This window comes from Syzygium oleosum, unplaced genomic scaffold, assembly GCF_021117445.2.
Source record: "Syzygium oleosum isolate NSW1041296 unplaced genomic scaffold, Sole_v2.1 Sole_v2.01, whole genome shotgun sequence".
Lineage (NCBI taxonomy): Eukaryota > Viridiplantae > Streptophyta > Magnoliopsida > Myrtales > Myrtaceae > Syzygium > Syzygium oleosum.
In genome coordinates, this window is record NW_026607485.1 from 17,945,075 (window position 1) to 18,227,522 (window position 282,448).

At 40.6% G+C, this 282,448-nt stretch overlaps 22 protein-coding genes, 1 long non-coding RNA gene and 5 pseudogenes across 36 annotated transcripts in view; 21 read left to right on the forward strand and 7 right to left on the reverse strand.

The window, feature by feature from the left end:
* Positions 1–4,245: 4,245 nt before the first annotated feature.
* LOC115681104 (chitinase-like protein 1) lies at positions 4,246–7,481 on the forward strand. The gene is made up of 4 exons (XM_030604946.2): positions 4,246–4,404; positions 4,669–5,067; positions 6,146–6,305; positions 6,852–7,481. Exons 2-4 carry the CDS (start codon positions 4,677–4,679, stop codon positions 7,267–7,269), a joined length of 969 nt encoding a protein of 322 aa, XP_030460806.1. The 5' UTR covers positions 4,246–4,404; positions 4,669–4,676; the 3' UTR covers positions 7,270–7,481.
* A 5,456-nt stretch (positions 7,482–12,937) lies between these two features.
* LOC115681133 (uncharacterized) lies at positions 12,938–21,634 on the forward strand. Of its 4 annotated transcripts, XM_056310155.1 has the most exons (14): positions 12,938–13,278; positions 13,774–13,827; positions 13,929–14,574; positions 14,660–14,844; positions 15,223–15,303; positions 15,383–15,424; positions 15,524–15,568; positions 16,864–16,950; positions 17,362–17,488; positions 17,577–17,657; positions 18,184–18,309; positions 19,067–19,131; positions 20,443–20,548; positions 21,142–21,634. In XM_056310155.1, the coding sequence occupies exons 1-14, from the start codon at positions 13,243–13,245 to the stop codon at positions 21,240–21,242; spliced, it is 1,782 nt and encodes a 593-aa protein (XP_056166130.1). In that variant the 5' UTR covers positions 12,938–13,242; the 3' UTR covers positions 21,243–21,634. The 4 variants fall into 4 exon arrangements, with proteins under 4 accessions (XP_056166130.1, XP_056166136.1, XP_030460832.2 ...); XM_056310161.1 differs by lacking the exon at positions 13,774–13,827; XM_030604972.2 differs by lacking the exon at positions 13,774–13,827 and having other exon boundaries at positions 13,932–14,574.
* A 3,211-nt stretch (positions 21,635–24,845) lies between these two features.
* On the forward strand, positions 24,846–27,854 carry LOC115681090 (amino acid transporter AVT1H). Its single transcript, XM_030604934.2, has 3 exons — positions 24,846–25,358; positions 25,983–26,590; positions 27,206–27,854. The coding sequence occupies exons 1-3, from the start codon at positions 25,067–25,069 to the stop codon at positions 27,743–27,745; spliced, it is 1,440 nt and encodes a 479-aa protein (XP_030460794.1). The 5' UTR covers positions 24,846–25,066; the 3' UTR covers positions 27,746–27,854.
* Positions 27,855–39,610: 11,756 nt separating this feature from the next.
* LOC115681134 (uncharacterized WD repeat-containing protein C2A9.03-like) lies at positions 39,611–43,460 on the forward strand. 2 transcript variants are annotated; one of them, XM_030604975.2, is made up of 9 exons: positions 39,611–39,746; positions 39,849–40,016; positions 40,124–40,210; positions 40,890–41,024; positions 41,201–41,311; positions 42,017–42,108; positions 42,188–42,296; positions 42,698–42,784; positions 42,877–43,460. In XM_030604975.2, exons 1-9 carry the CDS (start codon positions 39,621–39,623, stop codon positions 43,288–43,290), a joined length of 1,329 nt encoding a protein of 442 aa, XP_030460835.1. In that variant the 5' UTR covers positions 39,611–39,620; the 3' UTR covers positions 43,291–43,460. The 2 variants fall into 2 exon arrangements, with proteins under 2 accessions (XP_030460835.1, XP_030460839.1); XM_030604979.2 differs by having other exon boundaries at positions 42,191–42,296.
* Positions 43,461–45,768: 2,308 nt separating this feature from the next.
* LOC115681115 (eukaryotic translation initiation factor 3 subunit H) lies at positions 45,769–50,516 on the reverse strand. Its single transcript, XM_030604956.2, has 12 exons — positions 50,364–50,516; positions 50,185–50,264; positions 49,829–49,945; positions 49,630–49,733; positions 49,346–49,412; positions 48,459–48,592; positions 48,318–48,366; positions 47,529–47,600; positions 47,338–47,439; positions 47,185–47,252; positions 46,338–46,490; positions 45,769–46,127 (listed from the first exon to the last, which is right to left on the reverse strand). The coding sequence occupies exons 1-12, from the start codon at positions 50,371–50,373 to the stop codon at positions 46,070–46,072; spliced, it is 1,014 nt and encodes a 337-aa protein (XP_030460816.1). The 5' UTR covers positions 50,374–50,516; the 3' UTR covers positions 45,769–46,069.
* Positions 50,517–51,454: 938 nt separating this feature from the next.
* LOC115681116 (CRIB domain-containing protein RIC4-like) lies at positions 51,455–53,663 on the reverse strand. Of its 2 annotated transcripts, none has more exons than XM_030604958.2 (3): positions 53,217–53,663; positions 52,249–52,389; positions 51,455–51,934 (listed from the first exon to the last, which is right to left on the reverse strand). In XM_030604958.2, exons 1-3 carry the CDS (start codon positions 53,350–53,352, stop codon positions 51,690–51,692), a joined length of 522 nt encoding a protein of 173 aa, XP_030460818.1. In that variant the 5' UTR covers positions 53,353–53,663; the 3' UTR covers positions 51,455–51,689. The 2 variants fall into 2 exon arrangements, with proteins under 2 accessions (XP_030460818.1, XP_030460817.1); XM_030604957.2 differs by having other exon boundaries at positions 52,249–52,392; positions 53,217–53,658.
* A 552-nt stretch (positions 53,664–54,215) lies between these two features.
* On the reverse strand, positions 54,216–63,102 carry LOC115665115 (fanconi-associated nuclease 1 homolog). 3 transcript variants are annotated; one of them, XM_056317834.1, is made up of 15 exons: positions 62,656–63,102; positions 62,303–62,492; positions 61,530–61,987; positions 61,345–61,443; positions 60,056–60,269; positions 59,909–59,971; positions 59,303–59,377; positions 59,102–59,220; positions 56,895–56,965; positions 56,714–56,801; positions 56,491–56,631; positions 56,188–56,414; positions 55,514–55,787; positions 55,160–55,393; positions 54,216–54,946 (listed from the first exon to the last, which is right to left on the reverse strand). In XM_056317834.1, exons 1-15 carry the CDS (start codon positions 62,776–62,778, stop codon positions 54,479–54,481), a joined length of 2,844 nt encoding a protein of 947 aa, XP_056173809.1. In that variant the 5' UTR covers positions 62,779–63,102; the 3' UTR covers positions 54,216–54,478. The 3 variants fall into 3 exon arrangements, with proteins under 3 accessions (XP_056173809.1, XP_056173803.1, XP_056173814.1); XM_056317828.1 differs by having other exon boundaries at positions 60,056–60,320; positions 62,656–63,101; XM_056317839.1 differs by lacking the exon at positions 62,656–63,102 and having other exon boundaries at positions 60,056–60,320; positions 61,530–61,611; positions 61,698–61,931; positions 62,303–62,437.
* Positions 63,103–68,838: 5,736 nt separating this feature from the next.
* Positions 68,839–69,889, reverse strand: LOC130139893 (uncharacterized). The gene has a single exon (XM_056317846.1). It carries the CDS (start codon positions 69,744–69,746, stop codon positions 69,000–69,002), a length of 747 nt encoding a protein of 248 aa, XP_056173821.1. The 5' UTR covers positions 69,747–69,889; the 3' UTR covers positions 68,839–68,999.
* A 13,169-nt stretch (positions 69,890–83,058) lies between these two features.
* Positions 83,059–84,223, forward strand: LOC115663482 (L10-interacting MYB domain-containing protein-like). Its single transcript, XM_030585480.2, has 2 exons — positions 83,059–83,503; positions 83,602–84,223. Exons 1-2 carry the CDS (start codon positions 83,180–83,182, stop codon positions 84,190–84,192), a joined length of 915 nt encoding a protein of 304 aa, XP_030441340.1. The 5' UTR covers positions 83,059–83,179; the 3' UTR covers positions 84,193–84,223.
* Positions 84,224–84,373: 150 nt separating this feature from the next.
* Positions 84,374–85,993, forward strand: LOC130140251 (uncharacterized). Of its 2 annotated transcripts, XR_008818289.1 has the most exons (4): positions 84,391–84,518; positions 84,829–84,994; positions 85,079–85,151; positions 85,398–85,993. XR_008818289.1 is itself a non-coding variant. In XM_056319201.1 (3 exons), exons 1-3 carry the CDS (start codon positions 84,455–84,457, stop codon positions 85,856–85,858), a joined length of 1,074 nt encoding a protein of 357 aa, XP_056175176.1. In that variant the 5' UTR covers positions 84,374–84,454; the 3' UTR covers positions 85,859–85,993. The 2 variants fall into 2 exon arrangements, 1 of the variants encoding a protein (XP_056175176.1); XM_056319201.1 differs by having other exon boundaries at positions 84,374–84,994.
* A 5,596-nt stretch (positions 85,994–91,589) lies between these two features.
* LOC115665409 (probable aldo-keto reductase 2) lies at positions 91,590–103,050 on the forward strand. 2 transcript variants are annotated; one of them, XM_056311066.1, is made up of 8 exons: positions 91,590–91,959; positions 92,131–92,331; positions 94,442–94,614; positions 94,696–94,798; positions 95,847–96,179; positions 101,154–101,296; positions 101,378–101,480; positions 102,549–103,050. In XM_056311066.1, exons 1-8 carry the CDS (start codon positions 91,741–91,743, stop codon positions 102,885–102,887), a joined length of 1,614 nt encoding a protein of 537 aa, XP_056167041.1. In that variant the 5' UTR covers positions 91,590–91,740; the 3' UTR covers positions 102,888–103,050. The 2 variants fall into 2 exon arrangements, with proteins under 2 accessions (XP_056167041.1, XP_056167033.1); XM_056311058.1 differs by lacking the exons at positions 95,847–96,179; positions 101,154–101,296; positions 101,378–101,480 and having other exon boundaries at positions 91,598–91,959.
* A 709-nt stretch (positions 103,051–103,759) lies between these two features.
* Positions 103,760–109,237, reverse strand: LOC115662359 (fanconi-associated nuclease 1 homolog; annotated as a pseudogene).
* Positions 109,238–120,545: 11,308 nt separating this feature from the next.
* On the forward strand, positions 120,546–128,208 carry LOC115662354 (probable aldo-keto reductase 2; annotated as a pseudogene).
* On the forward strand, positions 125,146–176,676 carry LOC130134533 (probable aldo-keto reductase 2). 3 transcript variants are annotated; one of them, XM_056311029.1, is made up of 5 exons: positions 125,146–125,394; positions 159,696–159,899; positions 160,230–160,402; positions 160,485–160,587; positions 161,596–162,151. In XM_056311029.1, exons 1-5 carry the CDS (start codon positions 125,167–125,169, stop codon positions 161,932–161,934), a joined length of 1,047 nt encoding a protein of 348 aa, XP_056167004.1. In that variant the 5' UTR covers positions 125,146–125,166; the 3' UTR covers positions 161,935–162,151. The 3 variants fall into 3 exon arrangements, with proteins under 3 accessions (XP_056167004.1, XP_056167010.1, XP_056167013.1); XM_056311035.1 differs by lacking the exon at positions 125,146–125,394 and adding an exon at positions 159,300–159,612; XM_056311038.1 differs by lacking the exons at positions 125,146–125,394; positions 159,696–159,899; positions 160,230–160,402; positions 160,485–160,587; positions 161,596–162,151 and adding exons at positions 159,301–159,612; positions 165,531–165,731; positions 166,311–166,483; positions 166,565–166,667; positions 176,189–176,676.
* On the forward strand, positions 132,809–136,173 carry LOC115666640 (probable aldo-keto reductase 2; annotated as a pseudogene).
* Positions 139,521–142,846, forward strand: LOC130138076 (probable aldo-keto reductase 2). The gene is made up of 5 exons (XM_056311045.1): positions 139,521–139,896; positions 140,174–140,374; positions 140,945–141,117; positions 141,199–141,301; positions 142,355–142,846. The coding sequence occupies exons 1-5, from the start codon at positions 139,675–139,677 to the stop codon at positions 142,691–142,693; spliced, it is 1,038 nt and encodes a 345-aa protein (XP_056167020.1). The 5' UTR covers positions 139,521–139,674; the 3' UTR covers positions 142,694–142,846.
* On the forward strand, positions 146,560–149,730 carry LOC130138082 (probable aldo-keto reductase 2). Its single transcript, XM_056311076.1, has 5 exons — positions 146,560–146,868; positions 147,080–147,280; positions 147,858–148,030; positions 148,110–148,212; positions 149,239–149,730. Exons 1-5 carry the CDS (start codon positions 146,653–146,655, stop codon positions 149,575–149,577), a joined length of 1,032 nt encoding a protein of 343 aa, XP_056167051.1. The 5' UTR covers positions 146,560–146,652; the 3' UTR covers positions 149,578–149,730.
* LOC130138084 (probable aldo-keto reductase 2) lies at positions 152,009–155,113 on the forward strand (annotated as a pseudogene).
* On the forward strand, positions 167,025–168,781 carry LOC130138097 (uncharacterized). Of its 2 annotated transcripts, none has more exons than XR_008816500.1 (4): positions 167,025–167,144; positions 167,702–167,755; positions 168,520–168,593; positions 168,708–168,781. It is a non-coding gene; the product is annotated as an uncharacterized LOC130138097 (long non-coding RNA). The 2 variants fall into 2 exon arrangements; XR_008816499.1 differs by having other exon boundaries at positions 168,672–168,775.
* A 10,590-nt stretch (positions 176,677–187,266) lies between the features above and the next one.
* On the forward strand, positions 187,267–189,637 carry LOC115683460 (probable aldo-keto reductase 2; annotated as a pseudogene).
* Positions 189,638–192,485: 2,848 nt separating this feature from the next.
* LOC115683479 (probable aldo-keto reductase 2) lies at positions 192,486–195,350 on the forward strand. Its single transcript, XM_030608009.2, has 5 exons — positions 192,486–192,824; positions 192,908–193,111; positions 193,438–193,610; positions 193,692–193,794; positions 194,853–195,350. The coding sequence occupies exons 1-5, from the start codon at positions 192,606–192,608 to the stop codon at positions 195,189–195,191; spliced, it is 1,038 nt and encodes a 345-aa protein (XP_030463869.1). The 5' UTR covers positions 192,486–192,605; the 3' UTR covers positions 195,192–195,350.
* Positions 195,351–205,426: 10,076 nt separating this feature from the next.
* On the forward strand, positions 205,427–213,550 carry LOC130138087 (probable aldo-keto reductase 2). Its single transcript, XM_056311088.1, has 5 exons — positions 205,427–205,848; positions 206,032–206,229; positions 206,867–207,039; positions 207,122–207,224; positions 213,064–213,550. Exons 1-5 carry the CDS (start codon positions 205,630–205,632, stop codon positions 213,424–213,426), a joined length of 1,056 nt encoding a protein of 351 aa, XP_056167063.1. The 5' UTR covers positions 205,427–205,629; the 3' UTR covers positions 213,427–213,550.
* Positions 213,551–215,017: 1,467 nt separating this feature from the next.
* On the forward strand, positions 215,018–217,499 carry LOC115683478 (probable aldo-keto reductase 2). Its single transcript, XM_030608008.2, has 5 exons — positions 215,018–215,318; positions 215,727–215,933; positions 216,374–216,546; positions 216,637–216,739; positions 216,943–217,499. The coding sequence occupies exons 1-5, from the start codon at positions 215,100–215,102 to the stop codon at positions 217,279–217,281; spliced, it is 1,041 nt and encodes a 346-aa protein (XP_030463868.2). The 5' UTR covers positions 215,018–215,099; the 3' UTR covers positions 217,282–217,499.
* LOC115683477 (probable xyloglucan galactosyltransferase GT12) lies at positions 217,490–219,777 on the reverse strand. Its single transcript, XM_030608007.2, has one exon. It carries the CDS (start codon positions 219,587–219,589, stop codon positions 217,892–217,894), a length of 1,698 nt encoding a protein of 565 aa, XP_030463867.1. The 5' UTR covers positions 219,590–219,777; the 3' UTR covers positions 217,490–217,891.
* Positions 219,778–224,821: 5,044 nt separating this feature from the next.
* LOC115683476 (phosphoglucan, water dikinase, chloroplastic) lies at positions 224,822–235,844 on the forward strand. Of its 2 annotated transcripts, none has more exons than XM_056312845.1 (19): positions 224,822–225,472; positions 225,887–226,505; positions 226,898–226,984; positions 227,064–227,195; positions 228,063–228,188; positions 228,295–228,473; positions 228,808–228,892; positions 229,766–229,909; positions 230,016–230,068; positions 231,826–232,031; positions 232,123–232,241; positions 232,398–232,468; positions 232,629–232,746; positions 232,826–232,912; positions 233,007–233,093; positions 233,177–233,253; positions 233,394–233,535; positions 233,804–233,912; positions 234,586–235,844. In XM_056312845.1, exons 1-19 carry the CDS (start codon positions 225,246–225,248, stop codon positions 235,488–235,490), a joined length of 3,573 nt encoding a protein of 1,190 aa, XP_056168820.1. In that variant the 5' UTR covers positions 224,822–225,245; the 3' UTR covers positions 235,491–235,844. The 2 variants fall into 2 exon arrangements, with proteins under 2 accessions (XP_056168820.1, XP_030463865.1); XM_030608005.2 differs by having other exon boundaries at positions 225,890–226,505.
* A 17,353-nt stretch (positions 235,845–253,197) lies between these two features.
* On the forward strand, positions 253,198–255,046 carry LOC115683514 (rho GDP-dissociation inhibitor 1-like). The gene is made up of 5 exons (XM_030608046.2): positions 253,198–253,692; positions 253,784–253,856; positions 254,219–254,446; positions 254,537–254,661; positions 254,813–255,046. Exons 1-5 carry the CDS (start codon positions 253,477–253,479, stop codon positions 254,882–254,884), a joined length of 714 nt encoding a protein of 237 aa, XP_030463906.1. The 5' UTR covers positions 253,198–253,476; the 3' UTR covers positions 254,885–255,046.
* A 1,534-nt stretch (positions 255,047–256,580) lies between these two features.
* LOC115683470 (MACPF domain-containing protein At1g14780-like) lies at positions 256,581–262,642 on the reverse strand. Its single transcript, XM_030607996.2, has 7 exons — positions 262,005–262,642; positions 259,295–259,533; positions 258,959–259,160; positions 258,804–258,881; positions 258,529–258,712; positions 257,936–258,102; positions 256,581–257,410 (listed from the first exon to the last, which is right to left on the reverse strand). Exons 1-7 carry the CDS (start codon positions 262,272–262,274, stop codon positions 256,703–256,705), a joined length of 1,848 nt encoding a protein of 615 aa, XP_030463856.1. The 5' UTR covers positions 262,275–262,642; the 3' UTR covers positions 256,581–256,702.
* Positions 262,643–281,181: 18,539 nt separating this feature from the next.
* The window catches only part of LOC115683426 (uncharacterized), a 2,041-nt gene continuing 774 nt past the window's right edge, over positions 281,182–282,448 (forward strand). The window contains exon 1 of the mRNA XM_030607966.2: positions 281,182–281,424. Coding sequence (XP_030463826.1) covers positions 281,314–281,424 — 111 coding nt within the window. The 5' untranslated portion in view covers positions 281,182–281,313. The remainder of the gene's footprint in view (positions 281,425–282,448) is intronic.

Sequence of the window (282,448 nt, forward strand, 5' to 3'; positions counted from 1 at the left end):
AAGCTCGAGCTTCGCCGGCCTCGGGTGAGGCTCCACCTTGCCAGATCCGGCGAGGTTGAGCTCGCCTGAGGCCGGCGAGCTCGTGTCTCGCCAGATCGGCGAGGCTGGAGCCTCGCCGGGATCGGGCGAGCCTCGAGGTCGCCGGAATCGGGCGAGCTCGAGGCTCGCCAGATCGGCGAGGCTCGCCAGATCGGCGAGGCTCGAGCCCAAGGCCGACGAGCTCGAGCTTCGCCGGCCTCCGACAAGGTCGTCCCGCCCCGGTGGCCGGTCGCCGTGGTGCACCACCGGTCGGAATAAAAAAAAAAGAAAAAGAAAAAAGAGAAAAGAAAAAAGAAAAGAAAAAGAGAAAAAATAAAAATAATTAAATTTCGATTTTTTTTAAACATTTTTGTAAAGAGGGAGAGAGTATGTGGATGGGTCTAGTAGGTGGGTTGGACATGGGTTCCAAACTCAACCCATTTAGACCCATTTATCTTTAAACTTTAAAATTTAAAACCCATTTAAGGTTGGCTCTTTAAAATTAAAGTGACCCATATATGACCCATTTATTTTTAAATGGGTCATATATGGGTTTAAGACCCATTTTGACACCTCTACTCTCGCGCTCTTAGCTCTCATGCCTTGCTCTTTCCCTCTCGCTCGAGCTTGACACCTCCCTCTCGCTTTGAAGGTGTTTACGTAGCCTTGGTTAATTGGTTTTTTTATGTTTACCCCGAGCTTGAATGTTCGACTTGCATTCATTTATCACCATTTTTCGTTTGCTTGATTCATGTCAGTCCTCTTGAAAACCCTGGTCAGAGAGTTGCTCCCGTGCTCGACAGCTGGGTCGGGAAAAGTGTCAAAAAAGTCTTAAACCTATTGCATTGATGCTAATTTAGTCCTAAACCTTTTTTTGGTGCCAATTTAGTCATAAACTTTTTGTCTTTGTGCCAATTCAGTCATTTCTACTGATTTTGACCGGATGTTGCTGACGTGGACACCGGCCGGCCTACGTGACACCGGCCGGCCTACGTCGCACCGCCGGCGATGATGTGGATAACTTTTAATAATATTTTAATATTTTTCGAATTTTTTTTATTTTTTTTTTAAATTTTAAATTTTATTTTTTGCTTTTCCTTTCTTTTTCCTCCGGCTAGTCGCAGGCCTCTGGTGAGCCCCGCCGGCCACTGGCAAGGCTTGCCTCGCCCTTGCTAGTGGCATCGACCTCACGGCCTCTGGCGAGGGCTCGAGGCCTTGCCCAGCTGCTGGCGGGGCTTGCTAGAGGCCAGCGAGGAACCTCGCCGGCCTTAGCCTTCAACCAGTCGTCGGACTGGCAATCGGCTAGAGGAAGAAGAAAGGAAAAGCAAAGAACAAAAGAAGAGAATTTTTTTAAAAAAAATAAATAAAAACTTTGAAAAATATTAAAATATTATTAAAATTTGTCCACGTCGTCGCCGGCGGTGCCACGTAGGCCGGCCGGTGTCCACGTCAGCAACATCAGGCCAAAATTAGTCGGAAGGACTGAATTGGCATAAAAACAAAATGTTAAGAACTAAATTGACACCAATGTAATAGGTTTATCACTTTTCTAATACTTTTCGCCAGCTAGGTCCAAAGGGGCAACGAGGTCCGATTCGCGGAGCTCCAGTGCATGATCGGAGACTTTCGCTACTGCAAAAGATTCTCTCATGCGCTCGTGGTTCGTCGTTCTCTGTTCTGTTTTTTTCCCTTCAGCCAAGCTGTTGATTTCGGTTGTTGGCGTACTGATCAAATGGGGTTGAGACTTGAGTCGTGCGTGATTCGGTGATGTTTCTAATAGCGTGATCCTGGGGTGCTGTTTTGGTCTATGATATAGAAATTGGTTTGTGATGTAGAAATTGTGTGTTGATATGGATAGGTTATTTGATATGTAGAAATTGGTTTGGGATCAAAGACGCATATTCCGGAAATTGATTCCTGCGGGGGGGTCGGCGATGAGTTCGCCGCCGTCCAAAACACTCGAACATTTCAAGGGACTATAACTTACGCGTGCAAATTTCGTGATTTTTTATATATAATTTATTTTTTAGAATTTGTATAATTATGTGTTTTCTTGTTGTTGAGATGAAATTAGGAAAAATAACGTAAAAGGTCAAAATCTCTAAGGGTGGGCAGGAACTCCACAGCAATTAAAAATATAGTGCGAGTAATATTCTTAAGTTCACGTGCTTAAAAATATAAAATATATCTATCAAGGTGGTATCTCAATATAATGATTCCCCCATTTTCTTCATAATATTATAATAGACAATTACTAGACATTAAAAAAAATGTAATGTAATGTAAAGTTTAGACGGAAAATAAAAATTCAAAACAAGGTGAGCAGAACCTTTCAAGATGGGAATGCTATTTGCATTATTAAAACGTGCAACGACATAATTGAGAAACACTCGACACAAAAATAGGACAAGTGATGGTGCAATGGTGACTTTCAATTAGAGTTGTTTATTTCCACGTTGCACGAATGGCTGTCAATGTTTGACATCCAACGATGACCGGGAGGGGCCAAAGCGCTTATTATAACTCTCCTCATTTTTATAAATGAAAATTGGCTCCTTCGATCACGTCCACAAGACTTATTAAATAGGATATAGCGTTCTCTCGTAAGAATAAGTTAAGGGTTCGCGATTTGACGTTTCGATCTAGACCTAATCATACACCTGACAGCTCATCTGCTTGCCCCAAGCCAGAAAGGCCCGAAGGGCACTTTCGGGGCGGGCTCTGGCGAAGCCATTTGGTTATAAAGCTCGGGCCAGCTCAACGATTTTGTACATGAATTTTTTGTTAGGGGTAGGTCTCGACAATGAATCGGGTCCGGCCAACCCATTGTTCACCTCTGCTTTGAATCAAGACCATATAAATCCTCCTTGAATACATTCTCGTTACTCTAATAAGCCCGACTCTCTTGATCAAGATTGATCGACCACGACTCATCGGCTCTCTACGACCGGATTCTTGTTACGCGGGTCCAATTGCTTGTACCGCTCGGCGTTCGGCCCATTCTCAACCTTCCCTTAGATCCTAAACTATATTCTATGCATTGCTCTGTGTCCTTGCATATAGAAAACGGGAGCTATAAGAAATGTCCACTTCTTTGCTCGTCACGCGGTACTTAACTTTGCTTCTTCTTATTGCCTTGCGGCAAGCTACACTGTATAATTATGGCACATTGCGGCTCACACTCGACCAAATAGCTATAGTCTAGTCACGGGGGTATTGGAGGCAATGATCTCTCGACGCATTCTGTGCGTTCGAGAGGGCTTTCACAATAAATCCATTTATACTTTTGTCACCTCTCGTCTTCACTACACTTGTAGAAAGTCATCAGTTTGGTGATTTGTTAAGTCTCAAACATCTATCACTTATCAAATCTAACATAAGTATGTTTGCACGAACTCGACCAACGAAATAGATTAAACATGTTGGGTTTTTTCCCCCAAAATTCACTTAATTAAAACTATGTTGACTTGGGTAAGTGTCAATTTTACCTTACATTGAATAATTGTTGAATAAGAATCTCATAAACCGGAAATCATGAAATTATCACATATCTGATTTTTTTTTTAACTATGGATGGAAAATCTTGAATCAAACAAGTTCAAAAATCCCCAAACTTGCACCTATGTGACACATTTACCCTCCGTCAAAGTTCCGTTAGATGATTTTCCAATCAAAATAACGTCGTTTTTATTTCACTTAAATACCATTTGCTTTCTGGCTTCGCATATGCAGATTTTCAACGGTTCATTGACATAACTTTCACGGAAGGTAAGTGTGTCATACGTGCAAAAGTTTGGGATCTTCGATGTCACAGATCAAAGCTTAAGGTAAACGTGTCACGGTAAGCATTAATTTAGAGTTTGTCGTGGCTTTTGCCCTTACAAAAAATAAAAGGAATCCACTCAGCTTACGTTACACAAATCAAAATAAGGACAATAATGTCTTTTGCTTGCAAGGCAACAAAGTGAAGCCAAGGAGGCTGTCGGTGGAGGAATTTTGTCGGTTCAGCTCCATCAGAATTTCCTCTTCCTTGCGGCCCCAAAAACAAACGAAAAAGAAACTCCTTTGCCACCACGTACAGCCTGTCCTCCCCTAAACCTCGAATATCTCTTCTCCTCACAGCTCATCGCAGCCGTCGATCCCTCCCCACAACTGTTCGACGCTTAACGACACATGCCCACGCCATCTGGTTCGCAGCATCCGACGGTGACCTGCGATCTAACTCCCCCCCCGGTCTCCTTCTCTCTCTGCTGGGTCACCTCCGTTTCTTTCTTTCTTATTTGTCTAGATACTCGCACATCAGCACCACTCACCGACGACCCAGAATCAAGAAATCAGCGCACACCCACCTCCTCATTCCGTCTCTCCGATCTGAGGATAATCCAGGTAAGTCCCAGCTCTCTCCAAGAATCGGTATTTGCTCTTGTTCTTTCAGCTTTCTTGAACTGTCTCGGCTCATTGAGTTGCTCAGGGTGTCGTTAGATTTGGTCTGGTTTGTGGGTTTAGCAGCATGTGTCCGCATCATTTGTAAAGTTTCGTGCTTTTGACTTGATGTCATGCTGTTCATCGATGTTGATGATATTGATGTGATGCTAGAATTTGAGGGAATGGCTCTTGTGGATTGTCCCTGCTAAAAAATTGTTTGTCCAGTTCTCAAGATGGAGGAGATGAGGAAAGCGATTTGGGTGATTCTGGCAATGGCGGTGTTTGCGAGCAGTGCGATGGTGGGTGTTCGTGGGGATGATACCAAGATTTTGGTGAAGAAGGTGAAGGGGGAGAAGGTGTGTATGCAGGGATGGGAGTGTAACACTTGGTCGAAGTACTGCTGTAACCAGACGATCACCAACTTCTTCCAGACTTACCAGTTCGAGAACCTCTTCTCGAAGCGGAATTCGCCGGTGGCCCATGCCATCGGCTTCTGGGACTTCCAGTCCTTCATCACCGCTGCCGCCCTCTATGAACCCCTTGGCTTTGGTACCACTGGTGGCCATTTAATGCAGATGAAGGAGATCGCTGCCTTCCTCGGCCACGTTGGAGCTGCGACTTCTTGTATGGATCTTGCCTCATAAGTGAATTGTGATTTTTCTAAGTTTGTAGCTGCACTAATTGTTGTTGAGCCTTAGGAAGGTCATGTGTGCACATATGTTTATATTGTGGTCTTGATCTTGCATCATGTAGTCATCTGGATGAGTTTGAAGCTTAATTTGCGATAATTATTGCACAAGGGAATTAAATCACTGACCTATTTCGTTTGTCGGTGATACCTTATTTTTGTTGTACGGCGGGGTCCCTTGTTATGAAAATGTGTGCTGAGGTCCATCTGTGAGATTTGAGTTCATGTGGGCTGCTTTTGTAGCAATTTGGAAGCAGTTTTCAGTTGTTTTGTGATCTTGTGTTTGGTATTCTCTTCTGGTTTCACTGGGAGGTTGACTGTCCGAAGTTTGTGGGCTTGACTTTGCTTGTGAGTGAAATTGATTTTGGCGGTAGTCCTTTGAAGGTTGTTCTGTTTCTTGGTATACTCTTAGTGAAGCACACTGCTTATGTAGAGAAGTTAGTGGGAATGTTCATTGTTTTTTCCTCAATTTTGTTTTTAGTAAAGTACGAGATGAAAGTACTGGAGTGACATGTATTATTGGTACGATCTTTTTGGTTTGTTATCGTTTTTTCTTCGTTGAAGCTATCAGTGTCTGTTGTGCTGGCATCAGGTTTCCTTGTTTCTCTTAACTTTTCCTACATAAATAGAATATGTCGTTTGTAGTAAACTGATCTCGGATATTGCTGTTGAGAAATCTGATCTGTGAGTGTGACCCATTAAGCATTTACTAGTGATTGGTTGATGGACGAGCCTTGAAAGAATTTGCTTAGCCTCGTTGGGACTGGACGGCCTCAAGTTGCATGAAATAAATTTAGTTTAACCTTGTGGTTGAATGTATGTTGTTTCAAATGAATGGTAGACCTGCTTCGGACAAGTTTGATCCAAGTTAAACCGGTACTGGCTGTCAGTTGACAAGCTAAAATTTCACTGCCACCCACAATGCAATTGACTGCACATTCCGGCTCTCTTATACATAAAAAATTTGATTAATAATATTTCTCACTTGATTATGATCTCTGATGATGACTTCAGGTGGCTATGGAGTATCAACTGGAGGACCTCTAGCATGGGGTCTTTGCTTCAACAGAGAAATGAGCCCTAGCCAGTCATACTGTAATGACTACTACAAACTCACCTATCCTTGTAGTCCTGGAGCTGAATACTATGGCCGTGGTGCCCTGCCCATCTATTGGTATGTATATGTAGCTTCAATCTCAAGGACTTCCGAGAAGAGTCTCTGTTTCTATGATGAGTCATAATCTCTGTCAACAATTGCATAAAATGGAAACTCGTGTAGTTGTATGAATAGGCTCGGACAATGGGGACTTGAGCGTGCTGCCGCACTTTACCAGAAACTCAGTCTTTGATATGTAGCATGAGCAATTCACATGTCGGTGTCATCACAGAAGTTTCATCAAATGGCGCAGCAACACGTGGGAATCTATGATTTGAAACCTTTTCTTTTGAAAGGTGTACATTTTGAAACTTCTACATGGAATCTGCAACAAAATGCAGTTATGTCTCAGTGACAAGTGAGAATTAGCATCACTTCGGAAATAACTTTAGATGAATATTTTTCGACATTTAGGACAGGATTGCTCTTTGGTAAAAGGCAAGGCACTACCCAATTTATGAATGACCAGGGAAAATCTCTTACATTCAAGTATATAATTACAGGGCTTTCATTTCATTGGTAAACAAATTCTGACTCTTCTTTTTGTCCGTGATCTGAATTTAGGAACTTCAATTATGGTTACATTGGCGACTTTTTGAAGGTGGACCTGCTGAACCATCCAGAATACATTGAGCAGAACGCAACCCTCGCCTTCCAAACTGCTATTTTTAAGTGGATGACTCCGATCAAGAAATCACAGCCTTCGGCTCACGACATCTTCGTCGGTAACTGGAAGCCCACCAAGAACGACACTTTGGCCAAGCGTATCCCGGGCTTCGGCGCCACAATGAACATCCTTTATGCAGATCAAGTGTGTGGACAGGGCGATATTGACAGCATGAACGTCATCGTCTCCCACTATCTGTATTACCTCGACCTGATGGGTGTTGGCCGAGAGGAGGCTGGACCCCACGACTACCTCACTTGCGCGGAGCAGGTCGCATTCAACCCTACTTCTTCCTCCTCCTCTTCCACTTCTTGAGCCTCTGAGTATCTCGCCCAGATGTTCAACCGGTCTCCGGTGAAGTCAAGCGTCGAAAGAAATTGTGCATGTGTTTTGCATCCAGTGAATATCACTAAGTAAACCCTGTGAATCGGCCCACTGCCATTATTTGTTCTTTCTATTTATGTCCAGGTTCGGTTTGTTTGTGGAATATACATAATGTGTTGCAGTATAATTTGTAATTTTTGTCATCTGTTTGGTCTGTTGTACCGGCAAACGTGCTGTAGTACCATAAGGCATAAGGGGGCATCTCCATCTGTGCTTTACACCGTTTATTCTTCTTACATGAGAACTGAGAGGTGCATCTTGCTTTTGCTTATGGACGAAGCAGAGAATCAGGAGCATCTGTCTCCTCTTTCTTGTTGCTGAGCGAAAATATCGAGACGTGTAAGTTCTCGACTATCTATGACACGGTGGTGACAATCGGTAGACATGCGGACCTGAGTCCAAGATAAACCTCTCAGACCTCCCACCTTTCTTATTTACATAATGTATGTATTTGAGGTCCATGAGTCCGTGTTTTGTCTCACCAAAACTCTTCCCTCTTGTTTTTCTGGGTTCAATTCTGTTCAAAATCTCATGATTGAAGGAGGTGGATGTTGAAGAGCGAGGTGGTGTGTTATGAGGTAGGAGATACTTGACTCAAGATTCCGAAACTATTCGGCTTAGGAAAAAAAGCTACCGAAAATTTCAAATTATGTCCGCTATGGCACATTTATGCTAAACTTATTTTCGTGACATCAAAATCCAGAATTTGTACTTGTATAATACATTTACCTTCCGTCAAGATTTCGTTAATAATCATCATTCAAAATTTGCTTACATGGACACCGGAAGGCAAACGGTATTGATAAGGTACCCACATGATTTAAATGAAATAAAAACGACATTTTGGTTGAAAAATCATGTGACAAAAAATAAATGTGTTGTAGAAATATAAGTTTGGGGTTTTTTTTTTATGTTATAAGAGAAAATTTATAATAAATGTGTCACAGTTGGCATAGTTTGAGTTTTTTTTATGTCACAATGAAAAGTTCAAGATAAATGTGTCATAGTGGGCATAGTTTAGGGTAATCTATGACTTTTTCCCTAAGGGTTAAGATCGATCGATTGAGTCCAATTCGAGAAACTGACTAGCGTCGCCTGAGTTTAGAATGTCTCATCATATTAGGGAAAATTGTTTAAAAAGTCATTAACTTATTTCACTTTTACCAATTTAATCATAAACCTTATTGAGTCTTAAACCTTTTCACTTCCCGTCAATTGAGTCTACCTGGCCAATTTTAGCTGGAAATCGCTAACATAGACGCCGGCAGGCTACATGGCGTTGATGTGGACATTTTTAAATAATATTTTAGTACTTTTCTGAATTTTTATGATTTTTTTCTTGTTTTTCCTTTTCTTTGTTTTTTTTTTTTTGAGTTTTGGAGCTAGGGTCGGTGAGGGTGGCCAACCGACCCTTGCCAACTCTGTGTGAGGGCATGGGGCCAGCGAGGGCCACCAATCCCTCACCTAGCCAGCTCTAGGTGAGGGCCACGACACCCTCACTTAGAGTCGGCAAGGAAGGGTCGCTGGCCCTAACTCCAAAAAAAAAATAGAGAAAAGGAAAAAAAGAAGAAAAAGCCATAAAAAATTTCAAAAAATTATTAAAATATTATTTAAAAATGTCCATGTCAACACCGTGTGGCCGATTAGCGTCCATGTCGGCGATTTTCGGCCAAAATTGGTCGAATGGATTCAATTGACTAAAATTAAAAAGGTTTATGACTCAATTGGCAAACTTGAAATGTTTATGACTGAATTGGCAAAAGTGTAATAAGTTTAAAACTTTTTAGACAATTTTCCCCATCACATTGATATAGAGATGAGAAGAAGTTGTGCTACTTTCTTCTTCTTCCTTAAGTTCATAGTGGAAGGGCATTCACAAGTGTTAAAAATCCATTTTTTTCCCTTGAGGTTTGAGTTTGAAATGTTGTATGATGGACTTTCAATTTGGCAGATGGGATGGCCAATTATAGTCTCCATTCGTTCCGTGGAAAACGAATGATTTGAAAAGCATTTTCTTAAAATTACATCGCTTGTATCATTTACAAAAATGAATAAACAAAAAATATTTTTATCGTCCACGAAAATATTTAGACAAAAATTGACGGGAATATTTTTCATTGACTAATTATTTCAAGCGATATAAGAGATTATTTTTTGAAAAATATTTTCGAAACCATTCACTCTATGAAATAAATGGAGCCTTAGTTCAGTGTAGCTCGATTCGACGATCCGAAGTTCACATATGGAGGATGATTCTTAATACACATCCTTCCTACAAGCACCCACCAAAGTCGCATATAACATGGGTGTTTTTGATTTGGAAGGATAAATTTACTGTGGAACGGTAAGAGATCGGTCTATTATATATAATTGAATCCGGAGTTAAGAGAAGATTAGTTTTTGTACTCGTCACGGGCACTTAATTTACAAATAGGAGGCTCCTCCATTTATTTCGACACCCATGACATACGAAGTGGGGGCGATCGGTTCCAGAGTCAGTAGGGTCTAGATCTAGAACCTGGAACTTACCCTATTATAACCGGTTCCTAATTTTTAGAACCTAGAATCTATCTTGATTTTCCTAGACCCTGTTTTGGAATCCACCCTGTTTTTCTGATTCGGTTCTAGGGTCCACCCGATAACCTTTTTTTTTTGTTTCTTTTGATGTTTCATTTTTTCACACAGCATCTACGTTCAAGAACGCCACCACCTATGACCATCTATGCACACAACACGGAATAGGCAGAGACGAGATAAAACGAGAACACGAGCGACGACATAATTCATCAAAGGAACAAAACAACACACGGGCACTCAGATTTGGCCAAAAATGAAGAACACGAGGACAAAACTAGTTTTGGCATTTTGACGAACAGATGGGGTGCACCGGCTAAGAGAGAAAAACTGAGCCGATTGAGGCTTTGACTTATGCTAGGACTCATGACAATCAATGAACAATAATCCAAAACACCACAACACAAACGAAGGGGCTGGGACTCGCACGAACCGAACGACGACAAAGTCTGGTCCAGCGAGCTCGAAACAGGGCACAAAAAGGGGTTGGCTGCAGGTCCCTACCTAGATTTGGCCAAAAAGGCGCCGGCGACGAGAGGCGACGAGCTGGGTTGTGTTCCTGCGGCAATGCAACTATTGAGAAGGCGATTGAGAAGGCAACTCGCAAAGAGAGACTGAGAGAGACAGAGGAGGCGCTCGCGACTTTAGTCTAAAGTGATGTTTTTTTTTACATTAACTTAAAACCGATTCTAAAACCAGTCCATATTCAGAGTGGATTTTTACTTGGAATCGGGAACCAGATCAGATCCAACCAGTTCCCAAAAAATGGAACCGGTTCTCGGACCGGTTCAAACAAGAACCGGCTCTCGTACCTGTTTTTAGGGTGGGCCAGTCTAGTTCCGAGTAAACTCAGTCCGGTTGTACACCCTTAATACGAAGACATACGGAGTTTACAGAATTTCTCTCTCTCTCTCTCTCTCTCTCTTTATATGAACTTCTTTTTTCAAGAATGCGAAACTCTACCGGATTCGGGTCTTCAGTTGCGGTTCGTGAAGAGGAACTGAAACTCGAATGTTGGATTTGAGATCAAGCTATCAAGGCCCTCGATTTGAAATTCGTGAATAACGTCTAGTAGCGGCAATATTACACTGGGATGTTAATCAAGGGAACGTACATCGGGTTTGGCTTATTCGATTATCAGTTCGAAATTCGTCATATCCATCTCCATATCCATATCCATATTTTTCAGGGAAAAAGGTTATATTTATCTCATTTCCCGAATATTCCAATATTACTAATGCTACTCAATAAGCTCATGTCATTAAGCCAAATTCTTGACTATTATCTAGAATAGATAATTCGATTTAATTTACACGATTAATATTCAATTATTTTTTTCGAAATTACGACGTGCTTGAACTAAACTCGAGATCACATATTTTATTTTCCTAAGTTTTTTTGGGTCGAATTAGGAAAAATGACACAAACAATCCCTGAACTTTGGTCCAATGCGCAATGTAGTCTCTGAACTTTTAATTTACTCAATATCATCCCTGAACTTTTTGTACTTGTTCAATTTAGTCCCTGAGCTATATGAAAATGTTCAATGCAGTCCTTCAATTAACTCAAATTCAGGAACTACATTGAACATATTCATATGGTTCAAATATTACATTGAACATGTACCAAAGGTTTAGGGACTGCATTGAACAAATTAAAAGTTTAGGAACCACATTAAACATTAGGCTAAAGTTCATGAGCTACATTAAACAAATTAAAAGTCTCGAGATCAAATTGTATATTGAGCCAAAGTTTGAGGACTGTTTGTATCATTATCCTGTCGAATTATTTTCCTAAGTTGAATATGGAATTATCTGTGAAATATTTGAATTACTATGTAATATTTCTATCTAGCTCGAAACAATAAAGGTGTGAATGGTAATCATTCTGCTCCAGAAATCAAATTCTTGCCAGAAATTGATTTATGGAATTCTTGCCAGAAATTGATTTCTGGAGGAGAAATCTGTTTGGTAAAACATGACTAATTCTGCTCCAAAAATTGATTTCTGGAACAGAAATCTGTTTTGATTTGTTGATTTTTTTTTCACCTAAAAAAGTTTAAATTTTACTCAAAGTGGGTGGCCACATGTATTATAAGCCATTCTGTAAAGTTTTGAAATTTTTGATTTTTTTTAATTTATTTTGGGCACCTAAAAAAATTTAAATTTCACTCAAAGTGGGTGGCCACAGATATTTTAAGCCATTTTGTGAAGCTTTGAATTTATTTTATTTTTTTGAGCACCTAAAAAAATTTAAATTTTATTCAAAGTGGGTGGCTACAGATATTCTAAGCCATTTTGTGAAGTTTTGAAATTTTTTATTTTTTTTTTATTTTTTTGGGCACCTCAAAAAATTTAAATTTCACTTCAAAGTGGGTGGCCACAGGTATTTTAAGCCATTTTGTGAAGTTTTGAAAATTTTTATTTTTTTATTATTTTTATTTTTTTTGGCACCTCAAAAAATTTAAATTTCACTCAAAGTAGGTGGCCACAGATATTTTAAGCCATTTTGTGAAGTTTTGAAAATTTTGATTTTTTTTTGGCACCTCAAAAAATTTAAATTTCACTCAAAGTGGGTGGCCACATGTGTTTTAAGCTATTCTGTAAAATTTTGAAATTTTTGATTTTTTTTATTTTTTTAAAAAAAATTCCCCAAATTTCATATTTTCCCGAAATCCGACTTTTTTTTTATTTTCTAGAAATTTTTATGAATTTTTCTAGAATTTTTCAATTTTTATGCAGTTTCTGAAAAAAAAATTATAAAAAAATAGGGAGAATGTATTCCGGAATCAAGAAGCTACAAAAAGTAGCTTCTCTTTTTCTTGCCAAAAATTCATTCCGAAATCAAAAATGCATTCTGGAATCAAGAATGCATTCTGAAATCAAATATTTTTAACAAACGCATTTTTATTTCAGAATGTAAAAATCGTTCAAGAATGCATTCCGGAAATTTTTTAACAAACGCCGTTCCGGAATGCGGGAACAGAATTTTTATTACGGAATGCATTCCATGCGCACCCTAAGGTGCAGTTCGTCTTCTTCTTGCTCGCGACACGAACAGAGGAACAGAGAGAGGGAGAGAGAGGGAGAGCGACAGAGGGAGTGCTGTCAATGGCGGACTTCACGAAGACGACCCTTGTTCTCCCACAATGCCACCACCTTGCATCCTCGTTTTGTTCGCAGAACCCTTCCTCCGAACCCCATCAGTTCATAGTTATACCTCGGGCTCGCCACCATCCATCAGTCCTTCCTTCCGCAGCCTCAGAAGGATCACCCGCTTCCCTCCTCCTCGGCGTCGTCATCGTCGTCATCAACGCGACAAAAAGAGGTCATGGGGTCTCCGGGCGATGTTCTGCGACCTCTAGGGGTACGATATTATGCTCGTGCTTTTTGAATTGTCGATGAGACATCTCGGTGGGTTATAGCTTTCGTTGTGGGAAGATGATGGTTCATCATCAGAATTTAGCCTTTTAGCCGCTTAAAGAATGCCTCGTTTGGTTTACCTTGGAGTTGGCTCATTGTGCTCAGGGGAGCACCTCAAAGTTTCTCGTGTTATGTGTAATGTGTTGAAGAAAGCTGAAGATTCATGTGTTATTTGATGAACTTGTGCTCTTTGAGAGTGTGGGGAATTTGTGGTATGTCTTCATCTGATGTCAATTTTTACAGTGAATTAAAACATTTCCATGGGAGCATTCTTATAAGAATCTTGATATGTCTTTGAGGCACTGATGCCTGTAAATCTCTAAAAGATGTATTCTTGCTGTTTGGAACAGCTCTCTTGGATGCTTAATGAATCCTGATGTTCTGGTTGTTTACTTTTAATTTCATAATAAATGTAGCGGTCTGTCTTTGTTATGACTAGATTGGCTGTTCATCCTCATGGGGGTCAAGAAACAGCCTTTGTTATTTTGATGCGGTAGTAAGCAGCACTTCATTAGTTTGTAGTTCATCATGAAATTCTTCTTGCGAGTCTTAAGTTCTAACCTGGTACGAAATCTTGTATCTCTTTATTTTTAGGAGCCATATGTTCGTTCTCGAGAGAATCCATTCTTCAATGGTCTGTTGAGAGGTGATACAAAATCCATTGGCATGGATTCTGCATTTGATTTTCCAGTAAATGGTAGCGGTCGAGGCATTTCTCGATCAGCATCTGATATTGGGGATATAAGAGGCAGAAACTTTGTACTGGATGCATCTAAACATGTCACAGATTTTCCAGCAGAGGATTCATTTTCTGATGTTCTTGAACCCTTTGCATTGCCTTCATCTGGATTAAAGTCAAAAGCTGGCAGATCAACATCATTTTCTTTCCAAAGTGTTCAGTCAGAGTCGAGCGTCGGCTTGGACGATCAAAACAGTTCACCAGATTCAAATTTTTCATCAAATGAAGAAAGGGAAAGTTTTCATGTATTGGATTTTTCACAGAGATCCTTTGCTGAAAGAAAATCATATACAGTGAACACAGGAAAATCCTCCCTGTTGAGGATTCCACTTCCCCAGTCAGCAGCTTCATTTTATAATGGTGTTTCCCCGCTGATGGAAATTGTGGAATCCTGTCAAGGAATTAAGAGGCTGAATCTGTATCTTAAAGAGAGAAGGGATGATGTCAGCGCTGGTGTTCCAGGAAGGTTCTTACATGTTGTGATAGGGCAAGATGGCTCTGGTGAGCAGTAGCTGCGCTAGTCAATGCTAATTCTTCTTTCGGTTATTGCATAATACACTTGTGAATCATATTTTACTTTATGCAGATGTTGGGTCGTTGGCTGCTGCTATTATGTATGCTTTCTACTTGAACGAAACACTTGGTGATGACCAAATTTGCACAGTGCCTGTTATCAACATGAGGAGAGCAGACTTTGGTTCGCATGTTGATCTCAAATGGTTGCTTAATTCATGTCAAATTGATGAGGCATCTTTGGTCTTTATTGATGAGGTATTTTTCAGATCCTGTTTGTCTAATAAGTATATTCTGTTGATTAACATCGAAATTAATGCTGCGTCAACGAAATACAAGAGGCAAAACCTTCATATTTCTAACTTGCTGATCTTGGTGTACATGCTTTGCGGATTCCCGAATGTCTTGTTGTTCAAGAGAGAAAAAAAGCGAGGCAATAAATACTTAAATTGTTCGTTCTTACGTTCAAAGTAAGAAATACATAGCTTTACACATAGGAAGTACTTATTTCAACCCCTAATGACCTTCCCCATTTCTCCTCTCTCTAATCTGGTATATCAGAGAATGCAGTTGCATTTGCATACTTACCCCGTGTAAATTAACCAACATTCTCTGCTGTGTTGGACCATCAAGCAGATTGACTTGTCCTACTATGACCTGTTTGGTAGTCTGAGGCTTGTTCTGGTCAATGGCCACAAGATACCTCCCAAACAAGAGGTAACATTTAATACCATTCTGTAGCTTTTCACTTCATTGCTTAAAAATGATGGATTATTCATTGTCATCCTGGATTTAGGCCTTAAAGGAGGCTGTCGTTGAAATCTTCAGTTGCAGAAAGGTGATAATCTTTGCTTACTCCGACTCTACTTGAGCAAGTGTAGCTAGTTACTCCGTTAATATTTTTGTCTCAATATTGCTCTTATATGATTCTCTCCAGGGTGAATCCGTGTATCCTTGGGTGAGGAATGTGACTTTTGCACAGGTAATATACTGCCCATTAACATTGCACAACTTTACATCATAAGTTGCTATCTTGTCCCTATTAGTATCATTGTTCATTACAGGTCTACAAAGGTTTACAGGACCATGTGTTTCTGGTCACTGTCTTTTTTTGAGTGCAGCTTTAACTTTTGAGGCTTTGACTTGGCTGTAACTCTTGGCATCTTAGATTTAGTTTTTCTTTCTAATGGATTATGGCTCATTATATATAATGTAAACAATGAATGCCTCGAATTTGAAGTCACTTCATGCATTAGTACAATTATCTCAACAATGACATTTTTTTGAACCAAAAGCTACGAACCCGTGAGGATAGACTATTGGAGGCATTTGACAGAAATAATGGCAAGTCTTATCTTCTTTTGCTGTGGTAGGCAATCGAATGCTGGCAAACTAGCTAGCTCCTGCCCAATACTTTAGTTCCATATCCTGAACAAGTACTTAGGGAGAAGTCCTAAAACTTGATCAAAGATCTAAGTCCTAAAACTTGTTCAAAGATCTAAGTCCTAAAACTTTTTAGAGTGGTTCTGTCCATTTGTGATATTCTGTGGAGCAAAATGGCGGGAAATACTTGATTAAAATGTTGTAAAAAATGACCAACCAAAATGTTTTAGAACTTATTTTTACTTAAAGTAATAGTTCTCGGACTTCTTGTCCAGGACAGTATAACAACTTTAGCATATTGATGGATAGACTATCCCCTTCAAAGAGCTAAATCTATGTGCTGTGATGTCCATGAATGCCAAAGAAAATAGACTATTCATTCACTCCGCCAAAAAAATAGTTGAATTCAGTTGTCCACTTTGGCGAAGTCGTAAATATCTTTGCATTTCCTTTTTTTTCCAACCAAATACGAAGTGTAAGAATTGGAAAGAATCGTCTTTGTTTATTGTATCTGTTTAAGATATTGACGAAGGGAGAGGTTTGCATATAAATTGCTAGGATTGAATTAGTGACGAGGAGTACGTGGATAGGTGATTGTGTCTTGCTTGAGTACTGCTTTAGATTGTGAAAGGGCAATTATGTGACGATTTTTCATGAAAGTTTCTTTTTCAAAGGATTTCTCTCCATATAGAACATTTAGACGCTTACCACCACATAGGCTTACGTGTTTGCCGAAATACTTTTACTTGTGTGTGCTTACAGAATAGTGGTATTGATTAGCATCTTCTATCTCCATAAACTCAGGCATACCTAAGCCCATAAATTTATTTGTATGACCCTAGTGTGCGAGTTTGCCTAAATATACAAAATTATCTCGTCGTTATTTTCTCGCAGGACTGCTCCACCTGCACTCTTCTTGTGGAGAAGTTTGCACTGACCTTCCCTCAGATTTTGGCTGGGCAAGGAGTCAGTAGACTTTTGGTATGTCATGTTGGTGAACTATGAAGTGCTCATGATTCATGATTTCTTTCCTGTCAGTGCTTTCATGTGATTCCATCTTTTACAATCTGAAACATATATTAAAACATTGAGATGCAATAATGTCTGCTCAAAACATTTTCACTGATTGGTTGGCCATTGAGTTGACTAACATTCCACCTCCTCGAAGTGTATCTCTTATCTGATCATACAAAAACCCACTTAGTCCTCTGGTTAGCACCACCGCCATGGAAAATATTTCTCACATATGGTGATACCGATTCCTAATAATAAATTGTTCTGTATACCTGGAAAGAACAGGAAGGGTTGCTGACTCTGAAGCTCACATTCTCTAGCTGTCACTTGAGTTAATTTTTTAGTCTGTTAAATTTCCAAAGTACTTCTGGATGCAAGCTATCAGGAATTCTCTTGGATACTGCAAACCTGTCTCTCCCTCATTGCACCTCCAAAGACAAGTACATGGCCACATTGTTAATATATGGCGCGGGTCGCTTTGGGTGTGATGGTCTTTATCAGATATGTAAGTTCAAATTCCTTTGCAATGCTTCTTGGTAGTAAAGCCTTGTCTTCGCGGGTTTATATGCGGAACTGAAATGCAATGTCTGCAGTGCGGTACAAGATGTACGACGTATCAGATCTTAAAGTAACAGAAATCTTACGCAAGGACTTCAAGAAGTGGACTAGAATAGGTCAGGACTTTCTACCGTTTTTATAATTCCTTGACTTGTATATGTATTACCAATATGTAGAATTTACATACGTGAGGTTGAATCATTCTTGAACTAATGCAAGGTGAGTTTTGCTGTCATGTAGAGATTAATTCTCTGAATGCTGCCATATCTGCAACTGATTATTGAGCTCTATCGTCTCCTCAAATCATTTATCTAGATTGGGTGCATGAATAGATTCATCTCACTATGGCTAATCAGAGAGCTGTCAGCAGAAATGAGTTTCTAGGAAGAAGTCTTTTGAAACTAATTGTAAGATTATCAGAGTGCTTCCTCACATGGACTTAATGATGCAGCAGCTCAGACAACAGAGACAGCGTAGTCTATATTTGATTTCAAATGTGAAATAAATTGGTTGATGCAATATTCATAAATCATATAGTTCTTGTTTTTTTCAAGTTCCCCATCAGACTGCCTTGAAATTTATGCTAGTGAGTTGTTTATTTAAGGCCTTGATGATTGCATTCTTGTTTAACTGTTTAACCAGGCAATCCAGATACTGCTGGTTTACGATTTTCGGTGTCGCATGTTGGGATGAGTTCCATTGGTATGCCAGTTGGCCAACTTCTTGATCATGAGGATTCTTCAACCCAAGAAATTAAACTCTTCCAACGTAAGAGATGAAATCATGTTCATAGTCATATATCTCTCTCAAATGATATGGATTTTCACTGCATTGAGATCTGTTCACCTTGCCATAATGAGATTTAATCCCGTTTTTCCAAGTAGTTTAAGTTTTTCTCGAAGATGCCTTATAAAAAAGAAAAAGAGCATCCCACCTCTCAAATGAAAGTTGAGATGGTATTTGTGATTTCTAGTTAGAATTGCTTGTAAAGTAGAGATTCAATTATCATAAATCTAAACTCTGAAAAGAGAAAGCTTATCAAATTGTCTGTTTTTTGTTGCAACATGTTAACGATTGCAGTCATATTCTGTTATTTGGTTGCAAACATTATTGAATTCCCACCCTCCTCTAGATTCCAGAAATAAAGTAATCTATGAGGCCAGTACTGACATTGTTGTACTCTTAACCATTTACTGGTAATTATTTATCAGTACTGGCCTCATAGATTTTTTTTTTTGGTCGGTGTCATTGTTGTACTCTTAACCATTCACAAACTTTTCCTTGTCACATATCTGGACCTAATTATTGCTAATTTCATGCAGCGACAGGGATCATTTGATTTTTTTTGCCTTGCTTGAACATTGAATCAGGTGTAATATTCATGGATACTAAAAGTCTAAAATGTCATGGACATTTCACCAAAGTGGACATTTATCTACAGTTTGTTTCAAATGAGTGTACATTGTTAGTTTTTGTTGTTGGATTTGGCAGTCTTACAGTTTGTTCTCTTTTGTGAAACTTACAGAACTGGAGAAACTGCGGGTACTCACGATTGTTTCAGGGTATTACGATGTAGACAAGAACTTCAAGGTTTGTTGCTGTTGTTCGGTTGCATACGGTGTGCAAGTGTTAGTTGTCATAATAGGTTATACGAAAGATAATTGGAGTGACAATGAGGTAGGATGGCGAGTCCTGCAAGAAAGAATGAATCATTAGACTTCACTGCGAAAGATTCCTAAACATCATATCTAGGGTTTCTTAATCATCCCACCTACGAGAAGAATCGCATCATGCAATCACAAAGCAAGTACTTGCAAAAATCAATAATTCATCAATTATATTGAAAAAAAGGTTTACAAGGATATTTATACTATCTAATCCCGGTTGGACTAGGAAACCTCGAAACAAGAAATATAACAGAAGTAGGAAACCACTACAAAAGGAAATACAGCATCCTTCTTAGAATAGCAAAGGGAAACTATATGGAATTCTAATAGTATTCGAGTCCTGGTGGATGAAATTACTAATTAAACTTGAAGAAGAATCTAGGTCCTTTTAGCACTCTTGTTTGAGGTGCAAAGTCTAGCTTCCCCACAACCATGTAGAAACATCCATATTTGGACAAATATCATCTTTCATGGATTCATCGGCTCCATTAACCAATTTAATAACATTTTTTAGTCAATTTTGTGCTCCGGAGCTTTCTCTACAATCAGTCAATAGGAGTTAATTGAAAGTTAAATCGTACAGTGGAAGAATGCCATCGCTGACTTTATAATTACACTTGTATGTGTTAGAAATATAAATGTGAGCTACTTGAATGGATGTAGAAACAGTGAGTTATTAGAACTGTCATTATGATCCTTGATATTGAGGAAACCATCAACACTTTTCTCTGTAGACAATACACTGTTTCCTTTAGTGAACAATTTCCTTCCAGATGTTATTATGCTTCTGTTAGATCATTCTATATAGCTAGTCTACACAGTCTCTCTGGGCCTTACATACGTTTGGTCTGATTGGACCCAATAGATTAAGTTTTCAGGTCGGGCTATTTAACATGGTATAAGAGTCGGGTCTCAGTTCTTCATGCCTCATTTTATTTTTAATCCGCTTGTGTTTCTTGTTTGTCTTATTCCACATTTGTTGTCTTATTCTCCCATAAGGAGAGGTTTTCCTTATAATGAGAGAACATGTCTTACTTTTCAATCTTCATCTTCCTATGTAGAAGATATAGCCAAGACCATCATTTTAACTTACTTTTAGGTGAATCAAGTTGTCTATATGATAAATATTACACTTGGTTGAGAAGAATATACACATTTGAGAAATTCTTCTTGATATCCTGATGCATATCTCCATTATTGTTAATTTTGCTAAAATACTTTTTGTGCTCTTTAGAGGGAAATCCTTGTCTCCGCTGAATCTGTTGAACTAAAGAAGAATATTCTGCATTTTTTCAATTCAAACGCCTCCCAGCTGCCACTGAAAGTTCTGCCACTACCAGGTCAGTTAGTATATATCTATTATTGTCTTGTTTAGGATCTTGAGATAAGCACAGGGATTTCAATATCAATTTTTGGTGCCAAGAAGAGACTTTGAAAATTTGACAATGCCAAAATTTAATATGTTAATGTAGGACGTATGAAATTGAGACATTTATATATAAGGTCAAAGATTATATGAATCTCAGTGTATCTGTTCAAAACTTGATCTGGAGTGATCCCTTTAGAGAGACTTGACTGATCTAGTTAAGTTCAAATAGGTTCATCTTCTTTGAAGTGCTAACGAAACTTCTGCTTGACTATGCTTTGGCCCGGAACTCATTTTTTTTTGTTTTGTTCTTTAGCGAAAAAATGTTATAAGCCTGTGCGAATCTATTTAAATGCGGTTGATTTCATCTGATGCTTCTTGGTTCAGAAAATCAACTTGTTTCGCAAACATCTCCAATGAAACACTTCACTGATCTTGACAGATCGAGTCTGAATTGATTTGCTTCAACTTTATATACATATACCGCCATCATATCAGTTACTGTCAAAAAGTCCCCATTTTCCACGTAATAAAGCTTATTGATTGACTGAAAAGTTTGCGATGCAGGTCTAAGAAATGAGATGAGTGCTTTTGAGATCGATAAGTTCACATCAAGGAAAAATGTTGAGCGGCTGCTGGAAGAATTCGGCAACACATTAAAAGGCTAATATGGCTGTACGGATGAACATTTTGTCATACCGGGAATGCATTTTCTCAGGAGCTTTGCGAAGACTGAACTCAGTCAGAAAATCTGCACAAGAATGAAAGGGAAAAGGAAAAACACAGAATAATAGAACATGGACAAGTAAACAGCATCTATAAAGCAGGTTTTACATCTGCTCATCTGTTGGTGTTTCAGCCATGACAGTTTCCTATGGTCCTTTTCTTTATAATTTTTGTAAGAGTTGTTCTTGAGAGAGATGTTTTGCATGTCATTATTTGGTCATGCATGAAGAATTTAGCATAGCACTTACCATGCGTTATAATCACACGAATCTGTCAGAAACTGTGGATGAGAAATTCAATGATTAATCAAGTTTCAGGCATATTCATAGGTCTACATTCTGATTTGAAATTCCTGTTTTGCTGCAAACATCGGTTAGCAAGGAAAGTGAGTTTTCTCCTATGATTTACTAATAATATTCACGTTTGTAGTAAGTCTCCAATTTTACAGGTAATGTTGAAATTATCAGAATTAGTTGGTAATTTTCAGAGGTACTTAATAACATATCAGATAGGAAAATTAGGTTCAATATGGATTTTCCATTTGATTGGAAGTTTCTAAAGTACAGAAGTGATTTTTTTCCTCGGTAGAATATTTTTGCCTTTTGACCACTTTGTTCAGGTTTAAAATAATTTAGTAACTATGTAGAGTGTTTATTGAAAATTAAAATGGTCACTAATTTAGCATTTTAAAAAGTAAATTTTCTTATATTAAAATGATCAATTTTACAGGTAATGTTGAAATTATCAGAATTAGTTGGTAATCTTCTGACGTACTTAATAACATATCAGATAGGAAAATAAGGTTCAATATGTATTTTCCATTTGTTTGGAATTTTCTAAAGTACAGAAGTGAGTTTTTTCCTCGGTAGAATATTTTCGCCTTTTTACTACTTTGTTCAGGTTAAAAATAATTTAGTAACTATGGTGAGTGTTTATTAAAATTTAAAATGGTCACTAATTTAGGATTTTATAAAGTAATTTTTCTTATATTAGAGGCGAAATTTTTTTCGCATCTATATTGATAGGAACATTAGTCCCAACCCTTTGTTATGTTTCATTTTGTAAATTGAGGGGGACAATTATCAAAAAAATTCTAAACCTATTGTATTTATGCTAACTCAATCGTAAAACTTTTAATTGTACTAATTTAGTCCTAAATTCATGTTTTGTCAATTGAGTGTATTCAGTCAATTTTGGTCGGGAATTGCTGACGTGAACACTGGCCGTCCTATGTGATGTGATCAGTGCTGACGGGACATTTTAAATAACTTTTTAATAAATTTTTTGATTTTTTTTTCTTTTCTTCTCTTTATTATTTTTTTTTGTGCTAAGGGTTGGCACGGATTGTCGGCCGACCCTCGCTAGCCAAAGCGAGGGGGCGCGGCACCTCGTCCAATGCCGGTGAAGGTCCCGGGGCCTTGCCTATGGTTGGTGAGGATCAGGCCAACGACCCTTGCCGGCCCTTAGCCCCAAAAGAAAAGGGATAGAGAAGAAAAGAAAAAAAAATTATTAAAAATTCTAAAATTTATTAAAATATTATTTAAAAATGTCAACGTCAGCGCCACGTAGGATGGTTGGTATCCACATCAACGATTTCCGGCCACAATTGGACAAATGAACTCACTTGGCAAAACATAAAAATATTTAGGCTGACACAATTAAAAGGTTTATGACGGAATTGATATAAGTATAATAGATTTAGGATTTTTTTGATAATTTTCGCAAATTGAGGTTGGGATACTTGAGTTATGTTGAGTTGTGCACTTAATAAGGGGGGTTAGGAGAGGGAATTGATATGGCATGGAACAGTATTTGGATAAGTTAAAAGGTCGGGGAGAGACAATCGACACTACTATCCTCCTCTAGATATTATTTTAGGGTTTTTTACCCGCTCCCAATTGTTCGCTCCAAATCATAACTATTCGGTAAGTCAGTCAGTGTACGAGCTTGTCATATTCTAGGAAGCACATTAAAGAGAGATAGCAAATGCGGGATAACTATCAAAAAAGTCATAAATCTATTGTACGAATGTCAATTTAGTACTAAACTTTATGAGGATTTGCCAATGTAGTCCCTCTAGCCAATTTTGATTGGAAATCGCTAATGTGGATGCCGATTAGTCCTGACGTGGATGATTTTTGCATTAAAATTTTTATTTTTTCCTTTTCTTTTCTTTCTTTTTCTTTTTTTCTTCTTTCTCTGTCGATGCTCGGGCCTCTGGCAAGGTTGATCCTTGTAGGCTATCACTGAGGCCGCACGACCGGCGAAAGAAGAAGGAAAAAAAAAAGAAAAAAAGAAAGAAAAGAAAAAGGAAAGGAAAAAAGGAAAAAAATTATAAAAAAAATGCAAAGGAATTTTCACATCAGCGCCGGCAGTGCGACGTAGGACGGCCAGTGACCATGGCAATTACCGACTAAAATTGGCAAATTGCAAAAGGTTTTAAGATTGAATTAGCCAAATTAACAAGTTTAGAACTAAATTGGCATTCGTACAATAACTTTAACACTTTTTTGGTAATTTTCTCTAGCAAATGTCTAAGGGACAGATTGATTGGAGGTTCATGGATGACATGGCTTGAGCTCGTGATGTTATGAAAGACAACATTATCCCTTAATTGTTGCCATGCCCGGTGCTATTTGGAGCTATTAGTATAATCATAACTAGCCTATAGTTGATTGGTATAAGCTTTTCAGTGAAAGTTGATCCAATTATATATGGATGACTATTGGCGGACTTAACACGTTAGACTCTGAGATTTGCTTTGATATCCCTTGTATTTATTGGTTATTTGTCAATAAAAGAACCATTTAGCAGATCGGACAACTTTACTAGAGGTGGAAAAAGCATCTCGAGAAGCAAAATTCCTAAAACGTCAGTACACGTTCGAGAAAAAGTGTAAAAGCTTTTGGTCCAAACGACAATTAAATTCTAAATGATTAAAAAAGTATAATCAAGTCACAAAAAATTGGAATCTTGTACAATCAAATTGTTTTGAGCATCGCTCACCTAAATTGGCTGACTTGCGCCGAAAAACCAACATGGCATTTTTTAAAATATTTTTTACCTATGTGGCACCACATAACATATTTTAAAAAACTAAAAACAAAAAAAACATAGAAAATGAAAAAACAAGAACAAAAGTGCCACCTTGTTATGCTGTTTTCCTTTTCTTTATTTTTTTGGCTTTATATTTTACTTATTATTATTTTATGGTAACATGATGCCACGTCAGCGTCGCATATCCTCATAATAAGTATTAAAGGAGAGCCACGTGGGATTTTCGGTGTCCCGTGTCAGCAAAATCGAGTAATCGGTCGCGAGAATGACCTGATTGCGTCACATTCCGAACGCTTACGATTTGAATGCATTATTTTCAAAGATTTAGGAGATGATTGCAGCTTTCGGGGAACGTTCAGTGTCTTTCGGTGAAAAAAACTTCCCGGAAATTCCCATCCAAGTTTGGCGGAAAAGAAGAAAAGAAGGAAAAATTCCGATCCTGGCTGCTCTTGGCGGATCTTCATTTCAGAATATAAGCATCTGGTTCATGTTGGCAACTTCTCTTTGTATCAGAATCTCTCTTTCTCTCTCTTACACAGCTTGATTCTTAGCACAAATGGCACTTAACTCTACCATATGTATGCTCCCTCCTCTTATAAATACACCAAACCCTTTCACGTACTATCATCAGCGAGGCCAAAAATAGAAACTTTGCATACCCTGAGATCTCTTGTTTGGTGGCTGTAAATTCTCTAGGCTTTTGATTCGAATGTCTAAGTCGATGAGGACCGTGCGAGCGACGTACGCGAAACTATGGACATCCATCAAGAGCTGCCTACCGCGCAAGAGCCAAATCGCCAGCGAGTCCGTGCAGGGCGCGAAGCTAGCTGCTCCTCCGTGGACTGGCTGCGAGTCGTGCGTGGAGGAGGAGAATAAAGTTTGCCGGTGTGAGTGCGACTCGGGCACGGCGGAGCCGAAGCTGAAGGCGGAGGAGGAGAAGCATGCAGGGGCCAACAGCTCTTTTGCTCATGCTGTCATCAACATGGTTGGCATGCTCGTAGGTGAGAGCCGAGAGTTTCCTCCATCACTTCATTCACTATAGCTTGAACTTTCAAAATATAATAATCTCGCTGTTCACATAATTTTGCCCTAAGATATAGACCATGTCTCCTAAACCATTTCACTAGATTTTATTAGAAGTATTGGCGATGGAAAAAAGGGAAAGTATATTACAAAAGCAGTGTGTAAAGTCGTCATCATCCATGTCAATTCTATTTTCTATTTCAATAATTACGAAAATACACACGTGACGCTAACCGAACACTACTTTGTAGATGCTTTGTTCTCCACAGTTGTCAACTTGTTTAATAAGTACCGTTTGTGGTCCAAACCCGCTTTCGTAATATCTACCTGTTTGCACGATGTTAAGATTTAAACATGGGTGTTTAGTTGAAATCTATTTATGAAATGAATAACTTCGGTTGCCCTTATACATTCTTCATTTTTTCGTCGCGAGCTAGAAGAAAAATCGGACATACTCGTTCTGTAAATGATACGATGGGCAGAGCTAATCGCAGTCCAGAAACTTTGTTTAAACTTGCACTTTCGAGCGGGCATAGTCCTGTCGCTTTTTTGAAAGCTACACACTCATGTTCTCACAAACAAAAAGTTGACAAACTTGGCAGGGCTGGGACAGCTATCAACACCATATGCCTTGGAGAATGGAGGGTGGTCCTCTGCATTCCTGCTCGTAGGGCTTGGCATAGTATGTGCCTACACCTCCCACTTGCTTGGGAAATGCCTTGACAGGAGCCCCAAGTCAAGAAGCTACACAGACATTGGTCAGCAAGCCTATGGATCCAAAGGCAGGGTCATAGCAGCAACCTTCGTCTACTTGGAGATCTTCATGGCCCTCGTCTCCTACACCATCTCGCTCCATGACAACCTCAGCATCGTCTTCTCAGGGACTCAGATCAGTGCCCGGTGGGCGCACATGTCCAGCTCTCAGCTCTTGACCGTGATTGCTGTGCTTATTGCCCTCCCAAGCCTCTGGCTCAGGAACCTGTCCTCCATCTCTTTCCTCTCTTCCGGGGGCATCCTCATGTCGATCATCATCTTCGCCTCAGTGGCTCTGACCGCCATTTTCGGCGGGGTCAGGTCGGATCATGAGATTCCGGCGCTCCAGATCCTTAACATCCCCGGGATTTCAGGGCTCTATGTGTTCGGTTATGCTGGGCATATCGTCTTCCCTGACTTGTATAAGTCCATGAAGGACCCTTCCATGTTCACCAAGGTATGCTCTCTTGCTTATAAGGAATAAGTACAACTAGCAAACGTGTCAAGGTTTGACTACATTTTTTTAAACTTTTAAAACTCCATTGATCAAATTAAACTTTAAGGACTCAATTAACCCATAGGTGAAGCGTTTAAGACTTGCACCGAACTTACAGCTTGTTGAGATAATTGTCAAAAACGTCCTAAATCTACTCTACGATGGCCAATTCAATCCTAAACTTTTTAATTGTACAATATTTTTTGTCGGACAATTGTGCCAATTTTATCCTAAACCTTTTGATGATTTGTCAATTTAGTTCTAACCCTTTCAATTGTGACAATTTAGTTCTAAACCTATTATTTAGATATTTGGCTAGAATGACTAAATTGACAAATTGTAAAAAGATTTAGGATTAAATTGGCACAATTGAAAGGTTTAAAACTAAATTGGCAAATCGTCCAAGATTTAGAACTAAGTTGGCACAATTAAAAAGTTTAGGACTTAATTGGTATCCGTACAATAGAATTATGACTTTTTGGATAATTTTCCAATTTCTTGCTGGTAATTTATGATGACACATCACTTTCTTTTGTTACAAGCTACTAATAAGTTTCGAAATTTGTTAATTTGTAGGTATCGATTGTGAGCTTCACCCTAGTCACGGCCCTGTACACTGCCCTCGCCTTCATGGGCGCAAAGATGTTCGGCCCCGGCGTCAGCTCGCAGATCACCCTCAGCTTGCCGCGCGGCCTTGTGATGACCAAGGTCGCCTTGTGGGCCACGGTCCTGACACCGATGACCAAGTACGCTCTCGAGTTCGCTCCCTTCGCCATCCAGCTAGACCGCGGCCTCCCCGGGTCGATGGGCTCAATTGCGCGGATGGCCGTGCGGGGCACGGTGGGCTCCGTGCTGCTGCTGGTGATCCTGTCACTCGCGCTCTCCGTCCCGTACTTCCAGTACGTGCTCGGCCTCACCGGCTCGCTGGTCAGCATCTGCATTTGCGTGATCTTGCCCTGCGGTTTCTACACCAAGATATGCTGGCCGAGCCTGTCGAAGCCGCTCCTTGTTCTGAACTTGATGCTCATTGGATTCGGCTGCGTCCTCGGGGTGTTTGGGACAATATCATCGTCCAAGTCCCTCATCAAAAGCCTGCAGGGACACCACTCAGCCTAAACGAAACAATCCTAGCGACAAAAGAAGATAACATCCTCGTTTACTTTGGGATTTGGTCACTTTCTTGTAAGATATGGGCAGTTTTATTAATGGCTAAAACCTGTTTCAACTTTGGTTTTGCCAATTTGCGAAAAGTATATATAAACAAAGTTGCTCTTGTATTTTGAGCCGTAAGGTTTATTGTTCGATCCTCCAAATTGGCCCAACGAAGAGCTAATATGAGAAAATTCTTAGAATTGGTATATCTAGCTATAGAAATGCCCTAATGCTAGAGACACTATGAGGAACTCCACTAACGGTTGTGTGTAGATTTTCAAAGATTTTCAAAAAATTTTAACCCTATCCTAGGCTGCACCAAACATATGATGGGATTATCTATAATCCGAAGGATGTTCGGAGGATTTCTAATTCCGCCTTATTTTATCATATCCCAATCCAAATCCGGACGACCGAACGCAACCCAAATATCCCGGCTATGTTTCCCACTATCCCTTCTTCCAACTAGACCTCTCTCGTTAGTGGGATACATATATGCGTACTGCCTACAAATAAACAGTAAATCGCAGACGAAATCACCGTGCCGACGTGGTGCCTTTGGTCACCACCACCCGCTACGAAAATGCTCTTTTTAACTCCGATATAGCCACTTCTGACCAAAAAAAAGTCTGATATAGCCCATATTCTATCTATACATGCGATCTAAACACTCATCCATTCGCTCACACAAGATCGAAGTTGTGATCACCTACCTCCGCGTCAAAGACAATGGACCTCACTACGAAGGCAACCGTTACCGTCCATCTATCTTTGGTGGAGATCGAGAGAGAGAGAGAGTTTTAATATCATCTTGTCCGTGAGTGTAGCAGTTATCCAAGTGTAACAATTATGAAAAGCCCTAGCAATGAGAGTTCTCCTCCCATCAGAAATGCAGAAAAGCACAGTTTATCGTTCACTCACATCTCTTCCTTTCTGTTCACAGTGCCAATCACCACCCTAGAGCAGCTGCCCGCCTCGTTGGAGTGGCCACCCACCTCCGTCCACCACACCATCCCGAAATTGCCATTGTACCTCGAGCCGCCATCACTAGTTTCCATAATGCTCTTTAGCTTTAATACTTTCTATTCCCCCTATCTCTCTAATATAAACGCTCTGTGATTCGATGGCGCAACATCAAATTCAAGGTCGTCAACCTCCACCTCAATGCCGATGGAGGTCCACAACCTCGGTTTGAGACATTATCGGTCAACCATTAATGGAGGCCACGATCACCGACCTCAGATCCAAGGTAAGCGATGGTCAATAATGGTGAAAGAATTGAAGTCCGGAACCTCAAGAAGGATCTTTAGCTTTTCTAGCTAGACTTGTAGCTGAAATTTCCCTTTGCCTTCGGATGTAGCATTAGGTGTCTAATTCACGCCGACCACACAATTGCTCGCAATGTCGCCATAAGCGATCCATCGAGAAGTTTAGGTAGGTGCAGCTCATTCACATATTAAATAAAGAATTCATGGTTGGATCCCCCACCATTTCTGCTTCCACACACACATTCTTGGACAAGTTTCTTCCTACGTCAGCTCGGAATTGATCCAAAGGGTGTCGCTATGTGTGTTAGGAACAAGATTCTATTGATATTCAGCAGAGGAAATTGATGTGCGCAACTAGAAATGTGCGAAGACACTGTTGCATGAGTGGCTGAAAAGGGAAAACGACCTTACGGTTTGCGTTCACTATTTTTGAAATCTTTCATCTGAACAAAGTACCGTTGAGTTCATGATCAATGTTCATGATAGGATCTAATGTGATCTTTGACGTCTTCCATATCAAGTTATTGATCACAAAAAGAGTTTGGCCAACATGTTTTCCACGATATCAGCATAGATACCACACCAGCCGACAAAGTAGGCGCACTTCATATTCCCATCCAACAATGATGATCCTAAAGCCCTAAAACGAATCTCTCTCTCTCTCTCTCTCTCTCTCTCTCTCATCTCCATTAGGCACACTCTCACATGGAATTTCACCTGCCCAAGTGGTTATCCACTTTCCCTCCTGTACAGAGAGCCTGGGTGATACGATGGTGATGGAGCAAATCTTTTTGGCCTCGCAAAGTAGGGATGAGCATGGTCTGGCATGCCCCACTACCCTGCCCCTCTCCTACCTGCAATCTTTTCCTGTTGATGATTGCTGTAGTCGTGTGTGGAGAGTGTCAGCACCATCATCTTTGTTCACAGCTGGTCGACGCTCGCCTAAGATGACACTATTGTCAGAATGCCGTCGTTGTGCTTAATGACCACTTGACATCCGTATCAGCACTTTTGCCGAGCCATCTAATAAAAAAAGTTAAAAGATCATATTAAACATTTGACAAAAGTTTTAAGGGCCCACGATGCCCTCATCCCTTATTGATCATAAGATGGTTGATGTCACACCGCATATCGGATGCGTGTATTATCCATAGTAGATGACATAATCAATCCTTATAAAAAAAGCTTGGATGGAATCGAGAATGAATTTGGCAGATCGATTTGTTTCCAATTGGCAATCCTTTTGTCCCCATCACAACTTGGTGGTAGGGAGAGGTCAAATCCGAGTGGACCTCCAAGAGAATTTTGGCAAACTGGTGTTTAGGGAATATTTTTCTACCCCCACCAAACCAGCAAGATTGATTTGAACCGAAATCTTGGGGAATTTCAGTGCACCTAGACAAGGCCCTTCCTTGGTTTCACTCCGTTTCAGAATATCTATTCAACCGTGGAAACGATGGAACACCGAATCGAATTCGCGAAACACACGGAAGGCGCGAGAGTTCCTTGAGTTCGTTTCTCAAATCTTGATTAGCTTACTTCCGCTAAGTGTCCAACTAAACAAAATGAGCTCGAAACTTTGTGAAAATTAGGCAAGGAAAAGAAGTGATTATTGAATATGCAAAAAAAATTAATTGTTGATATGAAAAGGAATAATGGTTGATTATGAAAAGCGGCGATGGTTCCGATGAAGTTCCTATTCCCAAGAAGTGTATTGTTTGGTTGTCTATAAAAAGGACAAAATCACACATTGTTCTTAACAACTTTCTCTCCTTCATAATTGTATCTTTTTCTCCTTTTTCACACAAATTTGACAACGAATTTATGGTGAAATTCCATGAGGGAAATTGAGTAATTGCAGAATTTGTTTCTCTATGGATTTGGCGTGTATCTCGGAAGTATATTTGCTTCAAACCAGGCAATAACAATAGTGGGGGCAAGTAATACCTTAAGGACAACGATTATCATCACACATCAAAACATTAAAGAACTATAAACTATTGCTCGTGTCTTCATCAGCAATCAAATTTTCTCAACAATCTCGAAGTAGTATAACATGAAGATGGAGACATTGGCTGCATCAAGTGCTCACAATTGACAGATTGCGAATTGATCCTTATGATTGAAGTAATATCTCATGACTAGATAAGGTCGGATATAAAAAAAAATATATCATGGATAAAAATATCTCATGGAGGAACTAGGATAAGATGGATAGGATTTCTTATATTTCTTATATAACAAATTTCTTAAATTAATAAAATTAAAATATTATTAAATATAAATAATATTTGTATTCTTATATACAAAAGAAAATTCAAAATAACAAAAAAGTAACAATTTCGTTTTATTTATTCATTTTTTTGTATATTTGAATTTTTTAATTCTATAATGTAACTTATATATAGTTAGTATTTATATTAATTACATATTTTAGGTATATTAGTATAATTCATTTTTTATTTTATTAAGGAATGATTGAAGGGAATAAAAAATAAAACAATAAAAAAGAGGTAAAAATAATTGAAAAAAAGTATATACAAATGAAGTAGAAGAAATCATATTTTAAATTAAAAAATTCAAACTTGAAAAGGATGATTCTAATTCCCAAAGAATGAGGGGTAACGAAATTTCTTAAAAAAACCATATCTTCTCCCCTAAATCTCTTATTCATGTTGAAGCTTCACCAACTCCTTAGTTCTTTAACTATTGAGGTTTGTCACAGTGGCCACCCTTCCTACTTGGGAAGGGGGAGGTGGGGAGTTCGAATCCCCACCTTCTTAGGAGGGGCTAAGGGTGGGGACGTGTAGTTTCAGATGTGGGTTTCGACTCCCACGCCTTGTAAGAGGCAGGACAAAAGTCTAAGAGTGAATTGAGAGTTAGAGTAGGACAGACCAAAAAAAAAAAACTCCTTAGTTCTTTGGTTCGCGTCAAAGCTCTACAATAACGGCGAGAGTGTCAAAGCTTCTTTTCTTCTATGGCTCTCTTGTTCATATTAAAGGTTCACAAAAGCAGCAAGAGAGTTGAAAATTCTCTTCCTTTATATCTTTGTGGTTCATGTCAAACCTATAACTCTAAAATGCTGCAATAAGTTCTTTTGCTACTTCAGTTTAGATTGTATAATAATCATGAATTGATTTATGAAGGTTATCTTCGTTTCTGCATTTATGGTTTCTTTAGGAGTAAATCGTGAAAGATTTTTACCATCACCGTTTGTACATTTTCAGGTTTATTTACACTAATATCAAACAATGGATATGATCGGATATAAAAGTACTTGGCTTTATTGATGTGACTCGCCAAACAGTGGATATGATATTGCAACACCCCTGGATTTCATATCCAATCCTATCTAGTCATATCTTAGCTCGAAATCCAGATAACCAAACGCAACCTAAAGGTACGTTGCTAACCTTTAAAGCAAGGTTAGTGGCAAAGGGTTTTATGCAGAAAAAAGGAATTGATTATTTTGATACTTATGCACAAGTTGCTTGAATAATATTAATTTGAGTTCTATTAGTTTTGGCATCAATATATAAATTGCATGTGTATTAAATGGATGTTAAAACAACTTTTTTAAATGGCAAATTAAAATTGACCCAAAAAAATAGAAAATTAGAAGATGAGGTGTATATGGAACAGCCTGAAGGTTTTATTTTACCTAGAAATGAGGGGAAAAGTGTTAAAAAAGTCATAAACCTTTGGTATTGATGCCAATTTAGTCATAACCTTTTTTTGGTGCCAATTGAGTCCTAAACCTTTTGTCTTTATGTCAATTTAGTCATTCTGGCCAATTTTGACTGGATTTTGCTGGCATGGACACCGGCCGGCCGGCGGCTAGTCACCGGTGCTGATGTGGACAAATTTTAATAATATTTTTAATATTTTTTTGAATATTTATTTATTTTTTTCTTTTATTTTTTATCCCTCCCCTCTCTCCTTCCTCCAGCCGGTCGCCGGACTGACGATCGGCTAGAGACCAGTGAGATCGACCTCGTCGGAAACTAGCAAGCCACACCGGCCACTGGCGAGGCTCGCTCTCGCCAGCGACGGCGAAGGCAAGCCTCGCCAGATTCGACGAGGTCAGGCCACGTTTAGCCGCTGTTGCGGCCTCCGGCGAGGGCTCGAGCCTCGCTTGCGGCTGGGCGAGGCTCGACCTCGCCGAAGGCCTCTAGCAAGGGCTCGAGCCTCACCAAATCCAGCGAGGCTCGAGCCTCGCCCACCCAGCGCAAGGCCGCCCTCGCGGCCATTCGGTAAGGGCGAGCCTCACCGGCCTTTAGCCTCTGGCTGGTCTGGCGACCGGCTAGAGGAAGGAGGTAAGGGATGAAAAAAAAAAAGAAAAAGAAAAGAATAAAAGTAATAAATAAAAATTCACGCTAGTGGCCGGCTGGCGTCCACATCAGCAAAATCTAGCCAAAATTAGCCGGAAGGACTGAATTGGCACAAAGATAAAAGTTTTAAGACTTAATTAGCACTGAAAAAAGGTTTATGATTAAATTGGCACAAATGCCAAAATTTTAAGACTTTTTTGACACTTTTCCCTAGAAATGAGAATAATGTTAACAAATTAAACAAATCATCATATAATTTTGAAATAAGCACCGAAACAATGGTACGAAAAATTTGATTATGTGGTATTATCATATGGATTTAAGCATAACAATGCCGATAAGTGCATTGGTTCAAAGTTTACTAAAATTGGACTTATAACCTGCTTGTATGTAGATCATATGCAAATTATCGGTAATAAATATCTATGGCATAAATGAAACTAAAAAGTAACTATCTTGTCAGTTTAAAATGAAAAATTTGGGAGAAGTGGATACAATTTTAGGTATTAAAGTGATCAAATATAGTAAGGATTATACTTTAAGTCAGGGTCATTATGTGAAGAAAATTATTGAAAGATATCAGCATGAAAATAGTCTTATTGTTCATACTCGGATAAGAGTCAAATAGTTCTTGTCAGAACGAGATTAGTCCTATTGTCCATGCTTTTTTTTTTTCGTCTTTTGAAAATTGTTCAAACATTTGTATGATTTGGGGAAATTCCTTTCGCACTCTTGCTTACTCGATTTATGCACAAACATAGTTAGTAATTTTCCTCGGCCTTAGACTTTGCTATGATCCATTGGGAGGACATATAAACTTCTCTATCTTCACATACCAGAGAGTTCTCTGTTTTTTTTTTTTAATTTACTATTTGCCACAATTTGATTTGTTAATTCGACACAAATAAATTCCAAAAGTAACGGCATAATCTTATACATAACTTACGAGATCGATGATATAAATGATGTACATACTCTTTTCGGATGTCATACACGTCACATTATTCAAGTGCTCACTTTTAATCTATAACATCATTTAGTATATTAAACTTATATATATAAGGATATATCCACTAGAAGTCCTAAAACTTATTACGAAAATGCAATAGAATCCCTAAAACTTTCAAAAAATGCAATCAAGTATCAAAACTTGTTAAAAAAGTGTAATCAATTCATAAAATTTTCAAAAAGTGCAATCACTAGAGAGAATTGATTGGACCAATTTAACAAGTTTTATGACTCGATTGCACTTTTTGAAAGTTTTAGTATTCAATTGCACTTTCATGATAAGTTTTATAATTCAATTACACTTTCACGATAACTTTTAGGACTTTTGATGCACTTATATATATATGTAATTTTTGTATATCTAACATTACTCAATTCCAAGTTCTCCTTTGAACGAGTGTAATTACTAAAACCAGCGCGAATTTTTGCTGTCATTTTCCTCGAGGAGAGAACTCATGTGCTATCTTTAAGAAACTTTCCATGGCGTGGCACGCTCAAACGCCATCAATCATATCACCAACTTCCAAAGCACTTGATGGGCTGGGCTACAATCACAGCCCTACGCCATTGACCAAAAAGCTCATGAGAAACAATGATGATGGTCATCTCCTTTTCAAAGAACTAAAATTTCAGCAAATGCAATAAAGAAAAACAGCACATTTCGTCGTCCAAATTAGGAAAAATACCAGCATATGATAAGTCGCAAGGAAAAAAATAAAATAAAGTTTAGACATAATCATAAGCTCCAATTGGTGATTATGGACCTGATTATGGATGGTTTGAATTGGCGATGGTTATTCAACACAATTGAACAAAAGTAAGCCATGGGAGTTTAGTTTGGAAACTTTTGACTGGCTATTAGAGCTTTGAATAATTTGAAACCCTATTGACATTTTGTTTTTAAACTTTGCTTCTTGACCAATTTGAGCTTATGGATTAATTCAGCAAGCTTGATTCTATTAGTGTTACACTGGAAAATTTTAATTATGTTAATAGAAAGGAATATTCATTCAACAGAAACACATTAAATCCATTTTAAATGTAAGGAGACAATGACAACTAAAATTATTTACTTAAGACTTGATTTCTAAATGAATGGGTAAATGCTAATTAAGATCATTTACTTAACACTCAATTTTTTTTTCTCAATTTCTTATAACACTTGAATCTTATTTTTTAAAATGATCCCCAAAATTAAGGCATACGGTGAGTGGGCAATTAAGTTCCTATTTTCCAATAGATAATGTCGAAATCATGCAAAATTGGGTGAGATGTACAACTTCTGGGCACTAGATGTCATCGGTTGTGACTTTAGGATTTGATAACATCAAATCGCATTAAATTGTAGTTGGTGACACGTAGAAAATATCATTTTTCTTAACATTAACTTATTCCTCTACAAATTCCAACGAACAATAAAATAGAATCCATAATATCGACATGAATTTGCGGGGTCCAAATAAACATCAAATAGAAAAAAAAATTCAGATCAGATCTTGGCATTTAGTCTCTGTCGTGAAATGGCAGTTGGATGGTTGAATGATTTGATTCTTACAAACTGGTTGAAGCTTCCCCTTTCTTACAGGACATCAAATAGATGGGACAACATATAATTAGATGAAAATTATTTTTAAAAAATGAATAAAAAGATGCTGCAACCACAGCTTCTCAGCCAATGAAAATATAGAGCACGAAAACGACCGGTGAGTCGAAGAATCGAAGTTAGTTGCCTCTCAATTATTTTAGTGAGCACGAGAAAATCCGAAATAAATACTTCAATGAAAGTCAAATGCCACACTTCCATTTATTTAATTGCTCTTTTTATACCATTTGTAGGAATCAAGTCAATGTTTTTATGTTAGGATTGTGCAATTTCTTTAAATTCTTCTAGAGTGAAAGTAAGCTTCTTCGAGCAAAATGTTCTATCGAACAGGCTATACAAAGTAGATCCGGCGATGGGACCAGTTTAGTTGCATTCGGGTTGGTTGAGTTAATACGAGTTCGAGTCATGGATGAGATTTGATCAATCTAGACCCAACTCTATTCAAGACGGATTAACCCTTTTTCGATCATCTTTTTCTCTTCAGAAAGCGAGTTCTAGTTTTAATGTACAAATATTCCATAAAAAAATGTATTCAACATATGAATAAATAGAAAAATATCTACCTTTGTGTTTATTTCCCTCTCGTTCTCTCTCTTCTCTAAGTCCTAACCTTTTAAATGACTCACAGGTCCATGGATAGGCGCTCCCTCCTTAGAAATTAAGGATGCGCACGGTAACATTTTTGTTCCCGAGAATAATTTATGTTCGGAAATAGTTTTTTCTATTTCTATATCCTGTATGAGTTTTCGAGTTGAAAAATACGTTTGGTAACTGCACAAATTTCTATCCTCAAAATAGAAAAAGAACATAAAAACATTTGATATGATCTTAAAATTTTTTGTGATGTGGAATTTTATTCAGTTTTTAAATAATTTTTTGAGATTTTTCTAATTTTTTTTATCTTTTCTTTTCTTTTTTTCTCCCTCTTCTTCCTCCTCTAGTCAGTTGTCAGGCCTGAGCGATAGCCAACGACCGACTAGAGACAAGGGCTGTCGACCTCGCCCATCTGCGGCAAGGCTCGACCTCGCCCATCTGCGGTGAGGTTAACTTCACCCGGCCATGGCGAGGCTCGCCAAAGGCCAGCGAGGTCGCAAGCTAGAGGAGGAAGAAGAAGGAAGAACAAAAAAGAAATGACCTTGTATCAGAAATTGTGATCAGGAACAAGAAAGTGGATTTTTTTTTTTTACTTTTTGTTTCTATTCCAAAATTATTCTCTGGCCACATTTCTATTTCGAAGAATAAAAAAATTAATTGACATACACAAACGGATTTTTGTTCTTTTTCTGCTCTGAGAAATAAAAGAAACAGAAGAAATAGAAACGTTATCAAACGCACCCTAAGAATCCCTAATTTATATCTTTATTTTGATTCAACTCTTTAGGACCACCCTTAAAGTCATAGGCCTCTATAACTTTGTAATTACCGTAAAATGATCAGAAATAGAGACTGGTCGGCTACTAGTAACATCGATCGCTCGCGGCAACATATCAAGAAAAGAGAAATAAAAGCGCGGCCTTCGAAAAGGGGGCAGGCAGCTCCACTTTTATCATCGGCTGAGGGTCAGATCATTGGATCGTAAGGGCGTCATAACGCCTTGCATATTGCCACGACTGCAGAAGGAAATGGCGAAAAAATGCGCGCACTTTTCGTTTATCCAATAGTATACTTATATGAGACAATACTAAAAATGTGAAGGAAAATAAAAAAGAGAAATAAAGCATAAACATGGTACAAATAGATTAGCCTAATCATTATGGAAACAAATAATCTAAGCATATTACATAAGGACCCAGAGATACTCACAAATACAGAAATGATCACAGAATATTTAATCACGATTACGGAATATATTTTCATTATATATCGTCCGTCATTCTTATTCAAAATGTCGGAGCACAAAAATTTAACAAACTACGCTTTATACGGACGAGATTCATTGTATTTTTAATCCGATGGTTTTCAAAGCTCCTACAAGGGCCTCCATGGCTTGTTACTATCCTGTCGGGCGGTCTACATGGAAGCTTTCCTTATCTTACATCCTCAATTCTCACAATATCTTTTTTTTCCTTAAAGAAAGGGAATACCTTTGAAAAGATTTACAACCCCGAATATCCCGAGGGTTGCTTAGACATCAAGAAATATATTTCATTACACATCGTTGGCCGTCGGAGCACAAGAATTGAAGGACTACAAAATTTCACGGATGAGATTTAACTGTATATTTTTGATCCGACGGTTTCCGAGGGCTGGAGATACGTCTCGAGAAAAGATATGTAAGAATCGCGGTTTCCAAAGGTCGTCCGGCGGGCCCAACTGGGGGAATGATTCGTGACGAGACCGTTCATCGCGCAAAACAGAGAGGTCAAAAATCGCGTCTTTGTCTCCTGCTGTCGAACTCCTCTCCCTCCCTCCCTCCCTCCCTCCCTCTTCCTTCAGGTGCGTCTCGATCTCCTCCCGACCCTTCTTCGTCTTTCTCGCAGTAGTTTAATAGGCGAAAGGGGGTCGCCCCCCCGCACGCAACATTCTCTCTCTCATGCGCGCGCGCGCACGTAAACACGAACCCAGATGCACGCACGCACGCACGCACCCAGAGACACGCAGTGGGAGAGAGAGAGAGAGAGAGAGAGGGAGGGAGGGAGGGTGGTCATCGAGTGTTAAAGCTTGCGCTTTGCGTGAGCGTACCCCCGCATCGAGGTTCTTGAGCGAGGCCCATCTTTGGCCGACCCCGTAACATCATCAGCACCACCGCCATCGCCACGTTCGCTGCGCCAAGTGCGTCTTCTCGTGCGCTCTCTCTCTCTGTTACCGCTTTTTTGGGTGGGGCGGCGGCCTCTTTTCTCTGTTCTCTGGAGCTATTTCCTTCCCTACTCGTGGAAAGTTCCGTCGTTCTTTTGTGCGGTGCCCTTTTGCGTCCTGGGTCTGAACGGAACTCATTGTTTTTGTTTTTCACGTCTTCTTCGTGATTTTTGGTTTGGTGGGTTGCATCGCTTTCTGGAGCTTTTCCTGTTCTTGCTTGTTAAATTTTCGTCGTCGGCTTTAGTGATGCGCGTCTCGCCACGCAGTTCCTCCTCCGTTTCGGTAATGGCTGTTTGACTTCCTTGCTGATGAAACGTCCGGCTGCTAAGTAGACACGTAAGTGCGTTTGCGTTGTCCGGCTAGACGTGGAGATATTCCTTTCTTTCCTTTTGGCTTTCAAATTGGGGGGTTTCGGTTTCTACATATTGCCATGATTTCGTAGTCTCTGCCCTTTCGTTCCGCGTGCGTGGTGATTGAGTTACTTGGATCTCCTTTTGGGTTCTTGTTTTTTCTTTCTCTGAAGCTTTTGTTTTGAAGAATGCAGTAGGGTGCGGTCTCTTCAATCTCGATAGCTGCTGCAAATGCGTAACAGTTGCTAATATATGTTTTCTTGATATGTGTTCATATGTTTGCGGTGAATAGGAGTTGGGTTGTTTTCATTTGCGGAATTGGTGCCTTTTTGCCCTTTTCCTTTTCTTCCTCTTTGTATGTTTACTCTGCTTGAGTTATATCTTCGGGAGCACGGTTGTCGTTCATGCAATTAGCTGTTAATCCTAGTTTTGAGGTAGTGGTACTGTTGTCTACACAGTTCATTGAACTACGACGGACCGAGCATGTCCAATCAAGTGGACGAAGTAGATTACATGGCGGAGGAGAGAGAGGCCGATGACTTTATCGATGAAATGGATGAAGAAAACAATGGTGGAGCTGGTGGCAACATTCCTGATGCATATGACATGGTTTGATCTCTGTTACTTTTACTCATCGCCTCATGTTTCCCCGTCTCTCATGCTCTATCATTTATCATTTGAATACTTGTTCCTTGGATTCATTTTGAGCAGCTCACTAAGATCACGGATACATCTGCCGTGCAAGCAAGAAACGGGAAAGACATCCAGGGTATTCCGTGGGAGAGACTGAACATAACCAGAGACAAGTACAGGTTAACAAGGATTCAACAGTACAAAAATTACGTGAATGTACCGGAACCTGCAATTATTGCAGATAAGGTTCACTTCTTTTCCTAAATTTGATCTCGTTTTTTTACGTACTCTTAGTTCTGAATCCTGAATTAAAAAAAAAACATATATTAAATAGTTTTGCTGTGACAATCCAGGAGTACAAACAAGTGGAGAAGGGCGCCAATTACTATGATTTCTTTTACAACACGAGAGTAGTTAAGCCTACAATACTTCATTTTCAGGTGAATAGTCTTTGATGCGTGGATATGATTGCAAGGCTGTTTCTTCCCTTCTCTTTGTAATTCTAGACAGAATCTGCTGCCGTTTAAGTTATCCCTATTTCTGGGCATCAAGAGGGGGCGGGGGTGACGTACATTTGCAATTTGTTTTGTCATGTTGATCAAAGTGGGATATAGAAGGTGCAATCGGTAGAAAGCTTGACTACGAGATCTTCCCTTTTGCAGCTACAATTTTTCCTGCGAGCTGCAAAACTCCAGGAAATTACATAAGTAACAGAGAGAAGAAAAAGCTGGCAAATCAGTTCTCTTCTGAACTGGTTCAGTATTGCTCATTGGTCTGGAAAAGGTCTTTCTAACATAATATTTTGGAGTTTGCTGAACTTTTTGTTGCTTGCCATATTCAGCGAATAGTTGAGCTTGCATTAACTCATTAGAGGGGGAAAACGTCATAATTTTAAAAATTCATTACTCCTTCTTGCATGTTATGTTGGATAAATTCACAAAAGAGAAAGGATATTCAAGTGGTAGAAATTTTGGTGGTCTGAAGTGTCCATTGGTCTAACAGAATGTGTGTCTGGGGCAATCTGAAATTTCACGTTGTTGACCTGCATATACATACACCTACGTACATACATGGTTTTCCTACTTGATTTGATACCTAACTTATTTTAGTAACCTGCAGCTCAGAAACTTAGTGTGGGCTACTTCGAAACATGATGTTTATCTGATGTCGAACTACTCGGTCATGCATTGGTCTTCATTGACTCTCAATTTGAAGGAGATTCTCAATTTCGCTGGACATGTACAACCTACCGAGGTACGAAATTGATATCGCCAGCTTCATGTCTGCCTACCTTGTTATCAGGTTGGAGAAGGCACATGCATGATTCCTTTTCCTTTATGTTAATTTGTGATCACTTTATTGTTTTCTCATTCTTCAAATCAGAGGCTTGTCTTTGATGACATCTAACAGTTTTAGTTACTTTTCTGCAGAAACATGCAGGAACTCTGCTGGAAGGCTTTACGCAGACACAGATCAGTACTTTGGTAGTCAAGGATAATTTCCTTGTAGCAGGTGGCTTCCAGGGAGAGATTTTCTGTAAGGTAACCTTTTTTTCATTTCGTGTCTCATATTCTTTTCACTTTTCTTATGATGATATCCTGTAAATTTCCACCGATAAATTTTTTTCTGAAATTGCATCTTTTATAAGGTGATCCTGCAAATTCAATACTGAACTAATTTGCCTTTTGTCCATTGTATGGTCTGTCTTGCTCGTAATTAGGCAATTGGAGTCATTTTTCTGTCTTGATTATCATAAATTTGTAGCATCAGCTCCTTTTATAATTTTATGTTGAGAAAATTGCACGGCATTACTCTGCACTGAAACACTACACGTGAAGATTGTCAGATATTTGGTGATCTAGAGGTGATGGAAATCGTCTTCCCCCCCCCACAAAAATAAAAATAAAATAAAATAAAGAGGTGATGGAAATATTGGAAAAATGAATTTAAGACAAATAATTCTGTACTTTACGAGATTCACATATTGTTATGAGGCAGCTTCTGAGGTGACTGGTGAATTTCAAAGTAATGCCAGCTGAATTTCCTCGTGTTTAAAGTTGGCTAAATCACCCTTTCTGTCTCTTTATCTACCGGCTGAAGAAAAGTCCTCTTTTGAGATATTATTCTGTATTGGCCTCTTTTAATTATCTTTTGGACCAATATATCATATTTTGGTGGGTCATTTTGTGATAAATTACAGGGCAAACAATTTGCTATTACTCTTAATGACAAATTTTTGCTTGCAGAGCTTGGACAGAAAAGGAGTGAGCTTCTGTGCAAGGACCACAGATGATGATAATGCAATAACAAACGCCATTGAAATTTATGACAGCCTGAGGTATCAAAGTGCTCGAACATTGTCGCGATTCTTACTTGTTTAACATTGAGAAAAAGCTTGAGCGTTTTGTCTTGCTCAGCAGGGGTGGGATGCATTTTATGGCAGCCAATAATGACTGTAGCATAAGAGAATATGATATGGAGAGATTTCAAGTTGTCAATCACTTGTGGTATCCATGGCCCGTAAATGTAAGCTTCCCAAAGCAAGTTTAGATGCATGGATATGACCCTTTTCATATGAAGCAATTTTTCTTCATCACTTTCTTATCTTCATAATTGTTCCTCTGCTTATGCATCAATTGGCAAATTTGTATGTAATTTTTTCTCTGAAAGAGATTGGTAGCGATTTAAGTAAATGGCTATTATGGATAGCGATCACGAATATCTGTTGTATTTTGCTGCTCGTGATCTCCGTCCAAAGTTCTATATAATCTGTACTCTGTTCTTGTTTTGGATACAATTTGATTTCTTGCTGAGAAAGAAAAAATTCTAATCCTCGATATTGATTTGTTTGTGTGACCTAAGTTAACAAATTCAACAGTACATGAGGCATGTCCTGATTTATTTAGTACATATAACTTTTGATGCAGCATACATCAATCAGCCCGGACCGTAGATTGACTGTGGTTGTCGGCGATCATGTAGATGGGTTGCTGGTGGACGCACAAAATGGAAAGGTAAAGCATTTCTGATTTGTGACAAATATGTGATTACGATATGGCATTGAACATTTCATTGACAATGTTATTCGCCGCTTTATAATCTCCAGAGCATCGCTAAATTAACTGGCCATCAAGATTACTCCTTCACTTCAGCATGGCACCCGGACGGACGGGTTTTCGCCACGGGGAATCAGGACAAGACTTGCCGAGTATGGGACATAAGAAACCTGAAATCACCGATCGCCAGTCTCAAGGGTAACCTCGGAGCCATCCGATCGATCAAATTCTCATCTGACGGTCAATTCATGGTGATGGCTGAGCCAGCGGACTTTGTGCACGTGTACAGTACAAAAGCAGACTACAACAAGAGACAAGAGATCGACTTTTTCGGGGAGATCTCGGGCGTTTCCTTGAGCCCAGATGATGAGTCGCTGTACATCGGTATCTGGGATCGGACTTATGCGAGCCTGCTTCAGTATAATAGACGGCACACCTACAGATACCTCGACTGCTTTCGATAACTTGCATGTTAATTCGGACTGACTGGATTTACACCCATGCATTTTTCTTTTTGGTTGAGCTCTAGTTCCTAACGATCCGATACGGTAGGATGAGTAATTTCAAAGCGCGAATGCGGAAAAATGTAAATGAATGTTAATGATTGCTTGAGAGTAATCTTTTCCATGGTGAATCACTGTGCGCATATCTGGCTATATGAGCATTTGGCTTTTCTGTTCTTGTGGAGTCCATATTATTATCACACGTTGGTTGCAAGGTCTCTTGATGTCTTTATAATGTTACATGGAGTCGTGCTGGAGGATTTTGGATAATTGAGCCAAGGAGTCACTTATCAAATCATTTTCCTCGTTCGTACATCGAAACCAGTTACCGAGAAATACTTTTTGATTGCTGCGTAAGTCATCTCAAACTCGCATCAACATCAAACGTCGAATGACTGTCGCGACCCGACATAGTTTGTCCACAGATTCTTTCACGACTCGGATGAATGGCAGACTTTTTGACATGGAATCATCGAATAAGTGTCTTTGGAGGGAACGAAATGGTTAGAAATAAAACAGCTGCTAACATAGCAAGGATTCTTGAACTCTACTCTTCATAACTTTTGGACCCAGATTCGGCTTTTGTTTGGCTTCAATGAAGGTATGCTTCCCTTTAGATACCTCGGTGTACCTATCATTGCGTCCAAATTGAGTAAGACAGATTGCATTTCCCTTGTCAACTCCATTACTGCTCGTACTCGCTCATGGTCGCATCGTTTCCTCTCATTTGCGGGTCGGCTCCAGCTTATTAAATCAGTTCTCCATGTTACCCATGTCTATTGGGCCTCTGTTTTCCCACTGTCTCGATCTGTTCTATCCAGAATTGAATTGATTCTTAGGCAATTTTTATGGAAAGGCCCGGATCTGGGGCCAGGGGGCGCGAAAGTGTCCTGGAATGTAGTTTGCCTTCCTAAGGATGAGGGAGGACTGGGAATTCGTAGACTCCTTGAATGCAATCGGGTAACCCTACTCAAGCACATATGGATTCTCTTCACTGATAAAGAATCTCTGTGGTGTAAATGGATTCACTCCAATTTCTTGAAGAACAAGAATTTCTGGATTGCACCCAAACCAACGGTATGTTCTTGGGCTTGGAAAAAAATTTTAGACCTCCGTCATGAATTCCAACTTCATTTCTGCTGGCACATTGGTAACGGAGTTATCACCTCCTTTTGGTTTGATAATTGGCACCCTAGGGGTCCTCTTTACAAATTATTCACGGACAGGGATATTTACAACTCCGGGATTCCGCGAAGCTCTACGGTTAGTGATTTTTTCTCATCCAATTGGCCCCAGTCTTTGGTCCTAGACACACTTCGCTCCTGGCTGCCTACTGGTTCTCTTCAACCGGGAGTTAGCGATAGTATCTCTTGGCAGGGACATCCCTTCGGCGACTTTTCTTCTGCCAAGGCGTGGGAACCCATAACGATCAAGGGCCAGAAAGTTAAATGGAGTTCATTCATCTGGGATCCTGCCATCGCCCCCAGATACGGGTTTCTGTTATGGATCACTACTCTGAATAGGCTTCCTACGCAGGAATATTTATTGAGGCACCATAGGATCGACGAAGGGTCCTGTGCTTTTTGCCGCTACAGACCGGATTCCACCGATCACCTCTTTTTCGGCTGTAATATCACGGGCTCCCTTGCTAGCTTTTAGGCTTCCAAATGCAATCTTTCCTGGCGCAATAAACCGTGGCTTAACAACCTCCGATGGGCTATACGGGTCATTGGTGGCCATAGCTTCCATCAACGCATTGCTCGCTTCTCCCTAAGCGCCTTATGCCACATTATTTGGACGGTAAGAAATGATATCTTTTTTAGGAGCAAACCACTTTTTATACCGGCCATCCGCAACCATCGTATTAAGGTGACGAGAGATAGAGGTTTATCCTTTAAACCCGTCAAAGATAATCCCCGCAACCGGAGAGTTCAAGCAAACTGGGGCATCTCTGCCTCTATTTTTGATTCATAGTATTTGCTTAGCAGTTGTATAGCTGGCTTTCGCCGAAGTGTTCGGCCTCCTTGTTCCGCCCTCGCGGCTTTCTTCTTTTCTCAATCGTACACCTTGTACCCGTGAGAACACCATCCTTGTTCCCTAGGATACGAGGTTTTTGAGTACGACGTCCTTTCTTTGTACTTGGTGCGTTAAAAGTATAAATACATCTTTTAACCAAAAAAAAAGTATAAATACATCTTACTTTACCAAAAAAAAAAACTTTTGGGTGGAATAACAACTAGTGAATGAATCCTGGAAAAAGAGAGTTCATTAGAGCCATCCATGGTCTTGAACACATTTTCAACTTCATAAACCATTCAATGTTTGTTTCTTTAAAGGCTCTATTCAAGTAATTGAAGATTGCAGCTGATTTGAGGCGGACCAACTACTACTGTCGAAGCTTTACAAAAAGAAAGCAATTCTTTTGTACAAGAGTAAAGATTTGAGGATAAAATAAAGACTCGAGGCATCCTTTGAGATGATAATTTGATGTCTTTCCTACATCATGTGCACAGAAGAAAATCCTATTTCCACCGAGTTGCAGCATACAATCGTATTCGACTTTACTCCAAGTAATTCGGATAATTAATGCTCAAAATTTAGATTCCACTAATTTAATACAACACGGACTGAGTGAATCCTCTAAAAAAGAAACATGCAACTGATTTCCTCTCCCTCCTGTCTTACAAAATATCTGAGACATTCTCATCTGGTTATATCAAAGGCATCTTCTAATCTTTCGTTAATTCTCCTGCAATGCCTTCATCAAGTACAATTTGCTGAAGCTCTGTCCAGCAACCCTGTTGCATTTCCAGGGTCGACAAATCGAAGTTAGAGAAGCCCAAAGACACTGTCCATGCGAGAGAGAAGGAACGCAAATGCGGATAAATGTGCATTTAACTAGCCAAAAATAATAATGAGAGTAACATGGACACCACTGAAGAAACAGTTAGTCTGCCTCACTAATTTCCACATTCAAACACGAGCCCTACTTGATTATAGTGACATACCCGTTAATCTGGTTGCAGTAGTTGGAAATTTGATTTGTTATAAGAAAGCTGTCCAAGCGTGATGGCTCAGGGAGAGGCTTAAATACGGGGTTTGATGGATCCTCTTCAGGCAAGGGCTCTTCTCCTGCAGCTTTTCGTGTCATGTTTTCAGCCCTGTATAGAACATGGTGCAATTATCAATACTTATAAAATGTAAGTGACCAGTAAAAATAATGAAGCACGGAAAATATGCAAAATATGCAGCTTTATTCAAGCTTCTTCTGATGATCAAATGTATTGAGGAATTACGACAATATCCACCTCTAATGCTCAGGTATCAAATCTACAGATACTCCGATAGATTTTGTATTTTCCATTGAAAGTGGACAATACCAAAATCTTCAAGTGGCCAACTCTATTACTTAAAGAAAAAGAGAGAAGAAAAGGAAAATCAAACTCTCACATTGACTTCATTGCACCGATCATGCGACAACTTCACTAACAGTTTTGCAATCCTTTATGAAGTTACCACATTCTTGCAATTCGATTATGTGTATCATTAATATTAATTTGCATATTCCATCCTAAAAAATTATAAACCTCCAGGAAATTAACCATGGAACTTCTTCATTTGCCCATTCAAAGTTTCAAACACCAGTTGCTCTGACAGGCAGACACCAAGATAATCACATCAAAAGAGACCCCGGACCTGATACTCACGGATTTAAATGAAATTCTCATCTTGTACAATTAGCAATCATAGCAAAACTAAAATTTCATCCTTTTATGATATCGAAGCATATCACATAATAAATACTGGTTTTGGAAGATTGCTGAGAAAGACAAAGAAACTTCTGCCAATGATTACCTTCTTTTTTGAAGCCATGCTTGCTGCTGCGCTTGCTGTCGTGACAAATTCCGATAATAATATTGGAACTGCAAAAGAAACACTCAAGTTATATTATCAAAGTCTAAATCACAGAGATGCAACAACAAAGGTAAAAAATCAAAGGCACCCCACCTTCTGCTGCTCCACTGACAGATCATCCATGCATTCAATCAAAAATTCCATATTCCTCTCCACAAATGGACTGCTTGACAACTTCAGCCGGTCATAATCACTCTACAAAAGAACCAAAAACCAAAGATAGTTCAATGGAATATCACACATGCAGCCTTAGATAACAGCCAGATGAATAGTAGTAGTACTACCTGAGTGACAGGTGAGTCAGCTTCAAGCTCTGTCATAAAAGCACTAATGAGAGTGGAATTTGAAACTTTGATCTGCCAAACAAAAGCAGCACATTGAAGGAAACAGCGACAAGAATGAGAGGTGTTGACCATCATCCTAGAATTGAGCATTCATGCCAACATCTATTATATAAACAATCTAATATTTAAAATGCCAAGTTGGAACGTTAAGCATGGAAAATCATGTTGAGTTATACAAGCAAATGATTGTGTTATTGCTCCAATATCAGACGTTAAACTAGATGATATTTTAGAATTCACAGGTGGACTTGGGTTTTGAAGTGTCCAGACCATCATAAGTAAAATTTGGGACTCCTTGGGCAGTGAAACGAAGGACCAACAGTCTCAGTGAAAGTCCATCACTAAAAGGGGAAAAAATATCCTAAGGCCCTAATGTACATCTTGTAACCGCCAACAAGATGACTATTATATATGAGCTGCCTTATTATAATTGGCTGACACTCCACATTCTCTAAATTCATTTTGACTGCCTCACTCAGCTGGTTGCTTTCAAAAGTCCATCACAAGTAATCAAGCAGCAAAAAATAGGCTGCGTTGCTGTCTTTGAGAATCATTCCATCACAACCGCTCTTAGTATTAGAAGTCGAAAATAAAATGTTGATCGCAGATACAAAGAATGACATACATTTTGTCATAGAGAGGATACAAAAGAGCAACACAATGGAAGATACCATAAAGCTAAGATGCACTGCTATTTTCCAAAACATAAGCATCAGGAGAGAATCTTACCGGTATCTCCTCAAATATATCCACCCATGACAAATTCTTCTCTCTCAACCTACGCAAAAAATTAGAAAATCATGTCACTTCAACAATTTTTACGCTTTTTTATGTAATAATTGCTAATTAATACAGGAAAGAATGTCATACTTCTCTCCAGTGAAGTTATTGTTACGATAAAGTTCCATAAACGAATCAGAGAGCTTCAGGGCCTTGAGGGCTAAGACACCTTGATTAGATCTTGAAGGATCATATATTATGCAAACACACCTCCTTATGTTCTCCTGCCAGTGAAACAATTTATTAACTGCTGAAACCAAGTAAAAGAACAAAACCCATAGGTGATATTGGCCGTTAAAAGACATAGTCCAACTGATCTACTATAAGAAAAGTAATTAAGATATCAAAGCAAGATACATACACCATGCATATGGACAGATTTACAAATAAAGATGACTTCTGTATGTTTAACTAAAACGAGGTCTGACCAAAAAAAAATAACTAAAACGAGGACATCCTAAACAAGCATCCTATCAAGATTAGGTCAACTCACATGAATGTGATAATTGAAGCCTTCCTATAGCATATTACAACACCATATATCCTAAAAGATTTTTTTTCAACTTACTGGGTAACATGTGCACGAAATAAGTCGTAAGAGCTAAAAATGTCTTCCAGGTCTGCTGCTGCAACAACAAGTTCTTCAATCATCTCAAATTAAGTGATCTCTAGAAGCTCATTTTCACCACACTGCCATACTATCAATATTTTCTGGTCTGATTTGCAAAGACATCGTTCCATAGAGCTACAAGCTGTACTTGGATTTGTCCCATTTCAAAATCTACAGCCAATGTCCCCGCTTTTCAGTTATTCTTCTTAATTTTAAGCTTCATTTGCATCTCACATAATTTTTATTAAAAGCCTACTAATGCAAATCTCTCAGTTAAAAAAAAATCGCAATTCACAAATCTGAAAAATGTGACTTGCGGCATGATATGAAATTTCAAATACAAGTCCAATAACTAATAATACAATACCTGATAATTCATGAAGGTCTCAATCAACTCCACCGTTTGATAAGAACCAAACAATGTTGATTGGTACCTATAAAACAATAGAGATAACAATGTAAAACACACTGCACATAATAGTAGGCACTTGGGGGCGAGGAAATCTATGTTAAGCAAATAACGACCCTAGAAATTTTCTTAACAGCCTACCAAAACAAGCGACAGCACGGATTACCCTCACAACACATTTATGCATTCACAGCAGTCGATTAACAGACAACACTCTGTACATGTGAAGACTATGAACTCACCATCCGACAGTGTTGTTGTCAACATTGACCTCCCGAAGACACCTCATCATTTCAAGCTGGTAATTGGCACCCTCCGCTTCAATCTCCTCGTCTTCTTCGCGTATCTGACAGGATTTAACAAAACATTAAATAATATATATGAAAAGACGACCCTTTATTCGACAAGGGCGCACAATTTCCACGAGAAGCAGAATCTAACCGGGAAAGGGAAGCAATTGGTGACTTCAAGGACGCTGCCGACATCCAAACCAAGCAGCTGCCCCGTGACGAGGGCCGGCGAGAACTCCTTGCAATGCTTGATAATCTTCAAAATAACCTGCCCCGACACACAGTCACCCTACATCTGAGACAAACCGGGAAGCACACCGAACGAGAAACACGAACAAATTGCACGAAAAGCATCCGGGCATCCATGATTATCGTACATAATGCCCCCATCACTACAAACAATTGCTTTCTAGCGGCCTATTAGCAGAGCCCATACGCAATTTCAAGGTTTCATGGAAAAAAAAAGGAGTCTTGAGAGAGAGAGAGAGAGAGAGAGGGAGGACATACCAGACCCTCAATCTGGACGACTCTGAGAGGCGGGGCGACCTCCTCGGTCGACGCCACCTGAAGGAAGGATCTCGCCGCCGCTGCCGCACCGATGAACGCACGGAAAAAACGCGCACGCAAAAGTCAGAGAGAGAGAGACAGAGGGAGAGGGAGAGAGAGATGAGCGTGCCTATACTTACGATTCGCCATGATCGAGAAGAGCAGAGAGAGGCCCCTGATCGGAGAATCTTCCGGCGAGATGGGGGAGGCGGAGGACGGCGGCGAGCGGCGGCGCTGTTCGGGTCGCGGCTGGAGAGAGGAAGTGCACGAAAGAGAGAGAGACCCAGAAACCCTAATTTAGGACTGAGCAGTGTTAGAGAACCCCTCTCTCTCTCTCTCTCTCTCTCTCTCTCTCTCTCTCTCTCTTTCTTTTTCTTCCTTTTTCAATTTTTGGTTTCTGATTTCGAAAATTTTTATCCGAATAATTATTATTCTAATTCTCATTAACTGTGATTTTTCATATACGTATTCATAATTACTTATGGGTGTGGTTTCTCTTTTAAAAAATAGACAAATTCGAATTATGAATTATTATTGAATTTGCCTTGTTAGCGACTATGGTTATGTTACAAATTTAAAGTATATATCCGCCTAAAAATAGAGATTAAAGACGGAATGAGAAAGTTTTTATCCGCGCTTGCCTCGCGGCTCATTAAAATATTATTCTAAATCGAGTATTGCTTTTACATAATATAATACTTATTTCTCTTTCGCTACGATAGAGGTAAAAATCTTTCGAGCTGATATTTGAATTTTACTAATTTACATTCATTTAAGAAAAGGCACATCGGTTATAAATATGAAAAAGTGGTCTCTCCATCACCAACGGTAGAAATAAAATCTTCCAAGAGTTGGTATGTGAACAGTAGACATATTTTAACATTATTCATAAAATATATGGATTACTCTGATAAAAAATTGTACATGAATTTTAATATAAGACAGCCAAAATTCTAGTTGATTTTGTATAAATGTTCAGGCAACTTCAGCATAAATCAAAAATCAAAGTTAATTGATTTTAACTAAAGCACCATAATTAATTTCACTATGAATTCATAGACTTACTAAAGTGGGTTTTGTCTCTATACAATCAATTTAATGCAAAGATTATTATTTTTTTCTTCCTATAAATTTTTTAATTAAATATACAATTAATCCTCTTTTAATAAGTTCTTTATGGGAGGGTTCTTTGACATAATAGAAAAAACTTAACTTCAAATCAACAGTCCAATTTGAAAGATGAAGAATATCCCACGATTTCATAAAACAGAAGGGGGTGGAAACAGTGGTCATAACTTGCTACCTTAAAAGAAAACACTTGGAATAGAGCTGAACACAAGTAGTATTCTTGCAAACATGAATGTTTTCCACCTAGACCTTACATACAAACCACATCTGATCAAGAACATCAATCGCGTGGGAATCGCATGCCCGGAACTCGAAACTTTCCAGCAACATCGTATCGATCAGAACTTGGCGGGATCGACACTAAGGTGACGGTTTGTTTGTGCGGTCATGGCGAATTCAAATTGCCTCAGAGAAAGCGAAGGGAAGGCGAGGATCTCCGGTGTGTTGAGGTTCTGCCACTCTTTGACCGGGTCGGTGTGCGTGGATCCGTCCAGCCCGATGTGGGTCACATGCTTCACGTCGGTCGGGTACCCGATCTCCAGCTCCTTTTCTATTTCCTCCATCTCATCATCTTCTCTGTATACTGAGAGCAAGAGAAGGTATGAGCTCATGAATAACATGAATCTAACAAATTACTCGAAAACTTCGCGAGAGGCCAAAGTGACGAACATAATTAATCAGCGATTTCTTACGATGGTGCCACATTAACCTCCAAAAATTACGTGACAGGTTCTAATTGAGCAACCATTAGTCTTGAGTAAACTTGCAAAAGACAGTCAACATTGATCTTTATCCCTTTTTCAAGATTTCACATCGCAAAAGCAAGTCAAACACTAGCAAGACATGGGGCAACTAATTAGGTACAATGCTACATCCCAAGCATGTGTATGTACTTACCAAATAATTGAGTGAAACTCTTGATGCTCCTCCTCAGCTTGTGCCAAAATCCAAAGTTGGCGTTAGGTTTTGACAAAGTGGGGTAGCCACGGGTGCCCTTGGCTCTCTCCTTGGAGGGTCCAGCCTCTCCATTTTGTCTTCCTTCTATACAAAACAGCAAGAACAAAGACAAGAGGACAGAGACAGAGCGTCCTATTAAAATATTAATCACGACCGCCCCGTGATGCAACACGACAGTTGCTCATCACAGGATTTGATCACTTAATTAAAAAGATAATTTGCATTTTGTAAACAAAGCATGCCCATATGTTTGTTTTGTTCTATATTTTTTGTCTATGGGGTTGTTATCTAGTTAATATCTTGAATCGGCTTTCAAGACTAGATCAATACCTCCACAATTTGATCAAAGCAAGTCGGGCTAGATTATCGTCACTGAGATCAGTAATCTTTTCCCTATTCTTATCCCGATTCCCAGTGCAGTATACACGGTATGAAAGGATTTAACCCGAAAATCTTACTTTTTTCGACACTGAATTCTTTTTCTGTATAGCGCGAGATGTCCTAACCTCTGACTCGGCTAATCTTCAGAAGGCATTGAAATCGCTCCACTCACGTGGATTGAAATGAGTCTCCGCCAAAGTTAAATCTAACAGGGAAAGGCTAAAACAAGGAAAACAGGGAAGATGTATATGCTTGAAAGATTGATTGATAACCCACCACAAAGAATGATGACCAAGAAAATGCACGACCCGTGAGAAAGCAAATCCCGAGAACCATTCTTCATTCATATTTCATGGCAGACTTATCAATACATAACCAAGTCAGTCAACCAACCATCCAAAAAGCTCAAATTTTTATATGACGACAGCCCATTTGAAGCAAACAAAGTGGCACAGTTGTGACAGAGAGAGAGAGAGAGAGAGAGAGAGAGAGAGAGAGAGAGAGAGAGAGAGAGAGAGGGGTCTTACTTGCTACGGCGGCGACGTCGAGTGATTCCGGCCTCTGCTTCTCTGACTGACATGCTGTGCTCACGGCGACGCTGGAGAGAGAAGCGCACCTGATGTGGAAGGGAAGGACCATGAATCGTTCCGTGCGATCTTTCATCGCTCCGACGCACTAGGCAACCAAGCGGGAGAGAGAGAAAGAGGGAGAGAGGGAGAGGGGACCAGGGACGAACCAAGCGCAAACAAACACACCCTTCTTGTCTTGGAATGGCTTCAATGAAGAACTAACATGTATGATGCAATGCAAGTGTGTGTGAATATCTGTTATAACATGACCCTTTTTGGCTTTAAGAGCAAGCTAGAATGATCTACGTGCAGAATTTGCAAAAGAACCCACCAAACGACTTTGGATTGAGAGAGAGAGAGAGAGAGAGAGAGGCAATTATTATGGAGTGGGTTGGAAATAGTGGTTAAGCTGCATCAACTTCACAGCACCCCCCCTCCTCTTATGTAATTTGCTAACATTGGTGAGACCAATCATGTGTCGGATCAGAGTTCAGACCTACTCTTATTATTACATAATTATTAAACTTGTCATTATTCCCTCCATGCAATATCTTTAGCTCTCTTCCGTGGGTTTTTCCTTTGGTGGGCTCCTTTGTCTTCACTTGCCTCTTTTGTGGATTAAGCAACCGTTTTGTAGGAATATTATTATTCCTCTCTCTCTCCCCCTCTTCCCCCCCGCCCCCCCCCCATCAATTTTCCCTTTTTGTTTATCTTAGGATTAACTCCTCCCATTGAGAAAAAGGCTGGGTTGACGTTGAGAGAGAGACAGAGAGAGAGCGAGAGAGCCAGGGCTAGAGTGGAAGAGAAGAAATTCCTTCAAAGACGCTAATTCAAAGCATTAGCAGAGTTTTTCTTGCTTTTCAAGATTCAATGACGATGAACTCCTAGTCATGGGGGGGAGAAGCAGCAAAAACTTTTAAAATTGACGAATGCTAATAATGAAAGGAAAGCAGTATAGGAATAGGAATTACAAATTTTGACGAAGACTTCCATTTTAGATAATATCGGATAGAAATCGGCTTTGAGAATCGGTGTTAGTGATTAAACCTCTAAGAAACAAGCTGCCCCACGATACATCTTACAACTCTGAGATTATGTAGCAAACAGCTTTCCAAGAGATCTGGAATGTGCTTGCCTTCATGAAGCTATGGAAATCGAACCTATGTATCGAAAAATACATGAATGATGAACTCTCCATCCCAATTCCTGTCTTTGGGCTTTCAGCAGATATTTCGAGTATTTGGCTCCGACGGCGGTGGAGGCGTTACTTTACATACCTCGGCATTGAACCCACATTCCATCAGAACGAATAGCCACGCTCGCTGCTGTTCGGAGAGCCTGTCATTTGGGCCTTTTACTTCGACAAGCTTCGCTTCGCCTCGGTATTCTCCGTGGAAGCGCCATAATAACAAATCTGGCATCCCACTAGACCAGCTACGGTAATCCTGCGAGAGAAGCCGGCAAAGCGAGGCCAGACAAGGTCCACCAACGCAAGTAACAGCTGCACGCAGTTCTGAGAGTGAATGCCGATCCCAGTTGACTCCGCGGCAAGCAGTTCCTATGTGCGACTCCCATGACGTAATAAGAATCTCTTCAGCCATGCCATTGTGAATATTTTGCAGATGGGTCTCTATAAGGCCCTTCCTGGCTAGATAAAAGCTATCTGTCTCCAAATCCAAAGGAGCCGTCTAGAGAAGAGGATTATCCAATCGTCAAATGGACTAATATGAAAAAAAAAAAAAAACTTATCATTTAGAATCATTCCCGATACGTTTGTACAAAGTATATTTTCTGAACCCATGCAATGATATTCTAGTGGTTGTAGGTTAGGGTAGCACACATAATTCATATATAAATGAACTGTCCAACGTTGGTTGAATAAACTTGTAATTTCAACATACCTGAAATTTGGTGCGGAAGACATTTGGTACGTCAGAAAAAATAGCATCCCACATAAGAAGCCCAAAAATGGTCAACCAAATGCCACTCTCCGTATGAACTCCACTCCAGCAACCTCCTTCATTGGCATAATACTGTAGAGCAAGCTGCTCGACTCCGCATTGCTCTCCATCTTCTCCATAGAACCTGCTCTTTTTCCCCATTTCACAGTTCAAAGGTCTCCCTTGTACATGAACCTAATCAATGACCAAATGAAATGATATCAATGCCTACAAGATCAAGTTCTGTGAACGAACATAGTTCAGTTATTAATGATCCAAAGTTTTGATTCTTTAAGAAAAGTATAGTCACATTACTTCCTTAATTTTCCATTTTGTGATCTCAAAAGAACGGGGAATTTTCCAGCGCCTCGGTGGTTTTCCTAAACGAAGAACCCGCTTTTGCATTGCCATTCTTGAACCAGCACGCACCCATGGATCCAAGAGACCATCCTCTGCAACTGAAAGGCTCTCGTCTAGGAATCCCAGATGCTCCAAGTTGATTGACAGCCTTACAGTCCAGTATCCTCTCCTTCCATCAGATATAAAACAGTCTAAAAGCCGCTTCAGTAGATTTATTGCATCTTGGTACCTAAGCATGAAAATAGTCTCCTTAAGATGTTTAATATAAAGCATCCAGCTTGTCTCCAGAAGAAGGGGGGCCAAGTGGAATTGAGGGCATTCAGCCAAAACCAAGTCTAAAGTGAATTAACAGTAGGACTAGGAGCATATTAATGTGTGGCAAAACATGCAACTGTCAACTATACTAATACTAGCCTCCTCGTTTCTCACCACCAATGCTTCAAGTAGTTACGATTGAACTTGCTAGAACATTAGTAATGACGATTATTGACTTCACAAATTAATAACTAAGGTCCATACTGATGGAAGTAACTTAACAAAACCACAGTAATTACATGCCTTAATTTCACTACTGGAGTGGCACATTCAAAAGGAAGCAACAAGTATCAACTTCATTGTCCAATCCATACCTACGTTCACGTTCAAGATACGAGATTCCTAACAAAATGACCTTGGAGTAGACCCAAGAAGCTGTAAAGCATGAAATAAATGCAGCTTCCGAACCCGAAATGGATGATCTAGATACATTTTCGGAAGGAAGATCCACACGAGAGTCTGCGATCTTTAAACATCTCAACACTTGGTTTGCATCATTCTCATCAAGTGACTCATCCATCAACTGTGCCACTTCAATGGCCTGCACATGTACAGATCCCATGTAATGAACAGAATCAAAGTCCACATATCATAGTGGCACCAAAAGAAATAAATACCTCTTCGTAATCTAGGAGGTGACTTCGAGAAGAGAAAATTTGTTCTGAAATTGTGTAGTTGTAAGTTGGATATTTGACTGCTCCCAGATCAACTAGAAGAAATGTAGACAGATCCTGTTCTCCATTTAGGAAAAAAATTCTCTGCAGATAGAGACTTAGGTCAGATGCCAACTACAACGATAATTAGGGTCACCAAATCTGTCAAAAGATGGCATGGCAGTACCTCGGCACGCCAGAAGACAGTTTCAGCTCTCGAGGATATTTTTACACACGCACCAGCTTTATCCAGAAGCATACATGGAAGAACTGGGCTAGATATGGAAGGCCAGAAATAAAGAACATAGTTAATACTCATATACTCAGCTAACAAGCCAGTAAATACTATCACATGAAAGTAGCCATACCATAATCCATCTCTATACAAATATAGAGCAGATGCAATAAGATCCTTCTTTCTTGAATTCTGGCTGCCTTTCTGAAACCTCCTCCATCAAATCCAAAAGGCATATGGCAGACTCCATCAGATAAAGAAGAAACAACATGCCAAACTAATACAGAATTTAACTTACAGCTGAAAATTTCATTTCTAAAAGGCTTTGCTATGCAAGTACAAACATCAATTTGCTCATGATATAAGTTCAAATCAGGTTGCAATTCTATCCTCCTTTTCACTTAAAAAAATTCCTGACTACCAATAAAGCATTACCTAATCGCTTTTATTGAAAAATCTGACAAGCACCACAACTAAAACCTTATCTCTGCAATCTAAGCCCATATCCACAGAATGTAACGACAGTGAGCATCCACTGCTCGACATAATCCCTAGATACTATACGCACCCATTTCTGTGAACTGGAAATGATGACAAAGCTCATACAGAATATAGATGAAATTTTACATGAGGACAGAAATAAAGCATCGGGTTGAACTCTTCTTTGATGTCATATAGAAGGTAGTTGAATTTCATTAAGTTCCTCCAGATTCTTCCTCTAATTAATTCTCTGACAAAAAGTTGCATCCTTGTCAGTTGCTAACAAACAATTGGTTCCCCATAAGACTAAGGGGATGCCCTCACACCACTATTACTTGGAGGAAGAATAGCAGGATAGAGATGTACAACTCTTTAAAGATCCTAAAGCTTTATCCTTTTTTTTTACTTTATGTATATATTTGAGATTTTTATGGCTTAGCTGGCAAGAGATATTAGGAAACCTAACAAGCACATTCTGTGGGAATGTGGGGGCTCTAGAGTTCGCCATCCTCTGCTCGACTCCTTTCTGTGTAGGGAAAGGTAGAGAACTTATGGTTCATGCTGGAATGTGCTGCAAAAGCATAACTATTCCTGCATAACAAGCAAAGTTAAGTTGTTGGATCCTAATCTCTTGGATGCACGTCAAGGAGCCAGACGTTGGACTACCAAAAAGTCTGAAAGGATCACACTTGGGCATGTTTGTTAACCAATATCAGCTAATAAGCTCACTGTGCATTTTTATAGCCGTACCTGATTGTCTGATGCACAAGAAGCATACGCAGTCCACAAAATGAATACTCAGAATCCAACAAATTGAGGAAAACAGTTATATATGGATCTTTATGGTCAATATTGTCCCAATTGAAAAATGCCACCGACACGCTACATCACATAAAAAAGACTTTGTGCTGGCCAAGCAGTCATCAATCAGTTAGCTTATCGTGCACATTCATGTCCTGATATGTATAAACAGAATTCATACTAATATCTTAAACAATGGATAAAATATTTGGCCCGTATCTGTCCACATAGTTGATTTTGACTGTGTGGTCATCGAAAGCCAACTAGCTCTTGGAGCATAAACTGTAGGCGCAGCCAATTTTAGAAAGACCCATCCGTAATGCTCCATTTTAGATGAAAAACCTGTCTAGCATATAAGGATATGACAATTCAGCCAGACCAGACCTATGTGAAAGGGGTTCTTGCTGAAGCGGCTTAATTAGATAATTAGCACGCTAGAACTTAACTGAAGCTGCGCGTCACCAAATGGAAGAAACTACTAAATGGCCTAACAAGAGCCATCTGAAATGCAAAGAAAGAGCATACAAAGTAGGATTAAAACCAGGTTAAGTTGAGTTTTAATTCCAAGGAACAAATCTATGCGTTGGTCGAGGTGAAACTAATGTACCAACACCACTTACAACTCTAAGTGTTTTCATCCAAAACCAATAGTTCGGATTGCCTCTTGAAGCATGTGTGCATTTACATAATTTCCCTAGAAAAATGTAGAAAGGGAAGAAAAACAACTAATTAGATCTTTTTCAACATATTAATTATTTTATCATCAAGAAATCCCTGCTTTCTTCATCTGAATTATGCCTCTCTTGGACTCAACAGATGGATGTCACAAATTTATAATTTGAAGTAATCAAATTCAGCTCTTTTGACATGTGACTCGAAAGGCAAAAAAAATCAGTGCGAAGAGATTTATTTAGGGTATCTGTTTTCCCATGTTTGATTCATGGAGGATGTCACATAAGCTCTCACATTTTCTTCTTGCACCAAAAAGTGGCACTATACAATCATATGCATACTTAGAACATCAAGACTGTATATACTGGACAAACAACAGGAGCAGACCTTCTTCGGTATACAGGAGATCTCACGAAGTTCAGAAACAGTAAGCACTCTTAAGATACCCATCATTTCATCCGTTTGTAGGCCCTCTGCACATTCAAATGGAATCACATATCCTTTCCCTGCATTTGTAAAGACAGAATTTAATCAGAAACTGTTATATAGAAGTCTGCATGTATTAAACAAATTAACATTCCAAATAACCAGAGAGCTCATTGACAGCTTGCAGAGCATCAGAGATCTCCGGATAGGAAATGTTGGACAACCGGAACCACGGCCCTGCAGTAAGACAGTTGTGCAGAATGAGTTCCAAAAGGTCCAGAAATTAGAGATCCAATGTGCCAATGGATATGGTAGCACATAATCAAGCACCGCAATGTCAGCAACACTCGGCTTACTCTCCAACAAACAATCAAGCATTGATTGGAGATCATTTAGAAAGACAATCATAGAAGAGAAACATGAAATGCCATCATTAAGTTTTCTGGATCCGAGCTTTGATATGTCATATTGCTTTAATAACAGTTCATAGACAATGAACACTAACTAGTTTTAATCATTCAACGCATTGAACAAGCATATGACAAAAATGGCCATAAAACGAGCAGTGAATAGCAAGATGGATTACATGACCAATTTTTTATGTTGGAGTTCTTCCAGATGGAAGGAAAAGCAAAAGGGATCGACATAATGATCATGACTCTCATAATCTTATTGCTGGTTGACATACGTGTGGAGCCAATTCATACTAGATTGCCCAATGAATTTGTTAAATTAAATATTAACATCTATTAATAAAGGGGGAACAACCTTTCCGTGAATAAAGCCGGACAAAAAGCCTCTGACTATCATCCAAGAGTGAAGTAAATGATTCTGCAAAAACAGATATGAGATTATAACCTTTGTAAAAGATTGTAGCAGACAGATGCTGATGACATGAAGTACTGAAATCCATACCCATGAACAGTTTCTCGTCATCTGTAAAAAGATTGGAACTTCTGATTAAGACCTCGTGTAGTAGTAGACTAAAATTCTGTTGATATTTTGTCATACTGGGTGGATTCTTCCTTGCTGCTTCAGCTTCTTGCAAAATACTTGTCCACAAACATTTGATACCGTCAACATCATCATGCTTCCCCTCACCACGTGGTATCGCCCCATGACAACTTATCTGTATGGGAACGATGTCATGATTATGGTTTGGAAGAGAAGTCACACTTCCCTGCATAAAAACACGTGGTGAATTGAGCTAACCATTTAGAAAGCAATGCATCAAGGTCTAGAGTCCTCTTATGATTGCCTCTTTCCCCCTTTCTACCAGAAGGTAAAAGGTACCAGAGAGCATAGCTTACATAAAGAGAGCATTTCTAAAGGAGCAGCATGCCACACACAGAAAGATGGCAACAGACTAAAGAAACTTTTTACCTATTCTCTCAATCCTTTTCATGAAGTATGTAATTAAACCAAGAAGAAAACTCATAAAGCATCACCAAATATGCCTAAACAATAATACTTGGTTTGATATCGTGAAGGCCCTAGATTCTTTGTCTGAGCTCAATCGAAGATATGTAATGGATGATAACAGAAGCAGTTTTCTCTTTTCCTTAATGGCAGATATGCCACTCCAAGCCCAAATTCTGTCGCCTACTAATTCTGTCTCTTTTTTAATACATATTCGACATTGCCAAAGCAAGACAGTTATCTCAAACACAAACGTGGAGAAAATTACTGACTGTTAAAGCGTAGCGCACAACTACCGTCCGTTTCGCATGCTCTAAATCCTAGTTTGAAGGTTAGGAATGGTAAGAATTAAATCTCCAGTACAAGGTAGGGAGTCAGGTTTCCAAAAGATTTCTGGGGACTGAAACCATTTCCAGGGAGATAGGTCCACTAGATGGAATCCATGCCTCAGCAAGAAAAAGGACTTGACAGAAATTACTGTACCTTGTAAGCTTCCACCATGCACCAACCTCCTTTTCAAGGTTCGATTTCACAGATAACAAACTCTATGACATGCAACTCCAGCAACCACCAAGATCCACATTCTCCATCCACCAAGCTACCCATCAACATTTAAATCACCCCGATGAATTCGTCTTCAACCGTTATCAATAAATTCCCACAAAAAAATAAATCAAAATAGCCCATGCAATTTAATTTCAGTAGAAAACCGTACAAGAAAATGCAAGAAGATTGTACAGAGAGATTGAGTCAAAATATTCCTGTGTAGCTAAGAAATAACCTACCTCAAAACTCAAGCAATGCTTCTCTACAAGAGGGGATATATATTGAGCCAAGGAACGGGGAAGATAACCAAGGCAGCATCCAGAGTCAGCAGATAGAACCTGATTAAAGAAAACCAAGCAGTGTATCATTAGCAGAAAGACAAAGCAAGTGAAATCACACTAAATGCATCCACAGTCATAGGGACCTTGATTGCGCTTGGATCCTTGACATTTTCCGGTTCTCTCAAAAGGGAGATTGCCATCCCAAGTTTTAACTCCTTTTCATCACTGAACTTGCGGCCAACAATAAATGTATCAACAATTGTCCCAAAGATATCCTCGTTATCGACACCAACATCACAGTGAGGAGCCACCTTCTTGGGAGACAGCGAGGCCGAGTCGACCTTCCTAGCAATTTGGCATTCACTGCCAAAACTTCTAGCACGACCATTTAGAAGCAAACCATCCTCATTTTCAACCCTGTCAACCTCATGCCCTCCATTAGCTGCATCTTCATGAGGATTATTGCGAACTACATAAACAGTCGATTGTTCCAAGTCTAACTCAACAGGGCAAACCTGAACTTTCGACTGTGGAGAAAAATTTAACTGCAAAAGTGTGCGCTGGGTCAATTTCCTTTTGGTTCCTCTGGTCAAGCACGTATCTGGAGGTAATGAATCAAAAGCTAAATAAACAAAGAAAGACAATGGAAAAGCTAAGAGCGCTATGAATAGAGTTTTGGACTACGCCGACACGAAACCACACGATAAGAAATGTAAGAAACTCAACATTCAGCACATGGAAATCTAGTATGGTAGTCTTGTGCCGTGTTCGAGTCAAGTCTACGCACTCAAAAGTGAAGAAATATAAGCGACCGACTCACAGAAAGCGAAGAATGCCACCTAACTCCTATTCTTAAATTATGGTTGGCAAATCAAGCAATATGGGTTGATGGATGAAGCGAAGAAAATATGCCTACCCAAATGCAGATTGATGCTGCAATCTCCACTGCGGACTTTCTTCCCACAAACTGGGCAAGTCACCCAATCGGAATCCGGCATCTTCGACACGCACTCTCCATCTCCAACGCCGTCTCCCGAACGCAATCCCCCTCGATCCTCCAAAGGCACAACCTTTCCACTCTCGTCAGTACCCAGATTCAGACAGCTCTGCCAAAAACACGGGCCGAGCAACGAATTTCATCAGCTCATCTCCGAGCGCCCAATCGAATCCGGAGAAATCGTCAGGAAAAAAAAAAAAAGAGGAAAAAAACACGAAACGAAACGCAATAGAAGCGGGAATGCGTGAATCCATCGCGGGTACTGCTTCTACCTGGACAGTAGAGGCGGAGGAGAGAAGGGAGCGGCGATTGGGGAGGAACCGCCGGCGCTTCCCGATCAGGCGGACCAGGCTTTCTCTGCCCGTCAGCATCGAAGAGCTGGGCGGTTTCGTCATCTCCCGGCGGCTCCTCGATGGGAAAAAGCTCAAGCCCCGAATGACAGCTTCCCCGCCGCCGTCATCCTCGTCTCGCTGCCGCCGTCGCTGCTCGCTTCCAGATCTTCGGAGCAGCTGCAGAGGATGGGATGGCGACCCTAGCTCACTCTCCCTCGTGCATTGCGCGGTTCAACGAAATGGGAATTTATATAGGCTGGACGGGGAATGATCCCGCCATTTTGACAATTTATACCGGCAGCGCTTCGAGGATTCTCTAACACGTCTTTCGGGCTGTGCTTTCGAACTTTTGGCTTGTCTCGTACGACAGACGATCGAAAGTGAACCATCTCGTGTTGGATACGACGGATCATCGGACACGAGCAACATTAAGATGAATTAAAAAGTGTCACTTCATCCTATTTGGTTCTTTTTTTTTAAAAAAAAAATATCTATATTGAAAGTCGTAAAACTTAAAGCAAATTGAAATTGAATTCTAAGACTTATAAAAAATATTAAATACAATTAAATATTGGCGTTTAGATCGTAAATTCTGCATTTCCAAAACGCTTGTTTCCGAGTCCTTGGCAATGGACCTGGGTCTAAAGGCAGGGGCTGGGTCCACCGGTGTCCATTGAGGCCAAGCCCATGTCTAAAAAGGCCGGGCTTGGAAACCCGATGCCCGAGCCCAGGTCCATAGAGGTTGGGCTTGAGACACCAACAACTAAGGCCGGGTCTAAGACTCCGATGTTGTTGCCTTGATCCTCGGCGACTCAACCCGTGCCCACAAGGGATGGGCCCGAGACCCCAGTGCTTATGCTGAGGTCCTTAGTGATCGGTCATGAGTCCATTAAGGCCGAGTGTTGTGGGCATGTGTCCATTGAGGACGAGCATCGGTCCACAGCACTCAGACCCGAGACCCACGCCCAAGACCAAGTCCATCAAGGTCAGGCCTATGACCTAGGTGCTAGTAAGCAAGCCCATGTTTATAGAGGCTAGGCCCAGGACCTCACCGCTTGTTCCCGAGTCCTCGGTGCTTGGGCTCAGGTCCATTGAGGCTGGATTCGGGACCCCGGCGCCCACACCCGTGTTGATCGAGGCTTGAGACCTTGGCGCCCGCACCTTGTCCATTAAGGTCGGCGCCGAGTCCATCAATGTTGGGCCCGAGACTTCGGTGCCCATGCCCAAGCCCCAGACACTTGCATTCGCGTCCATCGAGGCTAGGCCGGAAACCCAGGAGCCCATGCCATGATCCTCATCATCTAGGTCCATCCATACTAGACTTGGGATTGATGCATGAGCTCGTGCCTGGGACCCAGGTACCCATGCCCAAGTCAGGGTCCATCAAGGCCGAACTCGGGACCTTGTTGCCCGTACTTGATTTTTCAATTGCCCATGCGCAAGTCATTAGCACCAAAATAAGGTATGTCTATTTAATATTTTCCTAACCAAACGCTGAAAAATATTTTCCAGTTCATTTTCGGGTTTCGGCCAAACACCGAAAAATATTATCATTATCTTGGAAAATAACTTCCTAAAAAATATTTCCAGAAAAAAAATGTTACATTTTAAAGGAAAAACGGAGCCTGAATCTCAATAGAGTTAATTATCAACATTTATTTGATTTTTCTTAAGTACCAACTTCTCTTATCTCTGACCAATTTTTTTAATATTTTATCCACTTTTATTTACATTTACCAGCACGTTATGTTTGCTAACTATTATATGAAGTTACTCATTTTTATTTGAATGACTTACCAAATTTATTCAAGTTTTATACCCTCATAAAAAGTTGGTAAATTTAGAAAAACAAATACCATTGATAACTAACTCAAAATGAAAGTTGGTAATTCGAAAAGTGCTTAAATCAATCGGAAAAATATTTGATAGACTACTTAAATTAAAATTAGTAGCATGATAAAAGAGGTAGGTAAATTGAAGACGTTGTCTAAAAAAAGATAAATAAAAATTGGTAAAAAATAAGAAAAATTAGTCATTAAAGTAACTATAAACTTGGCAAGTAAGTCAGAGTTGGTAAACAAAACTAGTACGTAATCTAGTTGGAGTAAAGTTGGTGAATCACTCTAATTAAGGTTGGTAAATTTAAAGCGTTGTTAAGTTGCAAATAAAAGTTTGTAAATGACAAGAAGACCTCGCTTGTTTTTTTGAAAGGAAAAACCCACACAGACGTGGATTAGTAATTAAAATAAGAGTTAGCAACCCGATGTGAAAGCAAGGGATTGCTAACCTAAAGATATAACTCAATAGTAAATTTGATAAATTAAAAATATATATTTGAAAGTTGGTACATAACTTAAGGGATATGTGCACCAGAAGTCCTAAAACTTATCACAAAAGTGCAATTGAGTCCTAAAATTTGTAAAATGTACAATCGAGTCCTAAAACTTGTCAAATTAAGGGTTAATACCACGAAAAACCCTAAACTGGTACACTTGTGACACATTTACCCTAAACTATTTTTTTGACCATAAAAAACCCCAAACTGGTATACATGTGACAATTTTACCCCAACTAATTTTTAATATTATTTTTTTGAATTTTTTCTTTTTTCTTTTCTTTTTTTTTTCTTCACTTCAACCTCTGGCCGGTCGCCGGTCCGGCGACGGGCCAGAGGCGGAAGCCGGGGAGGGTCGCCATCGGCAGCCGCTGGCGAGGGCCGCCCTCGCTCGACTCGGCAAGGGCGACCCTCGCCGGATCTAGCGACGGCGGCCTCGCCGGATCTAGCGAGGGCGGCCCTCGCCGGCGCCGAGCGAGGGCCGTCCTCGCCCGACTCAGCGAGGCCGCCTCGCCCGCCCAGCGAGGGCCGTCCTCGCCCGGGCCGGCGAGGCTGCCTCGCCCGACGCAGCGAGGGTCGCCTCGCCCAACGCAGCGAGGGTCGCCTTTGCCGGATCCGGCGAGGGTAGCCTCGCCCGAGTCGGCCGAGGATCGCCCTTGCCCCGGGCGAGCGAGGGCGGCCTCGCCCGACGCCGGCGAGGGCGGCCCTAGCCCGACGCCGGCGAGGGCGGCCTCGCCCGACGCCGGCGAGGGCGGCCCTCGCCCGACGCCGGCGAGGGCGGCCCTCGCCGGCTTCCGCCTCTGGCCGGTCGCCGGACCGGCGACCGGCCAGAAGTTGAAGATAAAGAAAAAAAAATAAAAGGAAATAAATAAATAAATAAATAAAAATTCGAAAAAAATAAAAAATAATATTAAAAATTTAATTCAGGGTAAAATTGTCACATATGTACCAGTTTGGGGTTTTTTGTGGTAAGTTCAGGGTAAAATTGTCACAGATGTACCAGTTTGGAGTTTTTGATGATCAAAAAAATAGTTCGGGGTAAAATTGTCACAGGTGTACCAGTTTGGGGTTTTTTATGGTCAAAAAAATAGTTTGGGGTAAATGTATCACAAGTGTACCAATTTAGGGTTTTTCGTGGTATTAACCCTAAAATAAATGATGCACAAATATTTTCTCGTTGTGCTTTGTGTAATCATTTTAAAATTGTAACGGTTGTTAACATTCTATGTTGCGTTTCAAACAAAAGTATCTCTTTAAGGCATGATTAATAAGAGTTTTTGCGCTATCCTTTGTTATGTCATATTCACTTGTATATAAAGCAGAATCTATTGTTCCATGACAAAAACTACGGATTTGTTTCCAGGTCATGTCGGTAAGTGTGAAAAAATCGTCGGCAAATAAAATCACCGTTGAATTTTTTTTCAAGTAACTTATTGGTAACTTATCTTTACTTAGATGAAATTACCAATATTCTCTGAGAGTTTGCAAATTATAAATGTTTTGATTGAATTACTAACTTTTATTATTGTATAACTTATTATGCTTTGAATTTGCTAATCTTATATAAGATTGTCATAGAGTAGAATGATTTACCAACTTCTATCATATTAACTTATTAACTTTTTTTGGTTATCAACTTTTTAATTGAGTTATGGGATATGCGCACTAGAAATCTTAAAACTTGTCACAAAAGTGCAATTGAGTCCTAAAACTTGCAAAAAGTACAATGGAGTTCTAAAACTTGTTAAATTGGTTCAATCGAGTCCTAAAGTTAACACCGTCTAATTTACTAATGGAATATGCTGACGTGGTGCTAACATGTTTTATTTTATTACTTTTCTTAAGACACGTGACGATGACGTGGCGTCCAACAAGCGTCGCGTCAAAAAAAAATTTAAAAATATAAATTAAATTAGAAAAAAGCTACAAAAATTTAAAATTTAAAAAGAAGAAGAAGAAGAAGAAGACCGCAACCAGCGATTGTGGCGGTGGCCAAGCCCTCGCTGGTGGCCGCCGCCACAGCTGCCGAGAAGGGCGGCCACCGGGAAGGGCCAGCGGAGGTTGCCTGGGCCTTCCCAAAACCCGGCGACCCTCGCTTACCCCGAGCGAGCCCCCTGTGAGGGCCTACAGCCCTGATCTGGGGGAGGGCACGACCCTCGCCCTAGATCTGAGCGAGGGTTGCCAGCCGTGGTCACCGGCGAGGGCGAGGCCACCGCCACATTTTCTAGTTGGGTCTTCTTCTTCTTCTTCTTTTTCTTCTTCTTTTTTAATTTTTAATTTTTATAGCTTTTTCTAATTTAATTTATATTTTTTTTCTGACGTGGCGCTTGTTGGACACCACATCATCGCCACGTGTCTCAAGAAAAGTAATAAAATAAGACACGTCAGTGCCACGTTACCATTTTCCGTTAGAAAATTAGACGGTGTTAACTTTAGGACTCGATCGAATTAATTTGAGGGTTAATACCACGAAAAACCCTAAACTGGTACACTTGTGACACATTTACCCCAAACTATTTTTTTGACCATAAAAAACCCCAAACTGGTACACCTGTGACAATTTTACCCCGAACTATTTTTTTGACCATCAAAAACCCCAAACTGGTACATCTGTGACAATTTTACCCTGAACTTACCACAAAAAACCCCAAACTGGTACATATGTGACAATTTTACCCTGAATTAAATTTTTAATATTATTTTTTATTTTTTTCGAATTTTTATTTATTTTTTTTATTTTTTCCTTTTATTTATTTTTTCTTTATCTTCAACTTCTGGCCGGTCGTTGGTCCGGCGACCGGCCAGAGGCGGAAGCCGGCGAGGGCCGCCCTCGCCCGCCCAGGGCAAGGGCGATCCTCGGCCGACTCAGGCGAGGCTGCCCTCGCCGGATCTGGCAAGGGTGACCCTCGCTGCGTTGGGCGAGGCGGCCCTCGCTGCGCCGAGCGAGGGCGGCCCTCGCGGCTTCGAGCGAGGACGGCCCTCGCCCGGGCGGGCGAGGACGGCCCTCGCCCGAGTCGGGTGAGGGCGGCCCTCGCCGGGTCGGGCGAGGACGGCCCTCGCTCGACGCCGGCGAGGGCCGCCCTCGCTAGATCCGGCGAGGGTCGCCCTTGCCGAGTCGAGCGAGGGCGGGCCCTGCCGAGGGCGGCCCTCGCCGGCTTCCGCCTCTGGCCCGTCGCCGGACCGGCGACCGGCCAGAGGTTGAAGTGAAGAAAAAAAAAAAGAAAAGAAAGAAAAAGAAAAAAGAAAAAATTCAAAAAAATTCAAAAAAATAATATTAAAAATTAGTTGGGGTAAAATTGTCACATGTGTACCAGTTTAGGATTTTTTGTGGTATGTTTGGGGTAAAATTGTCACAGGTGTACCAGTTTGGGGTTTTTTATGGTCAAAAAAATAGTTTGGGGTAAATGTGTCACAAGTGTACCAGTTTAGGGTTTTTCGTGGTATTAACCCTTTATTTTAACCTTTTCAATATCATGACAAAAATTTCTTTAATCATGCAATGCCTTCCTTGGTTCCTCGGTGTTCAGTTAAGAGTTAATCTCATAAAAAAAAAGGAGCTTTCACTCTCGCAAGAACCTCCGTAACCTATCTCAATCTTGTGGCATGGGCTCAACGGATGTATTTTTTATTTTAACGTGTTAGTGTCCGCACGCCTTGCATTCTCAATTTTCCCTGGTAAGAGGGAATATTCTTGAGGAGTTTTACATCTCGGTGATTCCGAGGTCCGAATAAGGACTAAAATTGAACCTTTCAAAAACTTGCTTAGGTCCAAGAGATAAAACAAAGTGTGCGACAATTCTAAGTTGTGTTATTTTATTGAATTAACCAAGTTGCTCGCATTCAGCATGACTTTACAACAGCACTCTACAAACAAGTTTTGTAATAAAGCATTCTTGTCATTATTCCTAAAATTTCCATTTCCATTTCATTCGTTATTTCTCACTTTGCCCTAGTTACATGCACGCACGCATTGCGCCAAATCGTCTTCTAGCTGCTCTATCCTCTCGTTCATCTGATCCACCACCTCTCGCAGCCTCTGATTCTCTAGGCGGAGGGACTTGAACTCGTTCAAGATGCTCTCGACCTGCGCCTCAATGGCGTCGTCGCTCAGCTCGAACGCGCCCTCAACAACCCGCAAGATCCGCCACAGGCTCACCACCACGATCAGCCCGCCACCCTTCTTCTCCAAGAGCGCTTCCAAGAACAAGGCCCCGACGGCCACCAGCCCGTCGATGACGTAGCCCGGCCGCCGAAAGAATGAGCCCCCCAATGCGACGGCAAGAGCCAATGTCTTGGCAGAGAGGAGGGCCAAGATTGCAATGCCCACCCAGTGGTACCAAGGCTCCCGAGCCTTGGTCTGGGTTTTCGGGCACGCTTTGTTTAAAGAAGAAGAGAGTTCAAAGGAGGTGATGATCGTGTCCACAAGGAGCAAGAACATGGAAACGATGTGGGCTGAGTTGTAGTCTAGGAATTTCGCTATGCGGGTCCGCCATGTCGCGATGTTTGCGTTCGTGGTGTTCGTGTCTGTGCTCAAGTTGTGCGATCCTCTAGGGCCGAAGAAGAGCTGCCACTTCCGCCTCCGGTTCCAGCTTCTGACAAGGCCTCCTATCGACGATTCGACTGTTCCAAAGGCTGGGGAAGCGCTCGATTGCGGTTGAACTATTTGAGAGGATCCGGCAATGCTATTCGGGTTCATATTGCTCCTTGCGCAAATGTGTAGAGACACTGTTAAGGACAACCGGGGTCGACATGAAAGGCGAATGCCATGGCCTGTTAAAGAACGGAGGTGGAGTGAATGCAGAAAGGAAGGAACCTGAAGTTGCAGCAAGGACGAGGTTGGCATGGCTTGTCGTCCCCCTTTGGAGGATGCGTCAAGATTGGAGATTGTGCTTTGAGGTCAACGCATGCGGTAGCTTCGAATTCCATGCACTCCAACCCCATGGATTGGCCTAACTTCATATGCCAAATATGTGCATAACCATAAGAAAATACGTAAATGGAGGATATATTTGAAATTTCGAAATATTAAAGAAACAAAGGATCCGTCGCGCAAGAGCATGATGAGCATGATCTTAAACACATCTTTAACTTACAAGCAATTTATTTCTCTACTTCCCTTGTTTTTTATCATCAAGAATTAGAGTGTCGATGATAATTTATCAAAACATGTCGAGGATCGATTGGATATTCATTCTCCAGAAATACATTACGTTGTGTCAAAAGGTGCGACAACAATAGATATACTAATTCCTAGTATAGTCCAACTTTGTAATGAGATGATCCTTGAAAATACTTTGATCACTTAATCTTTGGATTTGATAATGGTCCACGTTAATTAGGGACATTTTATCTAACTCTTTGTTTCATGGTTGAACTGATGCTAGTCTCTAGAAGAGAAAGTATCCAGAGGTTTTGATATCACCACGTCAGCATCTCATGAGGCGTGCATTTTTTACTCATGTCCAATAACTTATTGGCATGTGGCTGCTGACGCGGAAAAAGAAAATATGATTTTTCTCTTCTTCTTCCTCCATCACAGAACACCACCTTGTCTAGTTGGCATCGCTTGCAGTCGGCCCTAGCTACACCTCCGGCCACCATCTCCACCCCTTCCGGCGTTGCTCGCAATTGGCCCAAGCTACATCTTTGTCATCACTCGCAGTCGGCTCGTCTAGATCTAGCCTTGCCCATGGCCGCAAGCTTTGTTCATCCATCTCGATTTGGACTGGAGTTGTGCTTCCAGATCTGATCTTGTCCATGGCTGCAAGCCTACCTCGTCTATGGCTCACGAAGCAGCTCGTCCACAGATTTGGCAACCACAACTTGTCCATGCCATGAGCCTTGATGGCGAGGTCGAAATCTTGACGGCCATGGACTGCGAGCTCAATTAGCAAAAGAAAAATAGAGGAATAGTTGTTAGGGAAGACAGTTGGAGCTTGAACGCGGCCATGGACGAGTGACGAGCCACAATGACGATTTCGGCCATGGATGGCCCGATTTTGAGATCTAGAGAATGACAAGACGAAGAAAACAAAGGAAGCCGACCATGCTCAGATTGGACGCAGCGGTGGTCGGACTAATCACGGTGCCGGCGACTCCACCGGCGGGACGACAAAGGAGGAGCGTGTTGGAGGTTATGGGTTTGAGAGAGTAGAAAATGTTTTGCTTGAAGTATTACACCAAGAGACGTCAAGTTTGGAACGCTCAACAGTGTTACCTCCAGCGTAGGAAAACCCTAGAGTTTATATGTAAGCTATTGAGCTCCAGCCCATATGGGCCCAAAATAACCATACTTTAAACCTATTGGGCTTGTATGTGAACATATTATTTGGACTATATTAATAATATATCCAACAATCTCCTCCTATGTTCATCATACAGCACAATCCAATACGGTGATCAGTGTAATGTTCAAACAAATATGAATCATCCATATTCAGTCCAAGACAATCAACTTGGATCGGTCAAAGAGTTTTAGCACTAAATATTAAACTCAATCATAATTTGCAATCTAAATAAGTGAATCATCCTTATCATGAATCTGTTCTGAGATCAGTACATAAAATTAAATATGAAGAGTTTCAGATTCAGTTTAAACTCATCCAAATCCCAATATCCAAAATAAATCTCAGAATCAGTTCACAACCAAACACAATAATGTTCACAAAATAGAGATAGCAAAATGGAAGTCTCAAGTAAATGGACTCCATCAAAATGGGCAATAGCAGGTGACTTGTCAAGTCCCTACATACTCTAAATGATATATTCATTCATCTAGTATATCATCTTGGTCAGGATCCCACCCAGTAAGCTCTTCTCCATCTCTGCCATCCCCTGTAGAATGTCAAATATGAATTTCATATTATTATGAATTCAATCAGGCAGAGAAGAACATATATTAATGTCATAAAGCATCATAATATCATGTTCATAAGCATCAAGCCAGTTTCATAAATTATGAACAAGGCCTAAACAGTTTGAATTACAAAGAGCTATCAAGTTCGGTTTATTTATAAGAGAATAACCATTGTCTAGTTTCAAAGAACAGGACCAATAGTCATGTCACTTACAATAACCAACAGACTTCTTATGCAAACAACTATTTCTATATTTCAATTTGGAATGTCACAATTACTAATTCCTTAAAGTCATAATCTAGCATCAAGTTTGGAATGAGATTATTTAACCAAAAGGATAGTCCAATCTAGGTGGATTGTATCATCAAGTTTGGAATGACACAAGCTCCCCAGATAGAACCTTTGAATTGGGTTAACGTCATCTTCATCAAGTTTGGAATGAGACAACTCATCCTTTTCAAATTAATCAGCAACCATGAACATCGATGAAACACATAAACTGTGCTTATCATTGTGGCCAACAAAGGAAGATTCGATAATGCAAAACATACAATTAGAAGGTAAGTAAATGGTAATTAAGACATATCTACATAGTCTTTAACCCCATTTCCCCCACTGTTTCGAATAATCGATCTGTAGGCATACCCTTTGTGAGAGCATCGGCCATGTTATCCGTCGATCGCACATCGATCAAGGTGATAATTCCTTGTTCGCGCAGATAATTCAACAACGCATGTCTCAGTCTCACATGCCTTCTCTTGGAATTAAAGAGAGCATTCTTGACGACTTGGACAGCGGCTTGATTATCACAAAACAAGTTTAAAGAATTAATCTTTAGTTGAGTCAAAGGAATATCCATAATCAGATTCTTTATCCACTCTGCCTCTTCGCCGGCTGAGGCTAAAGAAAAAAGTTCTGATTCCATAGACGACAATGCAATACAAGTTTGTCTTTTGGATTTCCAAGTAATAGCAGCTCCACCCAAAGTAAATACATATCAACTAGTGGACTTACTATTTCCAATTTCTGAGCACCATGAGGCATCAGAATATCCATCTACAGTTGGAGGATAACCAGAATAACATAGAGCATAATCTTTAGTACCTTTAAGGTATCTCATCAGCCTACTGAGGGCTTCCCAATGGTCTTTACTAGGATTACTAGTGAAACGACTCAGCATGCCAACTGTAAAGGCTATGTCAGGTCTAGTGCAACTCATAGCATACATGAGACTACCAATCAGTTTCGAGTACTTTAACTGATCAACACTGGTCCCTTCATTAGGACTCAGTCTTTTATTGTAATCACATGGTGTCGCACTCGGTTTACACTCGCTTTATCCCCAGGTAGAAAGTAGTTGCTCCATATAATGAGTCTGGCTAAGGGAGATGACTTGCCTTTCAAAGCTTACTTTCATACCAAGAATGGTATTAGCAATACCAAGATCTTTCATGTTAAATTCTTTAGCTAAAGTAGCTTTCACGTCACTCACTACAGAATGATCGGAACCAAGAATTAACATGTCATCAACATACACGCAAATGATGACTATCTTATTTGACATAGAACGATGGTAAAGGCATTTATCTGAATAACTAGACTGAAAGCCATAACTCTTTACCACTTTGTCAAATTTAAGATGCCACATCTTAGGTGCTTGTTTAAGACCATACAAAGATTTGTTCAATTTACAAACTTTGTCCTCAAGACCTTTCATGACATACCATTCCGGTTGTTCCATGTAGATTTCCTCATTTAACTCTCCATTTAGGAAAGCTGTCTTTACATCCATTTGATGCACTACAAAGTGTTCAATAGATGCCAAAGCAAGAAGAATTCTTATAGTTGATAGATGACACACAGGTGAATAGACATCAAAATAGTCTATTTCACTCAGTTGTTTATAGCCTTTAGCTACTAAACGTGCTTTGTATCTGGCTATTGATCCATCACTATTCAGTTTCTTCTTCAATACCCACTTACAGCCTATAACCTTAGCCCCTTTTGGCAAATGGACTAGCTGCCAAGTGTGGTTCTGCAGCAGAGAGCTCATTTCATCATCTATGGCTTCTGCCCACAGTAGAGATTCCCTAGATCTCATTGCTTCCTGATAGGAGAATGGATCATCCTCTAAATGGTAAGTAACAAAGTCCTCACTAAAACTTTTGGGAACTCTATCTCTTGTAGATACTCTAACTGGAGCTTGTTCAACAGTCAGCTGTGGGGAAATAGTGTCAGAAGAGCTTGCTTCAAATTCTACAGGAGACTCTGAAATCATATCTGTAGATCCAGAAACATTCAAGCCATGATCTCTGTGAAACTTGTTCTCGAAAAATTCTGCATCTCTAGATTCTATCACTGTATTAGTAGATAGATCTAAAAATCTATTTGCAGCACTATCTTCCGCACAACCTAGATATACACAAGTAATGGTTCTAGGTCCCACTTTAGGTTTTTTAGGATCTTGTATTCTTACATAAGCAACACAGCACCAAGTCTTAAGAGTATCATAGCTACAAAGACACTTATGCCATATCTCATAAGGTGTCATAGACAACTTAGAGTGCCACAACCTGTTTAGGATGTGATGAGCAGTTAGAACTGCTTCTCCCCATTAGGAGGAAGGCATGCCAGCTATAAGTAACATGTAATTTAACATTTCAGTTAACGTTCTATTCTTACGCTCGGCAACACCATTTGATTGGGGTGGGTAAGGAGCAGTGGTTTTAGTATTATACCCTCTGAAGCACAAAAGTCTTTGAACCCTGTCGTTGTATATTCTCCTCCTCTATCACTTCTAAACCTCTTAATTTTCAAGTTGAGTTGATTTTCTACTCTAGACTTGAAAATCTTAAACTTTTCAAAAACCTCATCTTTCGATTTCAACAAATAAACATGACAATATCGAGAAAAATCGTCTATGAATGTTAGTAGATACTTCCGACCACCTCTAGTAACGTAATTTTTGAAGTCACAAAGGTCAGAATGTATTAGCTCAAGAAGTTGTATGCTTTTAGAAACCGACTTAAAAGGTTTTCTAGTGATTTTAGCCTGTGCACACACTTCACATTTGTCAAATCGAATAGAAGTATCCAATGGAATGTTGTGAGTTTTAGCTAGATGTTGCATTTTCCTGTAATTCACATGTCCAAGTCTATTGTGTAACAACTTTGGATCAATCAAAGTAGAATTCATATGGTTGATGCTATCAGTATCTAAACTCAACCTATACATACCATTAACCATGAATGCACAACCGAAATAACATGAGTTAACATATAAGTTACTCTACCATTCATAGTTGAAAAGGACATACCAGCTTTATCAAGTAAACTTATAGATATCAAATTCTTTTTAAGTAAAGGTACTACTCTAACATGTTTCAGAGTTAGTAATTTACCTGAAGAAAGCACCAAATTTGCAGTTCCAGCATGAGTCACCTCTGCCTCACCACCATTACAATTTTCTACGGTGTCTTTCACTTCTATGACCTCAGTGAGTGAGTTCTTGTCATTTGTAGCATGACAAGTAGCGCCACTATCTAACCACCACTCAAAGGAGACTCTGGCCTTTCCATTCTTCATCATTCCAATGAAGGCTTGAGGCTCAGATTTACTAATTAACATATTAGTCGCAGTTTGTGGTGTGTCATTCTTTGGCTTCTTTTGTAGCTTACACTCTGCTGCCCAGTGACCTCACTTTCCACAGTTATGGCACTTGCCCTTCTTCTTTCTTTTGAAGATAGTCTTTTTGGCCTCTAACTGTGAAGAGGATTCACCTTTTGATGACTTGAACCTTTTCTGAGGTTTATTGGAATGTGAAACTAAGTTGGCAACTGACTTTTGTTGTCCTTCCTGTTCCAAACTCTTCCTAGATATGTTTTGATCTTCAATGTGAATATACCTCTTTAATTCATCCAGTCTCATCTGTTCTTTCTGTTTGTGCATTTCAGTCTTGAAAGAACTCCATTCAGCAGGTAGCTTACTCAACACAAGACCAACAAAAAGATTATCGGATATATCAGAGTTATCCTCTTTCAACCTGTTCCTCATGTTCTCAAGTTCAATTAATTGAGAGGTGATATTCGAATTCATATTGAATTTAAAGTCAAAGAACTTCTCCGCTAGAAGAGTTTTAGAGAGCCCCTCTTGTTTTTGGAACTGAGCGTTCAAGTGATCTCATATCTCTTTCCCTGTCTTAAACTCACTATAAGTCATAGCTAGACAAGGATTTAAAGAGGTCAACAAGTAATCTCTACAAAAATCTTCATCTTTGTTCCATTGATATTCATCAACATTTTCAGCGGTAGATGCAAAATCACTCAGTACTGTGTAGAATATTTCACGTTCTTTCATGCCAAATTGAACATGCAATTTCCAGCCATGAAATTCAGTGACATCAAATGATTGCAGCTTGATAATATCATAGGAACTATGTTTTGCCATTTTAATCAGAGCAAAGACGTAGAAAGAGTGCACCTTGAAGTCCGCGAAGCGCACAAAGTCGAATAAAGCCCCTAACCTTGGTCAAAACTGCTCTGTAGAGGTGGAGTTTGCCAAAACAGACCCCAAAAACAAATCCGGAGTGACCAAAAACCTTAATATGGACTGCACTTCTTGCTAGAAGCCGAGAAGTCGCAAAATTCGCAGGAAGCCAAAAAATTGCCGAACTTCCGGTTGTCGTATCTTAGCCGTCCGACCTCCGTTTAATGCGAGTGACCACTCAAAACGCTCATATCGACGAGTAGAACAAGACCCAAGTGGTTTCACCCTCTGAAATTGGCTATAATTCCTGAGTTCTTGAATTAAAGATTTCGGCTTCCAAATCTTCAAACTGAGATCCCGGCCAATCCCACTGTCGAAATCGAAAATAAATAATACATGCGAGTTCGTCTCGACGAGATCTTCAAGTAGACACCTTTCTTGCTCAAATCCAACACACGAATCTAATACTTCAAGATTGTTGGAGGTTATGGGTTTGAGAGAGTAGAAAGTGTTTTGCTTGAAGTATTACACCAAGAGACGTCAAGTTTGGAACGCTCAACAGTGTTACCTCCAGCGTAGGAAAACCCTAGAGTTTATATGTAAGCTATTGGGCTCCAGCCCATATGGGCCCAAAATAACCATACTTTAAACCTATTGGGCTTGTATGTGAACATATTATTTGGACTATATTAATAATATATCCAACAGAGCGGAGGTCCGGTGGCTGTGGATGGAGGAGTAAGAGAGAGCGCTTAAAGGTGAAGAGAGAAGATTTTTTTTATTTTTTTATTAAATTCTACCTCAACTGTTGATATGATACGTAGACACGTGTCAATATATTAGTGGATATAAGTGAAATAATATACGCCACGTGGGATGCTGACGTGGTGATATCAAATTACTGAATATTATCTTATGAGGAGGCTTTTTTGTTGTTTAACATAGGATTTGTCGTACGAGAGCATGAGCATGATCTTAAACACATCTCAACTTACAAGCAATTTATTTTTCTACTTGCCTTGTTTTTTATCATCAGGAATTACAGTGAGTCGATGATAACCTATCAAAGCATGTTGAAGATCGATCGGATATTCATTCTCTAAAAATACATCACATTGTGTCGATATACATCACATTGTGTCGAAAGGCGCAATAAAAATAGATATACCAATTCCTAGTATATTCCATCTTTGTCATGAGATGATCCTTGAAAATACTTTGATAAGATAATCATTGGATATGATAATGGTCCATGTTACTTAGGGACAAGAAAAATTGTGCAAAAAGTCATAAACCTATTATACGGCGGCCAATTCAGTTCTAAACCTTTCAATTTTGCTAATTTAGTCCTAAACCTTTTTAAAAGTTGCCAATTCAGTCATAAACCATTCAACTGTGCCAATTTAGTCCTAAATTTGCCAATTCAGTCCTAAATATTTTAACGAATTGTCAATTTAGTCCTTCTGACTAATTTTGGCCGAAAATCGCTGACGTGGCGGTCCAGTCGACGTCGACCGTCCTACGTTACGCTGGCGTGGGTAATTTTCTATTTTAAAAAAATAATTTCGAATTTTTATATTGATTTTTATTGATTATTTTATTTTTATTATTTTCTTTTCTTTTCTTTTTTTCCTTTCTTCTTCATTGAGCCGGCGAGTCGCCAGCCACTGGGCAAGGGTTAGTGACCCCCGCTGGCCCCTGGGTGAGGGCGTCGTGGTCCTCACCCGCCCTCGGTGTGGCTGGCAATGGCCAGCCATCGCCTCGCCAGATCTAGCGAAGGCGTTGCAACCCTCGCCAGATTTGGCGAGGGCTTGTGAGTCCTCATTGCGGTCGGCGAGGGTGTCGCGAGCCGTCGCCTGCCCTCGCTGTGGCCAGCGACGGTCGCGACGCCCTCACCTCGCTAGATCTGGCGAAGGTGACGAGGGCATTGTGGCCCTCGCCGGATTTCGTGAGGCCTCGCAAGCCCTCGCTGCGGCCGGCGAGGGCATTGCATGTAGCATCCCAGCACGCCCCTTCCTATGAGTCACTCTAACCATACGAGTACATAAGAGTTTGCATGCGAAAGACGCTTCTCCTTAAGGACAACATTTACAACATGAATTATAAATAAGGAAAGTCTACTACTATAATTGACTACATAGAAATTAAATTTCAAGTTTCTTCTTATTTGTAAACACAGGGTGATACAACGGTGAGTTTACATTCGGGGAGATTATATACAGGGACTGCTCCAACCCGAACTATTCACATCTACTCACCTGCCACAACAAGTTTCAAAATTTTGTCACCGGAGCACACGACTCTATCTCAAAAAGTGTCAGTCATGTCTTCCAAAAAATGGTCCATCCCCCAACTCCTCATCACTAGCCTCACTTGATCCCGCTACTAGCATCGTCATCTGCCTCATCATCCGCCAGGTGTGGAAGAGGTCCTACTAGCCGCCCTCTAGTATGAACATATACGGCTATGAACCCCAACAGTATGGGTCCCACTAGGGACCCAATGTTCACAGTTAGAATGAAAATACATCTAACAAAACTATCCCCGGAAGGTTAGGGTCCACAAACTCAGACATATGACTCTCGAAATCAAAAGGTGCTCCATAACTAATGGAGATCGATGGGGGAAGTATCGACATGGCTACAGATCTGTAAAAGTTTGTCATACCAATAGTGAGCTAGGCTCAACAAATAAAATGTCTTTCAACCTATACCAAACAAGAATATAATGCATATCAATAGGCATAGGTATAACAGTCTTCTAGCTAGACTTGCCAATCACCAGAATCATATTTTGTTGTGCCCATGCTAGTAATCTATCTCGAGTGTGATACTTTAACTCAGCAATCACAATCAACAGCACGATTCAAACATGCGCACACAACTTCACTCTTGCTTGGGTATCATTATCTCACTTCAAGTCACATGCCCGGTGCGCTCGTCGGACACGCAAGGAAGAAAACTCCCGTCTGACGGGGTTTGGTGTGCACTCCGATCCGCCGCGGTGTACGCTGGAATTCTCAATGGCCCACGCCGGCTTCGTGATCCACTAACCACGGCATCCCGATCAAACTCTCGAGACATCTAGGGCATTCTCATCCTAGGCATCGTAATCCACTGACCACGGCATCCCGCATTCCCTACAGCTCCTCGGGGCATTGTCGATTCACTGGCCGATGGCATTCAACAACCCAGCGAGCCCACACGCATAATCAACTCATATAGTGCACAGATCACCAACAATTATCTATCTTTTTCAATGTCACACAGACAACAACACAACAATCGAATCTTTCTAGCAATGCTTGCCAATTCCAAGCTTGTTTATGAACTTGGTCTCGCTTGCCCCATCATTTGACATCCAATCAAGGTCTATCATAACTTATTTGAAAGTTCAAAATGTTTAGATTCTAACTCCAGAAGATACCAACTCGAGATTCCCACGTTTTCACTTAGAAAATAGTGAATCTTCGAAAAAAGGTAAAACTGGCAGTTTCGCGCCGGTTTTGAAATCAGCTTAAAATAATTAGTGAATGAACTCCAAAAATTCTGGAATTTAAATATGTCACAGAGAACACCTTGATAAAAAATTTTCATGCAGGATTAAAAGTCTAATTATTTCTATAAATACCTCATTCGGGAGCTTAAAATCAGACTAAAAACTGTTTATTGGAACAGAATTCTTGCTTCTCAACATGAGCTCATTTAAGTAACCAAATCATCTCCAAAAATTATAAAATTTAAATATGTTGTAGAGAAATAAGTCCTCAAGAACTTTTATGAAGGAAGTTTGTTCATAATAATTCTATAAAATTTTATAAAAAATCAAGAACGTGGAAAGGTCACTGAAACAGAGCACCCAGGCAGTCTAGCACGGGTTGGAGATTTGGCGTTCGTGCTACCAAAAGGAACTCCAAAAATTATGAAATTAAAATATGTTATACTCTCAGATGTTTTGAACAACTTTCATGAAGAAAGTATTTCAATATTCAAACCACAGAAATCTCTACAAAATTGGGAAGCAGTAAAGGTCCAGTAGAAACCGTATCTAGAAACCGTATCTACAAAATATGTGGCGTGGTTCGGAAAGGGAAAAAGAACCACAGCAAATCCTCCTCAAGCCTTCCGTCGCACCTCAAGCCCGCGGTGAGAAGGAAGTTGGCGGCGTAAAGGTCTGGAAACGGCTTGTGAGGACGGACAGCAAGCTTGTGGTGTCGGGCAATGAAATTGATTCAGAATAGAAGAGAAACAACGGAGGAGGAGGTTCTGTTTTGGGCGGTACAAAATGAGAAGGGAAGAAGAAGAATAATAATAATAAGTCGGCGAGAGGGAAGGAAAAATCAGAGACTTGGGGTGCGCATGGAATCCATTCCGGAGCAAAATTTCTGCTCCGGAATGCATTCCGGAACAGAATGATGTTTGTTAAAAAATTTCCGGAATGCATTCTGGAATAATTTTTGCATTCTGGACAAAAAATTCGTTTGGTAAAAACACATTCTTTTTTTAGTTCCGGAATGCATTTTCGCATTCGGAATGCGTTTTTCACCGAAAAAAAGAAGCTACAAAAAGTAGCTTCTCTGCTTCCGGGATGTATTCTGTCTTCTCCTTCAACTCTTCAGAAATCGTTCCACTCTTCATGCCCTCCTTCCCTCCTTGCGAGCGCACCGGAGCCATCGTCGCATCCTTTCCCGAAACCGCCGCTGCGTCTTTCTCTCCTTGCGACTGCACCGGAACCGCCGCCGCGCCCTTCCCTCCTCGCGACAGCACCGAAATCGCCACCACAAGGGGAGGCGATCGATTTGGCCCTCCATCTCTGCCATCTCCGTTTTTTCAAAGGGGCTCGTGAGTCTTCGATTCCTTCTCTCGTTAGCTTTTTCCTTCGGTGCAATCGGCGGTGCGCAACGCGGCTGTCCGTTTAGGGCACGCAGCCCACGCGGATCTCGCTCGATCGAGTCGGAATCGATTCTTTCCTCCACTGCCTTCCTCCCCCTCGCGCGACCCTTATCCAGGTGCGATCCTTTCCTTCTCTCTCGCGCTCCCTCGCCTCCCTCCAGAGGCTTCTTGAAATTTGGGGTGTTGATCGTGCGATTGTTTCTGTGGGGTGGGGTGGGGTGGGGTGGAGTGGTTCGGTGGCTCGTGTTTGCGCTCGCGCTTCTTGGGTCGAGGTGGGTGTCTTGTGGGTCGAGGTTCTTTGCTAGGTTTCTAGGGTTCTTGGGGATTTCTGGGATAGGGGGGCGATGATTGTGAGGTTCTGGGGTAGGGGGAGGGGGGGGGGGGGGGGGGGGGGGGGGGGGGGGGGCTGATCGAGCGATTCGAAGAGATGCAGATCCTATGTTAAATTCTTCCCTTCTATATCTTTACATGAGCATCAGCTATTCATATGTTAAATTCTTTGAATTTACATGATATTATTCCATGTCCTATGTTACAACAGATCTTAACAAGTGTCTTTCGTGGTATTCTACTTTTCCCTAGTCTATATCTGAGCCACACTTGTTCCAAGCAGAATTTGAATTTGAAAGTCCAAGTGCCTCGCCGCTCCATGCATTGCCTTTTGGATTTAATACATTGGAATTCTGATCTCTTTGCTGCACTGAGAATAGTTAAAATAGCTATCACACCACAAGAAGATTTTGGTTCTTATCACAGTTTAACTGCTCCATTCATTCAGTCATTGCTTATTTATGGTTTTGTAGAGTCAAAAATTGTTCCTTGAGGCACTTTCTTCTCTTTGCTTATAATATGTTTCTGACATTCTTATGCACACGAGCTTAGATACTAGAGTGGAACGATGTATTCTGTCTTCTCCTTGCCTGCTTCCGGGATGTATTCTGACATTCTTATAATAAGACAGAAGATGTATTCTGTCTTCTCCTTGTTTAGTTAGTTCGAGTATGTTAGCTCCTATGATTTATGATGATTGGATTTTGACTTGCTTATGGACCAAGGATGAGTTTGTACCAACGTATCTAAACAGTTATCCTTACTTATGAAATACTGGATGAAGTAGATGAGAAGGACATGGAGTTTTTGTCGCAATTTAATTTTCTTGAGTAAGGACATGCATGTGATGAGGTCTAATAGGGTCAAGATGCAAACCCCAGATTTTCTTCTTTGGCGGAAAGATTTTGGCTTCTAGTGTTCACAAGTGGCACAAAATTACTCGGTCTCAATTGGATCACCAGTCTTCTTACTTCGAACTATTAGATTTGTTGTGGTTGTCTTTAAACTGTCTCAATTTCTTTGTCCTTGTAGAACCTCATAATAAAAGAAAGCTATGTACATCTTCTTATTATATACACTCTGTTCCTCTTCTCCCTGTCTCTGACATTTTTCATTCCACTGGTGATTAGGGTTTTGTAAATTTGTACTATAGCGACTTTGCTAATGCACATCTTTACGGCAGCTCATAATAGGCTGTTTAAGTATCAAGTTTCTTCTCCTGTTAGCCCTCAAGATTTGTTGTGCTCTTGCTTTGATATGTGCCTTAGTTCATCTATACTGACTATTCCCGCATCTCTCAAGGTAATGACTATTTCTGGAGCTCTGGACCATTTGCAATAGCAGTTTTACTTACATTCACATACTAAGTCCCATCAACGCAATTGAGGAAGAACCCGTGGATTAAGACTCTTCCTGCTCTAACAAGGCTACTCTAGGGTGTGAAATTCTTTGCTCAGGTACAATTTATGTTGTCTTTTGTAGATGTGCTCCTCTGTTTAATTATTGTTTGTTTGTTGAATCGCCATTACCAGCATTTGCCCCTGAAATTTCATCGATTTTACATAAATGGAATCCTCCAAAGACATGTACATGGCAAAGTGGACTGAGTCGTTGACCGAATTGTTTGTACGTCTGATGGTGAATGAGGTAAAAAAGGGAAATCGCACATCATGTACCTACAACAGAGTAGGGTGGATTAACATTGAGGGAGAATTTAATAAACAAACAGGACTTCGCTTTAGTCTACCACAGTTCAAGAATAAGGCACAGAAACTAAAGAGACAATATGGTAGTTTCAAGAAGCTGCTTTCAACAACGGGATTTGGATGGGACGATGAGAGCAAGAGGGTTGTCGTGGACGATGAAACTGTCTGGGCAAATCACATCAAGGTGATATTACTTACTTAGGTCCTCTTATTGCTGAAACCTCAAATGTAAGATTTATAAAAGGTTGAGTATTGCCTGATATTATTTTGAAAATGGCGCAGGCTAATACTGAATGGGCCAAGTTCAGGAAGGACGGATTTCCTTTGTATTCACAGCTTTGTCTTGTGTTTGGGGATACATACGCTACTGGGGAGTTTGCAATAGGAAATGCGCAAAGCGTGGCGCCGTCGGAGGGTACAGGTGATAGTGGTGGTGGTGGTGGTGACAATGATGTTCATGTCGACCTAAGCGAATCAGAACAGTTTTTCGAAACTCAAGCTAATGTGGAACAATTTAACGTGCCGGCGAGCCCACCTCCAAAAATTCACAAGTTGGATAGGACTCCAAATGCCAAGAGAAGGAGAAAGAGCAGTTCACATTCATTTGACGCGACCTGCAAAGCCATTCAAGAGATGATCAAAGCTAAGACGGTTCAAACATCAAGTGCCTCCGTTACCTCACAGTCCTCAACTCCTGTGGACCCTTACTCTGTAGCAGCTGTGGCTGCCGTCCTAAATGCCATACATGACTTGGACAAGGTTCTTTACATCAAAGCTATGAATCGTGCTGTCAGTAATGCCTCTTGGAGAGAGGGCTTCCTGACATGTCTTCCCGAAATGAGAGTTGCCTTTATTGAGTCTATGGATGAGTAGTTGGGCGATTGAGTAGTTGTTGGGTTATAGTATGCCGTTTTATGTTTGAGTTCATTTCGGCCTTTCACTTATGTATTTCAGACATTGACTTGTCTTTATTCCTATGCACTTGTGATGATGTTGAGACTTTGCTTTAATGTGATTGAATTCCATAATTATCTGTCCAGTGGTATTAAATTCCCCACATATCAGTTCAAATGTATTGGCTTCCCAACTGACATGTTGAGTTTGTCTTCTTCTTTCGCATGACGGCCTAGGTAATATGGAAGGGGATCAAAGTAGCTGGTCTAATGATCAAGTAGCATCAAGTGAAACAATTCTATCAGGTGAACAAGACTTTGATGAGGATAAGTTGAATATATTGTTGGTATGGTTGTCTACTGCTTGGTTGCATAGATCCATGCACAGGACAGAACTTATTAGGGATAGCGTATTGACAGGACCCGAATGGGTTAGCGAGCTTCTTCATGGACATTCGGATAGAGTATACGAAGCATTTAGAATGGAGAGACATGTTTTTCTTAACCTTTGTGGTTTGCTCAAGTCAAGAGGTTGGTTGGCAGACAGTCGATATGTTAGGGTAGATGAACAGGTTGCCATTTTTTTATTAATGATTTGTCACAAGAACTCCAACAGAGCTATATGTGAGAGATTCCAACGTTCAGGAGAGACTGTCAGCAAGTACTTTGGTGCGGTGTTGAAAGCTGTTTTGGAATTGGCGAAGGAGATTATCGTACCTCCTTCATTTGATGTTGTCCCAGAAGAAATTCGGATTGAGCCAAAGTTTAATCGTTACTTCAATGTACGTTTTTTGTACATTTCCTTGCACCATTTGGTTAGTTTTGGTCATAAGGTTGTCTAATGTATGTATTTAATTAAATGACAGGGGTGCATAGGCGCTATGGATGGCACCCATATTCATGCTACCGTACCTGAATGTATGCAAACACGATTTAGAGGTAGAAAAGGCACAACTACTCAGAACGTGCTGTGTGTGTGTTCCTTTGATATGCGATTTACTTTTGTATATGCTGGTTGGGAAGGATCAGCGAACGATTGCCGAGTGTTATCGGCTGCACTTGACACACATCACCTACAGTTTCCTCGACCACCCGCAGGTTCTACTTTGATATATAACGAGTATTTGTGTTTATGAGTTTGCTAGGATTGCATGTCATGATCAATCCATGAATACTTTGTTGCAGGCAAATACTACGCCGTCGATTCTGGTTATGCTTCAAGTCCAGGATTTTTAACACCATTTAAAGGCGAACGGTATCATATACCAGAATTTCGACGAAGTGGGGGACCAACAACAGCAAAGGAATTGTTCAACCACAGGCATTCGTCATTAAGGAATATCATTGAGAGATCCTTTGCGGCTTTGAAGAATCGTTTTTTTGTTTTGAGACATATGCCTCCATTTAAATTTGAAAAACAAACACAGATTGTAATTGCATGCTGTGCGATTCATAACTACATCATTGAGCAAGACAGGATGGATAAGCATTTGTCCATGTATGGAGATCCAGATTATGTGTGTGAAGCTATTGAACAGGGTACAGATGATATAGTGACGACCGAAGAGGGAAACGAGATGAACATTATCAGGAAACGTATTGCCAATAAAATGGCTAGGGATAATCATATGCCGGAGATTCCATGAAATTCGGTTTTCCACTATTGTATTGTACTTCCATTATTATTATTCGAGGATTATTTGCTTTTTTTGCCTTTTGTAATATAATGTTGTATTGTAGGATTCGTATTATGTGTAATTGAGGATTTGGAACCAGGTATTCTTGTAATGACATGTTATTTTGGAATTTCTGTTCTTTCTATTTGAGGATTTAAAAAAATGCACTATATTTTGTCTCGAATATCATGCATTGTAGGTTAAGATAAATAACATTTTGCAATTGAGCTCGGACTATCTTTGTTGCAGAAATAGAATTGGCGCGTTGTTATCGAATGCATTTTTGGCTTAGAATACCTGTGGCCACCCAATTTGAGTGAAATTTCAATTTTTTTAAGTGTCAAAAAAAAATTCAAAAAATCAAAAAAATAAAAAATTTCAAAACTTCACAGAATAGCTTAGAATACATGTGGCCACCCAGTTTGAGTGAAATTTAAATTTTTTTAGGTGCCTACAAAAAATCAAAAATTTCAAAATTTCACAGAATGGCTTAGAATACCTGTGGGCACCTTAAAAAATTTAAATTTTTACTCAAAGTTGGTGGCCATAGGTATTCTAAGCCATTTTTGTGAAGTTTGAAATTTTTTAAATTTTTAATTTTTTGGGCGCCTAAAAAATTAAATTTCACTCAAAGTGGGCGACCACAGGTATTTTAAGCCATTTTGTGAAGTTTTGAAATTTTTGATTTTATGATTTTTTTGGGCACCTATTACAAATTAAATTTCACTCAAATTGGGTGGCCACAGGTATTCTAAGTCAGTTTATGAAGTTTTGAAAATTTTCAAATTTTTATATTTTTGGGCACCCAAAAAAATTTAAATTTCACTCAAAGTGGGTGGCCACAGCTATTCTAAGCCATTATGATCAGTTTTGAAATTTTTGATTTTTTTAATTTTTTTTGGGCATCTAAAAATATTTAAATTTCACTCAAAGTGTGTGGCCACAGGTATTCTAGCCATCCTGATAAGTTTTGAAATTTTTTATTTTTTTATTTTTTTTGGGTAAATAAAAAAATTAAAATTTCACTCAAAGTGTATGGCCACAAGTATTCTAGCCATTCTGTGAAGTTTTGAAATTTTTTATTTTTTGATTTTTTGAATTTTTTTTTACACCTATTGAGTTCGGACTATCTTTGTTACGGAAATAGAATGGACACGCCGTTATCAAATGTATTTCTCATCCATAAGCAAAAATTTCCTTATGTTTTACCAAACAGATTTCTCTTTCAGAAATCAATTTCTGGAGCAGAATTAGTCATGTTTTACCAAACAGATTTCTCCTCCAGAAATCAATTTCTGGCAAGAATTCCAGAAATCAATTTCTGGCAAGAATTTGATTTCTGGAGCAGAATGGTTACCATTCGCACCCTTGGTGGCTTAGCTGGATTGATCTCCTTCGCCGATTGACTGAACAAGAGCAGAAGTTCTTGACCGGAGAAAAGAAATGGACAGATGGCTGTGCTGATGCAAGGGAAAGAGTAGCTGGCGGTGGTGGTGATGCTGCTGTTAGTGAGAGGAAGCAAATGGCGTGGGGACTTAGAATAGCAGAATAATGTGTTGACCGAATAATTGAAAGTGGATGAAGTGTTGGTGATGGCATGGAAGATGGAAAAGTAGAAGAATGGGTTGACCATGTAAATTTGTTGCATGAAGTTAGTGGAAAAAGAAATGGCGTGCAAGAATTCAACTTGAGTGGATAACGTGACTAAAGTTCATAGTGTAAACGAAGGACATGATAAGGTTAGGACAGTTAATTCGTAATACAACGTTAATGAATGAAATGATAGATAATTGTAGGATGGTCTTGCGGTAGTTGACAAGGTGATGGTACGGTGATTTCGTAATAATATCTGAGTCTTCCGAAGTTGACGCTTCCATAGCTCGTTGATGGTTATTTAAATTCTCACGTAACGTTCCGTTATGTACGCTCGTTAAACTAACGGATGAAATTTTTGGGATGTCACATTGCGGCCATCGACCCAGGCCCTCGCCGGCCACAGCGAGGGCGGGCAAGGGCCGCGACGCCCTCGCCGACGAACGGCAAGGGCTTTGCGGCCCTCCCCCTTGGGTCTGCAGGGGTCGCCGGCCCTTGCCTAGTGGCTCGCCACCTTCGCCGGTGACTTGCTGGCTCAACGAAGAAGAAGAAGAAAGGAAAAAAAGAAAGAAACGAAAGAAAAGAATAAAAATAAAATAATCAATAAAAAAATTCGATTTTTTTTTAAAAAAATAAAAATTTATCTACGTCAGCGCCACGTATGACAACCGGTGCTAACGTCAGCGATTTCCGGCCAAAATAAGCCAGAAAGACTAAATTGGCAAATAATCAATAGGTTGAGGACAAAATTTGCACAATTGAAAGGTTTATGACTGAATTGGCGACTTTTTAAAAGGTTTAGGACTGAATTGACAAAATTGAAAGATTTAGGATTACATTGGTCGCCGTACAAAAGGTTTAGGACTTTTTGGACAATTTTCCCGACATTTTATCCAACTCTTTGTTTCATGGCTGAACTGATGCTAGTCTCTAGATAAGGCTTTGATTAGTCCCACACTTTCTACTGTTCAGAGAAGCCAAGGGCTTGTTTGGTAATCGGCCAAATAGTGTTTGATTTTATTATTTTGTTCTCGGGAACAAAAAAGAACAGAAATCCGTTTGGCAAATTTTTTGTTCCTAGAAATAGTTTTGGAACAGAATCAAGAATAAAAAACGGAAAAGAAATTTTTTTCTTCTTCTTCTTCTTTCCTAGCCTGTGGCTGGTGGCTGGCGAGGGCGAGGGTCGCCCTCGCCGGACCCTCGCCATATCCGACTAGGGCGACTTTTGGTTTGTGCGCGGGTCCGCTCGGCGAGGGCAGCCCTCGCCCGAGCCGCAACGCCCTCGCAGGCCTTGGCCTGTGGCCTGTCGTTGGCCGTGCCGGCGATCTGGCCATGGGCCAAGGAAGGAGAAGAAGAAAAAAAGAAAAGAAAAAAAAAGGAAAAAAAGAGAAAGAAATATTAAAAAAATTTAAAATATTATTAATAAAAAGAAATTTTGTGCAGTTACCAAACGTATTTTTGTTCTTTTTCTATTCCAGGAATAAAAATTTTAGGCAGTTACCAAACGCTTTCAAATGCTCGGAAATTGTTTCCGGGAATGGAATAAAAAAATCATTTATGAGCAGAAATTATTTTCGGAAATAGAATGGTTACCAAACGTACCCTAAGTTAGTTAGCAGAATGGGATTAGTCCCTACTCCGGACGCACTTTTGACTTTTGCTTTTTTGTTGTTTAACTCGAAGCTTTCACGATATACGCATTTCGACATATATATAATGTGTTTGAATTTTGTATAATGTGTTGAATTTTGCCGGGGAAAGCAAAAGTGAAAAAAATGTTTGAAAAAAAACAGGGCCATTCGAGCATGATGAGGGTAATATATATCCCTTGAAATTAGGAAAAATTATCCAAAAAGTCTTAAATTACTGAACTTTTACCAATTCAGTATTAAACCTTTTAATTGTGATAATTGAGTTTTAAACATTTTCATGTTTTTGCAAATTAAGTTTATTTGGTCAATTTTGGTCAGAAAATCACTGACATGGATACCGGTCATCCTACGTGGCACGGCCGCATTGCATGGACAATTTTAATAATATTTGAATATTTTTCGAATATATATTATTAATTTTTATTTTCTTTTTCCTTTTTTCTTTGCATTTACAACTTTGGCCAATGAGGCTCGTCGGGCCCTTGCCAGCCACTAGCAAAGCTGGGCGAGGGTCACCAGGCCCTAGGCGGCGACAATAAAAAAAAAGAAGGAAAAGAAAGAAAAATAATAAAATAATAAAAAGTTTGAAAATTTATTTAAAAATTTGTCTACATTTGCGCTATCCGTTTCACGTAGAATGGCCAGCGTCTATGCCAGCGATTTCCAGCCAAAATTAGCAGGATTGACTTAATTTGCAAAAATAAGAACTCAGTTGGTAAAATTGCAATAGATTTTTAGATTTTTTTTGGATACTTCTCCCCCTCGGCAGTGTTATGACCTTGAACTTTTGACTTTCGTGGATTGAAATGAATTTTGTCAAGAGTTTGTCGATTCCTATTGCCCTTATGCAATAATTCAACCCACTTTGCTATCATGGGTTTCTCTAAGATAATGCGTGGATATAATCAACTTGGACTTTCTTCGTCGGTCCATAATAAAATGGACAAATTCCGTCTGTCATTATGGAATTCCACCCACATTTCTAGTAAATTTCAAACATTAGTTCTAGATCCTACATTCCAATTGAGCCTTGTCTATACAAAGATCAAAAGACATTAGAGAAAATGGGTTTTGCGATGGATCGTGAAAATAAAAAAGTTGTAAAAAAGCAAAAAAAAAAGGAAAATGATATGGCCAGATAGTAATATTGTATAATAACCTTAGTAAAGCCTAGATAGTTAATTAGAGCTCCAACTTAAAAACCGGAGGCCGCTTGTTCGGTTCTCGCAACTTTACATGTGAAATTGCTCTAGCCGGAGAGTGTGAACTTTATTGGTTTACGAGCTTGCACGGTGTTTCATGAGCATTTGAATAGATCAAGTGTTTCTAGATTATAATAAAATAATCCAACGTGGTGGGCAATTGAGAATGACACATTTTTTTGGTTTTTTTTTTTATGTGGATTGTCGTTCTGCTTTTGTTTTGTCACCCGCCAAGTTATGCCATATTGTTAGGTCTTTCCCGGGCCTTATTTTCTAAAAGATCCAAGTTTTAAGTCTAGACCCCGAACTTTTTTTTGTCTAAGAAAAAACTCAAAACTTTAGGTCCATTTCTAAATTTGTCCCGAAATTTTTTTGTCTCAGAAAATAACCCCAAACTTTAGGCCATTCTCAAATTTGCCTCGAATTTGTTATGTCTAAATAAAATCACAAACTTTCATTCCATTATCAAATCTATCTCGTGGTTTAGTCCCAACTTAATGTGGCATTCCCACGTCAATAACGAATCCACATTAGCAAGGTGACATGAAAAATTATCACCAAAATGAGACTGTTCGAGGATATGAAAATTAGGGACGACTAATGACAATTTTTGTATAAAGACCTAATGAGGCAGATTTTGGATTAGAGTAATTGGTGATTTTTCTGGCATAGATTTAGGCCTGGACCTAAAGTTGAGGGATTTTTTTTTTGACAAAAAAAAGTTCGGGTAGATTTGGACGGTACCTAAATTTTGGATTTTTTTTCTAGATAAAAGAAAAGTTCGAGACAACATTGGGATTAGAGCTGAAGTCGGCAGTTTTTTAAGGGAAGTAGGTTGGTCCTTTCGCCAAGAGTTGTCATTTTTTTATGTTCTTGACCTCTTATATAATGGGAAAAATGACACAAGCAGTACCTGAATTATTGGCTTAATGTGCAATGTGATCCCTAAGCTTTTAATTTGTTTAATGTCATCTCTAAACTTTTGCTATATGTTCAATTTAGTTCCTAAGCTAAATAAAAATATTCAATATATTCTTTCTATTAATTCAAGTTTTGAGATTATATTGAATATTTATTAAAAATTTAAGGATCGTATTGAACAAATTAAAAGTTCAGAGGCTGTATTAAATATATCAAAAATTTATGAATGAATTTGGGAACCGTTTCCGTCGTTATCTAACAAAGTTGTCGATTCGACCATTTTTGTCAACCCTACGAGGTCAGCAGTTTTCACAATTGGCGTTTGGAGAAGTAGGTGAGGAGACACTAACGTCAGCACGTGCGTCTTCGGTAGTCTCTTTCCACCTACTGTTCCCTCCTTAAAATGCTCCGCTCATCCGACAGTTCCGTCATCGTCTCGGTGCAGTGAGCGAGATCGAGCTCGAGCTAGACGACGGCGGCGGCAATGGCGACGACGACGGTGAGGAGGATCAAGCTGGGGTCACAGGGCCTGGAGGTCTCCGCGCAGGGGCTGGGCTGCATGGGCATGTCCTCCTTCTACGGGCCCCCCAAGCCCGACCCCGACATGATCGCCCTCATCCACCACGCCGTCGGCTCCGGCGTCACCTTCCTCGACACCTCCGACATCTACGGCCCCCACACCAACGAAGTCCTCCTCGGAAAGGTCAGATCTTTTTCGGGTTAAGGTCTCGGCTTCCGCATGGTGTTGTAGTATTAGCATGATCGTGCCGAATTCTATGATCCCGCGTCTTGGTTTTCTGTTTTTGGGTGCAATGTTTGGGGTTTTCTTGTGTTGATTTGGTGTTATGTTGATTTGGGTGTTGAGCTTGAGCAGGCGCTGAAGGGAGGGGTGAGACAGAAGGTGGAGTTAGCGACCAAGTATGGGATCAGCTTCGCGGACGGGAAGAGGGAGGTCCGGGGCGATCCGGCGTACGTGAGGGCGGCTTGCGAGGCTAGCTTGAAGCGGCTCGATGTCGATTGCATCGACCTATACTACCAACACCGTATCGATACCCGCATCCCCATCGAAGTCACTGTATGGATCCTCGTTAAACCTTTACCTCTCTTAAGACTTTCTCTGAGCCAGATGATCGGTAGCTAACTAGATTGGTGTTGATGATGCATCGACATGGTTGTTAAGACTTTGTAGTCTTTAGTGGCAGAAATGAACTATTTCCTTGCCTTTTGAATTAGGGAAAAAACCACCAAAAACCCCAAACTTTGCCATCTGTGACACATTTACCCCGAACTTTTTTTTGTGACACTAAAAACCCCGAACTTTGCTTTTTGTGACACATTTACCCCAATGTATTTAGTCCATGGGCATTTTCGTCTTTTCTGCTTTTTCATTTTTTTTTCTTTTTTTTTCCCTTTCCGGCGTGGGGGGCCTCGCCGGATCCGGCGAGGGGGGCCCTCGCCGGCGTCGAGCGAGGGCGGCCCTCGCCAGATCCGGCGAGGGCGGCCCTCGCCCGACTCGGCGAGGTCGACCCTCGCCCGACGCCGGCGAGGGTCGACCTCGCCGAGCCGGCGAGGGCGGCCCTCGCTCGCCCGGCGAGGGCGACCCTCGCCGGCGTCGGCGAGGTTCGCCCTCGCCCGGGCGAGCGAGGGCCGCCCTCGCCCGACTCAGCGAGGTCGACCCTCGCCGGCGTCGGCGAGGGTCGACCTCGCCCGAGCCTCGGCGAGGGCCTCCGCGCCGGATCCGGCGAGGGCCGCCTCGCTCGACGCCGGCGAGGGTCGACCTCGCCAGATCGGGCGAGGGCCGCCCTCGCTCGCCCAGCGAGGGCGGACCTCGCCCGACGCCGGCGAGGGTCGCCCTCGCCCGGGCGAGCGAGGGCGGCCTCGCCCACTCGAGCGAGGTCGACCCTCGCCCGACGCCGGCGAGGGTCGACCTCGCCGAGATCGGGCGAGGCGGCCCTCGCTCGCCTAGGCGAGGGCGGCCTCGCCGGCGTCGGGCGAGGTTCGCCCTCGCACGGGCGAGCGAGGGCGTCCCTCGCCGACTCAGCGAGGTCGACCCTCGCCCGACGCCGGCGAGGTCGACCTCGCCCGAGCCGGGCGAGGGACGCCTCGCTCGCCCGGCGAGGGCGACCCTCGCCGGCGTCGGCGAGGTCCGCCTCGCCCGGGCGAGCGAGGGCCGCCCTCGCCCGACTCAGCGAGGTCGACCTCGCCCGACGCCGGCGAGGGTCGACCTCGCCCGAGTCGGGCGAGGGCCGCCCCGCTCGCCCAGGAGCGGCGAACCTCGCCCGACGCCGGCGAGGGCCGCCTCGCCGGATCTGGCGAGGGCCGCCCTCGCTCGACGCCGGCGAGGGCCCCCTCGCCGGATCCGGCGAGAGCCGACGCCGGCGAGGCCCCCTCGCCGGAAAGGAAAAAAAAAAAAAAAAAAAAGAAAAAGCAGAAAAGACGAAAATGCCCATGGACTAAATACATTGGGGTAAATGTGTCACAAAAAGCAAAGTTCGGGATTTTTGGTGTCACAAAAAAAAGTTCGGGGTAAATGTGTCACAGATGGCAAAGTTTGGGGTTTTTGGTGGTTTTTTCCCTTTGAATTATAAGATACAGTTAAATGAGACTTAAGTTCAGTTACTATCAGAGTTCAAGATGCGGCACGGTCTTGTTAAAGAGGTTGCGGAATTAAGTATTTTAGTGGCTGAGTTTTTTGTTTTATGGGCATCTTTTACAAGTTAAGGGTCAACAAGCATGAAAATTATTCGAAATCTTCCTTTGAGATGAAAGTGCTACGGGGTTCATCCTGATTTATATATACTTTCTGTGGAGACATTTGATTGTTGACGTATCATTGTGAAATATGACAAGCAATTGGAATACTTCTTTTATTTGCCCTCTTCAGTGGTACATTAGATCTAACTAGTTAACTTAATACCTCTGTTATTTGCCCTCTTCTATGATAGATTAGAGAAATCTACCTCTGTTGACTTTAATACCTTGTGACTTTTTTGTTGCATTGAGATGCAGAAAGATTGACTAATCTTTGCTGAGAACTAACTAGTCAAAATGCAATGTTTGAAAAGTCAGGGAACCCAAACTATTTAGGGATCAGGACACAATATAAGCTAATGATGTGCACAATTTTCTGGATCTTAACATGTAAGATCTTGACTGCTGCTGTTTTGTCATGTGAATATTCACAGATTGGAGAGCTAAAGAAGCTCGTTGAAGAGGGTAAAATCAAGTACATCGGTTTATCCGAGGCCTCTGCGCCAACAATCAGAAGAGCACATGCTGTTCATCCCATCACAGCGGTGCAATTGGAGTGGTCGCTGTGGTCGAGAGATGTGGAGGCAGAGATCGTTCCCACATGCAGGTAAGAAATCACTCCATTAAATTGTTTATGCAGTAACAACAGCCTTCTTCTGACTCTGCTCTTCCTTAAAATGTTTGATAGGGAGCTTGGCATTGGAATTGTTGCGTACAGTCCTCTAGGACGGGGATTCTTTTCTGTTGGCTCCAAGCTGTTGGAGAATCTCTCCAAAAATGACATAAGACAGGTCTGTTTCTTTTGGTCAACATAATTAGATGCTCGCAGTGACTGTCATTCTCATTGAAGTGCTGGAAAGCTGTTCTTGTGGTATAAAGAAAAAGTATCTGGATGGGATGAATAACATTTGGTAACACAAATGCTTCATATTCTTATGTCTTCAATCCAGCACACGCCAGACATCCCACCTTTCGTGATTCTAGATTATTGCAAAATCATGACTAGTGGCTTAATGAGCCTGAAAGAGGCAGTGTCCCAGATTCTCACGCTTTTGGGAATGAATAAATATAGGTTTATTTGTAAGTTCCTCTGTTTCCCAGCCTTCCCGCCATTTGCTAATCACTATCCTTTCCCCACTTTCCACCCACCCTTTTTCTCTCATCTTTCTTCACAAGATTAGCGATATCTGCTCAAAATAACCGACACCAGTATCCGGCCTTGGCCCTCCGTCCTTTTCTATTCTCATCTTTCTTCACAAGATAAATTATATCTTGACTCAACCAGTTCTTGAGTGAGGACTTTGTAACACCCTTCTTATGGAAGTTTTGGGATCAAAAGTTTCTATCTGACATAAAGCCAATTGTGTATTACTTCCCGCCATTAGTGTTTGACTAGCGATTGTGCTGGGCAAGTGAAGTAGCTATATTTTTTAGCTAAAAGAGCTTTACGTCTGATAACATTCTTCTACACATCATCTACATGGACAAATGGTACCATCACACGTACAAAACTTAGATTGTCGATTTTGTTTCTGTTGTCACATCTTACATCAAAACCATCAGCCTTGCGGTAGTTGCTAGATCACTTCGTTCCACATTTCTAATGTTTACAATTTGGGACAAGATATATTAATCATTTCAAGATAATCTCTAACTAATCATGCTTTCCAGATACACAGTGGTCGTGCACTTCCAAATGCTTATCATGTCAAGTAATAAGACAATCTGATGGCATGCAATGCAACTACTTTGGCACTTGTTGCCGTAGAATTTGGTGCTAAAAGGAAAATGATAGTTGCTCATATGTTCTTTGCTGAGACAGTGCTCTATGTTATGCAGTCCATACCAAGGTTCCAGCCAGAGAACTTCGCTCACAATGCGAAGCTATTCGACCAAGTGAATGAAATTGCGCAAAGAAAGAGATGCACCCCGTCGCAGTTAGCCATCGCCTGGGTACACCACCAGGGTGACGACGTCTGCCCGATTCCCGGCACGACCAAGATTGAGAATTTCAACCAGAACATTGGAGCTCTGTCCGTAAAGCTTACACCTGAAGAAATGGCCGAGCTGGAATTGATTGCTTCTGCGGACAATGTCAAGGGTGGCAGGTACCCAAGCAGCGTGCCTACGTGGGAAAACTCTGATACTCCACCCCTTTCTTCATGGAAAGCTGCTTAGGAAACATGTCTGCTTATGTTGCCGCATCTTTTATATACAGAGTTTGAGCATTTGCTGCTAAAGTATTTTGAGGCTTGTGTTGTGTCTGTTGTAAGTACGTGTATGAAGAGAGTGCTTATTATCCTGTAATAAAATCTGGACTTCAGAGAGTAACTGTTATCATTTTGTAAAAATGACATTCACTATGAGAAGATTAAAGATGTGTAGGAAGCTTATCGGGGGAAGATGACTCAAGAAACACAGAGCAAGTTGAATACCAACCGAGCCCGCAATGCCAGTTCATCAGGGTGACTTTTAGAATCACGAAACCGGGATTTCGAGGAATTCAACTCCTCCATACATACTAGACTGACACTTTGTTCACCTCAACCATGAGTTCAATACTTAGACCGTGTACAATGTTCTTTCAGGATTGGATACTAGACAAAGAAGCAATGCTAAGAGGAACTTTTTCTAAAACAGCACCATTGCTTCTCTTAAAAGACCGTCGAGGCCTCCCAGGGCACTGTTGGGAGAGCCCGGATAGATCATCATACTTATCAAGAAGGTGCCCATGTGTGGACTTTCTTGCTAGTTGCTATGCATATGGAGTTTCGACTCCCTTTTGTCAAATTTTCTTTCAGAAAAAGAAGAGCCATAGGAGATTTTGAGTTTCACACTTAAAAAAAAAGGGCATTTCCTGGCAAAAAGCGTGGATATTGTGAACTTGGGCTTTTTTTGTCTGTCCATAGTAAATAGACAAAATTCCGTTGAACAAGTACCAAAAAAGCTTGTCGGACATATTATTGTACTATGTTTTATAATAAGAATCTTACTTTTGGCCAAAATCCTTTTAGTATTGTCCTTCCGTCTGAAAAAGCATATTACAAGATGCATGTGTGTTTCTTTGTATCTAGTGTCTATCTATTAGTGTATGATCAAGAAGGTGCCCATGTGTGGACTTTCTTGCTACTTGCTATACATATGGAGTTTCAACTCCTTTTGTCAATTTTTCTTTTTGCTTTTTGTATAATAGAAAAAGAAGAGCGGTAGGAGATTATGAGCTTCACAAAAAAAATAAAAAATGAATTACCTATCGTGAGTTATCCACAAAAAGTGTGGATAGTGTGAACTTGAACTTTTCTTATCTGTCCATATTTAAAGGACAAATTTCGCTGGATAAGTACAAAAGAAGCCTATAAGTTGTAATACCGTACCGTGTCTAATAAAAGCCATTACTTTTGTTCAAATTAGTCTTATCCTTCCTTTTGAGAAAGCATGTTGCCGTGCGCATGTGTGGTCCTTTACTCCTTTGTGTCTGATGGTTCTACCTACTGTTTGTATCATTTTCCTAAAAATGTGTGCTTGTATTATTACTGTATTACCCTTGGCTCTGCCTATAAAAGGTAACTTCTTGACGAGGTTGAAGAAGATTAGAGTTCGAAAAAATCGCGAGTTCATATACACACTATGATTTTCTAAACACTTTATTTTTTTCCTCATGGACGTTTCTTGAGCTTTTTAGTAAAGATTAATACCACAAAAAATTTTAAACTGTTATATCCATGATAAATTTATCCTGAATTAATTTTTTGATCATAAAACATCAAAACTGATACATTTGTAATAAATTTAGCCAGAACTAATTTTTTGACTACAAAAAACCCCAAATTAATACACCTGTGACAAATTTATCCTACGTTAAATTGGATTAATACTACGAAAAAATCACAAATTGATAAACCTGTGAATAACGGATGGGTAAAACCCAAAATTGGTACATCCGTCAACTACCAAGTGTCATCCGACTAAGCAATTTGATGGTAAAATTAACAGAAGCTAACGAAAGGTAAATTTGTCACTGGATTAGGTAAATTTACTACTCAATTTAGGGTTTTTTTTTATATTAACCCTTTAAATAATTTACTTTTACGTCCATGCCTTTAGATTATAATAAAATAGTTAGGAATAAGATTGTGAAATGACCCTTTTTCAGTTTAATTTGGAGGTTAGAGTTGTGCAATGTTGTTCTGTTCATGTTTTTGTCTCCCCTTTAAGCTGTGCCATACCGTTGGAGGTCTTTTTGCCAAAAGTTGTGTCATGTTATGTTCTTGACCTCTAAATTAAGGAATCGGCTGCTCCACTGATCTTGTGTGTGTGTGTGTGTTTTTTAAATAATCCACTAACGTTGTGTTTGTAGACAAGACGGCATGGAATTATTTGCCAACCTTCACATTGTACACCCACACATCAATGGATATTCCTCTAGAAAGTACAAAACACACACGGCAGAGGTAGAACATCTATCAAGATTAAAAGAAATCCTTTAGGTGGATAACTGAAAAACAATTTAAGGGAAAAAGTCATAAAAAATCTCAAACTATATTCACTATGACGCATTGACCCTGAATATTTTTTTTTTGCGACATCTAAAACCCCAAACTATGCCAATAGTGACAAATTTACTCTAAACCTTTTTATTGTGAAATCAAAATTCTCAAATTTATGCTTGTGTGACACATTTACCATCCGTTAACTAAAACTTAAGTTCAGTTGATTGTCGAGGTCCAGATGCGGCACGATGTTGTTAAAGAGGTCGTGGAATTTAGTAATTTTAGTGGCTGAGTTTGTCTTATGGGCATCTCTTGCAAGTTAAGGGTCAACGAGCATGAAAATTATTTGAAATGTTCCTTTGAGATGAAAGTGCTATGAGGTCATCCTAATTTATATACGAGAATCACATTGAAAGTTGTTCCTCGACTTTCTACGGAGACATTTGATTCTTGACATATCATTGCGAATTATGAAAATTACTTGGAATACTTCTTTTATCTGCCCTCTTCAGCGATAGATTAGAGAAATCTACCTCCGTTAACTTAATGCCTGGCAACTTTTTGGTTGCTTTGAGATGCATAAAGATTGATTAATCTTTGTTGTGTTGTCATGTGTGTAAAATATGGGTTTTAAACGTCAAAAAGTCAAAGGGAAAAGGAAAAGAAAAGAGAAAAGAAAAAGTTTGAAAAGTCAAAAAGAATAAAAAGAAGTATTATAAAAGGGGAAAAATGAGACCATCGGCTGAGAGAAGCAAGAGCTCATCGAGAAGAAGAAAGAGAGGAAAGAAAGAAGAAAGAAGGGAGAAAGAAAGGGTTTTTGCACGTGCTCGCCACAGTAGTCTCGCCAAGCCGGAGTTCCTTCGTATCGCCATGCTCGGTAAGTATTCACGCCCCTTGTTCGTTCAATCAGAATATTTTTCCGGGTTAGGGCTTATATTTTGGAGTTATGAATTATTCGAGCGTCGAAATCCGATTTTTGAGTCGTTGAGCTGTGAATATATATAGAATTGGTAGTTTAGGGTGCTGCAAGGCCGTGAGATTTTACGGAACTCGATTTGGACTTTCGGTTTGCCGGATATGAATTTTCGAAGTTGGCCGCACAAGGTGAACAGTGCGCGACCAGTGGCTTTTAGGCTGATTTTCGTCAGTTTTTGGCTCGATTTTGGGACGACCAAGTTGGAGCTTTTGTAATACTCTGAACGGGCTTTCTTTTGACTATAAGTTTGCTAAGATCGGAATTCGATGAAGAAAGTTATGGCGCAATCAAGTTTCGCGTTCAAGTTTCGCATTGCGGACGAGTTGGATAATCGCTTTGGAGGAGCGATTTGTGAGCGCGTTTGAGTCATTTTGGTTAGCGTCTAAGCTTGGTTTAGTCGAGTCGTTAGTGAAAATGGTGTTTTACTTGGTGTTGACGTCGATTCTCGTTTAATTGATAGGATTACGAGATCGTCGGTTCGAGTGAGCGTCGTTGTATGATTTTTGGGGGTTCCAGGTGAGTGGTGCTATCTCTTCTACGAATTTATAAACTCATGTCTTGGAAGTGACAAAGATTTGAGTATTGTATGAGTTAATAAGCATGTTTTGTGCATAAAGATCAAGATCGAGCAATTACTACCATTTTGCATTTGAGAATGATTTGAGAAATGAATTATGAAAGGTGTTGAGAAAGTTATTTATATGAACTGTTTTACGAACTGATTTATGAAGGGTTCTGAAAGAGCTTGAGAAATGCCATGTGAAATGTATTGTGAAGATTAAATGCTGTGGTTTGTAAAACCAAAATGTGATATTTATTCTGGATTGGCTTTGTGAATTGTGAAGAGTATTGTTATGAGTTTGCGTTGGTGCTCAATATCACTGTGAGCCTAATGTGGGGCTTGTGGGTATGCGCATACTAGTCTAGGATATCCTTGTGGGCCGAGCCACCGGCTTATAGTAGGTGGAGACCTTGCCAATGGGGAATCTTGGTTGCCTTATCACGGGGCGAGATGCGTGATCATGGTTTGATATTGAGCAATAGATTGGTCGATGGATAGACCATCGATGTGTTTTCTGCTGTGCCAGAGCAAATCCTTGAGAGCGATGGCAGTGCGGCTGTGGCTCAAAAAGGATAATATCAGGTCGGGTTGAGGGATGGCAGTGCGGCTGCGCCTCTACCCCGAACGAGGCCTTCTAGGATGAGATTAGTCAATGGAATAGACCATTGACGTGTGATTTGACGAGATTAATCAATGGACTTGACCATTAATGATTGAATTGTGATGGTGTATTAAATGAGTATTTTCTGGTTTGTAATCAAGTTTTGTGAAAAGAAAATAACTCATATTTGATATGATATGTATATGATATTGTGGGTTTAAATTATGAGTTTTCGATATTTTTATATATGTATAGTGGTTGCTCGATCTGCTTAGAAGAGATACGCACTACTTACTGAGCTGTCGTTGCTCACCCTCCTCTTTTCCCAATCTTTCAGGTTCTTTATTTAGCAGCCAATAGAGCGAGAGGAAGAGCGATGTCATGGGGACTTTTGGGTGATTTGAGGCTGCGTCCTTCAGGTGGAAGGACGGCCGTGTCATCCCCCATCCTGGTAGATTTCGGGGTGTGACAATATGAATATTCAAAAATTGGAGAGCTAAAGAAACTCGTTGAAGAGGGTAAAATCAAATACATCGGTTTATCCGAGGCCTCAGCGTCAACAATCAGGAGAGCACATGCTGTTCGTCCCATCACGGCAGCGCAATTGGAGTGGTCGCTGTGGACCAGAGATGTGGAGGCAGAGATCGTTCCCACATGCAGGCAGAAAATCACTCCGTCAATTTGTTGATGCAGTAACAATAGCTTTCTTCTGACTCTGCTTTTCCTTAAAATGGCGACCAGGGAGCCTGGCATTGGAATTGTTGCGTACAGTCCTTTAGGTCGAGGATTCTTTTCCGTTGGTTCCAAGATTTTGGAGAATTTCGCTGGGGATGACTTTAGAGGGGTTTGTTTCTGCTGATCAACATAATATGATCACAATGACTGTCATTCTTATCGATGCGCTCGAAACTATGAGTTCTTCTGGTATACAGAAGAACTAGGCCCTCACCCACCGTTCTACATTAGCGTAAAAACATACTTAATGGCTTAATGAGCCTGAAAGATGCAGTTTCCCGAATCTCATGCTTTCGGGAATATACAGCTATAGACTTACTTGAAAGTTCCTGTATCCCAGCCTTCCCGCCATTTGCTATTCACTATCCTTTCCTCCGTTTCCACCCATCCTTTTCTCTTATCTTTCTTCATAAGATAAGCGATATTTCCTCAATATAAGCAACACCCGTATCCCGCCACAGCCTTCCGTCCTTTTTTATTCTCATCTATCTCGTCTTTCTTCGCGAGATATCTCCACAGAACCAGTTCTTGACTGAGGACTCGCTAACACCCTTTTTAGGAAGTTTTGGGATCAAGTTCCTATCTGACATAAAGCCAATCGTGGATTACTTCCCGCGATTGGTGTTTGACTAGTGATTGTCCCTTTTAAGTGAAGTATCTATCGTCGTTTTAGCTAAAAAGAGCTTTACTTCCGATAATATTCTTCTGCGCATAATGTAGATTTGTGATTTCTTTGTTTTGAGTGTTATAAATGGATTCCACCGCATGTAGATAGATTTGTTAGAATAATTAACTATAAATCACGTCTTCATCTAACAGTTTAAGCTTTTAGAACAGTTGATAGTGGTTTATCAAAATCTCACAAGATTGTCGCTTTTGTTTATGTTGTCACCTCTTACATCAAAACCATCAGCCTTGCGTGGATATTGCTAGAGCACTTCTCTCCACATTTCGAATGCTTACAATTTTTAACAAGATGATTTAATCCTTTCAATCATTCCTTCCAGATACACAGTGATTGTGAACTTCCAAATGCTTATCATATCAAGTAACAAGACAATCTGATGGCATGCAATGCGACCACTTCTAGTATTGTTTACACTTGTTGCCGGGTGCTAATAAGAAAATGATAATTGCTCATACGCTCTCCACTGAGACAGTGCTCTATGTTATGCAGTCCATACCAAGGTTCCAGCCAGAGAACTTGGCTCACAATGCGAAGCTATTCGACCGAGTGAATGAAATTGCGCAAAGAAAGGGATGCACCCCGTCGCAGTTAGCCCTTGCCTGGGTACACCTGCAGGGGGACAACGTCTGTCCGATTCCCGGCATGACCAAGATCGAGAATTTCAACGGGAACATTGGAGCTCTGTCCAAGAAGCTTACACCAGAAGAAATGGCCGAGCTGGAATCGATTGCTTCTGCAGACAATGTCAAGGGTGGCAAGTACATAAGCAGCTTGCCGACGTGGGAAAACTCCGATATTCCACCCCTTTCTTCATGGAAAGCTGCTTAGAAACATGTTTGCTTCTGTAGCCGCATCTTTCGTATACAGTGAGCATTTGCTGGTTGCTGTTATAGTGTCTTGAGGCTGTGTTGTGCGTCTGTTATAAGTACGTACTTGTCATCCTATAATAAAATGTGGACTTTAGAGAGTAACTGTTATCATTTTGTATAAATGACATTCACCATGAGAAGATTATACACGAAAAACCCCAAACTGGTACATCTATGACAAATTTACCCCAAAATTAATTTTTTTGATTATCCAAAACCTCTAATTGGTACACTCATGACAGATTTACCTTAAACTGATTTTTTAACCACAAAAAACCCACAACCGGTGCGTTTGTGACAAATTTATCATCCGTTAAATTGGATTAATATCACGAAAAATCACAAAATGGTACACTTATGACAGACAAAGGATAAAACCCCAAACTTGTATACCCGTCAACTGTCACGTGTAATCCAACTCAGAAATTTAACGGTAAAATTTAACAGAAACTAATAGAGGGTAAAATTATTACAGGTGTACTAGTTTGGGATTTTTCGTGGTCAAAAAATTAGTTTGGAGTAAATTTGTCACAAATGTACCAGTTTGGGATTTTTTGTGGTATAAACGCAAGATTATAAATGTGTAGAGAGCTTATCAGGGGAAGATCACTTAAAAAAATGCAGAGCGAGTTGAATATTGTTTTAATGATAATTACGTATAGAAGAGAGATAAAAGAAGAGAAAAGGGACACTCAATCGTTAACGTGGTTTAGACGACCAAGAGTATAATCCCTTGGAAGCTTACATCCACGGTGGTAAATCCCCAATTCATCTTATTTTCTTTAGGAGGATTCATTATCCTTTACTAGAGAGCAATACAATGGGTTACAATCATAATTTGGTAACTACAACTATCGCATAACCAGTATGATCTCCTACTATATTGGGATTATGATGATTTGGCATCCTTATTGGTCGAACACTTCCCCTCCAAGCTGGAGCAAAGATGTCCTCAGAGAGAAGCCGGCAAAGCGAGGCCAGACAAGGTCCACCAACGCAAGTAACAGCTGCACGCAGTTCTGAGAGTGAATGCCGATCCCAGTTGACTCCACGGCAAGCAGTTCCTATGTGCGACTCCCATGACGTAATAAGAATCTCCTCAGCCATGCCATTGTGAATATTTTGCAGATGGGTCTCTATAAGGCCCTTCCTGTGCTAGATAAAAGCTATCTGTCTCCAAATCCAAAGGAGCCGTCTAGAGAAAAGGATATCCAATCGTCAAATGTACCAATATGAAAAAAAAAAAAAAACTTCTCATTTAGAATCATTCCCGATACGTTTGTACAAAGAATATTTTCTGAACCCATGCAATGGTATTCTAGTGGTTGTAGGTTAGGGTAGCACACATGATTCATATATAAATGAACTGTCCAACGTTGGTTGAATAAACTTGTAATTTCAACATACCTGAAATTTGGTGCGGAAGACATTTGGTACGTCAGAAAAAATAACATCCCACATAAGAAGCCCAAAAATTGTCAACCAAATGCCACTCTCCGTATGAACTCCACTCCAGCAACCTCCTTCATTGGCATAATACTGTAGAGCAAGCTGCTCGACTCCGCATTGCTCTCCATCTTCTCCATAGAACCTGCTCTTTTTCCCCATTTCACAGTTCAAAGGTCTCCCTTGTACATGAACCTAATCAATGACCAAATGAAATGATATCAATGCCTACAAGATTAAGTTCTGTGAACCAACATAGTTCAGGTATTAATGATCCAAAGTTTTGATTCTTTAAGAAAAGTATAGTCACATTACTTCCTTAATTTTCCATTTTGTGATCTCAAAAGAACGGGGAATTTTCCAGCGCCTCGGTGGTTTTCCTAAATCAAGAACCCGCTTTTGCAGTGCCATTCTTGAACCAGCACGCGCCCATGGATCCAAGAGACCATCCTCTGCAACTGAAAGGTTCTCGTCTAGGAATCCCAGATGCTCCAAGTTGATTGACAGCCTTACAGTCCAGTATCCTCTCCTTCCATCAGATATAAAACAGTCTAAAGGCCGCTTCAGTAGATTTATTGCATCTTGGTACCTAAGCACGAAAATAGTCTCCTTAAGATATTTAATATAAAGCATCCAGCTTATCTCCAGAAGAAGGGGGCCAAATGGAATTGAGAGCATTCAGCCAAAACCAAGTCCAAAGTGAATTAACAGTAGGACTAGGAGCATATTAATGTGTGGCAAAACACGCAACTGTCAACTATACTAATACTAGCCTCCTCGTTTCTCACCACCAATGCTTCAAGTAGTTATGATTGAACTTGCTAGAACATTAGTAATGACGATTATTGACTTCACAAATTAATAACTAAGGTTCATACTGATGGAAGTAACTTAACAAAACCACAGTAATTACATGCCTTAATTTCACTACTGGAGTGGCACATTCAAAAGGAAGCAACAAGTATCAACTTCATTGTCCAATCCATACCTACACTCACGTTCAAGATAGGAGATGCCTAACAAAATGACCTTGGAGTAGACCCAAGAAGCTGTAAAGCATGAAATAAATGCAGCTTCCGAACCCGAAGTGGATGATCTAGATACATTTTCGGAAGGAAGATCCACACGAGAGTCTGCGATCTTTAAACATCTCAACACTTGGTTTGCATCATTCTCATCAAGTGACTCATCGATCAACTGTGCCACTTCAATGGCCTGCACATGTACAGATCCCATGTAATGAACAGAATCAAAGTCCACATATCATAGTGGCACCAAAAGAAATAAATACCTCTTCATAATCTAGGAGGTGACTTCGAGAAGAGAAAATTTGTTCTGAAATTGTGCAGTTGTAAGTTGGGTATGTGACTGCTCCCAGATCAACTAGAAGAAATGTAGACACATCCTGTTCTCCATTTAGGAAAAAAATTCTCTGCAGATAGAGAGGCTTAGGTTAGATGCCAACTACAACGATAATTAGGGTCACCAAATCTGTCAAAAGATGGCATGCCATTACCTCGGCACGCCAGAAGACAGTTTCAGCTCTCGAGGATATTTTTACACACGCACCAGCTTTATCCAGAAGCATACATGGAAGAACTGGGCTGGACATGGAAGGCCAGAAATAAAGAACATAGTTAATACTCATATACTCAGCTAACAAGCCAGTAAATACTATCACATGAAAGTAGCCATACCATAATCCATCTCTATACAAATATAGAGCAGATGCAATAAGATCCTTCTTTCTTGAATTCTGGCTGCCTTTCTGAAACCTCCTCCATCAAATCCAAATGGCATATGGCAGATTCCATCAGATAAAGAAGAAAGAACATGCCAAACTAATACAGAATTTAACTTACAGCTGAAAATTTCATTTCTAAAAGGTTTTGCTATGCAAGTACAAACATCAACTTGCTCATGATATAAGTTCAAATCAGGTTGCAATTCTATCCTCCTTTTCACTTAAAAAAATTCCTGACTACCAATAAAGCATTACCTAAACGCTTTTATTGAAAAATCTGATAAGCACCACAACTAAAACCTTATCTCTGCAATCTAAGCCCATATCCACAGAATGTAACGACAGTGAGCATCCACTGCTCGACATAATCCCTAGATACTATACGCACCCATTTCTGTGAACTGGAAATGATGACAAAGCTCATACAGAATATAGATTAAATTTTACATGAGGACAGAAATAAAGCATCGGGTTGAACTCTTCTTTGATGTCATATAGAAGGTAGTTGAAATTTCATTAAGTTTCTCCAGATTCTTCCTCTAATTAATTCTCTGACAAAAAGTTGCATCCTTGTCAGTTGCTAACAAACAATTGGTTCCCCATAAGACTAAGGGGATGCCCTCACACCACTATTACTTGAAGGAAGAATAGCAGGATAGAGATGTACAACTCTTTAAAGATCCTAAAGCTTTATCCTTTTTTTTTTACTTTATGTATATATTTGAGATTTTTATGGCTTAGCTGGCAAGAGATATTAGGAAACCTAACAAGCACATTCTGTGGGAATGTGGGGGCTCTAGAGTTCGCCATCCTCTGCTCGACTCCTTTCTGTGTAGGGAAAGGTAGAGAACTTATAGTTCATGCTGGAATGTGCTGCAAAAGCATAACTATTCCTGCATAACAAGCAAAGTTAAGTTGTTGGATCCTAATGTCTTGGATGCACGTCAAGGAGCCAGACGTTGGACTACCAAAAAGTCGGAAAGGTTCACACTTGGGCATGTTTGTTAACCAATATCAGCTAATAAGTTCACTCTGCATTTTTATAGCCGTACCTGATTGTCTGATGCACAAGAAGCATACGCAGTCCACAAAATGAATATTCAGAATCCAACAAATTGAGGAAAACAGTTATATATGGATCTTTATGGTCAATATTGTCCCAATTGAAAAATGCCACGGACACGCTACATCACATAAAAAAAACTTTGTGCTGGCCAAGCAGTCATCAATCAGTTAGCTTATCGTGCACATACATGTCCTGATATGTATAAACAGAATTCATACTAATATCCTAAACAATGGATAAAATATTTGGCCCGTATCTGTCCACATAGTTGATTTTGACTCTGTGGTCATCGAAAGCCAACTAGCTCTTGGAGCATAAACTGTAGGCGCAGCCAATTTTAGAAAGACCCATCCGTAATGCTCCATTTTAGATGAAAAACCTGTCTAGCATATAAGGATATGACAATTCAGCCAGACCAGACCTATGTGAAAGGGGTTCTTGCTGAAGCGGCTTAATTAGATAATTAGCACACTAGAACTTAACTGAAGCTGCGCGTCGCCAAATGGAAGAAACTACTAAATGGAATAACAAGAGCCATCTGAAATGCAAAGAAAGAGCATACAAAGTAGGATTAAAACCAAGTTAAGTTGAGTTTTAATTCCAAGGAACAAATCTATGCGTTGGTCGAGGTGAAACTAATGTACCAACACCACTTACAAGTTTTCATCCAAAACCAATAGTTCGGATTGCCTCTTGAAGCCTGTGTGCATTTACATAATTTCCCTAGAAAAATGTAGAAAGGGAAGAAAAACAACTAATTAGATCTTTTTCAACATATTAATTATTTTATCATCAAGAAATCCCTGCTTTCTTCATCTGAATTATGCCTCTCTTGGACTCAACAGATGGATGTCACAAATTTATAATTTGAAGTAATCAAATTCAGCTCTTTTGACATATGACTCGAAGGGCAAAAAAATCAGTGCGAAGAGATTTATTTAGGGTATCTGTTCTCCCATGTTTGATTCATGGAGGATGTCACATAAGCTCTCACATTTTCTTCTTGCCCCAAAAAGTGGCATTATACAATCATATGCCTACTTAGAACATTAAGACTGTATATACAGGACAAACAACAGGAGCAGACCTTCTTCGGTATACAGGAGATCTCACTAAGTTCAGAAACAGTAAGCACTCTTAAGATACCCATCATTTCATCCGTTTGTAGGCCCTCTGCACATTCAAATGGAATCACATATCCTTTCCCTACATTTGTAAAGACAGAATTTAATCAGAAACTGTTATATAGAAGTCTGCATGTACTAAACAAATTAACATTCCAAAAAACCAGAGAGCTCATTGACAGCTTGCAGAGCATCAGAGATCTCGCATAGGAAATGTTGGACAACCGGAACCATGGCCCTGCAGTAAGACAGTTGTGCAGAATGAGTTCCAAAAGGTCCAGAAATTAGAGATCCAATGTGCCAATGGATATGGTAGCACATAATCAAGCACTGCAATGTCAACAACACTCGGCCTACTCTCCAACAAACAATCAAGCATTGATTGGAGATCATTTAGAAAGACAATCGTAGAAGAGAAACATGAAATGCCGCCATTAAGTTTTCTGGATCCGAGCTTTGATATGTCATATTGCTTTAATACCAGTTCATAGACAATGAACACTAACTAGTTTTAATCATTCAATGCATTGAACAAGCATATGACAAAAATGGCCATAAAACGAGCAGTGAATAGCAAGATGGATTACATGACCAACTTTTTATGTTGGAGTTCTTCCAGATGGAAGGAAAAGCAAAAGGGATCGACATAATGATCATGACTCTCATAATCTTATTGCTGGTTGACATACGTGTGGAGCCAATTCATACTAGATTGCCCAATGAATTTGTTAAATTAAACATAAACATCTATTAATAAAGGGGGAACAACCTTTCCGTGAATAAAGCCGGACAAAAAGCCTCTGACTATCATCCGAGAGTGAAGTAAATGATTCTGCAAAAACAGATATTAGATTATAACCTTTGTAAAAGATTGTAGCAGACAGATGCTGATGACATGAAGTACTGAAATCCATACCCATGAAATCCATAACCTTTGTAAAAGATTGTCGCGCGAGAGCATGATGAGCATGATCTTAAACACATCTTTAACTTACAAGCAATTTATTTCTCTACTTCCCTTGTTTTTTATCATCAAGAATTAGAGTGTCGATGATAATCTATCAAAACATGTCGATTATCGATCAGATATTCATTCTCCAGAAATACATTACGTCGTGTCAAAAGGCGCGACAACAATAGATATACCAATGATACTTGAAAATACTTTGATCACTTAATCTTTGGATTTGATAGTGGTCCACGTTAATTAGGGACATTTTATCTAACTCTTTGTTTCATGGTTGAACTGATGCTAGTCTCTAGAAGAGAAAGTATTCAGTGGCTTTGATATCACCACGTCAGCATCTCATGAGGCGTGCATTTTTTACTCATGTCCAATAACTTATTGGCATGTGGCTGCTGACGCGGAAAAAGAAAATATGATTTTTCTCTTCTTCTTCCTCCATCACAGAACACCACCTTGTCTAGTTGGCATCGCTTGCAGTCGGCCCTAGCTACACCTCCGGCCACCATCTCCACCCCTTCCGGCGTTGCTCGCGATTGGCCCAAGCTACATCTTTGTCATCACTCGCAGTCGGCTCGTCTAGATCTAGCCTTGCCCATGGCCGCAAGCTTTGTTCATCCATCTAGATTTGGACTGGAGTTGTGCTTCCAGATCTGGTCTTGTCCATGGCTGCAAGCCTACATCGTCTATGGCTCACGAAGCAGCTTGTCCACAGATCTGGCAACCACAACTTGTCCATGCCATGAGCCTTGATGGCGAGGTCAAAATCTCGATGGCCATGGACTGCGAGCTCAATTAGCAAAAGAAAAACGGAGGAATAGTTGTCAGGGAAGACGGTTGGAGCTTGAACGTGGCCATGGACGAGCGACGAGCGGCATTGACGATTTCGGCCATGGATGGCCCGATTTCGAGATCTAAAGAACGACGAGACGAAGAAAACAAAGGAAGCCGGCCATGCTTGGCTTGGACGCAGAGGTGGTTGGACCAATCACGGTGCCGGCGACTCCACCGGCAGGACGGCAAAGGAGGAGCGGAGGTCCGGTGGCTGTGGATGGAGGAGGAAGAGAGAGCGCTTAAAGGTGAAGAGAGAAGATTTTTTTATTTTTTTATTAAATTCTACCTCAACTGTTGATATGAAACGTAGACACGTGTCAATATATTAGTGGATATAAGTGAAATAATATACGCCACGTGGGATGCTGACGTGGTGATATCAAATTACTGAATATTATCTTATGAGGAGGCTTTTTTGTTGTTTAACATAGGATTTGTCGTACGAGAGCATGAGCATGATCTTAAACACATCTCAACTTACAAGCAATTTATTTTTATACTTGCCTTGTTTTTTATCATCAGAAATTACAGTGAGTCGATGATAACCTATCAAAGCATGTTGAAGATCGATCGGATATTCATCCTCTAAAAATACATCACATTGTGTCGAAAGGCGCAATAAGAATAGATATGCCAATTCTTAGTATATTCCATCTTTGTCATGAGATGATCCTTGAAAATACTTTGATAAGATAATCATTGGATTTGATAATGATCCATGTTACTTAGGGACAAGAAAAATTATCTAAAAAGTCCTAAATCTAATATACGGCGGCCAATTCAATTCTAAACCTTTCAATTTTGCCAATTCAATCCTAAACCTTTTTAAAAGTTGCCAATTCAGTCATAAACCATTCAACTGTGCCAATTTAGTCCTAAATATATTGACTATTTGCCAATTCAGTCCTAAATATTTTAACGAATTGTTAATTTAGTCCTTCTGATTAATTTTGGCCTGAAATCGCTGACATGGCGGTCCAGTCGGCATCGACTATCCTACGTGGCGCTGGCATGGGTAATTTTCTATTTAAAAAAAACAATATCGAATTTTTATATTGATTTATATTGATTATTTTATTTTTATTATTTTCTTTTCTTTTCTTTTTTTCCTTTCTTCTTCATTGAGCCGGCGAGTCGCCAGCCACAGGGCAAGGGTCAGTGACCCCCGCTGGCCCCTAGGCGAGGGCGTCACGGCCCTCGCCCGCCCTCGGTGTGCCTGGCAATGGCCAGCCATCACCTCGCCAGATCTGGCGAACGTGTTGCGGCCCTCGCCAGATTTGGCGAGGGCTCGTGAGTCCTCATTGCGGTCGGCGAGGGTGTTGCGAGCCGTCGCCTACCCTCGCTGTGGCCAGCGACGGTTGCGACGACCTCACCTTGCCAGATCTGGCGAAGGTGACGAGGGCATCGCGGCCCTCGCTGGATTTGGCGAGGCCTCGCAAGCCCTCGCTGCAGCCGGCGAGGGCGTTACATGTAGCATCCCAGGCACACCCCTTCCTATGAGTCACTGTAACCATACGAGCACATAAGAGTTCGCACGCGAAAGATGCTTCTCCTTAAGGACAACATTTACAACATCAATTATAAATAAGGAAAGTCTACTACTATAATTGACTGCACAGAAATTAAACTTCAAGTTTCTTCTTATTTATAAACACAGGATGATATAACGGTGAGTTTACATTCGGGGAGATTATATACAGGGACTGCTTCAACCCGAACTATCCACATCTACTCACCTACCACAACAAGTTTCAAAATTTTATCACTCGAGCACACGACTCTATCTCAAAAAGTGTCAGTCGTGTCTTCCCAAAAATGGTCGATCCCGCAACTCCTCATCACTAACCTCACTTGATCCCGCTACTGGCATCGTCATCTGCCCAATCCTCTGCCGGGTGTGGAAGAGGTCCTACTAGCCGCCCTCCAGTATGAACATATACGGCTATGAACCCCAATAGTATGGGTCCCGCTGGGGACCCAATGTCCACAGTCAGAATGAAAATAAATCTAACAAAAACCATCCCTGGAAGGTTAGGTAGCGAATAATAACCATTCTGTTTCAGAGTGAGTTCCTGAAATAGAAATAGATTTTTCTATTTCTGGTTCCATGATAAGTTTCTGAGAAAAGAAACTCGTTTAATAACGACAAAAAATTTCTATTTCTGGAATATAAACCCGTTTGATAACACCACAAAATTTATATTTCCTGAAACAAAAACCCGTTTGATAAACAACACAAAATTCTATTTCCAGGAACAAAAATCCATTTTTTTAGAAATGGAATAAAAATAATTAGAAAATCCAAAAAATTCCTAAAAATCTCAACAAAATTCAAAAAATCCAAAAAAAATTGAAAAATTCTAGAAAAATTTAAAATACATGTGGCCACCCACTTTTAGTGAAATTTAAAATTTTTTAGGTGCCCAAAAAAAATCAAAAAATAAAAAAGTTTCAAAACTTCACAGAATAGTTTAGAATACATGTGACCACCAACTTTGAGTGAAATTTAAATTTTTTAAGGTGCCCAAAAAAATTCAAAAACTCAAAAATTTCAAAACTTCACAGAATAGCTTAGAATACCTGTGGCCACCCACTTTGAGTGAAATTTTAATTTTTTGAGGTGAAAAAAAAATAAAAAAATAAAAAATTTCAAAACTTCATAGAATGACTTAGAATATCTGTGGCCACGCACTTTGAGTGAAATTTAAATTTTTTTAGGCGCCGAAAAAAAAATAAAAACATAAAAAAATCAAAATTTTTAAAACTTCACAGAATGACTTAGAATGCCTCTAGCGACCCACTTTGAGTGAAATTTAATTTTTTTAGGTGCCCAAATGGTATTTTTAATTTTTATTGATTTTTTAATTTTTTTCGGCACCTAAAGAAAATTAAATTTCACTCAAAGTGGATGATCACATGTATTCTAAGCCATTCTGTGAAGTTTTGAAATTTTTTCGTTTTTGCTTTTTTTTCTTATTTTCGGCACCTAAAAAAATAAAATTTCATTCAAAGTTGGTGGCCACAGGTATTTTAAGCCATTCTGTGAAGTTTTGAAAATTTTACTTTTTTGCTTATTTTTATTTTTTTCGGCAACTAAAAAAGTTAAATTTCGCTCAAAGTGGGTGGCCACAGGTATTCTAAGCAATTCTGTGAAGTTTTGAAATTTTTTATTTTTTTCGGCACCTAAAAAAATTTAAGTTTCTCTCAAAGTGGATGGCCACAGGTATTCTAAGCCATTCTGTAAAGTTTTAAAATTTTTGATTTTTTGCTTTTTTTAATTTTTTTCGGCACCTAAAAAAAATAAAATTTCGCTCAAAGTGGGTGGCCACAGGTATTCTAAGCCATTCTGTGAAGTTTTAAAATTTTTTATTTTTTTTTATTTTTTTCGGCACCTAAAAAAATTTTAATTTTGCTCAAAGTGGATGGCCACTGGTATTCTAAGCCATTCTGTGAAGTTTTAAAATTTTTTATTTTTTGCTTTTTTTAATTTTTTTCGGCACCTAAAAAAAATTAAATTTCGCTCAAATTAGGTGGCCACATGTATTCTAAGATATTCTGTGAAGTTTTTAAATTTTAGATTTTTTGATTATTTTTTATTTTTTTTGGCATCTAAAAAAATTAAATTTCGCTCAAAGTGGGTGGCCATAGGTATTCTAAGCCATTTTGTGAAATTTTGAAAATTTTGATTTTTTGATTTTGATTTTTTTCGATTCCTAAAAAAATTTAAATTTCGCTCAAAGTGGGTAACCACAAATTTTAAACCATTCTGTGAAGTTTTGAAATTTTTGATTTTTGATTTTTTTTTTCCAATCTCAAAGATCGTGACTTCTAGATGAACATTTATTTTGAAGAAAGAGTTCTCTCAGAAATGATTCTCATTTTTGGTCTAGAAATAGAAAACTTACTTTTTTTTTGTTCTGATTTCTGGTTCAGAATCGGTTCTGGAACAAAAAGTTATTCCAGAAATAGAAAAATGGAATTGCGTTACCAAACGGGTTTCTGGTCCAAAGCTATTTTTGGGAACAGAAAACCAGTTCTGGACAGAACCAGAATGGTTATCATGCGCTACCTTAAGGTCCACAAACTCAGACAGATGACTCTCGAAATTAACAGGTGCTCCATAACTAATGGAGGTCGATGGGGGAAGTATCGGCATGGCTACAGATCTGTAAAAGTTTGTCATAACAATAGTGAGCTAGGCTCAACAAATAAAATGTCTTTCGACCTATACCAAACAAGAATATAATGCATATCAATAGGCATAGGTACAACAGTCTTCTAGCTAGACTTACTAATCACAAGAATCATATTTTGTTGTGCCCATGCTAGTAATCATCTCGAGTGTGATACTTTAACTCAGCAATCATAATCAACAGCGCGATTCAAACATGCGCACACAACTTCACTCTCGCTTGGGTATCATTATCTCACTCCAAATCACATGCTCGGTGCGCTCAACGGACACGCAAGGAGGAAAACTCCCGTCTGGCGGGGTTCGATGCACACTTCGATCTGCCGCGGTGTATGCCGAAATTCTCAACGGCCCGTGCCGGCTTCATGATCCACTGACCACGACATCCCGATCAAACTCTCGAGACATCTAGGGCATTCTCATCCTAGGCATCGTAGTCCACTGACCACGGCATTCCGCATTCTCTACAGCTCCTCGGGGCATTGTCGGTTCCCTGACCGATGGCATTCAACAACCCAAGCGAGCCCACACGCATAATCAACTCATATAGTGCACAGATCACCAACAATTATCTATCTTTTTCAATGTCACACAAACAACAACACAACAATCGAATCTTTCTAGCAATGCTTGCCAATTCCAAGCTTGTTTATGAACTTGGCCTCGCTTGCCCCATCATTTGACATCCAATCAAGGTCTATCATAACTTATTTGAAAGTTCAAAATTTTTAGATTCTATCTCCAGAAGAAACCAACTCGAGATTCCCACGTTTTCACTTAGAAAATAGTGAATCTTTGAAAAAAGGTAAAACCGGCAGTTTCACGCCGGTTTTGAAATCGGCTTAAAATAATTAGCGAATGAACTCCAAAAATTCTGGAATTTAAATATGTCACAGAGAACACCTTGATAAACAATTTTCATGTGGGATTAAAAGTACAATTATTTCTGTAAATATCTCGTTCGGGAGCTTAAAGTCAGACTAAAAACTGTTTATTGGAACAAAATTCTTGCTTCTCAACATGAGCTCATTTCAGTAACCAAATCATCTCAAAAAATTCTCAAATTTAAATATGTTGTATATAAATAAGTCCTCAAGAACTTTTATGAAGGAAGTTTGTTCAGAATAATTCTATAAATTTTATAAAAAATCAAGAACGTGGAAAGGTCACTGAAACAGAGCACCCGGGCAGTCTAGCATGGGTTGGAGATTTGGCGTTCGTGCTACCAAAAATAACTCCAAAAATTATGAAATTAAAATATGTTATACTCCCAGATGTTTTGAACAACTTTCATGAAGAAAGTATTTCAATATTCAAACCACAGAAATCTCTACAAAATTGGGAAGCTGTAAAGGTCCAGCAGAAACCGTATCTGGAAATCACAACTCAAGTTCAAGAACAACTCAAAACTTAATCTACACAAATTTGGTGTTCAAAAACACCCACAACTAGAAGCTAATTTGCATCACCACCATCCATTTCCATCAATGTCCTACACCTACAACCAATTCAACATGCAAACCACTCCGATCTGATATAGGGAGGCAGAATTTCACTTGCATTGACGGCTGAATACGGCGTGGCCTGGTTCGGAAAGGGAAAGAGAACCATAGCAAATTCTCCTCAAGCCTTTCGTCGCACTTCAAGCCCGCGGTGAGAAGGAAGTTGGCGGCATAAAGGTCTGGAAATGGCTCGTGAGGACGGACAGCAAGCTGGTGGTGTCGGGCAATGAAATTGATTCAGAATAGAACAGAAACAACGGAGGAGGAGGTTCTGTTTTGGGCAGTACAAAATGAGAAGGGAAGAAGAAGAAGAATAATAATAAGTTGGCGAGAGGGAAGGAAAAATCAGAGACTTGGTGGCTTAGCTGGATTGATCTCCTTCGCCGGTTGACTGAACAAGAGCAGAAATTGTTGATTGGAGAAAAGAAATGGACAGGTGGCTGTGGCGATGCAAGGGAAAGAGTAGCTGGCGGTGGTGGTAATGCTGCTGTTAGTGAGAGGAAGCAAATGGCGTGGGGACTTAGCATAGCAGAATAATGTGTTGACCGAATAATTGAAAGTGGATGAAGTGTTAGTGATGGCGTGGAAGATGGAAAAGTAGAAGAATGGGTTGACCACGTAAATTTGTTGCATGAAGTCGGTGGAAAAAGAAATGGCGTGCAAGAATTCAACTTGGGTGGATAACGTGACTAAAGTTCATAGTGTAAACGAAGGACATGATAAGGTCAAGACGGTTAATTCGTAATACAACGTTAACAAATGAAATGATAGATAATTGTAGGATGGTCTTGCGGTAGTTGACAAGGTGATGGTACGGTGGTTTCGTAATAATATCCGAGTCTTCCGAAGTTGACGCTTCCGTAGCTCGTCGATGGTTATTTAAATTCTCACGTAACGTTCCGTTACGTACGCTCGTTAAACTAACGGATGAAATTTTTGGGATGTCACATTGCGGCCATCGACCCAGGCTCTCGGCGGCCACAGCGAGGGCGGGCGAGGGCCGCGACGCCCTCGCCGACGAACGGCAAGGGCTTTGCGGCCCTCCCCCTTGGGCCGGCAGGGGTCGCCGGCCCTTGCCCAGTGGCTCGCCACCTTCACCGGTGATTTGCTGGCTCAACGAAGAAGAAGAAGAAAGGAAAAAAAGAAAGAAACGAAAGAAAAGAAAAGAAAAGAATAAAAATAAAATAATCAATAAAAAAATTCAATTTTTTTTAAAAAAATTGAAAAATTATCTACCTTAGCGCCACGTATGACAGCCGGTGCTAACATCAACGATTTCCGGCCAAAATAAGCCAGAAAGACTAAATTGGCAAATAATCAATAGGTTAAGGACTAAATTTGCACAATTGAAAGGTTTATGACTGAATTGGCAACTTTTTTAAAGGTTTAGGACTGAATTGACAAAATTGAAAGATTTAGGACTACATTGGTCGCCGTACAAAAGGTTTAGGACTTTTTGGACAATTTTCCCAACATTTTATCCAACTCTTTGTTTCATGGCTGAACTGATGCTAGTCTCTAGATAAGGCTTTGATTAGTCCCACACTTTCTACTGTTCAGAGAAGCCAAGGGCTTGTTTGGTAACCGGCCAAATAGTGTTTGATTTTATTATTTTGTTCTCGGGAACAAAAAAGAACAGAAATCCGTTTGGCAAATTTTTTGTTCCTAGAAATAGTTTTGGAACAGAATCAAGAATAAAAAACGGAAAAGAAATTTTTTTTTTCTTCTTCTTCTTTCTTAGCCTGTGGCTGGTGGCTGGCGAGGGCGAGGGTCGCCCTCGCCGGACCCTCGCCATATCCGACTAGGGCGACTTGCAGCTTGTGCGCGGGTCCGATCGATGAGGGCAGCCCTCGCCCGAGTCGCAACGCCCTCGCAGGCCTTGGCCTGTGGCCCGTCGCTGGCCCTGCCGGCGATCTGGCCATGGGCCAAGGAAGGAGAAGAAGAAAAAAAGAAAAGAAAAAAAAGGAAAAAAAGAGAAAGAAATATTAAAAAATTCAAAATATTATTAATAAAAAGAAATTTTGTGCAGCTACCAAGCGTATTTTTGTTCTTTTTCTATTCCAGGAATAAAAATTTTAGGCAGTTACCAAACGCTTTCAAATACTCGGAAATTGTTTCCGGGAATGGAATAAAAAAAAAATCATTTATGAGCAGAAATTATTTTCGGAAATATAATGGTTACCAAACGTACCCTAAATTAGTTAGCAGAACGGGATTAGTCCCTACTCCGGACGCACTTTTGACTTTTGCTTTTTTGTTGTTTAACTCGAAGCTTTCACGATATACGCATTTCGACATATATATAATGTGTTTGAATTTTGTATAATGTGTTGAATTTTGCCGGGGAAAGCAAAAGTGAAAAAAATGTTTGAAAAAAAGCAGGGCCATTCGAGCATGACGAGGGTAATATATATCCCTTGAAATTAGGGAAAATTATCCAAAAAGTCTTAAATTACTGAACTTTTACCAATTCAGTATTAAATCTTTTAATTGTGATAATTGAGTTTTAAACATTTTTATATTTTTGCAAATTAAGTTTATTTGGTCAATTTTGGTCAGAAAATCGCTGACATGGATACCGGTCGTCCTACGTGGCACGGCCGCATTGCATGGACAATTTTAATAATATTTGAATATTTTTCGAATATATATTATTAATTTTTATTTTATTTTTCCTTTTTTCTTTGCATTTACAACTTTGGCCAGTGAGGCTTGTCGAGCCCTTGCCAGCCACGAGCAAAGCTGGGCGAGGGTCACCAGGCCCTAGGCGGCGACAATAAAAAAAAAAGAAGGAAAAGAAAGAAAAATAATAAAATAATAAAAAGTTTGAAAATTTATTTAAAAATTTGTCTACATTTGCGCTATCCGTTTCACGTAGAATGACCAGCGTCTATGCCAGCGATTTCCAGCCAAAATTAGCAGGATTGACTTAATTTGCAAAAATAAGAACTCAGTTGGTAAAAATTGCAATAGATTTTTAGATTTTTTTTGGATACTTCTCCCCCTCGGCAGTGTTATGACCTTGAACTTTTGACTTTCGTGGATTGAAATGAATTTTGTCAAGAGTTTGTCTATTCCTATTGCCCTTATGCAATAATTCAACCCACTTTGCTATCATGGGTTCCTCTAAGATAATGCGTGGATATAATCAACTTGGACTTTCTTCGTCGGTCCATAATAAAATGGACAAATTCCGTCTCTCTGTCATTATGGAATTCCACCCACATTTCTAGTAAATTTCAAACATTAGTTCTAGATCCTACATTCCAATTGAGCCTTGTCTATACAAAGATCAAAAGACATTAGAGAAAATGGGTTTTGCGATGGATCGTGAAAAATAAAAAAGTTGTAAAAAAGCAAAAAAAAAAGGAAAATGATATGGCCAGATAGTAATATTGTATAATAACCTTAGTAAAGCCTACATAGTTAATTAGAGCTCCAACTTAAAAACCGGAGGCCGCTTGTTCGGTTCTCGCAACTTTACATGTGAAATTGCTCTAGCCGGAGAGTGTGAACTTTATTGGTTTACGAGCTTGCACGGTGTTTCATGAGCATTTGAATAGATCAAGTGTTTCTAGATTATAATAAAATAATCCAACGTGGTGGGCAATTGAGAATGACACATTTTTTTGGTTTTTTTTTTTATGTGGATTGTCGTTCTGCTTTTGTTTTGTCACCCGCCAAGTTATGCCATATTGTTAGGTCTTTCCCGGGCCTTATTTTCTAAAAGATCCAAGTTTTAAGTCTAGACCCCGAACTTTTTTTTGTCTAAGAAAAAACTCAAAACTTTAGGTCCATTTTCAAATTTGTCCCGAATTTTTTTTGTCTCAGAAAATAACCCCAAACTTTAGGCCATTCTCAAATTTGCCTCGAATTTGTTATGTCTAAAAAAAATCACAAACTTTCATTCCATTATCAAATCTATCTCATGGTTTAGTCCCAACTTGACGTGGCATTCCCACATCAATAACGAATCCACATTAGCAAGGTGACATGAAAAATTATCACCAAAATGAGACTGTTCGAGGATATGAAAATTAGGGACGACTAATGACGATTTTTGTATAAAGAGCTAATGAGGCAGATTTTGGATTAGAGTAATTGGTGATTTTTCTGGAATAGATTTAGGCCTGGACCTAAAGTTGAGGGATTTTTTTTTAGACAAAAAAAAGTTTGGGTAGATTTGGACGGTACCTAAATTTTGGATTTTTTTTCTAGATAAAAGAAAAGTTCGGGACAACATTGGGATTAGAGCTGAAGTCGGCAGTTTTTTAAGGGAAGTAGGTTGGTCCTTTCGCCAAGAGTTGTCATTTTTTTATGTTCTTGACCTCTTATATAATGGGAAAAATGACACAAGCAGTATCTGAATTATTGGCTTAATGTGCAATGTGATCCCTAAGCTTTTAATTTGTTTAATGTCATCTCTAAACTTTTGCTATATGTTCAATTTAGTTCCTAAGCTAAATAAAAATATTCAATATATTCTTTCTATTAATTCAAGTTTTGAGATTATATTGAATATTTATTAAAAATTTAAGGATCGTATTGAACAAATTAAAAGTTCAGAGGCTGTATTAAATATATCAAAAATTTATGAATGAATTTGGGAACCGTTTCCGTCGTTATCTAACAAAGTTGTCGATTCGACCATTTTGTCAACCCTACGAGGTCAGCAGTTTTCACAATTGGCGTTTGGAGAAGTAGGTGAGGAGACACTAACGTCAGCACGTGCGTCTTCGGTAGTCTCTTTCCACCTACTGTTCCCTCCTTAAAATGCTCCGCTCATCCGACAGTTCCGTCATCGTCTCGGTGCAGTGAGCGAGATCGAGCTCGAGCTAGACGACGGCGGCGGCAATGGCGACGACGACGGTGAGGAGGATCAAGCTGGGGTCACAGGGCCTGGAGGTCTCCGCGCAGGGGCTGGGCTGCATGGGCATGTCCTCCTTCTACGGCCCCCCCAAGCCCGACTCCGACATGATCGCCCTCATCCACCACGCCGTCGGCTCCGGCGTCACCTTCCTCGACACCTCCGACATCTACGGCCCCCACACCAACGAAGTCCTCCTCGGAAAGGTCAGATCTTTTTCGGGTTAAGGTCTCGGCTTCCGCATGGTGTTGTAGTATTAGCATGATCGTGCCGAATTCTATGATCCCGCGTCTTGGTTTTCTGTTTTTGGGTGCAATGTTTGGGGTTTTCTTGTGTTGATTTGGTGTTGTGTTGATTTGGGTGTTGAGCTTGAGCAGGCGCTGAAGGGAGGGGTGAGACAGAAGGTGGAGTTAGCGACCAAGTATGGGATCAGCTTCGCGGACGGGAAGAGGGAGGTCCGGGGCGATCCGGCGTACGTGAGGGCGGCTTGCGAGGCCAGCTTGAAGCGGCTCGATGTCGATTGCATCGACCTATACTACCAACACCGTATCGATACCCGCATCCCCATCGAAGTCACTGTATGGATCCTCGTTAAACCTTTACCTCTCTTAAGACTTTCTCTGAGCCAGATGATCGGTTGCTAACTAGATTGGTGTTGATGATGCATCGACATGGTTGTTAAGACTTTGTAGTCTTTTGTGGCAGAAATGAACTATTTCCTTGCCTTTTGAATTATAAGATACTGTTAAATGAGACTTAAGTTCAGTTAGTATCAGAGTTCAAGATGCGGCACGGTGTTGTTAAAGAGGTTGTGGAATTTAGTATTTTAGTGGCTGAGTTTTTTGTTTTATGGGCATCTTTGACAAGTTAAGGGTCAACAAGTATGAAAATTATTTGAAATCTTCCTTTGAGATGAAAGTGCTACGGGGTTCATCCTGATTTATATATACTTTCTGTGGAGAAATTTGATTGTTGACATATCATTGTGAAATATGACAAGTAATTGGAATACTTCTTTTATTTGCCCTCTTCAGTGGTACATTAGATCTAACTAGTTAACTTAATACCTCTGTTATTTGCCCTCTTCTATGATAGATTAGAGAAATCTACCTCTGTTGACTTTAATACCTTGCGGCTTTTTTGTTGCATTGAGATGCATAAAGATTGACTAATCTTTGCTGAGAACTAACTAGTCAAAATGCAATGTTTGGAAAGTCAGGGAACCCAAACTATTTAGGGATCAGGACACAATATAAGCTAATGATGTGCACAATTTTCTGGATCTTAACACGTAAGATCTTGACTGCTGCTGTTTTGTCATGTGAATATTCACAGATTGGAGAGCTAAAGAAGCTCGTTGAAGAGGGTAAAATCAAGTACATCGGTTTATCCGAGGCCTCTGCGCCAACAATCAGAAGAGCACATGCTGTTCATCCCATCACAGCGGTGCAATTGGAGTGGTCGCTGTGGTCGAGAGATGTGGAGGCAGAGATCGTTCCCACATGCAGGTAAGAAATCACTCTGTTAAATTGTTTATGCAGTAACAACAGCTTTCATCTGACTCTGCTCTTCCTTAAAATGGTGACTAGGGAGCTTGGCATTGGAATTGTTGCGTACAGTCCTCTAGGACGAGGATTCTTTTCTGCTGGCTCCAAGTTGTTGGAGAATCTCTCCAAAAATGACTTCAGACAGGTCTGTTTCTTCTGGTCAACATAATTAGATGCTCGCAGTGACTGTCATTCTCATTGAAGTGCTGGAAAGCTGTTCTTGTGGTATAAAGAAAAAGTATCTGGATGGGATGAATAACATTTGGTAACACAAATGCTTCATATTCTTATGTCTTCAATCCAGCACACGCCAGACATCCCACCTTTCGTGATTCTAGATTAATGCAAAATCATGACTAGTGGCTTAATGAGCCTGAAAGAGGCAGTGTCCCAGATTCTCACGCTTTTGGGAATGAATAAATATAGGTTTATTTGTAAGTTCCTCTGTTTCCCAGCCTTCCCGCCATTTGCTAATCACTATCCTTTCCCCACTTTCCACCCACCCTTTTTCTCTCATCTTTCTTCACAAGATTAGCGATATCTGCTCAAAATAACCGACACCAGTATCCGGCCCTGGCCCTCCGTCCTTTTCTATTCTCATCTTTCTTCACAAGATAAATGATATCTTGACTCAACCAGTTCTTGAGTGAGGACTTCGTAACACCCTTCTTATGGAAGTTTTGGGATCAAAAGTTTCTATCTGACATAAAGCCAATTGTGTATTACTTCCCGCCATTAGTGTTTGACTAGCGATTGTGCTGGGCAAGTGAAGTAGCTGTATTTTTTAGCTAAAAGAGCTTTACGTCCGATAACATTCTTCTACACATCATCTAAATGGACAAATGGTACCATCACACGTACAAAATTTAGATTGTCGATTTTGTTTCTGTTGTCACATCTTACATCAAAACCATCAGCCTTGCGGTAGTTGCTAGATCACTTCGTTCCACATTTCTAATGTTTACAATTTGGGACAAGATATATTAATCATTTCAAGATAATCTCTAAATAATCATGCTTTCCAGATACACAGTGGTCGTGCACTTCCAAATGCTTATCATGTCAAGTAATAAGACAATCTGATGGCATGCAATGCAACTACTTTGGCACTTGTTGCCGTAGAATTTGGCGTTAAAAGGAAAATGATAGTTGCTCATATGCTCTCTGCTGAGACAGTGCTCTATGTTATGCAGTCCCTACCAAGGTTCCAGCCAGAGAACTTGGCTCACAACACGAAGGTATTTGACCGAGTGAATGAAATTGCGCAAAGAAAGGGATGCACCCCGTCGCAGTTAGCCCTCGCCTGGGTACACCATCAGGGCAACGACGTCTGCCCGATTCCCGGCACGACCAAGATCGAGAATTTCAACCAGAACATTGGAGCTCTGTCAGTGAAACTTACACCGGAAGAGATGGCCGAGCTCGAATCAATTGCTTCTGCGGACAATGTCAAGGGTGGCAGGTACGATGGCAGCAGCCCTTCATGGGAAAACTCCGACACTCCACCCCTTTCTTCATGGAAACCCACTTAGAAACATGTCTGCTTCTGTCGCTGCATCCTTGATATGCATAGTTTGAGCATTTGCTGCTGAAGTATTTTGAGGCTAATGTTGTGTGGCTGTTATAAGCATGTGTAAGAAGAGAGTACTTCTTATCCTGTAATAAAATATGAACTGCAGGGTGTAACTGTTGTCGTTCTGTATAAGCGACATTCACCTTGAGAAGATTATAGATGTGTAATAATAAGCTTACTGGGAGAGATCACTTGCGAAACACAGAGTGAGTTGAATACTAACCGAGCCTGGCGTGCCGATTATATCGGGGTGACTTTTAGAATCAAGAAATTGGGATTTTGAGCCATTCGAACTGATCCGTACATACTAGAGCGACTCTTTATTCACTTCAAACATGAGTTCAACACTTACACCGAGTGCAACATTCTCTGAGGATTGGTTACTATTCATAGAAGCAAATGCTAAGAGGCACGTTTTCTATAACAGCACGATCCCTGAACCGATGGCTCTCCGGAATGCTTTGCTTTGTGTTTAATTTTCACCATCCAAAGTCCATGAACCTTTAAGTACTGGTTTGTCTAAGTGGTCACCCTTCCTAATCGGGAAGGGGGAGGTGGAGAGTTCGATTCCTCAACTTTTCATGGGGGATTAGGAGAGAGGACGTTTAGTTTTAGATGTGGGTTTCAACTCCCACGCTCTGCAAAGAAGCAAGGCAAAATTTTGGTAGTGAGTTGAGAGTTATTGTAGAATAGATAAAAAAAGAAGTTCACGAGCCTTTAGGTAGACAGATTTTTGGCTCGTGCCTTTGCATTATATTAAAATGGTCGGATATAATGAGCAAGTTTCCTAAAATTAAAAGCGACACTCCTATTGTTTTTTTTTTTTTGGGGGGGGGGGGTTAGAGTGGAGCGATGTTGTTCTGTTTTGCTTTGGGAAAAATTACACCAATAGTTTTTCTAATCTAGCCCAATGTGTAATCTCGTCGTTAAACTTTTAATTTATTCAATATGACCGTCGAACTTTTGGTACGTGTTCGATTTAATATCCAGACTAGAAAATCCAATGAATAGATAGAGTGCAAGGATATATAATTTAGAAACTAGATCAAATATTTATTAAAATTTCGGGATTACATTGAACATGTTAAAAATTAAAAATTAAGAGGGAATATTGCACGGTAGACAGATGGCGTAGCTTCGCATCGTACGACCATACATTAATTGACTTTCCTCTCTTGGAAGCATTTGGACACGTGGCGGATGCAGAGCATTTTACCAGATTTGGGAAAAAAAAAGAAAATCCATTTTTTAAAATTTATACCGTTGACTTCAAAACGCGCCAACCGAACGCCTGCCACTCGCGCCCATAAGAGCTCGGCTCAATCCAACAGCTTCGGTGTCGTCTCGGTGCAGGGAGGGAGCGAGCGAGCTCGAGCGAGATGACGGCAACGGCGGCGTCGACGGTGAGGAGGATCAAGCTGCGGTCGCAGGGTCTCGAGGTCTCGGCGCAGGGGCTGGGCTGCATGGGCATGTCCCCCTTCTCCGGCCCTCCCAAGTCCGACCCCGACATGATCGCGCTCATCCGCCACGCCGTCGGCTCCGGCGTCACCTTCCTCGACACCTCCAACATCTACGGCTTTAACGCCGATGAAATCCTCCTCGGAAAGGTCCGTTTTTTAAGATATTGAGCCGCGACTCCATTTTAAAGGTTTTGGCTTTTTAGATCTATTAGTTGACAGTCCTCGCACAAAAATCTGCATGTTAATCAGTCTTCTTTTTTTCTACGATCCTGCATATTGGTTTTCTGTTTTTGGGTGCAATGTTTGGGGTTCTCTTGTGTTGATTTGGTGTTGAGTTTGATCAGGCACTGAAGGGAGGGGCGAGACAGAAGGCGGAATTGGCGACCAAGTTTGGATTCAGCTTCGCGGACGGGAAGGTGGTGGTCCAGGGCGATCCCAAGTACGTGAGGGCGGCTTGCGAGGCCAGCTTGAAGCGGCTCGACGTCGATTGCATCGACCTCTACTACCAACACCGTATCGACACTCGGGTCCCCATCGAAGTCACTGTATGGATCCTCATCGAACCTTTCCCTCTCTTAAGACTATCTCTGAGCCACATCATCATGTTGCTAAACTAGACTTATACATCGTGTAAGACATTGTTAAAGGAGACTTAAGCTCAGTTGTAGTCGAGGTCGAGATAAATGAGCATGAAAATTATTCGATATCTTCCTTTAAGATGAAAGTTCTACGGGGTTCATCCTGATTTATAAACGAGAATCACATTGAAAGTTGTTCCTTGACTTGCTGCGGAGACATTTGATTCTTGACATATCATTGCGAATTATAAAAAATACTTGGAATACTTCTTTTATCTGCCCTCTTCAGTGATAGATTAAAGAAATCTACCTCCGTTGACTTGATGCCTGGCAACTTTTTTGTTGCTTTGAGATGCATAAAGATTGACTAATCTTTGTTGTGTTGTCATGTGAATATTCAAAAATTGGAGAGCTAAAGAAACTCGTTGAAGAGGGTAAAATCAAGTACATCGGTTTATCTGAGGCCTCTGCATCAACAATCAGGAGAGCACATGCTGTTCATCCCATCACGGCAGTGCAATTGAAGTGGTCGCTGTGGACAAGAGATGTGGAGGCAGAGATCGTTCCCTCATGCAGGTAGAAAATCACTCCGTCAATTTGTTTATGCAGTAACAACAGCTTTCTTCTGACTCTGCTCCTCCTTTAAATTGCTACTAGGGAGCTTGGCATTGAAATTGTTGCGTACAATCCTCTAGGACGAGGATTCTTTTCTGTTGGTTCCAAGTTATTGGAGAATTTCGCTGAGGATGACTTTAGACGGGTTTGTTTCTGCTGATCAACATAACTAGATGATCACAATGACTGTCACTCTTATCAATGTGCTCAAAACTATGATTTCTTCTGGTATACAGAAGAACTAGCCCCACACCCACCGTTCTACATTAGTGTAAAATCATACTAAATGGCTTAATGAGCCTGAAAGATGCAGTTTCCCGAATCTCATGCTTTAGGGAACATACAGATATAGACTGACTTGTAAGTTCCTGCTTCCCAGCCTTGCCACCATCTGCTATTCACTATCCTTTCCTCCTTTCCTCCCATCCTTTTTCTCTCATCTTTCTTCATACGATTAGCGATATTTCCTCAATATAAGCAACACCGGTATCCGGCCTCAGCCTTCCGTCCTTTTTTATTCTCATCTTTTGTCACAAGATATCTTGACAGAACCAGTTCTTGACTGAGGACTCGCTAACACCCTTTTTTGGAAGTTTTGGGATCAAGATCCTATCTGACATAAAGCCAATCGCGGATTACTTCCCGCGATTGGTGTTTGACTAGTGATTGTGCCTTTCAAGTGAAGTATCTATTGTTGTTTTAGTTAAAAAGAGCTTTACTTGCGATAATATTCTTCTACACTACATGTAGATTTGGGAATTAATGAAAGTTGATTATTTTTTATGAGACAAAAAAAAGTTTGGGCCAGAATTGTCACACGACCTAAAGTTGGTGTTTTTTTACGAGATAAAAAAAAGTTCGGGTCAGAATTGTCACTTAATCTAAAGTTTGTTTTTTTTTTAATTAACTCTGTAGATTTGTGATTTCTTTCTTTTGAGTGCGATCAATGTATTCCATCACTTGAAGGTAGATTGTTGCTTTTGTTTCTGTTGACACATCTTACATCAAAACCATCAGCCTTGCATGGTAGTTGCAAAAGCTATTCTCTCCACATTTCGAATGTTTATGATTTTGAACAAGATAATCTAATCCTTTCAGTCATGCTTTCCAGAAACACTGTGATTGCCAACTTCCCAATGCTTATCATGTCAAGTAACAAGACAATCTGATGGCATGCAATGCAACCACTTCTAGTATTTTTTGCACTTGTTGCCTTCGAATTTAGTGCTAATAAGAAAATGATAATTGCTCATATGCTCTCCACTAAGACAGTGCTCTATGTCATGCAGTCCATACCAAGGTTCCAGCCAGAGAACTTGGCTCACAATGCGAAGGTATTCGACCGAGTGAATGAAATTGCGCACAGAAAGGGATGCACCCTGTCGCAATTAGCCCTCGCCTGGGTACACCAGCAGGGGGACGACGCCTGTCCGATTCCTGGCACGACCAAGATCGAGAATTTCTACGGGAACATTGGAGCTCTGTCCATGAAGCTTACACCAGAAGAAATGGCTGAGCTGGAATCGATTGCTTCTGCAGACAATGTCAAAGGGTGGCAGGTACATAAGCAGCTTGCCTACGTGGGAAAACTCCGATACTCCACCCCTTTCTTCATGGAAAGCTGCTTAGAAACATGTCTGCTTCTGTTGCTGCATCTTTCGTATACAGTAAGCATTTGCTGGTTGCTGCTAAAGTGTCTTGAGGCTATGTTGTGTGTCTGTTATAAGTACGTACTTAACATCCTGTAATAAAATGCGGACTTCAGAGAGTAACTGTTATCATTTTGTATAAATGACATTCACCATGAGAAGATTATAGGATTAATAACACGAAAAACCTCAAACTGGTACATCTGTGATAAATTTATCTCAAACTAATTTTTTGACTATAAAAAAATCCCAAACTGGTGCACCTGTGATAAATTTACCCTAAATTGATTTTTTTTAACCACCAAAAACCCTAAACCAGTACAATTGTGACAAATTTACCATATGTTAAATTTAACGGAAACTAACAGAGGGTAAAATTGTTACAGATGTACCGGTTTGGGGTTTTTAGTGGTATTAACCCAAGATTATAAATGTGTAGAGAGCTTATCAGAGGAAAGATCACTCAAGAAATGCATAGCGAGTTGAATATTGTTTTAATGACAATCATGTATAGAAAAGAGAGAAAAGAAAAGAAAAGGGACACTCAATCGTTAACATGGTTCAGACGACCAAGAGTATAATCCCTTGGAAGCTTACATCCACGGTGGTAAATCCCCAATTCATCTTATTTTCTTTGGGAGGATTCATTATCTTTTAATAGAGAGCAATACAATGGGTTACAGTCATTAATTTGGTAACTATAGCTATCGAACAATATAGCATGATCTCCTATTATATTGGGATTATAATGATTTGGCATCCTTATCGTTCCATCCAACTATTGGGTAATGGGGTGACATTGTCCACAAACTTGGTGTTATACTCCATGGGAGACTCTGCAGGAGCAGCTCCAAGTTTTCCAGTCTCTTTTAACAAGTCAAGAGTATATTTCCTTTGAGAGATGAATAGTCTTTTACTAGAATAAGCCACCTCTATACCAAGAAAATAACGCAAGTGTCCCAAATCCTTGATGTCAAGCTTCACATTCAAGGTGTCGCTTGAGAGCCTCGATTTCATGAAGATTATCACCGGTAATAACTATATCAGCCACATAGACAAGGATAGCCGCCGTTCCTTTGGCACTTCGCTTCACAAACAAGGAGGAATCCGAATCACCCTTTTTGAAACTCACACTTTCAAGAGTGGAACTTAATTTTCCATACCAAGCACGTGGCAATTGTTTGAGGGCGTAGATGGCTTTATTAAGCTTGCAAACTGCATTTGGTTGATTTTCTAAAGGTTGTCTAGGAGGAATGTTCATATAAACTTCTTCTTCGAATTCACCTTATAAAAATGCGTTTTTACTGTCCATTTGAAAGAGTGGCCAATCACAATTTACTACTATAGACATCAATACTCTCACGATGTTTATTTTTGCTACGGGAGCAAATGGTTCTTTGTAGTCTTCACCATATGTTTGAGTGTAGCCCTTAGCAACAAGTCTTACCTTGTGATGCTCAATGGAACCATCACTCTTGTATTTAATTTTATTCATCCATCTACGGCCAATGGAACTCTTTCCTTCGATTAAGGTAACGATATCCCAACTGTGATTTTTATCGAGTGCTTCTAGCTCTTCTTTCATAGCATCTCACCACACTTGAGAACTTCTAGGTTCGAGAAAGGTAGCAGGTTCTTTTTGAACATTAACAGCTAATTAAAAAAACATGGAAGGCAGGCGAAACTTTATCATAGCAAATATAATCCTATATAGGAAATCGTGTAGAATGATAAGTGGTGAAGTCACGAAATCTAGTACATGGTTGTGAAATCCGAGTGGTCCTTCGAATTGGAGTGGGAGTGGCAAAAGCAGGTGTATGCTCTTCCATATCAACAATTTCATCCACTTACTCTGGAGCAAGAGCAGGATCATTGTTATCACTGATACGATCAGTTACAATCAGCAAGGGAGCAACTTCAACATCAAACCCACTATAGTCTAAGTCAGTATCACTATTCTCCCCCTGAAGATGAACCCTATTAGAAAAAAAAACATATGAGTCTCATCGAAGACAACATCACAAGAGATAAATACCTTCTTAGTGGATGGATCGAAACATTTATACCCCTTCTTGATAGAGGAGTAACCAATAAAAACACACTTGCGAGCACAAGGATCAAGTTTTCCCTCGGGAGAAGAACAAAACAAACACTTCCAATTATTCGAAGATGTGTAATATTCACAAGTCACCCAATAAGGACCTCCAGTGGAGACTTGTAGTGAAAGATCTTACTGGGGAGACGATTAATCAAGTAACAACTAGTGAGCACCGCATTTAACCAATATGTGAGTTACCATGAAATGACAAAGCTCTTGTCACTTCAAGTAAGTGATGATTTTTCCGTTTGGCTACCCCATTTTGTTGGGGGGTGCCAACACAATAGGTTTGATAAACATTTCCCAAAGACTTAAGAAACGACTTAAAATGATGATTTATATATTCCATCACATTACCGGTTTGGAGAATTTTGATATGCCGACCATATTGAGTGTAAACCATATTACAAAATTCTTGAAACACTTTCAACACTTCACTCTTAGAGGTCAATAAATAAATCCAAGTGGTGTGGGACTTATCATCACTAAAAGTAACATAATATTTAAAACCATCACGAGAGACCACATAAGCATTACCTCAAACATCAGAGTGTATTAATTCAAAGAGTTCTTGTGAAACATGTGTGCTAGAGATAAAAGGCAGTTGTGCTATATTTACTAGAAGTCCTAAAACTTGTCACCAAAGTGCAATTGAATCCTAAAACTTGTTAAATTGGTTCAATCGAGTCCTAAAGTTAACACCGTCCAATTTAACTAACGGAAAATGCTGACATGGCTTTTATTATTATTTTTTATATCCTACGTAGCAATGACGTGCCTTTTTTCATTATTTTAATATTAATTTTATTTAAAATAAATTTAAAAATAAGCTAAAATTAAAAAAAATAAAAATAAAAAAGGGTGAAGGACGACAGTCGGGGAGGGAGGGCTTGCCCTCCTCGCCCCTGCCATCCCACCATCACCGGGAGGGGCCGGCGAGGGTGGGGGGACGACAGGCGGGGGTCGCCAGGCCCCGGCCAAGGGCCGGCGACCCTTGTCGACGGTGGGTGAGGGCCTACGGGCCTCCCCCAGATCAGGCATGGGTCGCCGGCCCTCGCCCATACCTGGACGAGGGTCGCCAGTGGCGGCCGACCCCCGCCAGATCTGGGGGAGGGCCACCACTGGCGGGGGTCGGCCGCCACTGGCGACCCTCGCCGAATCTGGGGGAGGGTCGGCGACCCTCGCCCGATCTGGGGGAGGGCCGTGACCCCTTGCCCAGATCTGGGCGAGGGCCCGCAGGCCCTCGCCTGCAGTTGGCGAGGGTCGCTGGCCGGGGCTTGGCGACCCCCGCTTGCCATCTCCCCCATCCTCGCCGGCCCCTCCCGGCGATGGTGGGGCGGCGGTGATGGCGGGAGGGCAAGCCCTCCCTCCCCGCTTGTCCCCTTCCTTTGTTTTTTTTAGTCTTTTTTAAAAATTTAATTTAAATAAAAATAGTATTTAAAATCAAATTTTTGCCAAAATGACGTCGTTTTAACCACGTTACCGCTACGTGGGAGAGAGAAAATATTAAAATAAGCCACGTCAGCATTTTTCATTAGTAAGCTTGACGGTGTTAAATTTAGGACTCATTTGAATCAATTTGACAAGTTTTAAAACTTGATTGCACTTTTTGCAAGTTTTAGGATTTCTAGTGAACATATCCCACGGCAATTTATGCTATTTCGAATAATGACAAGTTTCATAATGACTCGAATTAAGATAAAAATTGGCATTCAAATTATGCAACACATTATCTGAGGGGGTATCCCATGCATAAATGCTTGGTTGAAACGTTAAGGGTTAATACCACGAAAAACTCCAAACTGGTACACTTATGATAAATTTATCCCAAACTATTTTTTTGACCACAAAAAACTCCAAACTGGTACACATGTGATAATTTTATTTCGAACTATTTTTTTGATCACTAAAAATCTCATATTGGTACACCTGTGACAATTTTACTACCGAACTAATTTTTGACAACAAAAAATCCCAAACTGGTACACTTGTAATAAATTTACCCTCCGTTAGTTTCTGTTAAAAATTATGTCAAATTGCTAATTTTAACGACACGTGGTAGTTGAAAAGTATACCGGTTTTGGGTTTTACTTCTCTGTTTGTCACAAGTTTACCAATTTGTGATTTTTCGTAATATTAATCCAATTTAACGGACACTAACGGAGGGTAAATTTGTCACAAATGTATTAGTTTGGGGTTTTTAGTGGTCAAAAAATTAGTTCGGGGGTAAAATTGTCACATGTGTACCGGTGTTAGGTTTTTGGTAGTAAAAAAAATAGTTCGGGGTAAAATTGTCACAAGTGTATAAGTTTAGGGTTTTTTATGGTTAAAAAAATAATTCGGGGTAAATTTGTTATAGATGTACCAGTTTGAGATTTTTTGTGATAAAAAAAATAGTTCGGGGTAAAATTATCATAAATGTATTAATTTGTGGTTTATTGTGGTATTAATCCAAACGTTAATTTAGTTTAGAAAAATACGGACATAACCTGTTCATGTTTATAATTGGGGTTAGAGTTGGTGCAATGTTGTCCTGTTTGTTTTGTTTCTTTTGTTTTTGTCACTTTCTAAGTCGTGGCGTATTCCGGACCAAAATGATTTTGAGGAATCGGCAGCATCTCCACCAAGGTTGGTGTCTTATCCACGGTGTTTGCGGACAAGACGGCGTGGAATCAACTCTCCTATAGTAAGCTAAGCTCGGCTCCACCCATCATCTTCGTCATCGTCTCAGTGCTGCAGGAAGCCATCAGAGCTTCCTTCTCCGTTCTCTTCTTTGCATCCACCTCGAGGTAGACGACGGCAGCGGCGGCGGCGATGGCTGCGTCGACGACGGTGAGGAGGATCAAGCTGGGGTCGCAGGGCCTCGAGGTCTCCGCGCAGGGGCTGGGCTGCATGGGCATGTCCGCCCACTTCGGCCCTCCCAAGTCCGACCCCGACATGATCGCCCTCATCCACCACGCCGTCGGCTCCGGCGTCTACCTTCCTCGACACTTCCGACATCTACGGACCCCACACCAACGAGATCCTCCTCGGAAAGGTCTGCTTTTTAGATAACCCATTTCGAAAGTTCGCGGCTTTTTGGATCAACTAGCTGATATGTTAGTCGGGCCGTCTTTGTTTGCCTTCCTAATCTGATCTGTTTTCACGCTTGGGTGCGTTAAGCTTAGCCTCAGCTTCCGCTTGAAGTGGGTATGCTTATGGTGTTGTAATATTAGCTTGGTCGTGCGGAATTCTACGATCCCGCGTCTTGGCTGTCTTTGTTTCGGGGAAATTTTTGGTTTTTCTTGTGTTGATTTGGTGTGGATTTTGAGCAGGCGCTGAAGGGAGGGGTGAGACAGAAGGTGGAATTGGCGACCAAGTTTGGAATCAGCTTCGCGGATGGGAAGTCGGAGGTCCAGGGCGATCCGGCGTACGTGAGGGCGGCTTGTGAGGGCGGCTTGATGTCGATTGCATCGACGTCTACTACCAACACCGTATCGATACTCGTGTCCCCATCGAAGTCTATGGATCCTCTCATGGAAACCGTTCCCTCTCTTAAGACTTTCTCCGAGCCGTATGATCAGTTGCTAAACTAGATTAGCGGTGATGATGCATCCTCATGGTGTTAGAAGTTTGTTCGATTTTGTGGAAGAGATTAACTACTTGTAAGATAGTGTTAACTGAGACTTAAGTTCAGTTGATTGTCGAGGTCCAGATGCGGCACAATGTTGTTAAAGAGGTCGTGGAATTTAGTAATTTTAGTGGCTGAGTTTGTCTTTTGGGCATCTCTTGCAAGTTAAGAGTCAACGAGCATGAAAATTATTTGAAATGTTCCTTTGAGATGAAAGTGCTATGAGGTCATCCTAATTTAGATACGAGGATCACATTGAAAGTTGTTCCTGGACTTTCCGTGGAGACATTTGATTCTTGACATGTCATTGTGAAATATGAAAAATACTTGGAATACTTCTTTTATTTGCCCTCTTCAGTGATAAATTAGAGAAATCTATCCCCGTTAACTTAATGCCTAGCAACTTTTTTGTTGTTTTTAGATGCATAAAGATTGACTAATCTTTGTTGTGTTGTCAGGTGAATATTCAAAGATTGGAGAGCTAAAGAAACTCGTTGAAGAGGGTAAAATCAAGTACATCGGTTTATCCGAGGCCTCTGCGTCAACAATCAGGAGAGCGCATGCTGTTCATCCCATCACAGCTGTGCAATTGGAGTGGTCGCTGTGGACAAGAGATGTGGAAGCAGAGATCGTTCCCACATGCAGGTAGATAATCACTCTGTTAATTTGTTGATGCAGTAACAGCAGCTTTCTTCTGACTCTGCTCTTCCTTTAAATTGTTACTAGGGAGCTTGGCATTGGAATCGTTGCATACAGTCCTTTAGGACGTGGATTCTTTTCTGTTGGCTCTAAGTTATTGTAGAATTTCACTGAGAATGACTATAGACGGGTTTGTTTCTGCTGATCAGCATAACTAGATGCTCACAGTAACTGTCATTCTTGTTGAAGTGTGCAGGGAACTACGAGTTCTTGTGGTATTCAAAAAAAGTACCTGGAGGGGATGGATAACAATTGGTGACACAAATGCTTTATATTCTTATGTGTCCTCTCCAGCACTAGCCCTACACCCACATCTCTGATTCTTAATTAGTGTAAAATCATAATTAATGGCTTAATGAGCCTGAAAGATGCAGTTTCCCGATTCTCATGCTTTTGGGAATATACAGATATAGACTTACTTGTAAGTTCTTGTTTCCCAGCCTTCCCACCATTTGCTATTCACTATCCTTTCCTCCGTTTCCGCCCATCCTTTTTTCTTTCATCTTTCTTCATAAGATGAGGCATATTTCCTCAGCATAAGCGACACCGGTATCCAGCCTTAGCTTCTGTCCTTTTTTATTCTCATCTTTCTTCACAGGATAAATTATATCTTGACAAAACCAGTTCTTGACTGAGGACTCCCTAACACCCTTTTTTGGAAGTTTTGGGATCAAGTTCCTATCTGACATAAAGCCAATTGTGGATTACTTCCCGCGATTAGTGTTTGACTTGTGCCCGGCAAGTGAAGTAGCTACTGTTTTTAAGCTAATCGAGCTTTACTTCCGATAATATTCTTCTACAATTCATGTAGATTTGTGATTTCTTTCTTTTGAGTGTTATGAATAAATTCCATCACATGTAGGTAGATTGTCGCTTTTGTTTCTGTTGTCACATCTTACATCAAAACCATCAGCCTTGCGTGGTAGTTGCTGAAGCACTTCTCTCCACATTTTGAATGCTTAAAATTTTGAACAAGATAATCTAATTCTTTCAATCATTCTTTCCAGATACACAGTGATTGCAAACTTCCAAATGCTTATCGTATCAAGTAACAAGACAATTTGATTGCATGCGATGCAACCACTTCTAGTATTGGTTGCACTTGTTGCTGTAGAATTTGGTGCTAAAAGGAAAATGACAGTTGCTCATATGTTCTCCACTGAGACAGTGCTCTATGTTATGCAGTCCATACCAAGGTTCCAGCCAGAGAACTTCGCTCACAATGCGAAGCTATTCGACCAAGTGAATGAAATTGCGCAAAGAAAGGGATGCACCCCGTCGCAGTTAGCCCTCGCCTGGGTACACCACCAGGGTGACGACGTCTGCCCGATTCCCGGCACGACCAAGATTGAGAATTTCAACCAGAACATTGGAGCTCTGTCCGTGAAGCTTACACCTGAAGAAATGGCTGAGCTGGAATTGATTGCTTCTGCGGACAATGTCAAGGGTGGCAGGTACCCAAGCAGCGTGCCTACGTGGGAAAAATCTGATACTCCACCCCTGTCTTCATGGAAAGCTGCTTAGGAAACATGTCTGCTTATGTTGCCGCATCTTTTATATACAGAGTTTGAGCATTTGCTGCTAAAGTATTTTGAGGCTTGTGTTGTGTCTGTTATAAGTACGTGTATGAAGAGAGTGCTTATTATCCTGTAATAAAATCTGGACTTGAGAGAGTAACTGTTATCATTTTGTAAAAATGACATTCACTATGAGAAGATTAAAGATGTGTAGGAAGCTTATCGGGGGAAGATGACTCAAATTATAAATGTGTAGAGAGCTTATCAGGGAAAGATCACTCAAAAAAATGCAGAGCGAGTTGAATATTGTTTTAATGATAATTACGTATAGAAGAGAGATAAAAGAAGAGAAAAGGGACACTCAATCGTTAACTTGGTTTAGACGACCAAGAGTATAATCCCTTGGAAGCTTACATCCACGGTGGTAAATCCCCAATTCATCTTATTTTCTTTAGGATGATTCATTATCCTTTAATAGAAAGCAATACAATGGGTTTCAATCATAATTTGGTAACTACATCTATCGCATAACCAGTATGATCTCCTACTATATTGGGATTATGATGATTTGGCATCCTTATTGTTCCAACACTTCCCCGCCAAGCTGGAGCGAAGACATCCTCAGAGTTCAGCTTGGATATCATATTCTGGAAAACACTTTTAGAGAGAGCCTTGGTGAATACATCTTCAAGTTATTCATCACTACGGACATAGGGAGTTTCAATTGTCTAGTCTTGAACCTTTTCACGAACAAAGTAACAATGGACTTCTATATGTTTTGTCCGTTTACGGAAAACTGGATTTGAAGCAATATGGATTGCGGCTTGATCATCACAAAATAACTTAATAAGAGACATAGGGGTTCCAAACCCCAATTCTTGCGCAAGCAATCGAAACCAAACCATTTCACTTGTAGTTGACGCCATGGCTCTATATTCGGCCTCTGTACTGGATCTTGCCACAATAGTCTGTTTTTTACTTTTCCAAGTTACTAAGTTGCTGCCTACAAAGGTGCAAAAACATGTAGTTGATTTTCTGTCCGTAGGACTCCCAGCCCAATCTGCATCAGTGTACCTTACAATACCAGTATGACCATGTTTCTTCATCAAAATACCTTGACCTGGACTGGACTTTAGGTGCCGAAGTATGCGATCCACAAGCACCATATGTTCTTCAGTAGGAGCATGCATGACTTGGCTTACATAGCTGATAGTAGAAGCAATATCTGGATGAGTAATGGTTAAGTAAATTAGCCGTCCAACCAAACTTTGAAACTGACTACTATTGGGTAAGGGGGTGACGTTGTCCACAAACTTAGTGTTATACTCCATGGGAGACGCTACAGGAGCAGGTCTAATTTTCCCAATCTCTTTTAACAAGTAAAGAGTATATTTCCTTTGAGAGATGAATAATCATTTACTAGAATAAGCCACCTCTATACCAAGAAAATAGTGCAGGCGTCCCAAATCCTTGATGTCAAGCTTCAACTTCAAGTGCCGCTTGAGAGCCTCGATTTCATGAAGATTATCACTGGTAATAACTATATCATCCACGTAGACAAGGATAGCCACCGTTCCTTTGGCACTTCGCTTCACAAACAAGGAGGAATCCGAATCACACTTTTTGAAACCCACACTTTCAAGAGCGGAACTTAATTTTTATACCAAGCACATGGCAACTATTTGAAGCCGTACAGGGCTTTATTAAGCTTGCAAACTGCATTTGGTTGATTTTCTAAAGGATGTCCAGGAGGAATGTTCATATAAACTTCTTCTTCCAGTTCACCTTGTAAAAACACATTTTTAATGTCAATTTTAAAGAGTGGTTACTGCTATAGACATCAATACTCTCATTGTGTTCAATTTTGATATGAGAACAAATGTTTCTTTATAGTCTTCACCATATGTTTGAGTGTAGCCGTTACCAACAGGTCTTGCCTTGCGACGCTCAATGGAACCATCACTCTCGTATTTAATTTTATACACCCATAACGGAACTCTTTCCTTCAGGTAAGGTAACGATATCCCAACTGCAATTTTTATCGAGTGCTTTCAGCTCTTCTTTCATAGTATCTCGCCACACTTGAGAACTTCTAGGTTCAAGAAAAGTAGCAAGTTCTTTCTAAGCATCAACAGCTGATAAAAAACATGGAAGGCAGGCGAAACTTTATCATAGCAAATATAATCATATACAGGAAATCGAGCATAATGATAAGTGGTGAAGTCACGAAGTTTGGTATATGGCTGTGAAATCCAAGTGGTCCTCTGAATAGGAGCAGGAGTGGCAGAAGCAAGTGTAGGCTCTTCTATATCAACAATTTCATCCACTTGCTCTGGAGCAATAGCAAGATCACTGTTAGCACTGATGCGATCAGTTACAATCGACAAGGGAGCAACTTCAACATCGAACCCACTATAGTCTAAGTCAGTGTCACTATTCTCTCCCTGAAGGTGATCCCTATTAGAAAAAAACAAATGATTCTCATCGAAGACAACATCACGAGAGATAAATACCTTCTTAGTACATGGATTGAAACATTTATACCCCTTCTTGACAGAAGAGTAACCAATAAAAACACACTTGCGAGCACGAGGATCAAGTTATCCCCCGGGAGAGTGAACAAAACAAACACTTCCAAATATTCGAAGATGTGAAATATTCACAGGTCGCCCAATAAGCACCTCCATTGGAGACTTGTAGTGTAAGATCTTACCGGGGAGACAATTAATCAAATAACAACTAGTGAGCATCGCATCTGACCAACATGTCTCAGAAAAGTTATCATGAAATAACAGAGCTCTTGTCACTTCAAGTAGGTGACTATTTTTCCGTTTGGCTACTCCATTTTGGTGAGGGGTGCCAACACGGGAGGTTTGATGAACAATTCCCAAAGACTTAAGAAACGACTCAAAATGATGGTTTGTATATTTAGTCCCATTACCAGTTTGGAGAATCTTGATATGCTGATCATATTGAATGTGAACCATATTACAAAATTCTTGAAACACTTTTAACACTTCACTCTTAGAGGTCAATAAATAAATCCAAGTGATGCGGGACTTATCATCAATAAAAGTAACATAATATTTAAAATCATTACGAGAGATCACAGGAACATTACCCCAAACATCAAAGTGTATTAATTCAAAGAGTTCTTGTGAAACATGTGTGCTAGAGGTAAAAAGCAGTTTATACTTCTTCGAATAATGACAAGTTTCACAATGACTTGAATCAAGATAAAAATCGGCATTCAAATTATGCAGCACATTATCTGAGGGGGTGTCCCACGCATAAATGCTTGGTTGAAACTTTAATTTAGTTTAGAAAAATAGGGACATAACCTGTTCATGTTTATAATTGGGGTTAGAGTTGGTGCAATGTTGTCCCGTTTGTTTTGTTTCTTTTGTCTTTGTCACTTTCTAAGCCGTATTCCGGACCAAAATGATTTTGAGGAATCGGCAGCATCTCCACCAAGGTTGGTGTCTTATCCACGGTGTTTGCGGACAAGACGGCGTGGAATCAACTCTCCTATAGTAAGCTAAGCTCGGCTCCACCCATCATCTCCGTCATCGTCTCAGTGCTGCAGGAAGCCATCAGAGCTTCCTTCTCCGTTCTCTTCTTTGCATCCACCTCGAGGTAGACGACGGCAGCGGCGGCGGCGATGGCTGCGTCGACGACGGTGAGGAGGATCAAGCTGGGGTCGCAGGGCCTCGAGGTCTCCGCGCAGGGGCTGGGCTGCATGGGCATGTCCGCCCACTTCGGCCCTCCCAAGTCCGACCCCGACATGATCGCCCTCATCCACCACGCCGTCGGCTCCGGCGTCACCTTCCTCGACACTTCCGACATCTACGGCCCCCACACCAACGAGATCCTCCTCGGAAAGGTCTGCTTTTTAGATAACCCATTTCGAAAGTTCGCGGCTTTTTGGATCAACTAGCTGATATGTTAGTCGGGCCGTCTTTGTTTGCCTTCCTAATCTGATCTGTTTTCACGCTTGGGTGCGTTAAGCTTAGCCTCAGCTTCCGCTTGAAGTGGGTATGCTTATGGTGTTGTAATATTAGCTTGGTCGTGCGGAATTCTACGATCCCGCGTCTTGGCTGTCTTTTTTTCGGGAAAATTTTGGGTTTTTCTTGTGTTGATTTGGTGTGGATTTTGAGCAGGCGCTGAAGGGAGGGGTGAGACAGACGGTGGAATTGGCGACCAAGTTTGGAGTCAGCTTCGCAGACGGGAAGGCGGAGATCCGGGGCGATCCGGCGTATGTGAGGGAAGCTTGCGAGGCCAGCTTGAAGCGGCTCGACGCCGATTGCATCGACCTCTACTACCAACACCGTATCGACACTCGTGTCCCCATCGAAGTCTCTGTATGGATCCTCTCATGGAAACCGTTCCCTCTCTTAAGACTTTCTCCGAGCCGTATGATCAGTTGCTAAACTAGATTAGTGGTGATGAAGCATCCTCATGGTGTTCAAAGTTTGTTCGATTTTGTGGAAGAGATTAACTACTTGTAAGATACTGTTAAGTTCAATCGATTGTCGAGGTCCAGATGCGGCACGATGTTGTTAAAGAGGTCGTGGAATTTAGTAATGTTAGTGGCTGAGTTTGTCTTATGGGCATCTCTTGCAAGTTAAGGGTCAACGAGCATGAAAATTATTTGAAATGTTCCTTTGAGATGAAAGTGCTATGAGGTCATCCTAATTTAGATACGAGGATCACATTGAAAGTTGTTCCTGGACTTTCCGTGGAGACATTTGATTCTTGACATGTCATTGTGAAATATGAAAAATACTGGGAATACTTCTTTTATTTGCCCTCTTCAGTGATAAATTAGAGAAATCTATCCCCGTTAACTTAATGCCTAGCAACTTTTTTGTTGTTTTTAGATGCATAAAGATTGGCTAATCTTTGTTGTGTTGTCATGTGAATATTCAAAGATTGGAGAGCTAAAGAAACTCGTTGAAGAGGGTAAAATCAAGTACATTGGTTTATCTGAGGCCTCTGCGTCAACAATCAGGAGAGCACATGCTGTTCATCCCATCACAGCTGTGCAATTGGAGTGGTCGCTGTGGACAAGAGATGTGGAAGCAGAGATCGTTCCCACATGCAGGTAGATAATCACTCTGTTAGTTTGTTGATGCAGTAACAGCAGCTTTCTTCTGACTCTGCTCTTCCTTTAAATTGTTACTAGGGAGCTTGGCATTGGAATCGTTGCATACAGTCCTTTAGGACGTGGCTTCTTTTCTGTTGGCTCCAAGTTATTGGAGAATTTCACTGAGAACGACTTTAGACGGGTTTGTTTCTGCTGATCAGCATAACTAGATGCTCACAGTAACTGTCATTCTTGTTGAAGTGCAGGGAACTACAAGTTCTTGTGGTATTCTGAAAAAGTACCTGGATGGGATGGATGAAAATTGGTGACACAAATGCTTTATATTCTTATGTGTCCTCTCCAGCACTAGCCCTACACCCACCTCTCTGATTCTTAATTAGCGTAAAATCATAATTAATGGCTTAATGAGCCTGACAGATGTAGTTTCCCGATTCTCATGCTTTTGGGAATATACAGATATAGACTTACTTGTAAGATCTTGTTTCCCAGCCTTCCCACCATTTGCTATTTACTATCCTTTCCTCCGTTTCCACCCATCCTTTTCCTTTCATGTTTCTTCATAAGATGAGGCATATTTCCTCAGTATAAGCGACACCGGTATCCAGCCTTAGCTTCTGTCCTTTTTTATTCTCATCTTTCTTCACGGGATAAATTATATCTTGACAAAACCAGTTCTTGACTGAGGACTCCCTAACACCCTTTTTTGGAAGTTTTGGGATCAAGTTCCTATCTGACATAAAGCCAATTGTGGATTACTTCCCGCGATTAGTGTTTGACTTGTGCCTGGCAAGTGAAGTAGCTACTGTTTTTAAGCTAATAGAGCTTTACTTCCAATAATATTCTTCTACACTTCATGTAGATTTGTGATTTCTTTCTTTTGAGTGTTATGAATAAATTCCATCACATGTAGGTAGATTGTCGCTTTTGTTTCTGATGTCACATCTTACATCAAAACCATCAGCCTTGCGTGGTAGTTGCTGAAGCACTTCTCTCCACATTTTGAATGCTTAAAATTTTGAACAAGATAATCTAATTTTTTCAATCATTCTTTCCAGATACACAGTGTTTGCAAACTTCCAAAATGCTTATCGTATCAACTAACAAGACAATTTGATTGCATGCGATGCAACCACTTCTAGTATTGGTTGCACTTGTTGCTGTAGAATTTGGTGCTAAAAGGAAAATGATAGTTGCTCATATGTTCTCCATTGAGACAGTGCTCTATGTTATGCAGTCCATACCAAGGTTCCAGCCAGAGAACTTCGCTCACAATGCGAAGCTATTCGACCAAGTGAATGAAATTGCGCAAAGAAAGAGATGCACCCCGTCGCAGTTAGCCCTCGCCTGGGTACACCAACAGGGTGACGACGTCTGCCCGATTCCTGGCACGACCAAGATTGAGAATTTCAACCAGAACATTGGAGCTCTGTCCGTGAAGCTTACACCTGAAGAAATGGCCGAGCTGGAATTGATTGCTTCTGCGGACAATGTCAAGGGTGGCAGGTACCCAAGCAGCGTGCCTACATGGGAAAACTCTGATACTCCACCCCTTTCTTCATGGAAAGCTGCTTAGGAAACATGTCTGCTTGTGTTGCCGCATCTTTTATATACAGAGTTTGAGCATTTGCTGCTAAAGTATTTTGAGGCTTGTGTTGTGTCTGTTATAAGTACGTGTATGAAGAGAGTGCTTATTATCCTGTAATAAAATCTGGACTTCAGAGAATAACTGTTATCATTTTGTTAAAATGACGTTCACTATGAGAAGATTAAAGATGTGTAGGAAGCTTATCGGGGGAAGATGACTCAAGAAACACAGAGCAAGTTGAATACCAACCGAGCCCGCAATGCCAGTTCATCAGGGTGACTTTTAGAATCACGAAACCGGGATTTCGAGGAATTCAACTCCTCCATACATACTAGACCGACACTTTGTTCACCTCAATCATGAGTTCAATACTCAGACAGTGTGCAATGTTCTTTCGGGATTGGATGCTAGACAAAGAAGCAATTGCTAAGAGGAACTTTTTCTAAAACAGCACCATTGCTTCTCTTAAAAGACCGTCGAGGTTTCCCATGGGACTGTTGGGAGAGGCTCGATCGATCATCATACTTATCAAGAAGGTACCCATGTGTGGACTTTCTTGCTAGTTGCTATACATGTGGAGTTTCGACTCCTTTTTGTCAATTTTTCTTTCAGAAAAAAAAAGAGCAATAGGAGATTTCGAGCTTCACACTTGAAAAAAGGGCATTCTCTCGCAGAACGTGTGGATATTGTGAACTTGGGACTTTTTTTACCTGTCAATAGTAAATGGACAAAATTCCGTTGAACAAGTATCAAAAAACCTTGTCGGTCATATTATTGTACTATGTTTTATAATAAGAATCTTACTTTTGGCCAAAATCTTTTTAGTATTGTCCTTCCGTCTGAAAAAGCATATTACAAGATGCATGTGTGTTTCTTTGTATCTAGTGTCTATCTATTAGTGTATGATCAAGAAGGTGCCCATGTGTGGACTTTCTTGCTACTTGCTATACATATGGAGTTTCAACTCCTTTTGTCAATTTTTCTTTTGGCCTTTTGTATTATAGGAAAAGAAGAGCGGTAGGAGATTATGAGCTTCACAAAAAAAATAAAAATGAATTAGCTATCGTGAGTTCTCCACAAAAAGTGTGGATATTGTGAACTTGAACTTTTCTTATCTGTCAATATCTAAAGGACAAATTTCGCTGGACAAGTACCAAAGGAGCCTATAAGTTGTAATACTGTACCGTGTCTAATAAAAGCCATTACTTTTGGTCAAATTAGTCTTTGGGGGCGTTTGACAACTTGCCAAATAATGATAATTTCTGTTTTTTTGTTCCCAAAATTAGTTTGGGAATAGAAATCCGTTTGTTAAAATTTTTGTGTCGGGGCACAAATTTGCAAAAAATTATTCCCAGAATCAGTTTTGGAACAGAATCAATAAGCACAAAAAAGTAACTTCTTGATTCTGGAACAATTATTCTATTTCTAATTCTTTTTGGTTTTCTTCTTTCTTTTTTATTTGTTCTTCATCTTCTTCCCGGTCTGCCACCGGCCTGTCGTGGGCTAGCGCTGGCGAGGACGGCCCTCGCCGCCCCAGGCGACGGCGAGGTCGGCCCTCGCCGCCCCAGGCGACGACGAGGTCGGCCTCGCCTTGGCCGGGCGAGACTCGACCTTGCCATCATCTGGCGAGGCCGACCTCGTCGTCGCCACCCCCAGCGACGATGAGGTCAGCCTCGCTAGATCTGGGTGAGGTCAAGCCTCACCCAGCCAAGGCGAAGCCGACCTCCCCATCGCGATCGGCGAGGGCAGTGGCAAGGGCTGCTACGCCCTCGCTGGCCTTGGCTTGTGGCCGGTTGCCGGCGCCGGTGACCGGCCACGGCCAAGGAAAGGAACGAAAAGAAAGAAAAAAAGAAGAAGAAATAAATATTAAAAAATTCAAAATATTATTAAAAAATTATAAATAAAATGAAATTTTGTGTAGTTACCAAACACATTTTTGTTCTTTTTTTATTTTAAGAATAGAAATTTTGGGTAGTTACCAAATGCATTCAAATGCTTATAAATTGTTCCCTGGTACGGAATAAAAAAGAATCATTTCTGAACAGAATCGGTTCTCGGGTATAGAATCGTTACTATGCGCACTGTTATCCTTCCTTTTGAGAAAGCATGTTGCAGTGCGCATGTGTGGTCCTTTGTGTATGATGGTTCTACCTACTGTTTGTAGTATTGTCCTAAAAATGTGTGCTTATACTATTACTGTATTACCTTGGCTCTGCCTATGAAAGGTAACTTCTTGACGAGCTTGAAGAAGATTAGAGTTCGAAAAAATCGCGTGTTCATATACACACTGGATTTCTAAACACTTTATTTTCTTTCTCATGGACGTTTCATGAGCTTTTCAAGTAAGGGTTAATATCACGAAAAACTCCAAATTATTATATCTGTGATAGATTTACCCCGAATTAATTTTTTGATCACAAAACATCCAAACTGATACACTTGTGACAAATTTAGTCCGAACTAATTTTTTGACCACAAAAAACCCCAAATTAATACACCTGTGACAAATTTACTCAGCGTTAAATTGTATTAATACTACGAAAAATCACAAATTGATAAATCTGTGAATAACGGAGGGATAAAATCCAAAATTGATATACTTGTCAATTACCAAGTGTCATCTGACTAAGCAATTTAATGGTAAAATTAACGGAAGGTAAATTTGTCATAAATATATCAGTTTGATGTTATTGGGTAAATTTACTAATGGTGTAGCAGTTTGACGTTTTTTGTGATATTAACCTTCTAAGTAATTTACTTTTACGGCCATGCCTTTAGATTATAATAAAATAGTTAGGGTTAAGATTGTGAAATGACCCCTTTTTCAGTTTAATTTGGAGGTTAGAGTTGTGCAATGCTGTTCTGTTCATCTTTTTGTCACCCCTTTAAGCTGTGCCATATTGTTAGAGGTCTTTTTGCCAAAAGTTGTGTCATGCTATGTTCTTGACCTCTAAATTAAGGAATCGGCTGCTCCACTGATCATGTGTGTGTGTGTGTTTTTAAATAATCCACTAACGTTGTGTTTATAGACAAGACGGCATGGAATTATTTGCCAGCCTTCACACTGTACACCCACACATCAATGGACTATTCCTCTAGAAAGTACAAAACACACACGGCAGAGGTAGAACATCTATCAAAATTAAAAGAAATCCTTTAAGTGGATAACTGAAAAAGAATTTAAGGAAAAAAGTCATAAAAAAATCTCAAATTATATTCACTGTGATACATTTATCTTGAATATTTTTTTTTTGCGACATCTAAAACCCCAAACTATATCCATAGTGACAAATTTACTCTAAACCTTTTTCTTGTGATATCAAAAACCTCAAATTTATGCTTGTGTGACACATTCATCATCCGTTAAGGTTCCGTTTGATATTTTTTTAGCCGAAATGACGTCGTTTTCATTTCACTAAAGTGGTTGAGCGCCATGTTATCACCGTTTTTTTTCCGTCATCATCGTAGATTTTTAACGGTGCTTGTTGACGGAACCTAAATGGAGGGTGAATGTGTCACACATGTAAAAGTTTGAGATTTCTATTATCATAAAAAAATTTATAATAAATGTGTCACAATGATATAATTTGGGACTTTTGGTGGCTTTTTTCAATTTTTAATATAAAGCCATCAATTCTCGAAAGTTTGAAATTTTGGACCTTAAAAAGCAATATGATGTAGTAAACCTTTATTCTTGTCAATCATTTTTCTCTATCATATATGAGGGAGGTCAGCATTTTAAGGTGGGCCGTTGGCCGTTGAAGAAGTACGTGACGACTGACGAGAGAGTAACGTCAGCGCGTGCGTCTTTTGTAGCCTGTTTGAATCTTTTGACTCTCCTATAAAGCTCGTCGTCTCGGTGCAGGGAGTGATCGAGCGAGCGAGCTCTCGAATTGTGTCTTCTCCATACTGTTCTTGCATCGACCTCGAGCGAGACGACGGCGGCGATGGCGTCGACGGTGAGGAGGATCAAGCTGGGGTCGCAGGGTCTCGAGGTCTCGGCGCAGGGGCTGGGCTGCATGGGCATGTCCGCCTACTACGGCCCTCCCAAGTCCGACCCAGACATGATCGCACTCCTCCACCACGCCGTCGGCTCCGGTGTCACCTTGCTCGACACCTCCGACAACTACGGCCCTCACACCAACGAAATCCTCCTCGGGAAGGTCGGTCTGCTTTTTGGACATTCCATTTTAAAATTTGGCGGCTTTTTAGATGAACTAGCTGGCAGTCCTCGCGCATGTATGCGTACGTTAATCAGTCTTTGTTAGCCTCCCTAATCTGATCCATTTTCTAAGATATCCTGCATCTTGGTTTTCTAATTTTGTGGGCGATTTTGGGTTTTCTTGATGGTGATTTGGTGTGGATCTTGAGCAGGCACTGAAGGGAGGGGTGAGACAGAAGGTGGAATTGGCGACCAAGTTTGGAGGCAGCTTCGTGGACGGGAAGGCGGAGGTCCGGGGCGATCCGGCGTATGTGAGGGCAGCTTGCGAGGCCAGCTTGAAGTGGCTCGACGTCGATTGCATCGACCTCTACTACCAAATCCGTATCGACACTCGCGTCCCCATCGAAGTCACTGTATGGATCCTCTCATGGAAACCGTTCCCTCTCTTAAGATTTTCTCCGAGCCGTATGATCAGTTGCTAAACTCAATTAGTGGTGATGATGCATCCTCATGGTGTTAAAAGTTTGTTCGATTTTGTGGAAGAGATTAACTACTTGTAAGATACTGTTAACTAAGACTTAAGTTCAATTGATTGTCGAGGTCCAGATGCGGCACGATGTTGTTAAAGAGGTCGTGGAATTTAGTAATTTTAGTGGCTGAGTTTGTCTTATGGGCATCTCTTGCAAGTTAAGGGTCAACGAGCATGAAAATTATTTGAAATGTTCCTTTGAGGTGAAAGTGCTATGAGGTCATCCTAATTTAGATACGAGGATCACATTGAAAGTTGTTCCTGGACTTTCCGTGGAGACATTTGATTCTTGACATGTCATTGTGAAATATGAAAAATACTTGGAATACTTCTTTTATTTGCCCTCTTCAGTGATAAATTAGAGAAATCTATCCCCGTTAACTTAATGCGTAGCAACTTTTTTGTTGTTTTTAGATGCATAAAGATTGATCTTTGTTGTGTTGTCATGTGAATATTCAAAGATTGGAGAGCTAAAGAAACTCGTTGAAGAGGGTAAAATCAAGTACATCGGCTTATCCGAGGTCTCTGCGTCAACAATCAGGAGAGCGCATGCTGTTCATCCTGTCACAGCGGTGCAATTGGAGTGGTCGCTGTGGACAAGAGATGTGGAAGCAGAGATCGTTCCCACATGCAGGTAGATAATCACTGTTAATTTGTTGATGCAGTAACAGCAGCTTTCTTCTGACTCTGCTCTTCCTTTAAATTGTTACTAGGGAGCTTGGCATTGGAATCGTTGCATACAGTCCTTTAGGACGTGGATTCTTTTCTGTTGGCTCCAAGTTATTGGAGAATTTCACTGAGAACGACTTTAGACGGGTTTGTTTCTGCTGATCAGCATATTGTTGAAGTGCAGGGAACTACGAGTTCTTGTGGTATTCAGAAAAAGTACCTGGATGGGATGGATAACAATTGGTGACACAAATGCTTTATATTCTTATGTGTCCTCTCCAGCACTAGCCCTACACCCACCTCTCTGATTCTTAATTAGTGTAAAATCATAATTAATGGCTTAATGAGCCTGAAAGATGCAGTTTCCCGATTCTCATGCTTTTGAGAATATACAGATATAGACTTACTTGTAAGTTCTTGTTTCCCAGCCTTCCCACCATTTGCTATTCACTATCCTTTCCTCCGTTTCCACCCATCCTTTTTTCTTTCATCTTTCTTCATAAGATGAGGCATATTTCCTCAGCATAAGCGACACCGGTATCCAGCCTTAGCTTCTGTCCTTTTTTATTCTCATCTTTCTTCACGGGATAAATTATATCTTGACAAAACAAGTTCTTGACTGAGGACTCCCTAACACCCTTCTTTGGAAGTTTTGGGATCAAGTTCCTATCTGACATAAAGCCAATTGTGGATTACTTCCCGCGATTAGTGTTTGACTTGTGCCTGGCAAGTGAAGTAGCTACTGTTTTTAAGCTAATAGAGCTTCACTTCCGATAATATTCTTCTACACTTCATGTAGATTTGTGATTTCTTTCTTTTGAGTGTCATGAATAAATTCCATCACATGTAGGTAGATTGTCGCTTTTGTTTCTGTTGTCACATCTTACATCAAAACCATCAGTCTTGCGTGGTAGTTGCTGAAGCACTTCTCTCCACATTTTGAATGCTTAAAATTTTGAACAAGATAATCTAATTCTTTCAATCATTCTTTCCAGATAAACAGTGATTGCAAACTTCCAAATGCTTATCGTATCAAGTAACAAGACAATTTGATTGCATGCGATGCAACCACTTCTAGTATTGGTTGCACTTGTTGCTGTAGAATTTGGTGCTAAAAGGAAAATGATAGTTGCTCATATGTTCTCCACTGAGACAGTGCTCTATGTTATGCAGTCCATACCAAGGTTCCAGCCAGAGAACTTCGCTCACAATGCGAAGCTATTCGACCGAGTGAATGAAATTGCGCAAAGAAAGGGATGCACCCCGTCGCAGTTAGCCCTCGCCTGGGTACACCACCAGGGTGATGACGTCTGCCCGATTCCCGGCACGACCAAGATTGAGAATTTCGACCAGAACATTGGAGCTCTGTCCGTGAAGCTTACACCTGAAGAAATGGCCGAGCTGGAATTGAATGCTTCTGCGGACAATGTCAAGGGTGGCAGGTACCCAAGCAGCGTGCCTACGTGGGAAAACTCCGATACTCCACCCCTTTCTTCATGGAAAGCTGCTTAGGAAACATGTCTGCTTATGTTGCCGCATCTTTTATATACAGAGTTTCAGCATTTGCTGCTAAAGTATTTTGAGGCTTGTGTTGTGTCTGTTATAAGTACGTGTATGAAGAGAGTGCTTATTATCCTGTAATAAAATCTGGACTTCAGAGAGTAACTGTTATCATTTTGTAAGAATGACATTCACTATGAGAAGATTAAAGATGTGTAGGAAGCTTATCGGGGGAAGATGACTCAAGAAACACACAGCAAGTTGAATAACAACTGAGCCCGTCATGCCAGTTCATCAGGGTGACTTTTAGAATCACGAAACTGGGATTTCGAGGAATTCAACTCCATACATACTAGACTGACACTTTGTTCACCTCAATCATGAGTTCAATACTTAGACCGTGTACAATGTTCTTTCAGGATTGGATACTAGACAAAGAAGCAATGCTAAGAGGAACTTTTTCTAAAACAGCACCATTGCTTCTCTTAAAAGACCGTCGAGGCTTCCCATGGCACTGTTGGGAGAGCCTCGATCGATCATCATACGTATCAAGAAGGTGCCCATGTGTGGACTTTCTTGCTAGTTGCTATACACATGGAGTTTGGACTCCTTTTGTCAATTTTTCTTTTTTCTTTTTGTATAATAGAAAAAGAAGAGCGGTAGGAGATTATGAGCTTCACAAAAAAAAAAATGAATTAGCTATCGTGAGTTATCCACAAAAAAGTGTGGATAGTGTGAACTTGAACTTTTCTTATCTGTCTATATTTTTAAGGACAAATTTCGCTGGACAAGTACCAAAGAAGCATATAAGTTGTAATACTGTACCGTGTCTAATAAAAGCCATTACTTTTGGTCAAATTAGTCTTATCCTTCCTTTTGAGAAAGCATGTTGCAATGCGCATGTGTGGTCCTTTGTGTCCGATGGTTCTACCTACAGTTTGTATTATTGTCCTAAAAACGTGTGCTTGTACCATTACTGTATTACCCTTGGCTCTGCCTATATAAGGTAACTTCTCAATGAAGTTGAAGAAGATCAGAGTTTGAAAAATCCCGAGTTCATATACACACTATGCGTTTCTAAACACTTTATTCTCTTCCTCATGGACATTCCATGAGCTTTTTAAGTAAGGTTTAATATCATGAAAAATCCCAAATTGTCACACGTGTGACAAATTTACTCCGAACTAATTTTTTGAATACAAAAAATTCAAAATTGATATACCTGTGACAAATTTAGCAATAACTAATTTTTTGACCACAAAAACCCCAAATTGATGCACTTGTGTCAAATTAACCTTCCACTAAATTGGATTAATACCACGAAAAATCACAAATTAATAAACATGTGACAGACAGAGGGGTAAAACCCCAAACTAGTACACCCGTTAACTTCCACATGTCATCAAACTTAGCAATTTGGATGTAAAATTTAACGGAAACTAACGAAGGGTAAATTTATCACAGGTGTTCCAGTTTGGGGTTTTTGGTGGTCAAAAAATTAGTTTTTGATAAATTTGTCACAAGTATACCAGTTTAGGATTTTTTGTGATATTAACCCTTTTTTTAAAATTAATCCACTAATGTTGTGTTTGTAGACAATATATCATGGAATTATTTGCCAATCTTCACATTGTACACCCATACATCATTGGACTATTCCTTTAGAGTGTACAAAACACACATGGCAGAGGTAGAACATCTAACTAGATTAAAAGAAATCCTATAAGTGAATAATAGAAAAAAAATTAAGGAAAAAAGCCACGAAAAATCTCAAACTATGTTTATTGTGACACATTTACCCAAATTTTTATGCTTTCAGTGACACATTTACCCCAAATTTTTTTCTTGTGACATCAAAAACCCCAAACTTATGCCCATGTGACATATTTACCCTCCGTTAAGATTCCGTTGGATGATTTTTTTAGCCAAAATGACGTCGTTTTTATTCACTTAAGTGACGTGAGCACCATATCAACACCGTTTTCCTTCCGTCGTCATCATAGATTTTTAACGATGCTCGTTGATAGAACCTAAAAGGAAGGTAAATATGTCACATAAATAAAAGTTTGAGATTTTTACTGTCATAAAAAAGTTTTATAATAAATGTGTCACAATGGTATAATTTGGGACTTTTGGTGGCTTTTCTCGATTTTTAATATAATGCCATCAATTATCGAAAGTTTGAAATTTTGGACCTTGAAAAGCAATATGATGTAGTAAACCTTTATTCTTGAATAAAGTTCAAATTATCATTTTTGTCAATCATACATGAGGGAGGTCAGCATTTTACTGTGGGCCGTTGGCCGTTGGCCGTTGGAGAAGTAGGTGACGAGAGACTAACGTCAGCGCGTGCGTCTTTTGTAGCCTGTTTGAATCTTTTGACTCTCCTATAAAGCTCGTCGTCTCGGCGCGGGGAGTGATCGAGCGAGCGAGCGAGCGAGCGAATTGTGTCTTCTCCATTCTCTTCTCGCATCGACCTCGAGCGAGACGACGGTGGCAATGGCGTCGGCGGTGAGGAGGATCAAGCTGGGGTCGCAGGGTCTCGAGGTCTCGGCGCTGGGGCTGGGCTGCATGGGCATGTCCGCCTACTACGGTGCTCCCAAGTCCGACCCTGACACGATCGCGCTCCTCCACCACGCTGTCGGCTCCGGCGTCACCTTCCTCGACACCTCCGACTTCTACGGCTTTCACACCAACGAAATCCTCCTCGGGAAGGTCGGTCTGCTTTTTAGACATTCCATTTTAAAGTTTGGCGGCTTTTTAGATGAACTAGCTGACAGTCCTCGCGCATATATCTGTATGTTAATCAGTCTTTGTTAATCTGATCCATTTTCACGCTTAGAGTGTGTTAAAGCTTAGTCTCAGCTTCCGCTTGAAGTAGTAGATATGGCTATATAGTCATGCCTAATTCTAAGATATCCTGCATCTTGGTTTTCTGATGTTGGGGGCAATTTGGGGGGGCTGTTTTCTTAATGGTGATTTGGTGTGGATTTTGAGCAGGCACTGAAGGGAGGGGTGAGACAGAAGGTGGAATTGGCGACCAAGTTTGGAGCCAGCTTTGTGGATGGGAAGGCAGAGATCCGGGGTGATCCGGCGTACGTGAGGGCCGCTTGCGAGGCCAGCTTGAAGCGGCTAGACGTCGATTGCATCGACCTCTACTACCAACACCGTATCGACACTCGTGTCCCCATCGAAATCACTGTATGGATCCTCATTAGACCTTTCTTTTCTCTTAAGCTTTCTCTGAGTCATATTATCAGTTGCTAAAACTAGATTTGTGTTGACCCATCGTCATGTTTTCATAGCTTGTTGGATGTTGTGGCAGAAATTGATTGTTGCCTTTCCTTTTGACTCGTAAGATATTGTTAAACGAGGCTTAAGTTCAGTTGATAGTTGAGGTCGAGATGCGGCGCAACCTTGTTAAAGAGGTCCCGGAATTTAGTCTTTTAAGCGGATTGAGTTTTGTGTTTTTGGGGCATCTTTTACTAGTTAAGGGTCAACAAGCATGAGAATTATTCGAAATCTTCCTTTGAGATAAGGGGCTATCGGATCTTTAAATGTAAGGTCTTGACTGTTGTTATGTCATGTGAATATTCAAAGATTGGAGAGCTAAAGAAACTCGTTGGAGAGGGTAAAATCAAGTACATCGGTTTATCTGAGGCCTCTGCGTCAACAATCAGAAGAGCACATGCTGTTCATCCCATCACAGCGGTGCAATTGGAGTGGTCGCTGTGGTCAAGAGATGTGGAGGCAGAGATCATTCCCACATGCAGGTAAGAAATCACTCCGTTGAAATTGTTTATGCAGTAACAACAGCTTTCTTCTGACTCTGCTCTTCCTTAAAGTGGTTGATAGGGAGCTTGGCATTGGAATTGTTGCGTACAGTCCTCTAGGACGAGGATTCTTTTCTGTTGGTTCCAAGTTGTTGGAGAATCTCTCCAAGGATGACTTCAGACAGGTCTGTTTCTGCTAAACAACATAATTAGATGCTCACAGTGACTGTCATCATTCTTATTGAAGTGCTGGATAATACTTGTTCTTGTGGTATACAGCAAGTATCTGGATGGTATGAATAACAATTGGTGACACAAATGCTTCATATTGTCGCATGTCTTCAATCCAGCACTCACCATACGTCCCACCTCTCGTGATTATAGATTAGTGTAAAATCATAATCAATATTTTAATGAGCCTGAAAGAGGCAATTTCCCGGATTCTCATGCTTTTGGACTGAACTAATATAGATTTATTTGTAAGTTCCTCTGTTTCCCAGCCTTCCCACCATTTGCTATTCACTATCCTTTCCCCACTTTCTACCCATCCGTTTTCTCTCATCTTTCTTCACAAGATCATGATATCTCTTCCAAATAACCGTCACCGGTATCTAGCCTTGGGCCTCCGTCCTTTTTCATACTCATCTTTCTTCAAAAAACAAATTATATCTCGACACACCCCTTCTTGAGTGAGGACTCCCTAACACCCTTCTTATGGAAGTGGTGGGATCAAGTTCGGATCTGATATGAAGTAAATTGTGGGTTACTGCCTGCAATTAGTGTTTGACTAGTGATTGCGCTGGGTGTAGTAGCTATGGTTTTTTTAGCTAAAAAGAGCTTAACTTCCAATAATATTCTTCTACAAATCGTCTAGATTTTTTGTTTCTTTCTTTTAAGCGTGATAAATGGATACATCACATGTAAATAGATTGTCGCTTTTGTTTCTGTTGTCACATCTTACATAAAAACCATCAGCCTTGCATGGTAGTTGCTAGAGCACTTCTCTCCACATTTCGAATGCTTATGATTTTGAACAAGATATTTTAATCTTTTCAATCATGCTTTCCAGATACACAGTAATTGCGAACTTTCAAATGCTTATCATATCAAGTAACAAGACAATCTGATGGCATGCAATGCAACCGCTTCTAGTATTGTTTGCACTTGTTGCCGTAGAATTTGGTGCTAAAAAGAAAATGATAGTTTCGTATGCTCTCCACTGAGACAGTGCTCTGTGTTGTGCAGTCCATGCCAAGGTTCCAGCCAGAGAACTTGGGCTCACAATGCAAAGTTGTTTGACCGAGTGAATGAAATTGCGCAAAGAAAGGGATGCACCCCGTCGCAGTTAGCCCTCACCTGGGTACACCACCAGGGCGACGACGTCTGCCCAATTCCTGGCACAACCAAGATCGAGAATTTCAACCAGAACATTGGAGCTCTGTCGGTGAAGCTTACACCAAAAGAAATGGCCGAGCTGGAATCGATTGCTTCTGCGGACAATGTCAAGGGTGGCAGGTACGCAAGCAGCATACCTACATGGGAAAACTCCGATACTCCACCCCTTTCTTCATGGAAAGCTGCTTAGAAACATGTCTGCTTCTGTTGCCGTATCTTTTATATGCAAAAGTTTGAGCATTTGCTGCTAAAGTATTTTAAGGCAATGTTATGTCTGTTGTAAGTACGTGTACGAAGAGAGTACTTGTTATCCTGTAATAAAATCTGAACTTCATGGAGTAACTGTTATCATTTTGTAAAAATGACATTCACTATGAGAAGATTATTGATGTGTAGTAAGCTTATCGGGGGAAGATCACTCAAGAAACACAGAGCGAGTTGAATACTAACCGAGCCCGCCATGCCAATTCATCAGGGTGACTGAGAATCATGAAACTGGGATTTCGAGGATTTCAACTCCTCCATACATACTAGAGTGACACTTTGTTCACCTCAACCACGAATTCAATACTTAGACCGTGTACAACGTTTTCTCGGGATTGGATACTAGACAAAGAAGCAATGCTAAGAGGCACGTTTTCTAGAACAGCACCATTGCTTCTCTCGAAAGACCGTCGAGGTCTCCTATGGCACTGTCGGGAGAGCCTCGATCGATCATCATACTTATCAAGAAGGTGCCCATGTGTGGAGTTTCTTGCTAGTTGCTATACATATGGAGTTTCGACTCTTTTCTGACAAATTTTCTTACAGAAAAAGAACCATAAGAGATTTTGAGCTTCACACTTGTAAAAAGGGCATTTCCTCACGGGAAGTGTGGATACTGTGAACTTGAACTTTTTTTTTATCTGTCAATATTAAATGGACAAATTCCGTTGGACAAGTACCAAAGAAGCTTGTCGGTCATATTATCATACTGTGTGTAATAAGAGTCTTACTCTTTGTCAAAATCTTTTTAGTATTGTCATTTCGTCTAAAAAAGCATCTTACAAGATGCATGTGTCACGGGCCGGCAGTTCCTTGACCGTGAAATAGTTCAAGGGAATTACGGTCCGTGATACATGTGTGTTCTTTTGCATCTAGTGTCTATCTACAGTTTGTAATATCGTTCTAAATCATGTACTTGCACTACTAGTGTATTTCCCGACGAAGTTGAAGAAGATCAGAGTTTGAAAAATTCCATTTATATACCCTTTGCCTTTCTAAACACTTTTCTTCTCTTCCTCAAAGTCCAATGTCATTAAAAGCTTAGGCTACGCTTGATAGTCGGGATAAAATTCATCGGGATAAAATTCAAGATATGATATCTTTTATCTAATCCCGTGTTTGGTGCTTGTCCAAGACATGATAAAGTCGAATATATGAGAGATATGGCCCGGATAAAATTATCCCATTGGGGAGGTGGGATAAGGGTGGATAGGATTTCTAATATCCATAATATAAAAGTTATTTTTCTTGAATAACAAACTTATTAAATTAATGATATTTAAATAATATTTAAATTTTAATATAAAAAATTCAAAATAACAAAAAACATAAAAACAATTTCGTTTTTATTTATTCTCTATTTTTATTTATATATTCAAATTTCTTCCTATCTTATGATATAAATTTCATATACATTAATAAATGCATTTATTATTTATATTTATTAAATATTTTAGGTATATTAGTATAGTTTACTAATTAATAAAATTTTGGGTTAATACCACGAAAAACCTTGAACTGGTACACTTGTGACAGATTTACCCCAAACTATTTTTTTGACCATAAAAAACCCCAAACTGGTACATCTGTGACAATTTTACCCCAAACTATTTTTTTGACCGCTAAAAACCCCAAACCGGTACAACTTTTGTGATAATTTTACCCGAACTATTTTTTGACCACTAAAAACCCCAACTGGTACACACTGTGACAATTTTACCCGAACTATTTTTGACCATCAAAAACCCCAATCTGTACACTGTGACAATTTTACCCCGAACTAATTTTTTAATATTTTTTTTTTATTTTTCGAATTTTTTTAGTTTTTCTTTTCTTTTCTTTTTCCTTTCCTTTTCTTTTTTTCTTTCCTTCATCTTCATTGGACCAACAATGGATTGTTATATTGTAATTGATACCACAATAACGTGACACGTAACATAAATGCTACATTTTGACCCAAAAAAAAAAAACATAAACGCTAAATGAAAGACTTTCTTTTATATGCATGAATTTTCATGCCAACCACTTTTTTCTACATTTAAATGTCTCGCGAAAAAGGCATTATATTGTTGTCGTGTCTTTCTTATTTTTGGGTGCAAGTGGATAGGCAAACTGGTGGGGTCCAACGTAGGCTTGTTACCTAAGCTTGGAGTACAGCTAATCAACAATTTCTATACGTCTTGCTTGCCAATTTAATTTAACAGATTAATTTACAAAATTAGTATATTTTATATATAAGATGAGAGATATTATATGTGCATGGCGATTCATAAATCAATATGATCACTTGAAATATATAATAAATAAAACGTGAGACATTTAAATGTAGAAAAAAGTGGTTGTCATGAAAATTCATGCATATAAAAGAAAGTCTTTTATTTAGCGTTTATGTTTTTTTTTGGGTCAAAATGTAGCATTTATGTTACGTGTCACGTTATTGTGGTATCAATTACAATATAACAATCCATTGTTGGTCCAATGAAGATGAAGGAAAAAAAAAAGAAAAGGAAAGGAAAAAGAAAAGAAAAGAAAAACTAAAAAAATTCGAAAAATAAAAAAAATAATATTAAAAAATTAGTTCGGGGTAAAATTGTCACAAATGTACCAGTTTGGGATTTTTGGTGGTCAAAAAAATAGTTCGGGGTAAAATTGTCACAGGTGTACCAGTTTGGGGTTTTTGGTGGTCAAAAAAATAGTTCGGGGTAAAATTGTCATAGATGTACCAGTTTGGGGTTTTTTATGGTAAAAAAAATAGTTTGGGGTAAATCTGTCACAAGTGTACCAGTTTAGGGTTTTTCATGGTATTAACCCTAAAATTTTATTAGAGAATGATGGAAGGGGAAAAAGAAATAAAAAATAATTAATTGAAAAAGAGATGGAAAATTTATAAAAAAAATAAGCAAATAAAAATGAAGTAGGTAAGAGTGTCGTGAGAGATATTTATCATCTCCGTTTGTGCAATTTTTAGGTTCATTTACACTAATATGATGTTCATAACAAATAATGGATATGATAAGATGTGAAAATTCCGATTTTAATACTACAATTCACCAAACAATAGATAGAATATAGCAAATCCCTTAGATTTCATATTCTATCATATCTAGTCCTATCCTGGTTAAAAATCTAAGCGACCAAACGCAGTCTTAGAGTTACACTATTAATCCAACACAAAGAGTTGTTTCCGCAAATATGCTCTTCACTACCACTCTGTAGATCTTGTAAACAAAAAAGCCCAAGAGCCTTATAGTATAGATCAATTATTTCTAGAGACTAAAATGCAATCCCTTTTGAAAGTCAAAGAAGGACCGTGTGGTGTGGGATGACATAATTGTCTCAGATAATTATTAGTTTATCATAGACACCTTGTAGTCAAAGCTCTAGCTCATAGTCACGAGTTTGCGATACAATGTGAAAATCTAAAAAAGAGATACTTGTACAAAAAATACGAAAATAAGTTGGTTTATTAATAGTATGTGATAATAATCCAAGTAGAGTTGGCGCAATTAGTTAGAACGTCGAGAGATTTCTAGCTTGGAAACCGGATGTCATCTCTTCCATTATCACCACCAACATTGTATTGACATTCGTGTCCCCGAAATTTTTAATTTGTCTAATATGGTTCTTGAACTTTTGATATATGTTCAATTTAGTCCTTGAAGTGTATGAAATTATTAAATGTTGTTCCTCAACTTTTAATTTATTTAATGTGGTTTATGAACTTTTGGTACATGTTCAATTTAGTCTTTAAACTGTATTGAAATGTTCAAATTTGTCCCTGAACTTGAATTAATGGATAGATAACATTGAATATTTTTATACAGTATAGGGACTAAATTGACCAAAAGTCCGGGGACCACATTAAACAAATTAAAAGTTGAGAGACGACGTTGCACATTAGGTTAAAGTGCGGGGACCACATTGCACATCTGAACAAAGTTTATGGACTATTTGTGTCATTATTCCTACCTTTTTTGAATAATCATGGTCAATCGATACTTAATTTGGACGCGCTTTTAAGTTACACGATTACTTTTGTCAATGGAAATAATATTGTACACCAATTACAAACGTACTTTTTAAAAAAAAAAAATATAATAGCGCAACGAAATCTCGAAGGTTTGAAATTTTGGACCTTATGCAATATGCTTTAATAAGTCCTAACTACGATTATTTTTGTCAGGTCAGCATTTTTTTGGATGGGCCGTTGGCCAATGGGGAAGTAGGTGACGAGAGCCTAACGTCAGCACGTGCGTCTTCCGCAGTCTGCCGCTGACTCTGCAACTCCTACAAAAGCTCCGTCGTCTCTGTGCATCTGGGAGTGATCGAGCGAGCTCTCGAACCGTTTCTTCTCCGTTCTCTTCTTGCACCGACGTCGAGCTAGACGACGGCGGCGATGGCTGCGTCGACGGTGAGGAGGATCAAGCTGGGGTCGCAGGGTCTCGAGGTCTCGGCGCAGGGGCTGGGCTGCATGGGGATGTCAGCCGCCTACGGCCCTCCCAAGTCCGAGCACGACATGATCGCGCTGCTCCACCACGCCGTCGGCTCCGGCGTCACCTTCCTCGACACCTCCGACATCTACGGCCCCCACACCAACGAGATCCTCCTCGGAAAGGTCAGTTTTCTTGGTTAAGGCTTGAGCGTGTTAAGGGTTGAGTGTGGTTTTCTTGATGGTGATTTGGTGTCGATTTTGAGCAGGCGCTGAAGGGAGGAGGGGTGAGACAGAAGGTGGAGTTGGCGACCAAGTTCGGGCTCGGCTTCGCGGACGGGAAGTGGGACGTCCGGGGCGATCCGGCGTACGTGAGGGCAGCTTGTGAGGGCAGCTTGAAGCGGCTCGACATCGATTGCATTGACCTCTACTACCAGCACCGTATCGACACTCGGGTCCCCATCGAAGTCACTGTACTGATCCTCGTTAAACCTTTGCCTCTCTGAGCCATATGATCAGTTGCTAAACTAGATTGGTGTTGATGATGAATGGTCGTGTTGTTAATGGTTTGTTGGATTTTATGACAGAAATTGAGTATTGCCTTGCCTTTTGACTTGTGAGATATTGTTAAATGAGGCTTAAGTTCAGTTGATAGTTGAGGTCGAGATACGGCACAAGGTTGTATCAGAGGTCGTGGAATTTAGTATTTTAGTGGCTGAATAGTGAGGGAACACATACAAATTTCTGGATCTTAACATGTAAGGTTCTTGACTGTTGTTGTTATGTTGTCTGAATATTCAAAGATTGGAGAGCTAAAGAAACTCGTTGAAGAGGGTAAAATCAAGTACATCGGTTTATCGGAGGCCTCTGCGTCAGCAATCAGAAGAGCACATGCTGTTCATCCCATCACAGCTGTGCAATTGGAGTGGTCGCTGTGGTCAAGAGATGTGGAGGCAGAGATCATTCCCACATGCAGGTAAGAAATCACTCCGTTGAAATTGTTTATGCAGTAACAACAGCTTTCTTCTGACTCTGCTCTTCCGCGACATTGTGACTAGGGAGCTTGGGATTGGAATCGTTGCATACAGTCCTTTAGGACGAGGATTCTTTTCTGTTGGTTCCAAGTTGTTGGAGAATCTCTCCAAGGATGACTTCAGACAGGTCTGTTTCTGCTAAACAACAAAATTAGATGCTGACAGTGACAGTCATTCTTATTAAAGTGCTGGATACTTACTTGTTCTTGTGGTATCCAGAAAAAGTATCTGGATGATATGAATAACAAATTTTTACTGTAAAATCATAATCAATAGCTTAATGAGCCTGAAAGGGCAATTTCCCGGATTCTCATGTTTCTGGAATGAACATATCTAGATTTATTTGTAAGTTCCTCTGTTTCTCAGCCTTCCCACCATTTTCTATTCACTATCGTTTTCCCACTTTCCACCCATCCTTTTTCTCTCATCTTCCTTTACAAGATTACGATATCTCCTCCATATAACTGACACCAGTATCCGGCCTCGGGCCTCCGTCCTTTTTTATACTCATCTTTCTTCACAAGGTAAATTGTATCTCAACACAACCCGTTCTTGAGTGAGGACTCCCTCACACCCTTATTATTGAAACTTTGGGATCAAGTTCCCATCTTTACATAGAACCAATTGTGGGTTACTGCCTGCAGCTAGTGTTTGACTAGTGATTGCACCAGGTGAAGTAGCTATTCTTTTTTAGCTAAATAGAGCCTTACTTCCGATAATAGTCTTTTACATATCATCTGGATTTGTGATTTCTTTCTTTTAAGTGTGATAAATGGATACCATCACACGTAGAAAACTTCGATTGTCGATTTTATTTTTGTTGTCACATTTTACATCAAAACCATCAGCCTTGCATGGTAGTTGCTAGTGCACTTACACTCCACATTTCGAATGGTTATGATCTTGAACTAGATATTCCAATCCTTTCAAGATAATCTTTTACTAATCATGCTCTCCACACAATGATTGCAAACTTCCAAATGCTTATCATATCAAGTAACAAGACAACCTGAGGGCATGCAATGCGATCACTTCTAGTATTGCTTGCGCTTGTTGCAGTAGAATTTTGTGTTAAAAAGAAAAAATGATAGTTGCTCAAATGCTCTCCGCTGAGACAGTTCTCTATGTCATGCAGATCCTACCAAGGTTCCAGCCAGAGAACTTGGCTCACAATGAAAAGTTGTTTGACCAAGTGAATGAAATTGCGCAAAGAAAGGGATGCACCCCATCGCAGTTAGCCCTCGCCTGGGTACACCACCAGGGCGATGATGTCTGCCCGATTCCCGGCACAACCAAGATCGAGAATTTCAACCAGAACATTGGAGCTCTGTCCGTGAAGCTTACACCGGAAGAGATGGCCGAGCTCGAATTGATTGCTTCTGCAGACAGTGTCAAGGGTGGCAGGTACCAGAGCGGCTTCTCTACATGGGAAAACTCCGACACTCCACCCCTTTCTTCATGGAAAGCTTCTTAGAAACTTGTCTGCTTCTGTCGCTGCATCTTTGATATGCGGAGTTTGAGCATTTGCTGCTAAAGTATTTTGAGGCTAATGTTGTGTGGCTGCTATAATTATGTGTAAGAAGAGAGTACTTCTTGTCCTGTAATGAGATCTGAACTTCAGAGAGAGTGTGACATTCAAGAAGATTATAGATGTGTAATAATAAGCTTACCGGGGAAAGATTACTCGGGAACACAGAGTGAGTTGAATACTAACCGAGCCCGCCGTGCTGATTTCATCGAAGTAACTTTTAGAATCCAGAAATCGAGATTTCGAGCAATTCGAACTCATTCATACATACTAGTGTCACGGCTCAGCAGTTCTTTGGCCGCAGAATAGCCCGTGCGGCGCCCGATTAACCGAGAACACTAGGCCAACCCTCTTTTTATAAATGTTCCTAAGAACATTATGGCGAATCGCATTCTCGTATTGCATCGTACCATACTCAGCTTAGCTAGGGCATCTAGTCCCTCAAGCAAGACACGCAGAATGTTTTAGGCACAAAAATTGGTTTCGGCCTACCATGGCCTCGTTAGGAAAGCGGTATCAGCTCCCGATCAGTTTGTGCACGAGAGGCTAACCCTGCCTTCAGATCACCTAAGGTATATTCATTCTAACCTAGAACTTCTAACACAAATTACCCTGACGTCACTCTCACGAACCATTTGTATTATCCTCTCTGCATCACTTACTCTTCATCCCGATAGCACCAATCCACTAATAAGGGTACGCGAGTATGAGAGAATCACGATCCGTGACATTCTCCCCCACTCAAGTCCATAATGCCCTCGTTGTGGGTTTGTCTATCGCTTTCCCACGTTTCCTGACCATCAATGCCACTCCCTGGGACTTACATGAATGACAACGCTCACCCAACGGATAATGCCACTCCACTCCTCTCCACTGGTATTGGAAGCTTCCCTCGATCAAAGCTGTTCGCAAGTCTCCAATCACTTGTGCTTCTTGACTGCACTCCCTTGGCAACACCTTCTTTCGCAAACTAGGCTTTTCCTGATCTCAGTGGGCCAATGGAGGGTTCTCCCCTTATCTGAAACTTGATAACATACCTCATCTTGAGATTTACCAATTGATCCATGAACGTTATTCCTATTCAGTGAGAAATTCGACTCCAACCTATGCCCCATTACCATCCTAGAAGTTAGACGATAGGACTAGGAATACCATAGGTTTTCCTTGAATCACCCACCTATTGGAGAGATCCTTGCTTTGATACCATTTGTCACGGGTCGGTAGTTCCTAAGTTGCGGAATAGCCCGTGCGGCACCCGGCGAACCGAAAACACCAGACTAGCCTTCTTTCCATAGTTGTTCCTAAGAATAGTACAGCGAATCATATCATTGTATCGTATCATACCACGCCTAGCTTAGCTTGGGTTCTAGTCCTTCGAGCAAGACACGCAAAACTCTTTAAGCACAACAATGGGTTTTGGCTTGCCATTGCCTCATCAAGAGAGCGGCATCAGCTCCCAACTAGTTTGTGCAGGGGAGAGCAACCCCGCTTTCATAACTCCTAAGAGAACTCCTAAGGTATATATATTTAGGGGTTTCAGGGTGGGTAGGGTCCAGAACTGGAACCTACCCTGTTATAATCGGTTTTCGAATTTTGGAACCTGAAACCTACCCTGTTTTTCCGGTCTGGTTCCAGGGTCTACCGAGAACCGTTTTTTTTTTCCTTTTCAGGTTTCATTTTTTCACACAGCATCTATGTTCAAGAATGCCACCACCTACGACCACAAAGACACTAACCGAGGGCCACCACCTACGACCATCTATGCACACAGCACGGAATAGGCGGAGACGAGATAAAACGAGAACAGAAGCGACGACATAATTCATCAGAGGAACAAAACAATACATGGGCACTCAGATTTGGCAAAATATGAAGAACATGAGGACGAAACTAGTTTAGGCATTTTGATGAACATATGGGGTGCACCGGCTAAGAGAGAAAAACCGAGCCGATTGAGGCTTCTGACTTGTGCTGGGACTCACGACAATCAACGAACAACAACCCAAAACATGGATAAGTACAGCGCAAGTGCCATAACTTTTGTACGGAGGACACTTAAGTGCCATAACTTTTTTTTGGCTCACTTGAGTGCTATGACTTTCAAAAAAATAATCACTTAAGTGCCACTTACGAGCTGGTAGTGAGAGCCCGAAACCGCGGCTTTTCCGGTCGAACGGTGACCTTCCTGGTGAGGCGAGCACCGCCAGCTTGAAGAGGGGGTGTCGGTGAATCATTCCATGACCTCTGTTCATCTCGAAATTTCTGTTTTAGCCTCCATTGACGAAGGTAAAAATGCTTCGTAGTCACACATTTATCGAGCCGATTTGTGTGACTACGAAGCATTTTTACCGTCGTCAACGGAGACTAAAACGGAAATTTCAAGACGAACGGAGGCCATAGAATGATTCACCAACACCCCCTCTTCAATCTGGTGGTGCTCGCCTCACCGGGAAGATCACCATTTGGCTGGAAAAGCCGCGGTTTCGGGCCCTCACGACCAACCCCTCTGACAAGCTGGTCGTGAGTGCCTGAAACCGCGGCTTTTTCGGTCGAACGGTGACCTTCTCGGCGAGGCGACCACCACTAGCTTGAAGAGGGGGTGTCGGTGAATCATTCCATGGCCTCCGTTCGTCTCGAAATATCCGTTTTAGCCTCCGTTGACGAAGGTAAAAATGCTTCATAGTCACACAAATCGGTTCGATAAATTGTGACTAAGAAGCATTTTTACCTTCGTCAACGGAGGCTAAAACGGAAATTTCGAGACGAACGGAGGCCATGGAATGATTCACCGACACCCCCTCTTCAAGCTGGTGGTGCTCGCCTCACCGGGAAGGTCACCGTTCGACCGGAAAAGCCGCGGTTTCGGGCCCTCACGACCAGCTCGTAAGTGGCACTTAAGTGATCATTTTTTTGAAAGTTATGGCACTCAAGTGAGCCAAAAAAAAGTTATAGCACTTAAGTGTCATTCATACAAAATTTATGGCACTTGCTCTGTACTTACTCCACCCAAAACACCAACACACAGACGGAGGGGCTGGGACTCGCACGAACCGGACAACGATGAAGTCCGGTCTAGCGAGCCTGAAACAAGGCACGAAAAGGGGTTGGCTGCACGTCCCTACCCAGATTTGGCCAAAAAGGCGCTGGCGACGAGAGGCGACAAGCTGGGTTGCGTTCCTGCGATGATTGAGAAGGCGACGAGCTGGGTTGCGTTCTTGCGGGTCGCGGCGCGCCGGCGACGAGAGACGATGAGCTAGGTTGCGTTCCTGCGATCGTGCGGCGACTGAGAAAGCGACTCGCAAAGAGAGAGATTAAGTGAGACAGAGGAGGCGCTTGCAACTTTAGTCTAAAGCGATGTTAGGGTTTTTTTTACATTAACTTAAAACCAGTTCTAAAACCGGTCCGGTTCCCGAGTGGGTATGCTTATGGTGTTGTAATATTAGCTTGGTCGTGCGGAATTCTACTATCCCGCGTCTTGGTTGTCTTTTTTTCGGGGAAATTTAGGGTTTTTCTTGTGTTGATTTGGTGTGGATTTTGAGCAGGCGCTGAAGGAAGGGGTGAGACAGACGGTGGAATTGGCGACCAAGTTTGGAATCAGCTTTGCGGACGGGAAGGCGGAGGTCCGGGGCGATCCGGCATATGTGAGGGCAGCTTGCGAGGCCAGCTTGAAGCGGCTCGACGTCGATTGCATCGACCTCTTCTACCAACACCGTATCAACTCTCACGTCCCCATCGAAGTCACAGTATGGATCCTCTCATGGAAACCGTTCCCTCTTTTAAGACTTTCTCCGAGCCGTATGATCAGTTGCTAAACTAGATTAGTGGTGATGATGCATCCTCATGGTGTTAAAAGTTTGTTCGATTTTGTGGAAGAGATTAACTGCTTGTAAGATACTGTTAACTGAGACTTAAGTTCAGTTGATTGTTGAGGTCCAGATGCGGCACGATGTTGTTAAAGAGGTCGTGGAATTTAGTAATTTTAGTGGCTGAGTTTGTCTTATGGGCATCTCTTGCAAGTTAAGGGTCAACGAGCATGAAAATTATTTGAAATGTTCCTTTGAGATGAAAGTGCTATGAGGTCATCCTAATTTAGATACGAGGATCACATTGAAAGTTGTTCCTGGACTTTCTGTGGAGAGTTGATTCTTGACATGTCATTGTGAAATATGAAAAATACTTGGAATACTTCTTTTATTTGCCCTCTTCAGTGATAAATTAGAGAAATCTATCCCCGTTAACTTAATGCCTAGCAACTTTTTTGTTGTTTTTAGATGCATAAAGATTGACTGATCTTTGTTGTGTTGTCATGTGAATGTTCAAAGATTGGAGAGCTAAAGAAACTCGTTGAAGAGGGTAAAATCAAGTACATCGGTTTATCCGAGGCCTCTGCGTCAACAATCAGGAGAGCGCATGCTGCTCATCCCATCACAGCTGTGCAATTGGAGTGGTTGCTGTGGACAAGAGACGTGGAAGCAGAGATCGTTCCCACATGCAGGTAGATAACCACTCTGTTAATTTGTTGATCCAGTAACAGCAGCTTTCTTCTGACTCTGCTCTTCCTTTAAATTGTTACTAGGGAGCTTGGCATTGGAATCGTTGCATACAGTCCTTTAGGACGTGGATTCTTTTCCGTTGGCTCCAAGTTATTGGAGAATTTCACTGAGAACGACTTTAGACGGGTTTGTTTCTGCTGATCAGCATAACTAGATGCTCACAGTAACGGTCATTCTTGTTGAAGTGCAGGGAACTACGAGTTCTTGTGGTATTCAGAAAAAGTACCTGGATGGGATGGATAACAATTGGTGACACAAATGCTTTATATTCTTATGTGTCCTCTCCAGCACTAGCCCTACACCCACCTCTCTGATTCTTAATTAGCGTAAAATCATAATTAATGGCTTAATGAGCCTGAAAGATGCAGTGTAATATTTGCCTCTTCTTTTGACCAGGTCAAAAGACTTAGGCTGAAGGAAAAAAAGAAAAGAAAAGTCAAAAAGTGAAGATAAAAGGAAGAAGCAGCGGCTGGGCGGGAAAACAGAAGAGAAAAACAGAGGAGAAGAAAAGGAAAAAGGAGAGGAGAAAGGGAAGAAGAGAAAGGGAGGGTTTGTGCGCGCGGGTCCTCGCCGAGCCGTTCCGACTAAGTAACGCAACGACTAGTAAGTACTCGCAACCCTCGTTAGTCCTATCGGAATAATTTTTCGATTAGGGCTCGGAAATAAGAGTTATGTGGATTTGAGCTGCGTAGTCCAATTTTTGGGTTGTCAAGTCTTAAATATCCATGAAAATGAAAGATTATGGTGTTGTGGGGCTGTGCGTTTTGACGGATATCGATTCGGAGTTACGGTTTGTCCGGAATCAAATTTTGAAGTTGAGAGCATAATCTGGAATTTCGTGAACAGTACTTTCCAGGGCTTTGATTGTTGTTTTTGGGCTGTTGTTTGGGTTGGCTGTGTTGGGACATCCATAGTATGCTGGATGGGTTTCGTTTTGACTATAAGAGCGCGCAAAACGGAGTCCGGTGGAGGAAGTTATGGCGCGTGGAAATTTGCCGCGCGAGTTGTTCGTTGTGGTTGGCATTAGATTTTTTCCATTGAGCAAGCCGTCGTAAGCTCGTGGGTGTCGGATTATTGGCTAGTTAACCTTAGCTTATTCGAGTCGCGCGTTAGGGGTAAGTATTACTCGGTTTTGATTCGTTTTTCCGTATGTTTGATAGGATTTTGGAACCGTCGGCTCAAGTATCACATATGGGTTAGTTGTGGATTACCAGGTGAGGGACATTATATCTTCTATGAATTTACAAATTCATATTTTGATAATGAGATATAATTTTTAATACAGTGGAGCATGTTTTCTGCATAAATTGGATCGATCATTTACTACCTTTTGTCGATTGTGAAATGAGTTGAAAAGTCTGATGACGTTATTGAAATGAAGCTTTTGTGAATGCTTATATTAAAGGTTTTGTGAAGAGGATTAGCCGAGGGCTATTCTTGTTGTGAAATGTTTTGTGAAATGGATTTATTGGTATTGATTATGGATTTCTAGATTGAGTTATAAGTTGCTGCTGCTCGTATTACTATGTTGAGAACCCGTTGAGGGGGGAGTATGCATACTGTCAGGATATCCTTCTGGGTCGAACCGCCGGCTTATAATAGGTGGTAGACCTTGCCAAGAGGGTTAAACTTGGTCGCCTTTGTCACGGCGTTAAACTTGACCATAGTTTGATTACGAGCATGAGATTGGTTGATGGATTGACCATCAACGTGTTATGTGATGAGACTAGTCAATGGATAGACCATTGATGATTGGCTATTGTTGTTAAGTGAGTTTTTATTGAGAAATCTGATACGAATGACTTTTATTGAAAAGTTATTATACCTTTGAGATATTTTTGGTTATATTGTACATTGAGTTTGAGTTATGAGCTGTGATATTTTTATGCTATTGCACAGTAATTGTTCGACCCACTTAGAAGAAATATGTTACTCACTGAGCCGTGGTAGCTCACCCCTTATCTTACATACCTTTCAGGTTCTTCTGCTGGCCGCAAGTAGGGCGTGAGCGGGCGTTAGTCGGAGGATTTCTTTTTGATTGTGGGATTTTGGGTACGTTGTACATATTGACGTTGAGCTATTGGAATAGTTTTTTTGTTGGATTTGTATATATCCTTTTGATGGTTTTAGAAAGCTCTGATGTTTTCGAGTCTTGTTTAAGTTTAGGCTGCGTCCTTTGGGTGAAAGGACGGCCGTGTTACGATCCCGTTTTGGTTGTATTCGGGGTGTGACATTTGTTGGTATCAGAGCAATAGGTTATGATTTTTGAGTGGGACGTTGTGAGATTGTGTGATAGACTTTAATGCGTTAGTTTTAGATACTAAGGTGTATTCTTGATTCTGGATTTAGGTAATCATGAGTTCCGACTCGGAGCCGCTCATCTCTTTTCGTAAGAATAAGGGAAAGAGAGCCATCACCTTTGACTCGAGAGATGTGCCTCGAGGTCAGAGAGTAAGGTCTCCGACAAGAAGGCGAGATGACGTAGGAGCAGACTCGCAAGAAATAAGAGTGGAAAGTCAACAGCCAAGGGCCCAAGACGTTGTAGTTGAAGCTGGTGAACCTGGGAGTGGCAGAGGCTACACCTTTGCCCAGTTTAGAAAGTCAAAGCCGCCCACTTATGATGGGAAAACTGATCCTCTTGTAGCTGAGCGATGGATTAGGAAGATAGAGGGAATATTCAGAGTTGAAGAAGTTCCGAATGACAAGAAGGTGGACTTTGCCACCCAATATTTGGAAGGTGAAGTTGAGTATTGGTGGGAAGGAAAGAGGTCCACTCTTGGAGATGAAGATGCTACTATTTCTTGGAAGTACTTCAAGGAAGCGTTCAATGCCCAGTTCTTTCCAAAATCCTTCCAAGCAAAGATGAAGGGCGATTTTCTGCATATATCGCAAGGTGATTCTTCTGTTTTAGATTATGCGGGTCGCTTCAATCAGATGAGCAGGTTTGCGGGGCATTTTATGGCTAATGAGAAGGAGAAAGCTGAACATTTTTTGAGAGGACTTCGACCTGAGATTCGTTTTACATTCGCATCTCTTTTACTCACCACTTATGAGGATGTCTTGGAGCGAGTAATTAAGATTGAACAAGAGATCATGGAGAGTGGTACCCAGGGTATTCCTCAGCCCAAGAGGCCGAAGTTCACTAATTTCCAAGAGATTCGTATTCGTGACAACAACAAGCAAAGAAGCACTAGTAGGTTTGAAAGGGGGAAGAGTCAAACTGTTCAGGGTGCTTGCGTTACTTGTGGAAAATATCATAGTGGCCAATGCTATTGGAAGCGGGGAACTTGTTTTCTATGTGGGAAGATGGGACACATGCGGCAGAATTGTCCAATGCAGAGAGATACTCCAGCAGGTAGTAGATTATGCTTTGTTTGTGGACAGCCTGGTCATATAGCTCGCTTTTGTTCCATGAGGAAGGATGTTCCCTCAGTTGGTAGACCCCAAGAGAATCAGCCAAGACAGAGGGCGACAGGGAAGGTTTATGCGATGACGGAAGAGGATGCGGCAGCATCTAACACAGTAGTTGCCGGTAATATCTCAATTACCTCACAATATGCTTATGCATTGTTTGACCCTGGTGCTACGCATTCTTTCATTTCAACTGAATTCGCAACGAAACTTGATATGCTACCTGATCCTCTTGAATATGAATTGCGTATTGAGACTCCTACGGGTGACTTCGTTATGGTGGACCGTGTATTTAAGCAATGTATGCTTTTGGTCGATAATGCTCAAATGCCTGGAGATTTGATGTTGTTGAATATTCGAGATTTTGATGTTATTTTAGGGATGGATTGGCTATCAACATATCATGCTACTGTTGATTGTCATTCAAAGAAAGTTACCTTTCGACTCCCAAATGAGCCCGAATTTTCTTTTTCGGGAAGTTGTAAGGGTACTTTTCCAAGATTAATATCGGCAGTGCAAGCGAGGAAGCTTCTAAGGAAAGGTGGTTATGGATATCTAGCTTGCGTAAAAGATACCAGTAAAGAAGTTGTGAAACTGGAAAATGTTCCAGTTGTTAGAGAATTTCCTGATGTGTTTCCTGAGGATTTGCCCGGCTTGCCACCCGATAGAGAGATTGAGTTCTCTATTGATCTGATGCCTAGTACAGGACCTATCTCGAAGGCACCATATCGGATGGCACCATCTGAATTGAAAGAATTGAAAACACAGCTACAGGAATTATTGGATAAGGGCTTTATTAGGCCCAGCGTCTCGCCTTGGGGAGCTCCAGTCCTATTTGTGAAAAAGAAGGACGGTAGCATGCGGCTTTGTATAGATTACCGTGAACTCAACAAGGTAACGATCAAGAATAAATATCCTTTGCCACGGATTGATGATTTGTTTGATCAACTTCAGGGAGCTCGGGTATTTTCTAAGATCGACCTTCGGTCTGGATATCATCAATTGAAAATTAAAGCAGATGATGTATCTAAAACTGCTTTCAGAACGAGGTATGGGCATTACGAATTTCTTGTCATGCCTTTTGGATTGACAAATGCGCCTGCTGCTTTTATGGATTTGATGAACAGGATATTCAAACATTACCTCGACCAATTCATTATGGTGTTCATTGATGATATCCTGGTGTACTCGAGGAGTTTGGAGGAGCACGAACAACACTTGAAGCTTGTCTTGCAGACCTTGCGTGAGCAGAAATTGTTTGCTAAATTCAGTAAGTGCGCTTTCTGGCTTGATCATATTGAGTTCTTGGGTCATGTTATCTCGAAGAATGGCATCGCAGTTGACCCAAAGAAAGTTGAAGCGGTTGTTCAGTGGAATCGCCCTACCAATGTAACAGAAGTGAAAAGTTTTCTTGGACTAGCTGGCTATTACAGGAGATTTGTGGAGGGATTCTCCAAAATAGCTGGTCCACTTACTCGCCTAACTCAAAAGGGAGTTAAGTTTGTATGGTCTGATCAGTGTGAGCGCAGTTTTCAAGAATTGAAAAGGCGGTTAGTGACGGCTCCCATATTAACCTTACCTTTAGGAACCAGTGGCTTCACAATTTATTGTGACGCATCTAAAGAAGGTTTAGGGTGCGTTCTTATGCAGGACGATAAAGTGGTGGCCTATGCTTCTAGAGAGTTGAAGACACATGAAAGGAACTACCCCACTCATGATCTTGAATTAGCAGCAGTTGTATTTGCTTTGAAAATATGGCGACACTACGTGTATGGTGAGAAATGTGAGGTCTTTACTGATCACAAGAGTTTGAAGTACATCTTTACTCAGAAAGAATTGAACATGAGGCAGAGGAGATGGTTAGAACTCTTGAAGGATTATGACTTATCCATCAATTATCACCCAGGTAAGGCAAATGTAGTAGCGGATGCCTTAAGTCGTAAATTTTCTGGAAACATGGCAATGTTGCTCACTTCTCAGCAACCTATCCTTGAGGATATGAGGAAGCTAGATTTGGAGGTGTTTGTGCATCAATTAGGTGCTCAGATAGCTAATCTTCGAGTACAACCGACATTGATCGACAAAATTAAGGCTAAACAGAATGATGATTCTCAGTTGGGAAAGATCAAAGAAGGCGTAGAAACTGGGAGACAGTCGGATTTTAGTATTCATGTAGATGGGTCATTGAGGTTTCGTGGTCGGCTATGTATTCCTGATGATCCTGAGTTAAAAAAGGAAATATTGCAGGAAGCTCACAGCACTAAATACTCGATTCATCCAGGAAGTACTAAGATGTATAGAGATTTGAGAGGACATTTCTGGTGGGTCAACATGAAGAAAGACATTGTAAAGTTTGTCGATCAATGCCTGGTTTGTCAGCAAGTAAAGATTGAACATCAGAAATCAGGTGAACAACTACATCCACTTGAGATACCTAAGTGGAAATGGGAGCATATTACCATGGACTTTATCGTCGATTTACCGAGAACGCCAAGCGGTAAGAATGCTATATGGGTGATTGTCGACCGGTTGACTAAATCGGCACACTTTTTATCGTATCGATTTGGCCTTTCACTTGAAGACATGGCTAAGCGATACATCAATGAGATAGTGAGACTTCATGGGGTTCCAGTGAGCATAGTTTCTGATCGAGATCCTAGGTTTGTATCCAACTTCTGGAAGAGCTTGCAAGGGGCGTTGGGTACTAAACTCAACTTCAGTACGGCTTTTCATCCACAGACAGACGGGCAATCGGAGAGAACGATTCAGACGTTAGAGGATATGCTACGATCTTGTGCTATTAACTTTGGTGGTTCATGGGATGACCATCTGCACTTGGCAGAATTCTCCTATAATAACAGCTACCATTCCAGTATTAAGATGGCACCTTTTGAAGCAATGTATGGTCGAAAATGCAGAAGTCCGGTTTGTTGGGACGATGTTGGTGAGAAGAGGTTGACTGGCCTTGAGTTTATACAACAATCAGAAGAAAAAGTCAGGTTGATTCGAGAGCGACTGAAAACAGCTCAAAGCCTTCAGAAAAGCTATGCAGACCTTAAAAGGCGCAAGATAGAATTTGATGTGGGAGATCACGTGTTTCTAAAGGTTTCACCTATGAAAGGTGTTATGAGATTTGGCACTCGCCGGAAACTAAGTCCAAGATATGTGGGACCGTTCTCGATATTGGAGAAGATTGGTGAAGTTGCTTATAAACTGGCCTTGCCACCAGCGTTATCTGGAGTTCATAATGTATTCCATGTATCTTTATTGCGAAAATATGTGCCAAATCCTGAACACGTATTTGATTTCACTCCTTTGAGGTTAAGAGAAAACCTGACATATGAAGAACAGCCTATTCGCATTGTGGATAAAAAAGAGCAAGTGCTGCGGCGACGTATAATCCCTTATGTGAAAATTCAATGGCAAAATCATACTGAGAGAGAGGCCACATGGGAGCTTGAGGAAGAAGCAAGAAACAAATACCCTCATTTGTTTGAAAGTTAAGGTAAGGCTAAATTTCGAGGACGAAATTTTTTTAAGGAGGGTAGAATGTAATATTTGCCTCTTCTTTTGACCAGGTCAAAAGACTTAGGCTGAAGGAAATAAAAAAAAAGAAAAGAAAAGTCAAAAAGTGAAGATAAAAGGAAGAAGCAGCGGCTGGTCGGGAAAACAGAAGAGAAAAACAGAGGAGAAGAAAAGGAAAAAGGAGAGGAGAAAGGGAAGAAGAGAAAGGGAGGGTTTGTGCGCGCGGGTCCTCGCCGAGCCGTTCCGACTAAGTAACGCAACGACTAGTAAGTACTCGCAACCCTCGTTAGTCCTATCGGAATAATTTTTCGATTAGGGCTCGGAAATAAGAGTTATGTGGATTTGAGCTGCGTAGTCCAATTTTTGGGTTGTCAAGTCTTAAATATCCATGAAAATGAAAGATTATGGTGTTGTGGGGCTGTGCGTTTTGACGGATATCGATTCGGAGTTACGGTTTGTCCGGAATCAAATTTTGAAGTTGAGAGCATAATCTGGAATTTCGTGAACAGTACTTTCCAGGGCTTTGATTGTTGTTTTTGGGCTGTTGTTTGGGTTGGCTGTGTTGGGACATCCATAGTATGCTGGATTGGTTTCGTTTTGACTATAAGAGCGCGCAAAACGGAGTCCGGTGGAGGAAGTTATGGCGCGTGGAAATTTGCCGCGCGAGTTGTTCGTTGTGGTTGGCATTAGATTTTTTCCATTGAGCAAGCCGTCGTAAGCTCGTGGGTGTCGGATTATTGGCTAGTTAGCCTTAGCTTATTCGAGTCGCGCGTTAGGGGTAAGTATTACTCGGTTTTGATTCGTTTTTCCGTATGTTTGATAGGATTTTGGAACCGTCGGCTCAAGTATCACATATGGGTTAGTTGTGGATTACCAGATGAGGGACATTATATCTTCTATGAATTTACAAATTCATATTTTGATAATGAGATATAATTTTTAATACAGTGGAGCATGTTTTCTGCATAAATTGGATCGATCATTTACTACCTTTTGTCGATTGTGAAATGAGTTGAAAAGTCTGATGACGTTATTGAAATGAAGCTTTTGTGAATGCTTATATTAAAGGTTTTGTGAAGAGGATTAGCCGAGGGCTATTCTTGTTGTGAAATGTTTTGTGAAATGGATTTATTGGTATTGATTATGGATTTCTAGATTGAGTTATAAGTTGCTGCTGCTCGTATTACTATGTTGAGAACCCGTTGAGGGAGGAGTATGCATACTGTCAGGATATCCTTCTGGGCCGAACCGCCGGCTTATAATAGGTGGTAGACCTTGCCAAGAGGGTTAAACTTGGTCGCCTTTGTCACGGCGTTAAACTTGACCATAGTTTGATTACGAGCATGAGATTGGTTGATGGATTGACCATCAACGTGTTATGTGATGAGACTAGTCAATGGATAGACCATTGATGATTGGCTATTGTTGTTAAGTGAGTTTTTATTGAGAAATCTGATACGAATGACTTTTATTGAAAAGTTATTATACCTTTGAGATATTTTTGGTTATATTGTACATTGAGTTTGAGTTATGAGCTGTGATATTTTTATGCTATTGCACAGTAATTGTTCGACCCACTTAGAAGAAATATGTTACTCACTGAGCCGTGGTAGCTCACCCCTTATCTTACATACCTTTCAGGTTCTTCTGCTGGCCGCAAGTAGGGCGTGAGCGGGCGTTAGTCGGAGGATTTCTTTTTGATTGTGGGATTTTGGGTACGTTGTACATATTGACGTTGAGCTATTGGAATAGTTTTTTTGTTGGATTTGTATATATCCTTTTGATGGTTTTAGAAAGCTCTGATGTTTTCGAGTCTTGTTTAAGTTTAGGCTGCGTCTTTTCGGTGAAAGGACGGCCGTGTTACGATCCCGTTTTGGTTGTATTCGGGGTGTGACATGCAGTGTCCCGATTCTCATGCTTTTGGGAATATACAGATATAGACGTACTTGTAAGTTCTTGTTTCCCAGCCTTCCCACCATTTGCTATTCACTATCCTTTCCTCCGTTTCCACCCATCCTTTCTTCTTTCATCTTTCTTCATAAGATGAGGCATATTTCCTCAGTATAAGCGACACCGGTATCCAGCCTTAGCTTCTGTCCTTTTTTATTCTCATCTTTCTTCACGGGATAAATTATATCTTGACAAAACCAGTTCTTGACTGAGGACTCCCTAACACCCTTTTTTGGAAGTTTTGGGATCAAGTTCCTATCTGACATAAAGCCAATTGTGGATTACTTCCCGCGATTAGTGTTTGACTTGTGCCCGGCAAGTGAAGTAGCTACTGTTTTTAAGCTAATCGAGCTTTACTTCCGATAATATTCTTCTACACTTCATGTAGATTTGTGATTTCTTTCTTTTGAGTGTTATGAATAAATTTCGTCACAGTAGGTAGATTGTCGCTTTTGTTTCTGTTGTCACATCTTACATCAAAACCATCAGTCTTGCGTGGTAGTTGCTGAAGCACTTCTCTCCACATTTTGAATGCTTAAAATTTTGAACAAAACAATCTAATTTTTTCAATCATTCTTTCCAGATACACAGTGATTGCAAACTTCCAAATGCTTATCGTATCAAGTAACAAGACAATGTGATTGCATGCGATGCAACCACTTCCAGTATTGGTTGCACTTGTTGCTGTAGAATTTGGTGCTAAAAGGAAAATGATAGTTGCTCATATGTTGTCCACTGAGATAGTGCTCTATGTTATGCAGTCCATACCAAGGTTCCAGCCAGAGAACTTCGCTCACAATGCGAAGCTATTCGACCGAGTGAATGAGATTGCACAAAGAAAGAGATGCACCCCGTCGCAGTTAGCCCTCGCCTGGGTACACCACCAGGGTGACGACGTCTGCCCGATTCCCGGCACGACCAAGATTGAGAATTTCAACCAGAACATTGGAGCTCTGTCCGTGAAGCTTACACCTGAAGAAATGGCCGAGCTGGAATTGATTGCTTCTGCGGACAATGTCAAGGGTGGCAGGTACCCAAGCAGCGTGCCTACGTGGGAAAAATCCGATACTCCACCCCTTTCTTCATGGAAAGCTGCTTAGGAAACATGTCTGCTTATGTTGCCGTATCTTTTATATACAGAGTTTGAGCATTTGCTGCTAAAGTATTTTCAGGCTTGTGTTGTGTCTGTTATAAGTACGTGTATGAAGAGAGTGCTTATTATCCTGTAATAAAATCTGGACTTCAGAGAGCAACTGTTATCATTTTGTAAAAATGACATTCGCTATGAGAACATTAAAGATGTGTAGGAAGCTTATCGCGGGAAGATGACTCAAGAAACACACAGCAAGTTGAATACCAACCGAGCCCGCAATGCCAGTTCATCAGGGTGACTTTTAGAATCATGAAACCAGGATTTCGAGGAATTCAACTCCTCCATACATACTGTTATATTTCGTCGGTCCGCCCATGATGTGTGTGTCCAAGGGACACCATTTACTCTAATAAGAAGTGTGTCTGAAAGACACCTTTTGAAGAGGTGCGAGGGGATTTTCTTAAGGGAAGTTAAGGTAACTTCATCAGAATCAGAATATCGAACAACAGATAAGTAAATTCTGAAGAATTAGAACTCTCTCTCTCTCTCTCTCTCGACGCATAAGGATTTCGTATCTACTTTGAGAAGACAATCGGCATTAACGCTGTGGAACGATAATACTTTCCTTGTGATTGTATTCGGACCAACGTGAAGTAGATTCGTTTATCGTTTGCTGGTGATTCAACGTACGTTCCTGGAAAATTGATTTGGAGTGCATCGAACAGGTTAGTCGATTCTCCTGACACTTGCTTCCTACATTGGTATCAAAGCCTTGATTATGATCTTTGCCTTGTTTTTCCATTGAATTTTTTCGCTTGTTATTTGATATGGGGATCGAGAGAATTCATATCGTCTGGATGTTCATTGCTCGGAAATTGCAACACGAATCGTCGAAAATGAGATCGGACGCGATGAACGGGTTTGGAGGATGAACGCCGTTCTGTTTGACCCTGTATCGAATATTTATTTTCATTAAAAATGAAATATTATTATATAAAGTTGAAGAACTCACCGAGATGAGCAGAACGGCGGATCGAACGCCGCCGGAAACCTCCGGACGCGCCGCCAGAAGCCGCGACGTCGCCGGCGACGCGCCCCACGCGTTGGGAATGCCAGTGCGTGAAAGCCACGCGCGCATCGCCAACCAGCGTGTGCTGACGTCATCGATGACGTTAGCAAGACTGTCGGTAACCGACATGCTGACGTCATTGATGGCGTCATCTTGCCGACGAACCGGCCGACCGGTGACCTGACCCGACCAACGACTCGACCCGACCCGATGACCCGACCCAGTTACCAACCCAACCCGTTGACCGGTCGGACCGGTCAACGGTTGAACCGGTTGGACCGGTCGGACCGGCTCAGAAGCCCGTATTGGGCAATCGTGTGCGCCACATGCGCCGCACACTTAGGCGGCGCGTGGGAGCGCCGATTGGAGCATGGTTGGTACGGTTGTGTTCGTATTCAAATTCTCTACATTGTGGTATAGTTATTTTATATGTTTGAGGCTTTTAAATGTATAAAAATGCGTACGAAATCCTAAATAGGCGTATTTTGGGGGTATATTTGCATTGTTTATTCCTTCTAACTTGTATTTCACTATGGTTTTGGAAATACAGTAGCTAGCCTATGTGAAAATGACCACATACATGTTGTGTAGAGCTTGGTTCGGTGATAGCATGTATATGGTTTGACGTGCTTGCAATTTCCTAATTCTGAGCATACTAAAACAATGGCCGGAGATCTTTATGTCTCGAATTCCGCATATGATTGTATTTGATGTAATGAATTATTTGTAAGTTGGTGATCATTACGTGAGGTCACGTAATCATCTTTTCTAGTGGGAGTTCGTAGGTTGGTAGAATTCAAAGGAGTTCTCACCTAGAACTTAAAAATTTGCGCAAATTAAACAGGTTAATGATGGTAGAACAATTGTACGTCGAAGCTGATTGGGAACATAGTGAACTTTCGTTTCGATATCTTTTGTTGAATTATCATTAATTTAGTTTGTCTTTGCTGCAAATTAAAATGTGTGTTTATGTGGAAAATGTGCTAATATTGATTCTGTGTTTATTATATCAATGTGTAACAGAAATTGATTATGGCTTCGGCATCCAAGACCATTGTGGCTGACCTCAACAAGGGTGAGAAGCTGAACGGTGACAATTATGATATTTGGCACTGAAAAGTTCAATATATCCTTGAGGAGCAAGAGGTTTTGGAAACCCTCAACCACACCATGGATAAACCTGGGCATGGAACTTCTGCTCAACATAGAAGAGATCACGAAACTTATCAAGCTTGGAAAAAGAAAAATACATTGCTCGCATCACGTTGCTGAGTTGTATGTAAGATGATCTCATGTGTGAATTTGAAAGTTATGACAAAGCTCAAGCAATGTGGGTTGCCTTGAAAGATAAGTTTGGGGGTACGTCTGCCACTAAGTTGATGAGGCTCACCATCAAATTTGACACATACCAAAAGCGCTCAAATCTATCGATGAGGCAGCATCTTCGGGAGATGTCAAACATGATACGTGAGCTGAAGTCGGCAGGTTATACCTTAACTGACGAACAGCAAGTTTAGGTTATTATAAGGTCTCTTCCTGACAGCTGGGAACATATGAAAATCAATATGACGCACAATGAGAATATCGTCACTTTTGACAATATTGCGCGTCATTTGGAATTAGAAGATGAGGGCCTAGAGGCTGCAAAATCCTCTACCCATGCTTATGTTGCTGAATCAAGTTCGGGCAAAGTTTCGGGCTTTAAGCGCAAGAGGAACCATAAATTCAACAACAAAGGAAAAGAGATTGATCAGGCACCCAAGAGAGCCAAGACCTTCCGAAGCAAGAAGCGTGGTGGGAAGAAAGACAAGGCCAAGATGATGTGCTACAATTGTGGTAAACTGGGCCACTTCGCTCGTGAATGCACTGAGCCGAAAAAGGTACCACATTACTACATTACTTTGAGTAATGCTTTTGTTTATAGCACTGTAATACTTGCTGAATCTCATTCAATGTGGACTGTAGACTCAGGAGCAACAGACCACGTAGCTAGAGACCGATGAGCATTTGTGGAGTATCGTCGGATTCAGCCTGAAAGAAGATGGTTATATGTTGGAAATAACTCAAGAGTTGAAGTGAAGTGTATCGGCACATGTAAATTAACCTTTCATGGTGATCGAAACCTATTCCTACATGATGTCCTTTATGCTCCAAATATTCGGCGAAACTTGGTCTCTATAGTTGTTCTTCTTGGCTTAAGTTATGTATTTAATTTTCATGGTGATTGTGTTGACATTTTGTTTGAAATAATTTATTACGGTTTTGGTTATGTATTGAATGGTTTCATGGTGTTAGACATTGACTATGATGTGTATAAAGTTAATGTTGATGGTTGTTTTCTTTAATTGCATCTTCTAGTAATGTGGAGATTGATGCAAGTACTTGGCATGTTAAACTGGGTCACATTGGGTTACAAAGAATGAAACGATTAGCAAGAGAAGGCCTTTTGGGGTCACTCGCTAATGTTGAACTACCCGTATGTGAACATTGTCTAGCGGGAAAAATAACTAGAAAACCATTTGGTAAAAGAACCAGAGCTGAACTTCCATTGCAACTTATACATTCTGACATTTGTGGTCCTTTAAATGTGAGGGCGAGGCATGGAGCCTCATATTTCATCACTTTTATAGATGACTTCACGCATTTCGGTTATGTTTTTCTGATCTCCCATAAGTCCGAAGCATTGGATTGCTTTAAGCGGTTTATAGCTTTGGTAGAGAATCAGTTGAACAAAACAATAAAGGTATTGAGAACCGATCGCGGACGTGAGTATCTATCTGAGCAATTCAAGGCTCTTTGTGATGAAAAGGGAATTGTAAGACAATTGACTATTCCTGGTACTCCACAACAAAATGGGGTTGCAGAAATAAAGAATAGACCCCTATTGGAAATGGTTAAGTCTATGATGGCGCAGGCAAATCTACCTGTCTCATATTGGGGACATGCGTTATTGACTGTTGCCTATATACTTAATTATGTGCCCTCTAAGTCAGTTGCTTCCACCCCCTATGAATTGTGGACCGGTAGGAAATCAGACTTAAGTAATCTATGACCTTGGGGGTGTGCAGCATATGTTCATGATTCTTCCCATAAATATGGCAAATTAGGCCCTAGAGGGAAGAAGTGTATCTTTATTAGATACTCTGAACACTCCAAAGGGTACGTGTTCATAGGTGAATAAGCTGATGGAAGTGTGACTGAAATGGAGTCACGAGATGTCACGTTCTTGGAAAATGATTTTCCTAGTAGAGGTGAGATCGATAAGGACTTCCAATTACATGAGATGGAAGATCCCGATAACACACCCACTAGTGTTATTGAGGGAAATATAGATTTACCTCAACATACGAGACCTAGTGGGAGTGTAGCGTCGCCTGGCGAACTGAATTATCAAGAAGTTCAGTTGCGTAAAAGTAATTGTAAAAGTATTCCTCGTCGTTGATTTGAGATTGAAGGGGAAGCATTTATGATTGCTCCACAAGACGATGCGGAGCCTAAAACAGTTCACGAGGCTCTCTTATCTCCTGACAAGGAAGAATGGAGAAAAGCTTTGGAAGACGAAATTGAGTCTATGAGGACAAACCACGTCTGGGACTTGGTTGATCTGCCACCCAATCGCAAGGCTATTAGAAACAAATGGGTTTTCAAGATTAAGCGAAGGGCGGATGGATCCATTGAAAAGTATAAGGCTCGCCTTGTGGCAAAAGGCTATACTCAACAAGAGGGTGTAGACTATGAGGAAACTTTTTCACCAGTTGTAAGGTTTGCCTCCATACGCCTTATCCTAGCCATTATTGCACATTTGGACATAGAATTACATCAAATAGATGTAAAGACAGCATTTCTCAATGGAGAACTAGATGAAGAAATCTATATGAAGCAACCGATAGGTTTCATTGCTGAAGGTCAGGAGCGTAAAGTTTACAAACTTCATCGCTCAATATATGGCCTTAAGCAATCATCTAGACAATGGTATTTTCGTTTTCATCGAGCCATAACTTCTTTTGGGTTCACGATGATCAAAGAGGATCACTGTGTGTATATCAAATGGTCCGAGGATAAATTTATAATATTATCTCTTTATGTGGACGATATTCTGTTGGCTGGGAATGACAAGGGTTTGGTTAGAACCATAAAAGAATGGTTGTCCTCTAATTTTGAAATGAAGGACATGGGAGAAGCTGCATATATATTGGGAGTTAAGATTGAAAGAGATCGATCAAATAAACTCCTTACTATGTCACAAGAGTCTTATATAATGAAGATTCTTGAACGCTTCAATATGCAGCACTGTAATCCCATTGATACCCATGTTATGCAAGACGAAGGCCTGAGTACTAAGATATGTCCTAAGACTTCAGAAGAAAAGAAAGAAATGATAAATGTTCCTTTTGCAAGTGCTGTCGGAAGTTTGATGTATGCTATGATGTGTACTCGACCCGACATATGTCATGTTGTAGGGTTAGTGAGCCGATATCACTCAAATCCTGGTCAAGCACATTGGAAAGCAGTTAAGAGGATCCTAAGATACTTGAAAGGCACTATGGACTATCGACTTTGCTATCAAGGGAGTGATCTACGCTTATTAGGATACTCTGATGCTGATTGGGGAGGAGACCTAGATGAGCGTAAATCGACGTCTGGATATGCGTTCTTGCTTAATGATGGTGCAATTTCTTGGAATAGTAAGAAACAGACATGCACAGCTTTATCTACGATGGAGGCAGAATTTATTACATGTTCTGCTGCAGTGCAAGAAGCAGTATGGCTGAAACGTTTCTTGGAAAATTTAGCCATTGTCACTAATGTCCCAAGACCAGTGACAGTATATTGCGATAGTCAAGCAGCCATTGCCTATGTGAAAGATCTCAAGTACCATGGTAGGACGAAACACATTGATATAAAGAATAACTTCATCAGAGATATAATAGCGCAGAAGGAAGTAGTCATGCAATATATTTCAATCAACAGGATGGTTGCTGATCCATTTACGAAGGCTGTTCTTAGAGACGTGTTCTTGACCCACAGGATGTCTCTAGGATTACGTAGAATGTGATTATGAAATGTAATATTGTTGAGGATCACTGGATTATGTATGTGTATGTATTGTACTTATTTGTTAATGAATTGATGTTTTATCAATTAGTACAATGTTATGAGACCAGCACAAACACACATATATTGTTGAAAGGTATGTCACCGGGCAATGATTGGCTCGCTCACACGAGCAATCACCTCAAACGCTATAGTAAGCGGGTTGAGATGAGAAGATATGTACTATAAATGCTGGAAGAGCAGTTTAGTACATATAACGATTTAATGTCGTCTTGATTGGAATCAAGATGAGGTCTGTTATTCGTATGTGATAAGACCGAACATGATAGTCCCACAATCATGTATGCCTGAAGGTAGCCGAATGCGAGTACTAAATTGGGCGCTGTGGAAAGCGAGCTGATATAGCACTCGGGCTAAACATGAGTACGTGAGAAGCACGTGACCATGTTTAGGCTAAGATCCATATAGTGGATATGACTAATAAATGACATACGCTCTTATAGAAAGAGAAATCTAATATAGCATGTAATTCATACTACATGTGCTTTATTTGACCAATAAGGGAGATGAGTACAATTATCTCTATTTATTCATCGTGTGAGTCCTTAAGGTTTGTGCCCTATGTTACTTTTGACTATGTTCTCGAAGTAGAAGATCAATATTACCAGCGGTCATGAATAGATATGGCTTTATGGGACGTGTATAGGAAATTAGTTGTTTGGAAATGGAGAGAGACATGAGTGCGAAGGAAGACTATTGTTGTTTTACATCTATCACGTGTATTTACCGGTCGACCGATTATTTCACCTTCGATGGTTTTGGAAATAATTGTAAATTCACGGTGTCCTTGAGAATAGTCAAGTATAGCCTTTAAGGGATAGATATACTTGGATTGATGAAACAAAATATGTCTGGGGCACTGTGAGACATCAATTGTTTATTTCTTCTTTGGAGTTGTAGCCATTATGTTATCCCTAACAGGTGCATAATTAGAGCTCCCAAGTGCAGGTGTACTCACTGGTTACACGGCTTTCTTGCTAGTATGAATTGTTTCTAAAGTAGATGAATGATGAATGCCTTATGTTCTTAATAGAGCATGATCAAGCCCATTATGTGCGAGTGTGAGATGTTATATTTCATCGGTCCGCCCATGATGTGTGTGTCCAAGGGACACCATTTGCTCTAATAAGAAGTGTGTCTGAGAGACACCTTTTGAAGAGGTGCGAGGGGATTTTCTTAAGGGAAGTTAAGGTAACTTCATCAGAATCAGAATATCAAACAACAGATAAGTAAATTCTGAAGAATTAGAACTCTCTCTCTCTCTCGACGCATAAGGATTCCGTATCTACTTTGAGAAGACAATCGGCATTAACGCTGTGGAACGATAATACTTTCCTTGTGATTGTATTCAGACCAACGTGAAGTAGATTCATTCATCGTTTGCTGGTGATTCAACGTACGTTCTTGGAAAATTGGTTTGGAGTGCATCGAACAGGTTAGTCGATTCTCCTGACACTTGCTTCCTACACATACTAGACTAACACTTTGTTCACCTCAACCATGAGTTCAATACTTGGACCGTGTACAATGTTCTTTCAGGATTGGATACTAGACAAAGAAGCAATGCTAAGAGGAACTTTTTCTAAAACAGCACCATTGCTTCTCTTAAAAGACCGTCGAGGCTTCCCATGGCACTGTTGGGAGAGCCTCGATCGATCATCATACGTATCAAGAAGGTGCCCATGTGTGGACTTTCTTGCTAGTTGCTATACACATGGAGTTTCGACTCCTTTTTGTCAATTTTTCTTTTTTCTTTTTGTATAATAGAAAAAGAAGAGCGGTAGGAGATTATGAGCTTCACAAAAAAAAAAATGAATTAGCTATCGTGAGTTATCCACAAAAAGTATGGATAGTGTGAACTTGAACTTTTCTTATCTGTCTATATTTTTAAGGACAAATTTCGCTGGACAAGTACCAAAGAAGCCTATAAGTTGTAATACTGTACCGTGTCTAATAAAAGCCATCACTTTTGGTCAAATTAGTCTTATCCTTCCTTTTGAGAAAGCATGTTGCAATGCGCATGTGTGGTCCTTTGTGTCCGATGGTTCTACCTACAGTTTGTATTATTGTCCTAAAAACGTGTGCTTGTACCATTAGTGTATTACCCTTGGCTCTGCCTATATTAGGTGACTTCTCGATGAAGTTGAAGAAGATCAGAGTTTGAAAAATCCCGAGTTCATATACACACTATGCCTTTCTAAACATTTTATTCTCTTCCTCATGGACATTCCATGAGCTTTTTAAGTAAGGTTTAATATCATGAAAAATCCCAAATTGTCACACGTGTGACAAATTTACTCCGAACTAATTTTTTGAATACAAAAAATTCAAAATTGATATACCTGTGACAAATTTGGCAATAACTAATTTTTTGACCACAAAAAACCCCAAATTGATACACTTGTGTCAAATTAACCTTCCACTAAATTGGATTAATACCACGAAAGATCACAAATTAATAAACATGTGACAGATAGAGGGGTAAAACCCCAAACTAGTACACCCGTTAACTTCCACGTGTCATCAAACTTAGCAATTTAGATGTAAAATTTAACGGAAACTAACAAAGGGTAAATTTATCACAGGTGTACCAGTTTGGGGTTTTTGGTGGTCAAAAAATTAGTTTTTGGTAAATTTGTCACAAGTATACCAGTTTATGATTTTTTGTGGTATTAACCCTTTTTTTTAAATTAATCCACTAATGTTGTGTTTGTAGACAATATAGCATGGAATTATTTGCCAATCTTCACATTGTACACCCATACATCATTGGACTATTCCTTTAGAGTGTACAAAACACACATGGCAGAGGTAGAACATCTAACTAGATTAAAAGAAATCCTATAAGTGAATAATAGAAAAAAAATTAAGGAAAAAAGCCACGAAAAATCTCAAACTATGTTTATTGTGACACATTTACCCAAATTTGTATGCTTTCAGTGACACATTTACCCCAAACTTTTTTCTTGTGACATCAAAAACCCCAAACTTATGCCCATGTGACATATTTACCCTCCGTTAAGATTCCGTTGGATGATTTTTTTAGCCAAAATGACGTCGTTTTTATTCACTTAAGTGACGTGAGCACCATATCAACACCGTTTTCCTTCCGTCGTCGTCATAGATTTTTAACGATGCTCGTTGATAGAACCTAAAAGGAAGGTAAATATGTCACATAAATAAAAGTTTGAGATTTTTACTGTCATAAAAAAAGTTTTATAATAAATGTGTCACAATGGTATAATTTGGGACTTTTGGTGGCTTTTCTCGATTTTTAATATAATGCCATCAATTATCGAAAGTTTGAAATTTTGGACCTTGAAAAGCAATATGATGTAGTAAACCTTTATTCTTGAATAAAGTTCAAAGGGAAAAAACCACCAAAAACCCCAAACTTTGCCATCTGTGACACATTTACCCTGAACTTTTTTTTGTGACACCAAAAACCTGACTTTCTTTTGTGACACATTTACCCCAATGTATTTAGTCCATGGACATTTTCGTCTTTTCTGCTTTTTCTTTTTTTTTTCTTTTTTTTTTCCTTTCCGGCGAGGGGGGGCCTCGCCGGCGTCGGCGTCGCCGGATCCGGCGAGGGGCCCTCGCCGGCGCCGAGCGAGGGCGGCCTCGCCGGCGCCGGGCGGCCTCGGGCGCCGAGCGGCCCTCGCCGGCGTCGGGCGAGGGTCGACCTCGCCCGAGTCAAGCGGACGCCGGCGAGGGTCGACCTCGCCGTAGATCGGGGCGAAGCCGCCCTCGCTCGCCTGGCGAGGGCGGACCTCGCCCGACGCCGGCGAGGGTCGCCCTCGCTGGGCGAGCGAGGGCGGCCCTCGCCCGGCTCAGCGAGGTCGACCTCGCCGACGCCGGCGAGGGTCGACCTCGCCGAGATCGGGCGAGGGCGGCCTCGCCGCCCAGCGAGGCGGCTCGCCGGCGTCGGCGAGGTTCGGCCTCGCCCGGGCGAGCGACGCCGGCGAGGTCCGCCCTCGCTGGCGAGCGAGCGAGGGCGGCCTCGCCCGACTCAAAGCGAGGTCGACCGGCTCGCCGACGCCTGGCGAGGGTCGATTCCTCGCTGAGTCGCGAGGCCGCCTCGCTCGCCGAGCGAGGCGAACCTCGCGACGCCGGGCGAGGGCCGCCTCGCCGGATCCGCGAGGGCCGCCCTCGCTCGCACGCCGGCGAGGCCCCCCCTCGCCAGAAAGGAAAAAAAAAGAAAAAAAAAAAGAAAAAGCAGAAAAGACGAAAATGCCCATGGACTAAATACATTGGGGTAAATGTGTCACAAAAAGTAAAGTTCGGGGTTTTTGGTGTCACAAAAAAAAGTTCGGGGTAAATGTGTCACAAATGGCAAAGTTTGGGGTTTTTGGTGGTTTTTTCCCAAGTTCAAATTATCATTTTTGTCGATCATACATGAGGGAGGTCAGCATTTTACTGTGGGCCGTTGGCCGTTGGCCGTTGGAGAAGTAGGTGACGAGAGACTAACGTCAGCGCGTGCGTCTTTTGTAGCCTGTTTGAATCTTTTGACTCTCCTATAAAGCTCGTCGTCTCGGCGCGGGGAGTGATCGAGCGAGCGAGCGAGCTCGCTCTCGAATTGTGTCTTCTCCATTCTCTTCTCGCATCGACCTCGAGCGAGACGACGGCGGCAATGGCGTCGACGGTGAGGAGGATCAAGCTGGGGTAGCAGGGTCTCGAGGTCTCGGCGCAGGGGCTGGGCTGCATGGGCATGTCCGCCTACTACGGCGCTCCCAAGTCCGACCCCGACATGATCGCGCTCCTCCACCACGCTGTCGGCTCCAGTGTCACCTTCCTCGACACCTCCGACATCTACGGCCCTCACACCAACGAAATCCTCCTCGGGAAGGTCGGTCTGCTTTTTAGACATTCCATTTTAAAGTTTGGCGGCTTTTTAGATGAACTAGCTGGCAGTCCTCGCGCGTGCATGCGTATGTTAATCAGTCTTTGTTAGCCTCCCTAATCTGATCCATTTTCACGCTTAGAGTGTGTTAAAGCTTAGTCTCAGCTTCCGCATGAAGTAGCAGATATGGTTTATCAGAGGCCTCTGCGTCAACAATCAGAAGAGCACATGCTGTTCATCCCATCACAGCGGTGCAATTGGAGTGGTCGCTGTGGTCAAGAAATGTGGAGGCAGAGATCATTCCCACATGCAGGTAAGAAACCACTCCGTTGAAATTGTTTATGCAGTAACAACAGCTTTCTTCTGACTCTGCTCTTCCTTAAAATGGTTGATAGGGAGCTTGGCATTGGAATTGTTGCGTACAGTCCTCTAGGACGAGGATTCTTTTCTGTTGGTTCCAAGTTGTTGGAGAATCTCTCCAAGGATGACTTCAGACATGTCTGTTTCTGCTAAACAACATAATTAGATGCTCACAGTGACTTGTCGTCATTCTTATTGAAGTGCTGGATAATTACTTGTTCTTGTGGTATACAGAAAGTATCTGGACGGTATGAATAACAATTGGTGACACAAATGCTTCATATTGTCGCATGTCTTCAATCCAGCACTCACCATACGTCCCACCTCTCGTGATTATAGATTAGTGTAAAATCATAATCAATAGCTTAATGAGCCTGAAAGAGGCAATTTCCCGGATTCTCATGCTTTTGGACTGAACTAATATAGATTTATTTGTAAGTTCCTCTGTTTCCCAGCCTTCCCACCATTTGCTATTCACTATCCTTTCCCCACTTTCTACCCATCCGTTTTCTCTCATCTTTCTTCGCAAGATCATGATATCTCCTCCAAATAACCGTCACCGGTATCTAGCCTTGGGCCTCCGTCCTTTTTCATACTCATCTTTCTTCAAAAAACAAATTATATCTCGACACACCCCTTCTTGAGTGAGGACTCCCTAACACCCTTCTTATGGAAGTGGTGGGATCCAGTTCGGATCTGATATGAACTAAATTGTGGGTTACTGCCTGCAATTAGTGTTTGACTAGTGATTGCGCTGGGTGTAGTAGCTATGGTTTTTTTAGCTAAAAAGAGCTTAACTTCCAATAATATTCTTCTACAAATCGTCTAGATTTTTACTTTCTTTCTTTTAAGCGTGATAAATGGATACATCACATGTAAATAGATTGTCGCTTTTGTTTCTGTTGTCACATCTTACATAAAAACCATCAGCCTTGCATGGTAGTTGCTAGAGCACTTCTCTCCACATTTCGAATGCTTATGATTTTGAACAAGATATTTTAATCTTTTCAATCATGCTTTCCAGATACACAGTAATTGCGAACTTTCAAATGCTTATCATATCAAGAAACAAGACAATCTGATGGCATGCAATGCAACCGCTTCTAGTATTGTTTGCACTTGTTGCCGTAGAATTTGGTGCTAAAAAGAAAATGATAGTTTCGTATGCTCTCCACTGAGACAGTGCTCTGTGTTGTGCAGTCCATGCCAAGGTTCCAGCCAGAGAACTTGGGCTCACAATGCAAAGTTGTTTGACCGAGTGAATGAAATTGCACAAAGAAAGGGATGCACCCCGTCGCAGTTAGCCCTCGCCTGGGTACACCACCAGGGCGACGACGTCTGCCCAATTCCTGGCACAACCAAGATCGAGAATTTCAACCAGAACATTGGAGCTCTGTCGGTGAAGCTTACACCAAAAGAAATGGCCGAGCTGGAATCGATTGCTTCTGCGGACAATGTCAAGGGTGGCAGGTACGCAAGCAGCATGCCTTCATGGGAAAACTCCGATACTCCACCCCTTTCTTCATGGAAAGCTGCTTAGAAACATGTCTGCTTCTGTTGCCGTATCTTTTATATGCAAAAGTTTGAGCATTTGCTGCTAAAGTATTTTAAGGCAATGTTGTGTCTGTTGTAAGTACGTGTACGAAGAGAGTACTTGTTATCCTGTAATAAAATCTGAACTTCATGGAGTAACTGTTATCATTTTGTAAAAATGACATTCACTATGAGAAGATTATAGATGTGTAGTAAGCTTATCGGGGGAAGATCACTCAAGAAACACAGAGCGAGTTGAATACTAACCGAGCCCGCCATGCCAATTCATCAGGGTGACTGAGAATCATGAAACTGGGATTTCGAGGATTTCAACTCCTCCATACATACTAGAGTGACACTTTGTTCACCTCAACCACGAATTCAATACTTAGACCGTGTACAACGTTTTCTCGGGATTGGATACTAGACAAAGAAGCAATGCTAAGAGGCACGTTTTCTAGAACAGCACCATTGCTTCTCTCGAAAGACCGTCGAGGTCTCCTATGGCACTGTCGGGAGAGCCTCGATCGATCATCATACTTATCAAGAAGGTGCCCATGTGTGGAGTTTCTTGCTAGTTGCTATACATATGGAGTTTCGACTCTTTTCTGACAAATTTTCTTACAGAAAAAGAACCATAAGAGATTTTGAGCTTCACACTTGTAAAAAGGGCATTTCCTCACGGGAAGTGTGGATATTGTGAACTTGAACTTTTTTTTTATCTGTCAATATTAAATGGACAAATTCCGTTGGACAAGTACCAAAGAAGCTTGTCGGTCATATTATCATACTGTGTGTAATAAGAGTCTTACTCTTTGTCAAAATCTTTTTAGTATTGTCATTTCGTCTGAAAAAGCATCTTGCAAGATGCATGTGTCACGGGCCGGCAGTTCCTTGACCATGAAATGGTTCAAGAGAATTACGGTCTGTGATACATGTGTGTTCTTTTGCATCTAGTGTCTATCTACAGTTTGTAATATCGTTCTAAATCATGTACTTGCACTACGGGTGTATTTCCCGACGAAGTTGAAGAAGATCAGAGTTTGAAAAATTCCATTTATATACCCTTTGCCTTTCTAAACACTTTTCTTCTCTTCCTCAAAGTCCAATGTCATTAAAAGCTTAGGCTACGTTTGATAGTCGGGATAAAATTCATCGGGATAAAATTCAAGATATGATATCTTTTATCTCATCCCATGTTTGGTGCTTATCCAAGACATGATAAAGTCAAATATATGAGAGATATAGCCCGGATAAAATTATCCCATTGGGGAGGTGGAATAAGGGTGGATAGGATTTCTAATATCCATAATATAAAAGTTATTTTTCTTGAATAACAAACTTATTAAATTAATAAAATTAAAATAATATTTAAATATAAATAATATTTAAATTTTAATATAAAAAATTCAAAATAACAAAAACATAAAAATAATTTCGTTTTTATTTATTCTCTATTTTTATTTATATATTCAAATTTCTTCCTATCTTATGATATAAATTTCATATACATTAATAAATGCATTTATTATTTATATTTATTAAATATTTTAGGTATATTAGTATAGTTTACTAATTAATAAAATTTTATTAGAGAATGATGGAAGGGGAAAAAGAAATAAAAAATAATTAATTAAAAAAGAGATGGAAAATTTATAAAAAAATAAGCAAATAAAAATGAAGTAGGTAAGAGTGTCGTGAGAGATATTTATCATCTCCGTTTGTGCAATTTTTAGGTTCATTTACACTAATATGATATTCATAACAAATAATGGATATGATAAGATGTGAAAATCTCCGGTTTTAATACTACAATTCAACAAACAATAGATAGAATATAGCAAATCCCTTAGATTTCATATTCTATCATATCTAGTCCTATCCTGGTTAAAAATCTAAACGACCAAACGCAGTCTTAGAGTTACACTATTAATCCAACACAAAGAGTTGTTTCCGCAAATATGCTCTTCACTACCACTCTGTAGATCTTGTAAACAAAAAATCCCAAGAGCCTTATGGTATAGATCAATTATTTCTAGAGACTAAAATGCAATCCCTTTTGAAAGTCAAAGAAGGACCGTGTGGTGTGGGATGACATAATTGTCTCAGATAATTATTAGTTTATCATAGACACCTTGTAGTCAAAGCTCTAGCTCATAGTCACGAGTTTGCGATACAATGTGAAAATCTAAAAAAGAGATACTTGTACAAAAAATACGAAAATAAGTTGGTTTATTAATAGTATGTGATAATAATCCAAGTAGAGTTGGCGCAATTGGTTAGAGCGTCGAGAGATTTCTAGCTTGGAAACTGGATGTCATCTCTTCCATTATCACCACCAACATCGTATTGACATTCGTGTCCCTGAAATTTTTAATTTGTCTAATATGGTTCTTGAACTTTTGATATATGTTCAATTTAGTCCTTGAAGTGTATGAAATTATTAAATGTTGTTCCTCAACTTTTAATTTATTTAATGTGGTTTATGAACTTTTGGTACATGTTCAATTTAGTCTTTAAACTGTATTGAAATGTTCAAATTTGTCCCTGAACTTGAATTAATGGATAGATAACATTGAATATTTTTATACAGTATAGGGACTAAATTGACCAAAAGTCCGAGGACCACATTAAACAAATTAAAAATTGAGAGACGACGCTGCATATTGGATTAAAGTGCGGGGACCACATTACACATCTGATCAAAGTTTATGGACTATTTGTGTCATTATTCCTACCTTTTTTGAATAATCATGGTCAATCGATACTTAATTTGGATGCGCTTTTAAGTTACACGATTACTTTTGTCAGTGGAAATAATATTGTACACCAATTACAAACGTACTTTTTTAAAAATATATATATAATAGCGCAACGAAATCTCGAAGGTTTGAAATTTTGGACCTTATGCAAAATGCTTTAATAAGTCCTAACTACGATTATTTTTGTCAGGTCAGCATTTTTTTGGATGGGCCGTTGGCCAATGGGGAAGTAGGTGACGAGAGCCTAACGTCAGCACGTGCGTCTTCCGCAGTCTGCCGCTGACTCTGCAACTCCTACAAAAGCTTCGTCGTCTCTGTGCATCTGGGAGTGATCGAGCGAGCTCTCGAACCGTTTCTTCTCCGTTCTCTTCTTGCACCGACGTCGAGCTAGACGACGGCGGCGATGGCTGCGTCGACGGTGAGGAGGATCAAGCTGGGGTCGCAGGGTCTCGAGGTCTCGGCGCAGGGGCTGGGCTGCATGGGGATGTCAGCCGCCTACGGCCCTCCCAAGTCCGAGCACGACATGATCGCGCTCCTCCACCACGCCGTCGGCTCCGGCGTCACCTTCCTCGACACCTCCGACATCTACGGCCCCCACACCAACGAGATCCTCCTCGGAAAGGTCAGTTTTCTTGGTTAAGGCTTGAGCGTGTTAAGGGTTGAGTGTGGTTTTCTTGATGGTGATTTGGTGTCGATTTTGGGCAGGCGCTGAAGGGAGGAGGGGTGAGACAGAAGGTGGAGTTGGCGACCAAGTTCGGGCTCGGCTTCGCGGACGGGAAGTGGGACGTCCGGGGCGATCCGGCGTACGTGAGGGCAGCTTGTGAGGGCAGCTTGAAGCGGCTCGACATCGATTGCATCGATCTCTACTACCAGCACCGTATCGACACTCGGGTCCCCATTGAAATCACTGTACGGATCCTCATTTAAACCTTTGCCATATATTTGATCAGTTGCTAAACTAGATTGGTGTTGATGATGCATGGTCGTGTTGTAAATGGTTTGTTGGATCTTGTGGCAGAAAATTGAGTATTGCATTGCCTTTTGACTTGTGAGATATTGTTAAGTGAGGCTTAAGTTCAGTTGATAGTTGAGGTTGAGATGCGGCACAAGGTTGTATCAGAGGTCGTGGAATTTAGTATTTTAGTGGCTGAATAGTGAGGGAACACATACAAATTTCTGGATCTTAACATGTAAGGTTCTTGACTGTTGTTGTTTTGTCGTGTGAATATTCATAGATGGGAGAGCTAAAGAAACTTGTTGAAGAGGGTAAAATCAAGTACATCGGTTTATCAGAGGCCTCTGCATCAGCAATCAGAAGAGCACATGCTGTTCATCCCATCACAGCTGTGCAATTGGAGTGGTCGCTGTGGTCGAGAGATGTGGAGGCAGAGATCATTCCCACTTGCAGGTAATAAATCACTCTGTCGATTTGTTTATGCAGTAACAACAGCTTTTTTCTGACTCTGCGCTTCCGGGACATTGTGACTAGGGAGCTTGGGATTGGAATCGTTGCATACAGTCCTTTAGGACGAGGATTCTTTTCTGTTGGTTCCAAGTCGTTGGAGAATCTCTCCAAGGATGACTTCAGACAGGTCTGTTTCTGCTAAACAACATAATTAGATGCTCACAGTGACAGTCATTCTTATTGAAGTGCTGGATAATTACTAGTTCTTGTGGTATACAGAAAAAGTATCTGGATGGTATGAATAACAATTGGTGACACAAATGCCTTATATTCTCGTCTTCAATCCTGCACTCACCATACATCCCACCTCTCGTGATTATAGATTAGTGTAAAATCATAATCAATAGCTTAATGAGCCTGAAAGAGGCAATTTCCCGGATTCTCATGTTTCTGGAATGAACTAATATAGATTTATTTGTAAGTTCCTCTGTTTCCCAGCCTTCCCACCATTTGCTATTCACTATCCTTTTCCCACTTTCCACCCATCCTTTTTCTCTCATCTTTCTTTACAAGATTACGATATCTCCTCCATATAACTGACACCGGTATCCGGCCTCAGGCCTCCGTCCTTTTTTATACTCATCTTTCTTCACAAGCCCGTTCTTGAGTGAGGACTCCCTCACACCCTTATTATTGAAACTTTGGGATCAAGTTCCTATCTTACATAAATCCAATTGTGGGTTACTGCCTGCAACTAGTGTTTGACTAGCGATTACGCTGGGTGATGTAGCTATCGTCTTTTAGCTAAATAGAGCTTTACTTCTGATAATAGTCTTCTACATATCATCTGGATTTGTGATTTCTTTTTTTTTAAGTGTGATAAATGGATGCCATCCCATGTATAAAACTTAGATTGTCGATTTTGTTTTTGTTGTCACATCTTACATCAACACCATCAGCCTTGCATGGTAGTTGCTAGTGCACTTACACTCCACATTTCGAATGCTTATGATTTTGAACTGGATATTCCAATACTTTCAAGATAGTCTTTTACTGATCATGCTCTCCACAAAGTGATTGCAAACTTCCAAATGCTTATCATATCAAGTAACAAGACAATCTGATGGCATGCAATGCAACCACTTCTAGTATTGTTTGCACTTGTTGCAGTAGAATTTTCTGTTAAAAGAAAAAATGACAGTTGCTCAAATGCTATCCGCTGAGACAGTTCTCTATGTCACGCAGAACCTACCAAGGTTCCAGCCAGAGAACTTGGCTCACAATGAGAAGTTATTTGACCGAGTGAATGAAATTGCGCAAAGAAAGGGATGCACCCCATCGCAGTTAGCCCTCGCCTGGGTACACCACCAGGGCGAAGATGTCTGCCCGATTCCCGGCACAACCAAGATCGAGAATTTCAACCAGAACATTGGAGCTCTGTCCGTGAAGCTTACACCGGAAGAGATGGCCGAGCTGGAATCGATTGCTTCTGCAGACAATGTCAAGGGTGGCAGGTACCATAGCAGCATCTCTACATGGGAAAACTCTGAGACTCCACCCCTTTCTTCATGGAAAGCTGCTTAGAAACATGTCTGCTTCTGTGGCTGCATCTTTGATATGCGCAGTTCGAGCATTTGCTGCTGAATAACTTTCGGGCCATGTTGTGTGGCTGTCATAAGTATGTGTAAGAAGAGAGTACCTGTTGTCCTGTAATAAAATCTGAACTTCAGAGAGTGACTTTTATCATTTTGTGTAAGTGACATTCACTATGAGCAGATTATAGATGTGTGATAAGCTTATTGGGAAGATTACTCAAGAAAACACTGGGTGAGCTGAATACTAACCGAGCCAGACCATGCCAATTCATCAGGATGACTTTCAGAATCACGAATAAAACAATCTCACAGGATTGGTTACTATTCATTGAAGCAATGCCAAGAGGCACGTTTTCTATAACAGCACATTGCTGAACGGATGGCATCGGTGTTACAGAAAAGTATATTGTGACCTGATGCTCTGGCGGTCCTAAAACTACTCTGATCGCCATTCCAACGCGTGTTGCTTCTATTTGAAAGATCGTCGAAGGCTTCTGAGGCACAATCGGATCTATGATCATACTTGTTGTGAAGGTAACACTTGGATTTCGACCAGACTATCGGGGCTGTGTCCGTGAAACTCATGCCGAACAACATGACCAAGCTTGAAGGTCAGAGAAGCAGTTGGTTGCGTTCGAACAATTCGAGAGGATTCCGCGATGCGATTCGGATTCACATTATTTCTTGTCCAAACGTGTGAAAACACTGGAGCGATTGAGGATGGAGATTGTGCTTCGGGGTATACGCTAACCCCATGGAACGGTCTAATGGCTTTCCGGGCTACTTAGGGTGCGAATGGTAACCATTCTGCTCCAGAAATCAAATTCTTGCCAGAAATTGATTTCTGAAATTCTTGCCAGAAATTGATTTCTGGAGGAGAAATCTGTTTGGTAAAACATGACTAATTCTGCTCCAGAAATTGATTTCTGGAGCATAAATCTGTTTTGATTTGTTGATTTTTTTTGCACCTAAAAAAATTTAAATTTTACTCAAAGTGGGTGGCCACAGGTATTATAAGCCATTCTGTAAATTTTTGAAATTTTTGATTTTTTTTAATATTTTTTGGACACCTAAAAAAATTTAAATTTCACTTAAAGTGGGTGGCCACAGGTATCTAAGCCATTTTGTGAAGTTTTAAATTTTTTATTTTTTATTTTATTTTTTAGGCACCTCTAAAAATTTAAATTTTACTCAAAGTGGGTGGCTACAGGTATTCTAAGCCATTTTGTAAAGTTTTGAAATTTTTTATTTTTTTAATTTTTTTTGGGCACCTCAAAAAATTTAAATTTCACTCAAAGTGGGTGGCCATAGGTATTTTAAGCCATTTTGTGAAGTTTTGAAAATTTTTATTTTATTATTATTTTTATTTTTTTTGGGCACCTCAAAAATTTTAAATTTCACTCAAAGTAGGTGGCCACAGGTATTTTAAGCCATTCTGTGAAGTTTTGAAATTTTTGATTTTTTTTTGGCACCTCAAAAAAATTAAATTTCACTCAAAGTGGGTGGCTACATGTGTTTTAAGCTATTCTGTGAAATTTTGAAATTTTTGAAATTTTTGATTTTTTTTTATTTTTTAAAAAAAAATTCACCAAATTTCATATTTTCCCGAAATCTGACTTTTTTTTTATTTTCTGAAAATTTTTATGATTTTTTCTAGAATTTTTCAGTTTTTATGCATTTTCTGAAAAAAAAAAATTATGAGAAAATAGGGAGAATGCATTCCGGAATCAAGAAGCTACAAAAAGTAGCTTCTCTTTTTCTTGCCAAAAATGCATTCCGAATCAAAAATGCATTCCGAATCAAGAATGCATTCGAATCAAGTATTTTTAACAAACGCATTTTTATTCCGTAATGCAAATCGCTCCGAATGCATTCCGGAAATTTTTTAACAAACGCCTATTTCAGCTGGAATGCATTCCGAATAGAATTTTTATTCCGGAATGCATTCCATGCGCACCCTTAAAGCCAAACATTCGATGTCGAATCTTACTCTTTCGAGTGCATATAATTATGCCTTAATTGGTGCTGCAGGGGTCTAGCGAGAGGGACAATGCTTTGGTCGTGTTTCCTAGTTAGTCATATTCAATGTAATTATAGTGGGTCTATTATAATAACGTATTCCAAGGAAGTAGGCGAGGAAATATGATTTTCATAATTCAAGCTACCTAATCAACCTTTATATCATCGTAGAGGAAAAAAAAAAGCAATAGAGTGATAAAAGAAAATATCACATGCATTATGAAGTTGAATGTGCTGTCTATCATTAAGTGCTTGGACTGTCAGAGAGGGACATTTCTGTGTAATTTATATCTTAGCAAATTCTCATCAAATTTACCCTCTGTGACTGGACCAACAACATATGGTCAGACCCGAGAATCCAGATGGACGTATCACCGATAAATCTAACAAGGATGGACAAATGGATCGACGAAGCACTCACCAAAAGCTCAGCACAATCGGGTCCGGAAATGCTTGCAGGAGTCCTCTGGCAAATTTGGAAGGCAAGGAACGCCTGGGTATTCAATCAAATTAGTCCAAGCTCCGGAACAATTGTGGAAGAAGCTGTTTTTCTAAACAGAAACTATCGGGAGCAAAACTTACCTGAATCGAGGAGTTGGAAGGCCAAAGCGAAGACAGAACGCTGGACGCCCCCAGAACCAGGAACTCTGAAATTCAACGTCGATGGGTCTTGGATCGAAGGGAAAACAGAGGGATCGGTGGCTGGGATATGCAGAGATTACAGAGGAGTGATTATTGTGGGGTTCGCCAAAACTGTGTCTGCTTCCTCCCCGCTGGAAACTGAAGGCAACGCTGTAAAAGAAGCTCTTCTCTGTCTGTGAGCAGAGACAACGAAGAAGAAGGAAATATTAGCAGAGAAGATTTGCTTACAATCAGACAACGAAGCTTCAGTAAGTCTCACTTATAATCCGAAAGAAAGCCCATGGGCCTTGAGAAGCCTTTTTGTTGATTGTAATGTACTGCTCTCCCAATTAAAGGAGGTTTCCCTGGTCCACTGTCCACGAAACAGCAATCAAGCAGCAGACTGGATAGCCAAAAATCATCATAAAGGATTTCTACCATCCAACTGGATGTCTAGACCACCCCTACCTCTATGGGATTTATTTTGTATCGACTCTAGTCATATTCTCTCTTGTGATATGTTTCCTAGTGTTTGAATGGAAAGTAAAACTTCGACAAAAAAAAAAATTCTCATCAAATTAAGACGGGATATGATGGAAAAATATACAAAACACGCAAAGTTAATGCGGTCATACGAAAGAATGATTGATAACAACATATTAAGCGTGGAAAATAATAGTAAATAGAAGTGGTATTAGATATACATAAACTAGTTCAAAAATACTTTACAAAGAAATATTATTAGGGTGAGCATAATTTCAGAGTATGTAAGCTAGGTTCTAGGTTCCAAAAATTGAAAAACCTGTTTTGACGGGTAAATTCTAAGTTTTAGGTAGTTGGAATCTAAAATTTGAAACAAGTTTTTGTAATTCTCTTGGTCTTTGTATTCGCGCGATCATGTGGTATTTCATGACGTCTGATGATGAGTATATAATTTGGAGTCACTAGTCTGAACTTCTATTTTATAACTGAGACTTTTACTTTGTTAACGTTTTATATTCTTCATATGTGTAAATATAAGTTCTGGTGAGTAAATTTTAGTAGCAAGTGATGGTCATTAAAAGTGATGATTAACTATAATAGTTTAATAAATTATACAAGTGAAATCTGGATAAATCCTGAAACTTATAATAAAGTAGGTTCCATGTTTCAAAATATGTAATGTAAATTTCAGATTCTAAAAATTGAGAAATCTATTTCAATAGGTAAATTTCAAATTCTAGATTTTACTTGAAATCGCTCTCTTAAATGTGGTTGATGAAAAAAGAAGTGACGTGAATAATACAAGTAGGATAAGCATGTCATAAACCACCAGAAAGAAGACGATACATTTCTTTATGGGTCAAATCAATCTTTTCATCTCTATCATTCATGATTAGTACGTGGGCGAGAGGAGAATGCGAATAAGTCAAACAGGAAATCTGGCTATTATTTCAACAAGAAAAGTTAGGTGCGCATTAATTTCACTTGAACATGACCCAACGATTCTTACGTAGGAAAATTAGAAAAAAAGGTAACATCATCGTTGGGAAACTTCTATGCAAGAACCGCCTAGCTGGCGCTACTGTGGTATGAGCCTACATCAGTTGATTCCAGAGTTTTTTTTTTTTTGTTTGGTAAAGTAGTTGATTCTAGAGTTAATATCACGAAAAATACTAAATTGATATATTTATAATAAATTTATCATAAATTAATTTTTTAATTATAAAGAATTTCAAATTGGTATATTTGTGACAAATTTACCCTTTATTAGTTTTCGTTAAATTTTACTATCAAATTTTTGAGTTGGATGATACGTGACAGTTGACGGATTTACCAGTTTGGGATTTTACCCTTCCGTTTGTCACAGATTTATCAATTTGTAATTTTTCATGGTATTAATTCAATTTAACTGAGGGTAAGTTTGTCACAAGTGCACCAATTGAGGGTTTTTGGTGGTCAAAAAATTAGTTTGGGATAAATTTATCACAAATATACCAATTGAGGGTTTTTGGTGATCAAAAAATAAGTTTGGGGTAAATTTATCGCAGGTGTATCAGTTTGGAGTTTTTCGTGATATTAACCCTTGATTCTACTTGAAATTTCTCTTTTCATGCTTTCAAATTTTGCAGACGAGTTTATTTATTGACAGATTTATTGGTCTAAGTACTAGTTCACTAGAATCGAATTAGAATGTCATTAGCCACAAATATAAACTAAAGCATCTCAATTACAATGTCATGGCCTTTGGATTACATGTACAAGACCGTGTCGTAATTATGAAAGATCGTAACAATCGAAAGGGGAACTATAAAGAGAAGTTGTAGCAGGGTCACTCTCTAGTTGATCAACTTCTTTGGATTTTCTTTTAGCACGGAATTTATCCGAGAATTACTGCTAGAGGCTATTTGGTGCGGCTTTCTTGTAGCGGTCTGAACTATAAAAAAGAACAGTGCAGTCATGACAGAAAAACAATATTCTTAGGTACTAGTGTTATGAGACGATACTTAAAAATACTTACTAGTGTTATGTATTTGGTGCGCCTTTCCACACGTAGTGATAAATTTTTATAAAATGAATGATTGATGAATCCTGGACATGCTCTTGCCGGTTATTATAGAACCACTAAAATTCCTAATGATAATTACCCACTATACTTACGGGCTTGGCAACACATGTTTTACAATTACGAGACAAAAGGCTCCTAGGAGTTTGGCTCCGTGGTCAATAAACAAACTTGGGTAATCACGGTTGCAGTTTCGATTCCTCATGCCATCAATTTGAAAGCACTTCCAGATTTGGGCAACCCATCCACGCCTTGACTCACCTCTTATTTGATTCATGAGGTTAGTGGAGTGTTTTGTGTGTCCGGAATTCACCTACTTAAATTGGGCTTTCTCGTAGGAGCATAACTTCCAAAAAGCTGCTCAAAAGATTCGATTGCACTGTTCTTTTTTATAGTTTATACTACTACAAGAAAGTCGCACCAAATAGCATAATTCTCGGATATATTCCGTGCCAAAAGAGATTCCAAAGAAGTTCATCAAACAAGAGAGCGACTGTCCCACAACTTCCCTTTGTAGTTCCCCTTTCGGTTGTTACGATCTAGGAAGCACGGACAAATTCCGGGGGCCTATGCGTCGGAGTCAGACACCAACATGCGATCGACATGTGGTCAATAGGTGTCAGACATCCAACACGTGATCAGCGCTCCGGACACGCCAGTGACACGTGAGTCCAGCATCGATCCCGACATGCCATTCTGACACACACGTGGTCAATTTTAAACATTTTCAATAACTTAGGGATCAAAATTTAAATATATCAAAAATATATATACTTAAGTCATATTCCTAGCCACCCCAAAATTAATATACCCAGCCAGCCCCACAAAAACTTAATTGTGAATCCCTAACAGAATAGAATGTAGTTGAATTTGTCAATTCAAAACAATGAATGATAGTAACAAATGGTGGATTAATGTTTTTAGTGTAAATTCATTCTAGGCTTGTTTTATTATTTATTTATTTGTGAATTTGAATCGAATTAATTTGATTGAAATAATCATAAAAATGATAATTTATCATGTATATATAAAAATATACATTTAATATACAATGTGTCCCAACACGTCGGAATTCTCTATTTTTTGAGAAATGACATGTCGGCGTGTCGTGTCATGTGTCGTTGTCGGTGTCGGTGATACTTAGGTTCTGATCTTTCATAATAACAACAGAGTGTTTTACATGTAATCCAAAAGCCATGACATTGTAATTATATTGCTTTGGTTTATATTTGTGGCTAATGACATTGTAATTCGATTCTATGAACTAATACTTACTTAGACCAATAACCTGTCAATAAATGGACTCGGCCGCAAAATTTGAAACCATGGAAAGAGAAATTTCAAACAGAATCAACCGGTGAAGGTTCAGAATGTCGACACAGTAGCGCCATCCACGGGGTTCTTGCATGGAAATCAATTTATCTTTTTAAAAAAAAAATTAGCTTATTTTAAAATTTAATTTAAATAAAATTTGTATTAGAAATCATGTTTAGACCAAAACGACATTGTTTTAGCTTTATGTTTCATGTTTTAGCCACATCATTGCCACGTAAGAGAGAGAAAATAATTTTAAAAAAGCCACATTAGTATTTTCCGTTAGCCAAGTTGGACAGAGTTAACGAAATGACTTATGACTCAATTATACTTTCGTGACAAATTTTAGAACTTTAAGTGAACATATCCTTTTTAAAATACATTTTTTATTTTTTACTGGTTAAAAAATTAAAATTTAGGCTAACGTGAAGTTGTTTTAGTCTTATATTTCATGTTTTAATAAGGTCAACGCCACGCAGGAGACGAAAAATATTTTTAAAAAACCAAGTACGAGAGAGAAAATATTAAAAGAAAGCCACGTCAACAATTTCCGCCAGTCTAATTGGACGGAGTTAACGGAAGGACACAATTGTACTAATTTGATAAGTTCTAGAACTTGATCGCATTTTTCATAAGTTTTAGGACTTAATTGCACTCTCTTAACAAGTTTTAGAATTTTCAATGTACTTATCTCTTCTTTAATTAACCTTTTCAACTTGACGCACCATTCACAAGCAGCTTTAAGCAAAAAATTTAGCGTTTGGTAACACAATCTTAATAATCTTAGGCGCAAAGTTGAGCTTTGAAAATGCCCAAATCTCGAGACGAGTATCCGATATCTTTGGTCTTCAGCATTTTCGGAATGCTACTTCATGGTTTAATAAAAAAAATTCTTTCAATCTCGCCCTCACTAATATATTGGTATTGCCACTTTACTCCTACTGTTTGGACACAGACAAAGTTGATTGTGGCTGGGGAACTCTACGGAGGAGGTTGAGGGACGGGGACATTGGCAAAGCTTCGCTAAAGATCACTGGCGCGATACCCACAATCTTCGCGGAGGGTCGCTCAACATCGGCAAGCTTGCCCAAGTGAGATCCCTCTCATCTCAGGTCAAGCGACCTCGGTGCCATCTTGGCGACGGTCGTGCAACCCCAATGAGCCTTGACTAGTCTCGCGGCCTATGGTTGACTCTCGCCGAGTTCTAGATCTAGCTCGCCGAGGGTCGCACGACACCGACAAGCTTCGCCAAGTGTCGCTCGATCGGGAAGCTTCATCTAGGCGATATCTGTCTCACATTGGGTCAAGCAACCTCGGCGCCACCTTGGCTGGGGTTGCGCCATCTTTCACAGCCTCTAGTTGATGCTCGATGGGCTCCAGCTTGTCGAGAGTCGCTCGACGTTGGCAAGCTTTCACCCAGATGAGATTTGTCTCACCTTGAGTTGAGCAACCTCAGCAATGCCTCCGTTGGGGTCGCCGGGTTCCAACTTTTGTAACATTTTGCCAACGCGGAACGTTTTGTTCAACTTCATTAATTGGCACTTTAGACGGGGCAAGTCGAGCTCACCCTTAGGATGAGTAAACAAATCTATGCGACACCAAATGAAATCAAACCCAAGTGTGAACACGTTCACTTTTTCTCAATTCAATATTGACATCTTGAAAGATGTGGTGGAGCTTCAGTATATGAAAATTGAACCATTTTATGTCATTCATTTGATATGTATGAAATAAATTTTACAAGTATTATGTGAGAATTCTCTAGTGTCACTATCTCTCGAGGTTGCAAACCTCGTCTATGCATCGATAGTCACGAGAACTTTCATTAATATTACATGAGCCAATGCTTAAGAGTATCCTCAGGGCGAGCACTCGTTAGACTTAATTAAATAAATATTTTGGAAACGTAAACCTCTCCATCTGGAGTAAGTAACTTATTTTCAAAGTCTCTTGAGCAATGTTATTTCCATATCTAGTTAATTTAACTAGTGTCACTCAAGGTACATGTTAATGTGTAAGTCGAGCTAATAACTCTAAGACAACAATCTCTTGCAATAGAAAAATCCCATGACGTGTAATTTCCAACTTGGCAACATGCATGAATTTCGAGGAAAATTATGTCATATGGTGTTGACACCTAAAATCTATAACCATCCTTGTCGACCCGTCGACGGCTGCCGGTGGGGAGGCTGCGACATATGGTCCTCCCCCAAAATCCATAAATCAATTAATGGAATGCACGAAAGGTCACGTAGCATCTTTTGGGCAGCTAGTGAGAATTGAGGCGAGATGATCGGTCGAACTAGTTGGAACGGGTCGAATGAGTTGGTACGCCTACCAATTTTGGTTTTTATTAGGAAAACATCTAGGTAATAGAGCTTGTTTGACCGAGGGCAGTGGACCAAATTTGATAAGCCGTGCGTGAATGGCGAATTTTCTTTTTCCAAATAATTGACATGTGAATGTGGAGACATCACGTCCTAATCTCGCATCCATACTCATCCTCTTTTTTTTTTTTTTTCAAATTATCGTCCGAGCGACACATCATCGTTATCCATATATCTGTCTTCTCGAAAAGTATGTTCAACTCTTTCGATCAGCGAAGTTTCATTTTTGGGTTGCCGATGTTTTCATGACATATAATATGAGACCTTTGGTTTTTAAATCGCAATTTCCCCTACTTGGACGGTCGGTTCCTTATATGGAATTTGTAATGGATAGAATATATAGAGTTTATTATTCTGTACAATTAATCATGATTCTCCTGTATGTTACATTTGAATAATTTCTTGTATGTCTAAAATACCCATGGCGCCTCTCAATTCAAAAGTTATTCCCTCACCAGCATGACTCTTATAGAATATATTTGTCGAGATAGAAATTGTTACGTATAATTGTTGTTATCATGATATTGTACATTAAATCGACGTTCTTAATTTTATCCGAATTATGTATGTACAAATTATAAAGATCGGATGCGCGTGGTTTTCGTAGAATTGATTCGTGTAAGAATCCTCCTCGAATTCTTGCCAGTCTTTTTAATCTCTATGGCAAAACCGCATCTCCGCTCGCAGGTTCGTCCTCATCCAATCCCTCGTCCTCCTCAGCTTCATCGTCTTCCACCGGGCTGTAATCAATCTTGGCGCAATAGGGCAAGGGGTTGAATCTAGGGTCGATGCTTTTGGTCGCAGGGGACCAGAAATTTTTTTGGGAATTGTTACTTGAGATGGGGATGACAAAGGGAAGGCAAGGAAGTGCAGAGGAATGGATTTGGTGCAGAGGGTGGCTCGATGCGAGCGAAGCTAGAGGAGAAAGCATGTTTCTTGGAAGAATTGGTAAGTTCCAAGACGACCCATCTTGATTCTCTTGCGTGTTGAATCGACGGCGGCGGCGGCGGCGGCGGCGGCGGCAGCATGATTTATTGGACAAAAACAGAGAGAGCAGAGGTCGTCGCTGGAGAGAAGGGAGAGAAACTTCCAAAAAGTGGACCTCCAGGTCTGATGCTATTGGCCTACGTCAAGCTTCCTGAAAAAGGAAGATTCAAGACCCACTGGCAGGATCCAGGTCGGAGGTTGGACTTATCTGTTATTCTCGTGTCCTTATTCCAACTATAACTTAGCTATCATAGTCATGAGCTCCGCAGTACCAAAAGCTATGGATTTTGCCGACAGATTCTACAGAACGTCACCAGGCTTTGCCTCGTCTCAAGTTTTTTACGCGGCCGTTCCAGGAGTGGCTGAGGACACCCTCGCCTTTTGGTAGGCAATTCTGTTGCCGTCTCGAGTGTTCCCACCTAAGTGCTCTCGTGTCGCCTATAAAGCTCGGCTCATCAAAAAGCTTCCTGTCGTCTCATTGTAAGGAGTGGAGCGCTCTCAAATTGTTTCTTCTCGATTCTCTTCTTGCTTCGATATTTACCAAGACGACGGCAATGGCGTCGGTGAAGGTGATGAGGATGAAATTGGGGTCAGAGGGTCTTGACGTCTCGGCGCAGGGGCTGGGGTGCATGTCCCTGACCCCCTACTATGACCAACCCAAGCCCGAGCCGGACCGGATCGCGCTCATCCACGTTGCCGCCGACTTGGGCGTCACTTACTTGGACACTTCCGACATCTACGACAATCACACCAACGAAATGCTCATCGGAAAGGTCAGTTTTGTATATATTGAGTCGTGCCGCACTTCAAGGTTTTGGCTTTTTAGATCAACTAGCTGACAGTCCTCGCACAAAAATCTGTTTGTTAATCAGTCTTCGTTCGCACAAAAATCGGCTTTTTTCTATTTGGGTAAACTTGGGTTTTTCTTGTGTTGATTTGGTGTGGATTTTGAGCAGGCGCTGAAGGGAGGGGTGAGACAGAAGGTGGAAGTGGCGACCAAGTTTGGAGTCAGCTTCGAGAATGGGAGGGAAGTCCAGGGCGATCCGGCATACGTGAGGGCAGCTTGTGAGGCCAGCTTAAAGCGGCTCGACATCGATTGCATCGACCTCTACTACCAACACCGTATCGACCCTCGCGTCCCCATTGAAGTCACTGTATGGATCCTCATTGAACCTTTCCCTCTCTTAAGACTTTCTCTGAGCCATATGATCAGTTGCTAACCTAGATTGGTGTTGATGATGCATCATCATGTTGTTAAAAGTTTCTTGGATCTTGTGGCATGATGTTGACTTGTAAGATATTGTTAAATGAGATTTCAGTTCAGTTGATAGTCAAGGTTGAGATGTGGCGCAACGTTGTTAAAGAGGTCTTGTGGGCATCTTTTACAAGTTAAGGGTCGATAAGAAAGTTCCTTTGAGAAGAAAGCGCTTTTGGGTTCACCCTAATTGATATACGAAAAATCACTTTGGAGGTTGTTTCTGGACTTCCTGTAGAGACATTTGATTCTTGACATGTCATTGTGTAATATGAAAAAGCACTTGGAATTCTGTTATGTGCCCTCTTCTGTGAGAAATTAGAGAAATCTACCTCCGTTTTAATGCCTGGCGACTTTTTTGTTGCATTGAGATGCATCAAGATCGATTGATCTTGGCTAGGAACTGCTTAGTCAAAATGTAATGTTTGAATATTCAGGGATTAGGGACACAATAAAAGCTAATATTGTGCATGAATTTCTGGATCTTAACATGTAAGGTCTTGACTGTTAGTGTATTGTCATGTGAATATGCGAAGATGGGAGAGCTAAAGAAACTCATTGAAGAGGGTAAGATCAAGTACATCGGTTTATGCGAGGCCTCTGCATCAACAATCAGAAAAGCACATGCTGTTCATCCCATCACAGCGGTGCAATTGGAGTGGTCGCTGTGGGCAAGAGATGGGGAGGCAGAGATCATTCCCACGTGCAGGTATGAAATCACTCTGTTTAATTTGTTTATCCAGTAACAACAGCTTTCTTCTGAATCTGCTCTTCCTTAAAATGGCGACTAGGGAGCTTGGCATTGGTATTGTTGCCTACAGTCCTTTAGGACGAGGATTCTTGTCTGCTGGTTCCAAGTTCTCGGAGAATCCCTATGAGGATTACTCAGTGTTAGTTTTATTATTAGATAATTAGCAAGTTGGGTTTATTTTAGGAAAGGGTATTTAGGTCTTTGTATCAAGGCTTAACCCTAAGCCTATATATACTTGGTTTATCTCAATAATAAAGAAGATCTCTTTTACCAAATTACATGGTATCAGAGCCACAGTAAAGCCCTAACCCTAGCCTACTGTTCACGGCCAGCGAAGAACCCACACGTCTCGCGCGTCTTAGCTCGCGCGCCTCAGCGCGACCTCGCGCGCTCCTCGGCGCGACCTCGCGCCCCCCCGCGCGCGACTCAGCGCGCCTCCAGAGCGCGACTCAGCGCCTCTTCCAGTGATGTGATTCGCAGAGAGAGGCAACAGATGTGAAGAAATTTTTGGTCATGTTCCTGTTGCTTCTCTACTGATCTGTCTTGGTTATGGGATTTTTTGCTCGTGTTTCTCTGCTGTCTTGCACTGTCTGATGTGAAGACATTGTTTTTAATTAAAGTGTAGTGGTGGTTGATGTGGTGAGCAGATCTAGTTGATGTGGTAGTGGAAGTTGGTGTGGTGACTTGTAGTGTGATTGATAGTTGCTGTTGGTGGTGTTCACATTTTTTTTTAGTGGATTTGGTGACAATCGATAGATTACGAGTGTTCTCTTTTTAATTGGTGGATATGTCTCTACGATTCAAGTAACTCGGATGTTCGTTCGGGGTGACTACCCCGACTATTGCTACTGGTTCCTTTGGTATGAGTGGTTTACACACCACATTAGTAAAGTTGGATGGCACGAATTACCCGAGTTGGTCAATGGCCCTTTCTACTTTTATTTATGCCAATCGCCAATCTAGGTGGCTCCATGAACCACCACCGAGGATTCAGCTAATTTAGAAGAATGGAGGGTCACCGACGCTGCGTTGCGTACTTTCTTTGTGGGGAAGTATGACTGATTCTATTCGTCCTCTTTTTATGGATTGTATGACAGCTCGTGAGGTGTGGTCCAAATGCACTTTACTTTATTCTGGACAGAATAATATGAGTCGAGTATGTGATATGTGGGAGGCATTATTTGAGGCTAAAATTGGTCCTTCCGGATTGGCAGAATACTATGCTCGTTTTACTTCTTTGTCTCAGCGACTCCGGTCTCATCTTCCACCAGCCACAACAGCTTACTCGATGCAGCAGAGAGAAGCAAACATGCTGGTGGTCCTCTTTCTTCGAGGTCTTGGTCCGGATCACGGTGCCCTAAGACAATAGTTACTTCTCTGGGCACCCTTCCTTCCATAGAGGAAGTATATTCTCGAGTCGCTCGGTACACTCCCGATTCGAAAGCTTCAACTATGTCAGATAATAGTGCTATGGTGGCTCGTGGTAATCAAGGAGTTCGTGGTCGTGGCAATTGGAGTACAAGTAACTTTAATCATGGTCGTGGCCGCACTATTCCGGGTCGAGGTGTTCCTCGAGATGGTAGTACTGCTAGTGCTAGAGGAGGTCGTGGAGGTCGTTTTTGTACTCATTGTCAGTTGGCTGGACACACTATTAACTATTGTTATGATCTCCATCCTGAGTTGCGGGGTTTACAGGCTTCCATTGATATTGAGCCTCGGTCTTCTTCATCTGGATCGGCTTCCGAACAAAGTATCGTGCGAGTTGACTCGTGCGAATATGATGAGCGATTAGAGCGCGACAACCTGGTGGTTCTTCGCCTCCTGTTGCTACTTTGGCACAACATAATGATGGTACTTGTCTCTTAGCCACTACGAGATACACTTAGTCCTTGGATTATTGATTCAGTGCCACTCATCATATGACTGGTGATTCGCGTCTTCTTACTTCATCTTCTTCTACTCCTTCCACTTGATCACCTTAGCGAGATGGTTCAAAATCTCAAGTAGCTGGTACAGGTTGTGTGTCATTGAATTCCTCCATATCTTTGCCTTTTGTTTACCATATTCCTCGATTCCCTTATAGTTTGTTATCTGTCAGTTCCATTACTCGTGATCTTGATTGCAATATCACCTTTTCTCCATCTTCATGTGTCCTCCAGGATCGGAAGACTGGACGCCGGATAGGTGGTGGGCGTGAGGCTGGTGGATTGTATCTTCTAGACCCCGTGATTGTTGCTTTGCATCGCTACTATTCGGAAGAAGGTGTGGATGACTCTTATCGGTTGCATTGTCGTCTGGGTCATCCGTCAACAGATACACTTTGTCATTTTCCTTTTGTGTCTAGATCGAGTCTTAAGTTTGATTGTGAAACGTGTCAGTTGGGAAAGCATCATCGTGTGTCTTTTCCACCCCGTGTTTTGAGTCGTGCTTCTCAACCATTTGAGTTAGTCCATTCTGATGTTTGGGGTCCTAGTCGAGAGTCTTCATTTGGTTTTCGTTATTTTGTCACTTTCATTGATGATTGTACTCGTACCACTTGGTTATATTTAATAAAAGATCGTACTGAGGTATTTCACTCCTTTCGTCAATTTTACAATGAAGTTACTACTCAGTATGGATATCCTGTTAAATGCTTACATATAGATAATGCTCGTGAGTATTTTTCTTCTTCCACCTTTCTTCCTTTCCTTGAATCTCGTGGTATTTTACATCAGAGTTCTTGCGCTCACACTCCACAACAAAATGGAGTTGCTGAACGTAAGAATCGTCATTTACTCGATGTTGCCCGGTGTCTTCTTCTTCATACACATGTACCTAAATCTTACTGGAGCTATGCTATTCGTACAACATGTCATCTTATTAATCGTCTTCCATCTTCTGTGTTAAAGGGAGCTGTTCCTTTTACTCTTCTTCATACTAATCAACCTTTATGGTCTATTCGTCCTCGTATTTTTGGTTGTGTCTGTTTTGTCCATCAGTTGTCTCCTGGCCTAGACAAATTATCTCCCCGTGCTAAAAAATGTGTCTTCGTTGGTTACTCTCGTACCCAAAAGGGTTATGTTTGTTATAATCCTACTTCTCGTCGAGAGTACGTCTCTGCTGATGTTACCTTCTTCGAGGATCGGACATTTTTTGGTAATGTTTCTTGTCCTGCACCGTCTTCCTCACCTTCTCAAACATTGTTAGTTCCCTACCTATATCTCCAGTGAGAATCACCATATGTCTCTTCTACTGTTGTTCCATCAAATCCAAGTTCATCTCAGCCACTACAGTCTATACACGTGGTCCTCGCCGTGCTTGGAATCATGACTCTCCATCAGCAGATGCCTCACCACTATCTCCGGCCCCGGCTTCTGATCCTCTTCCATCACCTCCAGTTGACTCTCCTGTTGCACACCGTACTCGATCTCGGTATCCTCTTGCTCATTTTGTGTCTTATCATAATTTATCTCCTCAAATGTCATCGTTTGTGTCGTCTCTCGCATCTGTGTCTGTGCCCAATAGTGTGCAAGAAGCTTTAGCTCATCCAGGTTGGGCTCGTGCTATGGAGGAAGAAATGGCTGCACTACAACACAACAAGACTTGGGAACTTGTCTCTTTACCTCCTGACAAGCAATTGGTAGGTTGTCGGTGGGTATTTGTTGTTAAATATCATCCTGATGGTTCTGTTGAGCGCTTAAAGGTGCGTCTTGTTGCGAAGGACTATACTCAAAATTATGGCATTGACTATGACGAGACTTTTTCTCCAGTGGCTAAAATTCCTTCTGTTCGTGTCATTATTTCTTTGGCTGCTCGTTTTAAGTGGACTCTTCATCAGCTTGATGTTAAAAATGCGTTCCTTCATGGGGATCTTCAAGAAGAGGTCTATATGGAGCAACCACTCGGGTTTGTTGCTCAGGGGGAGAAGGTATGCCGATTGCGTAAAGCTCTATATGGACTAAAGCAGTCTCCTCGTGCTTGGTTCGGTCGTTTTAGTGATGCTGTTACCAGTTTTGGTATGCATCGATGCAATGTGGATCATTCCGTATTTAGTATGTCATCTTTGAAGGGGTATGTTATTCTGGTTGTTTATGTTGATGATATCATTGTTACTGGGAGTGATGTTGAAGGCATAAAACGACTCAAGCAGTTTCTACAAAAGGAGTTTAATACTAAAGACTTAGGTCTACTTCGATATTTTCTCGGTATCGAAGTTGCATATACTGGTGATAGTATTGCTCTTTCTCAGAGAAAGTACGCCATTGATATTCTTAAGGAGGTGGGCTTGCACGATGCTAAGCCTGGTGATACACCTATGGACCCTGGGGTGAAGCTTGATAACGAACACGGGGAGCTTCTTCATGATCCAGAAAAATATCGTCGGTTGGTAGGCAAGTTGAATTATCTTACCATTACTCGTCCAGATATCTCATTTGCTGTTAGTGTGGTGAGTCAGTTCATGAGCTCTCCTCGTACTACTCACTGGCAAGCTGTCTTACATATTATACGATATTTGAAGGGAGCCCCAGGTCAAGGGCTTGTATTCCATAATCGGGGTCATCTTAATGTAGCTGGTTATTCTGAGCCAGACTCTTTGGAGGTGACAGGATACTCTGATGCAGATTGGGCTGGTTGTCCTGTAGATCGCCGGTCTATATCAGGGTACTGTGTATTCCTTGGAGGTAATCTTGTGTCGTGGAAGAGTAAGAAACAATCAGTTGTTTCTCGATCTAGTGCAGAAGCAGAATATCGTGCTATGGCTAACGTTACAAGTGAGCTTCAGTGGATTCGTATGTTGTTGACTGAGATTGGATTACATATGGCAGGATCGTCTACTCTCCATTGTGACAATCAATATGCCATTCATATTGCTAGTAATCCAGTGTTTCATGAGCGCCAAATTACACTCAGGACAGGTTGGTTGCTGCTGATTAACATAAGTAGATTTTTCCAGTGACTGTCATTCTTATTGAAGTGCTGGAAGATTACCAGTTCTTGTGGTATACAGAAAAGATACCTGGATGGGATGAATAGCAATCGGTGACGCAAATGCTATATATTCTCATATGTCTTCAATCTAGCATTCGCTATACATCCCACCTCTCGTGATTCTAGATCAGTAGAGAGAGATAATTAATGGCTTAATGAGCCTGAAAGAGGCAGTTTCCCAGATTCTCATGCTTTCGGAAGAAACACACATAGATTTATTTGTAAGTTCCTCTCCTTCCCAGCCTTCCCACCAGTTGCTATTAGCTATTCTTTCCCCACTTTCCACCCATCCTTTTTCTCTCATCCTTCTGCACAGGATTAGCGGTCTTTCCTCAATATAACCAACACCGGTCTCTGTCCTCAGCCTCTGTCCTTTTCTATTCTCATCTTTCTTCAAAAGATACACTATATCTCGACAGAACCATTTCTTGAGTGAGGACTCCCTCACACCCTTCCTATGGAAGTTTGGGATCTAGTTCCCATCTGACATAAAGCCAAATGTGCGTTACTTCCTGCAATTAGTGTTTGACTAGTGATTGTGCTGGGCAAGTGAAGTAGCTAGTGTTTTTTAGCTAAAAAGAACTTTACTTCCAATAATGTTCTTCTACACATCATCTAGATTTGTGATTTCTTTCTTTTAGGTGTGATAAACGGATACCATTACATGTAGAGAAACTTAAATTGTCGATTTTTTTGTTGTTGTCACATCTTACATCAAAACCATCGGCCTTACGGGGTAGCTGCTAGAGCACTTTGCTCTACATTCGAATGCTTATGATTTTGATCTAGATATTTTGATCCTTTCAAGATAATCTTTTACTAATCACGCTGTCCAGATACACAGTGCTTGCGAACTTCCAAATGTTATCATATCAAGTAACAAGACAATCTGATGGCATGCAACACAACCACTTCTAGTAATGTTTGACCTCGCTGCAGTAGAATTTGGTGTTCCAAGGAATATGACAGTTGCTCTCATGCTCTTTGCTGAGACAGTGCTCTATGTTTATGCAGTCCCTTCCAAGGTTCCAGCCGGAGAACTCACCTGACCTAGTGACGGCATTCAAACGAGTGAGTAGAATAACGCAAGCAAAGGGATGCACCCCGTTGCAGTTAGCCCTCGCCTGGGTACACCACCAGGGCAACGATGTCTGTCTGATTCCTGGCACGACCCAGATCGAGAATCTCATTGAGAACATTGGAGCTCTGTCCGTGAAGCTTACACCAGAAGAAATGGTTAAGCTTGAATCGATTGCTTCTGCGGACAATGTCAAGTGTAGCAGGTACATAAGCAGCAGGGCTACAGGGGAAAGCTCTTGCACTCCACCCCCTTCTTCATGGAAAGCTGCTTTGAAACGTATCTTCTTCTATGGTTGAATCTTTGATATGCAGAGTTCGAGCATTTGGCGCTGAAGTATGTTGAGGCTAATGTTGTGTGGCTGTTATAAGTATGTGTAAATGCCGGGTTCTTGTTTTCTTGTAATAAGATCTGAACTACAGACAGTAAGGCTGCGAATGGTAACCATTCTGTTTCAGAAATCAATTTCTGGCCAGAAATTGATTTTTCTATTTATGTTCCTGGAGGAGTTTCTTAGCAAAAAAACACGTTTGATAACGACACAAAATTTCTGTTCCAGAAACAGAAATTTGTTTGATAATGACACAAAATTTCTTCTTCTCGGGTGGTCAGCGGGTGATAGATGGTGGCGGGAGGAGGGCGGGTGGCGGTGGGAGACGGTGGCCAGTGGTGGGAGGCAGGCGGCGGCGGGAGGACGGTGGCCGACGATGGGAGATGGTGGCCGATGGACGGCGGGCGGCGACCAACGGTGGCCGGCGGTGGGAGGTGGGTGGCAGCCAAAAGAGGGCGACCGGCAGCTGGAGACGGTGGCCGGCTGTGGGAGGAGGGCGACCGGTGGTGGGAGATGGTGGCCGGTGGACGGCAGCAGGCAGTGGGAGGCGGCGGCCGGATGCCCACGGCGGCCGGCAGTGGGAGGAGGGCGACTGGTGGTGGGAGATGGTGGCCGGTGGACGACGGCTGGCGGTGGGAGATGGTGGCCGGTGGACGGCGGCTGGCGGTGGGAGGTGGGCGGCGGTGGCGGGAGGAGAGAGGCCGGGGGTGGGAGGCGGGTGGCGGCGGGAGACGGTGGCCGGCTGCCCACGGCGGCCGGCGGCCAAAGGTGGGCGGCGGTGGTGGGAGGAAGGAGGTCGGGGGTGGGAGGCGGGTGGCGGCGGGAGATGGTGGCTGGTGGTGGGTGGCGAGTGGCGGCCGTAGGCCGCCGGTAGGGGGAGGAGGGTAGGCGGCGGCAGGAGACGGTGGCCGGCGGCGGTGGCCGCCAGCGACGGGTAGCGGCGGTCGGCGGGTGGCGACGGCCAGCGATGGGCGGCGAGTGAGAAACCGGCTAGTAGTGAGGGAAAGTGATGAGAAGAATACAAAAAATTGTTTCTCATTTCTGTTCCAGAAATAGAGAAGCTAAAAATTTTAACTTCTGATTTCTGTTCCAAACCTATTTCTGGAACAAAAATAGAAATAGAAATTGGAATTTCGTTACCAAACAGATTTCTGTTCCAAACCTATTTCTGGAACAGAAATAGAGAAACAGAATGGTTACCATTCGCAACCTAACTGTTGTCATTTTGTATAAGCAACATTCCCTATGACAAGATTGTGGATGTGTAATAATAAGCTTACTGGGGAATGATCACTCGAGAAACACACAACAAGTTGAATACGAATTGAGCTGGCCATGCCGAAATCATCAGGGTGACCTTTAGAATCAAGAAATCGAGATTTCGAGCAATTCGAACTCATTCATACATGCTAGAGTGACACTTTATTACTTATATAGTTCATCAAATATTTTCAAGATCATAAGCTCCCATGAAGTATGATTTGGTCTATAAGTTTGATATGCTGAAACCCATGTCTAAGTCGGTGAGAAATTTAACAATATATAATTTCGTAGTTTAGTATAAATCAACTCAAACTCTGTCTCCTGGAGTTTGACCCTCTTCTTGCATCGTGCTGGAGAGCGAGGACGACGAAGACGGACATGGCGTCGTCGACGGTGGGGAGGATCCAGCTGGGGTCGCAGGGGCTGGAGGTGTCGGCTCAGGGGCTGGGCTGCATGGGCATGTCCGCCTTCTACGGCGCTCCCAAGTCCGAGCCCGACATGATCGACCTCCTCCGCCACGCCGTCGATTCCGGCGTCACCTTCCTCGACACCTCCGACATCTACGGCCCCCACACCAACGAAGTCCTCCTCGGAAAGGTCCGTGCTTTTCGATTCCAAACCCGCGCGGTCGTTTAAAGGTCTGACTTTTCGCATCAGCTAGCTGAATTGCACAGAGGGTTTCGCATGATTTTGCTTCCAATTATCTCTTGTGTACAACCCATTTGTAATCTATTCTCGTGCTTTACTCTTAGTTTAAGATGTCGGACTCTCACAGTTTGGAACGCAAAATGTATGAAACCTTGTGAAATCTACGAGCTTTGAAATGCAGAAGCAACAATGAGCGGTCTGAACAGTAGTTGCCCCAAGTGGGTTTCCAGTTATTGAGCGGTCTGAACAGTCGGCGGTGGTCGCACAGAACTCTATGTCGGGCGACTAGGCTTTCTGATTGCGGGGCAATTTCTTTTTAGTTTGCTTTGATGTTGATTCGGTATGGAATTTGAGCAGGCACTGAAGGGAGGGCTGAGGGAGAGAGTGCAAGTGGCAACCAAGTTCGGGATCAGCTCCGCAGATGGGAAGGGGAACAGGCAGGTCCGAGGTGACCCTGCGTACGTGAGGGCGTCGTGTGAGGCCAGCTTGAAGCGGCTCGACATCGATTGCATCGACCTCTACTACCAACACCGCGTAGACACTCGCGTGCCCATCGAAGTCACTGTATACCCTTGTTCCACTCTTTAACTTGCTTAACTAGGTTGATGCACCGGGATGGTTTCACTGTGTATATGGTGACGCTTAATATGATAGAAACTATATAATGAGAATTACTTTCTTATTGCGATGATTCGATATAATTTGTCTTGTGTGGGACTGAGATCACTTCCTGGATCATCCTCTGCAATTAGGTTTTAGCTCTTGTTCTGATAGATTAAAGATACTACAGGAGTTTATTTGATGCCTAGCATATTGTTCTTGCATTGAGATGTATCAATACTGATTGGTCTTGCTGATTGTGGCTTAGTCAAAATGAAATGGTTTAAAAATTGGAGAAGGCGCATTCGGAGATACAAAATAAAAGCTAACGATGTGCACAAATTTCTGGGCCTCCGACACTTAAGGTCTTTACTGTTATTATTGGGTCATGTGAATCTTCAAAGGTCGGTGAACTAAAGAAGCTAGTTGAGGAGGGTAAAGTCAAGTACATCGGTTTATCCGAGGCTTCCGCTTCAACAATCAGAAGAGCCCATGCTGTTCATCCCATAACAGCAGTGCAACTGGAGTGGTCGCTGTGGTCGAGAGACGTGGAGGCAGATGTCATTCCCACATGCCGGTAAGAAATAACGAAAAACCATGACTAGTTTCTTTGTGAAGTAGATATGTTCTTCTTCTGACTCTGATCTTCCTTGAAACGGTTACTTAGGGAGCTCGGCATCGGAATCGTTTGCTACAGTCCTTTAGGACGAGGATTCTTTTCTGTAGGTTCCAAGCTGTTCGAGAATCTATCCAAGGATGACTTCCGACAGGTCTGTGTGTACCAATCAGCTCACAGTGACTATCATTCACATCAAAGTGCAGCAAAATCATCTGCTAACTTTAATATTTGCTGTTGGTTTAACAGTTTTTTGTAGCATTCAGAGTGGCTAGAAAGCAATTGTCGACCCAAAAGCTTTATAACCATAGTGGTCTTCAATGCCATGCTGAGAAGTGCTTTTTTTTTTTTATGCAGTACCTGCCCAGGTTTCAGCCGGAGAACTTGGTTCACAATGCGAAGTTATTTGACCGATTACATGAAGTTGCAAAGAGGAAAGGATGCGCCCCTTCACAGTTAGCCCTCGCCTGGGTCCACCACCAGGGCAACGACGTCTGCCCGATACCCGGGACGACCAAGATTGAGAATTTTGACCAGAATATTGGAGCTGTGTCCGTGAAACTCACGCGGAACGATATGGCCGAGCTCGAATCAATTGCTTCTGCAGATAACGTCAAGGGCGACAGGTACAAAAGTACCATGATTACATGGGAGAACTCCGACACTCCACCCCTTTCTTCATGGAATGCTGCTTAGAAACAGTCTATTTCTGTCACTACCTCTTTGATATATATACATTGTGCGAGTATTTTCTGATGTGGTACTTGTGTGTGTTGAAATTGTAATTGTCATAATATATCGCGCTGTTCCCATCATAGTCAAAACTAGATTCATCTTGAGGGAAACTATGATTTACTGAGTACTGTACTACTGTATGATTTACTTAGTGTCCAATTAACAGCACTACTGTGAAATGAGCCTCTCCTCTTGTGATGAATCGAGAGTTAAGGTGATCAATGTGACTAAACAACATGTGGTCTTTTTTTGCCCAGCTAAATCAACACATGAACAAAACAAAAATATTTCGAGATGCAAACAAAACTTTACCTGCCCTAATCAACATCTGATTCAAGCTTAACAGATTTGAGTACATTCTCGATTTGCAGAATCTCTTCTACTTTACAAAAATTTCATCCTTAATGCGGTGGGTAGAGATCAGAGAAATCTAATCCTGGACGAAGAGAGAAGATACTCTTGAAGAAATCATCTGCATAAGCTTAAAACTGACAAAAAATCTCAAATTCAGTTTCTGTCCGTCTAGAATGTTTCTTGGTTTTTAATAATCCGAAAGATCCTGCTGTTTTTCCTAGGCCGTCACGGGCATGTTAAACTTTGTACCGTTCTGATCTGAAAAACCACGACTAGGATCCATGCCATTGGAAATTCTTCTCCTGATGCTCTCTATTCTTTCCAAAACTCCTTTTACGGCAGTATCGAAGGCATCCTGGAACGCATGATCTCTGGACCTTGGATCTGCATATACAATCCTGGGAATCAACCGTACGACCTCCTCTCTCATGCTGAGTACTGCATCACTGGAAATCCTACTCAATACTTGTTTGATGTTGATGTCTCCATGTTTCACCTTGTCTTCGGGTATGAAAACCGAATACTTGGAATAATTCTTTGGTAAATGCCAAATGTATTGCACGTATGCCGATCCAGGGTGGAAGAAAACCGGAATGCACCCCGCCAGTATCGAGTCAAAAGTTGATCTCCTAGTGTAGGAATCCCCCTGCGGCTGCAAGCAGAAAACTGAACTCTCGAAGACATTCATCACTTCAACTGGGTCATTGCACTTGTTCCAGCCATCGCCACAGTTTAGCAACGCGCACGCCCCATTAGATGCTTGGCATTGGTTAATGAGCTCACTTCGGATAGAATCTTCCAGGCTTGGTCTTGGGGCCCCGGCGAACGAAAACAGGTGCGGCCTCTCATGTGTTCGCACTTTGTTTTGCCATTCAAGGACCTCAGTCTCGCTTGAGGGATGAAAATATGTGGGATATGGTATGGCTACGTCATTGTTCCAAGAACTTGACTCGATAGATAGCATTGTCATGTTGTTGGATTCGGGCAGAAACATAAGATTGTTTCCCCAGTCAGAAACGTCGTTGGTTGGTCTCCTGAAATCCCAAGAGATCCTTCCTCCGATTAGGAAATGATCCCTCCCCCACATTTTCTTCCACTCCGGTCTATCTGCGAGCCAATTAGCGAAATCTCGTGCAAGAGAGTCCCTAACCGACGTGCTGAAATTCCATAGGTGGCGGCCCACGTCGAGCCCGGCGTAAAAGGGGACGAAAACCGCCGAGGCCAGCGAGGAGTCGTTGGTTAAGCACTCGTACTGCCTCATCCTGTTGCGGAATATTGCCTCTAGCAAGAACTGATTGGTCGCGAACCAGTTTCCGTGAGAAAGGACTCCTCGAGGATCATGGATTTGGGGGCCTAGACCTTCGTTGACCACTGACGGGCACATGTCGAACCACTTGATGAGGGACGTGCAGTTCTTCAGTATGTCGTCGTTGAATCTACTCGGGAGGTTGTGAACGTAGATGTACCGGCCCGAGCATGGGTCTGCGCTCTCCTGATTCAGGCGCGCCGTATCTCGATCACTTTCGCCTAGGACCTGGAGAGTAACATCCTCTGCAGGTCCTTGATCACTCCTTGATGCTGACTGCGCATCTGATTCGTTAGCATCGTTCAGGCTCTTTTGACCCTCATCAGGCTTATCCGAACCCGCGGTTCTTGCTCTGCCGACGTCGCTCTCGGCACTAGTCCGGCGATCATCGATGTTCCCCGTGAGTTGGAGAGAACCGGGGCCCTGCGTCCCGTTTCGCTTCCTCTCGGCGGAGGTCAGACGCCCATGGGAGTTGAATTTGAAGGAGAAGCCATCGCTCTTGCCATTGAAGGTGATGTAGTCCAAGCAGAGGAACGTGAAGCACAGCAGCGTGACAAGGGACATGACCTTGCACGGGTCGTAGCAACACCTGCACGCTGGTTTCTCCATCCGATAATCTTGGGTTGGATTTTCAGGACAAAAGCTCAACGAGAGTGAAGGAGAGAGAGAGATTTTCAAGCTCTGATTTGGACGAGTGAATCAAAACCTAGGCATTGAAGCAAAGAAGGAAAAATTTCTTGTCCTTCTAAGGAACCTCAATGCATATTTACTAATGGAATCCCCCGATGAATCTTAGCCTGCTTCATAGCGTAACACAATGAAAGCAGCGACACAGTATCGAAAGATAGTTTCGTGGTGTAAGGTTCCGTTTATTTCGCGAAAAATACGACATTTCTGGACAGTATTTTCCAGGAAGTCATTTTCCAGCAAATCGGCAGTATTTCCCGGTCCTCGATTGGAATTTTGAAAATGAGCTGGAAAATATTTTCCATCATTTGATAAGAAAAACTTGATTTTATTTTCTTAAAAAGAAATGTATTGTTTGTGTGATATAAGGGATACGCATTCTATCATCAAATTACTTTTCGAGTGTTGAGGAACTCGGCTCTAGCGTCGGGGACATTGGACCGCCCTCGGGGATTTCTTTTCAAATTAGTCTAGATACCGTGTACTTAATGCTCACGTGCCAACTTTTCATGAACTGTTGCCTTCCATTGGCGACCACTGCACAGTAGTATAACCCTATTTAGCTTTTCCAATTTGGGAAGCAACACAATTTGGTCTAATAAGCTTTCATTATACCTTTTTTGTAGTTGCCCTGAATAATACTCTCATGCCATTATATTCTCAATGCTTGTTTGATGCCCAAGGGGAGGTATTAGATGAATGGGAAAATTACCCAAAAGGTCATGAACCTAATGTACGGATATCAATTCAGTTTTAAAATTTTAAATTCGACCAATTTAGTCATAAACATTTTGACAATTTGCCAATATAATTCTTCCGGTCAATTTTGACCGGCAATTGCTCACGTGAACGCCGGCTAAAAGTAGACAATTTTTGCATTCGTCTAAAATTTTCTATATCTTTTCTTTTTCTTTTTTCTCCTTTTTTATTTCTTATTTCCTTCCTCCAATCGCCAAGGCCTCGACGATGAGGTGAGGGCTGGCGAGGACGACCCTCGCCTGGAACCCTCGCCAGATCCTGTCCCATGTGTAGTTTCCTTTACATTTCCCAAAGTCCAAATTAGACTTGCCATAAGAGTTGGCTTTTTGAGATCTTCGTCACATTGGTCCGCCATTACAGTCAAGATTTAGTACTTCGTCTGTCAAATCGTTTCCTTACTCGTCTTCTTCTCCAAGAATCGGATCCTGCCTTTCTTGCGTGCAGATCTGATCAAAACTCAGATTTTCTTTTTCAAATTGGGACGATGAGCATGCATCTCTCTCTCTCTCGGTCTTCACAAACAGGCAGATAGACTCCATGGATTGCTTGCGATAGGAAAAGGGGTTGCTAACGTCTCTCACCAGTAAAGGTGCACTTACTCTTGAGTCCTAATCGTCAACGAAGAGACTGCTAAAACCCACAAAAAGGACGAAAAAAAAAAAAACCCACTTGAATTCTCTTGCATGTGAAATCATTGCTTTGCTGTTACCTTAATGCACCGGGAGTCTATTCCCACTCTCAAACCTGAAATTAGATCGGGCAGGATCAGTTCTCAATTTGTGAAACTAGGAACCAACCCACTTGGTCTTGGAACCGGTCACCAGTTTCAGAGTCGGTCCCGGAATCGGCGATTTCTTTCTTTTTCTTTTTTTTTATTTCTTCTATTCCCTAGAGGGAATTTCCCAACATTAAAAAAATAATTTACAATATGAGTTTGCTTCAGAATAAAATAATATAAAAAAAATTAAGAAGTCTTGGCCGGTTTGTCGGTCCGATCCCTTATGTGGAATGGGGAACTGGATCGGTCTCCCCAAGGAACCACCCAGCACCAGTCGGTTCAGTCCTGTTTCGAGGTTAGACCGGGACAGATGCACATCCTTATCGGCATCTATCACATTAGGCAGCATATCATGCAATGATAACATCATGTCACGTGTACAATATCACGATCAATCACAAGAGTCCACCTTCACAAAAGACGTACTTCTTTTTTTATAAGTTAGGATTTCTCAACAAGATGGATAAGTTACATTGGTGGTAACTGACCTTCAGTTATTTTCCTAAATCGGGTCATTGAACTTTCATTTTGTTTACACAACGCGCTAAACTTACCCTTTTATTCCCATCAGTGCAATTCAACCGGAATTTTACCAATATTCCAAAGTCCATGTCACCGTCATGTGTTTATCAGATCAGCAATTTAGAGGAAAATTGGTCGAATTATGATCAGAGTGCATCGATTGAAAAGAAGGAAAAAGTTCAGTTAGTTCGGTAAAAGAGAACAAAATTTAGTGACCTGATTAAAAAATAAACGAAAGTTAAGTGACTACTAGTGAAAATTACCCCAAGCTACTCATAATTAGCTAATCCCTGTATCGAAAATTCAAAACCATTAGACAATTTTCACTAGTAGTCACTGACTCATTAAAGATGAAGACAAGTGACATGAGCGGTCCTCAAATTTTTTCTTTAATGTCAAATGTGTCCTTTTATTTTTTGTGCTCTTGTTGAATTTGATCATTGCACTTTTTTAAGTTCGTTTAATGTAGTTCTTTTGTTAAGTGTGTCGTCATATTACATGCAATTTTTTGAGATTGACTATCACGTCAATCGCTTCTTGAGCCAAACTAATGATTATGCGTTGCCACGTCGTTTCCTAAGTCAACAAATCATTTTCGCTTTCTTATTGGGCCTATATCGTGGAAGCCCCAATGGACGCCATCATGACAAATTTAGCATCAATTTAGCAGAAATGCTGGTTAGGTTAATTCACGGTATTAGATTCTCTAATAGAAGAATTATGATGAGTGGCTTTTTTTTTTAAAGTTCAAGAATTAAATTGAACAAAAAGTAATTGAAGTACCACATTAAAAATCGAGGAAAAACACAAAAATCGTCGATGTCAATCATGTCTTAAAGATGGGAACACATTTCTTTAGGTAACTAAGGGAAAAAGAAACACACATATCCTTTGGTACAACAGCTAGTGGAAGAATCATGTGCCTTACTTGATAGAAGCTACATATCGATGAAGCTTAAAACTAGAAGAGCACATCAGCGATTCCCCTTCGATTACTTAAGTGCCCCACTGGTCAAGAATTGTTCTCTTGCCAGTCATCAGTGATTCACCTTGTCGAAAAATCCGATGTGATATTAATTTATTGTAAATCGACCGACGAGACTTGTAGGAGAAATCATGAGAAACGACAATGGCTCTTTGTTCTTGTCCCAAATTGACAAATTGGGGCTAAATTAAGACCAGGAAGCAAACCTTAACCCAAATCCATCAAAATTATAAGAAAAAATTATAGCTAATTATCCGCGGGAGAGCAAGTGAGAGCTCGAAAGAAACTAAATCACGGTAATTGGAGTCCATCTTCGAAAATTGGGGCTAGAGAACAATAGAGATTGGAGTCGAGGTGGCCATTTAGTTTTGAAATAATGATAATAACATAAATAGTCAATGAACTTTAGCCTAACGTGCAATGTTATCCTTGAACTTTTAATTTGTTCAATATGATCTTTGAACTTTATTTCAATGTGTAATGTGGTCTCTAAACTTTTAATTTATTCAATGTAGTTCATGAACTTTTGATACATGTTCAATTAGTCCATGAACTATATAAAAATGTTTATTGTTGTTCTTTAATTAATTCAAGCTCACAGACAACATTAAATATTTTCATATAGTCCACAGACTACATTGAATATGCACCAAAAGTTTGAGGATACATTGAACAATTTAAAAGTTGAGGGACGATATTACACATTGGGCCAAAGTTCATGAACCATATTGAATAAATTAAAAATTTAGGGACCACATTACACATTGAGGTAAAGTTCATGGATTAGTTGTATCATTTTGCCTATAGAATAAGAGAGCTCGATTGTTTGCCCCAATAATTATTGCTAGATTAGTTCTAGGATGGGCGGTTTCCATCTTGAAATAAAAAATTGCCCCCTAAGGACCGGTTCCACAAAATGGGAACTGGACCATTAGTCCGGTTTGATTTTCGGGTGGGTCAATGGAATTGTTTTTCTCTCTATTTGCTAAGAGATGTGAAACCTTACTTATGGTTGTTATGTTCAAGTTAATGTTGTTAACCCTTCAATTAGGAAGCCCTTATCTCCCCTTTGTGTCCAATTAACCCAAAAGCTCCATAATCGTCTTCACCTTATGGGGATTATGATTCAATTATCAAAGTCATCGCATCATAGGATTTTCTACTTCCATTGACATGTTAATAAATCACCTGCCCGAATCAAGCAACATGGAAAGGATCTCAAATTATTTATGATTCGTATTTTCAAAGGTATTTTATCAAACACATTATATGCAACCGACTGAGGATAATACTATAGACATTGCAAACTCAAATTCACAACTAGACTCAAACTCTATCAACATAGGATATTCAAAATTAGATGAACAGCTAAAAACACGCTTGATTTCAGTATTATCATAGAAGAGGTCATTCTAGGTAACTATGTTAACAGAATAAAACCAAGCAAAGCGATTGATGTTACTTGGTCAATAGCTGTGATTGTGAGAACAAGTTACGAGAGAGACGTGATATTTGTCAGTTTGAGCGAGATTGCAAGAGGGAGGTGAGGCTAATTATGAGGGAGGACCGGAGGCGAGGCGCAACTGTGATGCCGCGATAGAGGGCTGGAGGTGAGACCGAGAGCTCTGATGACTCGCTGAGAGGCGAGGCGACCGACGGAGTGAGAGCGAGATGAGGCGACATCGAGAGAGTTGAAGGCAGGAGAGCGAGATGAGGAGGTGGAGGACTGATTAATGACTAGACTTTCTTTCTTTTCTTTCTTTTCTTTTTTTTTGAGTACCGACGAGTAAAACTGTAAAAAGCGTGAGAGTCTGATTCTGAGATAACTGAAATTAAAAAAATATAAATATATATGTATATATATCGGTCTGGATGGATGGGCGGGTGATTTCACACCTTAAATCGAGAACTGGATTGGTCCCATGGAACCGCTGATTCCGAGCCGATCCTGGGTGGTTCCCGATTTTTTTGCACATCCTTGGGTTATCGCCGGTCGACCTTTGGCATCTCTTTTTTAATAAAAAAAACGAAAATGATTTTCTCCATTTTATGCAAAAAAGAAAAAAAAATATCGCGTGCGGATCACATGATTGGGAAAATATCTCGACGGCAGAGGTGCGAGAAAAAGCGAACCGTTGCTGCACCGCTGAAGGAAAGCCACGGAAGCCGCTCTGTGATTAGAGCATTCAGGAAGGAGCTCATCTTTTTTATTCAATGCACAAGAAGCGTGCGATCTGATGTCATGTAATAACGACCGATCCTAAGTTATCTCCGACAAATTCATCGGACAGAGCACCCGTTGAAGTTGCCGCAGTTGAAGCTCGCTGCTGGGGACACGTTCATCTTTGTCCTCGTGGGTACCCATCAAGATTCGAGATATGATCATCGTATGGGGAGCGTCTCTCTCTTCAACCCCATCGCATTCTTGATTTCTGGGTTCCACGGTTTTCGCCGTTTGAGACAGTGTTTAGTGTCCGGTTGACTTCGGCATCCTGTTCTTCGAGTTGAAGGTGCTATCTTTTGGAGAGGGAGGGATGGATTCTTTGCGCGGGTTGCATTGCTCTGCGAGTTTCGTCCAAAAGGGTAGTGGAAGGCGAGGTAAATCTCTGCATCCCATGTCTGGGAACTCCGCAACCAATTCGTTCTTGAAGAGCAGCATGGCTTTTCCCCTTCGAGATTCGCTCGGGTGGGCGCATGGAGCTCACGCCGCTCGGAGTCGCTCCTCCACGGTTGTTCGCGGCGTTTCCACCACTGAAACCAGGTCTCTCTCTCACACACACACACACACACACACACACACACACGGTGGATTTGTTCTTGTCTACTTATGTCGTCTGATCAAGTACTGGGTTCGGACTGAAGTATTGAGTTGTTTTATGCAATTCTTGATCAAAGGTTTGTCTGGGTCTCTTGTGTGGCTGGAGTTTATGTGGGGTCTATTTCTTGAACGAGAATCGGTGTGGAAAAAAGAATTTTTCTGTTTTTCATTTGAGTTCTTCTTGCAATAAAAGCTAGCGGCATTGATTACCCGACATCGTCTTGATTTGAGGTTCCTCTTCGGATGCGGTGTTAAGTGCCAAAGAATGAATCTGTGGTTCGTGTGAAAATTGCTGTTTAAGTTGTTTAGACAAGGTAGGAGGCTATTGGTAGAAGCTATAACATAGTGTGTTTATAGCAGAGAAGAGGAGAAGAGAGCGAAGAAGATCAGATCAAAGCCGGGACAGGAGAAGGTGCAAGTCAGAGTTCGGCTGGATCACCAAGTTAAATTTGGGGAGAGCGTGGCAATCTTAGGATCCGCAAGAGAATTGGGATCGTGGAAGAGGAATGTGGCAATGGACTGGACCAAGAGCGGATGGGTATGTGAGTTAGAACTGAAAGAAGGCGAATCTGTTGAATATAAATATGTCATTGTTGGGAAAGACAAGAGTGTGACATGGGAATCTGGGGATAATCGAGTCCTCAAGCTGCCCAAAAGAGGGAAGTATGGAATGGTTTGCAAGTGGAATGCGACTAAGGAGGCTGTGGAATTGATGCCTATGGATTCTAAAGAGACTGGTGAGGAGCTGTTCAATGATGATGGAGATGGTGGTGCTGCAGTTAATGATACAGCTGCTCTTGCTGATGCGGAGACGAGCCCCTTTGTGGAGCAATGGCAAGGGAAGGCTGTGAGTTTTATGCGCTCCAATGAGCACAGGAATAGAGAGACAGAAATGCGATGGGATACTTCGGGTCTTGAAGGACTGGCCTTAAAGCTGGTCGAAGGTGATCGAAATGCAAGGAACTGGTGGCGCAAGGTAATGGCATATGCAGAGACTATCATGAATATGAAGCTCAATCGATTTATGTCCATTCAAGTTTCTCTCTTTCTTTCCCCAGACAATGGATTGACTTCAAATCTAATATGCAAATTTGCTATATGTAGCATGTCTTACATTAGTAGATAAACATCCATTGTCTTTGGTTTGATTCTGGATAACACAGTTGGTTTTGCATTTGTTTTTCCAAGGTTATCTGAGATGATTGTTAGATAAGAAAATGACCTTTTTTGGTTGGTAATTCTGGTTAGCTTGCTTCTGGCTGAATTGACTTCCTAAAAACTCTAAAATTTAAAGGAATGGATGGATGTAAAAGTGCAGCTTATATCACGCGATTGACATTGTCATGTCTTTTAACTTGTGTACTGAAGCTCGAAGTTGTTCGTGAGCTTATCGTTGAAAGCCTTCAAGGTGGAAACCGATTGGAGGCTCTTGTAAACTCTGCCATCTATTTGAAGGTATAGTTACCTGACTAAGTTTTGAACCGCAATTTTGGGTTGATTCTTTGTGGTCTTCTTAGATCTTCTTCTTATGCAGTGGATAAACACGGGACAAATTCCCTGCTTTGAAGATGGAGGTCATCATCGGCCAAATAGGCATGCGGAGATATCTAGACTCATATTCCGGGAATTGGAGAGGATTGCCTGCAGGAAAGATGCTTCCCCTAAGGTGACGTGTGTGTCTATGTGTGAATGTTCTATTTACCCTGCTTAGTGGGATAATAACTGTGTATGCGTCATGCTTTTGTCTTTCTGTCATACCACGGCTCATGTGCGTTCAGTCGTAGTTTTTCTTTTTCCCTCCTTCTCCTTCTTATAAAATTTTTTGACTATTTTAATAGAAAAGCCTGCTTACTTTTTCCGATATGTTTCATACTATCACTGGAGAAACCACTTTGTCCTATTACCTGTACTACACTACATTGAAAGGTTAAGGATGCTTCATCTAGTGGCCAGGTCCTCGCAAATGTTCTCTGATGTATATTTTGTTAATTCTTCGTAATTTTGTTGTGGAAAATATTATATATGGTTTCCTCATTTTGGTATCAAAGAGCATAAAAATGGGAGCATTTTTGCTGTAAGTTAAATGTCCTGCTTCCAGCAAAGGGCAGCTTGTTGGTAAAACACTTTGCAATAAATGTACTGCACCGAAGGATTCGGGAGGTGGTTTTTCATCCAATAGAGAGCATATCTTTGGCATAGAATTGCCGGGTACATACTACTATTACTGTTGACTAATTTTATTTTTATTATTATTATTATTATTATTATTATTATTTGGAAGAGGGGGCGGATGACATACTGCTTTCCTCAAATATTATCTACTGGGGTTTCATGTAACTTCTGAGAAAAAGGTAGACGCCTCTGTTCTCAGTTAAAGTGCAACTGTGAAGCACTTCATAAAGGAGTATGGTGCCTTTTTTTTTTATGCTTCTCTTAAGTATGTACATACATTTGTATATCTGCATATTCGTTTTGTAATTGTTATGTAGTCTTCTCTTACGATAGTCACTGGTCGTATTGACATCTTATCCAGGAAGTGCTGGTGGTTCGCAAAATTCATCCATGTCTACCATCTTTCAAGGCTGAATTTACTGCATCTGTTCCTCTGACTCGAATTAGAGATATAGCACATCGAAATGACATTCCTCATGACCTCAAGGTTGTGCTTCATGAAAGACTTGGTGTGTGAATCTCTGAAGTTACAGGTTTAGAGTAGCTGCGAACTTCACTTTAAGTTGTTTCTTTGTTTTTTTCTTGAAATGCAGCAAGAAATAAAGCATACAATACAAAACAAGCTTCATCGGAATGCTGGTCCTGAGGATTTAGTTGCTACTGAAGCAATGCTTGCCAGAATCACCAAGAACCCAGGAGAATATAGCGAAGCATTTGTGGAGCAATTCAAAAAATTTCATCATGAACTGAAGGATTTTTTTAATGCTGGAAGGTCTGTCATATAAGATTTCATTGTTTTAACAATCTGAAATTGAAGTGTTTTACAATGACTATGTTAGTGGCGACTCTAACGAAAAATGGTGGGCTATTAATATGGCCAGTTATACCACCAATTGATGAAAATCTTCCCAGTCAAACCCCTCAGAGCACAAAAAAAAAAAAAGAACCTAATTTACAGATAAGTAAAATAACTTTATAGATAAACAAAGGAAAAGAACCAACTAAAGGGACCAATAGCGGCTCATTATATTTGTATCATGACGGCAATAGTTGATCAACTGCAATTGATTATTGATTATTTATTGACTATACTTTTTCCATTGCAGCCTTGGGGAACAGCTTGAGTCTATCAGAGAATCGTTGGATGAACGGGCATTGTCAACTCTTGAGCTCTTTCTTGAATGTAAAGAGGTAATAGAAATATACTTTCATGCGAGAATTTCATTTGTGAAATCTATTTGTAATTTTTGCATTTAAAATTGGCATGTTATGTTTGTTGTGGAGCTCATGCAGATCACTTTTTGTTATTTGCCATTGAGATAGATTCCTAGTGTTGCACTGTAAACTTCATCACTTGACTATCTGCCTGCCACTTCTGTTATGCCATTAGATTGTTCAGTCACTGTGGTGGGACGAACTAGCATGTGCACTCGAATCTCCACTTGGCGTATACTATAACATTTGATTGTTGGTCTTCTGATAATTCTACTGTAAAGAATTCAAAATAATAGCGGCACTTGGTGGCTGTTGTTACTGCAAGTTTATGATGATTTGTTCTCTATATTATATGCTGATGTCCAGTACAGAATTTTGAATCCTTTATCTTTGTTATATTCCCCTCAAAGTTGGCTGAGCGCGGTCTTGTTTGGGTCTTGGACGAAGACACCTCTAGCACAATCGTTTAGGCTGGCAGTGCACTTGTCATATTGACCAAGGGCATGACCACAAGAATCTTGCCATTATGAAGCTCCTTCCTTGCATCCATAACAGTTTTTTTTGGGGGGGAGAAGCATCCATAACAGTTGACTTACCTAATTCGCTTACTTATTTTTTTATTACAAATAAATCGAGGATAAAGCAGCAATATATACATAAAGGATGCATGTAGCTTTTTGCAAGCAAATATAAATTTCTTTTCTCTTCATAGAAGATGAGTAATTTTGAGTCCTTCCCTCCAGAGAAGACCTCACTGATGGAGATTTTATTTCAATTTAGTTATACTGTATATCAAATTTTACAATATTTCTCACTGTTTATGTGGTTGTCTCTGTTTTGTTCATTTAGAGATTGGATACTTCCAGTGAATCCCTTGATCTGTTGATGCAAACTATACAATCTTTGACTGCAACAAGGGAATTGATTCTGAAAGGTCTTGAAAGTGGTCTTCGAAATGATGCCCCTGATGCTGCAATAGCTACGCGTCAAAAGGTGAACTCATTTCTACTCTTTTCTGAGCAAACTATCCAGAAACATCACAATCTGAAGTTATGATGGATCAGCATCTTATATCCTCTCATTCTCCTCTCTCGTACAGTGGCGGCTTTGTGAGATTGGCCTTGAGGACTATTCTTTTGTGCTCTTAAGCAGGTGTGTTCTGTGCATAGCTTGCTGAAGGCATGAGTTATTGGCAAACCCCTCATGCAGCATTGATACCTTTTTTCATTGGACTTGACAAGGCAAAACTTAAAAAGACTGTTCTGTGGATCAGCATGTCGCCAGAATGCTTCTTTCAGAATGATACATCATGTTTAATATTCATAGCAGATTGTGCCTTAAACGTGAATGAAGCTTTACAGAGAGTAGAGATAATCACTTCGATGTATTATGGAGATTTTTCGTTGGGAAACGTGAAAGCTCTTATTAAGACACCCAATACAATGTTTCTGCATAGACACAAAATATAATGGTCTCCATGGACACACAATAATTCCACGATGCTTCTTTGCTTCTTCATACTCGTACAGTAACTGAATGTTTGAACAAGTCAGATCTTCTGTGTGGATGTGTGACTTTACTTGTTGCCTTGGGATGACTTAGGATTTACTGTCATAGAAAAAAGTTTCTGCTTCGTCGATTTCCCTTTATATTTATGCCAAGTATTTTAGATGCTTTTGTTAACTATTTCATTGTTTCTAGTATTAGAAGTAGAGCATTTGGAGACAGATAGTCCTGAGCTATCTCTGTCTCTATGACTGTATAAATACTTTCAATACATAGCTCCCCGTTTTCCTTTTGTTATCTTAACTATAGGGATTCAAAAAGCAAGTAGAGGTAGAGTCATTTGAATTTACCTGTTTATTGTAAAAGCCTAATTCCTAGTTTGTGCATGTGTTGTGCTGATATGAAAAGACTTGTCACATATCTAGCTTAAGTCCGGTTTCTACTGATTATACAGTATGTGGCTGTCGTATAGGTATGTATCTACTAGGGACACTGGGACTCACTAAAACATTTTGAATGAGAGATAATTCTTTTGGGAAGACTTTAAATTTCCCATGTTGGACCGTAAGCTGCTCTCTACCAGATTTGATTCCCAGTCCTTGAATAATCAGATGTTACTATCTAACGTCATCCATCTTTGTCAGTGATGTCATATTTTAAAGCACTGATAAGTTTACAAAAAAAATATGATGCCAGTGTTTGGTGAAACTATCGTCAGAATCATGATACCTTCTTGAATTAGCTTTTTCAGAGGCCTAAGAAATGCTGTTTTCAGAATAACATGTAAAATTTTGTAGACCACAATCAATTGTTCTAAAAGATTAAGCTAACCAATTGCATGCAAACTGATTCCAGGACAGAGCCACCTGCACAAGCCAAAAAATCTGGACTTAATTGATTCATTGGGCTTGCAAGGTGTTCCTTGCGTCTCTAGTAGGTTGGGTCTCCACATCCGTGCCCCTGGATTATCAAAAAAACAAAAAAAAAAAGAAGAAAAAAAACTATAAGATGAAGGTTTGGTTAAATTTTTAAGTAGTTTGGCACTCCCCTTCACGCATAGGTTGAACTTTGGCTTAAGACTGAAGCGTGGAAATATATCATTGGAGAGGCAAATTATAGGGCTAGAAAGATTTGAATTCAAAAGCTTCTACTTTGGTACCATATAAAATTTTGTAGGACCACGATCAACTATTCTAAAAGCTCAAGCTATATTAGATAAAGTCGTGGTTCAGTATCTATACTTTGATAGCCTTAAATATTACGATGCGCAAGTGAATAATGCTTTTGTGCCATAATATGTTAAGATACCCGATGGATTAGTTCCAAACTTAATTTTGTTTCCTTGTTCCTGTCCTACCACATACTTGGAACTGTATTAATTTTTATAATGCATATCTGCATAGATTCCTCAATGCGGTTGAAGCGAGCGGAGGGACTTCTTGGTTGGCTGAGAATGTGGCACGGAACATGAGTTTTTGGGATGCTCTCCTTGATGCACTCATTGTTGGCATTCACCAACTGGGGCTATCAAGTTGGCAAGTGGAAGAATGTACTGCTCTGCGGAATGAACTTCTTGCTTGGAAGAAAAGAGGCTTTTCCGAAAAGGAAGGTAGTCATTGATATCTGACCTTGCAAATTCAGGGCTTAGTGTGTACTTGCCAACTTGGAGTTACTATTCTTGTTCATTTTGTCTTCATAAGGCAGTGAAGATGGCAAAATGATTTGGGCATTGAGACTCAAAGCGACTCTTGATAGGTCAAGGAGGTTAACAGAAGAATATTCTGAAGCACTTCTTCAGATATTTCCTGCTAAAGTTGAGGTATAAGGCAACAGTCCTAATGGAAAAATATGTGTGCGCATGGGTACCATGTGTTTGTATCTATGTGCACTAGGGTATCAGTGTGTGTGTGTGTGTGTGTGGGTACTTGTTAATTTTATGAAACTCAGAGACTTGAAAATACTTTCTGCTTTGAAGATGCTTGGAAGAGCTTTTGGAATTCCCGAGAATAGTGTGAAGACATACACAGAAGCCGAGATCCGCGCTGGGTATATTACTTTACTTTGTTTTATCATTAGAGTTTATGTCCTGTTTTTATTCCGTGATTTTGCATAGTGCATTTGTGCTTTCTGCTGCCCATATTCTGAGTTCAGATGCATCTCGTTTAAAGTTATGGCAGCTTCTTGACCTCTGGGAAATCTTTCTTAGTGTGATTTTTCAGGTTTCAAAACTTTGTACTCTGCTCTTGAAAGCTATTAGGAGTGTAATTGGTTCTCAAGGTTGGGATGTTCTTGTTTCTGGAGCTGCTGTTGGCACATTAGTTCAGGTATGTCAATGGTGGGAGAGGAAACCTGAATTTTTTTGGTACAAATTGTTATATGCCTGTTCATGGGTTTCTTGTCCAGGTTGATAGAATCAACCCTGGGTCACTGCCATCATCTGTAAGTGGACCGGTTATTCTCATGGTCAAGAGAGCTGATGGAGATGAAGAGGTACTTTTTTCCATCTGCACGGCACTTGTTATTTGATCATGAAGGTACCTGAAATCTGTAAGGGGAAGGCCTAACGCGATAGATTAAATTCCAGGTGACAGCTTTGGGAAGTAACATAGGAGGAGTTATACTTCTGCAGGAGCTGCCTCACTTATCTCATCTTGGTGTCAGGGCCCGGCAGGTTAAGTTTTTCTTCTAACGGTTGGCTGTGCATAATGCTTAGTCAAATTCGAAGATTCTGATAAGACAACTTACCATGCGCAGGAAAAGGTTGTCTTTGTGACATGTGAAGCTGATGATACAATTTCTGATCTGCAGAAACTCGCTGGAAAGTTTGTGAGGTCTGTTTCTAGATAAATGTAGATGTGATTGACGATCCACTGTTTTAAATGATGCACATTATCGCTTTGTTTCATACTAGGATTTCTCCTTTCCTTTTCTTCATTTCCTACCCTCAGAACATGCTTTTGGGCAATTTCAGGTTGGAGGCATCTTCAGCTGGTGTTATATTGCAATTAACATCTGAGACCAGCGAGAATGGGAAACCACAAAGTATTTCATCTGAAGTTGGAGTATCTGAACTTCATTCTTCACCTATTGCCACAGCTGCTCACACCAAAAAGGTTTATTGTTGTTTCCTCTATCCAGAAATTTGGGAAGCACCTATTTTCTTTCTTCTGAATACCCTTAAATGGGAAAATAAAATTATTCATTCCGCCTCTCTCTAAGGGAGGTTAGAACTTTGTTTGATCTTTATTTGGTTTTTACGTTTATATGCTCTTCCTTTCTAGTGAAAATGAAACTGGAAGAATATATTGTTTTTATCTCTAGAAAGTAAAGTTTGATTGGGAAGGGCTTATGTCAAACTCATCGAAAGAATCTTGCAATCAGGATGTTTCCCGTGGAGTTGTACCACTTGCTGATGCAGAGGTGGAGACATCGGGTGCAAAGGCTGCTGCTTGTGGTCTGTTAGCTTCTCTTGCGGCAGCTTCCCACAAGGGTCGGTGACATTTCTTATGCATTGCATTGCACTGCATAGTTTCTCACTAATCATGAAAGCTTTACTACCCTGGTACATAAATTATTGTCGTGCAGATGGTTTATTCTAGTTAGTTCTTGCTCAGGTCCCAAGCGATGTAATCACCGTGAAATCGGTTGTTCCTGGATACTAAGACTAGAAGTTCTAGTTTTGGATGTTGATTAAGTAGGCATGGCATGGATTCATCTTTGTCACGCTTTTGTCTCAGAATAATTCACCTTGCATGAGAACTATAACCCACTGATTATCTTCTTCTTAGTTCTTTGAGCTAATTCGACAACATTTTCTTGTTTCTTTAACGTGAACCATTTTCTTGCCTCTTAATATATTTCAAAAGAAAAAGGAGAGAAGGGAGATGCTGCTGGATGAGCAAAGTTAATAACTTATGGGCTGCAAGGAGCATGAGTCCCTAATCTGCACATTGAACTTCCTTGTGCTGATGGGGATGGCCCTGCAGCATCAAGTTCCAACTCATGGAAATAGCCTCTTTCCGAGAGATATTGATGTATTTGCATATCTTAAACTCTGAAAACTATGGATTAGTATACAGTGTTTGCATGAAATTTCTCGAAATATGTTATTTCACGGTAATTCTTTATTATCTTACTAAACATCATGCTGTTCCTCATGGCAGTTTACAATGATGAAGGAGTACCGGCATCTTTCAAAGTCCCATCCGGGGCAGTAATACCTTTTGGCTCAATGGAATTGGCTTTAGAACGGAGTGGCTCCATTGACACATTCAATTCTCTTCTTGAAGAATTGGAAAGGGCTAAACTGGAGGATGGGGAGCTCGACAAGGTATGCCAACGGCTCCAGGAATTGATAAGTGCCCTGCAGCCCCCAAAAGAAATCATCGAGAGCATCGGGAAAATATTTCCAGGGAGCTCTCGTTTGATCGTCCGTTCGAGCGCCAATGTTGAGGATTTAGCCGGAATGTCCGCGGCTGGGCTATATGATTCAATTCCCAATGTGAGCCCTTCTAATCCAGCTATCTTTGGTAATGCTATCTCCAAAGTGTGGGCTTCTTTGTACACAAGGAGAGCCGTTCTGAGCCGGCAAGCTGCTAAAGTTCCTCAAAAAGAAGCTACAATGGCAATTTTAGTGCAAGAAATGCTTTCACCGGATTTGTCATTTGTCCTCCACACACTCAGCCCGACGGACCATGATAGCAATTCTGTGGAGGCTGAGATAGCTCCAGGACTTGGTGAGACCCTGGCCTCGGGCACCCGGGGCACGCCGTGGCGTCTGTCTTGTGGTAAGTTTGATGGGGTTATTAAGACATTGGCGTTTGCCAACTTTAGCGAGGAGCTATTGGTCCTCGGATCAGGTCCTGCAGATGGGGAGGTGATTAGATTAACAGTGGATTACAGTGAGAAACCATTGACGACTGACCCAATCTTCCGGAGACAACTCGGTCAGCGGCTCTCCACGGTCGGTTTTTATCTCGAGCAGAAGTTTGGCTGTCCGCAGGACGTAGAGGGATGTGTTGTGGGGAATGACATTTTTATAGTCCAAACACGGCCACAGCCTTACTGAAGACTCTCTCTCTCTCTCTCTCTCTCTCTCTCTCTCGTCTAAGTTGATGTAACTAGAGGGTGTATAGATTTGCTGCTTGTTTGTCGCGGTGGAAAAGCAGCTGCATACATATTACGCAAAACTCCTCTATGCATACGAGATGGTGAAAGTCAGTTAGTTCTCTTGGTGCTCTGCTTGTGTCTTAAACGTCAGGCGATGTTGCTTGAAGTTGATGTATCATGTGCAATGTTGACTACAGCAATACATGTAGTGTAATCACGGTATAGCTTTCGGGTCGATCCGCCCCGAGAGAACGAAGAACTGCTATGTTGCTCCTCTTCCTCTGGCAGAATAAAAGTTTGTTGTTTTAGTGCATTGAGAATGCAGATTGTTGAAGAGATAATAATGTTCTGTGTTATTCAATTAGAAAAGGGTTACATATATATATGCTCAACCCTACTAGAACAATTTACTATTCTACCCTTATACTTTCCAACACTCCCCCTCAAGTTGGGATGTAGATATCAAACAATCCCAACTTGTTACACAAGAAATTCACTCTATTTCCCCGTAGAGATTTAGTAAAGATGTCTGCGAATTGATCCTCCGTCTTCGTGTGTTGAAGAATAATCTCTCTTTTCTGAACTTTTTCTCACACAAAATGACAATCAACCTCAATATGCTTCGTTCGCTCATGGAAGACAGGATTAGATGCAATATGAATAGCGGATTGATTATCACAATATAATATCGATGGATTTGACGGTGACATTCCAATCTCTGATAGTAACATCCTCAACCATATTAATTCACCTGTCACATGTGCCATAGCTTGATATTCAGCTTCAGCGCTTGATCGGGAAACTACATGTTTTTTGCTCTTCCACGCAACTAAATTACCTCCAAGAAACACACAGTATCCTGAAGTAGATCTTCTATCTATAGGACATCCAGCCCAATCAGCATCAGAGAATCCTGTAGTGTTTAGATGACCATAATTCTTAAACAGTAATCCTTTGCCTGGTGTTCCCTTCAAATATTTGACAATTCGAAGTACGGCATCCCAATGAGTAGTACGAGGAGAATTCATGAACTGGCTTACTACACTAACAGCAAATGATATATCAGGTCTTGTGACGGTAAGATAGTTCAACTTACCCACTAATCTCCGATATTTCGCTGTATCATGCAATAATTCTCCATGTTCTGCATCAAGTTTTACATTAGGCTCCATAGGGGTATCAACTGGTTTTGCTCCAAGATATCCAACCTCACCAAGAATATCCAGTACATACTTTCGTTGCGATAAATTGATACCGGCATGTGAGTAGGCTACTTCAATACCAAGAAAATATCGAAGACGTCCCATATCTTTAGTACTGAATTCTGTATGCAGAAATTGCTTAAGTTTGTGAATACCATCTGAATCACTGCCAGTAATGATTATGTCATCCACATATACAACTAGAAGGATACAACCAGCTGAAGAGATATAGCTAAAAACTGAATGATCTACCTTACACCGCTTTAATCCAAATTTGATAATTGCATCACTAAATTTACCAAACCAAGCACGAGGAGATTGTTTAAGTCCATATAAAGCTTTGTATAAACGACACACCACATTCTCCCCCGGAGCAACAAACCCAGGTGGTTGCTCCATGTAGACCTCCTCAGCCAGATCACCATGTAAAAAAGCATTTTTCACATCCAGCTGATGCAGTAGCCAGCCAAATCATGCAACCAATGAGATAAATACACAAACCGATGGAATTTTGGCCACCGGGGAGAAAGTGTCATCATAGTCAACACCATAAGTCTGAGTATACCCCTTCGCAACTAACCGTGCCTTCAACCGATTAAGAGTGCCATCCGGGTGAACCTTAACAGTAAATACCCAACGACAACCAACAGATTTCTTACCAGTTTGTAATGGAGTAAGCTTCCAAGTTCGATTGTCAATTAGTGCCTTCATTTCATCTTCCATTGCACGACGCCATCCCGGATGAGCAAGAGCTTCAGCAACACTGCTAGGTACAGAAACAGAGGACAACGACGAGACAAAGGCAGAGAAAGTAGGAGACAAACGATTATAGGATAGAAAATTGGAAATAGGATGATGTGTGCGAATACAATCAGTAAGACCAGAATAAGGGGCATAACGATCGACAGGACGATTAACACAAGAGCGTGTACCTTTACGAGAAGCAATGGGAAGATCAGGATCAGAGGCTGGTACTGTAACTGATGGGGGAACAGATGAATCAGGTGCTGGCAAAGACTGTACTGTCATAGGAGGGACTGCACTGCGCCGATGATAGGTACGATCAGCAAACTGAAATCCTGTGGATGTAGCTGGAGAAAGTGAAGGAGGTGGAATCGTCGGTATGACACAACCATCACCATCACCAGACTCTGTGGAAACCGCAGGAGAAGTAAAATATGGCTGGTCTTCAAAGAACGTCACATCAGCGGACACGAACATACGACGGTGAGTAGGGCTATAACATTTATATCCCTTCTGAGTCCGAGAGTATCCCACAAAGACACATTTTTCAGCACGAGGATCCAGTTTATCAAGACCTGGAGTAAAAGAATGTACAAAACAGACGCACCCAAAGACTCGAAGAGACAAAGGAAAGGGAGGATGATTTGGATGTAAAGTAGAGAATGGTGTCTCCCCCTGGAGAACAGAAGTTGGAAGCCTATTAATTAAATAACATGCTGTAAGAACAGCATGCCCCCAAAAATGTTTAGGTAGATGCATTTGAAACATAAGGCAACGACCAACATCAAGAAGATGTCAATTTTTACGTTCAGCGACTCCATTTTGCTGTGGAGTGTATGAGCAAGAAGTCTGATGAATAATACCATGAGAATCAAGAAATGGCTGGAAACCAGAAGTTGCAGCAAGATATTCTCTAGCATTATCTGACCGTAAATATTTGACAGAGATATGATATTGATTCAATACTTCAAAATAGAATAATCGAAAGCAATGAAAAATATCCGTACGGTCCTTTATTAAAAATAACCAAGTCATTCGGGAAAAATCATCCACGAATGTAACAAAATATCTGAATCCGGAAACATCAGACACACGACAAGGACCCCAAACATCTGAGTGAACCAGTTCAAATGGATTAGACACACGACTCTGAATACGGGAAGGAAAAGAGACTCTATGATGTTTACCAAACTGACAAGCTTCACACTGAAAAGAACTCACAAACTTAGACTCAGGAAATAAACGCCGAAGTATGTTCGGTGGCGGGTGACTAGCACGACAATGCATCCTATATATATCGGTAGATGTATGCTTTACAGCTGCAGCAGCTAACACCTTCTTGTCAAGATAGTACAGACCATTTGATTCATGTCCCCCACCAATTATCTGTCCAGTCCTCAGATCCTAAAAGAAACAATGAGAAGAGGAAAAGGTTACGGAACAATTCAATTCTTTGGTTAATGAGCTAACAGAGATTAAATTATAAGGAGATTGAGATAGGTGAAGGACAGATGGCAAAGAAAGAGAGGACTCAAATGAGCAACTCCTGTACCAGTAACCAGAGACTGTGAACCATTTGCTAATGTAACCGAGTTTGACAATACAGGAGATGTAGAATGAAAAGAAGACAATAGATTAGAGTTAGCAGTCATGTGATTGGTAGCTCCAGAGTCTATAACCCAGGAATCAGACACTGCAGAAAACAAACAAGATGAACTACCTTTGGAGGTGTGTGCTAGAGTTGCAGTAGGAGCTGAAGATCCTATCACCTGTTGAGAACGGACCAACGTATCATATTCAGCACGTGTCAATGTGATTGAATCACCTGTATTTTGTACAGTTGTCGAACTCGGTGGAGTCGATGAGGAAGAAGCAGGAGAATTCTCAACTTCTGCATAGGCAGCAAAGGTTGGTTTGAGCTCTGGGTGAAGTGTATAACAATAAGCTTCTGTATGTCCGGCTCTTTGACAATGATGGCAATAGCGTGATCCGCGACCATTCCCAGAACTAAGGGCACCACGAGTACCAACTCCTCCATCACGGCCTCCACGGCCTACATTATGAATAAAACCGCGTCCACGACCTCGGTAACCACGAGCTCGACCTCCACGTCCACTAGGCCCATGGGAAATCATAGCGCTCATCTCTAAAGCCGAGGTGGAAGAAATCTTCTCGGTGACTGTAGAACGAAGAGCCTAGGAGAAGACTTCATCCATAGTAGGAAGAGAGCTCTGAGATGTAATATGTTGACGAAGAGATGAATACTCAGGCCCCAATGACTTGAGGTATAATATCACTCTCAAATCTTCTTGGCGTTTGGCCAAAACAGCTGGATCATTCGAGGCAGGAAGGTAAGTATCCAATCGCTGGCAAAGGGTCGTGAACTTAGCATAGTGATCGGATAAGGAGTGATCTCCACGTTTAATATCAAACAAAGCTTCCCATGTGTCACATACCCGTGTCATATTATTCTGTCCAGAATATAGCAATGCACATTTCTCCCATACTGCCTTAGCAGATTCACACTGAATAAAATGAGGACTGACCTTAGGGTCCATGCTATTCCATAAAAGAGTTCGTATCATTGCATCTCCTGCAACCCAATCGTCAGCTTTACTCCTGTCTGACGGTGCCGTAGATGTAAGATAGTCAAGTTGCTTGGTGGCAGTAAGATAGACTTCGACCGCTTTAGACCATGATGGATAATTAGTTCCATCCAACTTGACAGATTTTAAATTAAAATGACCAAAAAGAGATCCAGAAGTTGATCCAGAATTCGCCATCAGTGAATAATGAATGTGATTGAACCCCCACAAAAAAATATGAACATCACGGTAACCAATACTTAAATCCAGTAATCTCCAAATAACCACACAGTAATATCTAAGAAATAGGGTTCAATCCAATCACCACCAAAGTTCACTGATACTTCATAAAATCATCTAATTGATACGCGGCACCAGCACATATATGTTGTATTCCCTCGCAAATGAAGTTGTTGAATTTCAACATAAGTCCTCTATTTTCACCGGCACACGGCTTTGACAAAGCTTCCTAAAATCAACCAACAATTCTACTTGCTAAAGTAACATAAGTCTGACCCTTGCATTAGAAACTTCACCAGCGCACGGCGTGACATCAACATTTGAACACATAGGACAAAAAACTCCAAAATTCCTCTTTTCAAGAATCATTATCAGATAACATGCCTCAACCCCAGCCTCAATTTCATTTGATTGTGTTCCTCGGAACTTACCAGAACACTTGTCGCCTCAGAACTGGTTGAACTTCATCAAATTTGAGTTCGGCAAGGCATGGCAATGCTGAATCTGAACTGTGTAGGGCTGGACGACACTGGAATGAATTAAACAGCGTCGGTTCTGGTCGATTTGGGCTGAGCGACACCAGGCGACTATAATGGGACGTCGATTTGGTGAATCAGTGGACAAATCGACGCCAGAATGGAGTCGTGGGTGTTGCAGAAGTCCTCACTCACGGAAGTCGCGAGCGTCGTTCCTCGCTGGAATTGCGAGCATCGTTGCTCCTTGTTAAATTTGCGAGCGTCGTCGCTCCTCGCGGGAGTCGCGAGAATTGCGTCTCTCCTCACAGATCGCAGGGGTTGTGGGAGTCCTCAGCTTCTGACTCTTACCCACCGTTGGCAACAGTGGCTTCTCCGGTGACGCAAAAGCTTCTCCGGTGAAGCAAAAGTGGCCTCTAGCGATTAGGGTAAAGGATTAGGGTTTTGTTTTATTATCTCCGGCTCTGATACCATGTTGAAGAGATAATAATGTTCTGTGTTATTTAATTAGAAAAGGGTTACATATATATATGCTCAACCCTACTAGAACAATTTACTATTCTACCCTTATACTTTCCAACACAAATCATTTTCAGTACTTGTATTTTCTTCCGCAGCTGTCGTTTCTGTTGCAAGACTAAGGGTTCATTGTGATAAGAGTGCATGAGCAAAGGATCGTCCGGCATGAAGCACACTGGTTCTGTGGAATGTATGAGTTTGACTTTCTTTTGTGGTTGTGATGACGACCTTCATCTTCTTGGATATATAGAATGTGTGCGTTTTTCTGCAACGAGTATAAAATGGGTAAAACCATGAACTGCTAGGTGTTTTGCATGAAAGGGAGTTTGTTTCACCAAGAAAGTGAAAAATCTTTCAAAGTAACATAGTAGTTGGATTGACAAAGGTTTGTAGGGGGTTTTTTTTTTGTTGATTCTTGGATAGGAAATGTAAATGGTAAAAATCTTGAAGATACTAATACTGGGAAGAATCGTTGCCGGCAATGTAAATAGTGATGAAAATGTAAAATACTTTGAAAATAAAGATGATCATGTATTCTTGAATGGATTGGGCGGTCCTTTACAAAGAATGCATTTCGAGTATTTATAATCTACAATAGATAGTTATATAAACAATTACTAAGAATTAAAACCTGGCCTACATGGCTCCTATTTGTTTAGCAACATTTATATACAAACGGTTACAATATCTGAGATCATCGACTCCACTATCTAACCATCACATTCTGCACTCAATCCAATCGATCGAGGTGATATATTTTGTTCATCGACCCCCCGCTTTAGCACGTAACTGTTTAATTCTCGGGTCTTGGTTGGCCAAAATTTAGTCTTCATGTCGACTGATTTCACTTTATAGACTGTCCATCTCCGATAGCTGTAAATCTTTTGCTTTGGCTATCGATTGTCAACCAGCTTCTGTCGATTGAACTGTGGATCAAAACACTTGGGGCATTTTTTGGTGTTAACAAGTATTTCATCAAATCAAGTACCACAGCTATGATTTAAATGTCACATCAACTAGATTATTTGTTGATCATATAAATGTATCATCACTTATTACGTGGATTAAGTGGGAGCATGTTGGAGATATATCTCCTAGGGATACGAAATGTGTTCGACTTGTCTCAACATCAAGATTAAGCACACTATAAAAAAAAGTGATGTTGAACCGTGTGATTAATTAATCAATGGGTCAAATTCTTTCTTCCAAGTAAGTAGTCACATATGTCTTCCTAGACAATGCTTTCATATGGAAGAAGCACTAACCAATTTCACGTAGAACAAGGTGATTGGAGTCCCCAGTTTATCATACACAAACATGTTTATGATTCTACAACTATTGGCAAAATTTGATTGCCGATGAAGATATGAGCAATAATTTATAGCTCTTTCAAGTCTTGATGCGTGACGATGATCACTATCTTTAAGCAATTATTTGCCCCCACTATTGTTGCTGCCAGGTCTAAAACAAGTATATCTCCAGGGAAACGAGTTTACCACTTATTCAATTTCGCACATGGAATTTTTGTTGGGTATTCTTGAGCCTTTCTCACCCCAAAACCTAGTTCAAAGGGTAAAATTTTCCCTCATACTTATAAACCGACCACAACCTTGGGTCGAAGCCGCAATAACCCGTAACTCTCTCATGTAACGATTGGGTCCAGACTTGTTAGCAACTTGAGCTATGATATCAGTGTTGGGTGGTCTTATGACTTTATCACCCCAAAAGTTAGTTCAAAGGGTGAGTTTTTCCCTCACACTTGTAAACTAACTACCAGCCCCTTCCATAACTAATGTGGGATAACCTCAACATAAGTACCTTATCTGAACCATCACCACATTGCATGATCAACCATCACTTTATGTCAACAATTACTTCTTCTCATATACAACAATCACTTTTTTTCATATCCAAAAATCACTTCTTGTCATGATGGAAACTATTTCAACAATCCCCCACTTAATTTGTTATTTGTACTAATTCACATAAATTTATAAATACAAGGAAGTATTATTAAGATTTGACTCTTCAATCAGTATAAATAATTCCATTAACGCAATTAGTGGTAGATAAACTTTTGAGCCATGATTCCATCTATTAATCAAATTATCACACATATGAATTTACGCACATTCTGTTAGAAATTTCCTATGCCATAGCACTTTTATGGCCTTGCGCTTCCTCTTACATTCATGAACATTTACAAGGGTTCATCCACCTTTCGATAGAAGCGGCAACATTTTCTTATGTTCATATAGATGAAGTTCCTAACTTATTGCCTTAAGTTTGCCTTGCTAAACCTGAACTTCATTAAGAGTGTTTTCTTACGGTCATCCTCCTAACTTTTCATGAGTACAATCTTGTGCCCCAATACTCGATCACTGTCAAGATACAATAACTTGTTGTTATCCTTTGAACTTTGACAAATTCGTTAGAAATTGTAAAATTGGGTATCTACTATGCTTGACTATTATCAATTGGTCTGAGATCCATTCCTTAGACATTATTGCTAGCTAAATCTCTGGAGAATCATAATATTGCAATTAACGATGAAAGGAGCATCATGTGCATCGGTTACTCGAATAACACTTAGTGCATATGTATCAAAATATTGCAAATTAGTAAATCTATCAGTATCTTGTTTGTCAATATTATATTTGGTCTCTAGTGCATTCCAATGTCTTTAGGATTTGTGTAAGATTGAAAAGATTCATATAGACAATCTGATAGGAAATTAAGAATTCTTCCTCGATACCTCCTTTCATAATTAACCGCTTCTTTCCCAAATGATGAATCTCCAAATGTCATTGCCTCACTGACCATTCTTGGATCTTCATCCAAGTTAAATAACATGGGTAATTTATTCAAAATGTTTTCCCTATCTCCATCTACCAGTAGAATTATAAAATCAAAACCGAAATTTTTCATTTCTTCACTCTATGACTTCTCCTTAGCTCACTTGGAGAATCAAATAGTTTTTTTTTACTTGATGAAAGATTGCTTGCGTCAATTGGGGTTTGTGAATATGCTGAGGTATAACTTGAATCTTTAAGATATTTATATTCAAGAAATTCAACTTCCACAATAATATTAGATTCAGCATTTAATAATCGATAAGATATAGAAGTTTCAGCATATCGAACACACTTTTTAATGCCCTTTGTCCTAATTTGATTTGCTTAGGATTAGAACTTCTATAATACACAGGGCATCCCCATTTTTTAAAGTATTGGATATATTAAATTTTTTTAAAGGAATTTTGTTGTGAACATGACATGCAGCAAGAAGTGATTCTCCCCACAGATTTTTTTTGGGCCGAAGTTCTCCCCACAAATTGATTGGCAATTTTGCTGGTAAGATCATGGAATTAACCATATCTACCAAAATTAATTTTTTTTCCAGCCAATCCATTTTGTTGTGATGTATAAGATGCACTTGCTTGATGCACAATACCATTTTCTTCACAAAATGTAGAAAAATCTAATGAAAAGTATTATCCTCCCCGATCACTTCTCAAAACTTTGAATTTTGCATCCTTTTGATTTTTAACTATGGCCTTATATACCTTAAACACATCAAAAGCTCGATCATTTGATTTCATAAGGTAAAAATGAGTATACTAGAGTAATCCTCAATAAATTCAATAAAATAATGATTTCCGCCTCTAGTTACTATACCATTTGATAAGCAAAGATCAAAATGCACCATTTCAAGTACTTTAGTAGATATTTCTACTTTTGAGAATGATTTCTTGGTTATTTTTGCTTATAAGCATATTTCACAATCCTTCTTATCCAAATTATCACATGATAACATACCACATTTATTCATAAATTTCAAAGTATTATAGTAACATGAGATAAACTATTATGCTACAAGAAAGATGATTGAAGCATATGTACAGAAACAAAAGTTTCATTAATACTAATATGTCAATATTACGAGCACTTGATGTAACCATTATCTCCATCTCCATGATAATAATACCTTAAGATTGTCGGGAAAATTTGATTGCCGATGAAGATATGAGTAGTAGTTTATAGTTCTTTGACGCTTTGATGCGTGACAACAATTACTATCCTTAAGGTATTATTTGCCCTTATTATTATTGTTGTCGGGTTTAAAACAAACATACCTCCATGATATAACCAAATTCACAGAGAAACGAGTTTAACAATTATTCAATTTTCCCCTTGAATTTTCTTTTTAAATGTGTTGTCAAACTTATGTGAGAAAAAAAATAATAAGAGAGAATGTTGTGAATAAGAGAGAGTTATTAAGAAGAGAAAGTTGTTGTTACGGAACAATGTGTGATTCGGTCCTATTCATAGACAACCAAACAACACATTTGTTGCGAAACAGACACCTTATTTAAATCATCACCACTTTTCATCATTGAGCATCATTTTTTTTCGTGTCAACAATCATTTCTCTTCGTACTCAACAATCAGTTCTTTTTATGATAAACAAACTATTTCAACACCATCAATTTAAGACTTTCTGCGAAGTTTCATGAGATATAGAATAGAAGACACCAAAGTACCATAAAATATATCAAGTAGAACGATTCGTGCATTCATTCATGCGTGCTTTGATCGAAAAAACATACCTAAACGTTAAAGATAATAGTTTGCTTGCTCCATTTTAGGCTTACTCTTCGTGTTTGTAACATAATGTCTTGCTTACATAGTCAGGATAATCGAAGCGATGCCGTTTGAGACTGGTGAGGTTGGGCCCAAGTTAGGTTGGAGCCATCCGTATTAAACTACTAAACAACCCATCACCACATTCCTTAATCATGATTACTACTGCGCACTTGCGCTGATGCTTCGTCTTCTCTCTCTTGATATAATTAAACAATTGACCGTCGTGCAATGATGGCCTTCAGGACTTTGCGAAAATTCAATCTACTATCATCATCATATTATATGACCTCGCAATGATGAGAAGCATGTGAAGCAATCATGAACGCCACAAAAAGGTTACCACCAAGATTCTCTCCCCGGTGAAACTGCTTTCCTCCTCCTCAAACCAGAGATTTTAACAGGAATTTTGGGACAAAAAGATGGAGAAACTTTAACTGATTTGAGAAGTGATGAAATGATTCAATGTACCTCGTGAGCTATACTTTCAAAAGGATCAAAAGATTTACTCGAAATGGGACTCGCTACTTCTTTCGAGCTTTATTAGCTGGAAAGGCAAAACGAATTCGACCTTGACCTTGAAAATGTCTGATGCGAGTAGCATGCGAGTAAATGTAATTGTCTACGTAGTTAAGGATATAAAAATTGTTAGAAATATGGGATAAATTGATGGGTGAATGAATGAGAAATTGATGCTCAAAGAACACCATTGAGTTGGAAATGGGAAGTGGCAAAATACTAGTCCCACATTATAAAATAAAGAAGGCTATAGAGTGCTTTATATACAGTTACACTCATTTGAAGTGGCAACTATCATAGCACAAACACTATGCCTCGCGCACAGGCACAGGGGGAGTGCAAATCCGACGCCCCCGTGTACACGATTGCAGGACCGAAAAGTGAGCCTCGCGACAAGCCCAATTTTGCCTTCTGATTTATTTTTTCAACTCAAACTGTTACGAATTTCGTAACGTACGACAGATTTAATCGTCCGTTATTCGTATTGATTTTATAACGACAGATTTAATCAGCCGTTATTGCTCTCCCATTCTATTTTATCGAAACCGTTGTATCCTGGGAGACAAACGTTCACGAAACCTCAATCGCATACTGGAGGGAACGAATCTGTTTTAAGGAAACTGTTTCGAACACAAGCCATCCATTTGTATCGATTCCAATTCTGTTATTGTAATTTCATTTCTTTACAATTCTGTATTGTTCGTAATATTTATACTAATGCCAATTTGAATTCTGCAACAAAAGTACCATATGTCATGTAGTTCTAGCCACGAATGGCAAATCAGTGAAACCTTTTAATCATTTCGCTGCTCTTTCGTCATAACTAGGGTTTTGAGCCATCTGTGAGAAGACAGATTCACCAAAACATGGTCTGCAGCGTTAGGAATGGTAAGAAGGTAAAGGAATATCGTTCTTTGATGGTTATAGGTTGGTGCACGTGATGTCCATTAGGAGTTAGTGTTCAGAGGGATAAAAGAAAGCTAAACTTGTCGTATAATGTATGCGAGAATCGCCGAAAGAAAATGCGGAATCGACAAATGTCCGAGATGTGCAAGCACTAGTCTTGATGACAATTTTCGGCTTTCGGTATGTGTAGAAAATGAGACGTGAGAATCCTCCAAAGTTCAATAGACCTGTTAATTAATGTTTGCTGCGCTACTTTGGCAGAGCAAGAACAGCAAAAGATATGAAACCAGCCGCAGAGAAAGAGCAAGAAGGGCAAAAAGGCCAGTTTTTACGGGAAGACTAGTAAGCAAGCAACGACTAGCGCAGCAATGGCTAGAAGAATAATTAATAAAGGGCGAATAAAACGAAAAATCTCAAACTATTACACTTATGTTAAATTTATTTTAAACTAATTTTGTACCACAAAAAACTCTAAACTGGTATACCTATGATTCCGTTAGTTTTTGTCAAATTTTACCGTTAAATTTACTGACGTGGATGACACATGGTGATGTGGTGTGGTGACGTGGCAAGTCTATGTGGGAATCTATAGAGTTAATATCACGAAAAATAAAAAACCGGTACATTTGTCCAAACTAATGTTTTGGGTCACTAAAAATTTCAAACCCGTATACACGTGACATATTTATCCCAAACTCATTTTTAATTAAGAGATTTTCTTTCTCGATATTTCCAACCGTGGAGTGGTCTGTAATCAAGGACAGAAAAAGGTTTTCATATTGGCAACAATGATCAGAATTTAATAGGCAAAAAGACACTATAAGTGCCATAAGTTATGTACGGAGGACACTTTGGTGCCATAACTTTTTTTCGGAACACTTTGGTGTCAAGTCGGAGGAAAAGAGATCACTTAAGTGCCAATTTGGCCGGAAATCCGACGTGGCATTTTTTATTAATTTTTTACGCCGACGTGGCTCGCCGGAGGATGAGTCAGCATGTACAGTCAGCATTTTTTATTTTAAATAATTTTTTTTCCAACGTGTACAGTCAGTATTTTTTATTTTAAATAATTTTTTTCCTTTTTTTTTCTCTTCTTTCCTTTTTCCATTCTTTTCTTTTTTTTCTTTTCTCCCCTTGCCGGCCGGTTGCTTGTGGCCGGCCCGGCCACCAGCGAAGCCCGGGAAGGGCTGGGCGAGGGCGGCCTTGCCCATGGCCGACGAGGCCGCCCCTCGCCCATGGCCGGAGAGGGGCGGCCTCGCTTGTCGCCGGCGAGGGTCACCTCGCCCAGATCTGGCGAGGCCACCCCTCGCCGACCATGGGCAAGGCCGCCCTCGCCCAGCCCTTCCCGGGCTTCGCCGGTGGCCGGGCCGGCCACCGGCAACCGGCCGGCGAGGGGAGAAAAGAAAAAAAAGAAAAGAAAGGAAAAAGGAAAGAAGAGGAAAAAAAAAAGGAAAAAAATTATTTAAAATAAAAAATGCTGACTGTACATGCTGGAAAAAAATTATTTAAAATAAAAAATGCTGACTGTACACGCTGACTCATCCTCCGGCGAGCCACGTCGGCGTCAAAAATTAATAAAAAATGCCACGTCGGATTTCCGGCCAAATTGGCATTTAAGTAATCTCTTTCCTTCCGACTTGGCACCAAAGTGTTCCGAAAAAAAGTTATGGCACCAAAGTGTCCTCCGTATGCAACTTATGACACTTGTAGTGTCCTTTTGCCGAATTTAATATATAGTCAACTTTTAGCAAATCATACAACAGGAATCTGAATACGTTAGAGAGATGAAAGCGAAAGCTGATGGAGGGGGCTGGTTCATATGACTTTCATCACTAGAAGTAGTACAGATTTAGGCAGACCGATTAGAAAAACAAGGAGGTACTGGACCTCCGCTACCATCCCAAAAACCATTTCTCAAGGAAATTTCTCATCTAAAACATACCTCAGTAACCAAATACTGCACGGAAACAATAAAATAGCAAACCTGATGATACCCACTGGCCCAATCATTCCCAGCACCTCCTCCATGATCAGACACAAATATGTTCTCATGATTGTAGAGATTCCGATATTCACTGTTCTTGAATACCATTTATTAATCTAGGCTCCAAATCCATTCAATATAGCCCTCGGAATACAGTGCTGATTATCAGCTTGATAGAAAAACACATCAGTTTTCACTTTCTTCTCTCCAACGTATTCAGATTCTTGTTGTATCATTTGCTAAAGTAGAGTATTAAATTCTGATCATTGTTGCTAATATGAAAACCTTTTTCTGCCCTATTACAGGCCACTTAACGATTGGAAGTATTGAGAAAGAAAATCTCCTAGTTAAAAACAAGTTTGGGGTAAAAAGAATGATAGACATAAAAAACGAGTTTGGGTTAAATGTGTAAAGCGTATACAAGTTTGGGATATTTGGTGATCCAAAACATTAGTTTGGAGTAGGGACGAGCGATTCCAGGTTCCGTACAGGTTCCATATGGAATCTGAAACCTACCCGTCGGAACAGGTTCCTTAGTTTTTTGGAACCTAGAACCTACCCTGCATACCATACCCTGAAACCTTTCCTGTCAAAGGTTCCAGGGTCTACTCAGGTTTCAATTATTATTAATTGAACGATTGCAGTGAATCATCACCTTTAATGACTACTACTTGCTATTACAATCCATTGGCCACAATTTATATTTAGACATACGAAGAATACGAAACATTAACAAAGTAAAAGTCTCAATTATAAAATGAAAGCTCAGACTAATCGTTCAAAATTATACACTCATCATTAGACGTCAGAGAATACTGCAGGATCACGCGAAGACATAGACCAAGAAAAATACAAAAACTTGTTTCAGGTTTTACCTACGTAGAACCCGGAACCTACTCGTCTAAATAGGTTCCCCAATTTTTAGAAACTGGAACTTAAATTTGTCACAAATATACCGGTTTTGGGCTTTTTGTGGCATTAACCCAATAATAAATAAGAAATGAATAATTAAAGTAAGTAAAACAGAGGTTCCAGATTTTATCGTGATAAAATAGACTTTTTCGTGGAGATGAATCCAACCATGCGCTTTGTTCAACCCAGTCCCACGAGCACGGCATAATACAGTGAACAAGAAAGGACTTTCCAAGTAATGTGGGACTAGTGCAGGAGAGGAAAACTATCTTTTCGAAATACACTTTACAAAAAGATAATTGCTTTCGACGATCTAGTAAAATAAAGACGTTGAAAAATCTTAAAGACTTTGGTTATATGGATAAACACTAAATTTGGATACGCATATTCCATGTTTTTAATTAAAGTGTCTCATTCTGAGCAATTCTAGGGCCACGGGCACCGCCCTGTGCATGATATTCATGAAGATCGATGGAGCCGAATATTCAGATGCTCTATATAATTAGAAAGTTTCAAAATATAATTACCCCCTTCATATGATTGATATCCTTGGTAACTTTGAAAGATTAAAGATCTACTTCGCTGTTTATTCCATCTTCTTTTTTCCCCTCTTCCCTCGTATTCGTCCACGGGGTAGGATATAACAACTAAGCTAGTATGAGCACCGCGCCCACCTCCGATTGTCGCGACCAGGTTGCTACCTCCGGCCCTCACCAACGCCGCTGCCTCCCCATTGCAATCAACCAAGGCAGTGGTCGTTTCGACGGCCAGCGATAGCTTACATAGCAGCGATGGCAATTCGCGGTAGTCCAATGGGCGTTAGGTGGTTAGAGAGGGAGAAGACAGAGTTAGCATCTCGGCCGGCTAGGGGTGAGCATTTGTCCAAGGTCAACCCTGGACCGACCTTGGACCGGCCCAACCCCATCGGTCTTGGTTCGGTTCCCAGGAGGATTGGGTCGGTCCTTGGTCTTGGGATCCCTGGATCAACACTGTGCGGGTTGGTCCTCGATCCTGGGATTTTAGGGTCGGTCCAACCCGGACCAACCCTGACTGTATATATTATATATAATATATCTAAAATATATTATTATATATTATTTATAATTTTTTTATTCTATTCTAAAGAGAACCCCAAGTGAAATGGGGTGAAATAGCTCTACACGGCGTCCAAAACGGCGTTAAACAACATTCAACAGGTTCCTCACGGTGTCCTCCTCCAGTACTCGTTCCCTTTAGTCTTCTTTGTCCTCTCTCTTTAGTCTTTAGTTTGCCAAAATCAAAAGAAAAAACTTCCCTGTTCGCCCCACTCGCCTTTGGCCGCTCACCGCTCAACACTCGCCACGCTCAACACTTGCCCCACTCGAATGTAGGAAGATGTTTTTGCAAATGGTGTTACAAGTATTATTGACAGATGATTACATGAACTTCCCATCTTGCCCCATATCTCTATGAGCGGTCTTAATCGTTTTTATGGTTTCTTGCTTTTAGCTGGTGTGAAATTTCTATTGTTGCCTTATCTTAAATTTGTTGAATATGTACTGGTATTTATAGTTTGGTTGCATAACGCCGCATTGTCGATGGATATGTAATTTGAAATAGTAGGTTTGCCTTTTCAAGGAGTACAAAAAATGAAACAAAAAAATTATCGATTAATCCTGGATTGACCCTAGAATCAGACTGAACCCATTGGGTCGGTCCAGTCCTCGATCTCAAACTCAATAGGGTCGGTCCTTGGTCCCAAAAATTGAGGACCAACACTGTGCGGGTTAGTCCTAGGGTTAGGGAGCGGACTGGCCCAACCCGGACCATGCTCACCCCTACGGCCGGCATGTGTATGGTTTTTCACAACATTATTGATGATATAGCTCGACCTACTTCCTCAATATGGTTGCTAAAGCGTCTACTCAATCAAAGACAGATTAAAAAAAATGTATGTTTAGGCCCTGAAATGAAATCATCGGTAGCAATTGAAGACCAATTCCATCCTCTAAAAAGTCAAAGTGAACGTGAGATTTGCAGGCGTAATTCACACTCCAATTCTCAAAAAGGCAGCCGTTTTCTCCATCGAATTTCATGATGGTATTTGGGTCAGTTCTTGGGAATGTCTACGTCCCGCTTGATCGATATGTCGCATGCCACGAATCATTGAGTGTTAAGGAAATCATTGTTCTGCGTATGTCGATTCTTCTGTCTTCAGTGGCAAGCCTCTCTTTAGATTTACGTGTGTGTAAAAGCTCAGGCCAATTCATAGCCGTTAGCAAAATTTAAGGGAAAAAAGTTTAATCATAGCCAAAATTAATAAATAATCACATTGAAGATGCAATGTAAAAGTCGAGGGTCTCGCCACTGCCAGTGGCGAGCAACAGTCGTGCAACCCTTTTCAATGCCCTGGCCAAAGCTCGGCCATGGCTGGGCTATGGAGCGGGAGGGGGACCCTAGCTCCGAGGCTGGAACTTGGAATCGATTCGGTCTGATTCCATCTAGAATTGGACTCATCAAGCTTAGTTCCTATCCATTCTAAAAATGAAAGTAGACCTGAATGTCAGTTAAATTGCTCCGTAAAATTTATGTCAAAAATCAATCTTAGAATCCCCTAACATAACTCACTCATCAATGCCCTCTATCAAGTATCAATGACCGGCTGCATTGTGAGCTAATCATCTGTTCCTGTTCTTTTGACTGTCGGTCAAATTTGCAACAATGCGTGGACAAAAATTGTTACTGTTTCTTGTCTCCATCGCCATGCTCTGCAGCAGGAATGAACACTTTTCACCCTCTCCTTTATCTCTGCTCTGTATGTTTCCCTCACAATCATTACCATTTCGAAACTTTATTCCCGCGGAACACATCAGATCATAATTGCTTAGAGAGAAATGGCATGCCATGAACTGCTGGCAGGGTTGGAAAAAAATTTAAAGTAGTAATGGTGAATCGAAAGCTCACTTTTTTAGCCTGCAAACTTTAGTTTCCTTCAAACTTTAGTCACCTTTCTTCTATTCAGAACTACCCTTTTTTCCCTCTGCTCGTGTTTTTAAAACTCTGCTTCAAATCATCACGGTCCAGCTTTATACCCTCCATTTGATTCCTTCCAAGAGTATTATATATATGCACACTCATTCACTTAAGTAGGGGCTGAGCTGAAAACCCTCAAACAAATTCTTGTTCTTCAAAGCAAGAATCAAGTACATAGCTGATTTCGGTCTAGACTTGGAGTGGAGATGTCTACTGTTGCTGCGGGAACTTTGGCCTTGCCAACTCCTCAGGACGCTGCTTTCCAGAGTTTAGACGAAACCGAAGATGCGAAGATTGAGCACGGGGGTGTGCGTGCAGGAAGTGATCACAAGGAAGAAGATGACGATGGGAAGCTAAGGTCTGAAGAAGAGCAAGATTCTGGTCCAAAGTTCTCTCTTAAGGAGCAAATTGAGAAGGACAAGGTTATTAATTTTTGACATGGTTTATGTCACTTTACTTCTCTAATTGTTTACCTCATGTATCAACTTTTCTGTTTATGTTCTTTTTTGTTAGGATGAGGGAAGACTGAAGAGATGGAAAGAACAGCTCTTTGGAAGAGCGGATGTCTCTGCCGTTGAATTTGGGGGTAATTTCCTTTTTCCAATATCTTAAGCTGAACATATTTATACCTAAACAGGTTTTGACTTAGAAACCACGAGGAAAATAATTTATGTACACATTCTATGTAATCACTATTGTGTCATGAAATCTGTTCATTTGAGTACGTTTAAGTGGTTACTAGCGCACTCGTTGTCGATCCAATGTCGTCGATGTATATTAAGATAGAGTATTTCCTTGCAACCTTGCCTTTTGTGGAACTATTACTCAGTACATCGTCAGTGGAAGAAACCGCATTTCTTTGACAGTGAGATCATACTCCAACAGAGCCAAGATCCTTCGATTTAAATTGAAATGATTTCACCTGATTCTCTGTTTGTTCTGGTGAAGTCGGGAATAATGCGCCAGAAGTGAAGATACTGACCCTTTTGATCCAATCCCCGGGAAGACCGGACGTTAACTTGCCATTTTCAATGGCTGCTTCAAACAACCCAAAGCGCAGTCTCTTTACGCTCAAGGAAGGATCGCGGTACCGCACGAAATTCTCATTCAACGTCTTCAATAGCGCCGTGTCCGGCCTCAAGTACGCATACACTGTCTGGAAGACCGGCATAAGAGGTAGAAACAACAGCTCAATTTCCGTCACAAAATGTATTTCGCTTCTGATGTTCTAAAATCATGTTCAATTTTTCCGAATGATGATGACAGTGGAGAACACCAAAATAATGATTGGGACTTTCAGTCCCAGGCAAGAACCGTACACATATGAATTGGAGGAACAGATCATCCCTTGTGGTCTATTTGCCAGAGGCTCTTATTTTGTCAGAACTAAGGTAACTTTTATAAAGTTCAATCACCAAGACACTGGTTTCAGGAATATGTATTTTGACTGATTCAGATATTTCTCTCTCTCTCTCTCTCTCTCTCTTCCTTCTTGGGTTTACCTTGTGTTCATTCATTGTTGATTCATGTGGTTTTCTGCAGTTTGTGGATGATGAAGGGAAGTGTTACATGGACTTCAGCTACTACTTTGAAATCAGAAAGAATTGGCAATGACCATCTATCTGGTGGGCTCTAGTACACCTTTTTAATGAATAGTTATGTGAAACAGCTGGTAAAAGCCGCTGAAATTGCTTTCTCTTCCTGTGATTGGACTTTGTCTGTTCCTGTCAAGGCTCTGAAATATTCGAAAAGAGATAATAAAATCTCTGGTATGGATATCTGATGTAAGGGAATTTCTGGGCTCTGGGTTTAACACTCTTCACAGTACTTTCTCCATCCAACTGCAAAACGCCGGTAGTCCAAACTCCAAACTCTCTGATTATTTGACGATAAATGATTCGTTCTGATTAAAGAAAGGAGACGGATTCAAAAGCCATAAAAAGCATGATCATAAGAGAAAGTAAATGGCTCAACAGGATGCATGTTGAAAACAAGCTGTTGAAGAATTATCTCACATCGATTAACAACGGGTCCTAAATGCTCTTTATATTTATGTGGTCTCCCTCCACTTAAAAGCTTAAGCTTTTGGATTGGATTTTCTAACACGGTATCAGAGCTAATGATATCCCTTTCGCGAATGTGTGGTAAAAATTCCATGTGAATGTGTGATGTCCAAATTTCATGTGCTGCTCGTAATCCGACTTGCACGTGAGTCGGAGTGTTGAAGAATTATCCTACATCGATTGATAACGGATCCTAAATGCTCTTTATATTCATGTGGTCTCCCTCTACCTAAAGCTTAAGTTTTTGGGTTGGACTTTCTAACACAAACACTTGCATATCCTACTAGAAGACTCGTTCTACTGAGTTCTGCCGTTATTCAATAAATAAAATCAACAATGGTTCGCCTACACATGCTTGTATCAATCCTCTGTTACAGGAAAGATTCAGCGCATTATAGTGCAACGCTTGGTCATTTAGGGCCGATCCCGCAACTTCAATCTAGCAAAAATTCGTCTAATTATGAGAAGCATGGCCTTGGTATCGGTGAAAGAAAGAAAGAATTAATGAATGAATGAATGAAAGAACACGGGTTTGCCGTCCGTCGCACCATCTGCTTATATAATCTACTCCGCAGATTAAAACTGGCAGGAAGGTTTAAGCATAAAGCTTCATTGGACGCGCAAATAATAGTGATTCTTGGGCATTCCGTGCCCGTGCCCGTGCCCCTGCGAAGCGTCCACGAATTGGGAAAGAGGATTGAGTACACAGCCTGATCTGGCACATGAGTAAAGACTGATTATCGATCATTATGTGAGACTCCATCAAAGCCAGATATGTTAATTTCCCACATATTGCATGTAGTGATGCATGAATTTTAGCACGAGCAATTTACCGATCCAGACGAAACTTCCCATCTCTCACCATGTTGCATTCTACTTTTTTCTTGCCTTTGACCAAGCAAGAAGAAATAATTATTCATAGCACGTCAAGTAATTTCAAACCCAGCTCCTGACTGGTCAGACCACATTATTGTGTCCCCTACAAATTTCTCCATTTTTTTACTAAAATCCATGTAGGTCTAGGCATGATTCACCTATTCATTCGAACTTATATTGATTTAAATGGCATGCCAAGAGAATGGCAAGAATTACCCGTCTTTCTGAGTCTCTAACCACAAGCACTCGACGACCAAAAATGATACACTCCAGACCGATTCAAACGCACTAGCAGAAAAGGTCCTAGATGAATTTTGGATAAGGTGTAAATTGCAGTGTTTTGTTATTTATGTCTATACATGGGAATAGCGTATAGCAATCTCGTTCTGTGTATTCAACTCAAGCATCTCGCATTCATTAGGAAAAAATCAAAAGACAAAACAACCAAAGCCATTCATCTAAATCAAATATGTACATTAAGAATGGTAGAAACCTAGGGATAGTCTAACAATGCAAACTCTATATTTAAACCTATCTTACCGCCGTCCGTCACTAGCTTGCCCCCTATTACCAACCAGTGCCCTGGAGCATCTTCCGGGCCCTTCACCACCTCAGCCGTCTCCACATACTTGAGAAGCTTCCCTTTTCTAACTGGCACAGGAGGTCCATCCGGGTACACACCGGAGTTGAGCTGAGCTGGTGCCCTTTTATCTGCACCGGCAAAACTCTTCTGAGTGAAGGTAAATGTAGTGCTGATATTTGCGAGGAACCCGGACTTGTGAGCGGTCTGCGGTGCTGTGGCCCACACCTTCTTCCGGATGGTGCAGTTGGGTATGTAGGAGAAGAGTAGGCGGAGGTGTAGCGCCGTCTTTGGCCAGCTCCCTTTGTTAAGAAGCTGAGCTCCAGTCACGACAAAGACGCCGCTGGATTCACCTTCCATCCAATTGGGGTCATACTCAACGGCTGATGTGCACACTTTAGAGTATGACTTCCACCTTATTGGTTCCATAAATTGGCCACTGGAGTCAGATTCATCAGAACCTCGCCACCGAGGGGGCCTGTCAATGGCGATATTTGATGGTGCAGAGGTCATAACGTGAGGAGGGCTCGAGAGATGCTGCAAATGCAAGGCCAAACGGTTGCATTTCTTTCCCTCCAAGTATAAGCGTAGACCAACCACCGGCTTCAGATTGCTAGTTACCTGTCCCAAAAAAAATCATAATGAACAATCTCATTTTATAGACCACTAAATTTCATCAACTTGTATTACAAAAGACCAGAAAATCTTACTGACATAAAAATTGAAATTATGATATTTTTTCAAGAAGAAATATTTGATGCAATAATAAGGAACATGGGTAGGAAAATATAGATGGGCTAAGGAGGGGTATGCTGAGCATATGCGAAATGCTATCTCTGGGTCTGTCGAAGACTGGCCAAATAAATTCTTAGGAAATAAGAGAGTGCCCTGGACACAATGGAATGAGTCTTGATAGTGGAATGAAGAAGCATGGGGAAAATGCCAAATCTATAAAATAACATTAGGCCTTGCAGATAGGGTAGAGATTCTCAAAAAAAATAAAGATATGGATCAGCTAATAACGAATCTATCATGATTGATCTAACGATGCATAGTGTAATTCTACAAATCAAGTAGTTATGCCCATACAACAAGTATTTTGAGAATAAAGCCCTTATCTGAGGTAAGAGCTCTTGGAACACTTACCTGGGTGGAGCTGACATATATCTTTGGACCCATGAAGCTAAATTGCAGTGAAGGACAAGATGCCTTTCTCCTCTGGTGCCTGAGAGGCAGTTCACAGAATGTTGGAGCCCATTGCCTTGGCACTTGAAACTCCAAAAAGTATTGTAGATCTTCAGGATCAGGCTTGTCTGATCAAAAGGTAAGTGAATTGTCACAACCAACTACGTTGAAAACAAAGTACAGACCCTGATTGGGGCAAGGGCGATCCTAGAGTATATAATCTAGATTCGTATTGCCATATGCTTCTAGTTAAGTCCTTTTCAATCACTCATAGCTAACAATGTCTGCAAACAGCGGTCTTTTCACTGACCATTAGAGAAATTTTGTAGCTGAGATCAGTCTCTTAGATTCAGGATCGCGGGCAGATTAGTTAGTAAATCTTCAGGCACTCAATTTTCAGAAATGACCAATGCACATCGCTGTCGAAGCAGAACAATAGCTTAATTCACAGTTACATACAATATATGCAGATGACTGCACCATATTCAATTGTCAGTCAACCCACAAGTTGAAAACATCACTTGCCCATGTAGGCCCAAAATAAGAGCACTCACATCGCAAATACAAGTTGATTGCATGACTCAGATAGCCACTGCCCGGAATTCCAGCCAGAAGAGAAGTGATAGGTACAAACTTAAAGAGGATCGCCTCTGGCTTGGCAGGCACCGTTTGAAGCCACTTCGAATGACTATGCAAGAACGCATCTCCACCTCTTTTTGAACAAATTATGGTGAGGCCCTAATTAACATCAATAAAGAGTATAAAAAACTGTAGGTTTGGATGGAGACTTCTGTAGAAGACGGACATAGCTAGCAATATCCTCACTTACATCTTTGCTTGATGTTTCTGTAATGCTGCTTAACTGCAAGGTGTTTGACTGCAAAATGCTATTAAAAATCTCTGGCACCTGTAAAAGATCGGTTGCTTCCATCAAAACTTCACATAAGCACAGCATAAATCTACTGTTGGGACAAAAATAGATACTTTATGCTTGCCATCTCTAGTTGTCCTCTGTATCAGGGATGAACTATTTCCATCTGAAAATAGAATATCTCCAATATCCTGCAGATTCCTTCTAAGATCAGCAGGAGATATCGGTGATGTATGTCTCTGTCTTACACACACTAAATCTTGACCTCCAACAGCCATCCCAACTATAATGTGTGTCCCATATTTCTGGATGAACCTGCATACAAATTATAATCATGCCCACCAACAGAAAATACAGAAAAAGAAGCAGAAAATGCTGCTGGCAACTAATTTTTCATGGGAAACATCTAGTACGCAATTTTTTTTGTCTCTTGAGCAAGTGACAGCTACCTGGCTAATGAGGCTGGATCCCAACGTGGTGGAACTGACTTCTTTACTTTTTCTTGCAACACCAGGGGGGACGATGTTAGTTGCAAATAATACAAAGAAATGAAGTAGCCATCAAGAGCGAGATATTTGGTGTCCGCAGTATCGAGAAGCCAATCGCCACTCATCTCGAAAATGGCATTAAGGTAGCCAGAAGGTACTTTCCCTTGTAGAGAAGATTTCTGGTTAAGTAATTCCGACATCTACATTGAAAGAACATGGCAGAACCAATAAGAAAAACTCAAGTTGCAACTTGCAAGGGTGCTAATATGCTAAGCAGCTGGGACAGAGGCATATGAAAATATATTGAGTGAACTAACATTGCTATTAAAAAAACAAAAACAGCTGCAAGTCATGATGCCACCATACATTGTACACCAAAACCCAAAGACATTTGGATTATATGGTAAGTACAATTGAAATACACAGGAACATGCTGTTGTATATTTTTCATTCCCTCCCTCTGAATATGAGCAAGAACATTTGTTCAATTAAAGGAACAGTATCCAATAGGATAGTGACTAGTGAGACCTATTTTGTCTATATACCAGTGTCTTAGATGTTAAAGGAAAGGACACTCCAGAGAATCTGTCTTGTGGAATTGTAATTGTATAGCTGAAATCCACGAAAACAATGAGATAATGATCAAATGTACCAATTGAAACCTATCAATCAGAGTTGATTCGAGAAAAATATAGTCCAGTTGCAAATTTCCAAAATTTACATTAGTCTGTGTGTTCACTATGAAACTTGAGAGTCAACAGAGAGATTAAATTCTCCCCCCTGCCCTACCAACGATGAAAAGAAAAACAGAGAGGATAACAAGAGATATTAAGTTAATGATATTAATTAGCGAAATTGAAGAGCGGGAATGACACGAACTCAGTAGGTAATGTTAACAAGTCTCCCATCAACATCTCTAAGTGAAGATGAAGAGGGGAAATTGTTCAAGTAACTCTAGTCCAAATGAAACCAACCCAATTCTGGACTATGAACCAGCAGATCTCCTACTATGGCAGTCCCTAATTATTTGGGATTTGAAACTATTGTCTGAGCTCATCTGTGTCTTTGGAGGTCTTCATCTTTTTTCTCTGCAAAGAGACAGCAAAAGTGTTCCGAGTGTCCCCAGTTATCTCTTCTTGTTCCTTATGTGACGTGACAAAACATCCTCAACATTTAAATCCAACACATAACTTTCAGGCTTTATCTTTCCATTTATCTTTTAAAGATAAATCAGTTGCTTACCATTCAGATCAAAAATTTGCAGGACTATCTTTTAAATCTTCTTAATTGGCATAAATTGAAAGGTGTTGACCCAAAACTTTGTCCAATTATAGATGCACGCAGAAGCGCCAATTGCCTTAAATAGCGCGGTTGAGCTTTTCTATATTGCCAGCTAAAATGGCAACATCTTACACGGTGACTAGGTGACACCAAGCGCTTGTTCAATAAGGTCTAGTCTAGACCAGTCATTGCATAGTGGCAGATAAAGCACCAGAAGATTCTCCTTCTATGTCATTTGTTGACTGGTTTGCACTCTTGCAATTGTGCTTTCAACTCATGGCCTTGGGACAAATTTAAAATATTGCGCCGACACAAGTTATTCTAATGATTTCTAATATAGAGACTCCAGCTTTCTTAAAAATAAGCAAAGTCTCTTAGCTTTATTTTCTGCACATATTCAATCTCTTGTACACAGTATGTCTCACCCTAATACACTCTATCATACTCAAGTCACCTATGGATCAAACTTCGGCTGCAGCGAGGAACTGTCCGCCACAAGTTGCATATCTGGAATGTGAAACAAACCACATCGTAGAAAAACCTAAGGAAGAAGAGACCTAGATATCATGATTCGGTCCCCATCTTTTAAGGATTCTATACAATTGAAGTTAGCTTAGACAGTCGATTTCAGGTAATGGATTATGATAAGGCTGAAAGCAGAGGTCACACAGAAGTGGAGAAGGACAAAATAGAACAAGAGAGGCCCAAGGAAAGTAGCAGCACTAGTAATAGGGCCATCCTCATTGAGAAGAAAGCTCGACTCAACAGTCAGTAAGAGCGAGAAGAGACTTCGTGAGTTCTAGTACCATTTTCATCATCGGAAGCCTTTCTAATAGGTATAATACAGACTGGACATCATATCTCACGACGTGGGCATGGAGAGAACCTTCATAAACTTATCTCAGCAAAGAAGCTATTGACTATTCACACAATTATTTTTTCCTTTTCACAGAACTTAATGTGCATCACATGATACAACACGAAAAGCAAAGTTCGATTCATGTTCACTTCACACGTGCATTGATTCAAGAATCTAATGACCAGCACATGATTAGCTTAACCGCAACTTGCAGAAAACTATCCATTTCTCCAAATTCTTGTACTTTTCACAGGCAGGGCTGCCAATTCGTGCAGTGTCATCATAATCGCGTCGGTTATTCTTTTCATCTCGTGTCACCGCTCAAAAAATTGGTGAAAAAGTCTCGATTCAAATTTTGTATCAAGTCAACCATGTCGAGTTTGGATTTCTCTCAGTACATCCAAGTCGTGCACAAATTGTTCTCGAGAATTGCAATCCCTATCCACAGGGTTCGATCATATCATTAACATCATGCTCTCAAGAACATCAGACTGGCGAACACGTCAAGCAAAGCTTCACAGAAATATCTACCTGATTGAACTCAAGAACGTCTGATCTGAACCTGATCCTATCCCCCTTATCGCACCGAATATCCTCGGAAACACCCCTGATGGTCCCTCCACCAGGAATCAAGATGTCCCTCTTACTCCCCTCATCGAGCACCACCAACCGCTCACCGCCACACCCTTTGACGAACCTGAGCCGGAAATCGCTCGTCAGGTCGAACCCTTTCCCCAGAGCCTCCAGAGCCCTCGATTCAAAGGCCTTCTCCGCGCAAGCAGAAGGAGCAGCCACCTCCATCGCAGACAAGAATGAAGGACAAAAAGAGGGTCTTTGCTCAGACTTTCAGAGAGATACGGTCAAGAACGGAGGGAGGAGGGGCGATGATATAATTAAGAGAGGCTCCCGCGAAAGCGACGGGTCCGTCCCGGTGTGTGGATGGAGGGTCGAAAAGGGTCCATGCGTTTGAAAGTCTGAAGCTGCCCGGTGCTGCTGTACGGCTCCTCGTTTGACAGTCAAAGGTTGCGCCTTTAGACGGGTCCGAAATCCGAATAATGCGAGGTTTGGTGGGCATTGGGTCATACAATAATGTCCCGGACGGAGACCAGGGACTTGCCGTCTGCGACTTTGCGTTCACCAAGCGGAAAGCGAGAGGGGGTTGAAGTTTCTCATGGAGGCAGGGGAGGATTGCGCGTGAGCTGAAAGCAGACAAGGCCGGGAAAGTTGACCGGGGGTACGAGGCGGAAGTCAACGCTGGGACGCTCCCCCCCCTGCAGAAAGGAGGAGCAACCTACTCCCACCCACCATGTTGTTCTGTCTTCTCCAAGTACCAACTGCTGCTAACGAGCCAGATTGTCCGGGCCACCTTGAGTTCTTAGAGCACATGTTAGGCCGAGCTACCTTGAAAAGCATCCATAAGATTTATTAAGATTAATTAGGAGATGTCGCGAGAAAATAATGAGATTGGAAGTCACATTTTTCTGTCATAATGGGTCAATTCATGTTTAATGGGTTGAGTTATTTTATGGGTTAGTTATATTCGGCGAATGGTTTAGAGTGGTGAAGTTTAAAATAATATGGGTGTTAAATGGGTTCATAACTTTCTTAATACCAAACCCACCTCTAAGTTTCTCTCTTCATTCTCTCTTACCCTTACTTGATCTCGTGTTCACTCACTCCGCGCTCTCACATCAATTCGGATATCAAGTTTTTTTAGATCGTACTAAATATAAAAGTGTTATAGTAAATATGGGTCAAGTCAGGCATATATCACTAGCAATGAGTTAAAAGGGTTAATTTGAGTTGGATCATTTTCAACCAGATCCACCCATTTGACATTTCTAATTAAAAGCTACACGGGGCACTTAGCACGGTATTTGCAAGGGGGAGGAATGAAATGTTGGGCAAAGAATAGGAAAGATTTTTAAATGCTATTCTCACTATTCACACAAAAACATCAAAGTTTTTCTTCATTTTCCACTCAAACTTTCATTCCCATCCTTTTCTCCTAACTCCCGAACACAACACCATTGGCAAGTTCTCAAAACTTTATTAGAATTCCACCTGGATTCAAAGGTGAAATGTGACTAAGCCAAATTCAATCGCCTCGATCCCAAAGAAGAAACTGGCAAGAAAATTCGACAGGCATGCTATTGAATCAGACCCGTCCAGTCTTATATTCAATGCCCCATTCCGTGGGAGATCTAGACGGGCTCGCATTCAACCATTGAAATTTCTGACCCGAATGATCAGATCGAGTAGGGGCCAAGCTAGACTAGAGATGGCCTTACAAGTTAATGACCAAGCTTGCCCAAAATTCAAATGTCGAAACTTCTAGTGAGGAAAACTCCTGCACAGTTCTGGTCCATTGGGAACATGCAGGGGCTTGGCTCCCCCGGCGAAAGAGATATTGAAAAGAATTCCTTTATGAAAATGAAAGCATGAAATGCATCAGAAAGTGCCAAAAAAACAGCAGAGACAATTGTATATGCTTCGAATGTTGTAAAGATGATGCAGACACAGAAACTTGGTCCATATAATCTAACTCTAAGCCAATACTTATCGACGCCCAATGTAAGAACTTTGACGCCCATCTGCCTCCAATCTGTACAGAAGATAGTTGTGGGTCAAATCGTATGATCATAAACCCTTTTTGTTCTAAAGTCTCCAGCGATGCATATGTGACCCAGGCAAAAGTTTGTACCGCAGCTTTTGGCTCATCTTCTTCATTTTCCTCGTGGGTTAATAGCTGAAACATGAACAGTTACAGTTGCTTCAAATATGGTTTCTTTTTTTTAGCAAACCAAACAACTGGAAAATTCTTCCAGTGGTTCGCGTATAGAAATGGGAACTATTAATCTAGCGTGTAAATTGCATTCGAAGCTTGAAACCGCTTATCGCCATATTCATTCTTTCGGTGTTGAAGGGTTTTTTCCTTTTATTATATACTTTTTTCGTAACACCAATGCACATACGCAAATGTGTGACTATCTGAAAACTTACGATACATCCTATAAAATCCGACAAGCCAGTTGAGTTCAGACCTTTGACTCATGCAGGTGGTCCTAACTTAGGGTAGTTTATGCGCAGTTTGATAAGATTTAAATAAGTGATTTTCGGTCGCTGAGCTGGTAATTCCTCAATGCCTCAATCAACTAGGCAGATCGCGTGGATTTTTTGAGTCATTCTTTCTCTTCTTTTTTTTTTCTTTCTGTAAATGATCTTCTCTGAGGCCTTTTGAGCATGAGGAAGAAGAAAAGAAGTACGTCTTTGCCTTGCTATTCATCACGACTCTGTCTTTTGCCAAAGATGCCACTGATACTTCATTGTGAACTCCATGTTTTGTCGGTTTTTAATGGCGGGAAATGAGGACCTTTCCAACATTGTGTATCCATAAATGGTCTTCTCTTAGGCCTTTGAGCACGAGGAAGAAGAAAAGCGGCAAGGGTGTCAAAAATACCCAAATCGAATTGAACCGAACTGAAAATTTTGGGTCTTTTCGGTTTGGGTCTCATTTCGAGTCTGGTAATAGGGAAAAAAAAATGGGTATCATGGCATTTCGGTTCGATTCCGGTCGGGTAATCGAATGGAACCAAAACATATTTCGGTTCATTGCTTCCTAGAGTTGACTACTCCAACCCCAAAAGCAATACTACAGCAATCTTTTCACATTTTCCAGAGTTCATCACTTCCCAGAGTTCGTCTCTCTTTAATATGTCCAAAACCACGTAACCCCTCTCTCTCTTATTTACTCTCTCTAACCAAGCCTTCACTAAGGCAATCTCTCTCCCTTTCTCTGGTGACGACAATATGCTGAGATCTGAGACTCGCCTTCGGTAGAGCTTGACCGAGGCTCAACTCGGACTCAGATCTAAGTCGAAATTATGTCGACGGCTAGACCCTGATCCAAGGTCGAATGGGGAGAAGGAGAAAGATAGATGCGAAAGATGAATCTATGCAGCTCGGTTCTTGCTGTCAAGCTCGGAGGTGGGCCGCGGGGTTGCCGGCAACATCAAGGGCAAGGGACAAATGCTATAGCTCAACTAATGTTGCGGAAGCAAGCGCTGGAACAATAAAATTGACAGAAGATTTATTTTCTTATTCTGTCAATTTTATTGTTATACTTGAATTAGGAAATTTTTCTTTTCAGGCTCAAACTCGAGACATATTTTCAAGCATGGCAGAGAAAAAAGGATCAATTTGTGAAGGCATATGGTAGTTCGTGAAGAAGCAGAGAAAGAGGAAGGAGGTCAGTGCAAAAGTCCTCGTTTATTCTAGAGAGTGGCCATGGAGAGAGAAGGGAGTACGCAATGGAGAAGGAAAAAAGAGGAGAAGAACCCTACCCGATCCGAATCAAACCGTGTTTTCGATTTGGGATTTGTGCGGTTCGAGTAACGGTTCGGGTCACAATAAGTAAGCAACCATCATGTTCAATTTGCTTCAGGTATCAAGGATACCTGAAACTGCCCTAAAAAGCGGTGTGTCTTTGCATTGCCATTCGTCACACCTAATTTTTTTTGCCAAAGAACGCCATAGTTCTATATGGCAGGGTTTCTGTTGACACCAAAAAATAATCAAATTTCTTCAATTGACATGATGCCATATATCTATATTTACACAAAAAAAATGATATTTTCAATCAACATGATGCCGATATAGAGCTTGGTGTTAAGCAATTATATTATCGATGAGTTATCCATGGCATAGAAGCTTGTTGATGACCATGATTATTGACGATCATGATATAGCTATCGACATACGATGGCAATTACTGATACGTAAACAAAATCTGGATAAGTGCCGGATACGAAACTAAAGACAGTGAAGGTGCCAAAGAGAAGATGCGGATTGACCATTGAATTAAGTTGCAACTGAGGAGTTGTAAGTTGTAACTACTTATAGATAAGAGTATCGTTCGATCATGGAGCCCAAAGTCATGACTCTGCGGTTGTAGCTGTTAATTTAAATAGTAACCGCTTGTGAGCGGTTACACTTTATAATAGGCTATATAAAGCCGAGTTGAATCATTCTAAAAGGGATCCAGGGTGATGCAGAATTTATTAGTGGTGCGTTTCTGGACCGGTTGGACAGGCAGAAGTCCAAACGGAAGGCGAAATGGTGATGCGACTAGAACTGGCGGACCCGATTGATGACATCGGATCGGGCTCAAATTCGGTCGTTTGAAGCGAAATGGCGGTCTGAACACAACTCACCGCCTTTGGCCGTGACTAATGATGGATTTTAGCGATTCGGGATCGTTTACATGGGTTTTTCTATTATTTTAATATTTTTATGGGTTTTAATTTTAAGGGCAGTTTTGTAATTTTGATATTTTATGTTTTATAGTCCTAGTAGGGTTTGGTTTAGGGATATACAAGCTTGTTTTAGGGTTCTTTTTGAAAAACAGAACATTAACATCAATATTGAATTTTGGGATTTCTCTCCCTAAGCAAGGTTTTGCTTGAATTACTCGCTGAACGCTGATGCAGAATTTATTAGTGGTGCGTTTCTGGACCGGTTGGACAGGTAGAAGTCCAAACGGAAGGCGAAACGGCGATGCGACTAGAACCGGCGGACCCGGTTGACGACATCGAATCGGGCTTAAATTCGGTCGTTTGAAGCGAAACGGCAGTATGAACACAACTCACTGCCTTTGGCTATGACTAACGATGAATTTTCGCGATTCGAGATCGTTTACATGGGTTTTTCTATTATTTTAATATTTTTTATGGTTTTTAATTTTAAGGGCAATTTTGTAATTTTGATATTTTATGCTTTATAATCCTAATAGGGTTTGGTTTAGGGATATATAAGCTTGTTTTAGGGTTCTTTTTGAAAAACAGAACATTATCATCAATATTGAATTTCGGGATTTCTCTCTCTAAGCAAGATTTTGCTTGAATTACTCGCTGAACGCTGCGTCAGGTGGTATCAGAGCCTATGGCGATTGTCGGTGATCTTCGTGATGATGATAAGGAGACTGGAGCCCCAATCCTTGGGGACAACGCGCTGCAACGTTTGGAGCAGCGTTTAATGGAACGCTTGGATCAACGAATCGATCAAAAGTCTTCATCATTTCGAAGAACGATTTGACGAGTTAACAGTTCGATTCGAAGTTCTCGGCGTTGATGTGAACCGGAATCGGTGAAACGGCAGAAGACCAGGTGCAGATCTTGCTTGCGGTGATATTATTGATAGGTCTGTTCCTATCCGCAGGCAGAATAACCCTCTATTTTCAGAGAGTTCGGAAGAAGAAGAAAACGATTATTTTGAAGAGGAACGTGCTGATTATGGTGGCAGACATCGTCATGGAGGATTTCAAAGATGATATGATAGGAGAGATGGAAGACGACGTTACGACGATCGTGAAGGTAACGACTTTATATTGAAAGTCGATATTCCTTATTTTAATGAAAGTCTGGGTATAGAAGAATTTCTAGATTGGATTGCTGATATAGATAGATTTTTCGATTATATGGAGACCCCTGGTGAGAAAAAGGTGCGATTAGTAGCCTGTAGATTAAAGGGGGTACGTCTACATGGTGGGAGAGATTGCAGAATAAGAGGGAGCGAGAAGGGAAAGAGAGAGTTCGAACTTGGACTAGAATGAGGAGACTGCTGAAACAGGAGTTCCTTCCACCCAACTATGAACAAATTATGTTCCAGCAGTACCAACATTGCCAGCAGGGCAATCGAACTGTACATGAGTATACGGCCGAATTTATGAGATTGGCAAAGCGGAATAATCTATCGGAGACGGAGGGACAGCAGGTGGCCAGATATCTCGATGGTTTGAAACCCTTCATTCGAGATAAAATTGAGGTGCAGTTTCTGCGAAATTTAACTGAAGCGAAGAATATGGCGATGAAAGCAGAATTGATGCAGCAAGACAAGGGAAAAAGAACATACAAAAATTATCGAGGTAGCAATTCGAGCAATTCGATAGAGAAGAGCAGCTTCAACAACCGCAACAACCTAGGGTGAAATCAAGAAGATAAGGCATTAGAAAGGCATCCTATGAACGAGCCGAGGGATAAGGGAACGCAAGCACAAAAAACTGCGAACCCTAACCCTTATGATAAACCAGTCGCGATAAAGTATTACAGGTGTAATCAACCTGGACACCGATCTAATGAATGCCCTCAGAGAAAAACCGTAAACGTGGCAGCGAAAGATGAGGAAGAAGATGGGTATTGCTATGAGCCATATGGTAAAGAAGACGATTTTGAAGATGAATAAGGGGAAGTAAATTGTGTGGTACGCAGGATGATGTTGGCCCCAAAACAGGAAGATGATTCGCAGCGCCATCAGTTATTCCGAACTAGGTGCACTATTCTGGGAAAAATATTTACTGTGGTTATTGATAGTGAAAGCATGGAGAATATCATTGGGAAAGAGATAGTGAAGAAGCTGGGAATACCCATGGAGAAGCATCTTAATCCTTATACGTTATGGTGGATTAAATCTAGAACGGAAAGCATTCAGGTGACTGAGCGATGTAAAATTCCATTCTCCATTGGAAAATATCATGATGAACTGTATTGTGATGTGGTAGACATGTATGTATGTCACGTGTTGTTTAGGAGGCCGTGGCAATTTGATGTAGATGTGCAGCATTCGGGAAGGAGCAATCAGTATAACCTCGTGAAGGATGGAGTAAAGTACACGTCGCTCCCACCGAAGAATAAAGGAAAACAAGCTGCTGAAAATAATTTCCTTACCCTTACAAGGAAATTTGAAGCTGAGATTAAGGAGACCCAACAGATTCACGCGTTAATAGTGAAATAGGCATTCGAGCCAGAGGCTGAATTACAAGTGAAGGAGTAGCCCGAATCAGTTAAGCCTTTATTGAAGGAGTTTAGTGAGCTGATGCCTGTGGAGATTCCAGATGGGTTGCCGCCTATGCGCGATATTCAGCACCATATAGACTTAATTCCCGGTGCTAGTCTGCCTAATTTACCGCACTACAGGATGAGTCCTAAAAAGAGCAAGATTTTAAAAAAGAAGGTGGAGGAGTTGTTGCGAAAGGAGCACATTCAGAACAACATGAGCCCATGTGCTATTCCGGCCTTGTTAACTCCTAAGAAAGATGGGAGTTGGCGGATGTGTGTAGATAGCAGAGCCGTTAATAAAATAACCGTGGGTTACAAGTTTCCAATTCCGAGATTGGATGACATGCTGGATAGGTTGCACGGTGCTAAGTGGTTCTCGAAGCTAGATTTGAAGAATGGGTACCATCAAATTCGGATTCGGCCTGGAGATGAGTGGAAGACAGCTTTCAAAACAAAGGAGGGGTTGTACGAATGGTTGCTAATGCCTTTCGGACTTTCTAATGCTCTAAGTACTTTCATGAGGCTTATGAATCAGGTTTTGAAATCTTTTATTGGCAAATTCGTTGTAGTTTATTTTGATGATATCCTGATTTATAGTAAGACTGAGGAGGATCATCTGATGCACTTAAGGGAGGTGTTGACAGCTTTGCAGATTAATAAGCTGTATGTTAATCTTAAGAAGTGCAATTTTTTAACTAATAAACTGTTATTCTTGGGGTTTATTATTACTGCTGAAGGAATAGAGGTAGATGAGGCGAAGGTAAGAGCAATCAGATAGTGGCCGACTCCTAAAACAGTTTCTAACGTTAGGAGTTTTCATGGGTTGGTTACTTTCTATCGGCGATTTATTAAGAATTTCAATACTATCGTAGCCCCAATTACTGAATGTATGAAGAAAGGAAAATTTCTATGGGGAGAGGAAGCAGAGAATAGTTTTGCTATTCTGAAGGAAAAGTTATGTACTGCACCTATTCTTGCCTTACCTGATTTTGATAAATTGTTTGAAGTGGACTGTGATGCTAGTGGAGTGGGTATAGGAGCTGTTTTGTCTCAAAAGCGCAGACCAATTTGCTATTTCAGTGAGAAGCTTAGCAAGGCGAGGCAGAAGTGGAGCACTTATGACAAAGAATTCTATTCTGTCGTAAGGGCTTTGAAGACCTGGGAGCATTATCTGATTGGAAAAGAATTTGTCCTTTATTCTGATCATGAAGCTTTTAAGTATCTAAATAGTCAGAAGAGGATTAGTAAAGATATGCATGCGCGATGGTGTCAATTTTTGCAAAAATTTCCTTTCATATTACAGCACAAGTCAGGTGTGCATAATGTCATAGCAGATGCATTGAGTAGGAGAGCTGGCTTATCGATTACATTAAGCCAAGACATCTTGGGGTTCGAGCAGCTGAAAAACTGTTATGCAGATGATGATGACTTTGGGCAAATTTGGAAGTCATCCGCTGGTCAACCTGTGCAATAATTTTATGTGCAGGATGGCTATTTAATGCGTAGCAACCAGCTTTGCCTTCCTCGAACATCATTATGAGAGAAGGTAATTCGTGATTTACATGATGGTGGATCAGCTGCACACATGGGTCATGATAAAACTATTGCTGCAGTCCGGGAGCGATTTTACTGGCCCCAGTTGCGTAGAGATGTCAACAGATATGTACAAAAGTGTTATGTTTGCCAGACTGCTAAGGGGAAATCTAAGAATACAGGTCTATATATGCCATTACCTGTTCCTGACAATATATGGGAGGATCTGTCCATGGATTTTATGCTTGGTTTGCCACGAACACAAAGATGTGTGGATTCTATTTTTGTTGTAGTTGATAAATTTTCCAAGATGGCGCGCTTCATTCCTTGTAGAAAGACTTCTGATGCAGTAAGTGTGGCCAGGTTCTTCTTTAAGGAGGTGGTTCGTTTGCAGGGTGTCCCTAAGTCTATTACCTCTAATAGGGACAACAAATTTCTAGGGCATTTTTGGCGGACTTTGTGGAAACTGTTTGATTCATCTTTGAATTTCAGTAGCACAGCTCACCCGCAGACTGATGGGCAAACAGAGGTGGTTAATAGAACTCCGGGAAACTTGATTTGAAGCATTTGTGGAAATAAGCCGAAGATGTGGGATGTTGCTTTATCACAGGCAGAGTTTACTTATAATAATGAAGTTCATAGTTCTATTGGCAGATCACATTTTTCTGTTATTTATACAAAGGCGCCTCAGCATACTTTGGATTTAGTACAGTTGCCTAAGCGAGTGGATAAGAGTGTAGCAGAGGATCATATGGCTAAACAGATTGTGGAAGTGCATCATTAAGTCCAACGGAAGCTAGAGGAAGCAAATCAGATGTATAAAGCTATAGCAGATAAGCATAGGTGGAAGCAGGTGTTTGCGGTAGGTGATCAGGTTATGGTTTTTATTCGTAAAGAACGATTACCAGTTGGATCTTATAGCAAATTGCAGCAAAAGAAGTATGGGCCTTACAGTGTCAGCAAGAAGATCAACGATAATGCTTATGTTATAGACCTTCCACATAGTATGGATATATCTAACACTTTTAATGTTGCTGATTTATCACTGTTTCATGAGTCCACAAAGCCGTTATATCCAGATCCTGATTTTAACTCGAGGACGAGTTCTTTTCAAGTGGAGGAGAATGATACAAAATCTTTTAGTGGTGCGTTTCTGGGCCGGTTGGACAGACAGAAGTCCAAACGGAAGGCGAAACGATGATACGACTAGAATCGGCGGACCCGGATGACGACATCGGATTGGGCTCAAATTCGGTCGTTTGAAGCAAAACGGCGGTATGAATATAACTCATTGCCTTGGGCTGTGACTAATAATGAATTTTAGCGATTCGGGATCGTTTACATGGATTTTTCTATTATTTTAATATTTTTTATGGGTTTTAATTTTAAGGGCAGTTTTGTAATTTTGATATTTTATACTTTATAGTACTAGTAGGGTTTGGTTTAGGGATATATAAGCTTGTTTTAGGGTTCTTTTTTTAAAAACAGAATATTATCATCAATATTGAATTTCGGGATTTCTCTCTCTAAGCAAGGTTTTGCTTAAATTACTCGCTGAACGCTGCGTCACAAGGTCATCAACATAAATTTTGTATCTTTCAATCGAGAAAAGTGTCAAAAAAGTCATAAACCTTTTGTATTGGTGCCAATTTAGTCCTAAACCTTTTTTTTTGTGCCAATTCAGTCCTAAACCTTTTGCATTTGTGGTAATTCAGTCCTAAACCTTTTTTTGCTAATTCAGTCCTAAACCTTTTGCATTTGTGCCAATTCAATCCTAAACCTTTTGCATTTGTGGTAATTCAGTCCTAAACCTTTTTTTAAGTGCCAATTCAATCCTAAACCTTTTGCATTTATGCCAATTCAGTCCTAAATCTTTCCCATTGGCTAATAGTTATTCACGTGTCGAAGGATTGGATTGGCACAAATGCAAAAAGGTTTATGACTGAATTGGCATCAAAAAAAGGTTTATGACTAAATTGACACCAATACAAAAGGTTTATGACTGAATTGGCACCAGAAAAAGGTTTATGACTGAATTAGCACCAATACAAAAAGTTTAGGATTGAATTGGCACTAAAAAAAAAGGTTTAGGACTAAATTGGCACAAATGTAAAAGGTTTATGACTGAATTGGCACCAATGCAAAAGGTTTAAGACTGAATTGGTACCAAAAAAAGGTTTAGGACTAAATTGGCACAAATGCAAAAGGTTTATGACTTTTTTGACACTTTTCCCTCTTTCAATCTATCGATTTTTCTTTCTAGTTCTTGCTTCTACTTTCATTTAGAGTAATTAGTTATAGTTCTTGCAACTGAACCCGTTTCAATAAAAATCAAAAATCAACTTTTGATGAAAGATATTTCGTCGCGTCGATCAATTCTTTGCAAAACAATTTCTTATAAATAAAAAGGGCGGGAAACGAGGTTACGAGGACTAGCAATGTCGATCCATAAGCATTAGGATGAGAGCTTCACTTACGCACATTACCAAATGTCTAAGTTGAGCCTTTGTTATTATCGAAGAATTTTACTCTAGATTATTGAGCTCAAGTCCAAGTCAAGACACGATGTAAGGCCATCAAAATAATAGTAATTCATGAGTATGAGTACGTTTATTTCACAGAATATTCAAGATTTGAAAAATATTTTATAAAAAAATATTTAGTTATATCCCTCACAAAATTGAATGAATGAAAAATACTATTGTCATACACAAAAATAATTAGGTATGAATTGTTATTGATAAGAAGAATATTTTCCATTGACTAATTTTTTAATCGGTCAACCAATCATTTTTCGATAAATGTTTTCCAAATTTTGAGTTTTTCGTAAAACAAACGCATCTTGTATTTGGGTCTTTTCTTCATACCTAACCTGATATTATTAAACGATAGAGATAAATTCATTAAAATGGTGCAATACTCAATGTCGATAGAATTGCCTATGATAGTATATAAATCCAAATGCTACTGTGGGAAGGAAAACAGCAAAGATAGGAAAATGCTTTCACAGCATGAGCTGAGAATTCACTGCTTTTACGCAGAGAAAAGTGTGTTTTTTCTTCTTATTGCTATATTGAATCATGTCCTAAGGGACAATGCATACTTATTGAGCACCTAAAAGCTAACGAGTAATGGCAAATCCATCAAGCCAGCAAGCGTGAGTTTAAGTTTATGTCAATACTCAGGGGAATATAGGAACAGTAGCCCAGAGAGCTTCGAAGAGGTCGAGGTGCAGCGAGAGGAGGACCGCACAGAGTTGCGGGATAGGTGGAAGGGAGAGGCAGCATGGAGCTGCGGAAATCATGGCGATAGAGAGCTAGGGGTTTGATGTGCAGAGGCGGGTCGTGTGAGGCAAAGAGGCTGCAAACAAGATCCATGGCCGCAGCCATGGCTGAGAGCCCTATGAGATTGGAGCAGCGGCATCGCAGACTCATGGTGGCGCGGGCGAGAAGACTCATTGCGGGAGGTGGCGATAGAGTAGAGCGAGGGTGGAGGATCATAGATTGGCGAGACAACTCGTGGTAGCTAGCGAAGAAGATGATAGGGGATACAATGATAAGCCACGGTGAAAATGGATGGCGCATGCAACGCTTTGGCCTGTGGAGGAGGTGGAAATGGAGGCGGCGGCGGCGGCGGCGGCAATTGGTCTCCCTCGTGATCAGACCACTAATGATATAGTGCATAGGGTCGTATTACATGGGCCCGTGTTATTAAAGCGAAGCGTACACTAGCATAGCAACCGTGCCTCCTACTTGCTCAGTATCTATCCAACGGCAAGTTGGGTCATTCCAAAGATGCTCTGTCAATTGCTTTCTTCTTTTTCGTTCTCCAATCACGAAAACATGGAAAAGTCGAGTCAAATTGAGAATTACACATGTATGTCTACATGAAAACCTTTGTTCTAGAAATGATCAACTTTTTCCTTTTCATTTATGACCATTTCTTCTAAAAAAGCCAAAGGTAATCAACACTATCAGAGTTTCTTGATTCACGTGAAAAGGGCGCGGATCATTACATGTGATATCAAAGTATGGGTGGAACATCAAGTGTCAGAAATTGTTGTAAAATTTAATACGGAAATTGATAGGTACTTGCAATTAAATCAACGTAAAATCACTAGAGAAATAAATAAGTAACGATAAACATTAACGAATATTTACGTAATTTGGTCTGAGTATCGATGCATACTCTACGGGGAGAGTCGACAACAAATAATACATTAATAATCGGAGAATCGGAGTAATGATCGCTTACATACTCAAGTGTTTTCCACACCTAAATTAATCCCAAATGCACAGTGCTTACAAATAAACATCTCAATTGGATGTAAAGCTCACATCATCAATCACCGAGTGTTCGAGCCCAAAGCAAGAGCTCTACGTATGGCAAAAAAACAAGAATGTCGAATACGTTCCTTTTCTTTTCTTGTCCCGTGCGGTTGCTTTTTTGTTGAAGGGATGCTCGCCCTTACGTGTGCCCTTATTCTTTTCTTTTTATAGGAGTCAACAAATTGCTACCTTTGACCTAGATCCACCAAATACTCAATTTCCTTTTCTTGTGTGCCTTTTAGCAGAGATGTCCGCAACTTCTTTTAGAGAAATTTGTGAGTCCCTTCTATTTGTATATATCCAAAAGAAGTCAAATTGGTCAAAGATGATCTTCTCCAACTAGAAAAGAAAATCAATATCCTTTGCCTAAAGAATCCAGACTTGCGCACGATAAGAAGGCGATTTTTGAACAAAATCAAATCCTCTAAATTGGTCAGGTTTTGTACACAGCTCAAACTTGAGACATAATTTAATAATTCTCCACCTTTGCTCGACTTGTGAAGCCTTGTTATAGTGCTTATCATTCATGCCAGCTCTCTTTATGCCCCCAATAGAAGCTCACTCTAAAAAGACGCCAATTGTGCTAAAGCAAAGTTGAGTTTCGCCAAACGAATAGGCTTAGTCACCATGTCTATCGAGTTCTCCCCTGTTGATCTTCTTCACAACAACATTATCCTTTGCCAAAACATCTTGGATGAAATGGTACGAAATGTTGATATGCTTTGCTCGTTCGTGATAAACTAGATTGTAAGCTAGATATACCGCACATTAGTTATCACAGTACATATTAACATTTTTCTACTCCAACCCAAAGTCCAAGAGCAAATCTTTTAGGCATATCGTCTCCTTCGCTATAAAAGTTAATGCCATGTACTCTGCCTCATTCGAAAGCGAGATGGTCATATAAGGACGCCTTCCAACTAACTACACCACTTGTAAGCGTAAACACGTATCTTGCCAAATACTTGCATTCATCTAAGTCACCAGGGTGATCTGAATCCATATAACCAATGGTCTCGCTATCTTTGTCGTGCCTCTTATATATTATACCAACATCTGTTGTCCCCATCAAATATTTGAGAATCCATTTCACAGCTTCTCAATAGGCTTTATCAGGATGCTTCATGTAACGGCTAACTGCGCTTACAGCTTATTAAATGTCTGGCTTAGTGTATATCATATCACACATAATACTACCCATTGCACTGGAATAAGGAACATGGGACATGCGTTCCTCCACCTCCTCAGTCTGCGGTGATAACTTATCATAAAGTTTAAAGTGTTTCGTTAATGGTATACTCACAGATTTCGCCGATTGCATTTTAAAACGTGCCACAATCTTCTCAATAAATATATATTTATATTTTGAAACAGACATAAAATTCCTGCAGTCATATAACACAAAAGCTTCATAACTAATATTTTCTTTGCACTACCTAAATCTTTCATCTCAAACTCAACACTCAATAACATTTTCCGCAGATCAAAATTAGACATATTTTTAGTTGCTATCAGTATGTCATCAACATATAATAACATATAAATCAAATACCCATCATCCAATCTCCTAAAGTAAACACAACTATCGATCTGACCTTTCGAATAGTCTTGACTAGCCATGAAAGCATCATAACACTTATACCACTACCTAGGAGACTATTTCAGCCCATATGAAGATTTCTTTAATAAGCAAACATGGTCTTTCTTACCCGGAATAGTAAATCCCTCCAGTTGTCTCATGTAAATTCGCTCTTCCAACTTACTATGAAGAAACGGCGTTTTCACATCTAGCTACTTCAGCTTAAGATCCTATGCAACAACTGAGGTATAAAAGTGTACATTTCCACAATAGAGAACACCTTATTGTAGTCAATGTCCTCTCGCTGTGTATATCCCTTCGCAACAAGTCATACCTTTTATCTCGTTGCCTCAACATCAAGAATGCCTTCGTTCTTTGTAGATCCACTTGTTTCCAACAATCTTTTGGCTCTTGGGTACTTTGCCAACTCCTATGTCTGATTTTCAGTGGAGTGATTTCATCTCTTCGCTTATAACCCTTAGCCACTGTGAGTCATCGTCTTAAAGTAAGATGAAGGCTCATCTGTCTTCATCTTATCACCTACATTTAATGCATAAGCAATATCTGTATAAACATAATGTACTGATGGTTTGATTTTCCTTCTATATCTGCTCACGGCCATAGTGTGCTACGACCCTACTAGTTGTTTAATATCACCGACTTTAGGAACTCCAACCTTATCTAGAGTTTCAATCTCTATTACCTCTCATGTCTCCGTAGTCTCCACCTAAAATTCTACCGTACAACTAACATCATGATCTGTCTGCTCTGCTTCTTATGTCTCCAGACTCCTTTATCGATGGATAGCAGTCTTGTTGAAGATCATATCTCTGCTGATTAAAAATCAGATGATCTGATATTAGTGCACCACAACTGGTAGCCTTTCACCCCATGTACATAACCCATAAATATACACTTATTCGCCCTTGGCTCAAACTTACCATCACTCACATGAGCATATGTAGAAAATACGGATAATCGTAATCCAGAGCAATCAACAGGTTTCCCTAACCATACTTCCTCAAGAGTTTTCCACTCGATAGCAAATAATAGTGATCGATTAACAAGGTAACTGCTTTAGCCCAAAATTCCTTGCTTAGTTCTACATACGAAATCATACACCAAGCTTGCTTGAGTAAAATTCTATTCTTACGTTATGTGATGTCATTCTACTATGGTGTCCCAATTACTGTGCGGTATCTTACAATCCCTTCTCTCTAACAAAACTCGGTAAAAGTTTTACCACAAAACTCCATGCCATCATCTGTTCTCAAGCACTTGATTTGTTCATTTGACTGATTCTCAATCAATGCCTTAAATTTCCTCAACTGATCAAACACATCGGATTTTAACTTCAAAAAGTATACATGTACCTTCCTCTAATAATCGTTGATAAATGTTAGCATCTATTAGGCACCTCATTTCGAAGGAACGGAAAACGAGGCTTGTACGTCTGAACGAATATATTCAACTAGTTGTTTGGTCGAATGAATATTTATACTGAAATTAATCCGATTCTTCTTTCCAAAAATACAGTGCTCACATAAGTCCAATTCCCCTGTCTCGTAACCTTTGAACAACCCTCTCTACTGAGGATCATCATACCTACCTTTCTCATGTGCCTCAACTGCATATGCCATAATTGAGTCAACTCAGAGTCTAGCTCGCTAGATGAAACTACAACAGCTCCTGTCACGGTTTCTCCAAGTAGATGATAGAGAGTATTCACTTTCTTCTCTTTTATCACTACCATGGCACCACAAGAGACCTTCAACACTTCACTGATGTCATTGAGTGTCCCTAAAGAAATATCGTTCTTCTTAAGCTCTGCTACATGTATCACATCTGTCAATGTGCGCACCACCCCATTGTGCATCCAAATCCGAACTATTCCTATCACCACAACCTTGCAGGTTGTGTTATTTCCCATCAGAACTCTACTATCATCTGCAGTTTGGTAAGTAGTAAATCAGTTCCTAGAAGACATCATATGATAATAACCCCCCGAATCTAGCACTCATTTGTCTCCTAAAGAATAAGAAGTCATACACAAGACGGCCTCTGCATCACTAGCGCTTTCTTCGACAATGTTCACCGCACTGCTTGTGACATAATGCTTGCTGCCTCAGTTTCTCAACTTTAGACAATCTCTCCTTATGTGCCTCTCCTGATGACACTTGAAGCACTACATGCATTCCTTGGACTTTCTATGGTATGAATTCGACCTACTTTTATCTCTATTACTACTGGACCCCCGATGTTGATCTCTCTTGCACTACATCTTGCGTCAAATTGTCTTCTCACAACTTTTTTATGACTCCTTAAAGAACGAAGCGGATTTCACCTCTTTTGTGGTAATCGTAGTGAATCAGTAAAGTGTTCTCGTGACTCTGGTGGAGAAGCTAACAACATCATGCCATGTTCTTCATCATCTAGGATCTTATAAACATTCTTTAAATTCATCATGAGTTTATTAAACTCATCTAGGTGGGATTTGATAGATGTACCTTCAGTGTATATAAACTGAAACATTCTCTTCAACATGTATAAACGATTGTGCAAACCCTTCGTTACATTAAGGGCTTGAAGTTTTGCCTACAACGCTACGGCATCATTCTCCTCAACTACCCCTATTACTACCTTATTTGATAGATTCAATAAGATTATACTCTTTACTTTCTCCATTAACTCTACCTTATTAGCCCCTTTCATTGTAATTAGCAACTCATCTTTGTCATCCAATACCTTGACCAAACCTTGTGTTGTCAATAGCGCATGCATGTTAACACTCCACAACCCAAAGTTGTTCCTCCCATTAAACTTTTCAATTTCTACTTTTGCTTTAGACATAATTGTAACAACATAATTTTTAAATAAATCTCAAATAAGTAAAAGCCCCAAATCAAAATCTAGAAAATATGATCCTAAGCTCTAATATCAATTATTTTAAAATTAACACGGAAACTGACAGGATACTAGGAACGATACTAGGAATGATAATTTTGCTCTCGAAAATATGATCCTAAGCTCTAATATCTTGCAAATAAATTAACACGAAATCACCAGAGAAATAAATGAGGAATGAGACTAGAGATTTACGTGGTTCAATCCAAGTGTTGATACCTACTTCACGGGGAGAGCCATCGGCAAATAATCCACTAATAATCGGAGAATCAGAATTACAAGGCTTACACACTCGAATGTTTTCCACACCTAGATTGAGCCTAAACCCACGGTGGTTATAAATAAACAATTCAATTGGATGTAAAGCTCACCGCACAAATCATCGAGTGTTCAAGCCCAAAGCAAGAGCTATACGTACGTTCGGCTGAAAGCAAGAACGTCCTATACGTTCCTTTTCTTTGCTTATCCCTTGCCTCTTTCATTGAAGGAATCCACACCCTTATGTGTGCCCTTATTCTTTTCCTTTTATAGGAGTCAACAAATCTACTACCTTTGACCCGGACCCACCAAATATTCAATTTGCTTTTCTTGTGTGCCTTTTAGCATAGACTAAAATATATGGGAGCCCCTTTCTTTTGTATACATCGAGAAGAAGTCAAACCGGTCAAAGATGACATTCTCCAAAAGCAAAGAAAATCAACAAATCTACGGAATTTGATCCTCAATTTCCCACCTCTACGGGTGGTTCGGGTCTATGGAGAGGGCAACCGGTGTGCTAAAGGCTCCGTCCTCCTTTGCTACCATATAAAAAGGGTATTCATAGACATGAGGAACCTATCTTTGAATCAAATCTATTAAAGTAAGTACGCCTTCTATTTTTGGCCGAACCCACCTTTGAAGAGCACTTAAAGACATATCAAGATAAATACATCGATATGAAAAATCAAACTTTTTTTGTGCTGTGAACAAAGAGAACCTAATTGTTCGTTATAGAGCCACATCGCTAACACGAGGTCCGCCGACACATGAGATTAATAAAGATCTCGAACATATTCTAAATTACCGATTCCTTGTGTACTGATTTCAAGCGTATAATTTCACGAAAATTTTCGAACCGAACTTGGGTAGAAGAGAATGCACCCGTGTACAACTAACCATGTAATTGCGACTTATCGTAATTTCTTGCTTTCTTTCATAATTCCTATACATAATCGTAAAACACAAAATTTAAAGACTTTCATAATTAATATATACAATATGCGACGCCGTTTTTCCTCCCTTGACAAAAAAGGAAGACCAGATATTGTATTAGGAATTTCCCGAAAAGGCAAAATTCGGATATCTATTGCTATCTATTGCTTTCAAAAGAAACAGGTGGCGAGTGGTCCCTCCGAATCCCCAAGCCAACCGTGGTCGTCGCCTGAGACCCCCCATCGCCACACGTGTCAATCATACGGGCGTCCACGTCAACCAGGCAACCGGGTATTCCCGGTTACCGGTCGCCCGCCCTATGCAAATAATATTCTTTCCTCTGTACAGGAGAGGAAAAAGAAGAGGTTGCAGGCAAGCTTCTCTCTCTCTCTCTCTCTCTCTCTCTCTCTTTCATATCGCCTCAGTGCCAAAGTTTCTTCTTTGCTGGGGAGAGCGTGAGTGAGAGAGAGATTATGGGAGAAAAAGGGGTCTCCCTTGAAGAGCTGAAGAGGAGAATGGCAGAGTTCGCGAGCGAGAGGGACTGGGACCAGTTTCACAGCCCTAGGAACCTCCTCTTGGCCTTGGTAAAACGAAGGAAGAAAGAACCCTTCTTGCTTTGAATTTTGTCTCTTGGTGAATCACAAAGGCTCGTGCTTTTTCTTCGGATAGAACGCTAATCTCGTCTTCTGTCTTTGATTGAAGTAATTCCGTGCTGCTCTTCGATTGGAGTGTGTGCTTTTGCCACTTTCTTTTTTCGTGTGATGGCTCTTGGAAAAGTGGGTTTCTGCAAGATTGTCTTTTTGAGCTCGTGTTATTCAGAATAGGAGCTTTTAGGCCGTCTTTTCTTATGTCGGGTCTCTCCTTTGTTTTTTGCTTATTGACACGCCTACATAGAACTGAAGCAGAGTAGATCTTGGTTAGCGTTTGTGTGTGACATCTAGACCCTTTTTATGTGGCTTTGAGGATGATGGGTGAAAAGAAACTTTAGCATGGCAAACCCTTTGAGTTAATAGTACGAAGGAAGAGTAATTTAGTGGCAAGTGATAGAAAGGATTTGTAGATGCATTCGAAGGATGAATGGTACAGTGTTTCCATATATCTAAGACAATTGTCAAGTAAAAATTGTTTTATTTAATATGATTGATTTGAATGCATAGAGATAGATGTTCAACACTACCTATTAAGTGAAAGGATAGGACCAAGACCGAACGGCGTGGGCAAAAGTGGCTTTATGAAACTCCCATGGAGGAAGCTTAGGTTAAGTTCACGAATGGGGCCCTTGCTATACGAGTTTTCACCTTTTTGCCACTGTAGCAAGTGCATTTGGGACAGGTACTAGTAGCCCTCACAGTACTTGAAACATGCAACATTTCAGTCACAGAAAAACGTAGTAGATTCTGGTAGGAAAGAATTTACCTGTCTGTCCATTGTGAATTGAGACCTAAGGCCCCCACTTGATTTCATCAACCCCAAAGGTACAAGGAAAAAAAAACTCTGTAGGTTCTTCCGTATCAGCTATATTATCTCTACTTGTTTTGAATTAAACCAAAAAAGGGTTCTCTTTTTTTGTGCCTGTGAGCTGATGATCATAGTAAATCGTCTTACTTA

What these genes read in the sequence shown, in the direction of transcription:
- LOC115683479 (XM_030608009.2), top strand. Translation starts at nt 192,606, where the DNA reads ATGGCTGCGTCGACGGTGAGGAGGATCAAGCTGGGGTCGCAGGGTCTC. An exon ending in ACGAGATCCTCCTCGGAAAG is followed by an intron (nt 192,825 to 192,907) that starts GTCAGTTTTCTT and finishes GATTTTGGGCAG; the next exon opens with GCGCTGAAGGGAGGAGGGGT. An exon ending in GAGATCATTCCCACTTGCAG is followed by an intron (nt 193,611 to 193,691) that starts GTAATAAATCAC and finishes CATTGTGACTAG; the next exon opens with GGAGCTTGGGATTGGAATCG.
- LOC115681090 (XM_030604934.2), top strand. Translation starts at nt 25,067, where the DNA reads ATGTCTAAGTCGATGAGGACCGTGCGAGCGACGTACGCGAAACTATGG. An exon ending in CATGGTTGGCATGCTCGTAG is followed by an intron (nt 25,359 to 25,982) that starts GTGAGAGCCGAG and finishes CAAACTTGGCAG; the next exon opens with GGCTGGGACAGCTATCAACA. An exon ending in ACCCTTCCATGTTCACCAAG is followed by an intron (nt 26,591 to 27,205) that starts GTATGCTCTCTT and finishes GTTAATTTGTAG; the next exon opens with GTATCGATTGTGAGCTTCAC.
- LOC115665409 (XM_056311066.1), top strand. Translation starts at nt 91,741, where the DNA reads ATGGCGACGACGACGGTGAGGAGGATCAAGCTGGGGTCACAGGGCCTG. An exon ending in GCATCCCCATCGAAGTCACT is followed by an intron (nt 92,332 to 94,441) that starts GTATGGATCCTC and finishes GAATATTCACAG; the next exon opens with ATTGGAGAGCTAAAGAAGCT. An exon ending in CCAAAAATGACATAAGACAG is followed by an intron (nt 94,799 to 95,846) that starts GTCTGTTTCTTT and finishes TATGTTATGCAG; the next exon opens with TCCATACCAAGGTTCCAGCC.
- LOC115681134 (XM_030604975.2), top strand. Translation starts at nt 39,621, where the DNA reads ATGTCCAATCAAGTGGACGAAGTAGATTACATGGCGGAGGAGAGAGAG. An exon ending in TTCCTGATGCATATGACATG is followed by an intron (nt 39,747 to 39,848) that starts GTTTGATCTCTG and finishes CATTTTGAGCAG; the next exon opens with CTCACTAAGATCACGGATAC. An exon ending in CTACAATACTTCATTTTCAG is followed by an intron (nt 40,211 to 40,889) that starts GTGAATAGTCTT and finishes AGTAACCTGCAG; the next exon opens with CTCAGAAACTTAGTGTGGGC.
- LOC115683476 (XM_056312845.1), top strand. Translation starts at nt 225,246, where the DNA reads ATGGATTCTTTGCGCGGGTTGCATTGCTCTGCGAGTTTCGTCCAAAAG. An exon ending in TATTTCCTGCTAAAGTTGAG is followed by an intron (nt 232,242 to 232,397) that starts GTATAAGGCAAC and finishes TCTGCTTTGAAG; the next exon opens with ATGCTTGGAAGAGCTTTTGG. An exon ending in GAGCTGATGGAGATGAAGAG is followed by an intron (nt 232,913 to 233,006) that starts GTACTTTTTTCC and finishes ATTAAATTCCAG; the next exon opens with GTGACAGCTTTGGGAAGTAA.
- LOC130138087 (XM_056311088.1), top strand. Translation starts at nt 205,630, where the DNA reads ATGGCGTCGGTGAAGGTGATGAGGATGAAATTGGGGTCAGAGGGTCTT. An exon ending in ACGAAATGCTCATCGGAAAG is followed by an intron (nt 205,849 to 206,031) that starts GTCAGTTTTGTA and finishes GATTTTGAGCAG; the next exon opens with GCGCTGAAGGGAGGGGTGAG. An exon ending in GCGTCCCCATTGAAGTCACT is followed by an intron (nt 206,230 to 206,866) that starts GTATGGATCCTC and finishes GAATATGCGAAG; the next exon opens with ATGGGAGAGCTAAAGAAACT.
- LOC130139893 (XM_056317846.1), bottom strand. Translation starts at nt 69,746, where the DNA reads ATGAACCCGAATAGCATTGCCGGATCCTCTCAAATAGTTCAACCGCAA.
- LOC115681104 (XM_030604946.2), top strand. Translation starts at nt 4,677, where the DNA reads ATGGAGGAGATGAGGAAAGCGATTTGGGTGATTCTGGCAATGGCGGTG. An exon ending in CGTTGGAGCTGCGACTTCTT is followed by an intron (nt 5,068 to 6,145) that starts GTATGGATCTTG and finishes TGATGACTTCAG; the next exon opens with GTGGCTATGGAGTATCAACT. An exon ending in GGTGCCCTGCCCATCTATTG is followed by an intron (nt 6,306 to 6,851) that starts GTATGTATATGT and finishes ATCTGAATTTAG; the next exon opens with GAACTTCAATTATGGTTACA.
- LOC115681133 (XM_056310155.1), top strand. Translation starts at nt 13,243, where the DNA reads ATGGGGTCTCCGGGCGATGTTCTGCGACCTCTAGGG. An exon ending in CTTTGGTCTTTATTGATGAG is followed by an intron (nt 14,845 to 15,222) that starts GTATTTTTCAGA and finishes ACCATCAAGCAG; the next exon opens with ATTGACTTGTCCTACTATGA. An exon ending in CAAGAAGTGGACTAGAATAG is followed by an intron (nt 17,658 to 18,183) that starts GTCAGGACTTTC and finishes CTGTTTAACCAG; the next exon opens with GCAATCCAGATACTGCTGGT.
- LOC115681116 (XM_030604957.2), bottom strand. Translation starts at nt 53,352, where the DNA reads ATGAAAGATCGCACGGAACGATTCATGGTCCTTCCCTTCCACATCAGG. An exon ending in CGACGTCGCCGCCGTAGCAA is followed by an intron (nt 52,393 to 53,216) that starts GTAAGACCCCTC and finishes TGTTTTGTATAG; the next exon opens with AAGGAAGACAAAATGGAGAG. An exon ending in GAGTTTCACTCAATTATTTG is followed by an intron (nt 51,935 to 52,248) that starts GTAAGTACATAC and finishes TCTTGCTCTCAG; the next exon opens with TATACAGAGAAGATGATGAG.
- LOC115683478 (XM_030608008.2), top strand. Translation starts at nt 215,100, where the DNA reads ATGGCGTCGTCGACGGTGGGGAGGATCCAGCTGGGGTCGCAGGGGCTG. An exon ending in GCGTGCCCATCGAAGTCACT is followed by an intron (nt 215,934 to 216,373) that starts GTATACCCTTGT and finishes GAATCTTCAAAG; the next exon opens with GTCGGTGAACTAAAGAAGCT. An exon ending in GATGTCATTCCCACATGCCG is followed by an intron (nt 216,547 to 216,636) that starts GTAAGAAATAAC and finishes ACGGTTACTTAG; the next exon opens with GGAGCTCGGCATCGGAATCG.
- LOC130138076 (XM_056311045.1), top strand. Translation starts at nt 139,675, where the DNA reads ATGGCTGCGTCGACGACGGTGAGGAGGATCAAGCTGGGGTCGCAGGGC. An exon ending in ACGAGATCCTCCTCGGAAAG is followed by an intron (nt 139,897 to 140,173) that starts GTCTGCTTTTTA and finishes GATTTTGAGCAG; the next exon opens with GCGCTGAAGGGAGGGGTGAG. An exon ending in GTGTCCCCATCGAAGTCTCT is followed by an intron (nt 140,375 to 140,944) that starts GTATGGATCCTC and finishes GAATATTCAAAG; the next exon opens with ATTGGAGAGCTAAAGAAACT.
- LOC130140251 (XM_056319201.1), top strand. Translation starts at nt 84,455, where the DNA reads ATGGAAGGGGATCAAAGTAGCTGGTCTAATGATCAAGTAGCATCAAGT. An exon ending in AGTTTAATCGTTACTTCAAT is followed by an intron (nt 84,995 to 85,078) that starts GTACGTTTTTTG and finishes ATTAAATGACAG; the next exon opens with GGGTGCATAGGCGCTATGGA. An exon ending in TATGCAAACACGATTTAGAG is followed by an intron (nt 85,152 to 85,397) that starts GTAGAAAAGGCA and finishes ACTTTGTTGCAG; the next exon opens with GCAAATACTACGCCGTCGAT.
- LOC130134533 (XM_056311029.1), top strand. Translation starts at nt 125,167, where the DNA reads ATGACGGCAACGGCGGCGTCGACGGTGAGGAGGATCAAGCTGCGGTCG. An exon ending in ATGAAATCCTCCTCGGAAAG is followed by an intron (nt 125,395 to 159,695) that starts GTCCGTTTTTTA and finishes GATTTTGAGCAG; the next exon opens with GCGCTGAAGGGAGGAGGGGT. An exon ending in CCAAGGATGACTTCAGACAG is followed by an intron (nt 160,588 to 161,595) that starts GTCTGTTTCTGC and finishes TATGTCATGCAG; the next exon opens with ATCCTACCAAGGTTCCAGCC.
- LOC115663482 (XM_030585480.2), top strand. Translation starts at nt 83,180, where the DNA reads ATGGAATCCTCCAAAGACATGTACATGGCAAAGTGGACTGAGTCGTTG. An exon ending in TCTGGGCAAATCACATCAAG is followed by an intron (nt 83,504 to 83,601) that starts GTGATATTACTT and finishes AAAATGGCGCAG; the next exon opens with GCTAATACTGAATGGGCCAA.
- LOC115683514 (XM_030608046.2), top strand. Translation starts at nt 253,477, where the DNA reads ATGTCTACTGTTGCTGCGGGAACTTTGGCCTTGCCAACTCCTCAGGAC. An exon ending in AGCAAATTGAGAAGGACAAG is followed by an intron (nt 253,693 to 253,783) that starts GTTATTAATTTT and finishes CTTTTTTGTTAG; the next exon opens with GATGAGGGAAGACTGAAGAG. An exon ending in CTTATTTTGTCAGAACTAAG is followed by an intron (nt 254,662 to 254,812) that starts GTAACTTTTATA and finishes GGTTTTCTGCAG; the next exon opens with TTTGTGGATGATGAAGGGAA.
- LOC115665115 (XM_056317828.1), bottom strand. Translation starts at nt 62,778, where the DNA reads ATGACGAAACCGCCCAGCTCTTCGATGCTGACGGGCAGAGAAAGCCTG. An exon ending in TGACGAGAAACTGTTCATGG is followed by an intron (nt 59,972 to 60,055) that starts GTATGGATTTCA and finishes CTGTTTTTGCAG; the next exon opens with AATCATTTACTTCACTCTTG. An exon ending in ACCTCCTAGATTACGAAGAG is followed by an intron (nt 56,415 to 56,490) that starts GTATTTATTTCT and finishes GTACATGTGCAG; the next exon opens with GCCATTGAAGTGGCACAGTT.
- LOC130138082 (XM_056311076.1), top strand. Translation starts at nt 146,653, where the DNA reads ATGGCGTCGACGGTGAGGAGGATCAAGCTGGGGTCGCAGGGTCTCGAG. An exon ending in GCGTCCCCATCGAAGTCACT is followed by an intron (nt 147,281 to 147,857) that starts GTATGGATCCTC and finishes GAATATTCAAAG; the next exon opens with ATTGGAGAGCTAAAGAAACT. An exon ending in GAGATCGTTCCCACATGCAG is followed by an intron (nt 148,031 to 148,109) that starts GTAGATAATCAC and finishes AATTGTTACTAG; the next exon opens with GGAGCTTGGCATTGGAATCG.
- LOC115683477 (XM_030608007.2), bottom strand. Translation starts at nt 219,589, where the DNA reads ATGGAGAAACCAGCGTGCAGGTGTTGCTACGACCCGTGCAAGGTCATG.
- LOC115681115 (XM_030604956.2), bottom strand. An exon ending in AATAACTTCACTGGAGAGAA is followed by an intron (nt 48,367 to 48,458) that starts GTATGACATTCT and finishes TTTTTTGCGTAG; the next exon opens with GTTGAGAGAGAAGAATTTGT. An exon ending in ATATATTTGAGGAGATACCG is followed by an intron (nt 47,601 to 48,317) that starts GTAAGATTCTCT and finishes TTTGTTTGGCAG; the next exon opens with ATCAAAGTTTCAAATTCCAC.
- LOC115683470 (XM_030607996.2), bottom strand. Translation starts at nt 262,274, where the DNA reads ATGGAGGTGGCTGCTCCTTCTGCTTGCGCGGAGAAGGCCTTTGAATCG. An exon ending in GATCCAGCCTCATTAGCCAG is followed by an intron (nt 259,161 to 259,294) that starts GTAGCTGTCACT and finishes ATTTGTATGCAG; the next exon opens with GTTCATCCAGAAATATGGGA. An exon ending in CAGAAACATCAAGCAAAGAT is followed by an intron (nt 258,713 to 258,803) that starts GTAAGTGAGGAT and finishes GATGTTAATTAG; the next exon opens with GGCCTCACCATAATTTGTTC.